Source organism: Bos mutus, chromosome 6 (genome assembly GCF_027580195.1).
Source record: "Bos mutus isolate GX-2022 chromosome 6, NWIPB_WYAK_1.1, whole genome shotgun sequence".
NCBI lineage: Eukaryota > Metazoa > Chordata > Mammalia > Artiodactyla > Bovidae > Bos > Bos mutus.
Window position 1 is genome coordinate 91,431,600 of NC_091622.1, and position 288,358 is coordinate 91,719,957.

Genomic DNA, 288,358 nt, shown 5'->3' on the forward strand with positions numbered 1-288,358 from the left:
TACTTAGAAGAAATGAGGCCATTCTGTAATTTTAACTTTCAAATGTATATTAGATTTGAAATAAAAGTAGATAATATGTATCTTTTAATTTTCTTAATGAGTTAATATATTTACAGAGCGGGGCTGTGCATTGTTGTGGAAGGAGCAGTGTATGGCAGTCTGCAGAGTCGATCCTACTCTGAAACCATCCAGCTCTACAATCTCAGACTTAGAGGCTAATAAGCCTTCCTGACTCCTGAGTTCTCATCCTAAGGAACGGACTCAAAAATGTATAATGTATTTCTTAGCTCCAAATTTCTGGGATTAACTCCAAAATATCCAGAGTGTACCTACAACATTAACGTGATTTAGAAAGAGCAAGAAGTATGGGATTGTAGTCACACTAAATAGATCCCCAGTTCTGCCACTCACTTACAATGTAATTTTGGGCAGGTAACCTTCCTGAATTCAAGTTTATTTAACTTAAAAACCAGGTTAGGGACTTCCCTGTCAGTCCAGTGGTTAAGACTCCACCTTTCAATTCAGGGGATAAGAGTTCGATTCCTGGTCTGGGAACTAAGGTTTCACATGCCAAGGGAAGTAGCCAAAAACTTAAAAACAAAAACATAACATAAAACCAGGTTAGCAATACTACAGCAGACACTGTTGATGCCATGCTCCAGAGCCCCTCAGCTCAGTACAACTAGAGGGGCAATGCTCACACCCAGTCAGCTGCCCACTTCTGCCTGCCTCTATTTCCTTCCCTGCCCCTGGGCTTCCTCTGGAGCATAGGGACTTGCAAAGCCCAGAAGCACCAGAGATATTTCTACAAGACTCCTGAAATGTAGAGGGAGTTATTGCGAAGCACTGGAGGCAGAGAGAGGAGGCGAAAGATGAGGGGTTTTTCTCAAGTCCCTACAATATTCATCAACATCACTACTTGGAATATATTTTAAGGAAATAACTCAATGAGTAGTGAAAGATCTATGTGCTAGATTATTGACCACAGGCTTATTTATAAAAATGAAATATAGGTATAATCTAGATATCAATGGGTAGTTGTGCTCATCAAAAATGTAATGAAGGCTTGTATTAATGCATTAATATGGAAAGATGTTCTAATATACTTTTAAGTGAAAAGGTGACTATAAAACAAAATACCCCTTTTGTTTTTACAAATATGTATTTATCTATATAAAATGGCAACCCACTCCAGTATTCTTGCCTGGAGAATTCCATGGACAGAGGAGCCTGGCAGGCTACAGTTCATGGGATCGCAAGAGTCGGACATGGCTTAACACTATATTTATCTATATATGTAAATATGTGTAGAGAAAAATCTAGGAGTGAATATAAAGAAATACTGACAATGGCTATCTGAATGGTAGGATTGTGAGTGATCCTTGTTTTTGTATTTTTCAGAAATTTCCAAATTTTTTGCAGAGGTCATAGTACCTCTGCAATCAGAAATAATCAAGGGGCTATTTAAAAAGCAATGTTCTTGAATCTTCAACAATATAAAAATGTTAAGGAGAAAAAAAAGGATAAAGTACTATTTTTAGCATCACCTTATTTATATAAAGATATTCACTGTTTTAATGCAAGTAGAGATTATCATACTAAGTGAAGTAAGTCAGAAAGAGAAAGACAAATACATGATATCACTTATATGTGGAATCTAAAATATAGCACAGTGAACCTATTTGCAAAACAGAAATAGACTCTTAGACATAGAGAATAGACTTGCTGTTGCCAAGGGGATGGGGAGGAAGAGGGATGTACTGGAGTTTGGTGTTGGTAGACACAAACTATTTCATATACAAGGATAAACAACAATGTCTTAGTGTATAGCATACGGAACTATATTCCATATCCTGTGATAAACCATAATGGAAAAGAGTACAAAAAAAGTTTGTCTATATGTGTATAACTGAGTCGCTTTCAGTCAGTCAGTTCAGTTGCTCAGTCGTGTCTGACTCTTTGCAACCCCATGGACTGCAGCACTCCAGACTTCCCTGTCCATCACCAAGTCCCAGAGCTTACTCGAACTCATGTACATTGAATGGGTGATGCCATCCAACCCCCTCATCCTCTGTCGTCCCCTTCTCCTCCTGCCTTCAATCTTTCCCAGCATAAGGGTCTTTCCCAATGAGTCAGTTCTTTGCATCAGTTCTTTGCATCAGATGGCCAAATTATTGGAGTTTCAGCTTCAGTATCAGTCCTTCCAATGAATATTCAGGACTGATTTCCTTTAGGATGGACTGGTGGGATCGGACTTTCAAGAGTTCTCCAACAACACAGTTCAAAAGCATCAATTTTTCAGCACTCAGCTTTCTTTTTAGTCCAGCTCTCACTCCATATGTGACTACTGGAAAAACCATAGCTTTGACTAGACGGACCTTTGTTGGCAAAGCAATGAGTTGCTCTGCTGTACAGCAAAGACTGCCATAACGTTGTAAATCAACTACACTTCAATTTTTTAAAAAAATCACTGTTGTAGGAGAAAACATAACAGTGTATTAATGTGCTTTTCTCTGAGAGGTTGGATTATTAAAGATTCTTATAAATAAATTGTATGTATACACATATGTAATTTATCTAAACAAAAATTAAAAGTAAAAAAAAAAGTTTTCAATCAAAACACAAATATAAACTTTGTCATTGCATAGAACCAGAGAAGAATTGATTACACATTTAAATTCAGTCACATTCTGGTTAATCTGTTTTATCTGATAGGGAAGGTTGATGATAATAAGGATCAGAGAAAAACAGGTGATCAGACTCAGTTTTGTATTAACCTTAAAAAGAATCGATAGATTTAGCTTCTTTTTCCTCCTCAATCCTCTCTGTGAGGATCAGTCTAATTCTTGTCCAATCACTCTTCCAGTTCCCTTAATAATGATAACAATTATTAATATAATTTGCTACTGAAACACTTTGTAATAAGGGTGTTAATCCTTTTACTTTGAAAAGTTACTTTATTGGATGTATATGTAACTATTCACTTAAGGTCTATCATATGTATAGCCTTATAAGAAAACTGAAAAATTATAAAATAATTAAACACTAATTTAACGGTGACAAAGCAATGTGAAGTCATTCTGGGGTAGTATGTCAGGGGCAGGATGACAGAAACCAGCGCTTGGGCTTGAAAGTCAGCCTGCATTGGCTTCCCATCAGCATCTACCAAATTCTCATGAAGTGTGTGACTTTGACATATCTATAGACCCTACAAGCATCAGTTTTCTCATCTGTGAAATGGAGACAATTACAGCTACATCAGCCACCAAGATAGTCCCTACAATTCTTGCCTCTTGGTAACCCCTGTGTGGTCACCTCCTATATTGAATAGAGATAACTTGATAACAAATGGGATGTTGCAGAGTGTGTGTGTGACTTTCCTAACTGTCTACCTCATAACTTCCACTTGGCTTACTTCTCTCTTGTGGATTACTTACTTGGGGAAAGTCAGCTACCATATTACAAGGATATTCAATCAGCCCTATGGTGACATCTACATGGGAAAGAACCGCATCATTTCACCAATAACCAGTGCCAGGTTGCCAGGCATCTGAGTGAGCCACCTTGGGAGCATCCCTTTCTGCCCTTGCCAAGGCTTCAGATGACTGCAGCCCCAACCAACAACACCATGATTGTAATGTCATAAGAGACCCTGAGGCAGAACCACCCAGATATGCTGCTTCTGACTTCCTGACCTGCAGAGACTGTGAGATAATCAGTCTCAGTGTTTATTGTTTTAAGTCACTACACTTTGGGTAATTTTTTATGCAGCAATACATGGGGGAGCCTGGCTGGCTTCCATCTATGGGATCGAAGAGTCGGACTGAAGCGACTTAGCAGCAGCAGCAGCAGCAGCTAACCAATACTCTATGTCATGATATATTAGTGTCTTTTTGTTTCTTTTACTTTCTGCTTCACTATCAGACAAGTGACAGGGCAGGGTCTGGGGATCAGCATCTTTGGGAAGGAAAAGGGATGCTGTGAGCTATAGATACATGTGCCAATTTGCATATTAGCAGGGATAGGGCACTCCTGGGCTTCCCTTGTAGCTCAGCTTTTAAAGAATCCGCCTGCAGTGTGGGAGACCTGGGTTCGGGTTGGGAAGATCCTCTGGAGAAGGAAACGGCTACCCACTCCAGCATTCTGGCTTGGAGAATTTCATGGACTGAATGGTCCGTAGGGTCGAAGAGTCAGACACAACTGAGCGACTTTCACTTTCACTTTTTCAGGGCACTCCTGCTGGGAAGATTTGGTTTTCTCTGTCAGTAGAAAGCATGGAATAGCAGCCAGGGGGAATGATAGGCACTAGAAAATATATATATTAAAAAAAAAAATAGGAGTAGACAACATGAATGTGTATTGATCTGGTCTTTTGCCATCAATTCTCTGAGATCTAGGGGTAGAAATGATGAAAATAGCCAGCAACTGGGGAAAGCCTAAGGGAAAGTTGATTAATGGCCAAGCTTATTCAGGGCATTGGCTTGGGAGTCTGATGAGCCTAGTAATGTGTGTAACTTATGTATAATTTCTTCTATGTGAATACTGTGTTTAGTGATTTATACTGTAAAATTGCCAATATTTGACCATCTTGACCTACAAAAATGTCAGTTTAATATAGTCCAACTTGTATTCACTCTGTGAAGTGTAAATCCATATCTTCCTTGTAGAGGAGTTGGGATGGTTGACCTCATTGAGGAGAAAGAAGCAAATCTCTTAAAGAGATTTTAAGATTAAAGGGCACTTGAATACTCTATTTCTCAGTGCCTGGAACACAGTAAATTCTTACAATCTTTTAAAGTAGATGTACATGCACATGATTTAAAAAGGAAAAGATAGAAAGTATATAGAAGGGAAACAGTCTCCATCTCCATTAATTGTTTTCAGCTACAAGTAGCAGAAACTTGACACTTGACCAAAGCTGGCTTAAATGATAGGGAAATGTATCAGTTCATTTATCAAAGAAATGCAAGATAGGGTTGAAGAATTAGTTGAGTTAGCTGCTTAACAGTATCATCAAGGACCAGATTTTTCCTGTCTTTCTACTTTGCTCTCTAGTTCATGGGCTTTAGCCTGAGGCTGATTTCTTGCATAGTTGTAAAATGGAAACAGTTGGCTTCATTCTCTCTTGTTTGTGTCCAGCAGAAGAGAAAAGCTGATGAAAAGCGAAAGCGATTGTCACTCAGTCATGTCCAATTCTTTGCAACCCATGGACTGTAGCCTGCCAGGCTCCTCTGTCTGTGGAATTCTCCAGATAAGAATACTGGATTAGGTTGCCATTTCCTTCTCCAGGGGATCTTCCTGACTCAGGAATCGAACCTGGGTCTCCTGCATTAGCAGGCAGATCCTTTGCTGTCTGAACCACCAGGCAAGCGTCATGTTAATCTCTCCTAAGAGTGAAAAAGCATAATTTCAGAAGCTTGCAGCAATACTATCCTCTCATTTCACCAGACAAAACTGGGTCACATGTAACAGGTCAAGAAAATGGAACCATATTTATATCAATCAGAGACATCCCTGGAGAAAAAGTCAGTTTTCCAAATGCATTTGGGTAAAATGGATATGGATGAGGCACCCACAATGTTTATTAACTTGGCCCACACCTGCCCCATATGCCCTTTCACAGAAGCAAACACTATTAGCAATTTCCTGTGCATCCTTCCTTCTGAAGACATTCTATGCACACTTGTTTTAGGAGCCTTTTTCTATCCTCCTTTTAACAGAAATGATAAACTATACACACGTCTTACAGTGAATAATTTCTTCTTCCCATAATACATGACTGATAAACATTTAATTAACAGATGGTAAGAATATTTTGTAAGTCAGATGGTTTTAATCATAATTATCCACTTTGCTTATTTGCCTTTTGTACTCCACTAGCAATGGCACCCCACTCCAGTGTTCTTGCCTGGAGAATCCCATGGACGGAGGAGCCTGGTAGGCTGCAGTCTGTAGGGTCGCTAAGGGTCGGACACAACTGAGCGACTTCACTTTCCCTTTTCACTTTCATGCATTGGAGAAGGAAATGGCAACCCACTCCAGTGTTCTTGCCTGGAGAATCCCAGGGACGGGGGAGCCTGGTGGGCTGCCGTCTATGGGGTGGAACAGAGTCAGACACGACTGAAGCGACTTAGCAGCAGCAGCAGCAGCAGCATTAAAGTCTTTTTCGTTTGTTTGTTTTAAGTTTTGTTCAGTTCTGTTAGGCTAAAGGGGAACAATATGGCTCACTGGGTAAAGAATCTGCCTGCAATGCAGGAAACACAGGAGATGCAGGTTTGATCCCTGGGTCAGGAAGATTCCCTGGAGAAGGAAATAGTAACCCACTCTAGTGTTCTTGCCTGAAAAATCCCAAGGACAGAGGAGCCTGGCAGGCTACAGTCCAAAGGGTTGCAAAGAGTTGGACATGGCTGAGTGACTAAGCACACACGGAAAAAAAAAAAAAAAAAAAAAAAACCAGAAAAGCATGCAAAGGGGTCCTAAAGAGGGGTTTTGTCTGGATTGGGATCAGAGTGTTAAAAGGGATCAGCAGACCCTGGGTGCGATATGATAGTGGCAGCAGGAAGGAAGGGAGTCTCAAGGGTCAGGTGAAATAACGTAGCAAAACAACAATAGTGAGGCATGTTGAGTGCATATATGGAGGTGTTCCAAGCTGTGATAAACATACCCTCAGTAACAACAGAGTTAGGTTTGCCTAACTGTCTCTTCATATCTGAGGATTCTCCTTCAAATGCTAAACCTTATGTTCCTTAGTGTTTCAGTAATGCTGGTGATTCTCTTACACTTGGTAAGTAAAATTTCAAAGAGCTGCATGAAGAATGATGTGTGTGTTAAGGTGGGAATGGAGTCTCTGCCACTTCCAAATGTCACAATGATAATTGGACATTAGGCAATTTCCTTAAAATCTCTGTGCTTCATTATCTTCATCTGTAAAATAGAGCAGTTATCAGAGGGCTGTTGTGATAACTTGGGCTTCTCCGATGGCTCAGCAAGAAAAGAATATGTCTGCAATGCAGGAGACACAGGGGGCACAGGTTCAATCCCTGGGTCGGGAAGACCCCCTGGAGAAGGAAAATGACAAACATCTCAAGTGTTCTTGCCCAAAAAACTCCATGGACAGAGAAACCTGGCAGGCTACAGGGCAAAGTATCACAAAGAGCGGGACACGACTGAGTGACTAAGCATGTTGTGATGACTGAATGAAATATGCATGCAAAATACCTTGCCTGATGTCTAACAGAGTAGATATTCAATAAATCTAAATAGACAAAAGAGACCTACTCTTATAGTTTTTGATATAACAATGGCTACCTTGGTACAATAATTTTAAAAATAAATTTTATTATGTATAACTGACAGACAATAATACATATCCATTTTAAGTATAGAGATCAGTGAACTGTGACAAATTAATTCACTCATGTAATCACCACCATAATCATAATAAAGAACACTTTGGGGACATCCCTGGTGGTTTAGTGGTTAAGAATCCACCTGCCATTGCAGGGGACATGGGTTTGATCCTTGGCTAGGGAAGATCCCACATGCCACGGAGCAACTAAGCCCATGGGCTACAGCTATTAAGCCCGTGCTCTAGAACAAGAGAAGCCGCGATGAGAAGTCCACGCACTGCAGCAAAGAGTAGCCCCCTCTAGCTGCAACTCTTGCAATGAACACCCAGCACAGTCAAAAGTAAATTAATTAATTTTAAAAAAAGATCCATCAGTTTGGCTCTAAGAAAAGAATTTAAAACATATTTTATTACTTCAAAAATTCCTTTTGTGCCCTTTCAAGTTAATCCACCCTACCTGAGACCCCAGGCCATCACTATTTTGCTTTCTATAAGTACGTTTTGGGTTTTTAGAATTTTATATAAATGGAATCATATTGTATGCACTTTTCTGTGTCTGGCTTGTTTCATTCAGCATAATGCTTTTGAGACCTATCCACATTTTGCATTATCTGTGGATTATTTTATTTTATTTTGACTGTGCTAAGTCACTTCAGTCATGTCCAACTCTTTGAGACCCTATGGACATAGTCTGCCAGGCTCCTCTGTCCGTGGGATTCTCCAGGCAAAAATACTGGAACACGTTGCCGTGCCCTCTTCTGGGGGATCTTCTGACCCAGGGATCGAACCCATGTCTCCTGCAGCTCCCATATTATAGGTGGGTTCTTTACCGTTGAACCACTGGAGAAGCCCCTATTTTATTGTTGAGTAGTATCCAATTGTACAGATAGCCCACAATTTATTTACCGATTAAACTGTTGAGGGACTCTTGGATTGTTTCCATTTCAGGACTACTATGAATAAAGCTGCTATGAATATTCTTTTTGTGGCTACAAGTTCTTGTCTTTCTTGTAAGTACCTCTGAATGGAATTATTGAATCATATGACTTATTATTTAATGTTTGTAAGAAATTGCCAAGTTGTTTCCCAAAGTAGTTGTATATTTTACATTCTCATTAACAATACATCAGAGTTTGTTACTCCACATCCTCCCTAACAATTGGTATTGCCAATTTTTTCTAACTTTCACCATTCTGCTGCTGCTAAGTCGCTTCAATCGTGTCCGACTCTGTGCGACCCCATAGAGGGCAGCCCACCAGGCTCCCCCGTCCCTGGGATTCTCCAGGCAAGAACACTGGAGTGGGTTGCCATTTCCTTCTCCAATGATGAAAGTGAAAAGTGAAAGTGAAATCGCTCAGTCGTGTCCGACTCTTAGCGACCCCATGGACTGCTGCCTACTAGGCTCCTCCGTCCATGGGATTTTCCAGGCAAGAGTACTGGAGTGGGGTGCCATTGCCTTCTCCTTCACCATTCTAGGAGGTGGTAAATAATTGTGGTTTAATTTGGATTTCCCTAAAGACTAGTGATGTTGAGTAGCATTTCATGTGCATTTGGCCAAACATATTTTATGATGTCATGTGGCTGAACTATACTGACTCCATTCTGTAAACTGCAGATTCTGTCAACAATCAACTGCATCTTAGGAGTACAGTCCTACCCTCTCCCCTTCCCACATGACTGAACTTTCAGTTCAGTTCAGTTGCTCAGTCGTGTCCGACTCTTGGCAACCCCATGAATCGCAGCATGCCAGGCCTCCCTGTCCATCACCAACTCCCAGAGTCCACCCAAACCCATGTCCATTGAATCAGTGATGCCATCCAACCATCTCATCCTCTGTCGTCCCCTTCTCCTCCTGCCCTCAATCTTTCCCAGCATCAGGATCTTTTCCAATGAGTCAGCTCTTCGAATCAGGTGGCCAAAGTTTTGGAGTTTTAGCTTCAACATCAGTCCTTCCAATGAACACCCAGGACTGATCTCCTTTAGGATGGACTGGCTGAGCAATGCCCTCAAGCCAGATAAATTAACAAAAGGAAATGAAAGTAATCTAATAAATATTGATAGATGAGGAATCAAGATATTGATAGATGATTGAAATATGGAGAGAAAATTTTACCTCATTCAAAAGGAAGGAGTTGACAATAAGAGAGATGGCAGTGCAGAGGAATCTTATGGGCCAGAGAGTTATTCAGCTGGTAGAAATTGATGATGGTAGAATGATGGATTGCAAACAGGCTGAGACAAAAGGTGAAAATGTAGAAGTGATATTGCTGCTCGAATATACAGGTATGTATGTATGAATCTGGAGAAGGCATGGCACCCCACTCCAGTTCTTTTGCCTGGAAAATCCCATGGATGGAGGAGCCTGGTGGGCTGCAGTCCATGGGGTCACTAAGAGTCGGACAGGACTGAGCGACTTCACTTTCCCTTTTCACTTTCATGCATTAGAGAAGGAAATGGCAACCCACTCCAGTGTTCTTGCCAGGAGAATCCAGGGACGGGGTCACACAGAGTTGGACACGACTGAAGCGACTTAGCAGCAGCAGCAGCAGCATGTATGAATCTGTTCTAATCCAGTGTCAATATCTAATGGTTGAAGGGACTTCAACTATGTAAATTTTTAGGCTCACAAAAAAGGAGTAATAACTAATATTATAATAATTGGCTACAGGGAGAAAGGAATTATCTGAGAATTAGAGATGCCAGAACTATGGGAACTGACCCAACTCTGGGGCTGGCTGCCAAAGAGTGACCAGCAGTCCAAGTCATCATACTCCAGGGAGCAGATCATTTCACAGAATGCTCCTTAATAAGATCAGATTTTAAAAAGGAGCATGTATTAAGGAGTAGCACAAGCCTACAAGGATTAATACTTACAGACTTAATTTTGCTTTTAAAAAGAAAATCAAGAATTTTTCAAAAATTGTTTCTTGCTTTTTAAGTAATACTTGTCATAAGAGGGTGAAAAGGAGAATAAAGTCACCTATTGATGCTGATGATATAATGCTATCAGATGACAGAGAAAAGTAAAAGCTACCCAAATTTAATTTCGTTTCCTCTCTCAGAGAGAATAATTTTAAAATGAAAAATGTAGTATTAACGTGATTAAAAGGTTACTGAAATCCAATGTGGTAAGTGAGCAACCAATTGCTTTCTTTAAGTGAGTTAAACGTTCCAGGCCTCAATGAATTATCCATGAAAGACTTTGCATAAGTGATTGTAGATTAGTGTCAGTCAGCTTTGGAAAACCAGAGAAAAATAAGAAATGCCAAGGACTGAAGAAGGGCTAATATTGTCCTGATTTTCAAATAGTAAAAAAGCAACAGGAACAGGGCAGAGTTTGAGTTACTGGTAAGTTTAACATTGCCTAGAATGAATTTTTAACCAATTGTTTCAATAACAGGGAAAGAAATTGAGCTCATGAATGACAATATCAACTTTTTTCTTGTTTCCTTATATAGCGACCAAAGTCTCCATGGTGGGGGGGAAAGCATTACAGCAGATGTTTCAAATAAAAAAAATTAATGAACAAAAAACCTCTTAAATAAAGGGTAGAACTATAAACACTTCCTAGTTGAGTATAATCACCAAATCGGCAGCGTCAGCATCACCTGGGAGACTGATGGACCCAAGGAGCACCAGCTCCTGCCCCAGACCTACTGATTTTAGAATCTGCATTTTAACAGGATCTCCAAGTGACTCATATGTACTAAAATGTGAGAAGCACTGAAGCCAAACAAATAAGGATGGCAAGGCACCCAAAGACCAATAAAATTAGGAATCATAATCATCCTTAGGACTGAAGGAAAACAAAGGGAGGAAATTGTGAGACTGGAACTGGTGAATCTACTAAAAACAAAGTTGAATTGTATACTTTAAATGAGTAAATTGTATGATATGTGCATGTATGGATATGAGAGTTGGACCATAAAAAAACCTGAGCGTTGTGGTGCTGGAGAAGACTCATGAGAGTCCCTTGGACTGCAAGGAGATCAAATCAGTCAATCCTAAAGGAAATCAACCCTGAATATTCAATGGAAGGACTGATGCTAAAGCTGAAACTCCAATACTTTGGCCACCTGGTATGAAAAGCCAACTCAGTGGAAAAGACCCTGATGCTGGGAAAGATTGAAGGCAAGAGGAAAAGGGGACAACAGAGGGCGAGATGGTTGGATGGCATCACCGACTCGATGGACATGAGTTTGAGCAAACTCTGGGAGATAGTGGAAGACAGAGGAGCCTGGTGTCCTGCAATCCATGTGGTCACAAAGAGTCAGACACGACTGAGCGACTGAACAACTACCAGATGGCCTGTGAATTGTATTTTGATAAAACTGTTGGGAAAAAAAAAATATGTGTAAAATCTGTATTATGAAATTAAAATATTAAAAAAAAGCAAGCAGAGGGAATAAATACCATGTTCATGGATTGGAAGATTCGATAGTGTTAAGATGTTAATTCTCCCAAGTGATTCTATAGATTTAATACAATCATGATTTTTTGGTATGATTTTACAAGCTTATACAGAGGCAAGCAATTTAGATTAGTGAAAGTAATTTTCAAAGAGAATAAAGTTGGAGAGTTCATATTTCCTCATTTCAAGACTTATTAGAAAGCTACAGAAACCAAGGCTGTGTGGTGTTGGCAAAAGGATAGACACATTGACCAATACACAGAATAGAAATTAGTCTAGACAAGCATATATATGCTTGATCAATTTTTGACAAGGGTAGAAAGGCAATTCAGTGGAGAAAGGATAATCTTTCCAATATGTGAAGCTGGAAAAATTGCATATGTGAGAAAATAAACGTTCATCCATATCTCACACCATATACAAAAATTAACTCAAAACTGTGCACAGACTTAAATGTAAAGACAAAACCTACAGACTTCTAGAAAAAAACAAAGATTTGACAGATTTCTTAGACACCAAGAGCTCAATCCATAAAAGAAAAAAAGTCAGTTATACTCCACCAAATAAAATTTTCTGCTCTATTAAGAAAATGAACTATGGACGGAGGTTCATGACAGTGTACAGGAGACAGGGATCAAGACCATCCCCATGGAAAAGAAATGCAAAAAAAGCAAAATGGCTGTCTGAGGAGGCCTTACAAATAGCTGTGAAAAGAAGAGAAGTGAAAAGCAAAGGAGAAAAGGAAAGATATTCCCATTTGAATGCAGAGTTCCAAAGGATAGCAAGGAGCGATAAGAAAGCCTTCCTCAGCGATCATTGCAAAGAAATCGAGGAAAACAACAGAATGGGAAAGACTAGAGATCTTTTCAAGAAAATTAGAGATACCAAGGGAACATTTCATGCAAAGATAGGCTCGATAAAGGACAGAAATGGTATGAACCTAACAGAAGCAGAAGATATTAAGAAGAGGTGGCAAGAATACACAGAAGAACTGTACAAAAAAGATCTTCACGACCAAGATAATCACGATGGTGTGATCACTCACCTAGAGCCAGACAACCTGGAATGTGAAGTCAAGTGGGCCTTAGAAAGCATCACTACAAACAAAGCTAGTGGAGGTGATGGAATCCCAGTTGAGCTATTTCAAATCCTGAAAGATGATGCTGTGAAAGTGCTACACTCAATATGCCAGCAAATTTGGAAAACTCAGCAGTGGACACAGGACTGGAAAAGGTCAGTTTTCATTCCAATCCCAAAGAAAGGCAATGCCAAAGAATGTTCAAACTACCGCACAATTGCACTCATCTCACACACTAGTAAAGTAATGCTCAAAATTCTCCAAGCCAGGCTTCAGCAATATGTGAACCATGAACTTCCAGATGGTCAAGCTGGTTTTAGAAACGGCAGAGGAACCAGAGATCAAACTGCCAACATCCGCTGGATCATGGAAAAAGCAAGAGAGTTCCAGAAAAACATCTATTTCTGCTTTATTGACTATGCCAAAGCCTTTGACTGTGTGGATCACAATAAACTGTGGAAAATTCTGAAAGAGATGAGACCACCTGACCTGACCTCTTGAGAAATCTGTATGCAGGTCAGGAAGCAACAGTTTGAACTGGACATGGAACAACAGACTGGTTCCAAATAGGAAAAGGAGTACGTCAAGGCTGTATATTGTCACCCTGCTTATTTAACTTATATGCAGAGCACATCATGAGAAACGCTGGACTGGAAGAAGCACATGCTGGAATCAAGATTGCTGGGAGAAATATCAATAACCTCAGATATGCAGATGACACCACCCTTATGGCAGAAAGTGAAGAGGAACTCAAAAGCCTCTTGATGAAAGTCAAAGAGGAGAGTGAAAAAGTTGGCTTAAAGCTCAACATTCAGAAAACTAAGATCATGGCATCTGGTCCCATCACTTCATGGGAAATAGATGGGGAAACAGTGGAAACAGTGGCAGACTTTATTTTTCTGGGCTCCAAAATCACTGCAGATGGTGATTGCAGCCATGAAATTAAAAGACACTTACTCCTTGGAAGGAAAATTATAACCAACCTAGATGACATACTAAAAAGCAGAGATATTACTTTGCCAACAAAGGTCCATGTAGTCAAGGCTATGGTTTTTCCTGTGGTCACGTGTGGATGTGAGAGTTGGACTGTGAAGAAAGTTGAGCGCCCAAAGAATTGATGCTTTTGAACTGTGGTGTTGGAGAAGACTCTTGAGAGTCCCTTGGACTGCAAGGAGATCTAACCAGTCCATTCTAAAGGAGACCAGTTCTGGGTGTTCATTGGAAGGACTGATGCTAAAGCTGAAACTCCAATACTTTGGCCACCTCATGAGAAGAGCTGACTCATTGGAAAAGACTCTGATGCTGGGAGGGATTGGGGGCAGGAGGAGAAGGGGACGACAGAGGATGAGATGGCTGGATGGCATCACTGACTCGATGGACGTGAGTCTGAGTGAACTCCGGGAGTTGGTGATGGACAGGGAGGCCTGGCGTGCTGTGATTCATGGGGTTGCAAAGAGTCGGACACGACTGAGTGACTGAACTGAACTGAACTGAAGAAAATGAAATGACAAACCATAGAAATATGTGTAAAACATACATCAAGCATAAGAATAAACAATAAAATAACTCAGTTTAATAAAAAAACAGCAAAAAACCCCACATAACCAAAGAAGGTATGAAAGTGAAAGTGTTAGTCACTCAGTCTGACTCTTTGCGACCGTATGAACTGGAGCCCACCAGGCTCCTCTGTCCATGGAATTCTCCAGGCAATAATACTGGAGTGGGTTGCCCTGCCCTTCTCCAGGGGATCTTCCCAACTCAGGGGTTAAACCACAGTCTTCCACATTGTCAGCAGTTTCTTTACTGTCTGAGCCACTGGGGAAGCCCAAAGAAGGTATATGCATGGAAAATAAGCAAATGGAAAGACTGTCAACACCATTAGTCACTGGAGAAATGCAAATTAAAAGATCACTGAGGTACCACTGAAAAATGACTAGAATGACTAAAAACTTAAAAACTGAATATACTTACTGCTGATACAGAACAGAACAACTGGAACCTTACATGTCACCATGATACATTTTAGAACATTTTTATCATTTCAAAAAGAAATCTCATACCCCTTAGATATTACTTAGTTATTACTTCTCTACCACATCAGTCCCGAGTAACTGTTAATTTACGTTCTGTCTGTATTTGTGTTGTCCAATCCCTCAGTCGTGTCCGACTCATTGTGACCCCATGGACTGCAGCATATCAGGCTTCCCTGTCCTTCACTATCTCCTGGAATTTGCTCAAACTCATGTCCACTGAGTTGATGATGCCATCCAACCATCTCATCCTTTGTCGCCCCTTCTCCTCCTGCCCTCAATCTTTCCCAGCATCAGGAAATCTTTTCTAAATCCTTAGCATGGCAATAACGGGTTTTTTAAACCCCTAGCCTCACCTCTGCTGCTGCTGCGTCGCTTCAGTCGTGTCCGACTCTGTGCGACCCCATAGGCGGCAGCCCAACAGGCTCCCCCGTCCCTGGGATTCTCCAGGCAAGAACACTGGAGTGGGTTGCCATTTCCTTCTCCAATGCATAAAAGGGAAAAGTGAAAGTGAAGTCGCTCAGGCGTGTCCGACTCTTATCGACCCCATGGACTGCAGCCCACCAGGCTCCTCCGTCCATGGGATTTTCCAGGCAAGAGTACTGGAGTGGGGTGCCATTGCCTTCTCCGAGCCTCATCTCTATTCCAATATAATTCAACATTTATTGAATGTATCAGACTTTGTGTGTGCAGACTTCCCAGGTAGCACTAGCAGTAAAGGATCCACCTGCCAATGCTGGAGATGTAAGAGATGCAGTTTGATCCCTGGGTCAGGAAGATCCCCTGGAGAAGGAATAGTCTCATCTCTATTCTAATACAGCTCAACATTTACTGAATATATCAGACTTCATGTAACACAAATAAGCACTCTTGCCTTGAGACATTCATAGTCCAGTAAAAGATGTGTATTAGTATGATCATCTTTCAATTAATAACATCTTATAATAATAGCTAGGGTGACCATAAGTCCTGGTTTTTGCCTATTGTTCTAGTGTAGTTACTAATGGTACCAATGCTGTTTTTCAGTCTCAAAAGTTTCCAGAAAGTTTGAACTTAGCGACCCCATGGACTGCAGCCCACCAGGCTCCTCCATCCATGGGATTTTCCAGGCAAGAATACTGGAGTGGATTGCCATTCTTCCTCCAGGTTACCCTGGGTTACCCTAGAAAAACCTAGTCACTGTGAGTTTCAGAATTAGCCAGCTTGCAGTCACACCATAGCAAAGGAGCCTAGAGGAATAAGTAACCAGATTCCTCTGCTGTATTGCTGTTGCTCCCCATTGCCCGAACTCAGCTAACTGAACCTAAGGGAAAGAAAGCCCTTTACATTCAGGCTCTCTTGGGGGCAGGAACATGGATATCCTGCATCAGGACTCACTGTTACTACCCTATTTTGCAATAGGAAAAAAATGAGATGAAGAAAGGCTAACATGCTCAATGTGACAAAGCTGGTAAGTGATAATACGGAGTGCTGTGTGCTCCCCAACTCTACCAGGCTCTCTCTACGCTCCTATGTACTAGCAAATGCCAATACCTATCCTCGCCACAGCATCATTACCCCTGAAGCCACTGACTCTTCGCTCATTCTCATCCCTTGTTTGGAATGTCTTCCTTGCCCTCTCCCCTCCACTTCTTTGGTGAAGCCTTTCCTGTTCTGACAGGCAGAGTGAATGGCTCCTTCTATGCTTTAAAATCCCATAATTCGAATATCTTTTCCAGGATTTGGCCTATTTATTAGAGTTCTTCAACATCTGTCTCTCAGCAGACTACGTACTGGTTAAGAGTCAGAGAGGCATCCTCATTAAAAAATAGTTTTTTAGTTGCTAGCACAGTGCTGGGCAGAATTAAAAAGGTAATCTAAGCCCTTAGCAACCCTATTAGGAAGGACTGATCACTAAACAGGTTTTAAAGATGAGAAAATTGAAGCATTGAAATGTTAAGTAATTTGCCCAAGGTCACACAGCTGTCAAACAGTAAAGCCAGGATTTTGAATCTAGGTAGTCAGGTTGTAGTTGTTGTTATGCTTAGCTGCCCAGTCATGTCTGACTCTTTGCAACCGCATGGACTATAGCCCACCAGGCTCCTCTCTATGAAATTCTCTAGACAAGAATACTGGAGTGGGTTGCTATTTCCATATCCAGGGGATCTTCCCAACCCAGGGATCGAACCCAGGTCTCCCAAATTGTAGGCAGACGCCTTACCATCTGAGCTACCTTTGGCCCCTTTCAATATAAGCATTTGCAAACAAAATAAGTCAATAAAATTAAAAACAATTAATAAAACCCTGCAGTCTGGTTTGGTCAATATAACACAAAATGGAGGGCTGGTTTGCGGCTGCCCTTATGGGGTTGGCAGCTTGTGGAGGGACCTGCCCTCTGGTCCAGGGCAGTGTTGCTCTTAAATCCTCCCTCCAGGAGAAGGAACCCAATGTCCATATACCACAGAGAGCTGCGGATAAGTATTTCTTCCCCCTCCCTTTGCACAGCACCCATGCACCTGGTAATCCTAACTCAGTACCTAGGGTGCCTCATGTCTGCTTGACATAAATTGGTGGTCTTGTCTTACAAAGATCTGAAGCCTAGGGGAAGACACTGGTCAGAACTGAAGAGGTTAGTGCTCTGAGGGTCTGGGCTACAGACAGGAGCTGCTCATCTTTCTTTCATCCAGTGTGTGTGTGTTCAGTGGTGTCCAACTCTCTGCAACCTCACCTTCACTCGCCAGCCAGGCTCCTGTGTCCGTGGGATTTTTCCGGCAAGAATACTGGAGTGGATTGCCATTTCTCCCTCCAGAGGATCTTCTCCACCCTGGGATGGAACAGTGGCTCCTGAATTGGCAGGCGGGGTCTTCATCACTTGAACCACCTGGGAAGCCCTTTCACTGAGAGCTCTTTCATCGTATTCTCATTCCCGGCGGTCCCATGGGCACCCTGCGGATGGACTTCAGCCTGGGTTGTCTCTAGCCCCTCAACCCCTCCCGGGACAACCCAGTGTCTGTCTCGTAACAGCGGGAAGCGCACCCAGAGCTCACTCAACACTTAGGCAAAGGTGGCGCAGCCAGTTTGAATCCTGCACCCTTGGGGGCAGAGACAGCTGGAGCGGCAAACCCAAGGCCCCGAGAAACCCGGGTAGCTGAAGTCTCAGCTCAGACTCTGAGGCGCCCCAGTCTGAAGAGGCGGTTTGTCTTTTCAACTAATTCAATAGGCCCAGGATTTCCTCAAGGGCGCAATCCCGTGGGCTGATCACAGAGAGCCTTACCACACCTTCCCTGCGCTAGGATCCAGCGGCTTCCCTTTCCCCCACCGGTCGCTATCCTCGATCACCGTGTCGTCTGGGCCCCCCACCGCCGCCACCGCGACTCCACGAGGGGCCGCGGTCATCTACAGCACTCCAAACACACCTCGCCACCCCAGCCCCACCTCGCCACCCCAGCCCCACCTCGCCACCCCAGCCCTGGCCGAGGCGCCGCGCCACCCCGCGTGCAGCGGGACTCTGTTGTTCTTCCCGCAGCACAGACACGCAGCAATGCTCCAACACGTCCCGGAAAAGCCCTTCCCCACCGCAAAGCAGTCTCCAGTCCCACGCGCTCAGAGTCGCGCCCGCTCCAGGGTCACCCGCCTGGCGCCGCCGCCGCCCCGCGCGCCCGCCTCCGGGTCGTGGGGTCGGGTCTCCAGCGATCTCACTTGTGCCCAGCTCTCCGGTTACACCCAGGGGAGGCCTCGGCCCCCACGCTCTAGGGCAGTCAGCAGCTGCTTTCGTTCTCCGGCTGGGGCGTCCTTTTCTTCCTCTCTGGCAGGCGGTGGTTAGCGGTGCACGGCTGCAACTACTCCGGCCTCTTCCTTTTCGGTGGGGTTGCCTACCCGGCCGCACGCTACAGTGACAGCTTCCAGCTGCCTGCATTTGAGTCTCTCCTTTAGGAGAGAATTGTGGAGGGGCAACTCTCCCCTCGCATGCGTCTGTCCAACACCACCTCGGTCGCCCGCCGCTCTCCCTAGTGACCCACTCCCCTTTCAAGCCTGTTCCTCCTAGGAGGGCGTGCTTGCCATGGGGCTAACTCTCGGCGAGATGCTGTCCGCGTGGACCTGTCTCGCTCCAGGGCCCCGTCTCCCTCTCCGCAGGCGCTCCAACTACCAGCTTGGGGAAGCGCGTGGCGGGACCCAGGGCTGGGACCTCTGCGCCCAGGCTTTTACTCGGACTCCAGCACGTGGTGGAACGGGGGGTGGCGGGCAGCGCACAGGCTTGGAGGGCGCTCCGGGTGGCACTGGAGCGCGTCCTTTCGGAGCCGATCGCTCCCTTCGGGGAGGGCGAGCCCGACGGCCGGGGCTGGCTGACCGGGGCTGGAGACCCGCCCATCCTCCTCCCTCCCACCGCCTCAGCCTGGGCGCGCCGGCTCACACCCCTTCCTGGGGAAGCAAATGGTCCCTTCCAGGCGGGTGGCCATGTTGCTCTAATAAAGCGGGAGGGGCGGCGGCGTGGGGGCAGTAGATGCAGCTGGTGGCGCGCGGGAGCTGGGCGCAAGCAGAGCGCAGCCGCCAGGGAGGCGCGGGGGTGGCGAGCCGGAGCCGGAGCCCGAGCCTGAGCAGCAGCCGCTAGTGTTGGCGGAGAGCAACCGGGCGCAACCAGAGCCGCCGCCGCCGCGATGGCCGTAGCCGTGGGGAGACCATCTGTGAGTGCCGGGGCCTCGCTTTCCTCGTCCGCCTCTCCTCCGGCGCTGGTGGGGGTGGGAGGTTCCCGCTGGCCGGAGGGTATCGGCCGGGACCCCGGGGGCCGGGGCGGGGGCGCGGGACGGCTGCGGCGGTGGCTCTGGGAGTGTGCATGAATTTGGGCGCGCGTCTGGGGCGAAGGGGAGGGCGAGGAGCCGGGAGGCTCGGCTACTACGTGATGCAACTGTGGATCGCCCCGGTTCTGGGGATGTGGGAGAAAAAGGACCCCTTTCCTGTTTTTTTTTTTTTTTTCTTCTTTTAACAGGGTCGTTTTGGCCACGGTGTTTCTCGGCCTCCCTCTCCCCGCGCACACCTTTTCTCTGGTGGCGGTGGAGAAAGGCGCCGGGTGCGGGGGTTTCCTCCCGGCTCCCCCGCGCCGAGGGGCGACCAGGGCGTGGGAATTGTTAGTCCAAGCGCCGTGTCTTAGGGTGGAAGAAACCGGCTCAAAAATAAAGGAGAGGGATTTCCGTGGTGGCTTCTCCAGCCTTCAGAGATTCCGGACACCCTCCGGCACCCACGCCGGTAACCGGGCCCTGCCCAGGATGTGGACAAAAGCCCTAGATACACAGACAAAGTTTTCAAAGGGCCCCCTTGTCCGGATGGGTGAAAGTCTTAAAGCGCTCTGCGGTTGGAAGGCCGGAGGCGGGGGCGCGGGAAGAGGAAGGGATGGCGGGTGCGTGGAGAATCGGGTGCCCCGGGACTGGGACGAGGGAGCCGGGGAGGGAGGGAGGGAAGGGGATGCTCAGGCCGCGAGTTTGCGGGCGGGGCGGGGGGTGCAGGGCTCAGTGGGCGACTCCGGACCCGGCCTGGACGGCAGCGGGACTTCAAGGGCGCGGCTTCAGCCGGGCTCCTCATCCCGGGTGAAGGGCGAAGGGAAGGGGCGGCGGCGGCCTCTCCCCCCCCGCCCCCGTTTTTGTTTTTTTTTTTACTGAAAGGAGAAGAGCCGGGTGGGGAAGGCGGAGTCCGTTTTCTTTCTCTTTCCCCCTTTCTTTGTCGCTGTTCAAAGTCCATTTTCGTCCCATGGGCTTGTGGGCTCTCTGAGAGAGGCTCTTCCCGCTCTGTCACCGCCTGTTCCTTTCCTCTTCTTCGCCTGCTCACCGCTGTGTAGCTGCAGGTGGTGGCTGCAGAGGGTTTGTAGGTATATAGACCCAAGTCTCCGGGAGATCCTGGAAGCTCTGAAAGCCCAGAAGTGCAAAATGCAAGACTGTGCTCTCAGATCCTACCCCCACCCTCCCAGCCCCACCGCCCGCCCCGGCTCTTCTTGCAACTCCTCCCCCAGATACCCTCTCTTTTTGCACCTCTTCCCCATCATTTAGCGGAGTCCCTCTCCGGGTTCTAACCTGGTTTGGTGGTTCAGCTGCCAGAGATGTTTTCAAAGGTATTCTCCACCCTCGGAACATGTGCAGTGGTCATATTGAAGCGTAACTGTGGGTCTTGTAGGCATTTTAAACTCTAATATTTAATGACATACTCTTAAGAATTCAGGTCTCCTCTTGATAATTAGTGGTCATAGATTGTTGTTACTGAGGGAATTTGCAGTCTCTGGGCTGATCCCTTTATTTTTCTGGTGAGAAAATTGAGGTCCAGAGAGGTCAAGTTCATCTGGTTAAATTACTACCCCCATCCCCCTACCCCAACCCCTTCCCTAACACACACACACACACTCTCTCTCTCTCATTTCCAGAGCAGTGATTCAGATAACTAAAATAACAAGATAATTGGACAGTGGCTAGGAATGCAAATATTCTGTGTGTGTAGGGGGAGGATGTCTTTCAGTGACACCTATTACTGGTGCATTCTTGGGGCAAGGGGGAGGTGGAAGAAATAATTTGCTGCACATTTTCTATAAATTAGTTAGTTCATATATGTCAGCTAAATAGGAACAGTATGTGGATTTAAGACTCAGTTGTGTGGCCGTAATCATATCCAACACCAGGTCTGCCAACCAGATGTGAACGTAATCCCTCAGAATTCTTGTGTAAGACCTTGCTCATTCAAAAACAGAGGCGACTTTACAAAGTATATGTGCACAGAGGAGGTGCCTGCTTTCTCTGCACATTCCCTGTTGTCACTAGAATTAAGATTAAATTACTTACAGTTTGAAAACAGGACTTTTTTTTGGATCAAGTTGTGGTAGGGGTAATCAGGAGTTGACTACAAAGTTACAAAGTCTTTTCATGCAACTTGCAAGGAATTGTTGAATGGTTTCACTTTGTTCATTCAGGTACTGTCTTAGTGTAGTATTTGCACTTAGGTCTTCAAAACAACCCCAGTGAATGCAAAAGATTCTCCAAACCCAGCCCCAAGGTCTCATATAGAGTCCTTGATGGTAGAATTCGCTGCCCCCTCCTTTTCCCTTATCTAGTCTGTGATTTGAACAAAAGAAGGGAAGGGTGCGTTGAGAGAAAAGAATTACTCCAAAGTTGATTGTGAATGGAATGTCCCCAGTTACTCCTTTAGAATTAGTTGTTGTTTTTTTAAGTTGTTTAGGAAACCATGAACAAATCTCCTTTCCCTACAAACTGCCTCTCGTTCAGATTGAAGAAAACTTCAGTCAAAATAAGTTGCTGTCAGCTTGAGACTGACATTCTTGGACTTGAATATCTTAATCTGATATCCCAAGTAAATATGACATTTTACTGAGCAAGAATCTTTACATATCAGAGGTAGTATTTTCTGTCTTCTGAAGTGGTTATATTCAGTTATATCCATTTTAATTTCAAGGCTAAATTGAGATGTCTCAAGTGGATTTATTGTTGGCTGGGCAACAGGAGCTTCAGTCTGGTGTGATTCTGTTTATTTCCATTTTGATCTCGACCCCTAGCTTCGCCATTTTCCCAAGCGTGGTTTTTGTATTAGGGTCTCAGAGGCCCCTGAGGCACATCTGCTGTTTCCAGAGTGTGACTGGTGATTAGCAAGAGCATTTCTTCCCTAGGGATGTGTCCACATTTTGGATGAGTTAGTATTTTGGCATCCAAGTCCCAGGGCAGCTATTATCTTTATTTTAATCAGAGCATGGTAATTCACTCTACCTGGGAAGAGGCTTTAAGTAGCTGATCCTCTTACCCAGTGGTGTTCATCAAGTTATAGGGTCTGGGGGTTTAGAGGGGTTTTAGAGGTCATTTGGTTCAGCCTCCTCTGCAATGCAGAAATATTTTCTGCATTATCCCTAATAGAAGTGTTAAACTTTTCCAGTGGTGGAGAGTCCTCTATGATATCAAGAAACTTTTTCAAGAAACAAGTTTAATTGTTGTTTTATTCACTGTACCCAAAGGAATAGAAAATCATGTTTGTTCATTAGCTCATTTAACACTGTTTATTGAACACCTTCTCTGTGCCAGTACTTTTCGGGATACAGTAGTGGACAACCGAGAAATTCCTTTTTACCTAGAGCTTTTATTTTCTGAAAGATTTAGTGTCCGTGTGTATTATAGAAACAAATTTCAACAGAGTATGTAAGCCATTTAGGGAGAAAGGAAATCACGTGCCTATTGCTGAGTGAATAGCTATGATGCAGGTGAAGGATCTTATCTGTTTGAGTGTTATTATCTGTTTGAGGGTTATTATAGGCAGTTCCTAAGATATGGTCTGTCTTCAGCCAGAGGGTGAGGACTGGCAGTGAAAAGTTATTTTCCCTTGTTGTAAAATTGCCATTTTTATGACTTGAGGATGTGGCCCCTACATGAAGGTCTCTGGTTGTTGCAGAAGGAGTAAATCTTTTGAAAGCTGTGGAATATTTTTCTGTCTTTTAAAATATCTTTAGAAATGATGTCTCTACATCACAATGAAAAATTGACCCAAGTAATTGATTAAAAGACCAAAGCTACTCATAATCCCATTGTCCTGATATAACAGTATTTAGAGTGTTATTTTCATCCATTTTTTGAGGTTTATACCAGCAAGCATAACCCGTACCATATAAACTGTTACTAAGAAACCAAACTGTTGAATTGGGAGATTGGGATTGACATATATACACCGTGGTAAAGAATCTACCTGCAGTGCAGGAGACGTGTTTTTGATCGCCGGGTTGGGAAGATCCTTTGGAGAGAGGAATGGCAACCCACTCCAGTATTCTTGCCTGGGAAATCCCATGGACAGAGGAGCCTGGCGGGCTACAGTCCATGGGGTCACAAAAGAGTCAGACGTGACTGAGCAACTAAACCACACCAACAATAAAATACATAACTAATGTGAACCTACTGTATAGCATTCTGTTCAGTGCTCTGTGGTCACATAAATGGAAAGGAAATTCAAAACAGGGGGGATATATGTAAAAAATAAATAAACCAAACTATGTGCCTGGGAAGACCCTATGTGACTAATTGGAGGTTCATATAGTGAAGGAAACAGATGCTTAGTGCTTTCACAGGGGCCACCGTATGTCTGTGTCCAGACGAAAGAATGAATGATTTGGATGGCCTGCTTTGATTAATTACCAGAAGACTCAGTGTCTATTGCCACTCATTGATGGTACCACAACTGATAGTGATGCTCGGGTTTTGACTCCCTGTGGAGCCAGCCACAGAGTTTTCTGTGCCTCTCTTTCTCTTTACAGGGCCTACACTTGGTTGGGGGAGGAGCAGGGTAGGGACCGCTCTTGCATTTTATCATTTTGGGGGAACTGTCTTTCATAGCCTTAGTTAGACTGTCTCACCCGGGGTCAGCCAAGCTGAACCATTATTAAAACAAAGACCCAGTAGATCTAAAGCTTCTATCCTTTTTCCCAAGGAGAACTACTTTGCAATATAATTGATACCGCCTCTGTTTTGGGTTTGTTAGTTTGTTTTAATCCAGATTGACAGAAAACTCCCTTCCAACTAAATAATACCTCTTCTACCGACTCAGGCCTGTTGGCAGCCCATCAGTGCAGCTGCTGTTGAACAAAGAGAAACAGAACTGGTGCTAAGGTGAAACAGGTTTCTAAAAGAATCCTAGTGCTCTAAGAAGCAAGTTTGCGTTGTCTCAGGCCTGGCCTGAGGTAGAAATCAGGTCTGTTGCCTGAATGACCAGGCATCAGAGCCACCTCTTCCGGATCCATGCCAATGAGAGTCAGCATGGCACTCAAGTCAAAGGATGCAGGAGGTTGAGCTGTGTAGATGTACTTTGTCTATCTGCTGGGCTAGGATGGCACAGGACAGAGTGTGATGTATTGATGGAGGGGCCAGGCTGCACTGGAGAAGTAGCAATGACTTCAAGCTCCAAAAGGGCATCTTTGGTGTCTGACAGGGGGCAGCTTCATTCCTGCCTTTAAAAAAAAAAATTATTATGTTAAAATTGTTGTGAAAATAGACATAAAATGTGTCTACTTTTGATGACTAAGATTCCTTTGGAAAGAAATTATGAATTTTTTTACTTTCTAATTTTTTTTTTTTCCTCGTGGAAGTAGAATCATTGTAATACAGATAGGTTAAAAGTGGCAAAACAAAACCACTCTCAACACCCTAATGCATCAGTAGTCATTCTTGCTTTATCTGGCTTCATCTTGGCTAATCCAGCTGCTTTATCAGATATTTCATGGGCACTTTTCTTTGTGCAGGTGCTGAGGTTATGATGTGAGTACTTGAGATGCTGTTCCTGCTGCTCTCATCAAATTTATCTAACAGATGAATAAGCACTAGGATTTAGCAAGGAAAGCGAGGTGGGGAAAAGTGTTCCAAGCCAAGGGAACAGCGTGTGCAAAGCTCTGAGGTGAGGCAGAGCCTCTTAAATCCAGTGTAGCAGGGACATCAGCATTCAAGATGGGGGATTGGTAGACAGATAGGAGGCTGGGGAGGTGATGGCAAGAGACCGCATCACGTTTGTGGTACATTCTTTGGGACATGGTATTGACTGCACAGCATTTCCAGTATTTTCGATGCTGTCTTGCCGCCCCACGACTTACAGTATCCCAGATTCTTGCACTTGGTTGATAGAAGACACTGAAAATCTTCAGAACACTAATTCTTCAGGTTTCAGGGAAGGTTCAGGGGAGTTGATTCCTTTCATGGCCAAATCTAGCCCTTAAAGAACAGAGGAAGCCTGAGGAAGGGCAGGGAGAGGGAGAGGGATCCAGTAACAGAATCACCAGGTCTTCCCCTGTCTAGTTATCTGTATTGAGCTCTTCCTCAAAAGGCAGAACTAGTCTTAGACCTGAAGCAACTGAGTCCCAAAGGGTGGGGTGGGGAGAATGCTGGGACTCCTCCCGCTTCAGATTGTGTGTTGTCCGTAAAGAAAACTAAAAACCCATTGGATCCTATGAAGACAGGAAAGAAAGAAAGTGAAGTTGCTCAGTCATGTCAGACTCTTTGTGACCCCATGGACTGTATGTAGCCTACGAGGCTCCTCCATTCATGGGATTGTCCAGGCAAGAATACTGGAGTGGGTTACCATTTCCTTCTCCAGGAGATCTTCCCGACCCACGTCTTAAAAACCAGGGTCCTAACCCACTCCGGTATTCTTGCCTGGAAAAGTCCATGGACAGAGGAGCCTGCCAGGCTGCAGTCCATGGGGTTACATGACTGAGCATGTGTGCATGAGAGTGGAGGGTTATGGGTTGGTAGCAATAAATTGGTAGAACTAAAATAAAATAAAAAAAACCCAGAGTCCTCCTAAGACTTAATCCTTTTTCATTCATCTCCCTTTGTGTACCATTTTCATGCCAGTATAAACTTCATGAATCTCATTAAGGGTGCCCATTAAATTTACTCAGACCTGCTGTTGCAAGGAAAAGGCTTAACTCACAACTTCTCTGTACAGGAAACCTGTGTAGCATCTTGACTTTTTAAAGTGTTTTCTGTTTAAATTATTGTCAAGACAGTTCTTTTTTAATCCTCAATTCCTAAGAAATAATGTAGTCAAGGAAACTGAGGCACAAAGAAGTCATCACTCACCTGATCTGGTACAACCAGTTAGTGGGACAACTTGGCTTTGGAACCCATGGCTGTTAACCAACATGCATACACCTGTTGGTCAGGGAGACTCAGTTCTGTTGAGGTAAACAAACTGCTCCCAAGATCTGGTGGCTTACCCAGCAGAGGTTTGTTTCTCACGCAGACTCCCTGTCTGTTCCTTCCTCTGAGATCCGCTCCATGCTGAACTGACCCTTGGACCCAGCTGAGGGAGTGTCCTGTCCTCTCCGCTGGATGTTGCCAGTCTGGCAGCAGAGGAGAAAGAGGCAGGCTGAACCCTGAACTGACTTTCCAGGCTCTTAGATGAGTCACTTCCACTGTGAACCTCACTGGCCAAAATAAATGGTCATTTCTAAATTCAGCAGGATGGAGGTGGATAGTCTTCTGCAGAGAGGGGCTCTGCTGGTTACATGGCCAAGCTGGAGGGGATGGGGGAAGTCAACCCTCGCCTAGGAAGGGCCAGTGGTGGTGTTCAATAGTGAGATTTCACCATACCTGGTGGCTCAGACAGTAAAGAATCTACCTGCAGTATAGGAGACTGGCTTTGATCCCTGGGTTGGGAAGATCCCCTGGAGAAGGAAATGGCAACCCACTCCACTATTCTTGCCTGGAGAATACCATGGATGGAGGAGCCTGGCGGGCTACAGTCCATGGGGTTGCAAAGAGTTGGACACAACTGAGTGACTAATACGTTCCCCTTCCTAGTCAGGGTGTCTTCTGGACAGCCACGTGTCCTTATTTTGTAAAATTGTCTTCCTGTCGGTAGTGATTTCTCTCGGTCTGTTTGATTTCTGTGATTCCTGCTGGATTTTGTAAACTGAAGAGAGAGGGAGAAAGTGTTCAGCCAGGATGAACTGAAGGCTGAGAGTGTGACTGTGCCTGTTCTTTCACAGTGAACTTCCAAGTAGCCTCATCACCAGATAAGGGATGGGCGGTGACCTTCTCAGAGACCTTCTGTGCTGCTCTCTGGTGGCCCCAGCTCTGGGACTGTACTCTCTGGGAACTGGTTTTGAGGCCATTAGGACTTCCAGCTGCTTGATAGGCTGATTTCCCTTAGGATGCTTCCAAATCAGTCTTTTTTTCCCAGGCCTGTCTGTTTCTAAATGCATCTATGACCCCCTTCTTTTTTGTGTTGTTTTCTCTCCACTGAGAGATACTAGTACAGTTGTCCCTCGGTGTCCGTGGGGACTGGTTCCAGGATCCCCGTGGATCCCCAAATATGCGGATGCTCAAGCCCCTTATATAGAATAGCCTAGTGTAGTCTGCGCTACGTATCTAGATTCACCCAGCCGCTGATGTGGTCCCTGCAGACCACTTGGATGGAGGACTGTATGCAGCATTTTGGTTAAGAATGTGGGCTCTAGAGCCAGACTGCTGGAAGAATCTTTGGGTATCAGCTCTGCCATTTGACCTCCTTTATGACCTTAGGTTACCCCTCAGTCCTCATCTGTAAAAGAAATACAGTGCGCGCTCAGTGGTGTCTCACTCTTTGTGACCCCATGGATGTAGTCCACCAGGCTCCTCTGTTCATGGGATTCTCCAGGCAAGCATACTGGAGGGGGTTGCCATTTCCTCCTCCAGGGGATCTTCCCCACCCAAGGATCAAACCAGTGGTTCCTGCATCTCCTGCATTGGCAGGCAGATTCTTTACCGCTGAGCTGCCTGGGAAGCCCCAAATAATTACAGTACCTTGCTCAAAGGTTTACAGGATTAAATGAGTTAGTACACCAGGTGCTTTCAGTAATGCAGTCTATTTTAATTCCAGCTGTGCTGTGCTGATCTCTGGCAGGCATAGACCTCATCTCTACAGCTTTCTTCCCTAAGCTTTTCTGCTGTAGCCACTTGGGTTCTGCTTAGCTACTCTGACCTATGTACAAATCTGGATATCCAAGGTTGTTACCATTCCGTGGGCCCACCTTTGACTGCTGGGGATGCAAGCTGGTAGAGAAATACTTCTCTTTTTTATTACTAAGTTGGACAATTCTGAAACACAATAGATAGGGCTCCTCAGAGGCTCCACGTGGGCCCCAGCCCACAGGAATGACTGGCTCCATCCTTTAAGATGGTGTTCCTCTTTCCCTATTAAACTATTCCAGGTCCCCACTCCTGTTCCTTGGGATCCCTTTTCAAAATAGCTGCGTGCACACACGCTCTTGTCTCAGGTTTCTGCATTTTGGGGAAAACTGGGCGAAAACACCTTGTTTCCTGGTTTGGGTCTCTTTTTTTGCTTTATGCAGATGAGGGAGCTTGCATGTTACTTTTGTAACATAACAAAGCATTCTGGACATCAAAAAAAAAAATAGGTTCACAACAAACTGATCTTTTATCAGATTTTTACTATTTACTAGAGGTCAGACTTCAAACTTCTGACCTGGTCTTAGGAAAAAACTGGTCTTAGGAAAAAGGCCTCTCCGTCACCTAAACTTTTCTATGATTTTCCTCCCTAGATCCTTGGGATGGAATTCTCACACTCCCCAGTTTGCAGGTGCTTTTTCTGAGGGTATGGAGCCTACTTTGTGCTGTAACTTATTTATCATACTGATTTCAAGTCAGTGACATATATTTTGTTACCTAGAAACTAGACACAGAATGTATGAGGGAAGATGTGTGTGTGTGTGTTGTTTTTCCTTATGATGTCCCTTTTTATTTTTTAATTGGAGGATAATTGCTTTACAATATTGTGTTGATTTCTGCCATCCATCAACATGAATCAGCCACAGGTATACCTAATACGTCCCCTCCCTTGTGATTATGACCCTTGTGAATATGTCCCCTCCCTTGTGAACCTCCCTCCCTTTCCCTGCCCCATCCCACCCCTCTAGGCTGTCAGAGAGCACTGGGTTGAACGCCCCGTGTCACATAGCAAATTCCCACTTGCTATCTATTTTACAATATTACTCAGCTACGAAAAAGTGTTTTTGATATATGCCTGGGCTGTGAACTTGGGCCAAAGCTTAAAACTTTTTGACAAAGAGAAATTTGGGAGCTTACACTGTCCGCAAAGATTGGAAAAATGAGGTAGCAGTTCTTGAAAGAGTTTTTCATTAATTAATGTTGGGCGATTTTAAGGGCCCAGATTAATTTATGTATGTACCCGAGAGTTCTGAGGATAATTGTTCAAATCATCCTGGCTCTTTGTAGAAGCCTAGCTCAGAGGTGGTTTCTGATGTGGAAGAGATATTTGGAAACATAGAAGCCAAACTGATTGATTCTCCAAATCTCACCAAACTTGTCGCCTTTGCTCTTACCCTGAGATGTGGTTTGACTTTCTGTGTGGGTGGGCAATCAGAGACTATGCTGGAACCCTTTGATTGTTTACCTATTAGGTACTTCTTTGTTTTCAGACTCTTCCAATCCTTCGTCAACCTTTGAATCACTTCTCCCCTGGGGGATATTTGTTGGTCCTGAAGCACAGATTTATCTCTTTGGCCCTCTGGAGAAGTCTTTTAGTTGCTGGTAATCAAGTTTTCCTGATTCAGAAAACAGAATGCTAAGGTATTTTATGAACTTAAGGCAGAATATGAAATTAAGATCAGCCATTGAAATGACTGATAATTAATTTGTTGTCACTAGCTGCCGTTCCAAAGCTGACTTTTAAAGCTAAAGAGACCTTAGTCTAAACTGGATTTTATAACCCAGTCAGAGCCGAGAGAGATGAGAATTCTCAGGGACTTTCTTTAACAGAGATTTATGTAGGCATATTGCGGAGTTAGGAATACTGCTAAATGTTACTTCTTCTTTTTTAAGGATTTTGTTTTCTTATTCCTCAAAGGTCTTTCCTGTTTCCCTGTTTCATTAAGTCAACAGACACTGAGCCTGGGCCAGTACCATGCATGAGTGAAGATGTCAAAATCTTATTCCTTTTCATTTTCCCACTAAACCAAGCCAGAACCAAAAATCTTTTTTGGCATATGGAGCTCCCTGTCACTGAGATTAAAAATTTTGAAGGGAAATTCCGTGGTGGCCCAGTGGTTAGGACTTGGGTGCTCTCAATGCCGTGGCTCTGGGTTCAATCCCTGGTTGGGGAAATGAAGATCCCACCTGCCACATGGCATAGCCCACAATTAAAAAGTAAATAAATAAAAATAAAGATGTACTCAGTCTGTCTGGGAAGAAGAAATTACCTCATTAGATATAGATGAAAGCTTAGCCCATAGTCATCAGCCTGGATTTTTGTGTTCATTCTTCCCACTGACCTTAGGTAATCTTCCATCAGTAATTTGATTTAATTTTTAATCCCAACCATGAGAAAATTAAGTGTTTTTTTTTAAAAAAGTGAAAAGTTGTTTTCCTATTCTAAAATAAAGGTAGTTGGAGGAGAAACTTAATAAATTGGAAGCTGAAATGTGTGATTTCTCCTTTTTTCAAACTAAAACTGGAATCATTTTTCAGTTTTGTTGGTTTTTTGGGTCTTCAAAATATATGTATATTTCAAAATATGCATTTGAAATGTTGCTAATTTGCACATTGGCTTTGCCATTAAACTCAACTGCACAGACAGCAGTGATGTCCTAGTTGAAGTTGTGCGATTGCATACATTTTTCCTGTGATAAGATTTCAATGGGTGAAAGTTAATTTTCGAAATAACATTGTGAGGTAGTTTGATTAGATATTATTCTTGATCCAAGCCCATCAGCCCCTGTTTTGATGGATCAGGACTCAGACTTGATGATCTTAAGGCCAAGTCTTCTGACTATTGGTTATACCTCTTCTTAGCAAATAGAGATTCCAGATACCACCCTAGGCTGCAGACCAGTGCTGTCAGGTAGAACTTTCTATGACAATGGAAATGTTCTCCTACTGCATTGATCAGTATGGTAGCTGCTAAACAGGTTGCTGTTTAACATTTGAAATATGGCTGGTGCAACTACGGAATTAAATTTTTTGTCTGGTTTAATTCATTCGCTTTAAATAGCTACATGTGGCTATTGCGCTGAATAGTGAACCTTTAGGAGTATAGTCTAGAGATATTTACAACCTGATGTCTGTCTCAATTTTTAGAAAACTTTTTTGTTGAAGAAAATATCATAGACAGAGTAGGGATGGAAGTGTTCATTGTAATGTTCTCTCATCACCCAGACCAGTCTTAGTTCATCTAGTTCTCCTTTTCTCTTCTCTTCCCCACCCATCAGTCCCTCAAACTATTTTGAAGTAAATTCCAGGTGCAGTCCAATCTCATTTTGTTTTAGAAACTAAGAAGGTGATCTGGGGAAGTAGGGGAATGGTATCAGAGAGGTACTCAGGTATCTTCAAATGTATCTATGATTTAAAAAAAAAAGACTTGAAGTATATGGATGGGACAAGCTATGGTTTGATGAAGCTAGGTAATGAGTATACAGATGTGTTATGTTTTGTATGCTTGAAACATTTCATCACTATCATAATCAGAAAAAAGCCAAGCTTGAGCCCAGAGATTGAACAGTCACTGTACCAGGCCTTCTTTACCTGTGCCTACTGTGAACTTTGAGTTCATGGGTAATTTAAACATTAAACATTGTTCACATATGGTATTTAACATTGAGCTTAATTGAATGCCAGCAGTGCAGCAGCAGCAGCACTATAGAGTCATAGGATCTGAAAAGGTGGAAAGGAAGGTGAGGATCTTTTTCTTCAGCCCAGTCTCCTCCCATCACTTGGTTGCAGAGAGTCTAGCTTGATGGGAGCTCACATTGAGTCCAGAGCTGTCTGTCACACTTGCCAGATGGACTGATTTGCTAAGTTAAAGCTTGCAGCGCTAAGTCACTCCTTGTGTTGTTGTTGTTTAGTTGCTAAGTCATGTCAGATTCTTCTTCACCTCATGGGCTGCAGCACACTAGGCTTCCCTGTCCTTCACTAACTATCTCCTGGGGTTTGTTCAAATTCATGTCTGTTGAGTCAGTGATACTGTCTAACCATCTCATTCTCTGCTGCCCTCTTCTCCTTTTGCCTTCAATCTTTCCCAGCATCAGGGTCTTTTCCGATGAGTCAGCTCTCTGCCTCAGGTGGCCAAAGTATTGGAGCTTCAGCATCAGTCCTTCCAATGAATATTCAGGGTTGATTTCCTTTAGGATTGGCTGGTTTGATCTCCTTGTCCGAGGGACTCTCAAGCGTCTTCTTCTGCTCCACAGTTCAAAAGCATCAATTCTTTGGCCCTTAGCCTTCTTTATGGTCCAACTCTCACATCCTTACATAGCTACTGGAAAAACTATAGCTTTCACTAAACAGACCTCTGTCATGCCTACCTACTTTTCAAAATGCCAGATTCTTATGATCTCTGTTAGAGCAGATACATTATTTCTAAGTCTGCTTGCAGTTTTGCAGATATTCTTGTTGGAGGGAAATGTTTCTATAAGAGTATGAAGAAGTCATGTGTGAAAATTGTATCTTTGGGGCTGAAAATCGATGCCTGTTACTGGTGGAGATTATTACAGGAAATGCCTGTTTGTTTTTTATATTTCTGTTTATAAAAGAAACCCTTGTCGCAAGCACATTTTGGTCATATGGACACACTGAAGGAAATAGTGCTGGCATCAATGATTCTTAAAAGTGCATTTTTCCTTCACAACATAAAGCAAGAATTATTGCTGTGTGTTTGTAGTTCAATTTAGGGGCTAATAATGATTTTCTTCCTTAGGATAGAGTGCAGCATATGTATATTCTAAATTTGGAACCCTATACTTATGATCTCAGGATTCAAGGGGAATGAATTTGTGATGGTAAAAGGATCTCGTATCATCAGAAATGCTCCCAGGCCTTGGCTCAGCTGTCCTTTGATGGAGAAAGATAATATGCTTTAGAAGAGCTATTAAAGATGTTAGCAACATTTTGAACAACTGCAAGCCCGGTGTTGCAACAGGATGCTGTTCCTCTTCCTTGTCTCTGAGTCTGCCCTTTGTATTCCCTTGGTCTTTTGTTATCCACATTCCTGGGAGGGAGGGAAGAGCTTTGTCTGATCTCATCATCTACGTCTCTGCTTAGTCCAGTTAGTTTTTTGTCTCATGGTTTGTGGAGACAGTGAATAGCTGGTTAATACCCTCCATATAAATGTTGCCAGGAGTCAAGATTTATGCCATTTTGCACATAATACTCCCATGAAATGAGCCTCCTTATCTCCACTTGACAAGAGATACTTGAATCCATGGTAGGGCAAGATTTAGGGAAATGATTTGTCAAATCAGTTGCTCTGTCCTTTTCATGCAGGATAGAGACAAACTATTAAGGCTTTTAAAATGACTGTGACCTGATTAGGAGAATATAGCAACTATTTTCAGTAAAGAGGACATAAGATTAGCAAGAGTAGCAAGTTCTTTTATTTTTTTTTTCATGTATTATATATATTATAATACATAAACATATCTAGCAATAACATGCCTTGAAAAAGAAATTCATATAATCTAGATCTCAAGCATTCTTATACTTAATTACCATTAGAAAAATGTCAAATTTAATGTAACCATAACACTAATAAGAAATAGAAGTTTACCTTACATGTTCTCTTTAAAATAGTTATGAGCCATGGTTTACTGTAGTTTACTAGCAGTCTAGCAGTCTTTAAAGTGTTAGTCACTCAGTTGTGTCCGGCTCTTGGCGACCCCATAGACTGTAGCCCACTAGGGTCCTCTGTCCATGGGATTTCCCAGGCAAGAATATTGGAGTGGGTAGCCATGCCCTTCTCCAGGGGATCTTCCTGACCCAGAGTTCTAACCCGAGTCTCCTGCACTGCAGGCAGATTCTTTGCCATCCGAACCACCGGGCCTCAATTTTGTCCTGGAGTGAATTATTTATGGTATGGAGACACAGTAAGGGGGAGACATGGTGAGATAGTAGGGGAGAGATACTGGTGCATCAAACCATCTTTGACCATGGGGAGCTTCATTGTTTGGTTCATTTATTTGACAGGAAAAAAGTACCAAAAGGGACAACGCTCCGATTCTTCAATTAAATTACTATAAATGCCCAAGCATGTGCCACCTCTTGGTTTTAGCTGTTGAAATGAGGGTGTTAGAGATGTCATAGTTTTCAATTTTTCAAAAGAAGATGGACATTTAAGAATTTGAGGTGCAATCTTCCCATCTGAAAATGCTGGCAACTGAATCAAATATTTTAAAATACTGTGTGGGCCACATACACATGTTCATGGGCTGTGCCTGCCAGTTTGCAGTCTGATTTCCATTGGAAATAATTCATTTATTTTTCTTGTATTTGAATAAAGAAATCATTCAAGTTTTAAAATTTTGTTTTGGTACGTCTTTTAGAATGCTTTAACATTTGAGCAATTAAAGCACTTTGTGTGGGAAATATGCTGGTTTTTAAAACAGAAGCACTTCCTTGAATTCTGATATGAAAATGTCTGCATAGTTTTAAGGCAGCAGCAAAACTTGTAGATTGTGTCCTTCACAGGATCTCTCCAGACAGGTTTGATCCATTTGGGAGAAATAGAACCAGAGTTGGGTGGTATGACCAGGATCCACGGCGGAGGGAGTGGGAGGCCTTCTTGAGAGTGTGGTGTCCGATGCAAATACTCCTCTGCGAAAATATTTGCTATACATAGTGAATGGGGTTGGATTTTTTTTCTATTTTTCATTTTGGTTGAGGTCCAGTGACAGTTAATGGCTGTTCCTTGCAGGCTGTGAAATAATTTATGAGCTTGGCAGTAGGATGATGTAAAACGCAAGTGGATACAGGTAGAATAAGGTCTGTTACCAGATTCCAAGAAATTGTTAGTGCTGGAGCCAGGAGGGACTTTAGAGGTCACCTCATCAGGGCCTGCCTTTGAGATGGGAAGTCGAGTTCTGGGGAGTTCAGCTGAGACTGAAGTTTCTCATTTACCCTTCCCCGCCCAGCAGGAAGCCAGCACACCAGCTTCTCCTCTCTTCTTCCTGCCTGGAGGAAAATGTATCTTCTAGGACTTATTTGTGACAATCAGACAAACAAAAGCAGGTGCTTGGTGAACAGAATACTTAGAAAACAACTTCTGAGGCTTCTGATCATCAGAAGATTTTTATGACAAAAATTTCTGTGATGGTTTTTTTGAGTTTTGATTCCCTTCTTTCCAAAAGACTACTTGTCCCTAATGGTTGTGTGTATTGAGTTACTCAGTTGTGTCTGACTCTTTGTGACCTCATGGACTGCAGCCCACCAGGCTTCTCTGTCCATGGAATTTTCCAGGCAAGAATACTGGCATGGGTTGCCATTTCCTGCTCCAGGAGATCTTCCTGATTCAGGGATTGAAGCTGAGTCTCTTGCGTCTTCTGCATTGACAGGCTGATTCTTTACCACTGCTCGTGGTAAAGCCCAGTGGTTATAAGAAGCAAAAATTTAGTTGGATCATCAACAGAAAAATGTGGCAGGACTTCCCTGGTGGCGCAGTGGCTAAGAATCTGCCTGCCAGTGCAGAGGACAGACGGGTTCCATCCCTGGTCTGAAAAGATCCCACATGGCGAGAAGCAACGAAAGCCTGTGCGCCACAACTCCAGAGCCTGTGCTCTCAAGCCTGTGTGACACGACTACGGAGTCCTGTGCGCCCTAGAGACTGTGCCCCGCAACAAGAGAAGCCACACTTGGCCGCAACTAGAGAAAGCCCACACAAAGCAACAAAGATCCAGTGCAGCTAAAGATAAAATTAAAGAAAAATATGGCAGTTAATTACCTTTAATTGTGTCCTATTTCCTGCTGGTGGGTTCAACCACATGAACTAGTTGATTTCAGCTGTTTTTAAACTAAGAAAATGCTAGTTTCCTGTGAGTCAGGATAGTAACTTGACAAAAGGGTGATTAAGTACAGTTGACCCTTGAGCGACATGGGTTTGAACTGCACAGGTCCACTTAGAAGTGGATATTTTTCAATAGTAAATATTGCAGCTCTATACATCTATAGTTGGTTGAATCCAAGGATGCAGAGAAACCACTGGTATGGAGGGCTGGCTATAAATTATATGAGGATTAACCCCTGGGTTATTCAAGGGCCAGCTTATACTGGGCTATCTTTCCAGTCTTCTAAAACTATCCTTAGCATTTTCCATGGTCACTGACCATTTAGCCCTTCTCGGTTTATCCGGCTCAAGCACTCTTCTGCTGGGACACTTTTACTGAGAGATGTGGGTTGAAAGCTCCCTGTGCACACGTGGAACAGTCTTCCTTCCACATGTTATATTTGGCTTGAAAAGCCTCCCTTGCCTTGAAGAAAAGACTGTCCAGCTGAAGTCAGATGCTAGATTTGTCTAAGTTTTCAGGCCAACAGAAGCCAGTTGGAATGGAAGCCTTGGTCCACAGCAGTATAGTTTGATAGGCAGTCATAGTAATGTTACAACTTGTATTGAGGATTCGAAACTTTTGGAAACTTTGCCCTGTTACTGTAATTTAATCCTAACTGTATTTGGCCATGGTAGTGGTAATGGGGGGTGGTGAGTGGGCCCACAGAAAGCAGTGTTCTAAACTTTAGATTTTTTCTTCTGCTAGTTTTCTAAATCGAATCCACTGAGTATTGCCTTTGTCAAACCAACTTCTGTAAAAGAAGTGGCATCTTGGCATTTTGCAGATTCTGAAAATAAGTATAAAATGAGACATTTAAGCTTAACTCTGAAATTGTTACTTGAGAGATGTTGTGATCTCAATAATATTTCAGACCTCTGACAAAATAGAATAAATCTTTTGACTTGAGGCATCAAGGGAATTGAAAATGTATATTCCTTTTTCTTAAGAAATTTTAAAAAGAAATCCACCCCAGATCCAGGCAATAGGAGAAAGCCAAACTCTACCAAATTCATGGCTCATAAAGGTCAGCGTGCACTGCAGCTGCATAAATATGAGAGAGCCACCACAAAGAGCAACTTGGAAATGGGGTTTTTCTGTACTCCTCTGAATCAGAGGATTAGTTAGAAATTCACTTCTGTGGAGAAGGAAATGGCAACCCACTCCAGTGTTCTTGCCTGGAGAGTCCCAGGGATGGAGGAGCCTGGTGGGCTGCCGTCTGTGGGGTCTCATGGAGTCGGACACGACTGAAGCCACTTAGCAGCAGCAGCAGCAGCAGCCTGGACCCAGGTGATCTGTTGGTTTGAGCCTTTTTGTTTTTATTTCTGCTGTATCAAAACCAAGCAATACCAAATTAATGACAGAAATGGAAGAATGAAAGGGGATTCAACTCTTCTTGATTTTTTTTTTTCCTCCACTCGCCAAGAGAAAATGATGGTTAGAGAACTTTTAACCTAACTTGACACCTTGCCTGGGTGTTAGTTATTCTTTTTTTTTTTTTTTTTTTTATGGGTTTGTTTATTTTAATTGGAGGCTAATTGCTTTACAGTGTTACATTGGTTTTGCCATGAATTGACATGGGTCTGCCACGGATGTACACGTGTTCCCCGTCCTGAACCTGTTAGTTGTTCTTAAATGCTCACTCTCCATGGGAGCCCCTAGGCCTTCCTCATCTTAGAAGGTAGCTCCAGCTGCCAGCCGAGTGCAAGGAGGCTGGTACAGCCATGACCTTCCTTCCCTGTGCATCCCCCAGCCGAGGCTGTTCTGCAGGGCTTTCAGCTGGGGTGGGAGCCCGCTGCTCCCCGCACGCTTGCCTCCCCACTGTCCCCATGTCTCCCAAGTGCTCTTGCCACCTATGGCTGATATGTCACAGAAGAAAGTGATGCACTGACTGGGACACAACTGGAAAACACGTGGCAAAGAAAGCAGAAAGGACTTGGACTACATGAGGTCAGAATTTTACACCTGTTTGTACAACTTAGGTCTTGGTGGGAAAAGCAGAAAATTTAAAAAAAAAAAAAAAGCTTCGAGAAGCTTAAAAAAAAAAAGAAGAAATTCACTTCTGACATCTCAGCTCGTTTTGACTCTTCAGGTCCACACTTTTACTCAGTTCTTAACTCATTTCATAGTACTTGTATATGAGCTGTAGAACTAAGGAGTCCTTTTACTGATATAGGGCTTCCCTAGTGCTCAGATGGTAAGCAATCTGTCCATAATGCAGAAGACCCGGATTTGATCCCTGGGTCTGGAAGATTCCCTGGAGAAGGGAATGACTCCCCTTCTCCCCCACAAAGAATTCTGTGGACAGAGGAGCTTGGTGGGTTACAGTCCACGGTATTGCAAAGAGTCAGACAAAACTGAGTGACTAACTTCTTTTTTTTTTCTTTTATTGGTATAAAAGGTTTTCCAAAGGAAAAAGGTATGAGAGAGGCTGAATCTTTTACTTTATCTCTGCATACCTGCCCTTTGCCACTCTATTCTTTTTGGGGTGCAGGCTTTCCTCCCCTAATCCCTATGAGGCTGCATCTCCATGCCAACTTTGTCTTTGCACATCACGGGAATGCCTTTCCCTGGCTCTTCCATCCTCTACGCCTTCTCATCCTGCAAGACTCTCCAGGCCTCTTAACTTTCCCCTCGTCCAGGCAGAATTGGGAAGACTCATTTCTCATTTATCTTTGGGTCCCATAATAAGCGGATACCTTGTTGTACCATGACAATTTTCGTGACCTTTTCATTTTTGTGTCTTAAATCCAGTAGAGAATAGTACCTGGCACAAAAGAGATCCTCAGTAAACATTTCAAAATAATTCAGCCATAACAGGCCTAGGTTTCTGCCTAATGTAGAAGGACTTAACCAGTAAAAATTGCTGTGGTAGAACATCCTAGAAGGAGGTGACAGAACAAAGAATTTAACGATCCACTCAATTTTTCTCAGGAATTCTCAGTCATCGTTATTTAACGGTTGAGCTCCTGACAGTAAGAAGCTGTAGAGGGCTGGGAAGTGAACACAGATGCAGTGGGCTGAAGATTTTAATTTTCACTTCACCTGTTTCTTGTCTCTGCTCAATTTTTCATAGCCCTGGTTTGCTCAGGCCATCCCAGTTGGGGTTGACAAAGTGTAATATAATTTATTCCTGCTCATCAGAAGACACTGCAGAGTGACTGGGTGAGGCGGCCTCCGTGAATGGTACAGCTGGTTCTCTTTGGTATTGCATTCAGGGCCTGCCTCTGGGCGTGTTTTTCCTAATTATTGAAATTATATGTATACAGTGATCCCTGAAGCGCTTCTGTGTGGAAATTGGTGGGCTGCTTTCAGTCTTTTCATGTTTATTACTTATTACTTTCCAGAGAGCTGCCAGTGTGGTTGGCGAAAGTTCTAGCAATAATAAGCGTGAGGTGGTTATTCATGATTGTCTTTATCCTGTGGAAATGAGACTACAGGATTCATTGGGACAATAAATACCTACATTTTTAAAGTTTGTGTATGAAATCTATATGTGTTTCTTATATAGGCATCCTTAAATGTCTAGTTGAGTTGACATTGAATTGATAGGGAAAAACATTTTAAATATTGTTTACAATGGAACTGCTTACAGTAGGCAAGACTGTACCAGACGCTTCCTATTGATTGCATTGAACAACACCCTCACCAAAATCTTATATATTGACCTTTCCCCACTAACTTCTTTGGGGCTTCTCTGGTGGTTCATTGTAGCAGCCACGCTCCTACATCACAAGCCTATGCTGCTGCTAAGTCACTTCAGTCGTGTCCGACTCTGTGCGACCCCACAGACGGCAGCCCACCAGGCTCCCCCGTCCCTGGGATTCTCCAGGCAAGAACACTGGAGTGGGTTGCCATTTCCTTCTCCAGTGCGTGAAAGTGAAAGTGAAAGTGAAGTCGTGTCTGTTAGCGACCCCATGGGTTGCAGCCTGCCAGGCTCCCCCGTCCCTGGGATTCTCCAGGCAAGAACACTGGAATGGGTTGCCATTTCCTTCTCCAGTGCGTGAAAGTGAAGTCACTCAGTCGTGTCCGACTGTTAGCAACCGCATGGACTGCAGCCTGCCAGGCTCCTCCGTCCATGGGGTTCTCCAGGCAAGAGTACTGGAGTGGGGTGCCATTGCCTTCTCCACACAAGCCTATGATGTACACACTATCCATACTTTTCAATGAAAGGCAAAGAGACCTAGAAGTCATCTGCCCCGAAGTCATTCAGCTCAGAAGTGGCAGAGCTGGGATTTTTATTTGTGACTGACTTGCAGCCATGCTGTTTTACTTTTTGTATCAATTACAGAGAGTTTTTACCCAAGTCTATCATTTGTCAACTAAAAAGATGCACAATGTGAGAGTTGCAAGTTAAGTTTTATTTGTGGGAAAATGAGGGCTGTAGCCTGGGAGACAGCACCTCAGATAGCTCTGAGATACTGCTCCAAAGAGGTAGCGTTGTTGTTCAGTCGCTAAGTCGTGTCCGACTCTTTGCAACCCCATAGGCTGTAGGCCAGGCTCCTCTCTCCATGGGATTATCATAGCAGGAATACTGGAGTGGGTTGCCATTTCCTTCTCCAGGGAATCTTCCTGACCCAGGGATTGAACTCACATCTCCTGCACTGGCAGGCGGATTTTTTTTTTTACCACTGAACCACCAGAGAAGCCCCAAAGAAGTAGTGGGGAAAGGTCAATATATAAAATTTTGGTGAGGCGGGGAGTTCAGTGTAATCAAGCACTTACTTTACAAAAGGTTTCCTGCTAGTCACAAGGAGCTGATGTCACCACGAAGGGATTTAGTGCTCTTCTAGATTTGGAAGAGAAGCAAGGATTTGGGTCATGAAATCAGTTCCTGAAAATATCTATCTAAAGACCCGTTCCACCAGTTTCCGTGGAGCACAGAGTATCTCACTCTCCACCCTGAGTTCCCCTCGGGGTTGTTGATTGGTCGCCAGCTGCAGCAGCATAGAGTTCAATCCCCGCAGAGGAATATAGCAGATGCCCTTCTTGTTCAATCACTGCAAATGCTCTTGGCAAGTGCCAGTTTGTAGTTGACACATTTAAGATAAGTGTGTGCCTGCTTGCTAAGTCGTTTCAGACGTGTCCCACTCTGTGTGACCCCATAGACAGTAACCCACCAGGCTCCTCCAGTAAGGATACTGGAGTGGGTTGCCGTGCCCTCCTCCAGGGGATCTTTCCAACCCAGGGATCGAACTCACATCTCTGACATTTCCTGCGTTGGCAGGTGGGTTCTTTACTACTCGCGCCACCTGGGAAGCCCATTAAAAATGGCACCACCGACTTCCTGTAGACCTGCCCAAGATATATGTGGGTGAAAGGTAACACTAATTACTTTCAAAATTTAAATCACTTTATGCATTGTCTGGAACAAAATACTGAAGCATTTGTTTCCCCTAAATACTATTTAGTTATGATTTTTAAATGTTGGCTGGGTGCAGTGCAACATTTAGGAACATGCCAAGATTTTATGAGATTTTTAGAGGGGTAGTATTCACTTGGGAAAAAGGAAAACATCTGAAAATGGACAACTTCAGGACTATTCAGTCGTATACTGTTTATCTTAAAGGAAGATTGGGGGACTTCCCTAATAGTCCAGTGATTAAGACTTCTCCAGTGCACAGGATACAAGTTTGATCCCTGGCCAGGGAGCTAAAATCCCACATGCCTTGTGGCCAAAAAAACCAAAACATAAAAAACAGAAGCAAAGTTGTAACAAAGTCAATAAAGACTTTAAAAATGGTCCACCTTAAAAAAAAAAAAAAAAGATGAGAATAAGCCAGTGAGGGTCTGGGTGTGAAATGCCAAGTGGCTGTCACAGTGTCTTTTTTCTGTCCAGCTTCATGCAGCCCTGTAAAAAATGGGCCTTTTAAAATATGGGGACCTAATTACTTTTCTAAAGTAATTCTTAATAAAGATGGCCAATGGCTCTGCAAGATAAAACAGCAACCTCTAGGTGGTTATAGTATTTAACTACCATGGTTGTAGTGAGGTTGAACCTCTTTTTGGGTGGCCATTGGGCATTTGTTTTCATTTCTCTGTGAATGACCTCTTCACCTCCTTGCCTTCTCCTCCTCTGCCCCCCCACTTGGGCTATTTCTCTCTGTCCTGTTGACATTCATCCTTTTTATATGTGGAAATAATCTCCTCTCAGTCTGCCTTGTATCTTTACTTTTCTTTCTGGTGTCTTGAAGCTTCAATTGCACCATCTTCTTTTTGGTTTGTATTTAAGTGTCTTGTTTGGGAAATCTTGAGCTCCCTTTTCACTGAAGTTCATTTAATTATGTTTAACAACTGTTTTGTCTTTTGCTCAGTAATTTAAAGAGGACAAGAATGTAGCAACTGTTGAGAAACAGAGTCCATTCATCCAGTGGGAGATGTCCTGAACTAATAAATTAGAAACAACTCAAAGAGGAGACAGAAAGGGAAGAGCTTGGAACCTAAGATGTGACAAGGAACTCAAGATCCAGGCCTTTTAGAGGGGCACAGGCATTTAATGCTCTGTGATTTGAAGAAACTTTTATGAGACAGTTAACACCTAACTTGTCATTAGCAGTTCAGTACACACTGGACTAGATGGAGGACAAGCAAGGGAGGCCTTGAGTTAGTGATGGGGTCTCTGAGTTAGAAATGTGTTGATTGAGGGGGAAGAGATCCCATTTTAATGTTCATTTCACTTGGGTTATTTCCAGCTTTATTGATCTAAGTATTTTCTTGAAAATAATGAGTGATAATGTTGAACACTCACTGTACAACATGCACTGTGCCTAAGCACTTTATATGCATGATCTCATTTCGTCGATAAACTCCTGGGCAGGTGGTGTATTATTTTCCAAATGAGGAAACAGCCTCAAGAAGGATAAATAACCTTCCCAAAGTAAGTAAGTAAATGGGACCAGGATTTGAATTCACTGTTTTCTGACCTCAGGACCAATTAGATGTGATTGTTACACATTTTTAATAATAAAGTACTTGTGAAGATGACGCATGATGAGTCCTTGTCGTTGATGACCGTGGCCGTTCTGCTGTGAAACTGGGCTCTATCAAGCATCTGCTGGCAAGGCTGAAGTTCGTTGCTCTCTCAGTGGGAGTGAGAAGTTTCTGAAGGGCTTTTTCACCCTTAAAAAAAAAAGCCACTTCCCTTCTGGGGGCCCTGCTTTTCTATGCAGGCTTTGGTACCTTCTGCAAAGGGTGTGTGTGTGTGTGTGTGTGTGTGTGTCTATGTGCTAAGGCACTTCAGTTGCGTCTCTTTGCAACCCCATGGACTGTAGCCCACCAGGCTCCTCTGTCCATGGGATTCTCCAAGCAAGAAACCTAAGGAGTGGGTTGCCATTTCCTTTTCCAGGGTTCTTTCCTGAGTCATGGATCGAACCCGCATCTCTTGCGTCTCCCTGTATAGGCAGGCAGGTTCTGTACCACTAGTGCCACTGACGCCAATGAAGGGTCTGCAAGGTGACGAGTGGGTTATTTTCCTTCCGAGCCCTGGCTTGGCTCTCCAGCAGCCCTTTACTCAGGCCTCAGGTAAACTACATGCTGCCATGGTGCAAGGGGACTGGATGAACCTTGTCTGTGTGTGTATTATTTTTTTTTAATTTTTTTAAGATTTATGTATTATTTTTTGGCTGTGCTGGGTCTTCATTGCTGCGTGTGGGCTTTCTCTAGTTGTGGTGCATGGGCTTTTCATCATGGTGGTGTCTCTTGTTGCGGAGCACAGTCTCTAGGTGCCTGGGTTCTAGAGTGAGGGCTCAGAACTGGCTCATGGGTGAGCTCCACAACCTGTGGGATCTTCCCTGGCCAGGGATCGAACCCAGGTCCCCTGCACTGGCAGGAGGATTCTTAAGCACTAGACCACCAGGGAAGCCCTGCGTGTGTAATACATGACCCACACACACTAGAGGGGACACTCAGAGCATGGCCATCTCCCCAGGGCTCCTCATCAACAGTCCACTCCCCACCTCAGCACGTATTTCATCAGGCCGACCCAAACGTACTGTTTTACTTTGTTTATATTTTAATTAAAAACAATTTTTTTTGTCCACACCGCACAGCATTCGGGCCCTAACCCTAGTTCCCCAGGGGTTGAACCCGAGCCCTCTGCAGTGGAAGCATGGAGTCTTAACCACTGGACCACCAGGGGAGTCCCATAGCCTACTTTAGTGAAAATGTGACACATAGCAAGCAAACAGGAAACTACAATCTGTTTATATGGAACTAGTGCTGAGGTGAGTCACTGATATAATTCCCTACTGTTCAGTTCAGTTCAGTTCAGTCACTCAGTCGTGTCTGACTCTTTGTGACCCCATGAATTGCAGCACACCAGGCCTCCCTGTCCATCACCAACTCCCGGAGTTCACTCAGACTCACGTCCATCGAGTCAGTGATGCCATCCAGCCATCTCATCCTCTGTCATCCCCTTCTCCTCCTGCCCCCAATCCCTCCCAGCATCAGAGTCTTTTCCAATGAGTCAACTCTTCGCATGAGGTGGCCAAAGTACTGGACTTTCAGCTTTAGCATCATTCCTTCCAAAGAAATCCCAGGGCTGATCTCCTTCAGAATGGACTGGTTGGATCTCCTTGCAGTCCAAGGGACTCTCAAGAGTTCTCCAACACCACAGGTTAAAAATCCAGGTTTTCTTGCTTATTTCCTATGAGACCTTGGCCAGGTTTATTTGTATCCTTATGACTTAATGTCCACCTCTGTAAAATGAGGATAATATTATCTAACTTTCAGGGTTCTGAGGATGTAAACTTTAATGTGTGGAAATCATTGAGAATAGTGCCTGGTGGATAGATGGTACCTTATGAATGTTTGCTATTTTATAGATTTCAAGCAATAAGTCACTGTTTCCAGGGCGGTGGTCCTGTTACTATTTCATTGTGCCTCAGGGAAATCTTACATTCTTATCTCTGAGAGTTTTGGTGAATTGATATCACTTTTACCTCCCCTTGTAGATGAAGACATCTCTGCAGTCTCTAGAAAAATAGAAAAGTTTATTTGAGCCCCAGGGAGACTGCTGCTGGCTTTCGGTCATGTTTTCTCACCATGGCCATGTCCCTTTGATCACCCAGATGTAGTCCCCCATTTAAGCCTCAAGAATAGGTTCTCCCCCATCTAGAATTGGCAGCGTGTCCATGAGTTTTGACCCTAGCTGCTGAAACCAGGATTAAAGCATCCTGGCTGTCCGTGTGGACTCTCCCTGCCTCCTCTTCCTTGTTGAGCCTGCCCCTTTAGTGCTGGTAGTTGTAGACTGTTGACAGTTCAGTGACCCATGTTGAGCACTGACTCTCCGCCAAGCCCTGTCCAGATGCTGTGGAGGACAAACTGAACACCACTGCAGGTTTCTGTGTTTTGGGTTTTCAGAGAGCGTTCAAGCAGGAATGACTTTGAAAGAAACCATCTCATCCAGCTCTTTCAGTGTACAGAGAAGGGAGCCAAGACCCAGGAGAGTCAGTGACCTGCTTACAGCCCAGAGACTCAGAACAGGAGCCAAATCCTCTGACTTCTGTTCATACTACAAACCCAAGGACAGCAGAACAGAGGTGTTCTAGATAGGTAGTTTGTAGGCAAATTCTTTGGTTTCCCATTACCCAGCAGAGGAAAGCCCAAATCCCTTTCCAATTGCTGATCTCATGTTTGGGACCCTGGTCACTGACTATGGTGGAAAAAACCTTAACAGTTTTGGAGCTTCAGATGCAATGAATCCAGTTTAACTTGGGTCTTCAATGCAGTTGAATATTTATGGTGAGTCACCCTTTGTAAAAAAAAAAAAGTCCTCATGAAAGACTTACATAATACAGCTACATAACACAGCTCGAGTTACTGTTGGTGCTGCACACGTGCACACCTCCAGCCTGTGGACTCGAGAATAACTAATGCCTTGCAGACGACACAGGACACCGTCTGGAAGCTCTCTGCCATTCCAAGTGCATCCTGTGACGGGCGGTTTGGGACCTGTTTTTTTATTAGTTGCATTCTTTATGTCAAAACAAAGTGCTCCCCGTAGCCATTACCATGGGGCTTTGTTGCAACTTCAGTCCACTTGTATATTAATTTTTTACATGTTAAAAAATTACTTATTAATTCATTTTATGTGACAGTAATTGTATTGCCTGTTGACATAAATAATGGTTTTATGAAATGTAAATTTTTCAAGCCAGTCACTGAGATGAGATGCATTGTTTTACACTTTTGTAATTCTTTTTAATGCTGACTTAATAGAAGACAGCTGGGTCTTCAGGTCTGCTTTTCATTTACTCTGATGCAATATATTGTTTTGGTTGAAGTACATGAAGAAGTTCTAGCTTCATAGATACTGTGGTTGAAAAGAAGGAACTTGTATACCCTTAAAAGTTTCCTGGAAAGCTGCCAGAAAGTCTCTGACCACGCTTGGAGAACTACTTAACTTTTTTTTAAATTGATTTTTATTGGAGTATAGTTGCTTGACACTGTTGTGTTAGTTTCCACTGTACAGCAAAGTGAATCAGCTATTCATATACACACATCCGCTTCCTTTTGGACTTTCTTCGTATTCAGGTCACCCCAGAGCATTAGAGACAGTTCCCTGTGCTACACACTATGTTCTCTTTCGGCATCTGTTTTATACATAGCATCAGTAAGTGTATGTGGGTCAATCTCCACCTCCCAGTTCCTCCCACCCTGCTTTAAAGTAACTCTCCCTGCTCTGTATCCTCGTTCATTTCCCTCTAGGGAGGAGTGTTGAATTTCCTGATAGATGGTTTGGAGAAGAAAGTGGGCACTTTCCTTATGGTAAAGTTAGGACTCTTCCTATGTGCTGATAGTGGTGTATAAAGTAACACTATTAAAACAACAGCAACTAGAAGAAAATGATTTAATCCAATTTAAGAAAAGTGTTTGCCTGTAGTGGTGGGCATTAGGGAGAGGAATACTGTTCCATGTGGGGGACTCTGGAGCTTCAAAGCTTTACATGATGTTCTGTCTCTTGGGCTGGGTGTTAGATATGTTGGTATGTGTTCTATTATCTTTACATGATAAGGATATTTTATGTTGCTGCTGCTGCTGCTAAGTCGCTTCAGTCGTGTCCGACTCTGTGTGACCCCATAGATGGTAGCCCACCAGGCTCCCCTGTCCCTGGGATTCTCCAGGCAAGAATACTGGAGTGGGTTGCCATTTTTTTTTCCAATGCATGAAAATGAAAAGTCAAAGTGAACTCGCTCAGCTGTGTCCGACTCTTAGTGACCCCATGGACTGCAGCCTACCAGGCTCCTCCGTCCATGGGATTTTCCAGGCAAAACTACTGGAGTGGGGTGCCATTGCCTTCTCCCAAGGATATTTTATAGACATAATTTAAAGAGAGCTCTGGTTTCTAGCAGTTGGGGAAACAATGAAACTGTTTTTTCCCTCATTCAGTCTCTTCTGCTTTTTTGGCTTGGAGCGCTTGAATCCTTCCAGTCTAAAAAACCCCTGTTTGGATACATGAGTTGTAACTATATCCATCACAGTTACTTTTCACTTCCTATGCTTGTGTTCACTTAAGGTCTAAGGCTTATGATTCCGTCACTGTTGTAAGAATCAGGAAAATCCGAAACTCAAGCTCAAATGTGGGGCCAGAGTTGTGAGAGCTCTTGGTGTGGGAATGGTTTGGTGGCAGTGGCCCCCACGGCCTTCTGTGTCATGTTGATCTTGGCCCACAAGGGCTGGATGGTTGTTTTGCTTTCTGCTAGATAATAGACTGGTTTTGTGGTCTCAAAAACTAAAGTCATGCTTCTTGGACAGGGTAACACTCTGTTTGACTTGGACTTGGATCCATTCCTCTGTCTGTTGTGTCTTCTCCTTTGGCTTCATGTTGTTTACTCCTGTTTTGATGACTGATTGCTTCTAGTTGGGTTTTATTTTGGAGCCTGATATCTACTCTCTGTGGGTGCTGGCATCCTTTTCTTCTCTTTCCCCATTGTGAGTGATAAGAACTAGTGTTAAGAACTAGAGAGTGTTCATGCACCCTTCCCCAACAGCCCCTGTCCCCTCATCTGTGTTACAGAAGATGAAACCAAAGCAGAGAGAAATGGTACTTGCTGTCATTCGAAGTGGCTCCTAGCTTGCGTCTGGTTGCAAGCCCTGGAGGATTTTTGGTGTAATGGCTAAAGTAGCTTTTTATGTGTGGGTGCTTACTTGTTTTAAGGTTGGTTAAAGTCCAGCTTCATGATATAATGTGGGATGAGATGGAAAGAAGATTATAGTATTGTAAGTAAAGAAAGCGTATTTGGTGGGACAGAAATTTAGACCATACGAAAAAGCTTAAGAGGAAGCAACCAACAACTTTTATCGGAGGGGGAGAAAATGATATTAAATAATATGTGCGTTTGAATTTGTTAACATCTGATTTTAGAATGCTTTGCCATTTGTTGCACTTGCGGAAATATTATTGTCTAAATATATGACATCTGAGTATGGTTTCCTTGGGTCTGTTATTGTATTAACTAATACTATATTAGTAATAACCTCATGGATTGTTAGGAAATCAAAAAGCAAGTGTCTTGTGTTGATACCACATGTGTTCCAAATTGTGAGCCGCAGACAAGTGGGTGTAAAGGAACGTGGGTGCAATTAAAATGTCTTCAGAATGGGGAGTCGAAGTAAATCTTAAGTGGAATTGCCAACGAATGCCTAGCTCAGGGTGGGCTTTAGAATCATGTTAGTTTCCCTGAGGGTAAAATTGTCATTAGTTTTAAAAGTTTTATTTTTTAATATAAACTCAGACAAAGTGGATAATGGCATTCCATTGATAAGTCAGGAGATAATCATTTTCTCTTTCGTCTAATCTGAAATCCCCGGGCGATGAGCCTTCCCCTCTGGACAGGATGAGGGAATGAATCTGGAAATGTTCTCTCATCCCCAAAGGGGCATCTCTTTTTAGGATAGTGAGGTTGGTGTCTCGCCGGTTCCTTGCATATGGTAGCAGGGGTCCAGAAAATGCTCGCTGTGCCCTGTTCCCGAAAGCTTTGTGGCAGGCCAGCCATGCGTGTGTGCACTCCTCAGCGCTCTCCGAGAGGCTAAGGAGGAAGTGATGGGAGCTTATCCGGCATGCGACCCATGTGGTTTTAATCCGTCAGGACTGCTGACGGCATCCTGTCTTTCTTCTCCGCCTCTGATGCATCTTCTTTGCATCTTCTGTGTAAGCTTCAGTTGCTCTTTCTCTGCAGCTGGTTTTCTAGCATCCCCAGAGAAAACAAAGAAGGGAGGCTGGATAATCTTTGCTGCTTTTCAGGTGAGCAAGAGAGTGATGGCTGTAGGCTGCTTAACTTTAACCTATAATCTTCCCCGTTGGATGTGTTCCTTCTAAGAAATACAAGAACGTGCTCAACAGCCGGGGATGGAAAGGCATTTCTTCTCAGATCCTTTCTCCCCTTGCTGCCTGCTTTCCCACCCACCCACCCTGCCCCCTCCCCAAGTCTCCCCATCACTTTCTCTCCCTGCTCCACCGGGTGGGTTCAGGCACAAGTATTGTGGTAGGCCTGCCTTCCCGGCCCTTACTGATCTCAGGAGATGGTAGTATAATGTGCTCGTGTGAGGCTGTGGCTGTCCCCCAGTGGCCAACACACATGTACCATTCTGTGGTTTATAAAAGGTTGACCAGAAGTTGCTTTTCTCGGCTCTCAGGCCTTGCTAATGCAGTGGTGAGGGCTTTGGAAGCAGCCTGCTTGGCTTTAAACCATCACTTACTTGCTGTGTGTCCCTGAGCAGTTACATCTCTGAGCATCAGTTGCCTCAACTATAAGATGAGAATTATATCAGAGGCGATGATGGGAGATAAGTGAGATCAATGCAAAGTGCTCAGGATGGTGCCTGGCACACACATATATATTTATCTGTGTGTATATATGTTTATATGTTGTTGTTGTTTAGTTGCTCAGTTGTGTCTGACTCTTTTGCAACCCCACGGACTGTAGCCCGCCAGGCTCCTCTGTCCATGGGATTCTCCAGGTAAGAAAACTGGAGTGGGTAGCCATTTCCTCCTCCAGGGGATCTTCCCAACCTAGGGATCAAACCCACATCTCCTGCACTGACAGGATGGTTCTTTACTGCTGAGCTACCAGGGAAGCCCACATATATTTATATAAATAAATATATATATTTCCTGAGACCAAGTGCCCTGTACTGTTTAGCTTCATGCACAATGAGTTGCTTCCTAGTGCTGAAAGCGAAAGTCACTCAGTCATGTTCGACTTGTTGCGACCCATGGACTATAAAGTTCGTGGAATTCTCCAGGCCATAATACTGGTGCGGGTAGCCTTTCCCTTCTCCAGGGCATCTTCCCAACCCAGGGATCAAACCCATGTCTCCCGCATTGCAGGCGGATTCTTTACCAGCTGAGCCACAGGAAATACTGGAGTGGGTAGCCTATTCCTTCTCCGGTGGAATCTTCTTGACCCAGGAATCAAACCAGAGTCTCCTGCATTGCAGACAGATTCTTTACCAACTGAGTTATCAGGGAAGCCTTCAAAGTGCTGGCAAGGGATTAAACTGACAAATGTAGCCAAAGTGTTAATGTCTATCTTTTCTAATTCCCAAGGGCTGTCTTCAACCTCACTCCCTCCATCACACATCCCCCATCTTGAAATAATGCTCCTTCTTGCATGGCAGTTGTTTTGGTTGGGAAAGACAGGGGAAGACTGTTAACTCTGTGAGATCTGATTCTCTGCATTTGTTCATCCTAAAACACAGACCAGGCTAAGGGTGACATTATGGTAAGTGAAGTTCAAAGTAAGATACATAAGATGGGATTCCTGTCCTCAGGAAATTTGCATTCTTCCAGGGGCCTGGACCAGTGGAAAACTAAGTGTGGTGCTAGGTACAGGATGACCCAGTTACAGTGACTGCCTGTAGAATAGAGAGCAATGGTGTCTAATTCAGGGAACAGGGAAGGCTTAATGAAGTAGGTGGCATTTTGCCTGGGGCTTTAAGGATGAGTAGGATTTGACAGGTGGAACTGAGGATGAGACATTCTCCATGCAGAGTTGAGTATACTTTGAAAAGAGTCAGCTGTCCAGTTTAAAGTCTAGGTAGGTGGTGGTAGACTTGGAATCTGGAAAAACTGGTCTGAATGCTGCCTCTGCTTTTCAGCTGAGCTGTGGTTTCCTCATCTATAAAACGGAGCCAAAAGTATCTACTTCACAGAGTTAGGATTAAATAAATGGGAAGATGTTTTAAAGGTCTAGGTATGGTGTGTGGCACAGAACTGCTAGGAAATTATTACTTAAGTGACGGTTGCAGTGGAAAAGAGAAGTGAAAAGTTAGAGGACAGGCTCCTCTGTCCATAGAATTCTCCAGGCAAGCGTACTGGAGTGGGTTGCCAATTCCTTCTCCAGGCGGTCTTCCCGACCCAGGGATTGAACCTGGGTCTCCTGAATTGCAAGCCGATTCTTTAGTGTTCAAACCACAGGCTGTCGTGGAAGGAGGATGATACTGAAAAGCTTGAAGGGCAGTCCAAGTATGGCAGCCTTGGTGTATCTCATTCATTTCTGCTAAACTGTACTTAGCGTTGTGGTCTTTGTGTATGTGTTTGGTGATTGATTTTTGGTTGATTGATCAAAGGAAATGTTCGAACTTTCTTGTAGTTCTCTGGCTAAAAGAATGGTAGAGCCTGTTTCCGCTTTTCCTACTCTGAATTTTTAACCTTCACTATTCTGGGCTTCCCTGGTGGCTCAGTGGCAGGTAAAGAATCCATCTGCCAATGCAGGAGACTCAGGTTTGAACCCTGGGTTGGGAAGATCCCCTGGAGAAGGGAATGGCAACCCACTCTAGTATTCTTGCCTGGAGAATTCCATGGACAGAGGAGCCTGGTGGGCTACAGTCCATGGGGTCACAAAAGAGTCAGACACATCTTGGCAACTAAACAACAATGATTCAGGTATTCCAGGCAGCTTTGAATTCATACTTTTAAAAGATATCAATCGACTTTTCCATGTTGATCCCAGAATAGGAGATGAACAAGGAGGTGCAGTTTTCTTGAGGATTAAACCTTCGTTCACGCCACTGTCCAGATAGAGCTGGTTTTACAGTGTTTATTTCTTGAGTATTTGGGCATGCGAGCAGCCAGATGACTTGGGGCTGTCACACTGCCTTCTGAATTATTAATATCTGGGCTAAAGAGTAGGTAGGAAGTTGGACTGAGAAGGAATCCTGGGGTAGAGCTCTCAGGCCTTATTTCCTTACATTCGTGGTTGCAGCTGCCGCACTGCACAAAACCCACTCCTGGTAATAACCAACCTAAGTATGTACAGTTGGTGAAATTGTGGCCAAAGGGGTTTAACTCTGTGTAGCCATGATTACAGTAAGATATATAGTCTGACCCTCTCTATGTGGGAGGGATTTGAGGCTTGGATCTTTCTCAACTCCAGAGGGCCAAAGTTGCTCTTCTTGTTTTTGCCAGTGTAATTATCACTTATTTTCCCTGCCTGCCTTTCATTTTCACTATGTGAATAATAATTATTCTAATGAACCACTAAGGCTCTGGAAGAGGTTAATGGCAGCGACTTGGATCAGTGCCAAAGACTTTTGCTAATTCTTTCACCCCGGGTCTCATTGAACTTTCTGTTTCTCCTTCCTACAGAACGTATGAATTACAGCAAGGATCTCTTGCCAAGTTACAGTCTTTCAAGTTTCGATTTCAGCTTAATGCTGCCCTGTAATCATGCTATCAAAGACTGTCAGAAACACGTTCCCATTCACAGATCCCACGATTCTTCATCTGTTAACCTAGGAGCATTGAACTGGGACTGGACCCCATCTCAGTGATGCATCTGGGTTGCCGACCCAGCCCCTTTGGGCTTTGTGGGAACAACATCGAGAAAACATAACCTTTGCTGTTGAATGTATTTTATCATCTGGTTTTGAAAGCTGATGGGATTTTGTAACAGATTGTTGGATGTAGCAGAGGTTTCCCAGTATCTGATTTGGGTTCTTGTTGATTCTTCAGAAATAACGTGATGATGATGATAATGAAAATGGCTCTTTAAGAGACAGTGGAGGGGCGGAGGGGACTGTGGGAACATTCCTCTGTGACAGCCTGTGAAAAGAAGGTTTGTTTTGCATTAGCTGATCAAGGCCAGAAAGCCAGCCTCTAAAGCCATCCAACAAGAGGAAACTTTAGAGAGCCTTTTGGGTCTGCTTTCCTAAGCACAGCAATAGGTGTGGGGGAAAAAAAAACCAACAACAAAACTCCGCACCAACTTTCTCTTAGAGCTAAGCAGACTCTTCTATGATGTATGTCTTCTAGAAGGCAGAAAATTGTCTGTTCTGCTGGTGGGAGTATTTATTTATTTTAGGGGTTAATTGGTTCTATTTTTTTGAGAAAGAGAACAGAGTAGGAAGAAATAAGAAAGCTTTAGTTTGATTAGGATGGCAGAAATTGTAGCCATAGTTAAAGGAGTCTGTTAGGTTTTCTGCAAGATACACCTTTTTTTTTTTTAATGTTCTGAAGGACGTTTGCATCAAATAGCTTACCACTGGATGATTGCCCAGGCTGGTAATCTGGGTTAAAACCTTGGCTAGCAGGCAGTACTGTATCCAAGATCCCTTGAGCCGCTGCTCTGGTGGGAAGATCTATTCAAAGAGCACTGAGGGGTAGGAAACAGAAAAATCTTTCTTGCTCTCATGATGTGATCATCTAGTGTTTGCTCCTCCTCCCTCAGCACTGGGACACCCAGTGACAGATCCTGGACATGTGTTTAGTTATGTGTTGCTTAGATGTGTGTATGTAATGTTTCACTTTAAGGGTTATTTCCAATAGACTAAAATGTGAGCCAGATTTATTTAAAGTTTTATATCCTCTACACTGAATTATTCTTTGCTCTTCCCAATTCATTGATTTCCATGCCCATGGGACCTCTTTCTTTTCCTACTGCCTCCCCTGACAGATTCCACTTCTTTCTTTCCTTCCATCTCCATTCCGTCTCTGCAGCTCAGCTCAGTTCAATTCAGTTCAGTCGCTCAGTCATGTCTGACTCTTTGCGACCCCATAGACTGCACCACTCCAGGCTTCCCTGTCCATCACCAACTCCCAGAGCGTGCTCAAACTCCCAGCATCAGGGTCTTTTCCAATGAGTCAGTTCTTTGCATCAGGTGACCAGAGTATTGGAGCTTCAGCTTCAGCATCAGTCCTTCCAATGAATATTCAGGACTGATTTCCTTTAGGATGGACTGGTTGGATCTCCTTGCAGTCCAGGGGACTCTCAAGAATCTTCTCCAACACCACAATTCAAAAGCATCAATTCTTCGGCACTTAGCTTTCTTTATGGTCCATCTCTCACATCCATACATGACTACTGGAAAAACCATAGCTTTGACTATCTCTGCAACTCACCAAATCTGTTTCATCTTATCATGAGCTAGATGAGGTCTGACCCCTCTATGACAAGCCTTACTTTCTTGCCATGGTCCATGTTGCTCTCCACTGTCTCCCCCTGATAACCTTTGTTCTGTATTTCATCAGCAAACAGGTCACAGTCATCTTCTGTTTTGTCTAAATGACTTTTCTCCTGAATAATGCTTAAGTTCCTTAAAAAACTTTTGCATTTCCTAGAATTCTTGTGATGTTGCAGCCCCCCTAAAGGTTTGCAGAGTTTGCTTTTGTTGTTGGGGAAGACTTCCTCCAAAGGCAAAGCGACTCTCCGGCTAGTTCCTTGTTAGCTGCCTTATCACTTTTGCTGTAAACGAGGGTGGAAATGCCTTGGTGACCTGATGGAGATCTAGTTTACTATGACTTTTTTTTTTTTTTTTTTTAACCAATTTCTGTGTTTTTCCTCCCTGGAGACTTAGTTGTGTTTTGAGTTAGGGAAGTGCTAATATTCATTATTTTATTCTATCTTAAAATGACACAGGAGAACATAGGAACATTTTAGTGCACAGAGGGTTGGCAGAATCTTAAGGTGGCCCCATGATCCGAGCCCTCGGTTTCCATGCCCTGTATACCCCCAGAACTTGGGGGTATGAGGGGGTAATTACTCCTTTGATGAGCTTATGTTATGGCATAGTTGACTCTAAGATATGGTTTTCCTGGGGGGATCTGACTCAATCAGTCCCTTAAAAAGGACTGGACTCTTTCTGAAAAAGGAGATTTGAAATATGAGAGGGACATGAGGGGTTTTCTGTTGCTGCCTTGGAAGATAGGTGGCCATATGGCTAGTGACTGTGGGTGACTAGCCCACAAGGACTGTTTTAGAGCTGAGTACAACGCCAGCTGACGTTCAGCGAGGAGAGGCAGCCCTCACTCCTACAGCTGCAAGGAATTGAATTCTCCCAACCTGCATGAGATTGGAAGTGGAATTCTATACCTCCGCAGCCCCGTCTTGCCCGTCCCCGCCCTGGCCAAGCTTCTCAGCCTGGCCAGTGCTTTGGTTTCAGTGATACCCCCAGCAGGGAATCCAGCCATGCCATACCCAGACTTCTGATTTACAGAACCAAGAGCTGATGAATAGGTGTTGTTTCCAGCCACCAGGTTTGTGGGTATTTGTTGCATGGCAATAAGAAACTAAGATACACCCCAGGTGTATGCAGACAACCTCTCTTGCATCCTGATCTCATTTCAGCCAGGGCTGAGATTAAGATGCTACATTTATCTTAGGAAGGCTTGAGGCTTTTGGCCAGGATTTTTTAGTAATATTGGCAGAGTGATAACAGATGTTAATTTGTATGTTTATTTCCTAAGCACATCTTCACAGGCTCTTGGGTCATTTTTGGTACAGTCTCTCAATTTTCAGGGCCTAGAAATGAATCCTTTCCCTCAAGAATGTTGCAGATTTCCCCAGTGGCTCAACAGTAAAGAGTCTGCATGCAGTGCAGGAGATGCAGATTTGATCCCTGGGTCAGGAAGATCCCCTGCAGGAGGGCATGGCAACCCACTCCAGTATTCTTCCCTGGAGAATCCCATGGACAGAAGAGCCTGGTAGGCTACAGGGTCCATAGGGTCGCAAAGAGTCGGACACAACTGAAGTGACTTAGCAGGCATGCAAAGATGTTCCAGATCAGCCTGGCTGAATAACTGAAGATGCTTAGGGAGGAGATCCTTGGTGCTTTTATGACTGCCGTAGAACCAACTTGGGTGGCAGTTTCTCAGAATCTGCCATTACGTGGGCCTTACAGTCACTGAAAGCCCCTTCCGTTTATCAGACAGGGACAGAAATAAATGATGTCTTTCAGAAAGGAAGTGGCTAATTTATATCCGGTGATAGAAATGGTGGCAAAGGGAAGGAAGTGTCCCATCCACGTTTCATTTTTTGCTGATGAATATGTTCAGTGAATAGAAGTATGTGAACCGTGCCACACTATTTCTCAGACAGGAAGAATAGAGGAATTGATGTATGAATACGAGGAGGAGAACTGTACATACAGAGTTGAGAATGAAACTTCCAAGTGATCTGGACCCTTGATTATCTTAGACCTCCCGTGCATCACTGTTTTGAGAAAGCTTGTCTGGAAGATCTAGCATATTGTAAAGGCAGGGTATGTGTGTGTGTTCAGTCGCTTCTGTTGTATCTGACTCTTTGCAACCCCATAGACTGTAGCCCGCCAGGCTCCTCTGTCCATGGGATTCTCGAGGCAAGAATACTGGAGTGGGTTGCTGTGCCCTCCTCCAGGGGATCTTCCCGACCCAGGGATCGAACCCCGGTCTCTTACATCTCCTGCACTGGGAGGTGGGTTCTTTAGCCCTAGCGCCACCTGGGAAGCGAAAAAGGCAGGGCCGAAGGCCCAAAAAAGTACCACACAGCTGTGTAAATTTGCATGATTTTCTCCCCTGCAAGGTAGGTGACATGTTGGGAGAGGGTGGTGGGCTCTTTGGGATCCCACTGGAAAGCTGAGGGTTTGGAGATGGTTAGTGACTCTCCTTCAGGGTTTTTTCTTTAGCTTTCCTTGGTGTTGGCTGAGCGAAGGGCTTCTCTTTATCGGGGTGAGAGTGGAGACAGAGTGGTGTGAGGGAGCAGCTGTAGCATGTGTTTTTAATCAGATCGTGCCTTTCTGAGTATTCTGGCCTTCTTGTCACATTGCTCTCCCCACCTCCCCCCCTCTCCCCTCCCCAGCACTGCTGAATTTGTGAGAGTCCCTGGAATGCACATGTGGGCCCCTTCATTCCCAAACAGGAGACTTTCTGCTGATCAGCACTTTGTAACATTAAGCTCTTACAGGCATTAGTCACTTTGACTCAAATAGAAAAATCGGTCTTTGGAAACTTCAGAAAAGGTCTTTTGCTGTTGTCATTAATTCTTGGCATCCAGTTAGGTTTAGCCCTTCAGAATTTACACGGGCTTCTAGAAAAGAAACATTGTAAGAAAAAGTACTGCCCCTTTTTGCAATTTGGGGATGTCACACTTGGTAGTTCCTGGCTGCAAGGCTGTTTTACTAATAAGCCAGTACCCCACCGACTCCGGCTTACCTCACCCGACTCCCGCTGCCCTTCCCCCCACCTCCCCAGGACCCAGGACTGTGGGTAGCAGCTGGGGGGTTTGTTGACTTCAGATACCCATTTCTGGGGTCTGCTTTCAAGCAGGGTATTTCCCAGTGGTTAAGCTGAGAGATCTGATATCTAATGGGACAAAAGTGAGACCGTTCATCACAGAGAAAGCAGCAAGATGTTGGAGGAAGTGTGGGCAAGGACTGTTTTCTTCGAGAGGAGGATGTAGAAAAGACAGAGAGGAACAGGAGGCCTGGGTGGAGGAAGGCAAGGGCTGCATGTCCTCAGGCCTGTGCTGTCGGGCTTTACTCAGCAGCGGTGTGCATTCTAACCCTCATGGAGGGGGATGGGGTGGGCCAGGTGCCAGAGCGGTGGGTATTCCCTGCCCCTCTGCCCCTCCACCCGGCCCGTGCATCCCTCTGGACCTGCCTCCTTATCTAAGAAAGAGAAGGTCGGAAAATACAATTTCCGCGAGACATCACACTGGATACAAATCTGGGTGAGGTCTAACGGGGGTAATGTTAGGAAAAAAGGGCCATCCGAGTCATGAATTTCCAGGCTCAGAAATAGAAATCAGCTGGTGGAATGGATGCACTCTTGTCAGGGAAGAGTGCTGGGTGGGTGAGGTTCAGGGCGATGGGTGGTTATTACATCTAGGCGCAGAGGAGAAAATCTAACCCGAGACTGACAGCTTCCCGAAGTCTTCACCGTCTAATTCGGAGGACAGTGGAGGGTTTATCTACAAGGGGGTGGAGGCCTATACATTTATGTAGGTTTTTAACAGTATGCACACTAATTGATGTTATTCTGCTGCTGCTGCTGCTGCTAAGTCGCTTCAGTCGTGTCCGACTCTGTGCGACCCCATAGATGGCAGCCCACCAGGCTCCCCCGTCCCTGGGATTCTCCAGGCAAGAACACTGGAGTGGGTTGCCATTTCCTTCTCCAATGCATGAAAGTGAAAAGTGAAAGTGAAGTAGCTCAGTCGTGTCCAACTCCTAGTGACCCCATGGACTGCAGCCCACCAGGCCCCTACATCCATGGGATTTTCCAGGCAAGAGTACTGGAGTAGGGTGCCGTTGCCTTCTCCAGATGTTATTCTAGAGGTGTCTAATTACCCTGGAGTAGATGAGGTTGCCAAGAAAATAAGAGGAAGGACAGATGTGAATTGAGAATCAGGGGTAGGGTGCATTCCACTTTCGATGTTGGCTTTGAGGTACCTGGACTATGGACTATGGACGCCCAGGAAGGAGGCAGGGCAGCAAGTTGTGACTAGGGAGTTGTTAGCCTCTGATTGGTCACTAACATCGTGGGCAGGGATGAGGTCATCCAAGAATAGTGTGTCAAAAGAGCTGAGGATAGAGAATTATGTTAATTAATTCTTGCAACAGCTTGGTGAGCTAGTTTATTTTTGACTTGACAAAATTGGCGTAGCCACTGTGGAGAACAGTGTGGAGGTTCCTTAAGAAGCTAATAATAGACCTACCATATGATCCTGCAGTCCCACTCCTGGGCATTTATCTGGATAAAACCATAGTTCAAAAAGATACATGCTCCACAGTGTTCCTGGCAGCACTGTTTACAATAGCCAGGACATGGAAGCAACCTAAGTGTCCGTCAACAGAGTATTGGATAAAGAAGATGTGGCATATATATGCAATAGAATATTATTCAGCCATAAAAAGGAAGGAGATGATGCCATTTGCAGTAGCATGGGTGGACCTAGTCAGTGTCATACTGGTGAAGTAAGTGAAGATATATGACAGAGAAAGACATAACATCACGTGTGTGGAATCTAAAAAAGTGATGCAAAGGAGCTTATTTACAAAACAGAAATAGACTCAGGACATAGAAAACAAACTTATGGTTACCAAAGGGGCAGGAGGGATAAAGTTTGGGATTAATAGATACACCCTACTGCATATAAAATAGACAGACAACAAGGACCTATTGTACAGCACAGGATGGCGGTTCAGTCTCTAAGCTGCGTCCAACTCTTTTGTGCTTCCATGGACTGTAGCCTGCCAGGCTCCTCTGTCCATGGGACTTCCCTGGCAAGAAATACTGGACAGAGTTGAAGCCATTTCCTTCATTATACTCAATATCTTATAGTAATCTATCATGGAAAAGAATCCGAGAAAGAATATGTCTGTGTGTGTGTGTATAATTGGAACGACTGTGCTGTATACTCATACAACATTGTGAGTTAGGTATATTTCACTTTTTTTAAAAGTTGGCAAAACTGAAGCTGAGAAGTTAAATGACTTACCCCAGGTTACCCAGATAAACAATGGTAGAGTTGCCCCAAGTCTCCTGACTTCACGTGTCAAGTACCTTCTACTGTCTTATTCTGATATTTTTGCTTACTCTTCATTGCTTTCTATGTGACTTGGTTCGGTTATTATAAAAAATAAATACTTATATTTTATCTTCAGTTCAGTTCAGTTCAGTCACTCAGTCATGTCCTGCTCTTTGCTACCCCATGAATCACAGCACTCCAGGCCCATCTATTAGCTGCAATAAAATTGTAGCCTTAGCCCCTTTGAAAAGATTTTTATTATTGTCACTCACATTTCCTGATTTTTAAAATCTTATTAATATTTATTTTCCGCTATAAAAATGTGAGCGTTTTTTAAAATAATAATTCTCATATTACGGAAACATAGCAGTAAAATTTCCCTATAATCCTGCAGTCCCCAGAGAAAACCCTTCCACTGTATTAGTTTTGTTAGGATTTGGAAAAGCAAAATTTGTCCTTCTGCTAGGAGTCTTTTGGAGACAGTTGCTTAGACATGGTACTTGATACTGGGGCAGTTACTTAATATTAATCAAGATCTTTTCTGGTTATTTGGTATTGTTTCAAGGGTGGCTCCTGGGTTGGTAGTTGCAGCTGGCATCCCTGGCTCTGTGACTTGGGGACTGGCCCCTGGATGCCTTTTTTCTCAGTCCCTACCTCTTGCTGAATGCTCTCAAGTTCTTTCCTCCTATGGTTTTCCTCTGGACAATCCCCTCTTCTTGGCTGTCTTTTCTGCTGCTAGTGTGAGACAATTTCCTTGGAGGCTTTCTTGGCTCTGATTTTGGGATTTTATAGTATAGATGACAAGCAGAGTAGCAAATATTGTCCAAGTCATCCTTAAAGAACGTGATCCCAATTGGTAATGAGATGCTTCAGATGTTTTATATTATTTCATATTATGGAAGTGACCCTAGCCATGCCTAGCCTTCAAAACAGCCCAACGCAGGCTTCATAGTTGTGGTTTGGGTTGATACTTTGCATTCCAGTGTTTTCCTTTTTTGCATGAGAACCAAGGGCGTTTCCCATCTTCCCACTAACTTTCCTTTCTTTACAAGAGAATATGAAACCAGCTGAATGCTCTCTAGAATGTATTTAGATAAATGTATGTATTTACAAAAATAAACAGTCAGGCACTTGGGTAGAACCTACTTCTTGGGCAGTTTGTGAGGCCAGGATTTCTCCAAATACTGGGAAGTGGCTGGTGCTCAGTCAAGGGTTTTGTGTGAGGAAAACAGGTTCTTCTCTTTGACTGTCTCCAGCTGGGTGGCATCTGTCCTACTGAAACAGAGCCCGGAAAAAAAAAAAAAGACTAATGAAGGAATATGTACCTCTCCTCTGAGTGAACATCTTCTTTATGGGAACAAAGTAAAGGGAGTATGCCCCATGGTTCCATCCCAGCTCTATTTAAAATTGGACATTCATTTTAAGACTCGAGCCTTCATTGTTTCTACCTCCTCCCATCAGGCAATGCTGGGCAAAATGACTCTTTGTATTCATCTGAATACATAAGACTTGCAAGTCAGCCGTACTTAAGGAGTTGTCTACTAAATTAATATTGAAAAGTACTGCAGACTAAATACATGTTTTTATATCCTAGAAGCTGGTTGATCCACTGGATGGATAGTTAATCACATGAGTTGGAAGGTTGCCATTGCATCCTGTAGTTTCAATAGCTTATGATTATACATTTGTGACTGTTTTTGATTTTTAATAGCCGAGCTGCAAAGCTTGGGATGGTATTTCTCCGACCAGGTATCAAACCTGTGCCCCTAGCATTGGAAGTGCACAGTCTTAACCACTGGACCACCAGGGAAATCCCTGTGACTATTTGATTAACATTGCTGTCTGTCCCATGTGTTCCATGACTTACCAATGCTTTGTTTTCTCACCATCATCACGTTAGCATTTACTGCGGTATCTAGCACGTGCTAGTATTCAATAAATATTTGTTGAATGAATGAAAGCATGAAAATAAGATTTGCTTCATGAAGACAGATGATTAACTTACATAGAAGAATTTTCTCTGTTTTGTCTTGAGGCTATAAATCTACTTTTCAAAAAATTTCTGGGAGACTGCAGATACAGCTGAAGAAAAAGGTAGTTTTTAAGCAGGACAGTTATAGGGAGTGGGTCCACAGTTAAGCAAGTGAAAATGAAAAATATATGTGGAAAACACGGGGATACACACACAGATTTCTGTTATGTTTGGAGTTAACCAGGGTAACTGACAGAAACTCCCTTTTAAGGGTTATGTAAAACTTTAGCCATCTTAGATCTGACAAGGGAAGATATACTACAAGAAGTTTTTGCCCTGTGTTGGCCTTTCCTCAAGCAGAATGACAGTTAGATTTATGCATCTCTGATTTCCAAACTCAAGAAATCTTAGAATTAGCAAACCAAAGACATTGTTTAGAAGTCATTTGATTAAATCTCATTTTACAGATGAGGAAACATAAACTTGGAGATTGACTTGGATCAATAAAATTAATTCTCCATAAAATGAGGCTTTGAGAACAATGTAATTTCCAGCTGTCTAATACATAATAAAATTTTATCTCTTAAATTAAAAAAAAATAAAAGAGGCAGAATCTTTCTAAACTTCAATTGTAGTATGTCTTTAAAGGCAAAAAAAAGAAAAACAAAAAAACAAAAAACAAAAAAACCCCCGGAAAATGGTCTAATTGTTTTCAATACACATGAAAACGGACACAACATATCACCTTGGTAACATGCTCCCCACCCACACTGGCTGATTAAGATCGGCAGATGTTGACTACCTACTAACCGTATCTATTGAAGGCTTTGGTTTTAAAAGGAACCCAGTAACTTTGGGCTACCCCTTCAGTTTGAATATGGTGAATAGAATCCATCTGGGCACAGCCAGTTTGTTAATTTCAAGAGGGTGTGGGCTGGGCTAAAATAGAAGAGTGAAGCTGAGGAATCCTTAATGGTTTCCAGCCCTGGAGGATGTTGATGCCTGCAAACAGGAATGGAATTCTGTGGCTTTTCCTGCAGCTTTGTAAATGAGCATCCTATTTAGGGTGGGTTTTCTTCATGCTAGAGTCTCATTCTTTCTTCCATGTTCTGTTTTTCCCCTCTTTGTTCATCCTTAGTGATTCTTCCTCCCTGAGTAGTCTGAGGGCTTTGCCCATCTGCAGAGACTCCCAGCATGAAGTGTGAAGTGAAAGTCCTCTGTTATCTCTGACTCTTTGGGGGCCCAGCAGCAATAGGAGAACTCCTCTCTTCCTCCCACCTAATTCAGAGAAAGGAAACACAGGTTTCCTGACAACCTATTAAATGCAGGCTCTCCCATATGTACCATTTCCTTAGTTCCTCCCAGCCACCTTGCCAAGTGGACCATTTTTACTGATGGAGGAACAGGGACTAAAACAGGTAGGGATTGAAACCCATGGCTGTCTGACTCCAAGCTTTGTGCCATCCTACTTTTGGCTAAGCAAGATTTGGAAATGTGGAACATATTTTAAAGCAGCATTCAGAATGTAGGTGTTGGTGCACATTCTTATGTAATTTGTTTTATAATTATTTCCATAATGAAGTCAGCTAGACATCTTCTGCAAAACTTGTTGACTGTAATCTTCAGAGTACCCACATTCCTAGTAAAGTAACCCTTTGGGCAGAAGATAGTGTTTTTCTGGCAGGCTTCTGCAAGCTGGACTTTAATTTTCCTGGTAGGTTTGGAGAACTCCAGCCTTCCTGAAAGATGTCCCCTGAATTTCCCTAGCCAAAAGCTCCTGTTTTCCCTTTGTCATCCCATAGTACTTATCTCTCTTATCCTTAATACTACTTGTGTCCTATCTCTACTACTACGCGGTAAGCCTCTGAAGGGCAGGAAGAGCATTTATCAGTGAATAACAAAAGTAATGTATTTTTGTTCCCTTAGTGCTTTGAGCAGTGTTTTTTTTTTTGAATGAATAAATGAATAATGGTGTTCATGTCACGATGATCTGGGAAGAGAAAAATGAGGTTGTTGTGTTAAAGACTGGTTATTTTATACTATAGAATTTAGTCATAACTCATTTCAGGATGGATTGGGCCTAGAAATCATCCAAGTACAGCCCCTCCCTGGGTAGATTAGCAAATGGAGAACTGAATCAATTAAGATCTTATAGTTACTTGCTTGGTGGCTCCAAGTTGGCACTTGCATCTCAAAAATGGTCCAAACTAAGCCTTTTATTATTGGCTTCATGTGCCGTAGATGAAAAAAATCAAAGTCTCAGCATTGCCAGGACCCGTGAAAATATACTTAAGAGCTACTTTGCCAATTCTAATTTTCAACTTCCACCTCTTATGGTTGCCAGAGAATTATTTTAGAGTTATTTTAGAATTATTATTTTTTTTTCTTTCTAGTTTAATATATTGGCTTTCAATAGTGGCTAAAGTCACTGTATTGTCTACCTAGGAACTACCTAGGAACTTAGATCATCATGTGGTTAACAGTGACTCTGGAATCTGACCTCCTGGGTCCACTTTTCAGCTTCTCACCTTATTGGCTGTATGACCTTGGGAAAGTTAATAAACTTTGTGGGCCTCTGTTTTCTCATCTGGCAGTGGAGAGTGGGTAACAATAGTTAACTACCTCATAGAACTGTTAAATTCTCTAGTTCATTCATGTTTAGGGCTTTCCTAGAACCTTGATCAATAAATGTTAGCCGTCATATGGTGGTGGAACGCCAGATAGCTCGAGGCACCTTTATCCAATCATTTTTCCTTTTATTGGTAAAGGGAATGTTTACTGAAATTCACCCTGAGATTTCATAGTCAAGACAAGGATGTGTGTTAGTCGCTCAGTCATGTCTGACTCTTTTCGATCCCATGGACTGTAGCCCACCAGGCTCCTGCATCCATGGAATTCTCCAGGCAAGACTACTGGAGTGGGTAGCCATTCCCTTCCCCAAGGGATCTTCCTGACCCAGGGATCGAACCCAGGTCTCCTGCATTGCAGGCAGATTCTTTATTGATTGAGCCACCAGGGAAGCCCAGTAAAGACAAGACTGGAGATAAAATTTCTATGGGATCTGGAAGGTTTGGATGTGTTGGAGGCTATAAGATCCTCCCAGATAGAGGAAATATCATAATATGAATAAAGTCTGATGAGGAGAAACCAGGGGCTCTCCCAGGAACTATAAGTAATTCCATTTAACTGCAGTGGAAGGTCCTCCTCTGGGAGGAATGGGAGATTTGATAGGAATAGAGATTTGATATCAGCCTACAGAAGCTCCTGAGAAGGCAGAGTAAGAAGTTTGGATTGAGGGCCTTTGAGTACCAAGATCCCTTTGGCAGCCAAGTAGAGTGAGATCCAAGCAAGGAGACCGGTTGGAAGGCTGTTGAATTAGTGAGAATAAAGAGGAGGAGGGCGCAGCATTAATAACACTTTGGAATGAATGAGATGGGTGGGACTCAGGCACAGATTAGTGCCATTAAGAGAAGTAGGAAACCCTGGAGTAGGGGTGGGTTTGCAATCAAGGAAGATGATTTCAAGTTTGGTGAACAGCGATTTAAGGTACAAGTAGGAAAACCTAGGAGAACTGCCTCTGGGGTAGAAATTCAGAACTGGAATGCAGACAGAGCTCAGTACTAGACAGAAAATTCTGAGTCGTTGCTAATATATGATAGCAGTAAAGACATGAGAATATCTGAGATTCCCCGCGATCATATCTAGACTCGAGCCCCACACACATTCTTTGGGTCTAGGCAGCTAAGGCATAAAGTTACAGGCATGGTACTATGAGATGCAGAGTGCAGGAATTCATTTCAGCTGCTGTGTATGAGTTAAATAGACTCCCCTCACATATCCTGCAGTTGATTTTAGTGTTTAAGCCTGTTCGTGAACCAAAGGAGGAGCCTCCCATTTCCCATTGCCCCATCACCCACTGCTGGGCAACAGCCCTCAAGATTCCTTTAATGTTGGGCAGTCCTTTAATGGACTTTTGAAGTGGCATTATAAAATTTACATATTTTATATGACAAAGAAGACAGAGATGTTGAAGACATAAATTCAAAGTAAAAAAAAAATTTAAGACCAAACTGTTTTATAACCTTTCATTTTGTATGTGGTTTTCAGTGGGTACAAAAATACTCAGTGGGTGTGTGGGTGGTTTCTCGTGTTTTGGAAATGGTGAGAATATGAGATGCTGAGCATTGGGTTCTGGGATGAGAGCTATAATTACTAACTCTGATTCTTTCCCCGGATTGGCTCCTGGGTGCATATCTGAATCTAAAAACCCAACAACCCTCCAGAATCCAGAGCAATAAACCACTCTTTCCTCCCCCGCCCCAGAAATTAAAAGAATTATTGTGGCAAAAAAGGAGAGGGGGTGTAGGGAGATAGTTCTTCCTTGCCTGGTCTCCTTTCCTGCTGCTCGTTGCCTGCTCAAGGCGGTGGTACATCAGGAAAGAGGCTGGTATGATGGTGTCTTCTCGCCGGCTACACAGCAGCCGCTGAATGGAAAGAGTTCTAAATATAACCCAGACTTGTTTCAAATCTTCTCCTTCAGTCTTGGCGGATGTGGTAAACACCCTAAAAATACCTGCTGCCTGAACCTTTGAGGTATCTGGAGAGGAAAGGGCAGGTGGTAGCCTTGGGGCCCCGTGGTGGTGCTGAGAGGCCTGGCCAGATACCAGAGCTGCTGCCCCCCAGGGGCCGCTCCCCAAGCTGTTGGGTGCGCTGTCGGCCAGGCCATCCTTGTCAAGGATGAGAGCCCACTCTCGAGTCTCATATTCACTGCTGGCAGGTTTCAAGGAGGCTATTCATAGCCTCGGCATCTGTTCTCTGTACCAGTGACCTCAAACCTGCAGCTGCCACCATGGTATTCAGGGGGAGTGGTGGTGGTTTCCAACCGTATTTCACAGAATCAGAATTTTAGTGCTTGCAAGGCCCTTAGACGTCATTTTGTCCATAAAACGTTGCACTGAAATCCCAACATTTAGGGAGTCACGTTTCTCCTTCTCTTTAGTGATTGAAACGACTTGGAAATGGAGTTTCAGTCTGAGTATTCAAAGACATCACTCTCATTATTGTGTAACACACAGAGGAGGATAACGAAGACCGTCTTTTAAAAACTATTGACCAATTGATTCTGTGCAAGGTTTTCCCTTCTTTATTTAAAAATGGAACTCTGAGGCTCGTTTTCTTACCCCAAATTCAGTATCTTGAGTATAAAGCTCATTGGCAACATAGCCAGACACCAGGAAGACTTTCAATAACTAGTTTCTGGAATCCCATACCATAACTGTGGTTCTTAATTGAAGGACCATAGGTAGCCTCTGTTTCCCTGGGAAGGAAGGGTTTTACAGATGATCTCCAATACCCACAGAATGCACTGAGCATTGTGGAAGAAGTTCAGTTCAGTTCAGTCGCTCAGTCACATCCGACTCTTTGCGACCCCATGAATCGCAGCACGCCAGGCCTCCCTGTCCATCACCAACTCCCGGAGTTCACTCAGACTCACGTCCGAGTCGGTGATGCTATCCAGCCATCTCATCCTCTGTTGTCCCCTTCTCCTCCTGCCCCCAATCCCTCCCAGCATCAGAGTCTTTTCCAATGAGTCAACTCTTCGCATGAGGTGGCCAAAGTACTGGAGTTTCAGCTTTAGCATCATTCCTTCCAATGAATACCCAGGGCTGATCTCCTTCAGAATGGACTGGTTGGATCTCCTTGCAGTCCAAGGGACTCTCAAGAGTCTCCTCCAACACCACAGTTCAAAAGCATCAATTCTTTGGCGCTCAGCCTTCTTCACAGTCCAACTCTCACATCCATACATGACTACTGGAAAACCATAGCCTTCACTAGACAGACCTTTGTTGGCAAAGTAATGTCTCTGCTTTTGAATATGCTGTCTAGGCTGGTCATAACTTTCCTTCCAAGGAGTAAGCGTCTTTTAATTTCATGGCTGCAGTCACCATCTGCAGTGATTTTGGAGCCCCCCAAAATAAAGTCTGACACTGTTTCCACTGTTTCCCCATCTATTTCCCATGAAGTGATGGGACCAGATGCCATGATCTTAGTTTTCTAAATGTTGAGCTTTAAGCCAACTTTTTCACTCTCCTCTTTCACTTTCATCAAGAGGCTTTTTAGTTCCTCTTCACTTTCTGCCATAAGGGTGGTGTCATCTGCATATCTGAGGTTATTGATATTTCTCCCTGCAATCTTGATTCCAGCTTGTGCTTCTTCCAGCCCAGTGTTTCTCATGATGTACTCTGCATAGAAGTTAAGTAAGCAGGGTGACAATGTACAACCTTGGCGTACTCCTTTTCCTATTTGGAACCAGTGTGTTGTTTATGTCCAGTTCTAACTGTTGCTTCCTGACCTGCATATAGGTTTCTCAAGAGGCAGGTCAGGTGGTCTGATATTCCCATCTCTTTCAGAATTTTCCAGAGTTTATTGTGATCCACACAGTCAAAGGTTTGGCATAGTCAATAAAGCAGAAATAGATGTTTTTCTGGAACTCTCTTGCTTTTTCCATGATCCAGCGGATGTTGGCAATTTGATCTCTGGTTCCTGTGCCTTTTCTAAATCCAGCTTGAAAATCTGGAAGTTCATGGTTCATGTATTGCTGAAGCCTGGCTTGGAGAATTTTGAGCATTACTTTACTAGCGTGTGAGATGAGTGCAACTGGGTGGTAGTTTGAGCATTCTTTGACAATGCCTTTTTTTGGGATTGAAATGAAAACTGACCTTTTCCAGTCCTGTGTCCACTGCTGAGTTTTCCAAGTTTGCTGGCGTATTGAGTGCAGCACTTTCACGGCATCATCTTTCAGGATTTGGAATAGCTCAACTGGAATTCTATCACCTCCACTAGCTTTGTTCGTAGTGATGCTTTCTAAGGCCCACTTGACTTCACATTCCAGGATGTCTGGCTCTACGTGAGTGATCACACCATCATGATTATCTTGGTCGTGAAGCTCTTTTTTGTACAGTTCTTCTGTGTATTCTTGCCATCTCTTCTTAATATCTTCTGCTTCTGTTAGGTTCATACCATTTCTGTCCTTTATCGAGCCCATCTTTGCATGAAATGTTCCCTTGGTATCTCTGATTTTCTTGAAGAGATCTCTAGTCTTTCCCATTCTGTTGTTTTCCTCGATTTCTTTCCATTGATCCCATTGATCCGCTGAGGAAGGCTTTCTTATTTCTCCTTGCTATTCTTTGGAACTCTGCATTCAGATGCTTATATCTTTCCTTTTCTCCTTTGCTTTTCACTTCTCTTCTTTTCACAGCTATTTGTAAGGCCTCCCCAGACAGCCATTTTGCTTTTTTGCATTTCTTTTCCATGGGGATGGTCTTGATCCCTGTCTCCTGTACAATGTCATGAACCTCCGTCCATAGTTCATCAGGCACTCTATCAGATCTAGTCCCTTAAATCTGTTTCTCACTTCCACTGTATAATCATAAGGGATTTGATTTAGGTCATACCTGAATGGTCTAGTGGTTTTCCCTACTTTCTTCAATTTAAGTCTGAATTTGGCAATAAGGAGTTCATGATCTGAGCCACAGTCAGCTCCTCATCTTGTTTTTGCTGACTGTATAGAGCTTCTCCATCTTTGGCTGCAAAGAATATAATCAGTCTGATTTTGGTGTTGACCCTCTGGTGATGTCCATGTGTAGAGTCTTCTCTTGTGTTGTTGGAAGAGGGTGTTTGCTATGACCAGTGTGTTCTCTTGGCAAAACTCTATTAGCCTTTGCCCTGCTTCATTCTGTACTCCAAGGCCAAATTTGCCTGTTACCCCAGGTGTTTCTTAACTTTCTACTTTTGCATTCCAGTCCCCTATAATGAAAAGGACATCTTTTTTGGGTGTTAGTTCTAAAAGGTCTTGGAGGTCTTCATAGAACCGTTCAACTTCAGCTTCTTCAGCGTTACTGGTTGGGGCATAGGCTTGGATTACTGGGATATTGAATGGTTTGCCTTGGAAGCGAACAGAGATCATTCTGTCGTTTTTGAGATTGCATCCAAGTACTGCATTTCGGACTCTTTTGTTGACCATGATGGCCACTCCATTTCTTCTGAGGGATTCCTGCCTGCAGTAGTAGATAGTGGAGTGGAGTAGTAGTGGAGGAAGTTAGCACCATATAGTAATACAGCCTAAGTCACCCAGCTTTTAAAGTATGCTAACTACCTTAGCCCCATTCTCCTTCAGTAGACTCTTGAGCAGGCGTGGGGAGTGCAGAGCCTGTGGGGGAGAGCAAGGAGGCCCCCCAAACCTGTCCAGTTCACGCTAGAGAAGGAACCAAGCCCTGTGTTGCGCCATTTTCAATGTGTTCAATATGGTGGTTACAGAATTTCTGCATAGTAACAGGAATGCATCCTCCACTGTGAGCTTCTGAAAGCTCCTTCCTGTGTCTGGAAGAGAGTCCTTTATTTTTTCCCTCTGGGTTGAAAAGTTTTCTTGCGCGCTTGAGGCTGTCAGAGGACTGGAGTTTTGGTGTCACTTAGAGCATGTCGGTATCAGCTGCCTCTGGGAGGCGTATTTCCCCTGAACTGGGGCACCGATAAGCATACCTGAGCTGCTTGGGAGGGAGACGGTGTGCTTTGCAAGTCGCTGTGATTTTGTGGAAAGAGTATGGCTCTAGAGTTGGTAGCTTCAGTTGTGTAGAAGCCATGGAGGGAGTGGGCACAGAGGGGTCGCCTTTTTCCCCACGTGCCAAGAAGAGAGGATGGGAGAGGGAGGGGTGCCCAGGGGGCGTTGTCATGGGTTCTCAAATGTTTCCCCTCTGACATTCCAGAATGAAGAGCTTCGAAACTTATCCCTTTCTGGCCATGTTGGATTTGACAGTCTCCCCGACCAGCTGGTCAACAAGTCGACTTCTCAAGGATTCTGTTTCAACATCCTGTGTGTTGGTAAGTGACTCGTCGCTTGCTGCTGAGCAACGAGTCTGACTCTTAGGTGTCGGCAGGTGACTGTCAGAGGGGCATGTTTCAGGAAATAAGGGGAATGATATTTTCACTCTTTTATTATCTGTAAAGCAAGATAATAATATCTCCACTCCACATATGTCACACAGTTCTTAGGTTGGCCAAGAAGTTCATCCTGAACAAACTTTTTGGCCAACTCAAAGATACAGACATATTTAGATAAAATGCTTTGTCAGTTTTGTGGTGTTACTCAAAGTGTTATTTTTATTTATGTCAAATAGTCAAGGAATGATCAGTTTAATATTGCTGTTGAAAATTTTAATTTTTCATAGGGGAGGGACTTAGATCCTAACTAGACTATGCGTACTCAGTCATGTCCAACTTTTTACACCCCCATGGACTGTAACCCACTTGGCTTGTCTGTCCATGGAATTTTCCAGTCAAGAATACTAGAACCCACATCTCTTGTGTCTCCTGCATTGGCAGGCGGATTCTTTACCACTGAGCCTCCTGGGAAGCCCATAACTGGACTGTAGGAAGTTGAAAGAAGGAACTGAGATACACATACACAGGAAGATCATTCAAAAGCATTTTCAAAATTTGTTTCCAGGGTTTCTGAATAGGCTGCAGTAGTAATCTGCATTGAAATCTTTTCAAAGATATGCTTCTACCTACTGCAGGTAAAATCTGCAATTACTTTAACCACTTTGATAAACTGAGAATACTTTAAAATTTTGCTTTTAGAGTAAAAGACAATCTTAAATCCTATTTTATACTTGAAATAAATTTTCCACCTGAATTATTGAATTAACCTTTAGACTTTCAATTGGAATCTGAAATTGATCTCCGTTTATTCCTGGTAGATAAATGGGAAAAGGCCAAAGAGATCTGACTTAAGTGTTTGCGTCTCCAGTATGTTTTATTCATAGCCTTTAAGTGTGATGTATTGGCCTATGCTTCTGGTCTTGGTATTTTTCTTCTTTAGCCATATCTTTTTTAAACCAAGAGGAGGAAGGTAGGAAAGAAGGTGGAGAAAAAGAGGAAAGTAGAAACAGGACTCTCCTGTTGATTGGAAGCAGACGTGTCCTTGAAATAGATAATGGCCTTTGCTTCAGCTTTCCTGTCCCTCTTGATGGAGGACCAGGCTGCCCAGCAGTGAAGTGGCTCGGGCTACACTGTTTCATGGCCATTGTCTTCTGGGTATAGACTTCAAGACAAACTAAAAGGAATTCTACCTGTAGCCAATATATATTCTGTATGTCTCCTCCCTACAGTAAGCTTAGCAGAATGTACCTGACTTACTTCTCTTGTCTAAGTAAAATGAAGTGAATTTAGCAGAGAATTCAGTGGAAGTCAGTTGTTGAGAGGGAGGGGTAGATATCTTCCTTTCTGAAAATCTTCGAGAGGGGCATGTTGAATGTGGCATCTGCGTGGGTGTTGAAAGCCACCGCCAACCTGCCCCCCAGCCAGCTCACTGTTTGGCGTTCTGGCTCGAGCACCAGAGAGGAACATGAGCAGAGCCGCCAGTTCTCCTTGTTTCTGTTTTCCCCACATTAAAATTCAGCAGGGGACCCCCTGGAATGGCAGCTTGCTCTACAGAGTGGCATAAATGAGTTGTCTTTTCTCTTCTGCTAAATGCTCATTGCAGAGCAGAGCGATTCTTCATTAGCATAGTGATTTGTTGGCAATTTGTTGATTTTTCTATTGAAAAGTATGCTAAATTGTAGGCCAATTACTATTCTGGCTTCTCTTGTCTGTCTCCCCCAGCCCTGCCTTCAAAGTCAGCTTCTAGAATGCATTTGAGAGTTACGCTCCAGCCCCTGCTGTCTGGTCCAGTGGAACCAGACTGGAAGGATCTGGTTTGACCTGGTGTGTGCTATGCAAGTGTTGGCTCGTTGGCTCACCATTGTGTTACTAGTGCAATTAATGATACTAGTTGGAATTCCTCACAAGACACATCCATGCTGTGCTGTTGCATTTGGAAAGCAGCTGGTATTCTGATTCTCCTGGGTGGGTGATGATTCCTGAGATTCTTAGGTTTTTACTCTGGTTCCATTCCTGGTTGTTATTTAGTCACTAAGTTGTGTCAGACTCTTTGAGACCCCTTGGACTCCATTCTTAACCACGTTTAAAATTAGTTTTTCACTTACTTAATATTATGAGTGCTAAGTTGCTTCAGTCGTGTCTGACTCTTTGAGACCCCATGGACTGTAGCCCGCCAGGCTTCTCTGTCAATGGAATTCTCCAGGCAAGAATACTGGAGTGGGTTGCCATGTCCTCCTCCAGGGGATCTTCCTGACCCAGGAATCGAACTCAAGTCTTTCATGTCTCCTGCATTGGCAGGCGGGTTCTTTACCACTAGCGCCACCTGGGAAGTCCATTATAATGCATGTGTGTGTGTTAGTCACTCAGTTGTGTCCAGCTCTATGTGACTCCGTGGACTGTGGCCCCCCAGCCTGCTCCATCCATGGGATTCTCCAGGCAAGAATACTGGAGTGGATTGCCATGCCCTCCTCCAGGGGATCTTCCCCACCAGGTCTCTTGCATTGCAGGCGGACTCTTTACCATATGAACCACAAGGGTTGCTCTAATATAATGCGTATTTCTAATTAAAAAATTATAAAGTATCCCTACTTTTCCCCTCCCACCCTCATTTTCATTCCACAGAGATAAAACTGTAGAATCCTTCTAGAAACTTCCTACACTTGGAAATTATTTTCAGAGGCTGAAAACAACACCAGTTATTATTTTACAGCTTTTTCATTAATTAATTTTTAAAAATTAATTTTTATTGGAGTGTAGTTAACTTTACAATGTTATTAGTTTCTACTGTACCCCAAAGTGAATCAGCCACAGGTATATATGTATCCACTTTTTCTTGGAGTTCCTTCCCATTTAGGTCACCACAGAGCGTTGAGCATGTGAGTTTTGTTGAAGTCCAACATGTGTCTCGCAGGGCTAAAATCAAGGCCTCTGCAAGGCTGTGCTCCTTTGTGGAATTCAAGGGGAGAAGACACTTCCTTTTTTCCCCTCTGCTAGAGGCTGCCCACATTCCTTGACGCTTGGACCCTTTCCTCCATCCTCAGAGCCAGCAGTGTTGCACCTCTCTCTGACTGGTCTTGGATTAGGAAATTTTCCACCGAGAATTGCAGAAATCTAGTTTAAACTGAATTAAGGCTCTTCCTCAACCCTAAAACACACTGCAAAGGTCCTATACTGCGTTGTGTAATTAACAACAGCCTGGTCTAGGAATTCAAAGAGGATTTCCAGGGCTCCGTCTCCAGTTTCCGATCCTGCTCCCTTCTGTGTGGCTTTTCCTGTGTTTGGGCTTTTTCTTCACTGAGGTGGTATGGCCGCCGGCGGTGTCGCCAGCTTAGCAACCTCAGGGGGAAGAAGCAGCCATTCCTGACACAGCTTCTTCAATAGTCACGGGATTGTCTGATCCACCAGGCCTGAGTCATCCACCCACCCGAGGTGGGAGATGGGGTTTATCTACCCTGAAACACACAAGGGTCCCGAGGAGAGGAGACGTGGGCAGAAGGCAGGCAGAGCATGGGGAAACACACACTGGGCAGATATAAACAGGTCTCTCGTGATTGGGTAAGTGCTGTTTTGTTTTGGTTTTATACAGATGAGATCATGCTGTTCTGTTTTTCACATTTTCCTTTTTTTACTTCATAGTAAGTCCTTCCCCTCCTTCTCTGCCCGTATATCTAGCAATCCGGGTTCTTTTGCACAGCACTTTGGAGTCCTTTGGTTGGAACAAGCTTTAGTTCTTTGAGAAACAGGGAGTGTCAGCATTAAGTTAAATGTACTTCTCTTCAGAGGATAAGACACATCAAATCCCTTCACAAATACTTTACAGCAAAATATCTGTAGAAGAAGACAGTTCTCAGTGTCAATTAATGCTCTGTTTCTAAAGTAAGAGTCTACGAAAAGCATTCTAGTTGATCCAAATGTTTTGACAGCCACTTAGAGAAGTGGGTGTCATATTTGAGTATCCATGCTACTTTCTCTTCTCCTTGTCATCCTACTGTGCATTTATGTGTTTTACACAGTATGCACACCCATGGTGTTTACAGCATCATTATTTTGGGTGAAAGATATGGAAGGAAATTAAAGACTGAAAAAAAAGTTAGGATCCTAGTAAGGAAGCTGATGTTTTTCTAAAAGGTCTTAGAATCGTAAGTTTGTTTTGTGGCAAGAGCCTACAGGTTGCAAAGAGAGAGGAAACAAACCAGGGCAGAAATAATCCTGGTGTGCACTTAGTTTAGTTTTAGAGGCACTGAATTAAATATTGTTAGAGCCTCTCTCTCTCAGTCCTGGAGAGAAGTGTAACAGAGAGCAGGAGAGCAGTGTTCACTTAACTGGGAAGAGAATTCTTTTTTTTTGGGCTGCACTAGCTCTTCGTGGCTTTCTCCAGTTGCGGCGGGTGGGGGCTACTCTCCAGCTGCGGCACGTGGGGGCTACTCTCCAGCTGCGGTGCGTGGGGGCTACTCTCCAGCTGCGGCGAGTGGGGGCTACTCTCCAGTTGCGGCGGGTGGGGGCTACTCACCAGCTGCGGCGCGTGGGGGCTACTCTCCAGCTGCGGTGCGTGTGCTTCTCACTGTGGTGGCCTCTCTAGCTGTGAGCATGGCCTCTAGGTGTGCGGGCTCAGTAGCTGCTGCGAATGCGCTTGGTTGCTCCGCAGCGTGTGGATCAAACCCATGTCCCTTGCACTGGCAGGCAGATTCTCAACCACTGAAGTCGGGAAGAGAATTCTTGATGCTAAATCAGGTATCAGACAGCCACGGGTTCATAGTTCTCTTACCCTCCATCTTGCCTGTAACACACCAGTTTATCCCCAAAACTGTACTTCAGTTTAAATAAAGCATGTCTTTCTTAAACTTTAAACTTTTTATTTTGTATTCAGGTATAGCCAGTTAACAGTGTTGTTCTAGTTGTGGTAGGTGAACAGCAAAGGGACTCAGCAGTACCTATACTTGTATCCATTCTCCTCCAACACCCCTCCCATCTAGGCTGGCAGGTAACATTGAGTAGAGCTCCATGTGCTGTACAATGGATACAACCTTGCTGGTTATCTGTTTTGAATATAGCAGTATGTACAGGACCTTCCCAAACTCCCTAATGATCTCTTCCCCCCACCCTCCCGCAACCATAGGTTGGTTTTGTAAGACTGTGAGTCTCTTTCTGATTTGTAAGTAAGTTCATTTGTATCATTTCTTTTGAGATTCCACATATAAGGGATGTCATACAGTATTTCTCCTCTGTCTGATACTTCATTCCCTATGACACTCTCTGTGTCCATCCATGTTGCTGCAAATGGCGTTATTTCATTCTTTTTAATAAACTTTTCTTTCTTACCCACACTGTATTTCTAAATTAGTACCCAGCCTGTTTTCACAATTCAAAATTTATTGATCGTTGTCATTCTCCTTCCAAAATGACACCAGCTCTGTGAGAAGCTACACCACTGATCTGCTGTATGTGGTTCTTTGTGCACCTACACAGAGGGATAAATACTGAGACATCCCGGCTTTTGAAGAGCAGCCAGTTCAAAGTAGGGTCAAAGTAAATTAATAGCACATTTTGAGAGCAGAGTTTTAGAAAATAAGTTCACTGATTGTTTTGAGAGAATGGCAGAAGAGAAATAGGAAGCAGACGAGTTTAAGATCATTTTAGCTAAGGCCATAGTGTCATCATTAGCTGTGGAATTTTGCAATCAGATCTTAAACGTTTTTATCCCAGCTTGCTTTTCCAGGAAAGGGTGTAAGTGGTTTAAGGGTGGAATGAAGAAATAAATGAATAAAGATAAAATTAACCCCAGAAAACAAAGTGAAGGTTGGAGTCAGAGCAAAGCTGTCAGATCTGCCTGTAGGAGTTGATTCTCTCAGGAACACATTCATCTCTTAGCTGGTGTAGCCAGAGCATGGGAGGCCCAATCAGTCTATGGATATTTGTTAAACACAAATGTGCCAAACACAAGTTAAACATTTAATGAGGACAGACTTATAGAACTATAAAGTAAAAACAGGTTCCTCCAGATGAAGCACAGTTTACCTGGAGAAATGTCTCTTGTAAATTTTCAGAAAAGACATATGTGGCTGTCCCTCCATTTAAACCTGGGTTCCTGAGCTTCCCCTACTTGGGGGTCACTGAGGCATGCGATGCTGAGGGTCACATGCAGGTCTTCCAAGTCCCTGGTGGTATTAGCCAAAGTGTGCTTCATCAAATGGGATTCTATGAGGAGTTAAAATAACACAACATAACTCTCTGATTATCTGGCTCCATCCAAGAATAAAACCTCGACTGTTTAGAGGAGACAGACAGACCTTCATTCACAGTTATTTGAGTAGATATAATAATAATTATCCAAGTAGCCAGTTTTGGCAATCAGAGTAAAAATGCTGAATCACCGATCAACTATTTGTAATTACCTTCTAATTAATAATACATTCCTCTGTGCTCTTTTTGTTTTCCTTTTTCTTTTTTAACAGTGTCCAGCTTAGAGCTTGAGATTTATGTAAGCCTGAGAGGAGAATGGAAGAGGCAGACCTGCCTGCCACTGTGCTGTGTGTCCAGCTTACCAGCACTGGCAGGAGCAGGAGAAGCAGAAGCCCCAGAGAGCACTTCAAGAGTAAATCTCCTGTTACTCTAACAACTGTTTAGGCAGATGACCTTATCACAGAATAAACAACAGACTCAGAAAAATCTACCAAAGTGGCAAATCTCAGTATAAGTGATCACTATGACCACTTTTCAGTTACTTTTTATGGAAGGCTTCCTCGGAGCCAGGTGTTCTGAGATGTTTTAGAGTTGCTGTTAGTCATTAATTGTCTCGAAATATTGTTGCGGTTGTTGGGTTTGAGTTGGAACCTACGCCAGGTAGGCTTTCAGTTACTCAATTCAAAAGAAGCCTTTTTGCTCTTGTGTGTCCTTAAAAGTATAGAAAATGCCTTCTTTTCTGAGGCTAGAGATTGACCTCAACAATGAACGCATTGGAAAGCTCTCCTAGTTCTCTAGAATTCCTTTTATTCCCCAAACTGTCATTTCTTCGTGAAATACTTTTGGTGAATTGCACTGCTGCTAGGGTAGCGGTGTCTAATTAGGGCTCTTCAAAGCACAGAGCGTAGAAATGGAAAGCTAAGCACTCTGAAATTTAGAGAACAGCGGTTTTTCCAACCCGTTGATTAACCCTGTGCTGTAAGTAGGGCCTGGAATGCTAATTGTTCATAATGTCCACCTTAATGCAAATAATTAAAATTATGTTGCCTTAAAAAAAAAAAAGCATCATATTCTTGATTCACATATGCTTAACTAATTCTCAACTTAGTAAATGGTGATTTCAGTGCTGTCCAGGTAACCTAGAATTCTTGCCATGTAAATTGTAGTCTTTATTGCTGTGCTGAGGGAAAGAGATGAAGGAAGATGGGTCACTTTTCCACTGTCAGAACCTTGACCTTATAGAGGAAATTTTAGAAGGTAGCTCTGGGGTTCTTCCTTTGTCTTTACTCTGGGCTTCCCTTGTGGCTCAGCTGGTTAAGAATCCACCTGCAATGCGGGAGACCTGGATTCAATCCCTGGGTGGGGAAGATGCCCTGGAGAAGGGAAGGGCTACCCACTCCAGTAAATTCTGAAAAGAAGTTTGCTGTATGGAGAAAGATACTCATGTACTTAAAATGACTGGAGTACCTTCAATACTGAATTGCTGTTCAGATTCTCTGTATCTTATGAGTGAAAACCCTGTTTTGTTTCTGTATCCATTACTTAGTAACTTTATTTTGCTCAAGAGTTATTTTGTTAAGTTACCAATCATGGCTATGAGCTTGTTGAGCATTAGGAAACAGAGCCTACTTTTGATTATGTTTATTGATGGGTCTTTTTGGTTAGAATATTAAAGAAAGTAAGGAAGACAGGAAACAGTCTCGACTGCTACACAGCCAGACTTCATGGAGATTCTGAACAACATGCAGGATATCACAGAAATTCAAGACGTTTCAGTTGCTACTGTTATTTACCATTTTATCCCCAGCACCTGTGCTTGTTACATAGTAAATACTGAAGTATTATAAATGAATGAATTTCAGATACTAACGTCTACTGTATCTGTCTGCTCTCTTTCTCCTATATGCCTGGCTAATGGTCTGTCAACAACATGTCTTCTGTTTATTTATAGCCTCATGGCATCTGCTTATTCACTTCTCTTAGTATATCTTTTCTTTCTCGTGCCATCATGCTGTGTGCAGACTCAAAGTCCCAAAGAGAGAAGTGTGATTAGATACACAGATCACTGTTCAATATGGAGCATTCTCTCAGCGTCATAATTGCACTTCCATGGGTGCAGCCCTGGGGGTGCCCCAGGGGGCAGCAGAGGGGTAGCACTGGTCCAGTTACCTGTGGTCATTAGCAAGGGCCAAGGAATAAACTATGGTCTTGCTTGTAAGAGGAAGGTGGTTATGGCAGACATGTAAATACCATTCCATAATAGTAAATCAGAGTCTGGTTGGTATTCAGTCATGTTCCAGATCAGATTCTACGCTATGGCAGCACACCATATCCAGCCAGTTCACTGTTGTATTCCCAACACTTGGCACAAAGCTGGAAAAGATACTGGCTGAATGAAGACTGATGAAGGAGGAAGTTCTTTGATCTTAGGTGTATCAGGTCCAATGGGTAAAGCTGAAGAGTTGGGCAAATGTTCTTGACTAACTTTTATCCTACAAATGAATCATGGTAGTCAGTGGCAAACCACAGAAGGCTTCTAATTAGAGAAAGCTCAGTTACAGAGAAATTCCGTTCTACTTCATTTTTGTACTATGTTGGAAAGCAATGAGTAATACAGAACTTCTAATTAGTAAGTGGATTTTGTCTTTTCAATGGGAAAGTTGCCCTAAGGCTGCCAATCCCAGAGCTCTTTTTTTCTCGGATAGAATTGTCACCTTCCTAAAAGGCATTACAGCAACCCTCCCTTCAGATGCAAGATATTGTCCCTAGGAACATCATGGGATTGAGATTTGTTGAAAGGGCTAGAGTATACTGGTATGTTTAAATTGAGCTGAAAATCTAATTGGGGAAATTTTCCAAATTTTATTTTAAAAAATGCATTCCTGTAGATCATGTTTCTTGATTTCTACCCCCACACACTCAGCCACGGCCACAGAAGTGGGTGGGTTCTTTTTCATTGCCAACTATTTTTGACTCAAGAATTAGTATCAAGAGAAAGTTTTTCTTGGCTTTATTTTAAAGAGGAGGTTAAAGTTCTCCATGGCTCCACATTTGGGTCTTACCATTTGATTGGTTTAGTATAATACCTGCCACTCTGATTTGCATATATTAGAGGCTCAGTGAAACCTGATGACTTGAACTATAATGTGAACCAATAAGGCCATCGTTGCAGGTCATTTAACATCATTCAGTTTCATTGTCACAAACATCAGCCTGAATACCAGGGCATCTAACAAATGCTTGCCATCTACTGAATTGGGAAATGCAAATGGAGATAATATAAAGGATTCTCACAGATTCATAACCATACCTGAAAATATTAGGCAGTCAGTTTTCTCTGTAACAATGTCAGAATTGGTTGAATGTAGGTGTTAGAACCACACAAACCCGAGTTAGAAACCTGGCTTTGTCATTTAACAATATGACTTTAGACAAGTTACTTAAACCTTATCTAAGCTTTAATGCCTCATCTGTAAAAGGGAGGAAACAGTAGCATTTATTCCACAGGAATTAGTACTAGGGTTTAATGAGATAGTACATCGGAAGCTCTTATCACAGGACGTGGTAGAAAGTAAGTGCTCAGTAATTGTAGCTGGGTTTGTTATTTTTGTTGTTATTTGTTAAGAGTGTTGTTTTGAAAAAGATGTAATTCTTTCCCACAACATTAGATGGTATCAGATAATTCAATATAAATGCAATCAGTCTCTTACATTTTCCTAGTAACAGAAACTCAGTAATATAGATTTTTTTTTTTAAGTACTATATTGATAGTTTTGCATGCCAACATTTAGGGAAGGAAGAGCTACAGTTTATGTCTTTGAAATGACCACAGACTGACCACAGGCAAGCTTTTAAGTTCTGTTTCTCTATTCAGAGGTAAAAAAGAGCATCTTGATCTATAAATTCAAGATCTTCTCTGCCGAATGGTTTTTGAAATCCATTAAAGCATTTCTAGAGAGGGAGTCCATAGATCACACATGGAAAGAGCTATTTTTTGTGTGTGGTGGGATATCTGGTGAGACTGACTTTTCAAAAATTTTTTCTAACACGATGATTTAAAAAAAAAAGAAAAAACACTGCTGCTGATGTGAACTGATGTCTCAGAGGCATTGACACCTTCTTTGATTTCTCTGTTGTGATCATGCAGGTGAGACGGGCATCGGCAAATCCACGTTAATGGACACGTTATTCAACACGAAATTTGAAAGTGACCCAGCGACTCACAATGAACCAGGTGTCCGGTTAAAAGCCAGAAGTTATGAGCTTCAGGAAAGCAATGTGCGGCTGAAGTTAACCATCGTTGACACCGTGGGATTTGGAGATCAGATCAATAAAGATGACAGGTACATCTTGGGATTTTGTGGGGATGTAATGAATGAGGAGGTAACAAGACTCATCCTGGGTAAATACAAAGACTAAATGTTAGCTTGTTGTAAGGCTTGGTCTCCTGTCACCTAAAAGACATTGTTGCCCTCTGAGAAATTTTCTTAGAATGTTCTTGAGGTCAGAATCAGCTGATGTAATTGATTCCAGCTGCTGCTAAGTCACTTCAGTCGTGTCTGACTCTGTGCAACCCCATAGACATCAGCCCACCAGGCTCCCCCGTCCCTGGGATTCTCCAGGCAAGAACACTGGAGTGGGTTGCCATTTCCTTCTCCAATGCATGAGAGTGAAAAAGTGAAAGTGAAGTCGCTCAGTCGTGGCTGACTCTTAGCGACCCCATGAACTGCAGCCTACCAGGCTCCTCCATCCATGGGATTTTCCAGGCAAGAGTACTGGAGTGGGGTGCCATTGCCTTCTCCGTGATTCCAGCTAGTATGAGCAGAAAAGGGATTTGTTAGAAGGAATAAGCTAGCTTATGATATTTTCCCGGAAAAGTCATGGAACCAGGTTTGGGGGCTTTCCCATCTAGAAAAGCAGTCTAGAGAAACATCTAGGGTTAATGGAACTCCTGCCACAAATTACTGTATATATTTGGTACCTGTGATGCTGGGGACAGGTCTCCAGAACCTCCACTGAATCTGTTCCTATTAACCGAATGCCTTCATCACCACTTGCAAGAAGAACCCCTTTCCCTGTGTGTGGCCTCTGCCTTGGGGGACATGCCCCCTGCCTCCAGGTCTCGTATGGCTGCAGCTGCTTGGCAGAAAGTAGGCCACATCTGAACACGAGCTGCAAGAGGGTCTGGGGAATGTGGTTTCTGGTTTGTTTTTTGTTGTTGTTGATGTTGTCACTTTAACTCTGCCAAGAAAACACAACAAAAACCAGGCATTAAAAAGTAAAAGGAGTTTGGAATGAGCATCTGCCCTGCTCTCCTAGGGCTTCGCAGGTGGTGCTAGTGGTAAAGACACTGCCTGCCAACGCAGGAGGTATGAGAGGCACGGTTTCAGTCCCTGGCTTGGGAAGATCCCCTAGAGGAGGAAATGGCAACCCACTCCAGCATTCTTTCCCGGAGAATCCCATGCACAGAGGAGCCTGGCGGGCTATAATCCATAGGGTCACAAAGAGTCGGACACTACTGAAATGACTTAGCATGCATGCAGGTACTCATGCTCTCCTAGTCACTGAGACAGATTGGGATATTTGACTTAATCCCCAAATTCCTATAGCTCTGAGTGAAAACTTGGAGTCAATAATGATTTTGCCCAAGAAACTAGAGCCCAGGATCTAGTAGACCCGGGTTGTGGTCTGAATTCTGCCAATAACCAGCTATGGGTCCTTGGCAGTTTATCTCACTCTAAGAGAATGACACTAGATACTCTCAGGTCTCAGAGTGGGATCTGCACACAATCTCTTTTCAGGTGGGGTCTAAGGAAGGGCACTGTGAATGGCTGAGCCTGGAGGAGGGGTGTGATAATCATAGGGGGTAATCCTGTATTTTGATGGCTTTGGCAGCCAGGGGTATCCGCTCCTAAAACCCAAAGTGAAGAAAGCGTGTTTGTGAAAGCTCAATGGGAAATATCGTAGCTGATCTCCAGCCGGCTCAGGATCTTAGTACTGATGCTGGAGCTGTGGTGTGAGCACTGTGGCTCCTTTATGCATTGTCCGAGTCTTCCTGTAGGCTGCTCACAGTTGGGTGGCCTGCTGGGTGCAGAATGGCCACATTGAGTCTGAATAATGAGTGTGGTCTCAGTGGAGCCTAGTGAGGAATTCAGATCATTCTCTATCCAGCGAGGGTTTGTTAAGCTAACCAGATAATGTATTTATAACAAACGTCTTTGTCAGTGTAGAAAACAGACATGTTTAACCTGCTTAAGAAATAAAATGTTTTTTTTTTTTTTTTTTCCTTCAAAATTTTGATCCTATAGTTTATATGTAGACAGAAGCTATTAGCAGTAAGTCAGTCTTGCTGGGCTTAGTCACTCAGTCGTGTCCAACTCTTTGTGACCCCATGGACTGCATGCAGCCCACCAGGCTCCTCTGTCCATAGGGATTCTCCAGGTAAGAATACTGGAGTGGGTTGCCATGCCCTCCTCCAGGGGATCTTCCCAACCCAGGGATTGAAACCAGGTCTCCTGCATTGTGGGAAGATTCTTTACCAGCTGAGCCACCAGGGAAGCCCAAGAATACTGGAGTAGGTAGCCTATCGCTTCTCCATGGGATCTTCCCAGCTCAGGAATCAAGCAGGGGTCTCCTGAATTGCAGGCAGATTCTTTACCAGCTGAGCCACCAGGGTAGCCCGTAAGTCCATCTTATGTATTCACTAAAACTGGTTGACAAAACTTCACCTAATTATAAAGTAATACTGTGAAGTTTTGTTTTTATAAAACAAACCTTCTCAATTGATAGAGCCAAGCCAGTTCGACTCTTTGAGTTTCTGTAGTCCTTATTTGAGGGAGGTGTTTAAGTTTTAAACCTTCCTGGTTTGCGCCCATGCATTCATCTCAAGACCACTCATCTTCTTCACTAATCTTTGAATCCCTTATGATTATTTTAAATATTTATGTTCATTCTCCAAAAAAAAGTTTGAGAAAGTTAAACTGTCCCAGGCCCAAAGATAATTCTAGAAGGAGGCTTCCAGAGACATTTTTGTGCAGTGACAACTTAATGGGAATAAGACAACCAGCACTTTAAGTTACAGTCTGTTTGCTTAGGGCTCAGACACTTCACTTGTATCATACCAGGTTTTGTTTCTTTGTTTGCTTCATTTTCCTCTGAACTGTGTATGGTATATGTGTGTGTTTTCTAAAGAGGACTTTTAACCATTTTTTAAAAATCTAGAGCTGTGTATTGTCTAGATACATTTTAACTGTCTCTGATATAAAGATGTACCCATAGTAATGACAGAGAAATATTTAATGCACGCTCTAGCTGAGCACTGAGCTCTAGTTTATCTATAGAGCAGTTTATATGCTCTTCAGTAAACATTGGCCTGGAATAACAGGAGCAATTGTTAGACACAGTAAGAAAGATTTTATTTTGCATCTGTCAAAATGGACTATCTGTACATTGTGTTGAGTGGGGATCAGCTAAGCACAGCTCCTGCAGCTGAGCAGTTGCTCTTGATTTATGACTTCAATTCCAAGGAATGATGGAGAGGTTCTTGTCTGAATGCTGTGTGTCATGCTCAGTAGAACAGATGAAGAGAAAACCCTGATGACAAGCAGAAGAGCACAATTGCATTATGGGAGCCGGGAAGCAAGCCAGGGGGCTCCTGGTCCTCTTGTGGTCAGGAGGACCCATCGAAACAAGGCGGGTCTCTGTCTCTGACCTGTGCAGGTTTCTCCCTGGGGTTGCGGAATGCCAGGCGTGTGCACTGCTTGATGGTCAGGCAGCAGCCGGACTTTTTCGGGATGCCTTCTGGAGGGAATGAGAACCATCCTCTCGCGTTTTGCTGCTAAGATTCCTTGAGCTATTCCTGCTCGTCATCGCCCCAGCACTGCCATTACATTTTTTACTTCTCCTTTAAATGGTGACTTCCTACCCTTCTGGTGGGTTTTCACTCGCCAGCCCTGAGCAGCAGGTGGCCAGTACAAGGCTGACCCACACATTTGCAGCTGGAGGCCTCTTTAAGAAAATTTCTGACTCATTTGGGTCAAATAATAGTTTCCAAGGAGACTTAGAAGAGAGGAAGTGTGGTATTAACCTAACCTAGATACCAAATATTTTTTTTTTCTTCTGAAATTTCTTGACAGCTATTGCATAACCTCTTTGAGTGGCATTTAGAACTCTGTGCTCCAGAAGGATTGTTGACACTGTTGACTATAAACCCAAATGCCTTTTGTTTAAAAAAAAAACAAAAAAACACTACTCATTCAGATAGGGTCTGCTTCCATCAAAAAAATTGGAAGTGGGGTATGCATTTTTGTATCAGTATGTAAACATATGCGAAGGGATGTGTTGTTTCTCCAAACCCATGATTATTTTTACTACTTTGAGGATTAGGCAAGCTTTTCTGCCATCGATGCAAGACTTCAAGAATGTCCCAGTTTGTGTATGTAGGCTTTGGACATGTCAGCATTCCTGCATCACTGTCTGCCTTGGACCAGGCTAGCTAGAAGGAGGCAGGAAGAGAGGTCTGGTAAGGTCTCCTGTTTTGTTTAATAGCATGATTAACTCTTCGTGGTCTAAGGACATTCTTGTTCTGCTGTCTCTACTATTCAGTGAAGAAGGAAAGAGGTCTAGAGGAGAAGGGAAATCGCAATCTGCTATAGTAGATTCTTCTACTGGAAGAATGCTTCTACTTCTGCTGCAGAATATATATTCTGCATATTTAGGAGATGGGAGAATGTTAGTAGCGTCTTACAAACTATGATGATAGCACAAAAAGCATGGCTAATTAAAGCCCACTGAGAGACTCCTCAAACTCGCCGAATCTTTATCAGAGTTATAAAGTGGTAATGGAGTGGTCTGTTTGATCTTTAAATTCTGTCTTAGTCACACTTTCTGATAGAGGTAGTAGAAGGATAAGGAAAATTAGCTTTGGCTAATAGATAGCAAGAGAGAGGAAAATATATGGCAGGTATCTTTTATCTGTTCATATACAAAATAGAGAGTCAGTCCCTGAACAATGGCATGGGCTATTTTGCAAGCATGATCAATGGGTACCTTGGGTGGCTAGAAAACTTTGTATAAAATACTTTTTCCTATCACTCTTAGGGTCAACCACTGTCAATTTTTTGTGTGTGTGTTTTTTTTTTTTTTAATGGCTGGATATTTATGGGGGGAAAAAAAAGAGTGGAGGATAAAAAGGGATATCCTCATGCCTTAAAAGGAAATTATGTGTAAACATACAACTTGATTTGGTTTACCTGCCCCCTTTCCTCTGCTTGATATGGCTACAATCCAAAGAAGTTTGAATTGGCAAAACCAGAATATAAATAGGTATCCTCGCTATAAGAATGGAAACTAGCAAAAGGCAAAAATAAGGATGAAATTTCCTTATTTTGTGACTTTGAGTGTAGATCACACGTGGACAGGAGATGGAGAGAGGGCAGGGGTTATTTGAAGGATGTGAAGGGAGAACAGAGCCACTAGGCTGACTTACTATATGCATCAAGAGAGGCTGTTTCATCAACACAATTAAATCTGGAATGCAGGGAATAGTGATTCTGGTCAATAGTTTTCCTGAAATACATTTATTTGTTTATAATGCTCTAGAGGCTAGAACAGATGGGATCTTGTGCTTGGCTATGTGTGGGAGGTAGGCTCTGTGTGATCAGTCTCTGGGTTGAACCTAGGATTCTGATTTGGCCAGTGGTGTGGATGGAGATGCCATCTGCTGAGCTAAGGAATACAGGCTAGTAGGGTTTGGGGACAAGACGAAGTGTGATTTTGGGCACTTAGCTAAAAGACCAAGTGGAAATATCTGGTAAGCAGTTGGATGGAGTTCTGAAACTTAGGTAAGAGATCTGGTTAAGTGAAACACAAGAGGAAATGTGATTTTCCAAGGAAACCGCATACAGGGAAAAGGAGATTGAAAAGATTGGCCCAAACTCCTAAACAGGGGAAGGCGGCAGGAAGCCTGAAACGTAAGCCGAGAACCACAGATGGCTTCGGAGATGCTGAATCCAGGGCAGAAAGCGTTCCTCACTGGAAAAGGAGAGGTGCAAGGCCTCCCATAATCTTGGTGGAACAGAATCAAGACCAAAGGCAGAAAGGAAATTACTAGAAAGAAGAAACATTCTTGGACCACTGTTGGGGGAGGTGCTAGGAAACTGCAAATCAGGAACTGCGGGGATAGGAAGGAGCAACTACCATGAGCTGCTTTCCTCCCTTCCGGGCTCAGAGGGTGCTGGGGGGTCCCTGGTTCCCCGAGCACTTGCCTCAGTGTCAGGGAACCCGAAGTCTGGCCTTGGACTCACAGGGCATGAGTGGGCCTCGTTGAAGTGGCCTGGGCCACTGCCCTACAGGGCATGAGTCAGTGGCAGAAGAGTTACCATGGATCTAGGTCAGTACAAAGTTCCTTTTTCTTTTTTTTCCTCTTTTTTGAAAACTGAGGCTTGCTTTTCTCTTATTTGTGGTTTATTAAATTACTGTGAAATAGTTAAATCTCACACTTTTATGTGCTAGTTTTTTGCATATGCTAGCTCACTTATTTGTCACATTAGCTCTGATATAGGTGATATTTTTGTTCTTGATGTTACCTGTGAAGACATTGAAACACAGAGAGGTTTAGTAACTTGTCCAAAGCAAGTTAGAAAGTTGTGGATTTGGAGTTTGATCTTAGTTGGTCTGACTTGAGTCCATGCTTCTAACCACCATTTTATATAACTATCCTATCATAATAATGATTATTAATATTGTTATATAATACCTGCTTATATTTAAAAAAAATTTTAATTTATGTATTTGTTAATTTTTTTGGCTACAATGGGTCTTTGTTGCTGTGTGAGAGTCTCCTCTAGTTGCCGCAAGCAGGGACTCCTCTAGTTGTGGTGTGTGGGCTTCTCATGCAGTAGCGTCTCTCGTTGCAGAGCACGGACTCTAGGGCATGCAGGTTTCAGTAGTTGTGGCGTGGTAGTTGGTCCATGGCATGTGGGATCTTCCTGGACCTGAGATCGAACCAGTGTCCCTTGCATTGTACTGGTTCTTAACCACTGAACCACCAGAGAAGCCCTACCTGCCTATATTTTAAAATTGGAACATGTAGAAGAATCTTATTGCTTGTTCATCCTTTCTATTGGAATTCAATTGGGATTTCTATTATGTTAAGGATTTTATTCAGGCACAGTCTACTTTTTCTTTAAACCTCTAGAGGCTTTGCTCAGGTTGAATCAATGGATTGTAGTAAATCACCAAAGGAAAATAGAAGAAAACTTTTTTCTGTTTTCAGTTTTGGTCATAAATTTTTTTTTTTTCTTTTAGGACATCTGCTGTCATCCTCATTATAAAAGATTTATAGTTCCCTTTCAGGGATTTCAGTTTAATTTATGGGTTTGCAAGTTGAGTGTTGAGAGGTTTTTATTTTTCTTAAAGCTTAAATCATTCCTCAGCAAGGTAGTAAGTCTGGGGAAGGATTAACCCATTTCATTCCTAATCCACCCATCTCATTGGTGCTGACACTAGCTTCTGAGCAGTCCCTGTGGAGACCTGGAAGAATTCGTGGCTTTTCCATAGTGACCTAATGAACTACTTTGTCCCTGGAGAACATGTGGTTTATTGAATATATATCCCGCATATGCTATTAATGATAGTGTTTGTGGTCAGTTCATAGAGTCATGCATAATTATTCAAAACAGATTTGAATTAGGATTTGGTGAGAAGAGAGTTTACCTTCAAATCATAAAATTGAGAGTTGGAAGGAACCTTGATCCTAATAGACCAGGCACTTCCATTTATAGATGAGGTCATGGCAGGCACAGGGCTTTTTGAGAGTACAGAGTAGCTAGCCCTCCTCCCCGAAGGACTGGGCAGAGGAGCAGGGAGAGGCTGCCAGCCGGAGATGGTGCCACATCCTAAAACCACAGAGGAGTTTCACTCTGGGCACCAATGCCAGTCAGTTGGGAGAGCCTGTCAAAGTCACTTTACTGGGACAGATTTTGAGGCTCAGTTTTGGCCCAGCAGGGACGAATACCACAGTCTCTTAGCAATACCTTCATGGGTGCCATGGGGGCAGGGACAGTGTATCCTACATATTTCTAATTGTTGTTTTAAAAGGATGAATGTTAGCCAGGAGATTAAGAGGAAGAAGACCATTCCAGGTGGGGATCTAGCATGAGCAAAGGCCTGGAGGCAGGCGGGAGCTTGCCATGCGGGGCAGAAAGCATGAACTAGGAAGGAGAAGGATAGGGGAGCCTGGGGTGATGTTTAGGGGTCATATGGCCAAAGGTCTGGGCTGCCAAGGTAAGGAGCTTGGACTCTAGCTCTTAGAGAACAGGGAACCACTAAGGACTTTCCTGGAGGACTGTACAAAGAGTTTGAGACTAGCGACATGCTGATTTAAAAATGTGTTTTAATAACCGTCTTCTGCCTTCTAGCTACAAACCGATCGTGGAATATATCGATGCCCAGTTTGAGGCCTACTTGCAAGAGGAACTGAAGATCAAACGTTCTCTCTTCAACTACCATGACACCAGGATCCACGCATGTCTCTACTTCATTGCCCCCACTGGCCATTCACTCAAGTCCCTGGACCTGGTCACCATGAAGAAGCTGGACAGTAAGGTACTCACTGCTGCTCTAGGTGCCGTCCACTCTCCCCTAAGATCACCTTTGTCCAGAGGCCCCAGGGGACCTCTGCTTTTGGTGTAATTTGGTGTTTTATTTTAAAGACTATTTTTTACAGTTTTGTGTGTGCTTAGTCGTTCAGTCATGTCCAACTCTTTGCAACCCCATGGACTATGGCACACCAGGCTTCTCTGTCCATGAGGATTCTCCAGACAGGAGTCCTGGAGTAGGTTGCCATGCCCTCTTCCAAGGGATCTTTCCAACTCAAGGATCAAACCAGGTCTCCCGCATTGTAAGCAGATTCTTTACCATCTGAGCCACCAGGGAAGCTGTTTTAGGTTCACAGCAAAATTAAGAGCAAAGTGCAGATATTTTCAATAGATTGCCTATTTTCCACATGCATAGCCACCCGTTACCAATATCCCCCCAAAATGGTGCATTTGTTATTAATACAATCAAAAAACCTCCATTGACACGTCCCTGTCACCCCAAGTCGATAGTTTACACCGGGGTTCACTCTTGATATTGTACATTCTGTGGGCTTGGACACATTTATAATGACATGTAATTATCACTAGAGTATCAAATAGAGTAGTTTCACTACCCTAGAAGTCTCCACCTGTTCATCCCCACCTCTGCTTCCTAACCCTGTATTTATTTTCACTGGCTTACAGAACCATAAGGTTTAACAATATGAAAAAAAATGTTTCAAAACCTCTAGATATTGGACAGAGGACAAAGCAAAATGATGTAGCTTATTACAAAGTATCTTTAGTTTTTTTTTTTTTTTTTTTCAGGTAAGAGGTCTTCATTTATTTTCTCTTTCATGAAAAATCTGTACAATCACCACAGATAGAGTCATTGCAGAATCTTTACTCCTTCTGTCGTCCAAGCTCCAGCTCACTTTTTGCCAGCACCAGCACTGGCCTTTGCAGCCCCCCTGGCTTTGTTCACTCTCTTCTTGTGTTCCTTGCACTATTTTCTTGAGGTCTTGTTCTTCTCATACAGGCCGTGTCTTGCAAGCCTGTGTTTGGACTCATTCTTCTTCACATAATCCAAGGAATGGCAGTAAATCATGCCAAAGCCAGTTGTCTCACCACCACCAAAATGTGTTCTGAATCCAAATACAAAGATGACATTTGGTCTTGGACATTTTGGCCAGTTTTTCCTGAATTTCTGTCTTAGGGACTATTGCCTTTCTGGGGTGAAGGACATTGTTTCTGCTGAAGTAGTTGGTTGGTTGTGAACTTACTGGTCCGGATAGTCGCTGCGTCATTCGTGATGGCGGCTGATCTTCAAGCAGCCAGGGAGGAAAAGAGAGCTTCAGTTCTTAAATTAGCACTAATGTGTGCTCTGTTGAGGGTAGGGGAATCAGATAGTGGAGACACCTAAAGGGTCGTAGGAAGGGTTAAATTTAGGGAGATTGAACAGTAATTCACGATTTATTTTTTTAAAAAAACTTGCTTTAAACCTCTCTTTGAAGGGTTTGTATAGGTTTGGCTTTAACTTAAAGTTTAAAAATTTTTTAAAAAGTGTTAATTCTTTATCTATGTGATAAGGTTGGTCTAATTTCTTAGATTTTAAAACAGATCTGTACCATGTGTTCAAAGGAAGTAGTGTCTCAGAATGCGTTTGACCCCTGATCTTTGCACATGTGTAACCTCTCTCCTTCACAACATTTGAGAGAGGGGCTGCTAAGTTTGACCGCATTTGATGATGTACTTGACGACTAATTTGATTTTCCATTTTGAAATAAGTAGGAAGACAATACATTGTGAAATAAAGCAGCAGCAAACGGCAACAAGAACAAACACAGAATTCTGCTCTAGTGTTTCCTCTTAGATTCTAACCTGCTTTTGAGATCAGTAACAAGTCCTAGTATCTTTACGGGGCTTTGTTGGGTGTTATTTTCTGTCCAACAACTCTGTTTAAAGGATGCTTTCTCCCTGGAGGGACATAATAGAGACCGCTGAGAAGATCTGCCTGTCCCCAAGGTCTCTGCCTGAACCAGCCCACAGGAGGCCCGCATGCTGATACCATGCCAGGCTCCCCAGGCCCCAGCCTGCACAGGCGCACTGCTTTACACAAACATATTCTACCAGCCAGAAAGGACTCCTGCAGCTAGAGTATTCTTGGGAGAATAAATAGAAACCTTCCCTCACCTCATTTGATTCAGCTGCAGTGAGCCATTGAGGGTGAGGAGTCATGGGCAGGGGGACCCTGCTCCCTGCACTCTTGGGTCCTTGAAAGCAGGGCTGGGAGGCAGGCAGAGGGAGGTGGCTTCCTCACTGAGGCAGAGCTTGTAGACCACGTCAGGGTGATATCCAACAATAGGATTATGCTTCGTAGAGTTGATTTCAAAGGGGAAAGAAAAGGCAAATGCAGTTAATAAAAACAAAGCCATCACTATAAAGCAAGTTGAACCGCTTTCAAAGGATTAATATTATTGTAGAGTAATGCTGGAGAGAATTTGAAAATGATGTTGTCAAAGGTTTGTTGGTACTAGTGAAGTGAAGAATTAAGGCAAACATATAATTTCAGAAAAGATTTCCAGGCACCTTCTTCTGAAGAAGAAGAGATTTTAAATCTAAATTTGCTTGGTTCTTCTGTCTACTCTCATCAAATTGGCCAGGAAAGTATGACCCTCTGCCATTTTGTGCATGTTGGTGTTAACCGAATACCAAATGTGCACAAAAGTTAGCCAATATGAAAAACAGGGAGGAGTTTGTTGCCCAGGTCCTGATTCAGACATTCACCAGCCCTCAGTGATGTCTGCCTCAGCCTCCAACTTGCTGGAGGGAGCCCACGCGTGATAAGGTTAGGAGTGGGTAAAGGAATAGGGAAGAAGAGGTTTTTTCCATCAGTGGACCATCTCATTCTGGTTTATCAGGGATTTTTGATTTGGCTCTTGGGATAAAAGGAGAAGCAAAGGAATGCGGACATGACCCAGAAAACCTCCCAGAAGTCTCTCTTTTCTCTGGCTGGGACCACTTTCTGTTCCCTTTTCAACTGACCTGGCTTCGGTATCAGATGTCAATAGCATCTTAGTGAAACCTTTGTACCAAACAGGGAGTGGAAGGAAGTTATTCTTTAAAAGTGAATTTCAAAAAATGTGCCTTATGGACAGTGTCAGGGCAAGCTAGAAGAGTGGCCCACCCTGGGCTTTAGGGCTTGAGCTGGAGGGTCCTCAGGCCTTGTCCCGGGCTTTCTGCCTTGGCTGTCAAATCCTGAGCTCTCTGTATCTGATGCTCTGAAAGCGAGTTTTGTCTTTGGCACTAGGTCTCATTCTGGCACAAAGTAATCTGATAGAAGCTGGTTCTCAAGAGAATTAGTTGATGTGATTTTGAAAAATTTAAAAGTAGGTGAAACCATTTTTGTTTTGGTTAATGCTTAGGTTCCCTATTCCTAGCAATTTTCAGGTCATCAGAAGAAAGAAAGGATGCTCTCCTCATAGAGCTGAATGTTCCACTATTCTAACTACCAAAAACCTTGGTATTAGACTGTTAGAAACATGCAAAAATCAAGCTCCTAAAGTAGCTGGGAGGAGTCACAGAGGAGTGGCTGGTTACTCAAAGAATAGGCTTCCTTGTTATAGAGTAACACTTCCTTTTACACGGTAAGGAAGAATGAGGTGGCACAGAAGAGGAAATTACAAGGATGCTTTCTTTCAGTGCCAGATGGGAGGAAGTAAAGTGTTCAGAGATGGAATTAAAAGGTTATCGAATATCTTCTGAATTTTGCATCTAGGTCGAAAGTGCAATTTTCAATATCATCTCTATATTTTCTAAGTGAAGTTGTACAATTTCCATTTCTGTGTTTTCTATATTTTATTCATTTGTCTGTTTTTCATGTTGGAATTAAATAAAAATGGTTGTGTTTGGTTTACAGGTGAACATCATTCCAATAATTGCAAAAGCGGACACCATTGCCAAGAACGAATTGCACAAATTCAAGAGTAAGATCATGAGTGAACTAGTCAGCAACGGGGTCCAGATCTATCAGTTCCCTACAGATGAAGAAACGGTGGCAGAGATTAACGCAACGATGAGTGTAAGTCCTCATGTAAGGACCATCCCGTGATGATGGCGCAGTAGTTTTTAGTATTCACAGAATTGTGTGACCATCACCACAATCAATTTTAGAACATTTCCATCACCCCAGAGAGAAACTGTGTACCTTCTAGATGTCAGCCTTCTAACCATCCCAGCCATTGGTGGGTGCTTCTCAGGTGGCGCTAGTGGTAAAGAACCTGTCTGCCGGTGCGGGAGACATAAGAGACTCGGGTTTGATCCCTGGGTTGGGAAGATCCCCTAGAGGAGGGCATGGCAACCCACTCCAGTATTCTTGCCTGGAAAAATCCCATGGACAGAGGAGCCTGGTGGGCTACAGTCCATAGTGTTGCAAAGAGTTGGACACGACTGAAGGGACTTAGCACATCTGCATATACAGACATTGACAACTACCAGTCTGTACATTCCTGTCTCTGTAGATTTGCCTCTTCTGGACATTTTATGTAAAGAAAGTCATACTGAAGCTTAGCTAGAAAATTAAATGATTTGGTGAGAGCCATCTCGTGAATAGTAACACTGAGATTTCAACGTAACCGAAATTTCAACCCGATTTGTGCTGTTTGCCGTCGTAATTAGGAGATGAGAGTAATTCCTCAGAACTGCTTCTTCCTCCTTCTGTTCAGCATATGGACTTCTCTGGATAGGGCTATTATCAATCCCTCTAGTCATCCCCACCATAATCAGGACTTTGGAAGGGAATAGAATGTTTTCCTTCTCTGGAAAGCATTGCCTTTAACACTGAAGGATCTCATTGCTGCAGAGGCAGCCCAGCTCTGCTTCACCCGGGTCTGCTCACCCTGAGTTGTGTGAGCCCCTCTGGCTGTCGTGCTGCTGTGGCCAGGATAGTAAAGGGTCTGGAGTCCCTGGACGAAACCCAAGAGAGATGCTTCCTGGGAAACGGCCACGAGAGCATGTGAAAGAAGGTTATCCTAGGGGCCAGTGGCGGCTTCTGTCCCTCAGCGCCGATGGAGCAGGTGGTTTCCTAGGTCGCGACATCATAGTGTGGGCTGCAAGGGTCCTGCTGCCCCAACTCTAGGGAACACTCTGCAGTTCCAGATGCTGGGGAAGAAGATGTGCTTTCTTCCCTTCGTTCACAGTGAGAAATCAACTGGAAAATATAAGTACCATGAGCACCAGACAGAATAGCACTTGGGCAGCCTGGGCCAAGGGTTCTGCCAGGCTCTCTGTGGGAGAGGATCCGGCTTTAAAAGCATCATCTTTCTCAGTTTATCTGTAGCAGAAGGACCCTGCATCGGGGAGCAGTAAATCGGTAAATAATTACTGATTTATTATTTATCAGCAATAAATCCAAGATCAGCCATTTCAAATGTTATTCTTACCTGCCAATAGGAAAAATATGGAATCACTGTTTTCGCCCCAGAATGTAGCCATAGTTACCAAATAAACCAACGTGGCACAGAGCGTGGTACAGACTGGTATCTTATATAGCAGCTCTGCTCAAGGTGAGTCTGGGGGCAAAGCCTGAGCCAGTAATTTTCTCAATTGAATTTTGTGCAGTGATCACCTGTCAAAAGCAACGCTGATCAATAGAAATAAAATATGAGCCACACAAGGAATTTAAAATTTTCCAGTAGCCACATTTTTAAAAAGTAAGAAGATAAATTTAAGAACTTATTTAACCTAATATGTCAAAAATTTCATTTCTGTGTGTGTGTGTGTATTTCTTTCTTTTTTTTTGTCTTTTTTTGCCTGCACTGCAAGTCTTGCAGGATCTTAGTTTCCTGACCTGGGATTGAACCCAGGCCATGGCAATGAAAGCTCAGAGTCCTAACCACTGGACCACCAGGGAGTTCCCGAATGTACATTTCACAGTTACATACATCCCAACTTGGACACCTGCCTAACTTACTCCTCTCATACTTCAAAGTTTTTCAGTATGAAAAAAGTACCAAAAAGAGTAATTTTCCTTCATGTCTACATCCACATTGACATAACTGCTTCTTCCTCTTCTTTTTTTTTTTTAGAAGATTTGAATTTGATGCCAAGTGAAGTGCAGTCCTACAAAAACCATAAAGTTGTAGTTAAGGGAAAACTGTTTCACACTGCTTCCTTTTAAGTGTAATTGAATTAGAAGTAAATAAAATTAAAAATTTATTCTTAATCAGCCTCACATCAAGTGCTTTTAATCACATAGATAAGCATAGATCAGTGGCTACTGTCAGACACTGGAGTTCCCTCACTTACCATACATATAATTGCAAAGACTCCCGTCTGCCCCGGAGTCTAGCCCACGTCAGAGCTTCAGGAGCTGGTTGCAGGAGGGTCGGATCCATGACACCTACCCACACTGGGCTGTTGAGCCCCCTCCCTCGTCTGCCCTCACTCCGCCTTTCCTCTTGCCCCAAGGAGACGCCTGCGGGAGGAGGGGGCGTGTGGAAGCATGGGGGGCCCATCTTTGCTGCTTGGGGAGGGTAACCACTCTGTCTTCTGTTGCTGGCAGGTCCACCTCCCTTTTGCGGTGGTCGGCAGCACCGAAGAGGTGAAGATCGGCAACAAGATGGCGAAGGCCAGGCAGTACCCCTGGGGTGTGGTGCAGGGTATGTACGTGGGCATCACAGCAAAGGCACTCCTCAGCTGTCACCCCCAGAGTGACCATGCGGGAACTCGACATGGGTGGATGGAAGGGGGCCGCTGGCAGTCGTGGAGGAAGGAAAGAAATGGGGAGGCCAGTACACAACAGAGAGAAGTGTCTGCAGAGGCTTTGTGCCCACGAGGCAGCCCGTCAGGAATGCTGGGTGGTGTGGGGAATTTACTATAAATTCCTGAGCGAAGAGAGTTCTTCCCTGGGAGTTTGAACCAGTTTCATCAGCCAAGTATCAGAAAGCTGCAAACAGTTTCTTGCAAACATGATACTTGTTTCTCCATTATCTCCTGAAAAATTGTCTTCTAATGAAATGTTTTCTCAGTCAGTATCTGAGAATTATGAGAATAAGTGACCTGTAATTGGCACTTGGGGACATGACCACAGTCTCTAACCTGAAGATATTTTTTCCTGTGTCACTTTGTTGGGCGAGGTCTCTGATTCTGTTGCCTGCCCTTGTGTGTTGTGAAGGAGGTTATCCAATGCTATGGATTAAGTAGGGTGGCTGCAGAAAGAAAGTTCCTTCATCAGTTTAAGATATATCAGTCCTCTTGTTCTGAATAAAGGCAGCAAATCTATGAGAACTCAGAAACCACAGTACCTTTGAGATGTTTAGGAAAATTCTAGTGTTTATGAATCTTCCTAAATTCTTTGCAATAAGAAGACATTCTTCATGTTGTTGATGGAAAGGAGAAGGGGGTGGCAGAGGATGAGATGGTTAGATGGCATCACTGACTCAATTGACATGAATCTGAGCAAAATCCAGGAGATGGTGAAGGACAGGAGAGCCTGGTGTACTGTAGTCCATGGGGTTGCAAAGAGTCGGACACGACTTAGTGACTGAACAACAACAGCAACAAGTTGTTGGTAAAATTAAAGGAGGTGGTACATAAAAGCTGCCTTGTACAGGTCCTGACAGCATGGAGGGGTAGAAATTGCCAGATGTGACAAGGTCTGGATGTAGACTCTGCTCCATCTGTCTGGGAGGTCAGCCTGCTTATCAGAACCATGCTCTGCATCTGGGGGGCAGGAGTCACGTAGCCTGCTTGGCAGAATTGTTACAGAGTCGAGACAGTATTTGCAGAGCTCCTCCTAGGGTGCCTTGCACTCAGCAGTCAGTATGCACTCAGCGGTCACCCTCATCATCAGTCACAGTCATCACCGATGTCAGAAATCCTGTCTATGTTAAGGGTGGAAGGAGGATCCAGTAGAGGATCCTCGGGTGACCTTGAGACCTCAGAGGTTTCAGTAGCCATGGTAACAACATCTCAGAAGCATCACTTCAGATCTTAATGACATGGCTGCTGAGAACCCTCCCTGCCTTCTTCCCCATCTCTCACAGTGGAGAATGAAAACCACTGTGACTTTGTGAAACTCCGAGAGATGCTGATCCGTGTGAACATGGAAGATTTACGAGAACAGACTCACACCCGCCATTATGAACTGTATCGGCGCTGTAAGCTCGAGGAGATGGGCTTCAAGGACACTGACCCTGACAGCAAGCCCTTCAGGTATGCGGGCACCTAGCAATCAGCTCCCCCAGGCAGCAGTCTCTGGGATGTGCTGGTGCATCACAGAAACACTCACTGGATTGAGATATCCAAGCGGGAGGGGGTCAGGCGAGGGCAGATTAACAGCACGTATTGCCCGGCATTGCAGTACCACTTTGTCTGTATCACCTCGAGTAACTGATGTTCCTGATGTCATTCCTGCATCCTCATTTTACAGTCGAGGAAGCGAAGGCACCACAACCTGCCCAAGTTGGAAGTGATGGGCATGAGTTTTGAACCCTGTTACACTCACAGAAGCATAGGACCTGGTTCAGGCATTTACAAAGGTGTTGCTGCTCATTACAGTTGGCCCTGTTCATTTTTGCCAGACAGATTTAAGGTTGAACCTTGCCAGCAGTCCTATTTTGGCAGTGCTCTTACTAGATTTCAGTGAATCCATACAGTTCTAAGAACACGAGTGAGTAGGAAAGGGAATAACTTACAGAATGTCTGTTATGTATTTCCCCACACCGTTGATGGATGGAGATGAAGAGGAAAAATGTGAAGGGGAGAGTGTGGAGATCAATGCAGAGTTTTGTTGTTGTTGTTCAGTCACTAAGTCATGTCTGCTTCTTTGCAACCCCATGCACTTCTGCATCCCAGGTTTTGTGAGCCAGAGAGTTAGTGGCCCAGCAAAGGCCAGGCCCGGTGAGAACCCAGTGGTGGGGAAGGGTCAGCCAGGCAGAGGAAGGTGGGCTGCTGGGCTAGATTCGCCACCTCCTGGTACAGGAGAGAATCACTTTTCCATACTAAACTCATACAGTTTCTTTTCTTTTTAAATACGTATTTACTTACTTATGGCTGTGCTGGGTCTTTGTTCCTGCACACCGGCTTTCTCTAGTTGTGTTGCGCGAGGTCCGCCCTCGAGTTGCAGTTCACGGGCTTCTCCTTTCGGTGGCTTCTCCTGTTTTGGAGCATGGGCCCTAGGCGCACGGGCTTCAGCACTTGGGGCGCTCCGGTTCAGTAGTTGCCTGAACAGGTTCAGGACCTGTTGGCCTGAGACATGTGGGATTGTCCCAGACCAGGGATGGAACCTGTGTCCCCTGCACTGGCAGGTGGACTCTCAGCCATTGGACCACCAGGGAAGCCCCTCTTGTAGTTTCTTAATGGGGATTTGAGTTGAGGTGATACGAGGTGTCTGTTCTATGGCTGTACCAATTGGGGGCTACAGTTCATTGGAAAAGACTGTTTTCCTTTGCTTTTGTGGCTGACCTCTAACTCACACTTGGATGTCTAGGAGCCGCTGGCCACACATTTACCTCCCAAAATATGCCCGAGGCAGCCTGCGTGCCGTGTGGCAGACTGTCCCTGGGATCTGAGCTGCCTTTAGGATGGGAGGAGGTTATTTTCTTGGAATCGCTTTAGAGATAGTTTTGTGAGATCTGGGATGGTTTCCTGGTAGAGTGCTCCTGTGTATCCTGCAAGAATGAGTGGAGACCCCAGACAAAGGGCTTCTAACCAAGATGTTCACTTTTAGCCAGGTTTGCACCATTTAGTCTTGCCCTGGGGGCTTGTGAAAGTGACCGTCTTCCACCACGGGAATGTGCTTTCTGAGGCAGCGTAGAGGATCCCTTTTTGTGTATACAGGTTCAGCTGATAGAAACTTGACCCCAAAATAGCCTCAACACAGTCCTGCTTATTAAGCTGGAGGAAAATGGTAGTTGATAGTGGCAGAGGCCATCTTTATTTTTTCATAGAGGTTTTCTTTCCTCATCCCTCCCCGCCCCGCCACCCACATAGACATGGAACAGAAGGAACCACAGAACAATGGGACCCATGTGCCTCCACTCTCATTCAAACCCAGACAGCGCTGAAGGGTGAGGGGGCATCAGCCTGGGTTCAAGTCTTGGTCCTGCTACCACCGGACTTCTTAACTTGTCTGGGCTTCAGGTTCTTTATCTGTAAAATGAGGAACTGGGCTGGATCCGGGGATAGTAAGATCTGGTAGGAGTACTTTTTCCAGAATGTGCCCCCAAGGACATCAATGCGGTGGATTCTATGAGCAGTGCAGTCTCTGCCCCAGTCGTTCAGTTCCACCCTTAGAGGATGAAAGCAGCCAGAAGCCCTAACGAAAAGAACAGGTGTGGCTGCGTGGCTCTAAAAAAGATATTCCCATTCTAAAAAGTGGAGGGTTATGTTTTAATGTTTGGTGGGACTTCAAGCCCAGGAGACAGCATCTCAAGTAACCCTGAGAGAACTGCTCTGAGGAGATGAGGGGAGGATCCATCAGGTTATATAGAAGTTTTGCCACAAAGGGCAGGTGGTCTGAACTGCTGCTGCTGCTGCTAAGTCGCTTCAGTCATGTCCGACTCTGTGCGACCCCATAGATGGCAGTGATCATTGTTAATTAAAGAAAACTAGGTAACCTAAGTGAAGGAATTTAGTGCTTCTCTATGTGTGGGAAGATGCAGGAGTCTGGACTCACTGAAGTCGTCCCTCTCATTTGCATTTTGGCCGTCCCAGGCCAGTATCCTGTGGTTTTCACAGCCGGAGCTCCCTTGGGGCTCACGGCGGGGAGTGGCTGCAGTCCAATGGCTGCTAGATCCCAGGTATTCTCCTTCCTGAGCTCCCTCAGGGCTCACCAGCTCACCTTGAAGGACTGTAATGGCTGATGACTGTGACATCCATGTTTTCTGATATGGCAGGAAATATTCCACTTCTCAGCTGTGTTCCAATAAAACTGTAGTTAGAAAGACAGGAGGGGCCAGATTTCCCTCTCAGGCTCTAATTTGGCAGCCCCTAGACTACTAGATCGGGAGAAGGCAATGGCACCCCCTTCCAGTACTCTTGCCTGGGAAATCCCATGGACGGAGGAGCCTGGTAGGCTACAGTCCATGGGGTTGCTAAGAGTCGGACACCACTGAGCGACTTCAGTTTCACTTTTCACTCTCATGCATTGGAGAAGGAAATGGCAACCCACTCCAGTGTTCTTGCCTGGAGAATCCCAGGGACAGAGGAGCCTGGTGGGCTTCCGTCTATGGGGTTGCACAGAGTCGGACACAACTGACATGACTTAGCAGCAGCAGCAGACTACTAGATCATCATCACCTGGAGCCAGTGAGCTGCCTGCAGAAGTTAGACTGCATGTGACTGTTTCTTAAGTGTGTTAGAGGTAGTTTACATCCCCAAATGTTAAGCGTTCGGCACAGCTGTGTTCTTTTCAACTCTGGAATTTGGAGTCTGTAATGCAGGCCCCTGGATGGTGAGGGTTTCCTGCTGCTGCCCCTATCTCTGCATTTGAACGACAGTTTCTCCTGCAAGGCCAGGGTAGTGCCCACCATGAGGAGCATTGCTGGGTGGGTCCAGCAGGCTGTTCCTGGCAGAGCGGGATCCAGCCCACTGCTTCGGCCTCCCAGTCCGGCGGTGGAGGTCCTTGAGACTTGGAGAGAACATGTTTTATTCACACATCTCCCCTTCCCCATTTGGTTCCATTTCTACTGGCCTGAGGGTTCCTTTTTGAGGACAAAAAAGCAGGAAATATATAATATTGGGTTGGCCAAAACGTTTGGGTTTTTATGTAAGATGGTATGGAAACCCCAGTGAACTTTTGGGCCAACCCAATATATCTGTATCACCAAAACCTTTACTCTCTTCCCTGTATAAGAAAATAAGAAACAGAAGTAGACCTTCTATAAATAAACATCTCCCATCACCTCAGTTCCTGGGAACCCTGGAAGCAGTTTCTCCTCTTGGAGACCCACTCACTCAACCTCAGGTGGCCCTCTAGGTGCAGGCAAGATCCTTGGAATGTAAAAGTCAACTCTGAATCACAAGTCTTGGCAGGTTGTAAGGCGAAATGAACTTGGTTTTCCTTTCCTTGGAAACCACCACTTTACAAAGAGCCCAGCCTCTCTCCTAGAGGAGTTTCCAGCCTCCTGGGCACTTCCTGTGGGCCTGACCCTGAGGGTTCACTGCGTGAACGATGACACAGTTAAGGAAAAGCAAAAGCCACAGTTAATCTGAGGGATTTCCTGGGATTTCACCATCAAAGTCATCACGCCTGGATGCTCAGAGAAGACATTTCTTCCCTGTGCATTTAGGGTGAGGTTGGAGGAGTATCAGTGAAGGACTCCGGGCTTTTATGTTCTCAAAGTAGAGAATTCCTTCTCAGGGGTACAGTGAAGGCCACCCTCCCCTCTGGGCGCCACTTGTGTTTATACCACGTGTTCATAAAATAGAGAGAGGTCTGAAAAGCCGAGGCTCATGAGTGGCGGCTCCCCTGAGTATTACACCAAACCAGGAGCCAGGTGAGTTCAGGGACAGGCCACATTTGAGCCTTGGAAGTGAGTCCCAGGCACAGAAGCCAAGTCTGTGCCCAGTACTGTCCTTCAACCTGCCTGCATTCAGAGTATTGTCTCTTTTGTCTTGTGGCAGACTCTTTCTCTCTGTCACTATGCATACACATCTCCAGGTGTCAACCTGCTTTTTCTGTTTTTAAATGTTTATTTTGGCTGCACCAGGTCTTGGTTGCAGCTTGTGGGATCTAGTTCCCTGACCAGGGATCGAACCCAGGCCCCCTGCACTGGGAGCCTGGAGACCACCCGGAAAGTCCCTTCCTGCTTGTTCTGGTCCGCATCTTTCCCACCTGCTGCCCTGCAGCCTTGGAGCTCATGCTTCACTCCAGCCAGAGCACCCGTGCCTTCCCAGGACTCAGGTCCCTCATACCCGGGCCCCCTTCTGGCTGGCATTTGGGGAAGAAGTGGGCGCGGGCTGTTCACAGACGAGGGGATGGGTCTTGTCTCTGCCGCTCGTCTCCTGGACGCCACTGCCCTCTTCCCAGCTCTCCTGCACGCTTCCAAACACCACCCTCTCCTGCGCTCTGCCTGTCAGGTCCTATATAGTGCTGCGTTACTGCCCTTCTCTCGAGGTCCACAGTTTGCAGTCCCCTGAGATGTCTTTGTTTTTAGGAGCACCAAAGCCTTGCTTCTCCGGCCGTGGGAGGTGAGCTCCCACCTGAGCTAGGTGGCCGAGGCGCCTGTCCCAGCTCCGTCATTTCTTCATTGTGTGACCTGCACAGATTACTGAGCTCCTCTGTGTCTGAGTTTCTCCATCTATGAAACGTGTGGTGATAATAATACCCACTTCCCAGTGTGGTTGTGAGGATGACGCATTTTCGTGTGTACATTCCTCCACTAACCGCGGTGACGTGTGGGACTCCAGCCTGCCCTCCCCTGGTGGTCCACGAGACCTGACGGGGAGAGCCGAGCTGCGTGACTTACCCTGAGTGAAGGATGGGCCGGAGTGTCAGTGCTTGTTCTCCTTTGCCTTGACCTCCGTGGGCAGAGCCATCTTCTACTCAGACCTGTTGAGAGGAAATGAGAAGAGAAAAGCCTGTGTTTCAGGCTGGCTTAAAGCCTCATGAAAATATTGTTCACTTCTCCCTTGGAAAAGTGTATTAGTAAGTACAATTACAAATGAAGTTGGAAGAGCTAAAAATTGCAAAAGGTGTCATCCCCTTAGGTGTCTGAGTGGATATACTATAGGGCCAGTTCCTTCTAGACTGGGGTTCACTGGCTGGAGGCATTGGGGAGGCTGTCCAGTGTCTCTCGTTCACACATGGATTTCTGCACGTGCCTGGGGAGTGTCATCTGTGAATGCATATCTAAGAAACTTACTGCACTGGACTCCTTGGAATGGGGTTTCTCTTTCCAGCATGTTGCTTGTCATCTCCAGTGTCAGAGCTCCAGAGCCGCTTCCTGTCCCCGGATGCAGCTGTCTCATAAGCAGCCAGTGTTCAGATCATCTGGCTGCAGCAGCATCACTCTATCCTTTCTCTGGGATACGTGTTTTCCAACTTGGGGCCGCAAACTTGACTATGAAATACGTTCTACATCATGATCCAGTATACACATTGCACGAAACAATATCTGCTGTTCGTGTTTGCACTGCATTTTTTTTTTTTTTTTTCTGTCCTAGTCTCTAAACTTTTTAACAGATGGGTTAAGTCCCTCGACTGGGTCATGACTCAGTTTGAAAATGGATTTCCCAAAACGGGAGCCTAGGCTAGGCTGTGTATGGGACTGGCGAAGGCAGAGTCATTTTGAGAGTTCTCAGAATTCCTAGTAGTGTTACCCAAAGGAGATTCTCTCTGTGGGTCACTTAACAAAACTTTCCATGATGAAACAGATTTGGAGAGCTCTAAGTTAATCAGTTTAAACAGGTTTTTGTTTTGTTTGGAAACTAAAGGCCTTTTCAGAGCACTTAAGCCTTGGTTGGCATACTAGTTACTGTCCAGTCACCTGGAAGCATTTAAGAAGTACAGATTGCTTTGCCTTTGTCGGACATCCTGAGACAGCATCTCCAGGAGTGGAGTTTAGAAAAGTCCAATAAAACCTACCCAGGCAGTGCTGACGTGCTGCAGGTCTTGGGAGCCCCTGCACTCTGGGGCTCTCCTAAAGAGAGGTCAGGGTCACACATTGCACCTTCCTTTTGTTCTTTCAACCTGGGATCCCTTCTTTTGAAGATTTCTTGAAATTAGTGGTCTTTGGAACACATTCTGGGTCATGTTTCTTGATAGTGTTTCTATAATATTGGCTTGGCCAACAGGTTCATTTGGATTTTTTTCCTAACATCTTAACAGAAAAACCCAAATGAAACTTTTTGGCAAACCCAGTGGGTGTTCCACTGCTTGTTAGGAAAGGGAGACATATTCATTATCTTAAAATCAACAAAATTTAATAGCAGGGACAGGTTATCCTCTGCCTTTGGCAATTCTGACCTCCCAAAATTTAATAGCAGGGACAGGTTATCCTCTGCCTTTGGCAATTCTGACCCAAGTAATGCTGTTGAAGAGTTTACTGGAAGCTAGCAAACAAAATCAAATTTCTAAATTATTTTGTACCTTTATTATCCCATGCATTTCTCTGTATCTGTGGCTGTAGAGTTTAAATGTCAAGTCCAAATATTGCTATTGTTAGCCAGCACTAATGTTGGCTACACTTGCTTTTGTGTTCTAAGATAATGTGAAAGCCAAATATACCTCCAGAAACTTGAGACTGCTAATTGTCCATTACTGGGTAGGTAGTGTTGATACACTTGAGGGCAGGAGAACTGATTTTTTCAGGGCCAGTAAGAGCACTGATTATAGAAATAGAAACAAACCTAATTAAGATATTTGTAAGTATGTTGCTATTCCCCTGCAAAGGGGGGGGGGCACCCGAACTTGCATGTCCTTTTCCTCCTTCTGCATGGACAAGTGTGAATGCTGGGGTGGCTCCACATGGAGCCTGGGGTCATCCGCAGCTGCTCTGCATTTTGGAACCAGCTCTATGGATGAAAGTGGTCCCTGGGTAAAGGTGGACAGCTCTGCAGACCTGTGTTACTGTAACAACTCTTGTTCTAGGGATAGTTCAAGGGAGAGCTAGAAATAGTAATTTACCCACAAATGTTTCTCTGTGTGAGTGGGTGTGGGTGTCTGTTTTTCTAAGTTGTGTCACCAACGGTGCTTTTTCTGTAAATATATTTGTTCTGATTTGGAGGTGAAACTGAGTCCATGGCATTTGCTTTAAAATATTGGGCCCTAAGTTCTGCAGACAGTCAGGAGGTGGATGAGGTTTAAAATAAAAGTAAAACTCCTCCCTGCTCTATTTACAATTCATAATATCACTTGAAGAGTAGTAATTTTATATAATATCTTTAGATATACTATTGTCTCTTTAAATGGTTCACTGAGTCTGTTTTCTAAACTGGGGGGTTGGAGGGAGCTGAGTGGGGGAGATGACATTTATCCAGCACTAATGTTATGTCAGATGCTTTTCTCGGTCTGCCCACATTCACCTCCCATAATCATATCCCTGGAAGGCATTGTATTCACATTTATGTAGACAACATTGAACTGCGAGGCTGTGCCCTTCCTCAGACCAGTCAGTAAACTGCTGTGAACCCCAAACCAGCTCTGATGGCTCTGTCTGGCTCCAGTGCCAATGCACGTCTCTCCCCACACGCCCTCTAACCTTCTAAAATTCTAATCATGTCTTCAGTGTCCACCTGGTACTCATCTGGGAGACACCGGCCCGCCCAGGCTGACCCTGTGTGAATATACACAGCAGACAGCCTGGGCAGTAAGAGGCATCCCACTAGTGCTAGGGGCTTCCCTAGTGGCTCAGTGGTAAAGAATCCACCTTCCCGTGTAAGAGACTCGGGTTTGATCCCTGAATGGCGAAGATCCCCTGGAGAAGGAGATGGCAACCGCTCCAGTATTCTTACCTGGGAGATCCCATGGAGAGAGGAGCCTGGTGGGCTACAATCCATGGGGTCCCAAAAGAGTAGCGACTAAACAACATCAGCATTAGTGCTATTCTGTGCTTACTGCCACATCTCTGGTTCCTATACACTTGTCTTTCTGATCCTCACATAATTAAAAAAAGATGGTGCCATTTTATGTGTCCCTGAACCTGGTAAGCGGCAGCCTTATCTATTTTGAGGAAGCAGTTGGGTAGAAATTGTTTGAACTGAAATGTCTTATCATGCAACTTCACAACACTGTCCTTGGTTTGTGGCTTTTGAGTAGTCTTCAGGAGACATATGAAGCCAAAAGGAATGAATTTCTGGGAGAACTTCAGAAGAAAGAAGAAGAGATGAGACAGATGTTTGTCATGAGAGTGAAGGAGAAAGAAGCTGAACTTAAAGAGGCGGAGAAAGAGGTGAGCCAGGGGAGACAGAGGAGATAAGCACTTGCCACGTGTATTCTATCAGAGGAGTGGCCTACCAGCCTGGTGTGAAGAGCAGGACAGCCAGTCTCATTCCTGTTTCACAGATGGCAACACTGAGTGTCCTAAAGATTAAGGGGTTTATGCAGTCACATACCAACTTAGCAGCAAAGCCAAGACTAAAGCTAGATCTTATATCTCTAGGCCTGATCCCAAAGCCCTTGTAGTTCCAGGCCAGGGTAACTGCTTTCTGGATTTTTTATTTCTTTAAAAAAAATTTTTAAGCAGTATTTATTGATTATATTAGTTTTATTTTGAGAAGTTTCTTAAAATACAAATTAGAGCTTTTGGTCTATCACTTTTGATATGGAAGTTCTTTCTAATAATTAAGCACACACTAAATCATTACCACTTTAAAATAGTTTAAGCACACAAAATCTGCCTAAAACTGCACAGATAAACATATATTTGATTATATAAACATATATGCCCCTATTATTTAAATTAAACCAAGAACTTAATTTAGTTGCCATTAGATTAATGTTGGAGAAGGCAATGGCACCCCACTCCAGTACTCTTGCCTGGAAAATCCCATGGACGGAGGAGCCTGGTAGGCTGCATGGGGTCGCTAAGAGTCGGACACGACTGAGCGACTTCACTTTCACTTTTCACTTTCATGCATTGGAGAAGGAAATGGCAACCCACTCCAGTGTTCTTGCCTGGAGGATCCCAGGGATAGGGGAGCCTGGTGGGCTGCTGTCTATAGGGTCACACAGAGTCGGACACAACTGAAGTGACTTAGCAGCAGTAGCAGCAGCAGATTAATGTAGTGTGGAAGCTTTTAAGATCACTTAATTAAATGTAAATGTATCCTTTTTATTTGTATTTGTTTCTTATACATAATACCCTAAATATACTGCTAAATGTATGCATAGTATATTGTAAAATAAATAACTGAACATTTTCAGACATATGAATTATTTCACATGGTAATGAGTAATTTGTTTTCATCTTAAGTAATATTTTCAATACAGTAAGAGTTTTCAGAGTTTAGAATGAAGGAATCAATTCTGTTCAGATTTTAAAATGACCCAATTCTTTAGCTGATATAGCTTAATGAATATTACTCATTTTCTCCTGTTAAAAGATAAACTGAGGTACATTAAAATTTATGAGTCTGTTTGTATGGACATCAATTGAATCGGGCCTCATGGATTTCTGAGTAACACTTATCCCACTGAGAGAAAGACATAGGTTTGCCTTGATGGTAGATAATGAAAAACCTAGAGTTTACTTAATAGCTAAGTACTCAACATAGTTTTGCTGCAGAGAAAGGAAAGTTGAGCCTTATTTGCTGTTGGCTTTAAGTATCAAGTGAATGCTGGGTAAAAAATCTAGAATCATTCAGTGAGGACGTTTCCCTCCGTCCCTCCTTCCCTTTCTCTTCCTGCCTCCCCACCCGCCCTTCTTCCCTCTCCCCCTGTTTTTGTTTCTGCATTGTGTTATTTTTCTAAATTTAGTTTGTCAGGGTTCAGAAATTTCTCTACATGCTCTTTTTATTTGAATAGTCTGTATACGTCTATCTGTAGTCATTATATAAGTCTCCAAGTAAATATGTATTATCTATTTTGAAAAGAACTACTCTTATCATTAGGTAAGTTTCTTACTAGGAGCATGGATGATTTTAATTTTCTTCTTTATGCTTTTTACGATGACTGTATTCTGTTATCCGAAAAACTGCACAGAGATTTCTCTTAGTCCTAAGGGATCCAAGTCTCAATAGAGCACAGGGCTCCACAGGATGCTCTTCAGACCTCTGCCTGGTTCAGCCCTAGATCCAGATCCCCTCTGGGAACTGGACCACAGGCAGCACCACGTGTGTGTTTCTGAACATATGCAAGCAGCCTTAGACCAGCAAGCATCCCAGCCCTTCCCTCAAGCTTGTTCTCCTCCTCTCCTTTTCAGCTCCACGAGAAATTCGACCTCCTCAAGCGGACACACCAAGAAGAGAAGAAGAAAGTGGAAGACAAGAAGAAGGAGCTGGAGGAGGAGGTGAACAATTTCCAGAAGAAGAAGGCAGCCGCCCAGTTGCTCCAATCCCAGGCCCAACAGTCTGGGGCCCAGCAAACCAAGAAAGACAAGGATAAGAAAAAGTAAGCGGTGTCACCCCCACGCAGCGGGGCTCTCTAACAGTTTATTCCTCTTGCATGTCTCTACTTTTCCCATTTGCAGACTGGAAACTGGTCTGTTACCAGAAAGATAAAAGCAAGTATTTTCTCTACAGTGCAGGGGAGACGATAAAGGTTTTTAAAGTATATCTAAAGGGTACACAAACACTCATGTCTAAAACTTGACCACACGATCAAGCAGTCAGGACTGGAGCCACCTGTCGTCTCCAGTAGCATCTTCTGCACCAATACTAGGACTCTCGAGAAGACAGTGTGTTTCTCTTCACTACTCTCTGGAGACAATCCTCCTGGCTCTGGATGAAAGAGCATCCTAAAATTATGATTGTTAGAATTATTTTTCTATTCTCTCTTGTAAGGCTTGAGAAGCCAGTCATTGACCGTCTTGTTCCCAAAATGAAAGATTCAGAAGAACTGCCAGTGGCCACTAGTTTTCCTCTGAACAAGATGATGAATTGTTTTATTGTGAAAATGAAATCAAAATGCCCATCCTATTAAGACACTTCCACCAGCTCTCAAGACATACCTGTATCCACACACACAAAGAAATTTCTTTTTAATATAGCCTTGATTTAATGTGCTGAGGGGTCAGACTCTGCTCCTGAGTTATCACTCCCTATGATATTGCAGCAGCAGTGGCCTGAAGCCAGTGGGGGGTTTGGGCCTGCCTTGAAATTCTCCTGTAATTTGAAGCTTTATGGAAATCACCTGAAAGACTCAAGGGTGCCGTTTTATGACAATTACTGTTGGTCTGACAGTAAGCACAGTGGTCAGTAAGTTACCTTAGAAGAAAACCTTAGTGGCGGCCGGGTGGTGAGCCCATGGGTGCCACCCTCTTTGTTTAATACATGACCCTCTGAGGGCAGTGAGGAGCCAACTCAGAGCATGTTTCAGGATTCTTGCTCTCCACCCTCAGATGCTAAGGTGCCAGGGGAGAGGCTGACAACTAAGTAAACACTAAAAATGTTGGTACTGGAGCAGGCAGAAAATTACGTTCTTAGATGTAATATGGCAGACAGGCTGGAGCCTGCGCAGTCGTCAGGTCTGATCAGTGGACAGTGAGCACGGCAGTGAGGTGTTCATCTTGGTCAGTGTGCAGACCTGCCCCCGAAAGGAATACTGTTATGTTGTCTGTGGTAGAAACCAACATGCACTGCTCCAGTGACATGCAGAGAGTTTGCAGTTCTCCTCTGCAGACCTTGACTTTCCAAGCTCTGAGCCAGCAAGCAATGTGTGAAGGGAGCAGGGGAGCAAGCAGATTTTCTAAGCAATAGAAGGTAGTCAGTGTAGGTGAGCTGTGGTGTTGAATGGGGTTGGTACAGACCCAAGCGATCGAAGGACTCCAGGGGCTGAAAATTGAGTCATGCTGTATTAATTCTGAGTGACAGCTGCCTAGATTATAATCCAGTTGAAGAATGCGCTTTGTAGTCGCTCTACACGTTGGGGGCAGTGTCGGTCACTAATGGTGACGATCCCCATGCAGTCAGAGATTGGTGATTCCTTTAGGGAAGACACAACGAAAGCCATTTGGCATCATACCCTTGTTGATCCAAACCAACCCAGGATAAAAATAGGTTGTGTGTGTGTGTGTGTGTGTGTGTGTGTACACACATCTATAGGCATGAACGAAATAGAAAAAAGCTGCTGACTCATGTTTTAGGAAACCCAAAGTCAAGTTTTCTTACCCTGAAGCACAAAGTGCATAAAGGTACATGTTTTAGGACTAAAAATGTTTATAAAAGACCAGCAGTGTTCCAAGGATATCTCATTTATACTGGATGTGCCTTTAAGCAATAAATATTCCAAGAGCTGATCAGCATTGTGCCTCCATTTTCAACAGTCTCTCTAATAACAGACTTCTCCATGTAAGGAGGTTTTTCTTATCCTTTAGAACGTTTTAGGTTATTTTCTTCCCAGCCTTGGGCCTTAGAAATTTATAATGCTTTTCAAGTTTTATGTGAAGTGTGTGTGAATTCTATTTTAGCCTTATTTATACATTCTCAGTTATTATTAATAGGGTTAGACTTAATTTGGTGTGTAAGAGTCACCAGATTTTGTGCCTGACAACAGCACGAACTTTTTGGTAACTTCTTCTAGGAACTTAAGCTCACTTTCCCATTTGAACAGTGAAAGCAATTGCCAGTTGGAGGCCGGAAGTGTAAAAGTGGGAAAAAAAAATTACTTCTCTTACTGCCAGTGGAGAGTTTTGGTTAGAGAGGACCACAGACAGACAGTGACCAGGGGAACTAGAACAGTACTTTGAAAATACATGGGAGGCTCTTTCCTCCTTGTGTAGCTGGAGGAGGAGCATGGGAGCTGTTCGAGGGATAAAATGTAAAAAGAGATGCGTGTTTATTCACCTGCTATGCTTCCACCTCAGAGCTTAACTAAGTTTTTCTAATAGTTTGAAATTCTTTGTTTTTTTCTATTCTAATGACACGCTCCCTCTTTAACGTAGGTAAGGCTTTGTACTTCCTCCCTGACCTGTAGTGGCATGAGAGCACATAACATGTCCTAAGATTACAGACAAGGTAGAACTAACCCTGGTACTGCCTTTAACTGGACCCCACCTCCTGCCATCTCTGGCCACCAAGTCACTTTCCTTGCTCGCGGCTACACCTCAGTGGTGGGAGTGCCCGAGGGTAAGTTGTTCAGTAGACAGTGTTCATCTTTTCTGAAAACTTTGCCAGCCGGCAGTTTGGGGGTTTAAAGACGCATCCATTCCAAAAAGAAAGTTTTAAAATCTCATTTTAAAACTATACCTGGCATCTGATAATGACAGTTTACAGAATCATCCACTCATTTTTTTTTCTTTTTTAAAACATATTTTGATTCTTGCTAAGGAATGAAGTTGCATGTTTTGGGTTTGCCTAAAACTAGACGTGTGGATCTTGGTGTTGCTTTATACCTAAGAGGGGGAAGGCTCCTGGCATTGCTATAGCTGTAACCATATAATGATCATCCTTTTTTTCCCCCTCCCAAATAGATCAATAGCATGTCCTCCATCCACTATATTCCAACCGCCAAATTATTTGTTCAAAGACATTTATTGTATATTTATTTATTCTCTGACTCTAGCAGCTCAGAAATGGAATTTTCAGCTCCTATTCAGTACTGCTGTGATGCCCAAATTGAATAGATCATGGTTTTGTGTTATTTGAGAAAATGAAAAATCAAACTGCAAATCTTCCCAGTAGAACATGTAATGGTTTCAAGAAGTCACTCATGAATTCTGAATGACCTGCAAATGGAAACTAACCATGTGTTCTTTAATTCAGTATTAAAATTTTGCTTTTGCTTGTCATGTAGTATATAGCTTACTCAAATTTTTGGTTTTAATTTCTGTCGATTCCATAATCATTGCATGAGCATTCACCATCACCGAATGCTGGTGCTGGCGCTCCTAATTTTCCTTCTTTTAATTTATTATTATTTCTAACTTTTTTGTTTTGTTTTTTAACTTGCAGTGCAAGCTTCACATAAAGCCTGGCAAGCCAAGGATGGTCCGCATTCACCTGCTTTTGCAGTAATATTGTATCTCTGCCATCTGTGTCCTTTTATTTTTTTATTTTTATTTTTCCCCCTTCCCCAGACACCATATAACTATTAACTCATTTTGCTGAATGTTGTTGGGGGGTGGAAAATGATAGAACAAGGGAGTCACAGCAAAAGCTATGTGCAGTGGGACTTTGTTTCTGGAAACGCAAATGACTTGCCGTTTATGCCTGTTCAGAGTGGCGGCAGCAAGCATGCCTGTCCTGTGACTCGAGTGTTGCTTGGGACCAAGGGAAGGAGGCTAAATTCCTCCATGTACGTCTGACAGGAAAACTTCTCATCACCTCAGCAGCTGAACTGTAAACCTGAATAGCCCCGACAACTTGCTTTTCTTGATTATTCATCTCCATGATGGAAAGGCTCTGAATGCCTTCTGCTGCTTCTCCTCACCTGCCCCAAACCAAGGTAGCTTTGTATGTAGGCAGAACGGTGGGTAAGCTTTACCTGACTTTTACCCTTGCATGGATTTTTTAAAATTATTACTATAATAACATTATTTGGCCTGGATTGTGGATCTGTTCAGACTGGTTTGTCTCCTCTTATGGCTTTAAAAACATGTCTGAACCCCTATCTTAAGTCCTAGCCAAGTTGGCCTGTAATAAGAAATCAGTGATTATATTTACTTGTGTCAGGGCAGCCTTGGCCCTCTCACAGATAGCCCTCTCCAAGGCTGATCATACAACGTTCTTAGTAGAAGAGTCTTCTACTAAAATTAATGGGCTTTCTGCAACCTGTTTGCTACTAACAATACCCCATCTTTTCATAAACACACCTAAATCTGCTCTCTGTAGGCTGAGGGTGAGGGCCTAATGACTGATTCCAGGATATCAGTGCTTTGAGTAACATTTTTCAATAATTCCGAGGAGAAATTTTCCAGAAATACTTAAAATAGAAAATTTGTTATAAACTGTATCATCTTGCAGCACAAGTTTGAGGAGATTTTGTCATTTTAAGATAGAAATGGGAAGGGACATAACACAAACCCATGAGTCAAGAAAGCAGAAATCCAACTTCACATCCCAATTTCCTTGCATATTTTGATATTTGGCCAAAAGAGGGATGAAGGAATAGAACATCTGATCTTTCAAATCCAGTTGTCTTGAAGGAATGGCCTCACCAAGACTCGCTCAACCTGCCCTCTACGTTTAAGACCCATTGTCCCATCAACAAGAATTAGGAATTAGTCACATTTCAGGACATAGACTACATATTCCAGATTTGTATGGAAAGGAGCATACCTAATTTCTTTTCTATACTTTTCCTTCTTGAAGCTTATCCTTTCAGTTTCTTAGTTATCCGCCCCCCACCCCCATAAAAACAAACACTCCCAGCTTCTGACTCCATAGTCTCCAACTTCTTACTTGAAAGAATAACATTTCTTATGAATCTGACCCTTCACCCCTGCGTTTTCCTTTTGGCCCTCCCTAGTCATCCATTAGATGGGCTTCTCTAGTGGCTCAGATGGTAAAGGATCCACCTGTAATTCAGGAGACCCAAGTTCAATCGCTGGGTCAGGAAGATCCCCTGGTGAAGGGTCTTCATTAAGTCATACATAAAGTGAACAGAACACACATACACACTTTTTAAAAAAAAAATTTAAATAGTCTCTAGTTGATTTCAGTACATTTTCAACCTTCTCTTTATCCTCAACTCTTAGGGAAAGAAGGAATGGGCTTCCATGAACTGATTTAGGCTTAATTAGGCAAAGCAAGGAATCAGTTTTCATGGAAGCTCAAACTCTGCTGGGATAGAAACTGCAAACCAGAAGCAGCAATAGAGGTATAAAGACAGGCTTTAGAAGCTCCTGGATCAGTGTTTCTGCTTTTGTTTTTGAATGATTCTAGTCTGAAGCTAGCTGTGCAGCAGCCAGACATCAGGTGGCATGCTGATTCTAACCGTGGGCTGAATTTGCTCAGACGCTGTGCACCAGACAGAAGCTTGAATACTAGTGCTGTATGCTTGTTTCAGTCATTGCTTGTGTGCTCATTTTTGTGCCTTGTAACAGGAAATACACTTCCAAATCCTAAGAATGCATCCCTTGAAAATGACCATTTTACATGCATCGCTAAAGCCTTTTTAAAGTGAGCCCAACCGCGAAAGGCATCCAGCTGACTTTTTGATTCCAAGATTGTTGATTGATTTTTTCCCCCCATTAAATTTTTCACAGAAAAACAAATCATGGAGAGTCAGGGAATAAAAAGTCAAAAGAAACGTATAAAAGCTTTTTTTTTTTTTAAACTGCGTTGCTTCTGAACTTTTTTCTGCCCCTGCTCCCCAGCCCTGTTTGGTTTGTTATTGCTGCCCTCTCTTCTTTCTGTATCTGTGCCTTTTTTCACAGTAGTCCTTGGCTCTGCACGGAGTAAATGATACCCTCAAATCTAATTGGATGTGCTTTCGCCTTTGCATGTAAGTACAGTAGTAAGAAATCTTTGAGATCTTTTTGGCTTTTTAGAGAAACAAATGGGATAGGTGGAATTATTTTTTTTTTCCTGGATGGGGGTAGGGAGGTATTGGTTGGAGTAGCCTTTGTTTTCTTTTTTTAAAAGAAAGAAAACTGTATTTTAAATGGCTCACATTTCTCTCTTTTTCACAAGAAACACAGAGATTTGACTTTTCCTTGGTGTCAGTGTGGAAGTCAGAAATTATCAATCCCAGTCTGTGTTCTACATAGTGTTGTGGGTTCATTGGATATTACAGAAGGTCCTTGGTTCTCTTTTGTTGTTATTTTTGCTTGTGCCATGTGATCTGCAGGACTTCAGTTTCCTGACCAGGGATTGAACCTGAGTCCTCAGCAATGAGAGTGTGAAGTCTTAACCACTGGACCCCCAGGGAAGTCCCAGAGGGTCCTTGGTTCTGACTGTGTAAGTAAAGCTAGAATGAGAAACTACTACCTTCCACTAGAGAAAAACAAGAGAAAGTTTTTTTCATATTACACTGCCTTTATGACTGCTTAGTTTTTTGGTGATCCTGGTTTAATGATCTTTCCCTTGTGCTAACTACGACCAGGGATCACCTTTTTTTTTTTTTTGCCAAGACAGCTCTTGCTGGCCCTTCCCCAGATCTTTTGTTCAACCATTATGACCATGCTTTTGCTTCTTCTGGACTTTAGATACCTATAACAGTTTCAAGAAGGATGTGATGGAAAAGCACTTATGCGAATTTACAGGCAGTTGAGAGACGACCTTTTCCCAGCTTAGGCTCTTTATTAATTGGTGAAGGTTTTGTCCAGAAAGGACACCTTAACCAGGGGAACATTTAACAGAATGTTGGGCACAGGTTACTCATCTTCCTTCTCTGCTTTGTGATCTCACCAGCAATAACACCTCATATCTTGTGCACCTCAAACAGACTTGGTTTCCTCACTTGCTTGACATATCCATCGGTGTTTCATAATACAGACTGTTGAATCAGGTTTTCAGCTGTTACCAACTCATGTCATACTGTCTCTGTGTGGTCCTACCAAATCTGTGCATTGAGATCCCTTTGCTTTGCCATTTGCAAGTGTCTGAAGTTGTCAAGTCTCAACTTCCAGAAGTCTTGGTTCCATTGACAGGATACGTATGTGATGACTCTTTAGGGGGAATTGACGTAAAGTCTAGATTGTATGTAGGTATGAAGGGAATTTTTTAAATAAATGGAAGATTAAGCTGTGAACAGCATTAGAACTTTGTCTATTCCTTAATTTTAAAATATGCTGATATGCCTTAAACTGTAGTTGTAGATCACTGTCATTTTGCTGTTGGAAAATAACCAATGTGTTTTTTAAAACTTGTGTAATCTCCTTTCAGTGTTAATGCAGAATTGTCATATATGTAAACTGCATGTTAGACACTTGTCTTTTTTAAAAAACTAAAACAATTGTATTGGTGTGAAGCATATCATTTTTTTCAAGTATGAAAGTAATCCCGTAGCAAACTGGCTCGGTCATTTGGTATCTGTGGAGGTAGGAGCGTGGTGGACAGGTAATCTATGCGTATCACTAGTGCCAAGAACATAAAGTGGGGAAAATATATTTTTACCCAAACATTGTGTGCCCTTTTGTGAGTTCTTTTTAGTCACCGTTTGATATACAAATGTACACGTTTATAATACTGGATAAAAGAAATAGGGAAGGAAGTGTCTCATGCTTTCCTGCTTTGTCTGGACTTGAAATGCTACCATCCGGGCAGCACCAGCTCCTCCAAGACGCTTGCCACGTGGTATTCTGTACTTCATACACCGTCTCTGCCACCCTTTGTCCTCCATTCCCATCCCCTTCTACCCTGATTAGCACCCCACCGCCCCATCCAAGGCAGCCTCTTCTTCCTCGGCCTCTGGTGCCAGCTCTACTGCTGTTGCTCCCCACCTCGACTGATCATCCTTTTACTGACACACCACTGTTCCTTCAGTTTGTTGTAGAGAAGCTCCTTTTTTTATTTTAAAGCCTTTTAAGAATCAACTTTGAATCTGAACCTTTCTTTTTTCTCTTCTGTAGCTTCTTCTTTATGTAACCATCCTGTTGACAAGCCCTACTCTCTCCTAATGGACATAGAGCATTAGAAGAGCAGGAGCTGTCTGTTCACACGTGTTGGGGAAGAGTTACCTCATTTCCACCATCGCCTCCTGTTCTTTTAAAGTCTGGGTCAAATATTGCACTGCTGTTTGTATTTGTCAATGTCTGTTTACAAACCACTGCCCATAGTGGTTACTAAAATGACTTATCGTCACCAAAAACAGTAATACTTAATAATACTCCTTAAAAGGAAATTGAGTGAAACAGAGAACTTGGGCCAAAACCCAAAGTAGCCATGTGTTGGGATCTTGCTTAGCTGTCACGTTCTTGAAGCTGCTGACCCAAGAACTCATGGACTGAAGACAGCATGGACCCTAGTCTGAGGGTCCACAAACTTGATCTCGTGTAAACTCCAGACCTCTGTCCCATGAGCGACCTTCTGAACAGTCCCATCAGGACCCTCAACCATCCATCAGGTCATAAGATTGGGGCAACAGGTTCCTTCCTCTTGGTAGCTTGATGGGTTGTTTTGAAGTTTGGGGTATTTTTCTAAACATTTGATATTGCATGAACAAAGATGGCTGCAAGTTTTAAATTTGGAGTGTTCTATTGATACAATATTTTTATTTTTCAGCTGATCGTCTGCCTCTTGAGAGAGAGAAGTGGGCATCCTTCCTTTAAATTCAGGAACCACTGTTGTTTTATTTGACTCTTTCTGTTACCTGCATCCTATATATAAGTTTTTGGGGTTTGGGATTCTGTTTTGGAAAAAAAAAATTTTTTTTCTACTTAGCCAGTTTGTTTTTATGTATTGGTTATTCAGACTTAGTTTTGGTATCAAAATTATGCCCATTTTAAGCTCAAGGGGAAAGTTAAGTGACATTTAAGCCACAGAATTGTGTTTAAGATGCTCTCATCTCAAATACAGCAACAAATCCCAGTGCTGTCACTGGGATTTTGACCTGCAAGTCTTAATCATGTTTAAAATGTGCCAGTGTTGGGTAGGTGATTTTTCTGCCTCTGGGACTCAATTTATATTTAAAGGTACGTTAAAATAACTTTCTGGCCCATGCTTGCCTTTTTATTTATTGTGAAGCTCTTCTTTACCACATGTCCAGAGTTTTTGTGTCCTGGACCATGGAAACAAACCCCCAAGTACATATCCTGTCCCAGACAACAGGAGCGTTGTAAACAATGGTTCTCATGCACGTTTGCCAGTCAGCCAGGTGGCTTTCTCCACGTTTGCCAAATGAGGGAAAAAAAAATGCTGAAAATTGCTTCAAGTACACCCACACACACACACACACACTTCTGGCTGTGGAGTCAGTGACTTCTGATGTTGACTCGTTTGTGATGGGCTGGATGCAGGGGTAGGTTGTTTTGTCAGCAGTCACCTCCTAGGGGCAATTTTTGTAGTCAAGGTGCAATTTCCAAACTCATTTCTATTTTAAGCATGAACGTGCAGTTTGCTACCTTTTCATTTCTCGTCAATAGTTTTTGCTTATTTCCATCATTTTTTAGCTCCATAGCAGATGGATATTGGTGGCATGAGTTGCATTTGGTAAAGATCCTTAAGAGAGTTCCCCGCTTTATTTAAGAATGGTAAACATATGCTTTGGTTGAAAGGTGAAATGATGAAGCAACAGTGCCTGCCTCTTGAATCATTTGATTCTTGGAAAGAGGTTATTTAGTCTAACTGGATAAGCATACTGGTGAGAGGCTTCCTTTACTTAGACAGTTATTACGTGTTATTAAAATCAAGTTCATTTGAGCCATTAAATAGTTAAAATATGAGTTGAGAGCCGTCCCCTCCATATTACACTATAATCTGCAAGGATAGAAATCTGCTAAGATGTGATCAGTGGTTTGATGGATGGATGGGTGGGTATCAACTCATTAACTGATGCTACAGCATGACATACTATCAGTCTTGTAAGTTGAACACAGACATCCTATTGTGTGAAACCACTGTTGATTACTAAGCACAATAATTGGATTTATTTTTAAGCTCCTTTCATTATTTTAATATCAACTTTACCCTGTCACTCATTTTGAAAACAAATTTTGTGTCAGATTGTAAAGACATTTTTTGAGCAATATTTAAAACTCAAATTAGGCAGTATTTTTGTCCTTAAGTAGAGAAATGTGTAATCTATTACTGCTGTTCCCCTTTTAGGCCTCAGGCTAGAGAAGTGTAACGGTGACATCTTAGTGGGAGGGGTGAGAGAGCTGGCTGTTCCATCCAGGTTGGTTTCTGTTCAGTTATCTAGGGAGCGTGGGTAATGGACAGCACAGGTCAAGCACACAGCTAACCTCCCGTTTACTTCAGGTTCTTTTTCTCAAGTGTTGATAAAACTGGTAGGTTCTCAAGTTCTCTTGGCTGACCAGCTAAGAGAGATGAAAAATAAACATTACTCGCTTGTCCCAAAGTAGATTGTTGAAAAGCAGGGAGAACTGAACCAGCTGAACCTATTTTGATAACAGGCTTTTTATTTTTCATAGTCTTTTAAAAAACAAAAAACCTTGCTTCAGCTACAGACTCTGCCTTATTGCTCAAAGTGTATCCTAGATGATCTCTTTGAGATTGGCACAGCACATGTATAAAGGAGAAACCTGATCTTCTGAATTAGTATGCACTGAGCTGAGTGAGATAAAATTAGGTCATCATACCAGTAGGCTCGACTGCACTTTTTCCCATCGACTGTACCTAAGCTTCCTTCTTAGTTATTTTGACTTCTCTACTTATCATTGTCCTGTATGGGTAAACAGTTCTGGACATCTGAAAAACTAAGTAATTTTCACTGTACTTAAATGGCAGTTCTATGCAAAACCTTTTGCTTTGCAGATGACTGCCATCTTTCCACCTTGGAGACAGTGTTGGCAACATGGCTCACTTTGAAGATCCTTGCATTTGAATCCTTAAGACTGTGGTATTTAGTCCTTGTGATTGTTACCATGTAGCTTTCAGATCAGTCCCTAGCCAACAAGTGGCACCCTTAGGGCTGAATGTGTTAATATGAAAAGACTAATTGCAAGCCTGGGTATCTGCTCACCTCCTTTTCCAACCTGCCTATTCTGACAGGTAGCTGTAAATAAATGAGATCTTTTGATTATTAGTGGAACATCGTTGGAGGTACAGATGAAGATTTCATGTCTTCCTCAAATCAGTTATTTGCAGTACTGTGAGTTGAAACGGCCTGTCAGTCCACTACGGAAACTTTCTTGGCACCAAAGAAAAGCTTTTTTCTTGGCAAATTATGGCACCGAGAGGCATGAAGCTATTACTTTAAGGTTGGTTCCTGTCCAAAAAAAAATAAATAAATTTTGGGTATGACGGGGGTAGGATGCACAATAGCGTTCTACAAACTCTGCCTAACCATGCCCTGCACAGGGCTTTTAGAATGCTGAAGAGGTGCAGCTCTAGCTCTCCTTGCCCTTGCTTTATATCCATCCGTCTTCCCACTCTTTTCCTCTCCCCAAATACTTTTATACTACACTAGGCCAACATTAGGCACTGGGGGATGTAGCCACATGCTATGAACTGCATGTCTCTGTATACCTCATACAGCAAACTGGGAGTAAGAGGTAAGCCCTTTTTGGGCTAAACTGCAAGAGATAGTATTCCAAAAAGCAAAACACACTGATTGCTTTTCAGTAGTTTTAAGTTCACTGGCCTACTGTTATGTAACATAGTAAGGTCAAAAGTTTTGACATTGGATGTGCCATGAAACTCATACTTTGAGTTGAGAGAAATGGAGAGGTTCAGCCTCCTAGAACCTGAAAAACCTAGAGTTGTGGGCTATCTAAACTTCTCTATCTGGTAAGATGTTCTTGGTTATCTCTTAGGACAGCTTGTCAATGACCCAGAGGTGGCACAGGGAGAGGCATGTCTCTGTACTACACATGGGTCTTACATCACGCAAACCACTGCAGAAGGTCCCTGACTTAATATGGTTTGACTTCGTGATGGTGTGAGTGATATACATTAAGAAGAAACTGTAGTTCTGGATTTGGATCTTGTCTTGGGCTAGCCATATGCAGTACGGATACTCTTTGCTGGGCAGTAGCAGCAGGCAATGGCACCCCACTCCGGTATTCTTGCCTGGAAAATCCCATGGACGGAGGAGCCTGGTGGGCTGCAGTCCATGGGGTCGCTAAGAGTCGGACACGACTGAGCGACTTCACTTTTCATTTTCATGCCTTCGAGAAGGAAATGGCAACCCACTCCAGTACTCTTGCCTGGAGAATCCCAGGGACGGAGGAGTCTGTTGGGCTGCCGTCTATGGGGTCGCAGAGTTGGACACGACTAAAGTGACTTAGCAGCAGCAGCTCCTAGTCAGCCATGCACTCATGAAAGGAAAATAACTGACAGACTTAGAACCAGTTTTCCACTTAAGGGCAGGATTCAACACATTTCACAGGATATCTGATTCCTGTGTTGTAGAACAGGCTTTGTGTTAAATGGATTCAGCCCAACTGGAGGTTAATGTTAAGTGTATTGAGCACTTGAGGTGGACTAGGTTCATAAGCTATGGTGTTTAGTAGATTAGGTGCACTAAATTCATTTTTGATTTAAGGATATTTTCAACTTATGAGTTTATCAAGATTTAACTCTGTTGTAAATAGAGGAAGGTCTGTAAACTTCTTAATACGGTGAGGGGAAGCTGTCAGTTTAACTCCTTGTTCCTAGCTTTACCACGTTTAAGCCTATACTTCCATCTTCTGTCCTACTGCTAAGCTAAGTCGCTTCAGTTGTGTCCAACTCTGCGACCCCATAGACGGCAGCCTACCAGACTCCTCAGTCCCTGGGATTCTCCAGGCAAGAACACTGGAGTGGGTTGCCATTTCCTTCTCCAATGCATGAAAGTGAAAAGTGAAAGTGAAGTGGCTCAGTCGTTTCCCACTCTTCGCAACCTCACGGACTACAGCCTACCAGGCTCCTCCATCCATGGGATTTTCCAGGCAAGAGTACTGGAGTGGGTCGCCATCGCCTTCTGTCCTATGATCGGTCAAATCCAACTGAAAATAAAAGCAGCAAGCTTTTGGGACTTGGATATTTTCAAGTATTCCCAAACGTATTTCTAGGGTGCAGGACCAAACAACTTAACCAAACATTAGGATCTTTAATTTTTAGAATGTTTTTGTTGTGTTGAGACATACTTAGCCACATCTAAGTCCCAGCATGGCAGATCTTGGTAATTTCCCATCAGTTCCACGTGCACAGGCCTCCCATGGCTTAAGTGACGTGAACTTACAGCTGCACATGATGCTGATGTTTAGCAACAAGAGGTGAGGGCTTAAACTGCTCATTCCGTCACAGTAAGCCCAGTTTCTCCTGAAACTTAAAAAGATGGTTTTTCTAAAAGCACCATCTAGTGGCCAAACCTCAAAATACTAATAGGCTTACGAGACATTCTCCTGTTAAGAGCTTATAGACTAATTTCAATAATTTGAGTCTTTAGAAGTTACAGTTACATGTTCAACAAAACTTCATGATATTGGAAAGCTTTATATTTGATATGTCAGAAGCTGAACCATGTCCTATTCACTCCCTTGTACTTCGATGTCAGGAGACATTTCCCCCTTGATTGGACTGTAGCAGGTAGCCAACCCTACCACAAGAATTTAAAAGTCAAATGCAGACTGGAGAATACTTGTGGTCTGCTAAACCAGAGCAAAATCAGTGGGTTAAAAATGACAGGTTATCAAGACAAGGGAAATGCCTGCCCTCACAGTTCCTTAAGCTAAGAATTTATTGTTTGGAAGGTCACAGTCCACCAGTTAGAAAATATAAGGAAGGAAAAATAATGTCAAACCCTAAACTCAGTCACATTTAATTCCCCCCTTTATGTTTTATTTTCCGCAAGCATATTAGTATTTTTATCATCTTTTATAGTTGAAATAGCAGTGCTTAACCAATCAAGAATTTGTACCTCTTCACAAGCAGAAAAAAAAGATAAAAAGGTTAAGGACAACATTTATTGCTACCAGTGGCTTTTATCATCGGTACATGGTTCTGACTGCAATACCTTCTTCAGACTGCACAGGGAGCTCAGAATCCAGAAGTCATTAAGAGAAATACAGGTAGGTTGGGGAGGCAGGGGGATTAACTGATCAAGAAATACAAGTAGGCTGGGGAGGCAGGGGGTTAACTGATCAAGAAAAATCCTAATGGCTTAACATAAAACTAGGGTACTGAATTCAGTTAATACATGTTACAGATCCCAATCACAGAGCTGCCCCAACATCTAGAGAGTCTCTGCTGCTGATTATAAATGAGTGAACTGAGCAGTTTAAAAAACCTAACTTTAGCTGTTACGTTTCTTTAGTGAGCACCTCGATATAGTCTTTATCACAAATTTTTATACAAATGTCAAAAATCCTTTCAACAAACCCAAGAGTGTCTTAATCACGTGCCACTTTTAAGCTTCAATTTAAGATAAACAAAAACTGAAAATAATTTTATTTTCAAACTCTAGAAATTGAAAGGAGACAAAAATCAACAATGGTAACAGGGGTCCTTTTTACCACCTGATTCATATGGGGCAATTTTGAAGTACCTTTTCCAGATTAATTTGTATTTGAATCATGGATTAAACATGGCTGTCACACTGAAATAATTTGTTCACTAGATTGCTAAAAATAAACTTTGAGGGTTTCCTCATCAACAGGCCATAGATCAACATGCATAAAATTCATTTAGTATTCAAAGAAGCAAGCAAAAGCAAGAAGAAAATTAAATCAGGATTCTGGGACAAGGTTTGCTAGCTAGGAATTTTGGAATTTAAAAAAAAACACTGAATGTGAGTTTCTGACACAAGGCAATCTACACGTTACATTTTAGCAGAGAAAAGGGTAGAACTGACAAATACTACAAAGGAATTTTTTACTAAAATTTTTTTTGATCTTTAGACTTTTTTTTTTGGTCTTTAAGTGCTTAAATATTGTTGAATTATAATTAGTCATACAAATCAACTGGGTTTTTTCCTCTGGCTCATTTCAAATCAGCCTGAAAAGATATATACCTTACGTAGCCTATCCTGGTTTTCCATGCTCCCATCCCGAGTCGTCTACCTTAGTTTGCACTTGAAGGTAACTCTTGCAGCTACATGACAGAAACAGGCTGCAGAGGTGGACAAGGAGAAGCCTGTCCCTCTTGCCGTGATAAATCAGTGCCACACACAGAACCCACACTTTCGGAAGCGTTATCTTCGTTATAGAGCCGTTTGATCCCATCGTAGAAGTCGTCCACTTCCATTTCCTCCACTTTGCGTTTGGCAGAGGCATACTTGCACCCATTGGCAGCTGGGAGATGGTGGCAGAAGGCTGCTGGACCTCTGACTGGCACTTCTGGTTTGCTGTTGTCCTTGGAGAAGTCTGGGCCTGGGACAGAGGAGGGGTGTAATCTGAACACTCCTCTGTCACAGGTCACCAGGGTGTGCTTGAGGGGACGGTAGACATAAACGGAATTTAGAGGCAGGGAAGACTGCAGAGTAGAAAGGTGATGTGCCACAAGCTCCCGACAGTGGATCAGCTGGGAGCTATCCATCTGAGCCAGGCGAGAAAGAAAAATAATCAGTGGAGGTGGCTCTGTCCTTTCTGCTAGCCACTTTTTCTCCTCATGCCCCGTCCCCCAAGGCTTCTCTCCTCACATCTTTTACCTCCAACTCATCTAATTCCTCCAGCCTAACCCATCATTTTTAGAATGTGTGTCCAGATCTGTATTTATAATATAAACCACTTTGGAACTTGAATTCTCTATTTGCAATTATATGCTGGACATCTTCATGAAAGTAGAAATTATTCTTTTTTCACTGATACATATCTAACATCTGCTTTTTGTTCAGGCTATCTCCCCTGTCCAGAAGGCCTTTCACCTCACCCTCTTTGCCTCCTCCAACGTCTTTAGTGAAGACCAAAATACAGATGATTAGATATTAATATATATACTCCCATATATATATATATATATTATAAAGATACATATTATATATGTGTGTGTATCTATATACACAGACACACACACATACATACACATGCTTTCGGCTCTAACAGCAAACAATCTGTCTGGAATGCAGAAGACCCAGGTTCAAGATCCCCTGGAGAAGGAAATGGCAACCCACTCCAGTATTCTTGCCTGGAGAATCCCATGGACAGAGGAGCCTGGTAGGCTACAGTTCATGGGGTTGCAAAGAGTCAGTCACAATTAAGTGACTAACATTCAATGTATAGATAAACAAAATCCATTAAGAATTTAGAGAAGCAGCCAGAGGCAAGAAAAAATTTAAATAAGGGATGGGGAAGGCTGTCTAAGAATTTTTGAACAACTTGTTTTTTTTTTTTAAACAGAGTAAATGAAAACCTTTCACAAGTTGTATTTCTGTAGCAAATAGCAGGCTTGACAGCACTAGCAAAAAACATTTTTGCTAAGATTTTTGTTTAATGAGGAAGTTTCACTAACTCCTTATCCTTCAGGATAATTCAACTCCTTCTTATCCTTCAGAATAATTCAGGTATCAGTCCTTTTTGAAGCCACCCCTGACTTCCCTTATCCCTCCCAAACCCCAAATCCCAGGATCATCCGTTTTTGTATCAAGCTGTTATCATACTTACCACACTGTGTTAGAATAATCTATTTAACCATTTATGCTTTTCTACTACAGACTATAAGATCCCAAGAGGTAGCCATTGTATCATATTGATTTTTATTTAAGTTTCTAGCACCAATGACTACATGGAAGGCCTTCAAAATCTTGTGATAGAGTCTAATTAAATTAATTAGTCTCTTTCTGCCTTACTTTCCCTACAATTATAGCCTTAGTCAAAATTCCTATACAACACAAATTTAAATTAATTCCTCTATTTAATTCCTCAGCACCCCAAGTGCCTACCAGAAATAATCTACTTCTTTAGTTCGGAATTAAGAAGGCTCTCCACAATCTGACCCAACCTTCTTTTCCTGTCTTGTGTGAGCTGTGTGCTCAGTCATGTCCAACTCTTTGCAACTCCATGGGCTATAGCCCCCAGGCCTCTGTCCACAGAACTTTTCAGGCAAGAATACTGGAGTGGGTTGCCATTTTCTTTTCCAGGGTATCTTCCTGACTCAGGGATCGAACCTGAGTCTCCTGCATTGGCAGGCATATTCTTTACCACTGTGCCACCTGGGAAGCCTTTCCAGTCTTATTTCCTCTTGCTGCTGCTGCTAAGTCGCTTCAGTTGTGTCCAACTCTGTGTGACCCCATAGACAACAGCCCACCAGGCTCCGCCGTCCCTGGGATTCTCCAGCCAAGAACACTGGAGTGGGTTGCCATTTCCTTCTCCAGTGCATGAAAGTGAAAAGTAAAAGTGAAGTCACTCAGTTGTGTCCCACTCTTTGCGACCCCATGGACTGCAGCCTACCAGGCTCCTCTGTCCATGGGATTTTCCAGGCAAAAGAGTACTGGAGTGGGTTGCCATTGCCTTCTCTGTATTTCCTTCTAACATATCCCAATTTGTGCTCTGTATTCCTTTCAAACAAACATGCTCTCTACTCTGCACAAATTTTGCCCTTTCTTACTTTACCCTTTTGAAACTGTATTATGTATTCCTTCCAGGTCTGGCTAACTGCCACCACCTCCAGGAAGTCTATCTTGACTAACTACCAGCGATCACTTTCAGGCTGATGTATTCTATAGGTATCTTTGGACATTTCTCAACCAATTCTTATTCATACCTAAAAAACCCTGTAGCACACAGTATGACTTTGCAACACCACAGAGAAAATAAAGGAAAATAACATGCTCTGCAAGAACATATTTGGTGACAAAACTTTTTATCTCTAAATATACTCCTTGCTGGAACTTCCCCTGCAGTCTAGTGTTAAAACTCCACCTTCCAATGCAGGGGGTGACAGTTCAGTCCCTGGTTGGGGAACTAAGGTCCCACATGCTACAGGGTGGTGTGGCCAAAAATTTTTTAAATAATCATAAAATGCATTAAAATAAGCTCATTACCTATTACCCAGGAAAGTATACAAAGATGAGAGGCTAGTGTTAGTCATCATGTACAAATGTAACAGTGTCTGAAATTACCAGAAACTACATATGAAAATGACCATTTTTCATATGTATTTTGTTCACCAATTTTTTTCCCCTAGTTTGAAAGGCTCTAGCTAACACCCTAACAGGCAAGATATTATTAACTAGTATTAGAATTTATTTTCTCTTAAAACAAAAAAAGTTATATAATAACTTTCAAGATTGTAACTGTAGGCTAAGGCTTATCATGTCCCAGGGATGTGAAGCAAGCTAAGCCATGCTGAAAACAGTGGAATGGGACTTCCCTGGTGGTCCAATGGCTAAAAAGACTGTGCAGGAGGCCTGGGTTTGACCCCTGGTGAAGGAAGTAGATCCCACATGCTGCAAATAAGACCTAGTGCAGCCAAATTAAAAAACAAAGACAGTGGAACAAAGCACACAGGAGAGGGATGGGGCTTCAGAGTTCTTTAAGGCACCTGGTACTCCAGGCCAGGACCCCACTTCTTCAAATAGCCTCCAAAAGACAGGTAACAGAGAAAAAGGAATTGGGACATGGAAAGAAGACTACAGTGTAAAAAAAATTATGTCTAAAAAGTAAGTACCCAGTTTATTATGTTGTTCTTCAACAAATGAATGACACTAATGGCCGAGAAAAGTAAAAATATCACAAATATTCTAATGCCTTAGTCACTGGGCATAGTATCACAGAAGAAGCCTGAAGAAAAACATGTTTTTCAAGTAAAAAGAAGACTGTGTCACTAAAAACTTTCTCTGTGGAAGTAGTAAGTAAATGTGAGGACTGGCAGAAAACAGGGCTAGAAAGACACTGAAGGTTTTACAAACCGCTACCACCTAATGAAGCTTCGCAAGGTGGTGCAGTGGTAAAGAATCTGCCTGCCAATGCAGGAAACGCAAGAGGCGGGTGTGATCCCTGGGTCCGGAAGATCCCTTGGAGTAGGAAACGGCAACCAGCTGCAGTACTGCCCTGAAAGTTCCATGGACAGAGGAGCCTGGCAGGCTATATCCAGGGGTCAGAAAGCGTTGAACACAACGGAGCATGCAAGCACACACAGACCATCTAATGATGGTCTACCCAAATTAAATCCTCTGTCCAAAGTAATTCATCAACATAAATTCCTTCTATTGCAACCTGAGTTTGTTCTAAGAAAATAAAATATGGCCCTTGCTAAGATACAGTGGAAGAAACAAAATAAGCATATATACTGGAATTACTGCAACTTTAGACACCAGACAAGTTCTCTAATGAAACTCATAGAATGATTTAAAATGAACATGTTCTAGTTGCAGAGTGTCAAGAGAACATTTATTGTTATTTTTTAGGACGACCATCTCCCTCAAGGGTAACTATTTTCCAGTATCCCTTGCTAGAAAAACAAACAGAACTGTAATTCAGCTTACCAAGGAGGTAAGGCAAATAGCCTTGAACATTTACAGAGAAGACAGCCGAACAGGTTACTGATGGGAAAGGGAGATCGGAATAGCATTATGTAACTGATTCAGATGGACCCAAAGCCCTGAAAACACTAGTGCCATAAGGAGTCAGACTCGAGGCACCTTCAGGAAGGACTAGAAGACCTGGTGGGGAGGGCCTGCTTCTTGAACTCCATACTCTTAACACTACACCACAGAGGTAAACTTATACTTTGACTAGGGACCTTGGTTAGGGACAGGAAGTTAAAGTTAAGTGAAGTCGCTCAGTCGTGTCTGACTCTGCGACCCTGTGGACTATAGCCCGCCTGGCTCCTCTGTCCATGGGATTCTCCAGGCAAGAATACTGGATTGGGTTGCCATTTCCTTCTCCAGGGGATCTTCCCAACCCAGGGATCAAACCCGGGTCTCCTGCATTGCAGGCAGATGCTTTATCGCTTTAGGGACAGGAAGACCACCAAGCTCATCTGGGGAGATTTAACATCCTGAGATTATCAAGGCAGATGGCATCAATCAGAGGAGAACATGAGTACAGCCACAGAAACAGAGCAATGAGAGGAGTAAGAAGAAAGAGGGTTGGCCAGCTCAAAATGATGACCAAAAGGTAGCATAAGAGGTAAGAGGGGTGGTGATGTGGCAGTAGAGTGGGTGAGGGGACTAGAAAAGACAAGAGAAGGCTTGCCTTTCAAACCAGGAAACACTCCCTGTACTTTGTCTGAAGTCCAGAGGGAACACAGGCAGAGCTGCTGACAATGGGGCCCCTCACAGCATGGACGCCTGTGATGGACCAATAGCAGTCCTCTCAAACCACGACACTGGGAAACATGTCAGAAGTAATGTCGGTACCATCTTAGCAATCTGATGCAAGAACTTCCTATACAACAACTAGAAATCCAGGAGGAGTATCTGATATTACTATGGCTTTGTCACAGGTCTAATTACAAAGATACTAGACTTAGTGTTCCTATGTGAACAGAGATGAACTTAGCAAAAATAACTGTCTTAAAGAATAAGGAGCCACTCATATTTGGGCCTGGGGAAGGCAATGGCTACCCACTCCAGTAGTCTTGCCTGGAGAATCCCATGGACAGAGGAGCCTGGCGGGCTACAGTCCATGTGGTTGCAAAGAGTTGGAGACAACTGAGCGACTAAGCACAGATTTGGGCCACTAGGATTTCAGAGAATTGCTAAGACCAAGTCTCAAACTCTCTGAAGTTTTGTGATCTTATGTGTGTTTTTAACTGTCTTCCTCATTATAACTTGACTACTACATGGAGCAGAGACTTTTTTTGGAATCACTGTATCCCCAATACCTTGACCATAGATTTCTCAATAAATGTAACATAACTATATACATATATAAGACAATGGAACAGTGGTTTTCAAACTATGTCCAAACAGCTTATGAAAGAGAAGAGGCCATGTTGAATAGGACTGCATCTGATAGGCTTCTGCCCCAAACACATATTACAAAGTAATACTTTACTATTTAGGATTTGGGAATTGTGTGTGTACAAGATTTGGGGGGAGGTGGGTGAGGAAGAGTTCTATTTCTAAAGAAAACACTGAAAACCACTGGACTACAATCTTCAAGATTTTTATGGTATAGATAAAGCACTGGGGTTTTTCTAGTTTTCTTTACTACCAAGTTTTGTGTGTCTCTGAGAAAATCCCAAGTTCTCTGCACTGCAGCTATAAAATAAAGAGTTTGAATAATCTGATTTTTAAGAAGGTTCCTTCAAATTCCAAGCTTATAATAATACCTGGGGAGAACAGTTTTGGTGAACACTTTCTTTTAGCACCAGAAGACTTACAATAGAGAATAAGCATATTCTCTAATGTTCTTCAGCAAAGAACAAGCCATCAAAGCTACAGAATATACATGTTATTTACAATATTCTTATTTACGGTTCAAAGCTTGTCCTTTCTCAGTGCTAGTAACTCTTCACATAGCAAATTTTCTCTGCACTAACTTGGAAACAGGCACAGAAACAAAGTCATGGAGGCATTTAGAGCTATGTCCTTCATTCCAATAAAGATGAAAAATGTAGGAGGTTCTCTTAATGTCCCTTCCCCCACTTCCAGAGTCTAATGTAAATGATTAACATTCAACTTCCTTTTCCAACACTCAAGGTAGGCAAAGTAAGTGCTCTGTGTCACACTATTCCCTTAAGTGGTAGTTTTTGATGTTACTTTCTAAAAATTCTCACTAACTAGCAACTATCTCCCAGGGTTTATTTTCATTATAGCATTATTTCAATAGAAAAAAACATTTCTCAATTATTTCAATGTAACAAATGCAAGTAAAAGAAGGTATCTCCTTGTGTATGGAGAAACAGCCTGTATTACACTAATATCATGGGTCCCAGGGAAGGAGAACAAGCTGGGCTATGCTAAAGCAGAATAAAACACAGCTAAGAGGAATAGAGCTCTAGTTGATATATTGCTCTATTATCATCATTCTTTTTATGAAAAGATAGCCCTTCTCTGCTCACAAACTAAAGCATGAAATTCTCAGAGCTGAGAGGCTGCCCTAAAGTATATTTTATATGTCTGCTAACTTTTTTTTGGTCTGTTAGCTTTTACAGCTTGTATCTATCAACTGTTACTGTCTTACAAAATACCAAATTCAAGTATTATTCTCATTTTTATTTTATAGAATTCTTTAATAAGTTTTATCAACTCAAAGATTGCAGCTGTTTGCTGAAGTTGGTTTTTATATTACATAATGTTTTTATGCTCAGAATTTAGCAGTCTCTTCTCTAAATAAAATTTAATAAAACAAATCAGAATAACTATTGCCAAATGAGAATAAACAGGGACATATAAAAGGGAAAGTAGGCTCAAAAGTCTTATTAGGGACTCATTTGGCTAAGGGGTATGGTATGCAGCAGATCTAAACTCGTAGGTTCCATTTAATGCCATGAACAGAACCAGTAAGGATCCTCTCCAAATAGTTGCTAACAGAGTAACCATTATTAACTTTTCATTTGAATTTCAAATTTTCATTTGAATGAGAATTTTCTCCACTAAATTTTTAGTTTTTATATAGATAGTTGATAAAAATTTAACCAACCTCAAACATTTTATATCAATTTGCAGATAAAGCTACTCACCAACCTTAGGCAACTACTTCAGAAAGTCCTGGAACTTCAGGAATATACTTTCTATTTGCCAAATACTTCCTTCTCTAGCCAACAATAAATTATCTGCTTGTCTAAAAAGCAACTTCTTGCGGTTTATGTTTTTGCCTTATCTTTTTAAAAAAATGAGTTAACTACAGAAGTACTGTAATGAAGCCTAATAGGTAGTAAGGTTCTTCATACAAAATCAATGGAGACTATATTAGCAAGAATCTTAGTTATCTTTTAAGATTAAGATTTTCAGCAACCTAGAAGGTTAGATGGTTAGACAGCATCACCGACTCAGTGGACATGAATTCTGAGCAAACTCCAGGAGATAGTGAAGGACAGGAAAGCCTAGTGCTGCAATCCATGGGGTTGCAAAGAAGTTGGACATGACTTAGTGACTAAACAACCACCACCACCTAGAGGAGGGATGAAAAGAATCGCGAAAATACTGTCTAGGCTTTAAAAGAGAAAAAAAGACGTCTAACCTATACATTTAAAGTGTGTAATAATACTTCGTCTGCCCTTAAAAATAAGCTGCCATTACAAGATTAAAAATATCTTACTTTTATAACTATCTGCTAACCCTATTTTCCCAGTAAGAGACAAATGAATGCCATTTAATTAGACTGACACCTACCTGTGCTTTCTGAAGCAGTTCAATTGTAAGAGGAAGCCAATCAGGAATGAGTTTCTCCATTTCCAGACTAACCATCGCCAGGGCAAGCATGGATCCTTTGAACTGCAGAAGTTGGCTGCAGGCCATACAGTGAAGTAATTGCTTGGTAAGGAATGCCAAATGTTGAGATGGGCTCAGACTGGGCAAACTAAAAAGTAACTGAGGCCTAGTTGACACTGCAATGGCATGGAACTAAAAAAAAAAAATTAAAATTAAATCACAAGAACATCATTCTAGTTACTTAAATGTCTAGATAAGCTATGTACAAAAGTTCATGTAATCTCAGGTATTACTCAATTTCTAAGTTTGCAATTTTAGCTTCAGTGATTTGACATATATCTTAATTTCTACTTTTTCCTTGGCTAACTGCAGTAATTTTCCTTTTCCTAAAAATTAGAACAAAAAAAAGGACTTCGCTGGTGACTCAGGGGTAAAGTATCTGCCTGCCAATACAGGAGACATGGGTTTGATCTCTGGGAAGATCCCACATGCTGTAAAAGCAACTAAGCCCGTGCAGCAGAACTACTGAGCCTGTGCTCTAGAGTCCAGGAGCCACAACTACTGAGCCCACACGCTCTACAGCCCCTGCTCCCCAAAACTAGAGAAAAGCTGAAGCAACAACAAAGACTCAGTGCAGCTCCCCGTCCCCGCCAAAAGAGTGGGCAATCTACTTTTCAAGTTACTAAAACAGGACTATATACTCAAGTAGGAAATTGAAAGACTTCAGGTGAATTTACAATGTGAAGAAAATCCAATGGTGTGGCTGTGTGAAGATCCCAATTCAACTTATCCAGAATAATTCTCTCCATCCGCAGAATTTCAGAAGAAGAACAGCCACAGAAACTGTCTCTTGCCAACACCTTCAGTACTGGGATTCTCTAGACAAAGCAAAAGGGGAGGAGGCAGGGAGGGCAGGACAGAAAAAAATTAACTCGTTTTTTCAGTTTTTGTTTTGGTAAACAGAAAACAAGCTAATAAATGGATAAAACTTTCAACAAAGAGACATGACTAATCTTGAAAATAGTTACCTCGTCTTCCTCAACAGTCTTGGCAGCCAGGAAAAAACAGCTGATTGCAATACAACTCAGGTATTTTGGGTGGGCCTAAAACAAGGAAGAGAGAAAAAACAACTTCAGTGATTTGTCAAAAAGTTAAAAAGAGTTTATTTTTGGAAACTAGATATGCAGACGAGGCAAGTATGCACACAACCCTGTGGAATTCAAATTAATCTGGCTTTCATTCACTGCTTTCTAGGATCAGAGATAACTTATAACCCCAGCCATATTACACACTCTACGGAAATACTAAGATCATTCTCTTCCAAGTTCAACCAATGCTAGTTAGCCAAAGCTAATTTCTATCCATCAGAGGTGAGCTTGATTTTAGAAGACATTTTTTTACTTATAAAATTCCCCCAATTAAAAATATATTTGTGTATTTTTAAAGCTGGTTTTATTTTATCTGTCATATCAGTTAAGATTAACATACGAGATGTTAGGGGAATTAAGAAAGGAATATAAAATGAAGGCTATTATATTGCATACTTTACAAAGTGACATGCTAGCAAATTTTCTAATTAAACGTTCACCCAAAAAATTATATATTCAAATCCATGATAAGAATGAAAGGCTCCTAAATATATACAGAATCAATCACGGTGGGGAAAATCTTTCTTAGATTTGACACCCTTAGGAGGGCTCAAGTTTGCCTGTTTTCCGTATCTATAATAACTTTCTACCCAACTGGTAGAGTAAGAGTTTGCCAATTCAGTTTTAAATAATCAGGACAGGGATTTCCCTGGAGGTCCGGTGATTAGGATTTGGTGCCTTCACTGCTGTGTCCTGGGTTCAATCCCTGGTTGGGTTACTAAGATCCCACAGCTATATGGTGTGGCCAAATGAATAATCATGATAGTTTAGCCTTGATTAATTATTTAATAAATAGGCCAGTCAATAACCAATGCCTCAATGGAAGTAGCATACAGTCTAGGAATCTTCCATCCCTCTTCCTGTATAAGAAATAAAGGGTTGGTTGCTCAGTCATGTCTGACTCTTTGCACCCCATGGACTGTAGTCCACCAGGATCCTCTGTCCATGGAATTCTCCAGGGAAGAATACTGGAGTGGGTTGCCATTCCCTTCTCTATGGCATCTTCCCGACCTGGGATCGAACCCAGGTCTCCTGCATTGCAAGCAGATTCTTCACCATTTGAACCACCAAGGAAGCCCATATGAGAAATAAAAGCCAGTTCAATTCTATCAATATTTTAAAGTAATCATTAATATTAATCAGAATACTATGTTTAGAAAACATTGCCATAAATATTATATCTTGCTTTACAGATGAGAAAACAAGTCTCAGAGGTTAACAGAGATACCACAAGTGATCCAGAAAGTGAAGTCAGATCTTGTGGCTCTGACAGTTTTTCAGGTTCTCTTATTTCTCCCTGTGTAACAACGTATCAACTCCATATCCTTGAGGAAATCAGAGTTCATTACAGACAGTCCAACAGTTAGCAACTCTGGGTAGGCAATGAAATCCCCAAAACAAGGGCACCAAGAGTAAACTTAGTACTGTAAAGAACCCCAACAGCAAATATGTGGGGTTTTTTTTGTTTAAACAGACAGTAATTTTCAATCCTGGATGTACATCAGAATCATCTATGTAGTTTCTTTATTTAAATAAAAATGTTCAGATTTCACCTACTAGAGATTCAGATTTAGTAGGTCTGGGATAAGGTTCAAGGTCTGTACTTTTAAAGTTCATAGCACCTTTTTCTGCACAGCTAGACTTGAGGCTCCATTCTTGTTGCAATCCTTTTATGGTCTGCTTTAAGCACCTTTAAACTATGAATACATTTTAAATTAATTGTTTCAATATAGATTAGCCATCTCTAAGTAAGCATCTGATGCTAGTAACATCAGGCCCCATGGTATCTTTCTCTGTGAAAGGGAGCTTAGCTACAGCAGGGGAACAGGGAGAGGGGAGGAGGACTTGATGCTGAAATAACTGTTGGCATCTCAGTTAACCCAGACTTCAGGCAATTAGGATCATCATAATTTAAGTCTCTCAAAAGTAGAAGTCTGAAACATAAAAAGGTAACTGAGTGGCCATCCAAATTCTTCCATTCCATAATTCTTTGGCTTCTATTTGTTATACCAAATAACAAAAAATACAGTACCCTCAGCACTGAACTCATAGTTCCTGCAACATATATATATTCCTAGGGATACAAACGATAACTGAATTGCTTTTTTGTTTCATGTCTTGCTATTGAATAAATGTTGACTTTCTGCTTTAGATCTGCTAAGGGCCTCCATGACTGATTTCACATCATATAACCAATGATATACCAATAGGGATAACATAAAACTTATTTGTAATACTGCCACTGAACAAAAAAACACCAAAGTTATGTAAAACAGTTCAGTTTTCATCTTGTTATACTCCAAATGCATGCTGCTAGAAAGTACTTATATGCTGTTCAGAAAACTACAAAAAAGAGATTCAATAAATAAGTAGTGACAGAAAAATATGCAATAGGCTTATTATACTTTTCTAGTCTGATTCACTGTTCACAACTAGTATTCAACGTGTTAAAAAGATGACTAAACTTTCTACCAATGCTATAAAAGAAAGACATAAATTTCATTGGTTAAGTATAAGCTATGAATACTTACAGAATATAATCGGAAACATTTCTGAAGACTTAAAGCAATAATAGAAGACATCATGTCTTCTTACAGATATATATCTTATCTTTAAGAAGGTTTTCCATTCCTTTCCACCTTGTAGAATATTCTACTAATTGCCCCTGGTGCGGCATATAAACCATTAAAACAGAAGTTGTATGTAAGTATATTCTAGAATATTTACCTTTACAGTAGCTAAGAACCTGTCCAAAAGACTGCTAGCCAGAGCAAATGTTTCTGGGTAAAGGTTGAATTGGTACTTGAGTTTGGCCAGCCACTGAATCACTTCATCTCTCTGCGATGGAGAAACATTCTATAAGGGAACAATTAAAAAATAAAAGAGAATAAGTTTCAAGTTATCATCAAGATATATTTGCAATTCTCACTTATAAAAGGTTAGCAAATGCTATGGAATATGTGTTTACATGTTAGAAAATGTTTCTAAGTTTATTCAAAATCTAACAAACTTGAGATAAAGGAAGATAAAACCTTATGTATTAGTTGCTGTGCTGTGCTTAGTCGCTCAGTCATGTCTGACTCTTTGTGACCCCGTGGACTGTAGCCAGCCAGGCTCCTCTGTCCATGGGATTCTCCAAGCAAGAATACTGGAGTGGGTTGCCATGCCCTCCTCCAGGGGATCTTCCCAACCCAGGTCTCCTGCATTGCAGGTGGATTCTGAGCCACCAGCGAAGCTACGTAGATGCTAGATACTTCTCCAGCAGAACAACCTACATATCTCCAGACATTTCCAAATGTCGCCTGGTGAGCACAACTGGCCCCAGTTAAGAACCCTATGCTGATATAACACAGTAATCAATATCTCAATCAGCTAAAAAAGGGTATCAACTTTCGGGTGATACAGCTCACTTTAAATTACTTTACAAATATATACCCTTCTGCTACTTTGGTAAATAAATAACTGAGTCATTCACACAGTTTTTAAAGTAAATGAAGCATTGCTCTTTTTTAATGTGAAATCAGAGAATTAAAAATGTCCCAAGTACTTCTTTTCTCAATCTATCATTTAAGTCATTCCAGTATAACTATAGAAAATATAAAACTCGTGTAACTTGGCTATGGAGTACAAAGTTGACTTAGTTACTGTCAGAGTCATAACAAAGCAAATATCTTTATTTTATCTTCAGCTTTTCATAAGCAAACAACATGTAAACGATGGGAAGAGTGAAATGGTTCCTCACAAAATGAAGAAAATGTTTGTAAATCATATATCTAATTAGGTACTTATATCTAGAATATGCAAAGACTCCTGAGAGTTTAACAGAGACAGAAACCAAATTTTAAAATGAGCAAAGGGTCTAAATAGATATTTCTCCAAAGAAAATACACAAGTCGCCAATGAGCACTTGAAAAGATGCTCAACATTATTACATATCAGGGAAATGCAAATCAAAATCAAAAGGCAGTATCTCCTCTCACCCACAAAAATGACTACAATAAAAAAAATTAGTAACAACAAATTCTGGCAAGGATACGGAGAAATTAGAATCCTCATTCATTCACCTACTAAGAATGAAAGATGGTACGGTTACTTCAGAAAACAATCTAGCAGCTCCTCAGAAGTTTAAACACAGAATTATCATATGACCCAGGAATTCCACTCCTAAGCATATACAAAAAAGATTTTAAAACAAGTATTCAAACAAGTATTTGTACACTAATGTTCACAAGTATTTGTACACTAACGTTTAAACAGTAACTATTCATAATAGTTAAGAGGCAGAAACAACCCAAATGCCCATCAACTGATAAATGGATATAAATAAAGTGTGATATATCCATACTATGAAATTTATTCATCAACAAAAAAGAATGAAGTGCTGGGATTTTCCTGGTAGTCCAGTGGCTAAAACGTTGAGCTCCCAGTGCAAGAGCCCAAGTTCAATTCCTGGTTAGGGAACTAGATCCCACATGCTGCAACTAAGATCTCACATGCTACAACTAAGACCTGGAGCAGTCAAATTAAATAAATAAATATATTTTTAAAAAAAACAGAATGAAGTACAGTCATGCCATAACATGGAAGACCCTTGAAAACAATATGTTAAGTGAAAGAAGACAGTCACAACAGACCATGTATTATATGATCATGTTTACATGTAATGTCCAGAGTACACAAGTCTATAGAGATGAGCAAAATAAAGGACAGAAATGGTATGGACCTAACAGAAGCAGAAGATATTAAGAAGAGGTGGCAAGAATACACAGAAGAACTGTACAAAAAAGATCTTCACGACCCAGATAATGATGATGGTGTGATCACTGACCTAGGGCCAGACATCCTGGAAGGTGAAGTCAAGTGGGCCTTAGGAACCATCACTATGAACAAAGCTAGTGGAGGTGATGGAATTCCAGCTGAGCCATTTCAAATCTGAAAAGATGATGCTGTGAAAGTGCTGCACTCGATATGCCAGCAAATTTGAAAACTCAGCAGTGGCCACAGGACTGGAAAAGGTCAGTTTTCACTCCAATCCCAAAGGCAATGCCAAAGAATGTTCAAACTACTGCACAATTGCACTCATTTCACATGCTATCAAAGTAATGCTCAAAATTCTCCAAGCTAGGCTTCAACAGTATGTGAACTGAGAAGCTCCAGATGTTCAAGCTGGATTTAAAAATGGCAGAGGAATCAGAGATCAAATTGCTAACATCCACTGGATCATAGAAAAAGCAAGAGAATTCCAGAATACCTAACTTTTGCTTCATTGAATATGCCAAAGTCTTTGACTGTGTGGATCACAACAAACTGTGGAAAATTCTTAAAGAGATAGGAATACCAGACCACCTTATACCCCTCCTGAGAAACATGTATGCAGGTCAAGAAGCAGCACTTAGAACCGGATATGGAACAACGGTTCCAAATTGGGAAAGGAGAACGTCAAGGCTACCGTCACCCTGTTTATTTAACTTATATGCAGAGTACATCATGCGAAATGCCAGGCTGGATAAAGCACAAGCTGGAATCCAAACTGCCAGGAGAAATATCAATAACCTCAGATATGCAGAAGACACCACCCTAATGGCAGAAAGCAAAGAGGAAGAGAAGAGCCTCTTGATGAAAGTGAAAGAGGAGAGTGAAAAAGTTGGCTTAAAACTCAACATTCAACAAACTAAGATTATGGTACCCGGATTCATCACTTCATGGCAAATAGATGGGGAAACAATGAAAACAATGACAGACTATTTTCTTGGGCTGCAAAATCACTGCAGATGGTGACTGCAGCCATGAAATTAAAAGACGCTTGCTCCTTGGAAGAAAAGCTATGACTAACTTAGATAGCATCTTCAAAAGCAGAGACATTATTTTGCCAACAAAGGTCCATATAGTCAAAGCTAAGGTTTTTCCAATGGTCATATATGAATATAAGAGTAGGACCATAAAGAAGGCTGATCACCTAAGAATTGATTGTTTTGAACTGCAGTGTACTAGTTACAGCATTTAATAGAAATCAATATCCAGTATTCTCTTATTTATTAAATAAAATTTTCACGATGTCATCACACCACAAATCTATATAATCAAATTAAGGTTTTAAAGTTTAGGTAACATTGTTACAAACTATAGTAATTTTGGAATTAAGTTTTCTCAATTCCTGAGAATAAGAAAATTTAGTAAGAATAAGAGAATTTCTTTCTAAGGCAGCAAACAGACATTAAACTATCTTAAATGGGCCACGATAACAGATTGATAGTCCATTAAAAACAAAACTAAACTCAACAGGAATAAATGAAAGATACCAGGGACAAAAGATGAATATACATTTAAAGATGAAAGGATACTGAAGGGGAAATGAATCTGAATTTATCATTAGAGATTACTATACAAACACTATTATCATTTTAATCTTCCTACATATTATTTTTAAGTTTTGGATTCAGGCTTAATTTTCAAAAGGTACATACTTTAAAGCAATATTTATTTACTCTTCAGTTTTATAGGAACCATAAAAACAAAACAAACCTAGTAATACTTAATTTACTACTAATAAATAGAACAGATATACGTAAGTACTGCTGCTGCTGCTAAGTTGCGTCCGTCGTGTCCGACTCTGTGCGACCCCACAGACGGCAGCCACCAGGCTCCGCCGTCCCTGGGATCCTCCAGGCAAGAACACTGGAGTGGGTAAGTATTGCTGTCAGGTAAACACACAAAAGTACAGAAATGGCTCCGTGATTAGTGGAAAAGACCATTTTCAATAAGTGAAGGTTCCAGACAAGTAAAGGTTTAACCTAAGCACTGCAGGATTCACCATCATAACCATTTTGGATGGAAATCTCTTTAAAAATATATTATTCATCTCATTCCTCAGAAAGCACAGAGACCACAGCTTAAACCTTTTTCCTGATCACTCAGAGTCAACTTTATGAAATTAATTCCTCTATCACAGAGAGATGCATTAAGAGTTATTAAAGTATGAAAGGCTGTACATCTTGACAGTGGATCTCCTCAAATAGGCACTTCAGCTAGAATTCCTTCTCTCCTTCCTCTTGGTTTTCTTTAGCGTTGCAAGAACAGTGCCAGGTGCTCCTTGTAACCTCTGATAGTGCACTGGCCAGTTTCCTTTATTCCAACTCCTCTGTCAATTTTCAGCTTTGACCCCAAAAGTAAAGTATTTCTTTGTGGCCAAACCAACTAATCACACATACATAATTTTTATATTTAGCTCTAAACTCAGTTATCACTGGCATTTATGATGGTTAGCTGCCATATATATTTGCCTCCTGGTCAATTCCTTTTGTTATATAAAAACTGACTCTAGAATACTACACAAGAAATACTGACAAGAAAATGAGACAAAGATGGTTTACAACCTTTTATATTAATATCTCACCACCAAAGTGGTGTTAAGACTATGAACAATAATTTGAAAACATCTGATACTCAAGACATTTAACTCAGTTCATAATAATGAACATTAAGTGTGGATCATACAACAGGCCATGGGAATACAATGAAGAATGACAATCTCCCTGTTTGAACTTTAAAGCAAAGCCTCATGATGAGGCAAACAATCAGAAATCATTAATAAAATATGGTAACGTGAGAACAGAGGTATGCACAGGGTGAGGGGGGACACTGGAAGGGCGCCTGGCCCAGTGTGGGTGCAGGACAAAAGGCTCTAAGAGAAGACAGCAACTACCTTGTGTCTTAAGAGTGAGGGCAGGGGGTGATCACTCACAAGGCAAGGAAAAGAACTAAGTATTTTAAACCTGTGAACTTTACTCTGAAGGACAGGACTGATGTCAACCTGGAATCAACTAATGTCAACAGGACTAATGTCAACACAATAACCTAGTGTTAAGCTCCTCAGATTTGCAAATAAAAATCAAGGTGGATGGAAAAGACCGCTAGAATGGATACTCTAACAACTAGTGATACAATTCAATGAATCGAAAAGAAACATAAAGCTGCTCATGGGACTGAAGTTGTGGGCTTGAAATGCTTGGGGTATACCGGGTAACAGGAAAATAACGTCCTAAAGAGACTACTTTCCAACTTGACAGAGGAACCTGGAGTTAGGTTATTAAAGCCAGGATATTAAAGCCAGCAGTTGGATCCTCACTCTCACAGAAGGAGTCTGAAAAAGTCAGCAAAATACTGTCTGGATCTATGGCTTCTCTAGAGGTGGGAGAAGTAGACACAGCCCTACAGCTAGTCCCTCGGTACTGGTTTTAAAATATTCCATTTTCCACAGAGCCGTGAGGTGTTACTTTTAGGAGCTGGACCAGGAGCCCCACAGGTCCCTGAGAACCAACTGAAGCAGCCACAAAACTTTTAGATGGAGATAATTAAACATTCAAGAGAAATTAAATTTCTACAAAGGGGAGCTTTTATTTAAAAATGCAAAAACAAAAATAGCAATGTTAATTAAGCCATCCGAACAATTCAATGAAATAAATTAATACAAGGAGAGGCAGAGGGTGATACAATCTGATGAAAGTGGGTAGGCTTTTAGGGAAGTGAAAGAATAGTGATCTAGAAGAGCAATAAGGAGCAAAAACAGCATTAATTCAATACCTTCAGGTCGGATATAGGGGGGAAAAATCCCTAAATAACAGATTACATTACATAATGTGACTATCTGTGTTTGACATTATGTTTACACATAGTCACATAATGTGACTATCCGTGTTTGACATCGTGTTATTTGTTAACAAATAACACAAACATATAACTGTAAGAAGTCTCACAGGAGGAGGACATAATGTGCTGTACGGAGAGGTAGAACACACGAGAACATAGCTAAATAGAGATTTACATATTACAACTAAGTGATTTAACTTGTGTGAAACACAGAGAATGCAAACAGCAGTTAAACGTTAGTTTTGTCCTTTCCTTCCTCTACAAATACCCAGTGGTTTGTGATGCCAGAAGAAACAAATTTACAAAATGTTACTTATAAATAGTTCTTTCAAACCAATTATAATGCAAATAATTATGAAAGAAAACATGACACTCTTTGGACTTTAACATACTTTGTATTAAAAAATCTGAGAATGGAGCCAAGAAAGCATTCTTGCATGGCTAGTATTATCATTACTAGCCAAAACTAACAGAAACCAAAAAACTCCCACAAAAGATCAGTTTGCAAAGACTCACTCATATTTCCTAATCAAGAGATCTGTTTTCTCTTATATGGATTGCTCAAATAGGGTTAAGAGAATTCAGTATAGTTGTTGAACAACTAATCCCAAAGAGAATTTATAATGGTTTGATTCAACATGGTAAAACACAGAGCTTTCTGCTATTCTGATTATTAAAACACAAATTCTGTCTAGCTTTAAACTCTAAAAGGTTCACCATTACCTAAAAGATGAAGTATAATCCCCCAGGCAGGGCATGCAAATCCCTCTCTGACCTACCTCTCCAGCCTCACTCACCTTCCATCCCTTTCTGCCTTAAAATGCGCAAGAGCAGTACTTCTATCTAGGGTTTCTTCCTTACTCCTGTAATGGTATTTTATATCACTGCTCCCTCTGGTTGAAACACACTTCTTGCTCTTTTACTTGCTTTTTTATTTATCCTTTAAGAGCTTTTTCAACCATCACTTCCTACCAGACACTTTTCCTGATTACTCAAATTGGGCTAAGTACTTTCCTGTGCTCCCACATCATCTCCTGTCACGACTGTTCAATACCTTTAAAAAAAATCACCTTACTGCTTTTGGCTATGACTGAGTAGGGAGCAGCAAACCTACACTCTAGTTGAGAACAGCTAAAAAGGCCACTAACACTGACAGAAAGGCATCAGAACTGCTAGGACAGCCAGGCCTTGAGGAGCCGAGACTCCAGAGAGGAGGCAACAATTAGAGATGAGTCAACACTCTGCATAGCTTCTCCTTTCAGGCATCTGCCCATCTTGTGAGTATGGCAAGAGCTGTAAAGTATGAGCAAAGAAACCAACAGAGTTTTGGGGAGTCTTACAAGGCAAGAGTCAAAATTTGGTGACTTGAAGAGCCAAGAACCTAGTGGGAAGAGGGAGGGTCAGAAATCTGAATGTGACACTCAGCTGATTTTCCTCTTAATTAATCTTCTGAATGAAATTCTGAAGTTGGGAAGGACAAGGCTCTAAGTGGCTAAGCAGAAAGTCTCTGAAAAGTAAGAATGAGCTCAGGGAAGAATGTAGCACCCTTCCAGGAATAAGGGCACTAGTAAACACTCCAAGCTCTCCGCTGGAATCCTTGGCTACTCTCTAGAAGTTGGGGACAACCAGAAATAGATGAAGCCATACTCAACAGCAACCCAGCCTCCCATCAGCACAGTCCTTCAATGGATTCAAGCTTCTTCTTCAGTTTGCCCAGCACTGGGAAGATTGAACCCTCCTGCAGAAAAAAAAAAACATCTAGAGCCTCTACAATTTCTCATGATGTTCAGCAACCAATCAAAAATAACCAGGCATGACAAGACAAAGAACCAAGTAATCAAAAACAAGGGAGAAAAAAAAGGGGGACAACAAAGATCTTGGTCTTTGCATTATCAGAAAAGGACTTGATACACAGAGAGGAAGGAAGACAGATGAGAAGATGAAAATGTTCACTAAAGAAATGAAATCTATAAAAAATCCAAAAGGGAAATTTTAGAACTGAGACATGTAACAACTCAAATTAAGAACCTAATATGAAATCTAACAACAAACTCAGTAAGAGTAGACAGCGATGCTTTATAGCGCTAAATGAATTAAAAAAGAAAACATTTCTCTTGAGATAAAGCATCTATATCTCAAGATAAAGAACAGAAAACTATACCAAAAAAGTAAAAATAATGGAAAAAGAGCAAAACTTAAAAAAAAAAAAAAAAGAATGTACAATAGGGAAAAATCAACAGAACTGAAAGACTGACAGACCTCTAGAAAGAGTGATCAAGAAAAACCACATGCCAACTAAGGAATAAAAAAGGGAATGTTAAAGAGAGAATACTCTGAATAACTTTATACAAATAATTTGAAACTTTAGATGAAATGAATTCCTTAAAAAACACAATTCACCAAAACTGAGACAACATTTAAATGAAGACCCGATTAGCCTCATACTTACCAAAGATATTAATTAGTAAATGTTTTACCCACAAATAAATCTCTAGGCCCCAGGGGCTTGGAAGTGAAACCATCCAACATTTAAGAAAGAAATAGTATCAATTTAAACAAATGGAGAGCACTGGGGGAAAAAAAGCAGGAATAATTCCCAACTCATTTTACAAAGCCAGCATAACTGTATCATGAAAATCTAATAAAGGCATTACAAACCAATCTTACCCATGACCTTAGATGGAAGACTCCTAGCCAAAATGTTAATAAAATCCAATGATGTATAAAAATTCAACACTTATTCATAAAAAAAACTCCAAGCAAACTAAGGCAGAGAAAGGAATTTCTTAGTCTGATAAAGATTAAAAAATATATAGCAACTAGTAGAGTTAATGGTAAAACATTGAAAGCTTTCTCCTCAAATGGAGACTTCAGCAGTATTCTGGAAACCCTAGCTAATTCTGACAAACAGGAAAAAAAGAAAGTTGTAAGGACTGGAAAGAACGAAATAAAACCACGATTATTCACATTTGACATGACAGAGTATACTAGACGGAAAATCCTAGAGACTCTGCAAACTACTAAGTTAGTTAATTTAGTACGGTCTATATAAAAATCCACCAGCATACAGAAGCAAGCACATAAAAAATTTAAAATGATACCATTTGTAATAGCCTCAACAAGTCTCAAATACCCAGGAATAAACCTAAATTATCAAACATTATTAAAAGAAACTGAAGACCATCTTTAAAGAAAAATGGAGAAATACTCTATGTTCATGGATTAGAAGACTCATAAACATGTTCATTCTTCCCCAAATCAATCTACAGATTCAGTAAAACCAAAACCCCACAATTTTTTTGTTTTTTGAAAACTGGCAAGTGTATTAAAAGTATTGATACATACAGAAGAGCAAAGGGCTTTAAACAGCCAAGACAACTGTTAAGGAAAAAAAAAAAAAGTATATGCCACCAAAGACATTATTATGCTACAATAACTGAGGCAGTGTGGTATTTAAGAGAAGTGAAGAGATCAATGAAGAGAGGCAAGAAACTGACCCACAAATGTATTTACTCATATACAGCAGTCACGTCATTAATAACAAAAATACATTATGGAGCAGTGGCACAAACTGTATTTCTAATCAATAGTACTGGTTTTCTAAATGGAGAAAAATTATTTTTGACTCCTACTTCACATCATATCACAAAGGGAAAAAAAAATTTACTACTTTGGGTGAGGCAAACATTTCTTTAAAAGGACTAAGCAAAAAGGAAAAAATTTCTGATATTTGGTCATTAAAAATTAAGATCTATTTATCAAAAGTCAACATATACAGAGCTGAAGATATGTATAATACACAGAGCCTGCAAAACAAAAAACTTCTAACAATTTAAAAAGGAAATCAACAGAACCCAGGTGAAAGATGTGAACACACATTTCACCAAAAAAGATAGTCAATGGCCAATTAGCACATGAAAAGCTGAATTTCATTAGCTACCCAGGAAATGCAAAATAAAACCCAATGTGACACTATTAACACACTCACGAGAGAATAATTAAAATGAAAAAGACAGACAATATCAAGGTTCACAAGGATGCAGGGCAACCTGGGACTTTCATACTCTGCTGTAAGAGTAAAAAGAAAAAAATGGGGTGTAAAAGTGGTATAACGACTGGGGTAAGTAATACAATTGGTGGTATCTGCTAAACCTGAGAATACACATATTCTAGGTTCTAGCATTTCCACTTCTAAGAACATACTCAACAGCAATGTAGAAGTATGTTCACCAAAAGACATACACAAAAAGACTCTAATGACCATCAATAGAAGAATGGATAAATGAATCCCTATGATGAGATGTTACAACAAAAAAAATAAAATAAATAATAATGCTGAGCAAAGCAGCCCAGGACATATTTTATTATTCCATATATAAATATAATTCAAAACAAAGAAAGACTAATCTCTGATATATATAGGCTAATGTTTCTTTGTGGGGAAAAGATAGATGATGGTAAATATAAGACATAAGAAGAGCTTCTGAAGGTGCTGGTAATGTGGTTAGTGTCATTTTGTGAAAATTTATGAGTTGTACACTCTATGATCTATATATACTTTAAGAAAACTGTTTACTTAAGGAAAAGAAAAAAACCAACCTAGGGGCAAAACAGATATATTTATTTACCAAATCTACAGATGGTTCAAAAATGACAAAGTTAATATATTAGAGCCAGACATCCTGCAATGTGAAGTCAAGTGGGCCTTAGGAAGCATCACTACGAACAAAGCTAGTGGAGGTGATGGAATTCCAGTTGAGCTATTTCAAATCCTAAAAAATGATGCTGTGAAAGTGCTGCACTCAATATGCCAGCAAATTTGGAAAACTCAGCAGTGGCCACAGGACTAGAAAAGGTCAGTTTTCATTCCAATCCCTAAGAAAGGCAATGCTAAAGAATGCTCAAGCTACTGCACAATTGCACTCATCTCACACGCTAGCAAAGTAATGCTCAAAATTCTCCAAGCCAGGATATAACAATACGTGAACCATAAACTTCCAGATATTCAAGCTGGTTTTAGATAAAGGCAGAGGAACCAGAGATCAAACTGCCAATATCTGCTGGATGATCGAAAAAGCAAGAGTTCCAGAAAAACATCTATTTCTGCTTTATTGACTATGCCAAAGCCTTTGACTGTTATTGTGGATCACAATAAACTGTGGAAAATTCTGAAAGAGATGGGAATACCAGACCACCTGACCTGCCTCTTGAGAAACCTATATGCAGGTAAGGGAGCAACAGTTAGAACTGGACATGGAACAACAGACTGGCTCCAAATAGGAAAAGGGGTATGTCAGGGCTGTTTATTGTCACCGTGCTTATTTAACTTATATGCAGAGTACATCATGAGAAACGCTGGGCTGGAGGAAGCACAAACTGGAATCAAGACTGCGGGAGAAATATCAATAACCTCAGATATGCAGATGATACCACCCTTATGGCAGAAAATGAAGAACTAAAGAGCCTCTTGATGAAAGTGAAAGAGAAGAGTGAAAAAGTTGGCTTAAAGCTCAACATTCAGAAACAAAGATCATGGCATCTGGTCCTATCACTTCATGGCAAATAGATGGAGAAACAGTGGAAATAGTGGCAGACTTTATTTTTTTGGGCTCCAAAATCACTGCAGATGGTGATTGCAGCCATGAAATTAAAAGACACTTACTCCTTGGAAAAAAAATTATGACCAACCTAGACAGCATATTCAAAAGCAGAGACATGACTTTGCCAACAAAAGTCCATCTAGTCAAGGCTATGGGTTTTTTAGTAGTCATGTATGGATGTGAGAGTTGGACTATAAAGAAAGCTGAGCACCGAAGAATTGATGCTTTTGAAGTGTGGTGTTGGAGAAGACTCTTCAGAGTCCTTTGGACTGCAAGGAGATCCAACCAGTCCATCGTAAAGGAAATCAGTCCTGAATGTGCATTGGAAGGACTGATGTTGAAGCTGAAACTCCAATACTTTGGCCACCCGATGGGAAGAGCTGACTCATTTGAAAAGACTGATGCTGGGAAAGATTGAGGGCAGGAGGAGAAGGGGATGACAGAGGATGAGATGGCTGGATGGCATCACCAACTCAATAGTTATGAGTTTGAGTAAACTCGAGTTGGTGATGGACAGGGAGGCCTGGCGTACTGCAGTTCATGGGGTCGCAAAGAGTCGGACACGACTGAGCGATTGAACTGAACTGAATATATTAGATGATGATGTTGTTTAGTCACTAAGTCGTGTCCGACTCTTTGTGACCCCTAGGACTGTAGCCCACCAGGCTCCTCTGTCCATGAGATTTCCCAGGCAAGAATACTGGAGTGGGTTGCCATTTCCTTCTCCAGGGATCCACACTGCAGGTGGATTCTTTACTGCTGAGCCACCAGAGAAGCTCCAATATATTAGGTAATAATTTTAAAGCTAGAAAAATAGGCCAGCATCAATTTATCAACAGATAAATGTCAACAATTTAAAATTTTAAGAATAAATATGAAACAGTGCATCTAAGTCAAAAACTTAAAAAGTACATCCAGGATAAGGGAAATTCTACTTAAAAGCAGAGAAACAAAACAGAAAAGGTTTTAAAAACAAGTTCAGTATAATAAGCCAACAACAAGACATTACTGCCAAAACAATTTCTTTTTTTTAATTTAGGGCTATACTAATGAAATTATCAAGCCAAGATAAAGTGAGGTAATAGTTTCATTCCACTGCTTATTAATGAGCACAACTTGAATATCAATGATTTAAGAAACATGGTAAAAAGAGTGTATGCAGAGGGGAAAAAAGTAGATGGTAAAAAGGGGAAACCTTGTCAAGTGAAAAATGGTTCAAGAACAAAGGATATATAATTGGAAGAGAGGACTTTTCAAGCTTAAAAGGATTATAAGTAGACAAAAGAGAACAAACTTATCCTGTACTGCTTCAGTGTACAGAATTAGAACCAACAGATAGCCAACTGAAAGAAGCAGTTTTCAGATTCAATTCAGGAAAAAATCTCCAATAACTGGTAGAGCTTTTCTACGGTGGAATAGACAAAGTAGAGGATCATTTATCAGAGATGTCAAAAAACTTTTTTTATTATGTGATTAGACCGAATCAGTATTTCCCAGACCTAACACATATTAACAAAGTGAAGTTAAAGCTGCTCAGTCATGTCCGACTCTTTGCAACCCCACGGGCTACACAGTCCATGGAATTCTCCAGGCCAGAATACTGGAGTGGACAGCCTTTCCCTTCTCCAGGGGATCTTCCCAACCTAGGGATTGAATCCAGCCTCCCACATTGCAGGCGGATTCTTTACCAGCTGAGCCACAAGGGAAGCCCAAGAATACTGGAGTGGGTAGCCTATCCCTTCTCCAGTGGATCTTCCCTACCCAGGAATCAAACTGGGGTCTCCTGGCAGGCGGATTGTTTACCAACTGAGCTATAACAAAACTATGATGTTTTTTACAATACAAATTCCCATAGTTGCCACCCAAGTCCAGTAGTCTGGGAGAGGAATCTGCAGGACACCTCCTGGTGATTCTCATACACCGAGGAGCCCAGTGATTCAAGATCCTACATTTGGAAACACAAAATTAGATGGCCTTTAAGGATCCTTAGATTTTCAAAATTCTAATGAAAATCATCTTTATATAAACAGTCTGAGGCAGATTTATCTTTGTATCTATTAAAAAAAAATATGTCTGAAAGTACATGTCACTTTAACCAGTCTTCAGTTTTTTCCCCTGAATTTGTAACAAAATTTTTGTGTACTTGAAAGTACTATTAATATATAAAAGAACTTCTCTAGCCTGAATGAATTATAAAAAAATGATAATAAATGTTCATTTAACAAACATTTACTGTGAGCCAATTATATGCCAGTAAACTAAAGTCATCGAAAAAGCAAGAGAGTTCCAGAAAAACATCTATTTCTGCTTTATTGACTATGCCAAAGCCTTTGACTGTGTGGATCACAATGAACTGTGGAAAATTCTGAAAGAGATGGGAATACCAGACCACCTGACCTGCCTCTTGAGAAACCTATATGCAGGTCAGGAACCAACAGTTAGAACTGGACATGGAACAACAGACTGGTTCCAAATAGGAAAAGGAGTACGTCAAGGCTGTATATTGTCACCCTGCTTATTTAACCAATATGCAGAGTACATCATGAGAAACGCTGGGCTGGGAGAAGCACAAGCTGGAATCAAGATTGCGGGAGAAATATCAATAATCTCAGATATGCAGATGACCCCAGCCTTATGGCAGAAAGTGAGGAAGAACTAAAAAGCCTCTTGATGAAAGTGAAAGAGGAGAGTGAAAAAGTTGGCTTAAAGCTCAACATTCAGAAAACGAAGATCATGCCATCTGGTCCCATCACTTCATGGCAAATAGATGGGGAAACAGTGGAAACAGTGTCAGACTTTATTTTGGGGGGCTCCAAAATCACTGCAGATGGTGACTAAAGCCATGAAATTAAAAGACGCTTACTCCTTGGAAGGAAAGTTATGTCTAACCTAGATAGCATATTCAAAAGCAGAGACATTACTTTGCCAACAAAGGTCCGTCTAGTCAAGGCTATGGTTTTTCCTGTGGTCATGTATGGATGTGAGAGTTGGACTGTGAAGAAGGCTGAGCGCCAAAGAATTGATGGTTTTGAACTGTGGTGTTGGAGAAGACTCTTGAGAGTCCCTTGGACTGCAAGGAGATCCAACCAGTCCATCTAAAGGAGATTGGGTCCTGGGTGTTCTTTGGAAGGAATGATGCTAAAGCTGAAACTCCAGTACTTTGGCCACCTCATGCGAAGAGTTGACTCATTGGAGAAGACTCTGATGCTGGGAAGGATTGGCGGCAGGACGAGAAGGGACGAACAGAGGATGAGATGGCTGGATGGCATAACCGACTCGACGGACGTGAGTTTGAGTGAACTCTGGGAGTTGGTGATGGACGGGGAGGCCTGGTGTGCTGGGATTCATGGGGTCGCAAAGAGTCGGACACAACTGAGCAACTGAACTGAAACTTAAGTCAAATCATCAGGAAATTATAATAGTGTGTGCTATCATATGTGAAGAACAGAGTGTTGTAGAAGCAAACTGAAGGGAAGTGATAGATGTGTAATATATTCTTGCGTGACCACTCTACTCTGTCCTAAACTGTAAGACAGGAGATGAAAATTTTAAGAAAATGACCTTGTAGTAGTGTTTAGGTGAAAGTAGAGGTGGGGAGAAGAAAACTAGAGGAGAAAAAGCTTAAAAATATTTTATTTTTCCGCTTTAACCAGCACCAAAAAAAAAAAAAAAAAAAGCCCCAAAATAAAAAAATTGGTTTAGAGACAAGACTATTTCTCTTACACAAAGAGTGAAAAAGGAGGGAAATCACAGTTAGAAGAAATTGTGAAAAGGGAAGTAGAAAACCAGTCCCTGAGAGTTGCAGAAGAAAATAAAAGAATTAGAACAGGTAAGTGTCCTTGAGGTTCTTCTGTCAAGCAGCTCAAGCCCCTATAGCTCTTCACTCCCATCTCTATCTTATTTCCTATCACCATCAGACTAAGCCCACATACATTTTACAGGAACTAAGTAGAGCTTCTAGGATTGCCTGGTAGCTCAGATGGTGAAGAATCTGCCTGCAAGGCTGGAAACCCAGGTTCAATTTCTGGATTGGGAATATCCCCTGGGGAAGGGAATCGCAACCCACTCCGGCATTCTTGCCTAGAGAATCTGTGGATTGAGGTGCCTGGAGGGCTACAGTCCATGGAATCACAAAGAGTCAGACACGACTGAGTGACTAACACTAAGTAGGGCTTCTACTTGGCATTACCAAAGGCAAAACCTTAAAAAGATCCGTCTTAGAAGTTCTGATCCTGTTCTGTTCTCTGGTATTACACATTAATAATATCTGTTAAAATAGCTATAAAAATAGGTCAGAATAAGTGACAATATAGCAATATACTATCATCTTGATAGAAATCACCTTCAAAGACCATGTTATAAAAGTTTATCATGCATGCTGGTTGCATGCTGACTTGAGATAATAGGAGAAAAAAATGGTTTTAAAAGCAGATGTAATAAAGCTTTGAGGCTTATTAGAATGTCAGAACATAAGAGCAGAAATTTCTGTTTTTCTCACAGTTGTATCCCCAATGCTAGAACAGTGCTCAGAATATCACACTTAAACATTTACTGAATGACTGAATCACACAAGCATATAAAAATAAAAAGTATAATGGGAAGAAAACTGCCTCAAGTTCAAAATTATAACTCTACTACTTACTATTTGAAATCCTGAGCAATTTGGGACTACTGCCTTTTTCAAAGGATCAAGTGTGTGCGATCTTATGGACTCTATAAGGGAAGCCCTCAAAGGATCAAGTAAGATATTAAATGTATTTGATAACACATGCAAATGGTCCTAGTATAAAAGGCTTTCAGATTAACTAATTTTCCAATTCCCAAAACAACAATTAAGTAACACTAAAAGCAAAACATGTATTTCTTCAGCTTGTGGGAAAGAAGATAAAAGTAGGCTGGAATTAGAAAAAGCACATAGACATCAATAACCTATGGTGTGGTGGTTTAGCACTACGTCATGTCCGACTCTTATGACTCCATGGACTGCAACCCACTAGGCTGCTCTGTCCATGGAATTCTCCAGGCAAGAATACTGGAGTGGGTTGCCATTTCCTATTCCAGGGGATAGAAATTCTTCCCAACCCAGGGATTGAACCCAAGTCTCCTGCATTGCAGGGGGGATTCTTTACTGTTAAGCTACCAGGGAAGCTTAGATACTGTCATTTGCTTACACATACTGAAAATTTATTCGCCATATTCTTTATCCCAAGCACAAAGCTAGGTACTAGGGATAAACGATGTGTTCAGTTCAGTTCAGTTGCTCAGTCGTGTCCGACCCTTTGTGACCCCATGAATCGCAGCACACCAGGCCTCCCTGTCCATCACCAACTCCCAGAGTTCACTCAGACTCACGTCCATCGAGTCAGTGATGCCATCCAGCCATCTCATGCTCTGTCGTCCCCTTCTCCTCCTGCCCCCAGTCCCTCCCAGCATCAGAGTCTTTTCCAATGAGTCAACTCTTTGCATGAGGTGGCCAGAGTACTGGAGTTTCAGCCTTAGCATCATTCCTTCCAAAGAAATCCCAGGGCTGATCTCCTTCAGAATGGACTGGTTGGATCTCCTTGCAGTCCAAGGGACTCTCAAGAGTCTTCTCCAACACCACAGTTCAAAACCATCAATTCTTTGGCGCTCAGCCTTCTTCACAGTCCAACTCTCACATCCATACATGACCACAGGAAAAACCATAGCCTTGACTAGACGGACCTTTGTTGGCAAAGTAATGTCTCTGCTTTTGAATATGCTATCTAGGTTAGACATAATTTTCCTTCCAAGGAGTAAGCGTCTTTTAATTTCATGGCTGTAGTCACCATCTGCAGTGATTTTGGAGCCCCCCAAAATAAAGTCTGACACTGTTTCCACTGTTTCCCCATCTATTTGCCATGAAGTGATGGGACTGGATGCCATGATCTTCATTTTCTGAATGTTGAGTTTTAGGCCAAGTTTTTCACTCTCATGTTATACCAGTAAATTTTGGAGAGTAGACATATTCACAGCTATTTGTTAAAAAAATAAAAACTCTAATTATATGAAATTTCTAAGAGAAAAGGCATATCTTCAGTTCAGTCACTCAGTCGTGTCCGACTCTTTGCAACCCCATGAATCACAGCACGCCAGGCCTCCCTGTCCATCACCAACTCCCTGAGTTCACCCAAACTCATGTCCATCGAGTCGGTGATGCCATCCAGCCATCTCATCCTCTGTCATCCCCTTCTCCTCCTGCCCCCAATCCCTCCCAGCATCAGGGTCTTTTCCAATGAGTCAACCCTTCGCATGAGGTGGCCAAGATATTGGAGTTTCAGCTGCAGCATCAGTTCTTCCAATGAACACCCAGGACTGATCTCCTTTAGGATGGACTGGTTGGATCTCCTTGCAGTCCAAGGGATTCTCAAGAGCCTTCTCCAACACCACAGTTCAAAAGTATCAATTCTTCAGTGCTCAGCAAAAGGCATATAGCCAACAGTAATTAAGAGGTAAGCTGGTGATTATCTTTCTAGAAGTTTTCAACACTGACACGACCTTAGTAGGTTATGTAATTCTCTACTAATATTTATGAAGGAAAAAGGTTTTGATCACTAAAGATAAGGATGTGATTATGTTCAGCCTCTAAGGTGAGCTATGTACCTAGAAATAAAGAAGGCCTCCTACTCTAAGTATTGTGCTACAAGGAAAGGGAAGGGACATACTTATATTCCTAAAGGTGTAACCCAGATAAAACAAAAAAGCAAACAGTTCATTTTTTCTCATATAAAGAATATCTTTATGTATTATATACATATTTATATACATATTTCTCCAATTCAGTGTCAAGATACTGTTACACATAATAGTGGTAATAAAAGCCACCTATCTAGAGTGAAGAGAGAGAAATCTTTACCTGATTTGTAGGTATTTTCGGCACATTCACTTTCCACATCTGGGCTTCCCTAGAGATTGCCTTTTCCAATAGGAAAGACAATCTCTGGTTTTCCAAAGGCCCTGGAAACTTCATGATATCCTATGGATCTGCCTGCCACCCAGCTTGATGTAGCTACCTATAAAAGCAAATATAAAACAATGTTCTATATTTAATTACACATATATAGTAAGTGTAGCATTGTATAAATATGTTGGTACTTATTAAGCAATTCATAAAATAAAAATGTTATGAGGCAATATAGGATTTTACAACTCTTTAAAATACCATATATTAAAATGTTTACAATAATCATCAGTTATCTAAAACATTCTCCCTTTAAATCTGAAGTTCAGTTATAGAGAGACAAAAACATGACCATATAATTGACAGAATCTTTGGACTTTGATCAAAACATCAATGTGTCAAAACTAAGTCATAGGCTTTTTAAACTAGAAATTTTTAGAACTAGTTGTCCCAAATATTCCTGTTTAAAATCTAATCAGATAAGGGCTAAACAGTCTCTTCATTAAAAAAAAAAAAAAAACCATTTCCACGTAGTATGAAACTATCCCCTTAAGTATGAAACCATCCTGAACTGTGCTTCCCAATAGAGTATCCACTAGCTACACAAGTAGCTATTAAAATCAGAAATGAATAAAGTTAAAATTCCTCGGTCACACTAGCCATATTTCAAGTACTAAACAGCTGCATGTGGACAGTGAATATTGCACTGGACAGTACGGCAAAGGAACATTTCTATCAAGGCAGTAATTTCTACTTGACAATGCCAATCTAGAAAGCCCAACAGTAAGGTAACTGGCACTAGTGGTAAAGAATCCACCTGCCAAAGCAGGAGACATAGAGATATGGGTTTGATCCGTGGGTTCGGAAGATCCCCTGGAGGAGGAAATGGCAACCCACTCCAGTATTCTTGCCTGGAGAATCCCATGGATAGAGGGGCCTGGCAGGCCCCAGTCCATAGGGCTGCAAAGAGTCAGTCACAGCTGAAGTGACTTAGCATGCAAGGTAACTGGCACTCTAAAATGAGCAAGTCTAAAAAGCAAAGTCTAGATCAGCACAAAGCATCTGAGAGTCTGAGAGATGTTTCTACATTAAAGTTAAAAAAAAAAAAAAAAAGGAAACCACAGAGATTTAACTGTATGTAGAAAACTGGAGACACTGTGGAAGGATGTGAAGAAAACTTAATTAGATTTGATGAAAGTTAACTGCCAAAGAATTGATGCTTTCGAATTATGGTGCCAGAGAAGACTCTTGAGAGTCCCCTGGACAGCAAAGAGATCAAACCAGTCAATCCTAAAGAAAATCAACCCTGAACATTCATTGGAAGGACTGATACTGAATCTCCAATACTTTGGCCACCTGATGTGAAGAGCCGATTCACTGAAAGAGACCCTGATGCTGGGAAAGAATGAGGCTAGGAGGAGAAGGGGGTGGGGGCAACAAAGGATGAAATGGTTGGATGGCATCACCAACTCAATGGACATGTATGTGCATGCATGCTCAGATTCTGCAACCCTATGGACTGTAGCCAGCCAGGTTCCTCTGACCATAGGATTCTCCAGGCAAGAATTCTGGAGTGGGTTGCCATTTCCTATTCCAAGGGATCTTTCTGACCCAGGGGTAGACCTGCATCTCTGGAGTCTCCTGCACTGGCAGATAGATTTTTTGGGCAAACTCCCGCTGATAGTGAAGGACAGGGAAGACTGGCATGCTGCAGTCCATGGGGCTGCAAAAAGTTGGACACAACTTAGTGACTGAACAACAACAAAGCAACTAAAAAAGGTTATTAAATTCAGAAAAAGAGATTATGCAAGAAAGTAAATATAAGAAAATATAATAAGAAAAGCTATGAAAACCTGGACAGCATATTAAAAAGCAGAGCCATTACTTTGCCAACAAAGGTCCGTATAGTCAAAGCTATGGTTTTTCCAGTAGTTATATATGGATGTGAGAGATGGACCATAAAGAAAGCTGAAAGTCAAAGAATTGATGCTTTTGAACTGTGGCGTTGGAGAAGACTCTTGAGAGTCCCATGGACTGCAAGATCAAACCAGTCAATCCTAAAAGAAATCAGTTCTGAATATTCATTGGAAGGACTATGTTGAAGCTGAAGTTCCAATACTTCAGCCACCTGATGTGAAGAGCTGACTAATTAGAAAAGACCCTGATGCTGGGAAAGATTAAAGGCAGGAGTAGAAGAGGACGAAACAGGATGAGATGGTTGGATGGCATCAATGACCACTCAATGGACACGAGCTTGAGCAAGCTCCAGAAACTGGTGATCGACAGGGAAGCCTGGCGTGCTACAGTACATGGGGTTGTAAAGTCAGACACGAGTGAGCAACTGAACTGAACTGAACTATAATAATATACCACAATATTTACAAAGCAATAATAATGAAAATACTGAATAGAGATTTCAACACAAACACTGTGATAAAACTACACTGGTAGGATGAGGGAGCTAGAAGGCAGAAAGAGAGCCTCATCTTTATATTTCAGAAGAAAACATAAATAATATCTAAAACTCAAACATCAAAAAACAGCAGTAGTTATTTGAAAGTATGGTTTTTAAATAACAAGAGAAAAAGCTAAGAGTGGTTAACCTCTATGGAATGAGAAAACCTCTAGGAAATGAGGAGAGAAGAGAGTGGGGAAGTCAAGCAGCAGGGGAATGCTGTTTTTCATTGAAGACCTCGAATAACTATTCCATTTTATCAACTACGTACCTGTATTACCTATTTGCTTCAGATTCCAGGGATTCTTTAAAAAAATGTTTTAATGTCTAGTTTTAACAAAGTCCCTAATTTTTTATAAAAATTAAAATTTGAAAAAACAAAATATACAAGCCTAATCTTCAATTTCTGTGTTCCCTCTGCCCCAACTCTAGCTAATATCCTCTTCCCTATGAATCACCCCACATATTTCACTAACTTACTGCTTAACCTACTGCAAACTACCTCTGGTTAACAGGACAGTGATTTTGTTTTTGCTTCTTTAAACTTCTGGATTTTTGCAAATTTTTTATACCAAGCATGAAGCGCTTTTTTAAGAAACAAGTTAAGTAACTTAGTGGAAAATAGAAACTATCCTGAAAGACTATCCTGAAAGATCCATCTAAAAGGTAATTTCTTCCAAGAACTATCTTCCCTATAAATTCCTTTGCAATCATATCCATCAATATCATGTTTTCGTAACCCACTGGGCCCACAGCAGCATCCTGATGAAACAGAAATAGAATCAAAGGCTCATTTCAGCCCTTGGGGCCAAAACCAAAAAACTATAACCAAAACAAACCCAAGTCTGATCTCTTTCAAAGATCAAGCCTTCAAATGTTTGAAGGCTGTTATCGTGCTCATCAGTTCATCCTCTGCAGAAATGAAAAACTATTCAAGAGTTCCTCATGTGACATGATTTTAGCTCTTCAAAATTAGCACCAATTTAATTATTAATGCCCTCTAAGATCACTAGCTACTTTTTTTAAAGAAACTATTGAATTACTGAGACAAAATTTATGCTCAGCTAAAACTCTTAAGACTTTCTAAGGTACACTCTCAGGCAAACTTCTCTACCTCCCCGCCTCATTGTGCTGGGGGCTTTTGGTGCCTTTTTTGGGGTTGGGGGAGGACATTACATCTTTGTTCAGGACTTTAAATGCATTCTTTCTTTAAACAAAGTCATCTTGTCAAATTCCATTTACTGTTATACTCTGCTGAGATGTTCTGAGATTCCAATTTTGTTGCCTTGGTACTTTTCCAAATTCTCCACAATCTGAGATAAACAGACTCACTATAATTTCATTTAAAGTAAACATAAATATCAACCTCAGAAACACGAGTGTAAACTAGATAATCACCTGTCAAGAGGTTATTTAGAAGAAATACCTATACGGGATACAGACTCAACTCTTGAGGTTCTAAGACTTCTTCTAAACCTAATTTTAATCAGTAATTAATTATCTCTTGTCAAAACTTTTTTCATTCCTTTAGGTACTCTCACCAGGGTGGCTCACTAGGATCTGCCAGCTTTCTAAAATTAGTAAGACAAAAATAAAATAAAATAAAATTAGTAAGACAAACTAAAGAAAACCCCATGCCCAAATAGCTTCACTGGTGAATTCTACCAAACATTTACAGAAACATTAAGACAAATTCTTCATAAACTCTTCCTAAAAATAAAGAGGAGGAGCCCTTCTCAACTCATTTTATAAGGCCAGTTATGATCCTGCTACCAAAACCAAAGACTACAGTAGGAAAACTGTAGGCCAATATATATCTCTTTTAAATACAGAGGCAGAATTCATCAACAAAATACTAGCAATCTGTATCTGAAAACATAAAAAGTGGATTACACACCATAACCAAGTGGGATTTAGCCCAGGAATGCAAAGTTGGTTTAACATTCAGAAATCAATGTAACACGCCACGAAGTGAAATGAAAGTCGCTCAGTCCTGTCTGACTCTTTGCAACCCCATGGACTATACAGTCCATGGAATTCTGCCACTGGAGTGGGCTGCCTTTCCATTCTCCAGGGGATATTCCCAACCCAGGGATTGAACCCAGGTCTCCTGTGTTGCAGGTGGATTCTTTACCAGCTGAGCCACAAGGGAAGCCCTACACCATATCAACAGAAAAAACAAAACACAACAGGGAAACATAACAAAGATGTCATATTTCCTTAAACTTCAAAAAAAGGGGATATAAATAATACAAGCATGGAGAACATCCGTAGGGATGTTCCAGATTTTCCAACCTACAGAAAAGTGAAACTGCAGTATCTGATCTGGCTATTGCAGATAAGATATAAACTCAATATCTGGATCCTGTAGAGAGAGGGTCACTTTTGGGTCAACTGATATAATGAGAATTCCAACAGATATGACAAAAGTAAAAGTATCAATGTTAAGTTTACTGAAGTGGATAACTTTACTGTGATAACTGATTATCTGTAGGATGGTCTCTCCTATTAACCTTGATGGCAAACACTCTCCAGAGTTCAGCACTGTGCTAAATAAATAATAGTAATAGTTTACACTTATTAAGTGCTTAGCTAAAAAATAGTTAAGTGCTTATCACTTGGCCAGGTATTGTTCAAAATACTGCCATATTAACTCCTCAAACTCAAAGAACGGTATTAGTTTGGTGGTGGGAGTTTAGTCACCAAGTTGTGCCCAACTCTTTCAACTCCATGGGCTTGCTGTTCTCCAGGGGATGTTCTGGACCCAGGGATCAAACCCACGTCTCCTGCAGTGCAGGCAGATCCTTTACGGACTGAGCTACCAGGGAAGCACATTATTAAGTTTGTATTTTTATTAAGCCTCTTTTAAAGACGAAGAAACATGCACAGAAAGGTGAATACTTTTCACCTTTGATTGTGGCATACAATCAGAATAAAACACGTACACACCGTTAAGCTTCCAATCTTAACCAAGAAACATTTGAGAGTTCTATTCTAAACTAGTATGTCACACTGCCATGAAAACTCAATTAACTCAGTTTAACTGCAAACCATCCAAGTGCACCTTCCCCAAACACGCTGATTCTACTGGTCTGCTCTTCATCAGTATTTAGAAACTTCTAGTTCAGAAGCTCGGAATTTCTCATGTCTGGTCCCAGACTAGCAAATCTGAATCCTGTCCATTCTTCCTTGTCTGTTCCCTTCTACTTTGTCTGCCACAAATGACCTGGAAAAGCTAGAAGCAGATAACACTACTTTAATTTTTTCCGAGATACAGACTGTACAGCACAGTCAGACTGTCTAGGATGGAATTCTGGCCACCGTGTCCTGGCTGTCATCTAGTAGGAAAAATTAATTTTATGGAGCCTCAGTTTCCCTCATTTGTAAAATGTTTCTGACCCACTACCCCTGTTAAGATTCAGTAAGTTCCAAACCACTTAGAACCATGCTTGTCCAATAGTAAGCCTCAACAAGTGTTACTATTAACATCATGTCACACTGCTGTTGTTCAAACGCTGAGTGGCTCCCACCGACAGAATAAAAGTTGAATACTTTTGACATTCAAAGATCTCCAGTCTAATGCCATCCTACCTCCGGAAAGATACTTCCACTACTTTGCTATCTAATTCGCAACTCCTACCCAAACGATCTGCAGTGGAATCACTAGCTCGGCAGAGGGCCTTCCGCCCTCTTCAACTTTTCGGTCTTCTTATCTGCCCTTAGGGTGCAAACTCTAAGCTCAGCTCCTTCGCCAGATCTCCCCACCACCCAAAACCAAGGGTAACGTTCCTCTCTCCCCCGCCTTCCCGTAGGTTCTCCCCATCATCTGCCCCCCCACCCCGCCCCGCCCCGCCCCGTCCCGTCCCGTCCCCGGCACCGCCTGCTTTGCAAAGTGAACGATCTTCCCCCGGGCCCCTTGAGGTCTAGGGTTGGGGGTGTGTCCCCTTCTTTGTGTATCCCCCGGGCTCGCGGAGCCTAGAACGCGCACTAGGAGGCGATTTGCTGCAGCTACAAAAAAAGTTACGCGCTGACGGAAAAAATTGGCCCGAAAGGGAACCCAGCGGAGCTGTTTCCAAACTGGGCAGGTGCCGAGTTGTTGGTGAGAGGGGTGGGGTGGGGGGTGTCCGGCAGATTTCCCAGACGGAGCGCGCGGCGCTGGAGGGGGTCGCGCGCGGGTGGCGGGGACCGTCCCCGCCCCTCACCTTCTCCTCTTCTTCTTCCTCCTCCTCCTCCTCCCCGGCAGAACTGTAGACCTCAAAGTGGTGACGAGGGGTCATCCGGGGGCCCGTTACCACCTCATTTTCCTCTGCGCGCGGCGACGAGACGCGCGGGACCAGGACCGGGCCGACTGAGGAGGGAGAAGAGGGGGAAGCGGGCCGGAGGGCGCGGGAGCTGGCGCTCGAGCGGGACGCACGGCTGCAGCCGGTGGGTTGGTCAGCGAATTAGTTCCATGACGCCCCCGGACCTGAGGCCGCCGCCGCCGGTCCCGCTCCTCCAACCGCCGCCGCTTGTGCCCGGGTGGGGAGGGGGTTCCCTCTCGCCATAGGGCGGCGGGGGCCGGGGAGAGGCGGGGGGTGAGACCGGCTCTGCCCCTGCCCAGGGGAAGCGCCTCCAAGGGGAAATGGTGAAAGGGGGGGAAGGGGGAAAAAATGAAAAAAAAAAAAAAGGAAGGGGAAAGGGGGGAGAAAAATAAGAAAAAAGCGAGACAGAGGCGATGCCGCGTCCGCTCGCGGGGAAGGCTGGGGAGGGAGGGGAAGAGAGAAAGAAGTGCCGGCTTCCTCGGCTCCGCCCTCGCGGACCGATTCCTAGACTCGCTCGCTCTCCGTAAACAACCCTGGTCTGGTCTCTCATCCTCCCATTTTCCCTTTCCGCCGCCTTTTCCGTCCAACGAACATACTCAGAAGTTCGGCAAAAAGCTGGGATGTTGGCAACGGACTGGGAAAGTCTTTGGCATTGGGGTAGGAGGAGGGGTAAGGAAAGCTAAAGGTGCGTGGACTCGTTTTCCCGTGGAGCAGCGGAAGGGTTTTCTCTTCGACGGCATGGTGACGTAAGCGCCTCCTCGTCTCGCTGGAAAAGGCGTGCGGAGGCAGGAGAGTGCGCTGCGCATGCGCCCGGGGGAAAGAAAGACCAGGCTGAGTGCTCTGGTAGGGGGTGGGGTTTTATCTGGATGCTCTCCTGGCCAAACCTAGGGCTACCTAGTTTTACCAGCCCATCTTTTGTCTTTGGGGCTTGTAAAAGGATCTTTTGGGGAAAAGCCGGCGATCTGTTGTGTAAAAGTCTTGCATTCTTTGTTGACCTCGCAAAAAGTTCTGTGTTCTCTTCTCATCGTTGACAGAAAAATAGAATTTCAGGGTTTTTTTGTTTTTGTTTTTTTTTGCTGCCACGTCCAGGGTAGGGAGATTCTCAAGTGTATTAGAGATCGGGGAAATTGCGGGGGGCATATTCTTAAGCACCTTTTTTTTGTAAATTACATTGCTGGCAGCCGGGAACCTACTTGGTAAGGCGCCAAGGAAATTCTATACTGTTAACCAACGCATCTGAGTATTTCAGTGTAGGTTTACTACCACGTCTGTTAATGAGTGTGTGATAACATATAAATGTGTTTTATTTGGGGTTTCTTTACGGACTTTGGTGATTTTTTGCTTATCTTTTAAAATTGTTGTAGTTATAAAAAGAATAGAATTACAGAAAGTTTTGAAAAAGGAAAAAAACCCTCAAACTGAACTGTTTACAGAAGTAGTTACATTTGTGTTTTCCATTTCTGTTTTTTATATGCCTGTTTTTAACAGTCACTTAAATTTGTTTTTAGCTTATTCAGCCAGCTAGGTGCTAATAAGCTCTAGCAAACTGGAAGTAACTAAGACAAATAGCTTCTACCTCCGTGGAGTTTACTATCCAAACACAGAGGAAAACCGTGGAGCTAATTATCATTAACTAAAATCACCCAGTAGGGTGATTTGTTTACTTGTATGTTGCATTCCCTCTGTAGAATATAAGGTCTAGGATGTCTGGGGTCTTGCATGTTTTATTTTACCGTGTATTCCTGCATGTAAAAGGCTCTCAATACTTGATCACTGACTGAATAAACAGTTAGCAGTATTAAGATGGAAAATTGCAGGCTGCTATGGAAACACCTAATCCTAGACTAGTTAGGGATATCAGAGAAGGTTTCTTTGAGGAAGAGACATTTAAGATGATACTTGAAACCAGTGGTCATCAAAGTGGGGAAACTGTGATACAAGCAGAGGAAACAAATGCAAAGACTCTGGATCTTAGATATTTTAAAAAATCTCTAAAAGCAGTGTGGCTGGTCTTCAGAGAATTGAGGGGGAGAGCTCTGAGGTCAGAGGCAGAGGGCAGGTCCCTATGACAGAACAGGGAAGGGAAACCCAGAAAGGATTTTAAGAAGGTCGTACTTTGCTTTTTTTTTTTTTTTACCCCGGACTTCCCAGGTGGCACTAGCTGTAAAGAACCCCCCTGCCAATGCAGGAGACAGAAGAGACAGGTTCAATCCCTGGATTGGGGAAGATCCCCTGGAGGAGGGCATGGCAACCCACTCCAATATTCTTGCCTGGAAAATCCCCATGGACAGGGGAGCCTGGCTGGCTACAGTCCATAGGGTTGCACAGAGTCTGACACAACTGAAGCGGCTTAGCACACTCACATCCTTTTTCTTGCATGGTCTGTATGGCTGCATGGTCTTCCTTCTACATAGGCAACATTTATTTTGCATAATACCATTCTTTGTTGGACAGTGAAATTGCTTATGATTTTCAGTACTGTAAGAATAATACCAATTCCATTCCCAGGTATGTAGTCAAAAGAAATGTAAACATGTCCATGCAGAAACTTGTATGTAAATGTTCAGAAGGGCATTATTTATCATGACCGAAAAGGGAGACAACACAGACAACACACACAACTGTGAATGCATGGTCAAATGTCTATACAGTGAAATGATATTTGGCCATAAGGAGGTACTGATACATGGTGTAACATGGATAACCGTTGTAAACAATGTGCGGTCTTTTGTGGCTGGCTGCTTTTACTTAGCATAATGATTCTATTTATATGAAATGTTCAGAATAGGCAAATCTATAGACAAGAGTAGATTGTGCAGGTGCTAAGTGGCTTCACTCATGTCCGACTCATTATGACCCTCTGGTCCATGGCTCACCAGGATCCTCTGTCCATGGGATTCTCCAGGCACAAATACTGGAGTGGGTTGCCATGTCTTCCTCCAGGGTATCTTCCTGACCCAGGGATCAAACTCATGTCTCTTACCTCTCCTGCATTGGCAGGCGGATTCTTTGCCACTAGTGCCACCTGGGAAGCCTCAGAAAGTAGATTAGTGGTTGCTTAAGAATGGAGATGTGATTGGGAAATGATGAGTAAAAGTTTTGGGGTTTCTTTTTGATGAAAGTATTTTACAGTTGATTGGGGTGATGGTTGCAAACTCTAAGTTACTAAAAGCTACTGGATGGTGCACATTAAATGGGTGAATTATCTGAGATGTGAATTATATATCAATAAAGCCGTTACCAAAAAACCAAGGGAAAAAACAAAAAGAACAATTAACATCTTCACGTGTAACTTTTTTCTGGGTTATTTGCATTTTTATGGCTTTTGATGAATACCAGTTTGCCAAAGTGCTTGGCAGAAGATTTGACTCAATTAAAATTTAACCCAGAGTATTTAAGAGCTCTTACTTCATTACATAGCCTTTGTGAAACTTAGTTTTAATAAAACTGTCTTACTGTCTGTGAGATTGCCAATGACAGTTTAATCTGTAGTTATAAGTAATTGGTAAGTAAGGAACTTGTTCCAGTTGTCCTAACAAAAAATATGGACATTCTTTTTCTTCATTATGCATTCACAAGAATTTACATTTTATTACCATCACTTTTTTATTAATAACTAATATCATTTTTAAAATGAATTGAAGTTATAACAAATGAAAAGTCTTTGAAATTCTGTGAGAAAATAAGGCATATAAAGAAAAAGTTAATACTACTGTATTGATAGGGAATTCATATTTTTTCAATTAAAAATTTTTAGGAATATTTTGTCCCAAATAATAAACTACCTTTCTGCACATGGTGTGTGTGTGTGCTCAGTCGCATCCGACTCTTTGCGACCCCATGGACTGTAGCCCGCCAGGCTCCTCTGTCCATGAGATTTCCCAGACAAGAATACTGGAGTGGGTTCCATTTTCTTCTCTAGGGGATCTTCCCCACCCAGGATCAAACTCAAGTCTCCTGCATTAGCAGGCAGATTCTTTACCATTGAGCCACCTGGGAAGCTCCTGCATGTTAAGTACTAATAAATGAAATATATTGATTACTCACTATGTACCAGGCACTGAGCACTTTTATTGCATTCTCTTGTGTTTGTTCCTACGGCAGTCCTCTACTATAGGTATTTTTGTCATCCCCATTTTTCAGAAGATAAAGAAGTAAAGTAAAAAGTAAAAAACAACAGCAATAATAAAATAAGAGGTAAAGTAAATCCTCAAGACGGGTCACACAGCTTGGAGAGGCACAGCCAGGATTCCAGCTTGTCTTACTCCGGAGTCTGAAGTGTTTTTAGTTACCAGTCTTTACTGCCTCCCCTACAGGTATTTCTGGCTTGTGTGGAAGTCTGAACAAAAATACTCACCCTCTGGTTATTTTTGCCTTGCCTTTAAGCTTAGAACAAATATTCAAACAAAAGTTTTTAGTGAGTAGTTCATATTTGTGTTTCTAGAGAGTTGAGTTCTGCCTGAAAACAGGTTATTAACATTTTCTTACATTTGTTTTATTTCATGACTAAAATATGGGATCTTGAAATAGAAACGTGCCTTGCTTCCAGTGCAGAGTGACAGAGTAAGGAGGAAGCTGCGAAGCAGAGTGCTGTCAAAATAAAAGCTCTGCTCTGAAATGCAGTATAGTGTGAAGTAAGACCCCCCTCCAGAAATCTAGGACAAGTTGAGGAGCAAAGTCGTTTGCTATCTATAATCTTTCAAGAAAAATAATTAGAAACAGACTGCTTACCTTTTTGTGAATATAGAAGATAAGGCTTTGTTTAATCTTTAAAGAGAGAAATTTCTAGTCTCCTTTGTCTTAAATGAAATTTTAGGGTAATGTTTTCAGCAGACAATTTATGAAGGTACCATCCTATAAGAGAAACCCCAAAAGATCAAAAGAAGTGATTTAATGTCCTTATAATTACTTATCTTTAGTGTTTAGCTTCAAGATCCTTTTTACAGCCTCCAAATTACTTGTTTTCTTTAATCTCTACAGAGAAAATGTAAGAGGAGTAAAGGAGTAAAAAGTAAAGTAAACAAATGTAAAGTTTGACATTCTCTAAATGTCAAATAGACATTAAGAGAAAAGGAATCCACATTCACCAAATAATATAAAAGACCACCTACTCACTATTATTTAATTGAAGTGTAGTTAATTTACAATGTGTTAGTTTTGGGTATGCAGCAAAGTGATTTGGTTTCATATATATATTCTTTTCCAAATTCTTTTCCATTATAGGTTATTACAAGATATTGAATATAGTTCTCTGTGCTATACAGTAGGTACTTGTCGTTTGTTTATACCTCCTACTTACTATTAACTGGAGAGAAAGTGCTCAGAGAAAACAAGTCAAAAGTTCTAAAATAGGAAACCACAAGCTGCTTTCCAGAGTTTGACCAACTCTGAATAAAAACTTGCTTTAGGTTTCTTGGTATATAAGTGCTTATTGAGAAAGACTTCACCAGGAGGGACCATTGGTTGCACGCTTTCCTAAAAGGAGCCCCAGAAGCTGCTATTTGAAATTTACAAATCAAAAAGACTTCAGTAGAAACATTCTTTCCTTGTAGTTCTTGGGAAGAAAATAAACCATTAAAATAACACTGTTTTACTCTCACAAACTGTTTTGAATCCTGAACCACCAAAAAATATTTTTGTGTATCTTATGTAATCAAACTACCAATACACATTATTTCTTGTGAAGCACTTATGTGGGAGGTATGGAGAGACAGGTAAACATCTTCCAAAGTGTGTTTTTAGTTTCGTCACAGCATATATTTACTGTAATCCTTATTTCTTCTCACTGAAGGAAAAGAATTATATTTGGGAAATCAATTTAAATTATCCACAATCAGGGTTTCCAAGACTTCTTTTTCACATACATCAGCTTCTTTTGTTAGCAGACAGTGAGTTAGTAAATATTTGAGACCCAGTTGAATATTGGGCTAGAAACTGTATGAGGTTCAAAGAAGCATATGTGGTCCTGTTTGTAAGAAACTTGTATTCATTCATTTCTTAATTCAATATTTATTAGCTGTGTGATCATGAGCAAATTAACCAGCTTCTCTGTAACTTCACCTCAGTTTCATCAACTGTAAAACGGAATAATAATAGTATATCTCCTAGGTTTTTATGAGGACTAAATGGGATAATGTTTACAATAGGCTTAGACCAGCATAGGACACATAGAAAACACTAATTGTTAGCTTAACTTTTCTAACCCTTTATGTACCAGGGTTGAGTTTGGTTATTTTTTCCCACTTAATAGAGTTAAAAATGGCTTACCCTCCATGAGCTCCCTGCCTTGTACAAGGGAAGAAACAGAGAGGAGAAATTCTTTATGTTGGTCAGAAAAGGCTTTTATAGACTTGAATGTGGCATTCAGATCAGATCAGATCAGACGCTCAGCCGTGTCCGACTCTTTGCGACCCCGTAAATCGCAGCACGCCAGGCCTCCCTGTCCATCACCAACTCCCAGAGTTCACTGAGACTCATCCATCGAGTCAGTGATGCCATCTAGCCATCTCATCCTCTGTCGTCCCCTTCTCCTCTTGCCCCCAATCCTTCCCAGCATCAGAGTCTTTTCCAATGAGTCAACTCTTCGCATGAGGCGGCCAAAGTACTGGAGTTTCATAAATTACTTGCTATTGATCAAATTACCTTGAAACTTAGCTGTGTAAAACAATAAGTATGTAGTATCTCAAACCATTTCTGAGGCTCAAGAACTGTGAGTTCCTTAGCTGGGTGGTTATGATTTAGGATCTCTCATAAGGCTACAACAAAGTTGTTGACAGGAGCTGAAGTCATCATGGGACTGGATAATCTGCTTTCAGGTTCAGTGTCGGCTGTGGCCAGGAGGCTTCAGACTGCCACTAGACCTTTCCATAGGGCTGCTCAAGTGACCACAGTCGCCTGTGACTGCACGGGTGGTGAGAGAGAGACAGAGCGTGAGACCCAGATGGAAACTGCAGTCATTTTATAACTTAATGTGGGACATGTTCTACGGTCACTTCTGCCATATTTTGTTTACTAGAAGCAAATCAATAGGGACCTCTCTGATGATCCGGTGGTTAGGAATCTGCGTCGAAATGCAGGTGACGTGGGTTTGATCCCTGGCCAGAGAACTAAACTCCCACATGCTCGGGAGTAACTAAGCCCTTGCACCACAGCTACTGAACCTTTGCGCCACAGCTAGAGAATCCATGTGCCACAAGGAAAGATCTGACATGATGCAACATGCAACTAAGACCCAACACAGCCAACTAAATAAGTAAATACTAAAAAGAAAAAAAAGCAGCAGCAGCAACTCAGTAAATCCAGCCTGTAGTAAAGAGGAGGGGAGATACTCTTGAAGGGAAGAGTATCTAAGAATCTGTGAACATAGTTTTAAAACCACTGCAGGTATGGAGGGAAAAGTAACCATTTTGCTCACTGCACAGAAAAACATTTATAAAGGCCAGTGAGCAGCAGAAACAAAGGAGTAGAGAGATCTAAGTTTCATGACATGTAATCTGGCCATGGCTAAAGAATCGAGGGGGCTGTTTTTACTCCTGGTTTTATACAGAGAAAATGGGCTTAGAGAGGTAAAGTAACTTTCCCAGTTTATATTCTGCAGTTAGTAAATGGCAGAGCCAGATCTTAAATCCATATAATTCCGATTATAGAGTCTACAGTCTTATCACTACCTGTATTGGACAGGGTTCTTCAGAGATACAGAACCAAGAGGCTGCATCTGTGTCTCTTTTTCTATATATATAGAGGGATTTTGAGAGAGAGATTTATTTTAAGAAATGGCTCATGGCTATGGAGGCTTGGTAAGTCCAAAATTTGCAGAGGAATACTGCAGCTCTCTGGAAGAGCTGCAGTTCAAGTCCAAATGTAGTCTGCTGGCTGAATTCCTTCTTGCTCAGCCTTTGTTATATTGAGATGTTCAACTGGTTGGATATGGCTTGCCCACATTATGGAAGGTAATCTGCTTTATCCAAAGTCCACCAACTTAGTTGATAAATCTCATCCCAAAACAAACAAAATCTTCATAAAAACTTCCAAAATAATCATTGACCAAGTATCTGGGTACCATGGCTGACCCAAGATGACACATGAAATCAACACATGAAATTATACTACCCTCTACAAAGATGACAACTTGGGGTCCAGATCACAAATGGCCCTGAATGTCATACTAAGCAGTTTGTTGGACTTAGGAAAATTAACCAAACCTACATGTCTGTTGACAGAGGAATGGATAAAGATGATGTGGTACGTATATACAATGGAATATCACTCAGCAATTAAAAGGAATGAAATAATGCCATTTGTTGCAATATGGATGGGTCTAGAGATTGTCATACTCTAGTAAAGTAAGTCAGAGAAGGAGAAATACTGTTTGACATCCCTTATACTTGGAATCTAAAAAGAAATAATACAAATGAACTTATTTACAAAACAGAAACAGATCACAGAAAAGAAATTATGGTTGCCAGGGGCAAAGGATGGAGGAAGGGGTCGTTAGGGAGTTTGGGATCAATGTGTACATACTGCTGTATTTAAAAAGGATAACCAACAAGGTCCTACTGTATAGCACGGGGAACTGGGCTCAATGTTATGTGACATCCTGGATGGGAGGGAAGTTTGGGGGAGAATGGATACATGTATATGTATGACTGAGCCCCTTTGCTGTCCACCTGGAACTATTACAACATTGTTAATTGGCTTTACTTCTCTATAAAATAACAAGGTAAAAAAGAAAATTAAAAAGTTAAAAAAGAAGATGAACCAATAGCTCTCTGTGAGCAATATAACCTTGAACATATGATGTTCAAGGGTGGGGTGTTCCCATGAAATACTGTAATTCATTTAGGAAATGTCTGTTGGAATATTTGTCTATCATGCTTGATCTTCAATCATGTTTTGACAAATGACAAATATGGTTTTTATTAACATTATATTTTTTCCTTTCAGTGTTTTCCTTTTTTAGTCCATGTGTTTTCAGTAATTCAGTTCAGTTCAGTTGTTCAGTTGTGTCTGACTCTTTGTGACCCATGGACTGCCGCACGCCAGGATTCCCTGTCTATCACCAACTCCCGGAGTTTGTCAAACTCATGTCCACCGCGTCAGTGATACTATCCAATCATCTCATCCTCTGTCATCCCCTTTTCCTCCTGCCCTCTATCTGCCTTTCACATATTTCGAAATGACTTTCATTTGAGAAGTATTTTTCTCCCGTTTGGACCTTTCTCTCTTTTCTTCCCTTTGATGCCTTATTTCAAGATTTCCTTTTTAAAATTGTATTTATTTATTTTTGGCTGTGATATGTCTTCGTTGCTGCACCGGCTTTTCTCTAGTTGCAGCAAGCAGGGGCCATGCTCTAGCTGCGGCGCACAGGCTTCTCATTGCGGTGGCTTCTCTTGTTGCTCAGCACGGGCTCTAGGGTGTATGGGCTTCAGTAGTTGCAGTGCATGAACTCAGTAGTGTGGTTCACAGGCTCTAGAGTGCATGCTCAACAGTTGTGGCACATGGACTCAGCCGCTCCTCAGCATCTGGAATCCTCCTGGACCAGGGATCAAACCCACGTCTCCAGCATGGGCGGGCAGATTCCCCACAACTGAGCCACAGGGGAAGCCGTCAAGGTTTCCTTTTAGTCATACCTCCTACCACAGTGAAATGTGACATCAGGAAAGAAGACAAAAATGAGGGTGAGAAACCAGTTTGTGGACCAGCTGGACTTGGTGATTCCAAAGGTATAAATATTGTTCAAGTGTCATTTCTTTGCTGCTGATGCATAAGAAAAACTGTTTCAATCTTGCTGGTGGAGATATTTCTCTTTGTAACTAACACAGAGCAGGAAACTTTTTTGTGGAGCCTCAGAATTTAAAAATGCAATGGTCCCAACTTTTTCTTTAACCTACTCAGTCTGAGTCCCCACTGAGGACATGACACAGATAAGGAGTGGGCTGGGGAGTGTTATGAAGCCATCTGAAAGTGATATGGAATGTAAATCTATGGATACAGCCTACCAGGAGAGAAGAACAATGCTTCGCTTCAGTCATATCTGACTCTGTGCGACCCTATGGACTGTAGCCTGACAGGCTGCTCTGTCCATGGGATTCCCCAGGCAAGAAGACTGGAATGGGTAGCCATGCACTCCTCCAGGGGATCTTCCTGACCCAGGGATCAAACCCATATCTCTAGCATCACCTGCATTAGCAGGCGGGTTCTTTACCACTAGCGCCACCTGGGAAAGAGCAAAATCTAGAACACCCGTAGAGCAAAGGGTGCAACAAGTTGGCAAGGAAGGCAGAACCCGATTTGCAAAATATATAGGAGCTGAGACCTGCTAGTAAAATATAAAGCAAGGTAAGAGAGTTTGGGAGCTAAAGTTCGGGCTCTAGATAATAGCACATTTTCAGCTTTCCTTCTTAAGAACAGCAGGATATAATTTGTGAGCTTCAAAACACCCAGCAGGTGGATAACACCACTAGGTGGTTTGGTGAGTTCTAGCTGATGAACCGGAGAGGGCAATGGCACACACTCCAGTACTCTTGCCTGGAGGATCCCGTGGACGGAGGAGGCTGGTAGGCTGCAGTCCATGGGGTCGCTAGGAGTCGGACACGACTGAGCGACTTCACTTTCACTTTTCACTCTCATGCATTGGAGAAGGAAATGGCAACCCACTCCAGTGTTCTTGCCTGGAGAATCCCAGGGATGGTGGAGCCTGGTGGGCTGCTGTCTGTGGGGTCGCACAGAGTCGGACACAACTGAAGTGACTTAGCAGGAGCAGCAGCAGCTGATGAGCAGATTTTGTGTGAGTAAAGACATCAACACCATTCAGAGGAGAAGCTAGTTTCCTAAAAAAGGAAAAATTCAATGCATCAGTGTTTCTCTGTGTTCCTTCTCTTTCTCCTCTATCTCCTGTTGCTATACTGATCATCCTACAAACTCAGTCAAGTGTGAATTCCGTCTTCAGAGAAGGGCTTCATTAATAGCATGAAAGACCAAATAAAGGTTTTACCAAAATCAGTTTCTTTTATTTTCTTTTATATCAACACAAATATGTCAATGATAGGAGATTTTGATAGTTTATGTAATCGTTCTATTTTTAATAAAGTTATACTTAAACCATCTTGGAGAAATATTGATAGTTTTCTTACTTTGCCTTGAAAGATTGCCAGTGGAGGTATATTTATAAATTCTCTAAGTACTCCATTCCAAAGGAATGATCCCCTTTTAGATATGTTCCTTTGCATATTTCAGAGAGTTATTTTTAATATACTGCTCATTTGAACCATGATAATGGAAACTAAGATCCAAAGTGAAAGTGAAAGTGAAAGTGTTGAGTTACTCAGTTGTGTTCTACTCTTTGGACCCTATGGACTGTAGCCTGCTAGGCTCCTCTGCCCATGGGGTTCTCCAGGCAAGATAATGGAGTGCATTGCCATTTCCTTCTCTAGGGTATCTTCCCAACCCGGGGATCGAACCCAGGTCTCCGAAAGATCTAACCATACAAGGTACTCTTTGCATCAACCCAGCTAATTTTGACTTAAATCTTAGAAAATGATCAGCTTATTTTGACATAAATCATATAACCACCTGCATTTTAGAGTTAAAAATTACATACTCAAAATTCACTACTCTATAATTTCCATTCCTGAATCCAAAATGTCTTCTGAATGTTTAAGAATAGTGTTGGGTAAGGAGAAAAAAATAATGCTGGAGAAGTATTGTGAGAGAAATCAAGCTTTATGTTAAAGAAACTGCAGTTTTCTATGGACTTTCCCATTCTCCCACTATATCAGAACTCTTCCATCAAGACTTTCAGAGAGGCCCACTGATCAATTTTTATAAGTCCATTGTAACCTGGCCTCCTGACCACTATCAGGAATTTACAGTGTACATACAAATCAGTAATGAATATTAAAAGATTGATTTGAATGCCAAGTCAGTTTTTTTTTCCCACTCAGAGAATTGTTGAATATAGAACAGGCTTCCTTTGACAGCTACTCCCACATGCATTATAATATATGCACCATATTCTCTACTATAGAAATTTACAGCTAAGGTCATAGAAATGGAATCTTGTCCAAATGAAAAAAAACAAGCCCATGTTACTAATAACGTTGTTTTTATATTTATACATCTTGTATGTATCAGTGTCTCGTTACCTGACTTTAAAATATGTTACTGCCTTAGTTTTAAAACTGTTCAAAAGCCAAGGGATTATTCACCAAGTTCTCATTAGTCGCTAAATTAAAATTGAAGTTATAAAATGATGTTAGGGAGTATATGTTGATTTTTATAAGTTGAAAGGAAAGTTGAAAGTTAAAGTTGCTCAGTCTTGTCTGACTCTTTGTGACCCCATAGACTATAGAGTCCATGGAATTCTCTAGGCCAGAATACTGGAGTGGGTAGCCTTTCCCTTCTCCAGGGGATCATCCCAACCCAGGGATCAAACTGAGCCACAATAAGTTAGGTATACATTAAACAGAGGAAGTGAGACAAAAATGTAATTTTCCATGCTAACAATGCCAGGATCCTTTATCATAATACTAAAATTATGCCTAACATTAAGAGTTACAGTGCACACATGCTCATTCGCTTCAGTCATGTCTGAATCTTTGTGATCCCATGGACTGTAGTCCACCAGGCTCTTCTGTCAATGGGATTCTCCAAACAAGAATACTGGAGTGGGTTGCCATGCCCTCCTCCAGGGGATCTTCCCTGCTCAAGGATGGAATCCTTCTCCTTCCGTCTCCTGCTTTGCTGGATTCCTTACCACTGAGCCACCGGAAAAGCCTTAAATTAGTATAAAAACCAACAATGGGAAAGGTTCTCAAAAGATTTTTTGGGTAGAGTGTCTACTCAATACTCTATTTTTTGTATTGTTGAGTAAATGTATACATTTATTATAAACATGTAATGTAAAAGTCTATGTTTTACATTTAAAAATTCAGTAAAAACAAATTCAGTAAAGTACACTGCAGTTAGTGTGTATCCTTATCTTCCACAGCAGCTTGGGGGGTAAATGTAATGACAACAGTAATTTCTGGCTTTGAGATCCCCCTATATAATTGGAGGCACCCCAATTCCTCCAGAACTCCAAATTCTTCTTTTCTCTTGGCAGGTCCTAGAGGAGTTCAATTGATCTCTTTGCCAGTCTTCAAAAGAATCCCATCTCTTTGTTATCTGCTTGGTTCCTTTGGCACAGCTGCCCTGCAGGCTCTCTTCAGATGTGTACTGACCTCGGCACAACACTTGGGGGTCACTGTCTCAGAGTTTGGACTTATAATCGTCCCTTCTCAGTGGCTGACTGATGTTGGATCCGGTCCCTTGTGGTCAATGTCTACGTTGGTCTAGGTAAAGGCGGTGTGAAGTGAAGAAGGGGCCCTCTCTTGGCTGGTGTTATAGTCCTTTCAATACTTTGGCCACCTGATGCGAAGAGCTGACTCATTGGAAAAGACCCTGATGCTGGGAAAGATTGAGGGCAGGAGGAGAAGGGGGTGACAGAGGATAAGATGGTTGGATGGCATCATCGACTCAATGGACATGAGTTTGAGCAAGCTCTGGGAGATGGTGAAGGACAAGGAATCCTGCTGTGCAGCAGTCCATGGGGTGAGTGGGACATGACTGAGTGACTGAACAACAACAACAGCAACAGAGTAGCTTTTTTGTCAAGTCTCTTTTCTAAATTAGACCCTCAGAGAAGCTCCTGGGAAGAATTATCTCCTGGGATGAAGTATCCTGGCCAGAGCAACACCACTCCACGTTGTATTTGCTGGTAAGTCGATGAAATGATGTCATTTTGGTAGAGTCTCTGTTTCTTCTTCTTCTGAGACTAGACATTTTAAAAAGTGAATTTTAAGTACCTTTCAAATTCTTTGGGAGAAGGCAATGGCACCCCACTGCAGTACTCTTGCCTGGGAAATCTCATGGACGGAGGAGACTGGTAGGCTGTAGTCCACGGGGTCACAAAGAGTAGGACACGACTGGGCGACTTCACTTTCACTTTTCACTTTCATGCACTGGAGAAGGAAATGGCAACCCACTCCAGTGTTCTTGCCTGGAGAATCCCAGTGAAGGGGGAGCCTGGTGGGCTGCTATCTATGGAATCACACAGAGTCGGACATGACTGACGTGGCTTAGCAGCAGCAGCAAATTCTTTGAGACTCAGCATGCAATCATTTCTCAAAGGCACAATTGAAACATGGCATGGTATGGTATAGACTGTTGCTGGTTTCAGCTGATTTTGCCAGCTACATTTACTAGTAAAAGCTGGAGTTATGTGAAACTCTTTCTGACTCAGTAAACAAATAGCTGAATATTTACTGAGCATCAGCTGTCTACAAGGCCTTGTTGTTGTTCAGTGGCTAAGTTGTGTCCAACTCTTTGTGACCCCATAGACTGTATTCCACCAGGCTCCTCTGTCCATGGGATTTCCCAGGCAAGAATACTGGAGAGGGTTGCCGTTTCCTTCTCCAGGGGATCTCTCTGACCCAGGGATCGAAACCACATCTCCTGCATTGCAGGCAGATTCTTTATCATTGAGCCACCAGGGAAGCCCTTCTCCAAGGCCTTGGACTACATATCAAGTGACCACAAAGCCAGGAGATAATGTTACAAAAACAAGTATATGCCTTTTGGGATATATGCAGTGATCCTGATTTTAAGGGAAAGTTGGGAACAACTATACAAATATTTTGTGCAACAAAACTAGAAATTTCTGTATACCTCTGGAATGAAATTATCCAGGAAGTCATAGAGCTCTTAATTCAGAAGGCGTTTTTCATCTGGCCCAGTGTTGGACTGGGCTTGTTGTACTTACTGTTCTTCAGAATTGGAGGTAGACCAGATAGAAAGGAAGCAAATGGCCCCAAACTCATAGGCAAGTCTACCATTTTCCAGTGGCCTGGTTTGAAATTTTTCTAAGTAAAGCAAAAGCTTCCTATTGCATTTCTAATAGGACCTTGGCCTCTAGTCTTTACTGCTGCTGCTGCTGCTAAGTCGCTTCAGTCATGTCCAACTCTGTGTGACCCCATAGATGCCAGCCCACCAGGCTCCCCCGTTCCTGGGATTCTCCAGGCAAGAACACTGGAGTGGGTTGCCATTTCCTTCTCCAATGCATGAAAGTGAAAAGTGAAAGTGAAGTCGCTCAGTTGTGTCTGACTCTTAGCGACCCCCTGGACTGCAGCCTACCAGGCTCCTCCGTCCACGGGATCGTCCAGGCAAGAGTACTGGAGTGGGGTGCCATTGCCTTCTCCAAGTCTTCACTAGGTTATACATTTTTGGAGATCCCAAATTATTTCTTCCCTGAGGGAAACATCAAAACATCATAAAAAAATTTATCATCATCAGGAAACTATGTAACTTGTCAACTATTTTGTGCTTTTATTCTCCTTATTTTCTTATTCTCCTTATTTAATCTTCTTGTTTAATTTTTCCATGTGGGATCTTAGTTCCCCAAGAAGGGATTGAACTGGATTGAACTGCCTTCTGCACTGGGAATTTAGTCTTAAACACTGGGCCACCAGGGAAGTCCCTTGTTTAGTCATATTGAACTTACTTAAAATTGTACCTCTTATCACACTTCCAGAAGTATTCTTAGGACATACTTAGAGTTCCCACTTTCCTAAGGACTGTTAAATACTCTTTTATTCTAAGATCCTATGGAAGGCTTAGCACATCTGTCTCAACTCCCAGACCTTGGTCTACTGCCCTTGATATAGGCTCACTGTAGAGTGGGATGTCAATCATCTCTCTAGAAATATTCTGTGCTTGTCTCCTAGATTTATGTCAGGTGCCAATATATATGGAGAGAATCATCTGAAGGCCTGCATAATGATGGCCTTGTTTAGGACACTGGTTAGGCTGTTGAAACAACATACTCAAAAATACAAACACCAGAGGCCCTATCATATAGAGCCTTGTCCATCTTGTTGCTTTCCCATCATTAAGGAGTTAGCTTCATTTTTGTGCTTGAGAATGAGCTAGCTCACAATCACATACTGAAGCCATCACATTTGGAGGGGTAAGAGTGAAGAAGCACATAGCCCAGAAGTTGCATACATCAGTTCTGCTTATATTCTATTTCCTATGCAGTCTTTGGGTATGTTTGCATCCAGCTTAAACTGTTATTAGTAGTATGGGAGATAAAGGATATTGAGAAGATGATTAGCAAACTCTGCCCCACACTAATATGATCTAGATCTATTAAAAATTTGTTTATAAAAAGCAACAGCTGGATTTCCCTGGTGTTCCAGTGGTTAAGAATCCACCTACCAATGCAGGGGACACGCATATGACCCCTGGTCTGAGAAGATCCCACATACCTCGGGGCAGCTGTCCCATTCATTGCCACAACTACAGAGCCTGCGCTCTAGAGCCCAAGAGCTGCAACAAAAGAAGCCACCACAATGAGAAGCCCACACACCAAATCTAGAGAGTAGCCCCTGCTCACCACAACTAGAGGAAGCCTGAGGGCAGCTATGAAGACCCAGCACAGCCCAAAATAAAATTTAAAATAAAAACAAATAAAAAATAAAAGAGCTAGCAGTTGGCATTTTGGCAGATGCATAATGTCCATCCTAGTTCCCCTGATATTCTTACTAGTGTTTGGAGTAGGGTAGGGGTGCAGGTAGGAAGAAAAAAATAAAGCAAAACTTTTTGATCTGATCTCAGTCCAAGGTGCAATAGTCATAACTATGCTGCTGCTGTGGCTGTTCAGTTGCCAAGCAGTGTCCAACTCTTTGCAACCCTGTGGACTGCAGCAAGCCAGGCTTCCTTGTCCCTCTCTATTTCCCAGAGTTTGCCCAAGTTCATGTCCATTGAATTGATGATGCCATCCAACCATCTCATCCTCTGTTGCCCTCTTCTCCTTCTGCCTTCCATCTTTCCCAGCATCAGGGTCTTTCCCATTGAGTCAGCTGTTTGTATCAGATGACCAAAGTATTGGAGCTTCAGCTTCAGCATCAGTCCTCCCAGAGTATTCAGGGTTGACTTCCTTTAAGATTAACTGGTTTGTGGAAATAGAACTGCCTTATGACCCAACAATCCCACTGCTGGGCATACACACTGAGGAAACCAGACTTGAAAGAGACACGTGTACCCCAATGTTCATCACTGTTTATAATAGCCAGGACATGGAAGCAACCTAGATGTCCATCAGCAGATGAATGGATAAGAAAGCTGTGGTACATATACACAATGGAATATTACTCAGCCATTAAAAAGAATACATTTGAATCAGTTCTAACGAGGTGGATGAAACTGGAACCTATTATACAGAGTGAAGTAAGCCAGAAAGAAAAACACCTATACAGTATACTAACACATATATATGGAATTTAGAAAGATGGTAACAATAACCCTTTATACAAGACAGCAAAAGAGACACTGATGTATAGAACAGTCTTTTGGACTCTGTGGGAGAGGGAGAGGGTGGGATGATTTGGGAGAATGGCATTGAAACATGTATAATATCATATATGAAATGAGTCACCAGTCCAGGTTCGATGCACGATAATGGATGCTTGGGGCTGGTGCACTGGGATGACCCAGAGGGGTGGTACAGGGAGGGAGGAGGGAGGAGGGTTCAGGATGGGGAACACATGTATACCTGTGGCAGATTCATGTTGATATATGGCAAAACCAATACAATATTGTAAAGTTAAAAAAAAAAAAAAAGATTAACTGGTTTGATCTCCTTGTAGTCCAAGGGACTCTCAAGAGTCTTGTTCAGCACCAGAATTCAAAAGCATTAATTCTTTGGCACTCTGCCTTCTTTATGGTCCAGTTCTCACATCCATACATGACTACTGGAAAGACCATAGCCTTAACTATATGGACCTTTTTAACATACTGTCTAGGTTTGTCATAGCTTTCCTACCGAGAAGCAATCATATTCAAATTTCATGGCTGCAGTCACCATCTGAAGTGATTTTAGGGCCCAAAAAAAGGAAATCTGTCACTGTTCCCCCCTTTTCTCCTTCTATTTGCCGTGAAATGATGGGACCAGATGACATGATCTTTATTTTTTTAATACTGAGTTTTAACCATGCTGACTTCCCTGCAAAAAAGTGTAACCTCTGTACTGTCACAAAGAGCCAGATTATGACCCTTTAGCCACTATACCTTGAATGTACATTAACACTATAACATATTAAAGATATAACCAATACAAGTAAGACTCTGAAGCTGAATGTGTCCCTTTGCTAATGTAACTAAAATCTCCATACTTTTGAATGTCTTTCACTTTACTTTTTGTAGGTAGGGAGCCTTCCTGTTCGGGGTCCTCATTATTCTAGCTTCATGCCCTATTGACCCTCAACCTCCTGCTTCTTTGATGCTCATCAGGCCGAGCTTCAGCACTCTGCCTGCATCGCACAGGAAGCCTGCAGACGTTAGCACATTCCACAGGATGCGTGCTTCCTTCCTTAACTACTCTGAAAACGGAGGCTGATAAGTACACCATTGTCTCCATGAGGGATCTCTGCTGATGGGAACAGAAATTCCCTCAACTCAGCATTTTAAGTAGAGGTAGAAAGGGTATTTATTGAAGGATATCTATACTTTGAAGAATACAGAGTCCTGCTTCACAGGAATGAGAAAGTCATCCAATAGCTTCTGGGATCAGATGGTCTCTCATCTCTGCTTCTCTGGGTGTATCCATTTGTTCCTTCTCCTCTACTCCAGGCATTTTTGATTTTTCTACGGCTTTTTGAGGTTCACTCCCCCTCACCAATTCTCACACGAGGCTTCTATTTGCCACAGCATCATGTTTGCACCAACATTCCCACAGCTGAGAGCTCCTCTGCACAATATGAACAGCCTCAATCTATATTTTGGTCCAACTTCTGAACTGAGAACATCCAGTCAGCTCAGTCTGAATCCTGTCTTTACCTGGTTCAAGCAGTTGTAACCAGGAAAGTAGATTCATCTGAAATAATGACCAAAGCGTAGAAGGCAGTCTCTTAGAATGGATAGTAAGTGGAAAGGTGACCAATAGATCTAGAAAAGACATCATCTTTTTTATGTTTTTAACTCAAGTCCAAATTTGGGCTGAACAGAGTTAGTCCTGGGATGATAAGAGTTAAACATCTGTTGCAGAATATCGTCTGACTAACTACCATAACTGGTACCAGGGGATGATCCTTCGGAGGAATTAGGTCAGCTGCTCCCCTGACCAGATAATTGCTGCCTACTGCTTTCACGCATTCATGTTCAAGAATTGGCAGCTGTAGATGCTTGTAAATTGGTATCAGCTTCTGGACATGTGGTACATTTAATCCCTGGCTTATTTCTTATTTTGAACACTGCTTTTTCATATCTCCTTTTGAAATCTCTCATGTTTTCCATCATGTTCTCTTAAATTACCCATGGATATCATTTAGAAACACAAAAGTATATATTACAAATTTACCTACAGCAGGAGTAGATTGAGGTTTCTGTGGGCTTGAAATCTATACAGTTTTAGAAACTCTTTTGAAGAAAAATAAGAATATAAAGTTATTAAGTCATCAAAATTAGGTATGAAATTAATTCTCTATTTCAAATGACCAAAGGAACACAACAGAAATCTTTTAAATAAATGGTACTTAAGTTTCATTGGGCATACAATGCAGTCATTTTCTTAAAATACAGATTTCTAGACAAGGATGACCACTCTCACTACTTTCATTCAACATGGTACTGGAAGTCCTAGCCAGAGCAATGTTCATTGCAACTATGTTCACAATAGCCAGGTATGGAAACAAGCTAAGAGTCTAAACAACAGATAATGGATAAAGAAAATGTGTGTGTGTGTGTACATGCAGGAATACTATTCAGCCTTTTAAAAAGAAGGAAATCCTTCCTTTTGTGACAGCGTGAATGAACCTGAAGGGAATTATGCTAAGTGATATAAGCCGTGTGTGTGTGTGTGTGTGTGTGTGTGTGTGTGTGTGTGTGTGCGCGCGCGCTCAGTCATGTCCAACTCTCTGCCACCCCATGGACTGTAGCCTGCCAGGCTCCTCTGTCCGTGGAATTTTCCAGGCAAGAACACTGGAGTGGGTTGCTATTTCCTCCTCCAGGGGATCTTCCCAATCCAGGGATCAAACCTGCATCTCTTGCATTGGCAGGTGGGTTCTTTGCCACTAATGCCACCTGGGAAGCCCCTGTGAGGTAACAGATGTGTTAATTAACTTGAGTGTAGGAATCTTTTCACAATTAAAGTGAAATCAAATCACATTATGCACTTTAAATATATTGCAATTTTATTTGTCAATCATACCTCAATTAAGTTAGAAAAAAACCCACACATGTAAAAAAGATGTTGTAAGAGTGCTACTTACCACACTGAGAGAAAAAATAAAAAAGAAAGCAAATTCCTGGGTCCACTCCTGACCAACTAAATCAGAATTTCTGGGGTAAGTTTCTAAACCTACATGTTAGCACCTGCATCCGCTGGTAATCTGAAGGCTACATTTTGAAGTGAACGAAGTGACTATTGTAGTGAATTAATAAGATTTTAATGATATATTTTTGTGTGTGCATTTACTAGGAATTTCAGTTATTCCTACTGTGTGAAAGAAAGACTACGATTTTTGTATACAAGGTTTAACAGAAATTTGTCATAAACTTACATTTTAATTTAGCTGTTTTGTAACCAGAAAGAATAAACCAATGTAAAGAAGGAAAAGCAGAAGCTGACAAAGATAATAATCAATATCATAATATTTCACAGGATATTTACATTATTTGAAGGAGAAAATGCCCCAAGGATGTCATTTTTCCATATCATAAAATAAGAGTAAACATATGAATACTAAATGTAACTTTTAAAAAGTGAGACTAAGTTAAAAAACTCCAATACTGTGATGACTGTACTTTATTGCATGTGTTTCACAAATTTTTATGTATATGTATATGTATAATACATGCACACCCACAGCAATTTAATAATAGTATAAATAAACTTTGCTTAGGCTTATGAGTTAAGAACAATTTTGTGAGTGAATTAATGGTCTTATCACATTAACTGATTGCTAATATGCATAAAGTTCAAAACATACATATCTGAAGAAATCACCTACATATTTATTTGTGATAGAAAAATATCAGTTAATGGAGTTTACTGAATTACAGAACTAATTTGACAGGGTTAACTGTAGTACTCAAGCACAATCTCTGTAGAATTCATATTTACAGTTAAAACATTCTTGTCTTAAGGAGGGGGGAAAAGCCTGACTTTATAGCTTCAGGGAAATACTTTTGAGTAAATTTAGGGGACTTCCAGAGGTAGCAAAAATGAGACGGGGGAAACCATCATATTATCACACTTTTCTAATAATTGGAATTCAAATTCTTGGGACACAGCTGCATATTCTCTACCCCGAAGACTGGTTCCTCCTGAGGATTCAGGTCTTCCTGGACCAGGAAAATAAAGGGAAGAACCATCACCTCGGAGTTGGGAATCAGAAATCAGATTCTAAGTGTTTGGGGAGATATGTCAGTCAAGGAAGTTTGTAGCATTCTCTAGAACGGAGCTTTCTTGGGACATGAATCATGTTTATTTTCAACAGAAAACTTTCTAGCTCCAAATGGCAAAAAAGAAAAAAAAATTCTTACTTTAAAAATATTTCTCTCTGGCAGAATGTTAGGAAACCACTGAGCCATCTAAGCCCTGAGGCTCGTTGGCAGAGTGCGCCTTCTTAATCTGCTCTCAGAGCCTCCCTGGCCCTGGGCCAGGCCCGGGTTCTCAGACTTACCATTGTGCTAAGAACAAAGGCACGTCTGGAGCGTAGCCTGCCTTCTCCAGTGAGTCTGTCTACCTCCTCCAGGTAAGTCAGGCTGTCCCAGGAGAATCCTTGGGACACAGAAAGCATATTGTGGCCCATGAATGCAGCCTTCTTGGTAGGCCTGCTTTAGAACCCGTCATTAGACAATGCCATAGCTCTCCGCTCCCTGGAAAGATTCCTGCATGAGTTTGAAAGCTGTAATGTGATTTACAACCTTATTAATTTCAGTTGCAAACTGAGCACATACAGAATACTCTGTTTAAGCGATTAATAAACCTGCACTACACGGAGGGGCTTTGTGTCTGTTTGCACACTTGCACTTTGCCATCGTGTTGTCAAGTTCAGCTCCAGGCTCTCAGACAAAAATTTCCAACTGTTTACTGAGCCTGTTCGGACAGTACCCATATATTTGCCACAGTCACTTTAAAAATTGGTTTCCAATAAAGTTTGAGGCCCTGTATCTAGCATAATCTGACCTGGCTTCTAAGACATAGAAACTGGAGAACAGGGACTTTCCTGATGGCCCAGTGGTTAAGACTCTGCTTCCACTGCAGGGGGCATGGGTTCCATACCTAGTTGAGGAACTAAGACATGCCTCACGGCCAAAAAAAAAAGAACTGAAACAGTCCTTGGCAACCTTCATACAGAGAAGGGGTTCTCAGCCTGAACCCTATGGATGTTTTGGGCTAATTCTTTTTATTTATTTATATTTTTGCCTAACCAGTGATTGAACCCGTGCCCTCAGCAGTGAAAGTGCAGAGTCTTAACCACTGACCTGCCAGGGAATTCCCTATTTATCTATTTTTCATTGTCATCTATTTTGATTTTTGAAGTTTTCTTTCTTTTTTTATTTTTATTTTATATTGTCAGTTCAGTTCAGTTCAGTCGCTCAGTCGTGTCCGACTCTTTGCGACCCCATGAATCGCAGCACACCAGGCCTCCCTGTCCATCACCAACTCCCGGAGTTCACTCAGACTCACGTCCATCGAGTCAGTGATGCCATCCAGCCATCTCATCCTCTGTCGTCCCCTTCTCCTCCTGCCCCCAATCCCTCCCAGCATCAGAGTCTTTTCCAATGAGTCAGCTCTTCGCATGAGGTGGCCAAAGTACTGGAGATTGTAGTATAATTGATTTACAATATTGTGTTAGTTTCAGGTGTACAGCAAAGTGATTCAGTTACACATATACATATAGCTGAGCTTTTTCATGACTCTGCGATAACCTATATACTGAGTAATTCTTTGTCAAAGAGTTGTCTCATGCACTGAAGGAAGTTTAGCAGTATCAAGTTTCTTCAAGGCCTCAAGCATGCTAAATGCTACAGCCCAGGCAAGCAGTCATCAATAGTTTTGTTCCCACCTTTAAACAGTTAGAGCCTACATCTGGCCTCTTCGCTTCAATGAAAGGCTTTGAACCCTTTTCCCCTTTAGAAGCTCTGATCAATCATCGCCAGCTTCCATCCTGAGCTCTCGGCAGGCCAGGGGCTTCAACCCACTCCTTTGTATTTCTGCCTTTGATTCTATTCTGTGAGCTACTCCCTGTCTTTCCCATGAATTCATTTTTACACTATCAAGTTTTCCTTCAGTTCAGCAAATAACAACCCTTTCTTCCAGCTGCTCAGACCAGTAACTTGGGTGTCATCTCTGATTCTTTTTTTCTCACATCCTGTGTCACTCAGAGTCCTGGCAGAATGCAATTAGCACACTAAAAGGTGTTGTTGTTCAGTTGCTCAGTCACATCCAACTCTTTGTGACCTCATGGACTGTAGACTGCCAGGCTCCTCTGTCTGTTTGATTCTCCAGGCAAGAATACCAGAGCGGGTTGCTATTTCCTTCTCCAGGGGATCTTCCTGACCCAGGAATCAAACCCATGTCTCCTGCATCTCCAGCACTGCAGGTGGATTCTTTACAACTAAGCCACTTGGGAAGTCCTTGTGGTCAGGGAAAGTAATAAGGAATGATGAAGCACCCAAAAGGGATCACTGTGGGAAGTCATTGCTACCCAAAGCCGGAACAAAGCAGGGATGAGCAGGGTTTACCAGAACCAGCAAGAGCTGTGGTGTCCTAGACAGCTGCCTGACAGGAGAGAAGGGCAGTGTTGCCATACTGTAGCCTGGCAGGGCAGATGTCAGGCGAATAAACATTTCTGTCTTGGTCTCCCGCCCTCCAGTTCACTTCATTGTCTGAACCCAACCAAAGGAGGATAGGAGAGTCGAAGTGTGTGGTCCACGGAGGTCAGATCACCAGTGCCCAGGAGGGAGGAGCAGGTGCATCTGAAGGGACAGTTGGACTCCCTGTGTGCCCTCATCAGTGAGTCCGTCTGCTCTGCTGGAAATACATCCAGAATCCAGCTCTCAAGCTCTTCCTCCCTTATTTCTTCCTGATCCAAGCCACTGTTTCTCACCTGGACAACTGAATTAGCTTCTATTCATTTCCCCAGCTTTATTTTTTTATTTACTTACTTTTTAAAGGTTTTTTTTTTTTTTTTTGATGCAGACCATTTTTTTAAAAAGACTTTATTGAATTCATTACAGTACTGCTTATAGTTTTATGTTTTGTTTTTTGGGGCACAATTCATGTGGGATCTTAACTTCCTGGCCAGGGATTGAACCCACACCCTCTGCATTGGAAGGCGAAATCTTAGCCACTGGACCACCAAAAAAGTCCCAGCCCCAACTTTGTTCTTTTACATCATTTATGACCCCCTAAAATACTCTGTATAATTTATTTGCTTACTAATTGCCGGGAGAAATATCAATAACCTCAGATGACACCATCCTTATGGCAGAAAGTGAAGAGGAACTCAAAAGCCTCTTGATGAAAGTGAAAGTGGAGAGTGAAAAAGTTGGCTTAAAACTCAACATTCAGAAAATGAAGATCATGGCATCCGGTCCCATCACTTCATGGGAAATAGATGGGGAAACAGTGGAAACAGTGGCAGACTTTATTTTTTTGGGCTCCAAAATCTCTGCAGATGGTGACTGCAGCTATGAAATTAAAAGACGCTTACTCCTTGGAAGAAAAGTTATGACCAACCTAGATAGCACATTGAAAAGCAGAGATATTACTTTGCCAACAAAGGTTCGTCTAGTTAAGGCTATGGTTTTTCCTGTGGTCATGTATAGATGTGAGAGTTGGACTGTGAAGCAAGCTGAGTGCTGAAGAATTGATGCTTTTGAACTGTGGTGTTGGAGAAGACTCTTGAGAGTCCCTTGGACTGCAAGGAGATCCAACCAGTCCATTCTGAAGGAGATCAGCCCTGGGATTTCTTTGGAGGGAATGATGCTGAAGCTGAAACTCCAGTACTTTGGCCACCTCATGCGAAGAGTTGACTCATTGGAAAAGACTCTGATGCTGGGAGGGATTGGGGGCAGGAGGAGAAGGGGACGACAGAGGATGAGATGGCTGGATGGCATCACTGACTCGATGGACGTGAGTCTGAGTGAACTCCGGGAGTTGGTGATGGACAGGGAGGCCTGGTGTGCTGCGATTCATGGGGTCGCAAAGAGTCGGACACGACTGAGCAACTGAACTGAACTGAACTGAATGTCTCTCTCCATTAGAATGTAAATTCCATAAAATCACAATCTATCTTTTTAAGTGCTATGAAACTCTATACATTGTAGGCAGTCAATAAACATTTAATTAATCAATACTTAAGTTGATCTGATTTGGTTTCTGTTTATTATTATTTCCAAAGAACTTTAGATGGTTTCAGGGGCGTACAATGTAGTCTCCTTTTGTTTTAAAATTTTTTTGTGTGTATAAAAAAGAATGGATGTGTGTTCAAAAATATTAGAAGTGATTACCATTGAAGAGTGGGATTTGGGGTAATTTTCATTTTCTTTTTTGATTTTAATACTTTGAAATTTTCTACAATGACTACATGTGATCCTTGTAATAATATAAAAATAACTACCTTTATTTCATTTTATTTTTAAATTAAAAATTATTTTATTGAAGTATATTTGATTTACAAGGTTGTGTTGATTTCTGCTATAAGTACCTTTATTTTAAAGTATTGACTATCATCAATCTGATCTTCTAGAGAAGGTTGGCAGTTTTTTTTCATCTCTTGGCTCCCCATCCCTTTTCTGACAGTGTGTGTGTGTGTGTGTGTGTGTGTGTGTGTGTGTTTGTCGCTCAGTTGTATCTGACTCTTTGCAACTCCATTCTAACAGTGGCATTGCCAAACCTTCTCCACTCTTTTTAAACTTCTCCACTCTTTTTAAAGTCTCACTGGATCCATTTCCCACCATCTTTACCCTCCTCTGTGCCATAAGAAGTGTTTCCCAGGTGGCGCTATTGGTAAAGAACCCACCTGCCAATGCAGGAGACGTGAGAGACTTGGGTTTGATCACTGGGTTGGGAAGATCCCCTGGAGGAGGGCATGGCAACCCACTCCAGTACTCTTGCCTGGAGAATCCAATGCACAGAGGAGCCTGTAAGGCTACAGTCCATAGGATCACAAAGAGTCAGACATGACTGAAGCAACTTAGCATGTACATATGCACGTGCCATAAGAAGCTGTCCCATGAGATTCCAACAATCTGGCTCCCTGGTCCTCTAGATACCAAAGGTTTCAACCTTTACTTGAAATCTACAGGGCAAGAGAAAATGAGGTCAGATCATTTATACTCCCAGCTTCCTCCTTACCAGTCTTGCAGGTTGGCTATATCCCTTTACCTAAAGGCCCACAACTCCTGCAGGGGGTCCTCTCCCAAAAGCTTTCTCTGGGTAAGTGCTCTCTCCTCCCTCTTCTCCAGGCCTGGGAAAGGTAATAGTTCTCCCGCCCACTAGTCCTGGGGGAGCATGCCATCCTTTGTTTTTTTTCATCCTTGCTCACAACTCTATAGAAAGAAAGAAAGTGAAAGTCGCTCAGTCATGTCCGACTCTTTGCAACCCCATGGACAATAGAGTACATGGAATTCTCCAGGCCAGAATACTGGAGTGGGTAACCGTTCCCTTCTCCAGGGGATCTTCCCAACCCAGGGATCGATCTCAGGTCTGCCACATTGCAGGTGGATTCTTTACCAGCTGAGCCACTAACGCTCCTCAAAACTTCCATATCTTTTCTTACAAGGTCACAACTAAGCACTCAATCACATCCTCTTCCATCTCTCTCAGCAAATGGCCTTGCCTCATTCTTTTCTTTGTTTTTTTTTACTAAGAAGGTCTTGTATCAGCTTTCTTTGCATTCCTCAGATGGCCATGTATCATCAGGTTACTAAAAGTAGTCTATATAATGGCCTGCTTTCATGTCTAATCTTGCCTCTCAGAGTACATAGTGTATCTTGCTCATAGCAGGGCTCTAGCCTGTGTTCCTCTTGCTTCTGAGAACATTTTTCCTTTATTGGTTCTTCTCCCTTCTCCTACAATTTAACTCTGGGTGTTCCTGATGTGTCAAACCTTGGTTTTTCCCATAACAATTTTTTTAAAGCAGAAAGCTTATCAATTGTTACTACTTTATTACTTATATTCAGATAATTTTTATATACTTGCTGTCCTATTCATTTAACTAAAGTGCAGTCCTTTATCTCTCCAATTAGACTAAATATTTTACTTGGATTTCCAATGATCTCCTCTTCCTCAAATCCAATATGATTTCACTCTCCTCAAGTAGATTTTTCCTCCCATTTGTCAGTATTTTTTCCAATGGAATCTATAGTTCTTGATCTCAAGAGTTTAAATTATTGAAGTTATTTTTAAATGCCTCCATTTTCTAGACCCCTCAACTGCAATTACTTTCTGAATTCAATTATTTTTTCTTAAACTCACTTCTCAGAGTTCTTTCTTTCTGTTCTCATTGTTGTACTCCCCCCCCACCCCACCCCGATTTAACTATGCTATGCTAAGTCACTTCAGTCGTTTCCGACTCTGTGCGACCCCATAGCCGGCAGCCCACCAGGCTCCCCTGACCCTGGGATTCTCCAGGCAAGAACACTGGAGTGGGTTGCCCTTTCCTTCTCCAATGCATGAAAGTGAAAAGTGAAAGTGAAGTTGCTCAGTCGTGTCCGACTCTTAGCGACCCCATGGATTGCAGCCTAATAGGCTCCTCCATCCATGGGATTTTCCAAGCAAGAGTACTGGAGTGGGGTGCCATTCATAGGCCAAGATTATTTCAACAGTCACCTAACTTGTCTTCAAATTCCAGGTTCCCCCATTCCTATGGAGGGATTAAGATTTCTAGAATATTGCTAATATCATGTGGTTCTAAAATGTGACTCTGGGAGTTCCTGGTGGTCCAGTGACTAAGACTCCATGCCCCTAATGCAGGGGGCCCAGGTTCAATCCCTGGCCAAGGACCTAGATCCACATGCTGCAGCCAAAGGTGCTGCCTGCCACCACTAAGACCTGGCACAGCCAAACAGATAAATACTTAGAATGTGGCTCCAATCAGTAAGAACTACAAAATCAACAACTAATATGTTCTGAGTATTTGCTCTGTGTTGACTGCTATCCTGAGTTCTTTTTTACATGGGTTAAGTATTTTAATCCTCAAGAGAGTCCTGTAAATATACAATCAGAAGTTTTTTCCCCTACAAGTCAAAGATATTCAATTTGTCCACACTCAGCAATGGTGATCTTCTTGCTGGTGTGTCAGAGATTTCCAAATCCGTAGGCTTATCAAGTAGTATCTGTCTATTAAAAAAGCACAGTGGCTCAGATACATGCTGTGATTCTTATAGATCTGGTTCTAATTAATAAAATACCAACGTACTTTAAGGGATTTCTGAAGTTAGAGTCTTTGGTACTTTATACTCTATTAATTAATAAATCCTAAAAGAATTACTATATACTCTATGTTAGTTATTAATTTATTGCCTCTTAGCTCCAAATTCACCCTTCATAGCCTGCTCAATGAAAGTGAATCTGAACAGTTTCCTTTTGCAACTGGCATAATGTTAGGCTTTGTAGAGAGCCCTAGAGAGACATTTCAGGAGAAAGAGGCATGAGTCAGTCTGGCTATTCCATTGGGAATGGATTATGAAGGAAGGACTGACTGTATTTGCAGGAAGACGAGTTTATTTGTTTATCCTTTGATTTCACAAAGTTTTATGAGAACCTACTCAATGTCAGACAATGAGGATTATTGGACAAAGAATAATAGTCCCTGGGACTTCCCTGGTGGCCCAGTGGTTAAGACTCTGTGTTTCTACTGCAGGGGACTCAGGTTTCATCCCTGGTTCAGGGAATGTTTGCATGTGGCCAAAAAAAAAAAAAAAGGAAGGAAGACATAATCTCTGTTTCAAGAAGCTCAGGCAAGAATAGAATTGAGTGCATTCATGATGATAAGTGAGAAGTGCACCCTGTAAGATCAAGAGAAGCCCCAGATGCTGTGAGAGCTGAAGGGACAACTAATCACACTGAGGAAGAGAGAACCATATTCTAGGGGAAGTCTTTTGAGTCAAATTTTGAAGGAAATAAAACCTATTCACCCGTGTAAAGAGACAAAATATGGTCAAGCCAAATTGAACTACATGTGTAGTATGTGAGATCATTGATGGGGTGATTGAATGTTGGGATGGGTGCCTGGTGGATCGATGACAGATGAAGTTAGAGAAGTTGGACCCAGATTATGGAACTGGTCTATTTGATATTTAGATTGTTTCTACATTTAAAAACTATTTGCAAACAATCTCAAGTTTAGAGAAAGTTGAAAGAATAGAACAAATAACTCCCCCCCCCCCGAATCATTTGAGAATAAGTTGCCAACATGATGCTTAATCATCTCGTCTCTCTAAATGCCTTAGTGTGTATAATATCCACAAACAAGGACATTTTCCTTAATACAACTACCAACATTAAGAAAGTAATGTTGATCCACTCAGTTCAGTTCAGTTGCTCAGTCGTGTCCGACTCTTTGCGACCCCATGAATCACAGCACGCCAGGCCTCCCTGTCCATCACAAACTCCTGGAGTTCACTCAAACTCATGTGCATCGAGTTGGTGATGCCATCCAGCCATCTCATCCTCTGTCGTCCCATTCTCCTCCTGCCCCCAATCCCTCCCAGCATCAGGGTCTTTTCCAATGAGTCAACTCTTCACATGAGGTGGCCAAAGTATTGGAGTTTCAGCTTTAGCATCAGTCCTTCCATTGAACACCCAGGACTGATCTCCTTTAGGATGGACTGGTTGGTTCTCCTTGCAGTCCAAGGGACTCTCAAGAGTCTTCTCCAACACCACAGTTCAAAAGCATCAATTCTTCGGCACTCAGCTTACTTCACAGTCCAACCCTCACATCCATACATGACCACTGGAAAAACCATATTTTTTTATAGTAAAAGATTTAGTTCAGAATAAATCCTTATGCTTAGTTGTCAGGTCTTTTCAGTTTCCTTCAACCCAGGACAGTTCCTCACCTTTCCCTTGATTTTCATTTCCTTGATCCTTTTGAAGATTACAAGTTAGTTATTTTATAAAACGCCCCTCCAAGTGAGTATGTTAGATCTTTCCTCACAATTGGATTCAATCATGCATCTTTGGTAGGTGTTTTTCAGAAGCAATGCTGTATTCCTCTCATTGCACCCTATCAGATACATGATTTCAATTTGCCCCATCACTGGTGATATTAACTTTGATAACTTTATGAAGGTGATGTCTGCCAGGCTTTTCCAGTGCACAGGTACTTTTCTTCCCCCTTATAAATAATAAATATTTTGTATGGAGATACTTAGAGAATATTTAAAGAGTCATTTCTTTTCAAAGAGTCAATTCATCCAATTGTTTATATCACTTGAATAAGTATGGACTCGTAGCTTCGTCAATGATTTATGTGTTCTTTAGAAATGTTCCCATTACTCTCTGAACCCACCCTCACTTTTTCTGGCAGAGATACTCCAGTCTTATTGTACATTCCCTGCCCCAGCACTGGACTCATCTGTTTCTCTCAAGAGCCTTGGTTCCTTTTACTGGAAAAGAATATTTAGAAACCAACATCTAGGCACTAGTGGGCTCCTTGCTATAAGGGTGACACTGTTCCTAGACCCTCATAACAGACTATGTATGTATACATACATGTGTTTATATCTGTGTTTATTTTTATGTTTTGTATCTATTTTTATAAGAGCCAGGAGTTGACAACAATATCCCCAATTCTAAGCCAATATCTCATTCTTATGTTCTGCCTGTATATATTGTAATAATTGTAACTTGTTTCTCTAGAAATGAGAAACCTGGCTTCCTTATCTTCAGTATATTTACTTATTTGATCAATCCCCTATATGCAACTGTTTTCCCTAATAGCCACCACACTCTTACCCGTGTAAATGCCCTCCTCACCTTGACTGGGCTATGACACCCTGCTCTAGGCTCTCTCTCTCCCTCCCACAGATGCTCTCCTCTCACTGCTGGGGCTCTTGCATTCTGAGCTGAGTCAATGAACTACAGTGACCCTCTTCTCCAGTGCTTGTCTGCCATTCTATAAGGGCTACCATGGCTTTCCCCCAACTCACCCACAGGGACACCTACCTCGTATAGCCTCAATCTAATGGGCTTGTGGTTGAATTGCTCAAGAAGTGAACAACTGAATGGCAGGGAGAAAGATATGGAAAGGGGAAAAGAAAGAGAAGAGCATTCCTATTTTAAAAAATATGTATATTATCAACAGCATTCCCTTTTTGTACATGAATCTTTATCATTAATTCAAACTATTTTCTAGATTCCCAGAAATGGAATTATTGGGTCAACTGTCATAAGCTAAATAACTTAAGTTTTACTCCTGCCAGCAGCACATAGCAGTGTCTATTCTATCCTAGATAGCTTTGGGTATTACATCTAATTTTAAAAGAACTTTTTGTTAACTTTATCGGTGAAAATAATGTATGGTTTTATTTTCTGTTTCTTTGCTAGTGAGGTTGAACATTTTCCCATTTGTTTATTTAGTCATTTTTAGCTTCTCTATCATAAATTACCATTTTCTTGTCCATTTGTGCTCTGGTATAACTGGTTTCTTCTGACCACCTCCACAGTTTTGCTTTCGTATCTCTGCTGCCAACCAATTTCTGCTCAGGTAAATACAAACTAAGGATTATATTACTCTAAAAAACATAAAATTAGAAAAAATAAATGCCTTTTATAAAGCTATTCAAATGTATGGTGTATTTTTTTTTTTTTTTTTCCTTTTGGATGGCATAGGGGATCTTAGTTCCCTGATCAGGGATTGAACCCATGTCTCCTCTGTGGAAGCATGGAGTCTTAACCACTGGACCTCCAGGGAAGTCTCCATGTTTAGTGTACTTTAAAAAAACAAATTGTTATTTGCAGATCATTTTTATCTTTTTTACTCTAGGTTTGAAAGATTTATTTAATTCTCCTCTCAATTTTTTTCACTTCATATCATTTGACGCTATGATAGTAATGCTCTATCACTGACTAACTGAATTTTTCATCATGTATCTCTTATCTCATATTGTTTTTTCATCTTAAAGTCTAATGTTTTGGGGGTTGGTATTTGCATGCTATAACATTTTCAACATCTTACTGTCAATCTTTTAGAATCCTTATGTTTTAGGTGTGTCTCCTTCTGTGAGTCAGGATCCTGGCAGGAAATAGGCAGTGCACTCAAAATGCTAATTGAAGACAATTTAATGAAGAAATTCTTTACAGAGGTGTGGACAGCATTAAGGGAACCAATAAAAGACGGTGACATACCCAGGAACTAGAAACAGGGAAAAGCATTTGTACTCTAAGCACAAAAAGGTCAAAGAAAGGGAACAGTAATAGTGGAACCCAGTATAAACTGTTACTGGGAGAGGGGCACCTGCAGGATCAGTGGTCTTCAGTAGAGATAACACAACCACTGAAAAACACTGTCCTGGCAGGGAGGGAAACGAGGGGAACTGATACCCTACTTCGTTCTTCCCCTGACCTGTGGTCTATTACCACTATCTGCTGCTGGCCAAACCCAAGCAGAAGTTAGACCGCGAAAGATTTCCAGGGATGCAGAGCATAGAGCATAGAGCTGACCCCAGAGCCAGGCAGGATAGAGTTGAGAAGAGCCAGCAAACATGTAAACAGCTCATAGCTGGATTTTGTTGCTGTTATGTAGTCTGCTGGGTTGTGGGTTTTTTCTTTTAAATGGAGCATTTAGCCCATTTACTTATATTTGTTGAGATTACCAGAATGATTTAGTTCTAAGATGTTATTTTAGATAATGTCTCCCACTATTTATGTTTTTTTTTCTCCTGTCTTGACTATTTTTTTGAATACTTGAGTGATTTTTCTTATCTTATTCATTCCATTTCTATTATTTTAGTGGTGACTTTAGAAAGTTATCATGTACTGGATTGGACAAAAAGTTTGTTCAGGCTTGTCCCATAATATATTACATAAAAAACCCAAATGAACTTTTTGGCCAACCCAATAACATCTTGCTTCCCTGGTGGCTCAGTGGTAGGAAATCCCGTGGACAGAGGAGCTGGGAGGGCCACAGTCCATGGGATCACAAAGAGTTGGACATGACTTAGCAACTAAACAACAGCAGCAATAGTATCTTTCAGTTCAGTTCAGTTTAGTTGCTCAGTCGTGTCCGACTCTTTGTGACCCCATGAATCACAGTACGCCAGGCCTCCCTGTCCATCACCAACTCCCAGAGTTCACTCAAACTCCTGTGCATCGAGTCGGTGATGCCATCCAGCCATCTCATCTTCTGTCATTCCCTTCTCCTCCTGCCCCCAATCCCTCCCAGCATCAGGGTCTTTTCCAGTGAGTCAACTCTTTGCATGAGGTGGCCAAAGTACTGGAGTTTCAGCTTTAGCATCATTCCTTCCAAAGAAATCCCAGGGCTGATCTTCTTTAGAATGGACTGGTTGGATCTCCTTGCAATCCAAGGGACTCTCAAGAGTCTTCTCCAACACCACAGTTCAAAAGCATCAATTCTTCAACGCTCAACTTTCTTCACAGTCCAACTCTCACATCCATACATGACCACTGGAAAAACCATAGCCTTGGCTAGACAGACCTTTGTTGGCAAAGTAATGTCTCTGCTTTTTAATATGCTATCTAGGTTGGTCATAACTTTCTTTCCAAGGAGTAAGCTTCTTTTAATTTCATGGCTGCAGTCACCATCTGCAGTGATTTTGGAGCCCCCCAAAAATAAAGTCTGACTCTGTTTCCACTGTTTCTCCATCTATTTCCCATGAAGTGATGGGACCGGATGCCATGATCTTAGTTTTCTGAATGTTTAACTCCCTCCTAAACAAGAGGAGGATCTTTGAAACGTTTTGCTCAATTACCCTCTCCTGATTTATGTTGGGTATATTTGTTTTATAGGTAAATATATTTATATGTGATATGAATATATTTTATAATACACAGTCAATATTTATCTAGAGTTGTCTACTTTCTTTGCTCACCATTCATCCTTGCATTTTAGTCTTTCCATTTCAACTCACTTTTCTTCTTTCAATCTTTTGGACCATCCTCTGTTGAGGTTTATTGGTGATAAACTCTGCATATTCTTGTTTTTGCAAATGTGTTTGTTTCATCATCATTATTGAATGATAGTTTTGCCAGGTTTATAATTTTAGGATGACATCTTTGAAGACATTATTCTACTGCCTTAGGACTCTCATATATTGCTGAGAAGTGTGATGTTAGTGTAATTGTTACTCCTGGGAAGGATAGACTTTTAAATATTTTCTTTGTTTTTGGATTGCCACACTATGATATATCTAGGCCTGGATTTCCTCTTATATATCTGGCTTGGAATTCATGGCTAATTCTAAAACTGTCAGCTGGTATCTTTTTTATTGGTTCATATCCTTCTGGCTGGTGAATTTTAGGTTTCAAAGATAGCAGTCACAATATCTCCCATTCCACATGCTTTTCTTACAATGTGACTTTGACATTCCTCCCATGGAGAAACGAAGTCATTGTTCTTTCTCCTTGAATCTGGGAAGATCTGTAATGTCCATGGAAGTGATTCCATGTGATTTCCAAGGCTGGGAGATAAAAGGCAGAACAATTTAACCCTACTTGTCTATAGATGTGTTGCACTCTGAAGCAGCCACCATGCTGTGAGAAAGCCCATGTAGCCAATGGAAAGATCAAATCTAGGTATTTTCACCAAGAGAATTCTCAGCTGAAGTCCTAGCCAACAACTTTATCAACCACCAGAACTTCAGATAAACTAGCTTACAGGTAATTACAGTTCTAGCCTTGGAGTCACCTCCTGGTCTTCAAGTCTTCTCTGATAGCCAACAGATACATTGGGGGAAGAAGTAAACTGTCTGTGTTGTGCTTTTTCCAAATTCTTAACCTGGAGACTCTGTGAGTACAATAATCCTGCTGGTGTATGATACCAAGTTGGGAGGAACATGGATTTTATCCAGCAGTCAATAACAGAACACTTCTGCCAGACACCTTGGGGTGAGACCAAGCTCAGACTAGTTTAAATTCTAGGGTTTATGGGTTTAAGGGCAACAGAAGAATTATAAATACAGGCTAGAGAACTACTTGAGGCTGGTTTGTAACTGTGTATGATTAAAAGGAATAATTTTCCCTCTACTCAATGCCATGGTTTAAGTGTGACAGTTCTCCTTGTGATCCCATGAACTGGTGCATGAGTAGGGGACTGGCTTATTTCTAGTTCACCTTACATTGGGTGTCCATCCCTTTGGTTTAGGTGCGCTTTAATTAGACTCCTCACTTTGGGTAGGTTCTATTCTCCTCTTTGCTCCCTTAAAATTACAGAAAAATCAAAACTTAAGGTGCTTAAAGTCACCAGGTTTTGACAAGTGCCCTCAAAGTGAAACCAGTTTCACTGCTTTGTTTATTTGCCTAGTTTCTCATTTCACTTTGGGTTTTGGCCCATGTGTGTATATGTATAATTTTTTAACCTCTCAGTTCTTTGATGCATTTAAAAAGATGATTTGCATAGGATAAATGGAATTTTTGGTGGTTTTCAACAGATGGCTTGGACAGGACCCTGTCGTGGGCTGAGCTTTGGTACCTCCTAAAATGTATATGTTGAAGTCCTATCCTCCAGTACTTCATATGTGACTATATTCAAAGACAAGATTTAAAGTCACCTATTTAAAGATAGATGATCAAGTTAAAATGAGCCTGTTCGAGTGGGCTCTAATCAAATATGACTTGTGTTCTTTTAAGAAGAGGAAATTAGGACACAGACAAGTGCAGAGGCAAAATGATACAAAGACAGAGAGAGAAGGCAGACTACAAGCCAAGGAGAGAGACCTCAAGGGAAACCAACGAGGTCAACACTTGGATCCTCGACTTCTTGCCTCCAAAACTGCAGGAAAATAATTTTCTGTTGATTAGGCACCCAATCTGACGTACTCTGTATGACAGCCCAAGCAAACTAATAAAGGAAACCCCCATTGCATTTGGGCTTCCCTAGTAGCTCAGCTGGTAAAGAATCCGTATGCAATGCAGGAGACTCTGGTTCGATTCCCAGGTTGGGAAGATCTGCTGGAGAAGGGATAGGTTACCCACTCCAGTATTCTTGGGCTTCCCTGATGGCTCAGCTGGTAAAGAATCCACCTGCAATGTGGGAGAGCTGGGTTCGATCCCTGGGTAGAGAAGATCCCTTGGAGAAGAGAATGGCTACCCACTCTAGTATTCTTGCCTGAGAATTCCATGGACTGTATAGCCCATGGGGTTATGAAGAGTCTACACCACTTTCACTTCACTTTCCACTGCATTCACTTATTTGGTTAATTAAGGGATACGCTATTCAATTTGTATTTCTTGCAACTTCTGTTTTTTCTAACCTCTCTTGCCATCTCCCTTTTTAAAATATGTAATTTCTCTTTATTCTTTTTTATTTTGGCCTTGCCACACGGCATATGGGATCTTAGTTCCCTCACTGGGGATTGGAGCTATATCCTTTGCATTGGAAATACAGATTCTTAACCACTGGACCACCAGGGAAGTCCCTGCTGTCTCCTTTTTGACCATTTCATGGTTTTTCAACACTCACAGGAGAGGAACATAGAGGAAAAAAAAACCCCAGTTCTTCTGCTGTACCTCCTAGTTAACATCCCATGTTATTAGTGTGATAATGGAGGGGAGGAAACTTCAGGCTAAGTCCAGTTTTTGCATAACCCTATGTATTATTCTGTATGACCCTAAATATTTCGATAATACAGCGTCTTGTTTTATTGGTTATAAATGATACTACATACATCAATGTTCAACCTACAATGCATTGTATATTGCTCAAGATCCATGAAGGTTTCAAGCTACTCAAATAGCATCAACAACTTAAAATTGCAACAGAGAAACCATCAGGATGGTTATATTCAATAGTTATATCATTAAGATATTTTAAATTTAAAAAACCACCCATTAGTCCATCTAATGGAGAAGGAAATGGCAACCCACTCCAGTATTCTTGCTTGGAGAATCCTGTGGACAGAGGAGCCTGGTGGGCTGCTCATCATGGGGTCACACAGAGTTGGATATGACTGAAGTGACTTAGCATGCATGCATGCATTGGAGAAGGAAATGGCAACCCATTCCAGTATTCTTGCCTGGAGAATCCCAGGGACAGAGGAGCCTGGTGGGCTGCCATCTATGGGGTCGCAAAGAGCCAGACATGACTGAAGCAACTTAGCAGCAGCAGCAGTCCATCTAATTTTAGGAATTTTAGTTCCCAAAATAAAAACTTAGAAAACTTAAAGGAATTGCTATTTGTTACTTCTATTAGTTAAAAATTTACAACATAGGCAATGAATCAATTTTACTCAATGGAAATCTTAGGAAGAATTTTCTAAAAAATTCAGATCATTTTTGGAGACAATTAGATGTAACACAGAAACAGATGGAGAATCAAAAACAAATACTTGTTTTATCAGAGTAAGTCAGAATTGGGTCTAAGTACTGAGTGAGTCACAGTTTCTGTTCTTTCAGACCAATTTAACTTCAGTATAATTACTCAGGCTTAATGAAAGTGTCCTCACAATATGCGAAAAGAGTGTGATGATATGTGTACACATTTGATTGGGGAGTTTGGGAACTCTGAGGCCCTTTAATAATGAGTGAATCCTAAAATGAGGCTTTAAAAAATAATAACAAACTCAAGTTATTATACTGAGTGACCTAGGGCATTTCCTTATTAAATCAGAGCCTTACAAAATTTCAGAAAAGAGGTGGGATGAAAATATATTTCTATAGTGAAAACAAAATCAAGCTTCCTAGAAAAAGTGAAGTATCCAGCTCTGTTTTAAAAGCCTAGGAAGGGGAAATGTTAAAATTTGGAAGTAGGGTGTGTGTTAGTCGTTCAAGTCATGTCCGACTCTTTGTGACCCCGTGGACTGTAGCCCGCCAGGATCCTCTGTCCATGGAATTCTCTAGGCAAGAATATTGGAGAGGGTGGTCATTCCCTTCTCTAGGGGATATTCCCAACCTAGGGCTTGAACCTGGGTCTCCTGCATTGCAGGAGGATTCTTTACTGTCTGAGCCAAAAGCATAGGAAGGGGAAATGTTAAAATTTGAAAGTAGGGAAGGGAGCCCAAACTCCTGCTCAGGAGGCTAAGAAAAGGGAGGGGCCTGGAGTTAGAAGAAGGGATGTTCTAGAGAAATCTATGAAGGGCAAGGGAAAAAGTGTGGCCACCACCAACAGTCTCATGGGGACAGGCCTCCTGGAAGCCTTCTAGGTCTCCATTTAGGAGAGTGAGATGACTTGAAGAAGAGAAACTGGCAGAGCTGTGATTGTTTTACCCCACCACAACAGCATGAAATGATCTTGATTAGTTTCCATTTCTAGATCAACCTGTTAATAATCCTCATGCTATTTCATAGGCCTTTAGTCCCCCAAACAAGGGTCAAACGGACATGGCCCCACAATGAGAGATAAAAGGCTTACAGGGAAAATTCACCGTGTTCCTACCCATGTGTGAACAGTTGATCACTGAGGAGACTCGGTGACTGACAACAGAGGTTGTCCTGGTTTAGGAAGTGTAGGTGGCAGAGGAAGTCAAGGGGTGGGGTGAGAGGAGAACTCAAGATTCTCTTTTCTATCTGGGCCTCTTTCTCTTGAGTATTTGGTGACAAATAGAAGTTTCTGTGAAGGTACTTTTGTATGGTGATTTTTTAAAATTTAATTGGAGGATGATTTCTTTACAATGTTGTGTTGGTTTCTGCTGTACAACAACATGAATCAGCTATGAAGTGGAAGATGCTCAGTCATGTCTGACTCTTTGCAACGCTATGGACTGTAGCCAGCCAGGCTCTTCTGTCCATGGAATTCTCCAGGCAAGAAAACTGAAATGGGTTGCCATTCCCTTCTCTGGGAGATCTTCCTGACCTAGGGATTAAACCTGGGTCTCCTGCACTGCAGGCAGATTCTTTACCATCTGAGTCACCAGGGAAGCTATATCTATATCTACATCTATATCTATACACACATACATATATTTCCCCCTTGACCCCCCCTCACCCATCCCTCCCCTCTAGGTCATCATAGAGCACCAGGTGAGGTCCCTGTGTTATACAGCAACTTCCCACTAGCTAGCTATTTTGCACATGGTAGTATATAATGTTTCAACTGTGAAGGTATGTTTATGTGGCAGACTTGATGGGCGTGTCTAAGCCCCATGGGGCTACCAAGGTTATGAAGCAGAATTTATGAAACTGATTTCATTATTGTCTCATTCAGTTCCTGGTGTCACCGGCAGCATGAATAAAGAAGTTCATTTTCCTAGAGAACAGGGAACTGATGTTTCAATGGATGCATGCAAACCAGCTTCTCTGATTTCTTATGATTTATTCAGAAGAGTAGTCATCCCACATCTTTTGTGTCAGCAGCACTTAGTTAATAGGTACTATCTTATTTAACATTCTCTTTCTACAAAGCACTTCAGGCTACTTGCAAGAAATACACTTCATAACACAAACCATCCCATTTTACTGAAAGAGTTTTGGGTCTTGTTGCTTATCATTGTGAGGGAACAAAAGTCAGGTTTTTCCACCCAGAGTGAGTTGGCGTTCTATGCTGTCAATCTGCCCAGTGGACCTGACCCAGGCTGAGTGTCTTCAGTCAGCAACCACCAGCATTTGTGATTTTAATCATACCACTGCAGGAATTCACTGTTTATGCTGCCTCACTGAGTCATTTTTTAAACGGGCACTTGGTAACCCAAATAAATCTTTATATAAACGCAAGAGACATTTTTGAGGGCTGGTGGCAGTCTTCCAAATTCCTTACCACAAAGCTTTCTTCTCAAAGCTACCCCAAACCTTTTTTTCCTACTTTAAAAAAATTTTTTAAATGACACAAGAAGTATATTTTTATTGTAAAAGACAGTATAGAGGGACCTCCCTGGTGCTCCCAGTGCAGGGGGCCTGGGTTTGATCCCTGGTTAGGGAACTGGATCCCACATGCCACAATTAAGACCTAGTGCAGCCAAATAAGGAGAAGGCAATGGCACCCCACTCCAGTACTCTTGCCTGGAAAATCCCATGGACGGAGGAGCCTGGTGGGCTGCGGTCCATGGGGTCCCTAGGAGTCGGGCACGACTGAGCGACTTCACTTTCACTTTTCACTTTCATGCATTGGAGAAGGAAATGGCAACCCACTCCAGTGTTCTTGCCTGGAGAATCCCAGGGATGGGGGAGCCTGGTGGGCTGTGGTCCATGAGGTCGCTAGGAGTCGGACACGACTGAGCGACTTCACTTTCACTTTTCTCTTTTCAGGCACTGGAGAAGGAAATGGTAACCCACTCCAGTATTCTTGCCTGGAGAATCCCAGGGACAACGGAGCCTGGTGGGCAGCCAAATAAATAAATAAATATTTTTAAAAAGACAATACAGAAGTATATTCAAGTTCACCTTCTGTGGATATTTTTTAATGCCTCCTTTTCCAGAAGACAGGCCCTTTCTTTGTGGCTCTGGGAAGTGGTGAGGCGAGCAGGGACGGCTCTGAGCCCTTCCTCATACCTCTTTCTGTATCCTTTCCGGTATTAGTCAGGAGAAGCTATGTTCTGTTGCAGCAATAAACAGCTCCTCAAACTTCACCCAACTCACATGTGCTGAACCTACTGCAGGTTCAGCAGCTTTTCCGGGCAGCTTCCTTCCAAGTGATGACTTGCAAATGCAGGCGGCTTTCACCTTACAGCTACTCCACCTGGAACACAAGACTTTCAGACACTAAAGCAGGGGTTGAGTGAATTCACACATGCTCTCAAGTGTTGAAAGCTGGAAATGACACACATCACTTCCATTTCCCGTTCGTTGGCCAAACCCTGTGCATGGCCACAAATGAACTTTGAGGGAGGCTAGGAAGTTTTCCTGTGTGCCCAGGAACGAGAAGAAAAATAACTATGATGCCACTGCTAAATTTCTACATATTCCCTCTCTCCTTGATGTTTTTTCAGACCTAGAGCCCTGACACTAAGCCAGGATGATCTCAAATGTCCTACTTGTTTGTTGGTATCTCTATACCCATTCCTGAGCAGTAAGCTCTCTGAGGCAAATTAGAGGCTACGAAAGGAGAAGATTTGGATTGTGAATGTGATATAAGGAAGGAATGAAATCTCTTGAGTGGTAAGATCCCCATCCATGAGAAGGGACTAGCCAACAGAAATCAACTTTCCTCTCCCCAAACCTGTTTACCATCCAGCCCTACCATGGTGCAGTAGACAGGTTAATAGAGTTCTCTATCCGATTCTCCCACTGTATAATAAGGGGGTTGTGCAGTTTTCTCCTGTAAGCATCAATTTCTAGAGAGAAGTATCTGATTTCTACTTAGCCCTTGAGAAGAGAATAGATAATAATGTAGGAGAATTTTTGAAATACTGAAGATTTATCTGTAGAGGTCTATGAACTTTCTGTTTATTTATGTCTAAAGTATCGTATGCCTCTTTATTCTGCCTCCCCACCCCAGCTTTCCCTCCCGCTTCACAGAGTTAGCTGTGTTCATAGTGAACACACACACGTGCACACACACACACTCAGAGTCAGCTTCAGAAGTCCTCTCCCCAAATCAATTTCCAAAGTTCCTCTTTTTTCCCCCTAAGTCCAACTTTCCTCAGCTCTGGTTGAGCCAGATGATTATCCATGAGGTAAATGACAGGTATAATTTGTGGTTATAAAAGCCTTCATTAATTCATAGTTTAATCTAGATGTCATCTGTGAGCAAACAATTTAATTAGGCTATTAATTCCATTGGAGTGCTTGGATTTATATATCCTCCACAACAAGATTTTTGTGCTTTCCTCATTGGTCCTTATTCCCTAGTTTTCAATGATTTAATACCCTCAGTTACAGTTTCAATACCATAATTTTTGGCAACCTATTTCCATTCCTTTGAAAAGTTTGGACTTTCTTGACCATGAGCCAGATCCCTACTTAGTGGGTATGCAGTCATCTGACTGCAGACAGGGAGAAAATAGCAGATAATTTCTCCACATCTACGAGAATGTTGGTTGAAATCTAAAGGAGAGTTAAAGAGGAATTTGAAGAGGAGCAACAGCCTCTCTATTAAGGGAGTGATGTCCCTTTGGTAGTAACCTCATCAGATTCCACTCCTCAGGTCCCTCTTTGCCCACTTCTATACATCTGGGCTTCCTAGGTGGTTCAGTGGTAAAGAATCTGCCTGCAATGCAGGAGACATGGGTTCGATCCCTGGGTTGGGAAGATCCCCTGGAGGAGGAAATGGCAACCCACTCCAGTATTCTTGCCTGGAAAATTCCATAGACAGAAGAGCCTGATGGGCTACAGTCCATGGGGGTTGCAAAGAGTCGGACACAACTGAATGATTTTCATACATCTGTAGCTACCAAATGAGGTCCTTTAGCACACATGCATTAAGGTGAATGAGCCAAGACAAGCTAGTTGTTGTTTAGTCGCTAAGTCATGTCTGAATTTTTTGAGACCCCATGGACTGTAGCCCGCCAGGCTCTTCCCACCCATGGCATTTCCCAGGCAAGAATACTAGAGTGGGTTGCTATTTCCTTCTCCAGGGGATCTTCCTGACCCAGAGATCGAATCCACGTCTCCTACACATGCAGGCAGATTCTCTACCGCTGAACCACCAGGGAATCTTAGCTCTTTTCTTCCCACAGCAGAGCATGCAAGCCCAGCATCTCAGGATTCTAGGGCTCCAGGAATCCGTTCTCTAAACATCACAACTTCCAGATTTCTCTCTCCAGCAGGAAGGTGCTTTAGAGATTTCTCATTCACAATGTGTAACATTAAAGGTTTTAACCTAAACAGCAAAGTAAAACAGACAGAAGTAGCTAAACGGAAGTAAGACAGACCGTGTAGGTCTCCTTTCCCCAAGTGGGAAGTTTTGAGAGGTTCAGTGACTTCTTTAAAGCATCCAATAAGACATGAGGCTAGATCTCCGGGTTCTCAAGCTAGCTACTCTTTTGACCACAAGACCACACTTCCTTCCGCTCCCATTGATCTGCAGAGGAGACTGGCCGATGTAAGCAGCCAGGGTGGTGACAAGGGCATGAAGGAAAACACAATGTATTCCACAGGAGTCAAAAGCAAATCTGAATTTAGATGGCTCTTTTGAGAAGTCACTATGTAAATTCAATAGGAGGCTCTCCATGTAATTTAAGTGAAGGAAACAGCTTATTAAAAACCTACCATGTGCTAGGCACTGATAAGTGCCAGGGATACAAAGAATGCACAAAATGAAGTTCCTATCGTCATGTGTTAAAAATCATCACAGAACAATGAACAGCCATGTGGTATGCATTGCAGCCCAGCCCAGACACCCTTCACAGCTTCGAGGGCTCATCCCTGTGACTTTCTCCAGAGTCTTGACCTTGGCCAAATGGAGCCACTTCACTGGAGTATCCCAGTCCAAGAATAACCAGGACTGACTCACTTCCTCTCTTTCATCTTCCTTCCCAGACTCAACCTAGGAAGATATCCTCATTCAGCTCTTTCCCATACTGCTTCTTCCCCCCTCCAGCTTTTTCTAAAGAACATATTCACTCAATAAAGTACATGTACTAGAACCCCTTTCTCAGGCTCTTCATCTATAAAAGCCAATCTTAAACACGGGTGTTTCTTTAGGTTACAGAGTAACCTCCTAGATGCATTGTCTAGCATAGGATTAGTAATATTATGTAGGTCTGCGGTGGTGCAGTGGTAAAGAATCCTGCCAATGCAGGAGTCGTAAGAGCTGCTGGTTTGATCTCTGGGTTAGGAAGGTCCTCCGGAGGAGGAAATAGCAACTCACTCCAGTATTCTTGCCTGGAAAATTCCATGGACAGGGGAGTCTGGTGGGCTACAGTCCACGGGGTTGCAAAAAGTCGGACATGACAGTGCACAGCACAACCTGCATAGGTTTGCACAAACTCAAAAGACCCCAGCATTTTCTACTATCTATGAGCACACATACACTGAGTATGCTACCCCACCTTCTCTCCATTTTTCTTCTAAAGACTGAACAGACTGGTTTTTCAATGTGACCTTTCAGTGACTATTTTTTGGCAGTTAAGAGACATTCTGTGGGGAATGGACTGACAGAATAGAACATAAATATGTATGTAGCTACATGAATGATGTGTGTTTTAGCATTTTCAGCACAATTGTGGCATCATTAAAAGCTATTTCTGTAAAAAAAAAAGTTTCCCTTTCTCATTATAGAATAGAATAGTGGAATAAAAACTCTCAAGGGGGAAACTGTTGATCTTACTGTTGGGGCAATCATCCTGAGCAAACCTCCAATCAGATGTTTGGTAAGAGATTCAGCCATTGCATTCCTTATCCATGCATTTCAACAAATGAACTGTGATGACATGATAAGGAACAACATCAATGCCACCCTTATTAAAATTAAACATATTTTTCTTACAATACCAGCTTTTATGGTGAGGGTAGCTCCTGCTGTCCATTCTCCTAACTCTCCTCACAGATTGATTCCTCTAAACAACCACATTTTTCTTTTCCAGTTTCCTATGTAGCTAAGGTATGAATGTTCTGCCACCAACACCTTAAATATTAATAAATGAGGTTAGATTATTAGAGACAAGATTAAAATATTGGAGCCATCTCCAAAACGTGCCTCTCCTCCCACTCTGCCCAAGAGATGGTTGCTTATTTAAAGACAAAGACAGGGCAGTGTTAAAGAAAAAATTATTCACGACAGGCAGGCAGATTTCATTCCCCGGAGGCTAACTCAGTGAGGTTCTGACCCAACTCCCACTCCAATAAGGACAAGCGGGGATTTATAGCCAAGCAGGAGGATGGGGGTTAGTGGATGGAAAATTACTAGGAGAAATCATCAGCGTTAAGTAGAATCATGTGAGAAGGGTTGACAGAATTCTTGCTAAAGGCAGGACAGAGTGATAAAATTTGAAGAGTGGGAAATTTTCAGTAAACTGATTCAGCAGGATTCTTGCTCAGATGGCCTCTACAAGGATAGAGAGTGAAGCCTCAGGCCTGGCCTTAATTGTCACAATAATATATCCATAGAAATTACTATTACCTTCATTTTACAGGTGAGGAAACTGAGACACAGAGAACTCAAGCAAATTTCCCCAAATCTCCCAACTGTTGGCTGAAGGATTTGAAAGTAGGAAGTCTGGTTACTGAGTCCGTGGTCTAACCATCGAGACCCACTGCCTTTTTGTATGTGAGAGAAAAATTAAAGCGAAAGATCTGGAGATAGGTTTTATAGCTGACAGAGTGAGCTGGAAGGTCTGGTAGAATAATTTATAATCTCCTCTTGCTGGTTACTGTACCATCGTTACAGGCAGAATTTTAGATTAAGTAGGTCAATTTCTAAGATGACCTGCAGCCCCTTAAATGAAGAGAGTTGAAAGCGGTGGGTACTACTTAATTTTTAATTGAAAATATTTTGACAGTAGCGTAATACTTATTAAAATGCAGATGAACACTAATGTTTCCTTTAAGAAAAACAGCTCTTACTGGACATTTGTATATCTGCATTTTAAGAGGACAGGAACTGCAAATTTTAGAAACCGCTCATCTTTGAAAACTCTCTTAAGGGCTCATTAAAAACTGATTTTTTTTTTTTCATTCTTTAGGGCATTAGAAGCTGTTGCACAAATGCAGCCTCATTAGGATTTTGTGTTTAGTGCCTCTGGTTTACAATGTCATTTATTATACAAAAAGCACAGTATTACGGCTATAATCTGAAAGCACAGAGACAGCAGTTACAAACGAGGTCTGGAAAACAAGATTACCAGTTTGGAAAGGAAACAGAACGCAGTATCAAGCCCCACAGTTTAGCAGAAATGGGTCGTATTGTAAGTAATACGCCCAGTGATGGACCTTCTTTCTTAATGTATCTTTTTTCTTAAATTAGTCCAAGGTCATTGCTACCATCAGAACCACTCCTCTAAAGTAAGAAATTATGTTTCTTATATTTATATCTGTGTGTTTATTACATTTCTTTTATTTGGGATGGTTAACAGTATTAGACCATTAAAGCTCTAACACAGGTAACTTTTGCAGCTACTATAATGGCGCAAAAGAGTATAATACAGAACAGATAGATTTGCTTGAGTGAAAGGAAAAAATAAAGAACAGGTCGGAGATGTAGGGTATTATGTAGGGGATGATCTACCCATGTTGAATGATGAAGTGGCTGAGATCATAAAGTACATGGTAGGAGGAAATCTGCAAAGGGAGAGATTTCTCAAAATACATTTTGACTTTGCTGGAGATCAGCAGCCTTTTTTTTTTTTGATGGTAGTGGCTCTCAAATGTCCTTTTCCAAGGACATCATGAGATGCAGCCGTATCCATTTGGAATCACTTAAGAGCTGTTTTGTTTTAACGTGGTGGAGACAAATGGTTAACCCTTTGTAGTGGTCATTCTTTGGAATCAGTCAACTAACAATAAGCACCCACCCTCTACCCAACTGCCCCATTCTGATGATCCACAGTGTTAAGACCAGACCAAGCACCCCCAACCCCCTTGCTAGTCTACGATCATTTTCATTTCATATATGGTGCTTTCTTCACTCTGCCTCTCAGCTGCAGTTCACTGTACCAATGATGATTATCTGACCCAATCTGGAACAATCAGAGCACTTTCCCTATAAATATGGAATTGAGGTGAATGAGGAGTAAAGGGAAGAAAAAAGAGAGGGAGGAGAAGATGGATTCAATTTCCTTGTGAGGTAGAGTGATGACCTGCAAACTCAGGAGATGTGCATAGACTTCTTGCCAGACAGATTGGGCAACAGAGAAAGCCAGGGTGCAGGAACAGAACAATGCGACGGTTACACAGAGAGAAACAGAGAGCCACAGAAGAAATTCAGGCGTGGCTCTTCTGAGACTGAGCATCCCATTATGTTTCTGAGTCCCCTCTGCAGTGTTATAGTCTCCTTGTTTGCTTAATTTAATTCACCTGTATTTAAAAATTATAATTAAAGGAATCTCAACTTGATACACCCTTTTCTCTTATCATCTTAATGCTCTATAGTTTGTTTTCTCATTTTGAACCAGGAGGAAAAAGCAACAAATTCTTCTGGCTTGTGGCCTCTGTATTTTATGGCTGATGGAACGTGAAAATCACATCAGCTTTGCTAATTCCCAACTCACCTGATGTGTGGGAGTGTTGTTGGTACTTATGCTTAAGTCAAGAAATATGGTTTAAAACTGAGATAATGATGTGAAAGCATCTAGAATGATGTCTTCCCAGTAGTTAGGTGGTAATTAAGTTCCACTGGATACAAGGAACAGAGTCAAGTTATTATTATTTTAAACAGTGGGGTTTTGGAAGGATATTAATAGACAGAAGGAATCTCAGCTAAGAGCTGAGGCCTGGCTTGGCAACTCTAAGAACTGGATTTTCTTGTTAGCCACTCAGTAGCAGAAATTTGTTGACCTTACACTATTAGGTGACTTGGTTCCTCTTTGTATTTACTGCTTTTGCTGACCTACTTGCTCATGGTCTATTCAGCCCCCTTCTCCCTCCTTCGCTGTTTCTCTTCACTCATTTTGTCTCCTTTCTTGTAGCTTTAGCTTATAACTTCTGAATGTCTGTGACCTTTTTTTTTTTTTAAATTTAGTGGTAATTTTATTTGTCTTCCCAACTTGACCTGAATTTCAGATTTTTGCTTATTTTTTCTTTTTGGTTTTGCCTTTTTTTTTTTTTTTTTCTGGCTGCACCCTGCACCTCTGAGGATCTTACTTGCCTCACCAGGAATTGAACCCTGTGCCCCCTGCAGTGGAAGCCGGGCGTCATAACCACAGGTGCACCGCCCTTTTATAGCCCTGACTACGATTTATTGGAAGGACTGATGCTGAAGCTGAAACTCCAATACTTTGGCCACCTGATGTGAAGAACTGACTCATTTGCAAAGACCCTGAGGCTGGGAAAGATTGAAGGCGGGAGAAGGGGATGACAGAGGATGAGATGGTTGGATGGCATCACCGACTCAATGGACATGAGTTTGAGTAAACTCTGGGAGATGGTGATGGACAGGGAATCCTGGCGTGCTGCAGTCCATGGGGTCGCAAAGAGTTGGACACGACTGAGCGACTGAACTGAACTGAACCATTTCTTATCTGGGTGGTTTTTTTTCCCCCACCTACACCTGGCTGATTGTTCTTCTTTTTTCCCCTTCTACATTGTGGAAAGGAATCTGATTTAGCTAGTTAATCTTGGTTTCAGAGGAGCTCTTATATTACTGTCCTCATAGCACCTTGCTTTTTATGAGTCTCTATGTTAGCTGTCCGAAGTCCGAAGTCCAAGCTGAATGGTAATAGGGATGACGGGTGTGAACGGAAGAGCCGCAAGGGCTCATGGTAGGTCGTGGCGGCCCAGAGCTGCCTCCTCAGGAGAAACCGTGGACAGAATTCCCTTGATTAATACAGCTCTCAATAAGCCTTTTCTTTCTTTCTTTCCTTTTCTTTCCAGCATAGTGACCTGGGGAGATACCTTTTCTAGAAATGTTCTGTCTTTCATATTGGTATGGGGGCTTATATATATGCAAGATGACTTGTGGTTTTTTCATTGTTTTGTGCAACACTTTCTGAAAGTGTGGTCAGTGGACTTAGGGAGATCTCCAGATCCTCTCTGGAGTCTGTGGGGTCAAAATTACTTTTATTATAGTGCTAAGATGGTACAATCTTATTTATGGTTGACATCTGCACCAGTAGTGGAAAGCAATGGTGGTTAAAATTGCTGGCATCTCAGTGTGACTCAAGGCAGCAGTCACAAATTGTACTAGAAATCATTGTTTTCTTATTGTCATGCACACGCAGTGAAAACCAAACCCCCTCCCCCCATCCCACCCCAATACAAAGCCAGTTTCCTTTAAGAATGTCCTTGATGGAGCAATAAAATAATGTATATTATTAAATCTTGACACTTGGTTAAACATTTATTCTATGTTTAAAAAATGGGAAAGATGCATGAAGCATTTCTGTTGCACACAGAAGAATAGAGTAGTTGTCTTGAGTAAAAGCAGTTGTGTGGCTGTTTGAGACTGAAGCTGAACTAGCTGCTTTTCTTATGGGACATCATTTTCACTTGGAAAAAAATGATAGAAAAACTATGGTTATTCACACTCGGGCACTTGGCAGATATTTCACTACAAATGCATGAAATGAAACTGTCACTTCATGGAAAACAGTTGACAGTGTTTGTTGCCAATGAGAAAAATAGGAGTGAAAATAAGAATTTGAGGAAGCTTGTAGCCTGATAGTTTTCCAACCCTTAAGGACTTTACTAATGAGATTGGTGGTGATATTAGTGAATGGAATTTTTGTTTCTATATAATGAACTATGTTAACATTTTGAAGATCTGCCTAACTCAGTGAAGCAATCCTTTCCAAATGACCAATGTTTCATGCTCAATAAAAGATCCAATCAAAATGCAAGCTAGACCAGTGGATTTTATCGTGATTGAGTTTAAAAGCTCATTTTGTGGTTTCAGATTCCACATTATAACTAACCTTTAGGAAACGGCCGCTCGTTGAGTTTTAGTGTAGCATCAATGAAAAATATTGACAACTATCTAAAAGGTTTATTAAAATGTGTGTATTCCTCTCTTTTCTAATAACATATCTGTGTTGGGCCAGATTTTCTTCATATGCTTAAAATAACATATGATAATGGAATGAATATTTGAGGAGATATGAGAAGTCTTCGAGGAATCCAGACATTAAGAAAACTGCCAAAATGTAAAACAACACCTCCTTTTTTGCACTAACTGGTTTTTGTTTTGTAAAAATGCTTTCTAAAAATGGCATTTAGGCTAATAAGTAGTAGGATTATTATTGTTATTTATGATAGAATTTACAAGTGAAAATTTAAAGAATATTTCAGTTCTAATTTCTAATGCTGTAAGTATTTATCGATATAATCCACATAAACTAAAGTTCTTCAAGGTCCTCAGAGAGGTTGAGTGTGAAGCAGTTGTGTGCAGGCTGGCTGGCACTGGCTCCCAGCAGCCAAGGTGAGCATCTCTTTTCAACTCTGAGTTCAGTAGCATCATATTGATGACTTAAAATTGGACACGGGGAACGTATTTATAAACAGAAATCAGGAAATACATAGAGATTAAAAAAATGTTTATTAAACATTTACCAGTACACTACTCTGTAAAGAACTCCTGAGATCAAAAAATGGGCAAGCTACTGGTCTAGTGGCAACCTCCCTCTCTCTCCTCTGTCATCTTTCCACAGGAATCTTCTTGAATTATTCTTTCTCTCGTTCAATAAATAATCACAGATTGTCTCTATTTTCTAGACAATATGTTGGGAAAGAGAGAGGTCAAGATGAGTAGCAAGTTCTCCATTTAGCTGGGATATTAGGAATCAATCACAAAATTCTGTGATGATTTGTTGTTAATAACAGTAAAATGGGAGAAAAATTTCCAACCTGGAGTGGAGGATGGGAGCAAGTGAAGGAATCCTGGGAAGGTGTCTATATCAGTCAGCATCCTGTCAGGAGATAGAAATTGCACCAACATTTAACACAAGGAATTGTTAACCAGGTACAAAGTTGCTAGCTAGGTAACAGAAAAGGCAAAAGGAAATTGCTAAATTGTTCGGGAAGCGCAATGGGAGACAGCTACTAGGTCGGTGAAATAAAGAGAAGAGGTTGGAACTATTAAAACTTAGAAAATTGGGTGGGGGCCCATGAAGCTGAAATTGAGAGACTCAGAGCTTGGGGCCTGCTCAGTTGGTGCCAGTGTCTCTGAGTTTGGAACAGGAGCCCTTTAGGCTGGGAGCCAAATCCCTGAGAAGGAGGTACCTGCTGACTAGTGCCATTGTCTCTAAAGTGGAACAACCTGAGGATGGTGTTTACCAGTACAGGAAAAATAGCCAGCTGAGTTAAGCTGCTACTATGGAGGAAAAAGAATTATGCTCCTAGGGTAAAGAAATGATGTAAGAGCACAGTTCAAAGGCACAGAAAGCAGACAGAAAACACATGCAGAAAGTCAGTTCATTATCCTCCAGCCTTGCAGTGTCCTTCTAGAGCACCCGTGGTGGTGCCTAACAGGAAGCCAGCTGCAAAGCACAAATGTGATTTGGGTTCCTGTTCCAGCATCATTAAGCAGAGTATAGAAGCGTGCACTTGCAGCTACAGTATAATGGCCTAGTAACTGCTGCACTGTGCTTCCTGGCCAGTCGGCATCCATAATGACCCAACTACATGTATACATCTTCTATATTTCCACCCAAAAAGATTCAATTCCTATATATAAATGAAGACACATTTTCCTTCTCGCTCACAATCATTGAAACAACTACCCACCTCTGGACTGTGTCAAACTCAGCCATTGCCTTGCCTGAATAGTCTTTTGTTGTGGTTTAGTGTTGCTAGGTCATGTCTCTTTTGCTACCCCATGGACTGTAGCCCCCCAGGCTTCTCTGTCCATGGGATTTCCCAGGCAAGAGTACTGAGGTGGGTTGTCATTTCCTTCTCCAGAGGATCTTCCTGACCCAGGGATTGAACCCACATCTCTTGCATTGGCAGGCAGATTCTTTACCACTGAACTACCAGGGAAGCCAGAATATTCTTCTACTGAAGACTAAATTGTAAAGCTAATCTCCAGCAAAACTTGTGTAAAATAATAAGTGGGAGAAGGAGAGAGAATAAAATCACCTGTCTTTAACTGTATACATACACAAACACAATTCACAATAAGCAAGGAAGAGAATCTACAAAGCTGCCATAGTCTTTGTTTCTATAACTGGTCATAAGGCCATAATTGATATTTATTATTTCTCTCTTCCTTTCTAGTTTTCATTTGTCCTCAGGTGGGACCTCAGCTGATAAGGATTCTTTGGGAGTGTAATCTAAACTTTTAATACTGAAGCATCTGACTGTTCAGCGGTCCTGACTTTATATTACAGCTGTAGTTTTCCATTGTATTTCGTTATTGTACATGGAAGCATTAAGAGGCTCCTCAGAGAACCCCCTTGGGTTCAACATGTAGTCCTCCCAGCCCCCAGTGTATGGCAGCAACTCAATTTTTCCTCAGTAACCTGGCTCAGTCATTTCAGTAGTATAAATTGTACAGCCAGTAGTACAAAAAGCCCCAAAGGGTCAGATGTCAGTTTCAGCTTCTAATTCAATGGAGCCAGTGTTGTAAGTCCTGGCAAAAATATTCTGCCCTTTGGCACCAAAACCTCTACATCGACAGAACTGAAAATTGCAAGAATGGAGACAAAAACCTCTGTAAGTGGTCATTAAGTGTAATATTGAGGGGATCCAGTTACTTCTCCTCCTTGATCCCTGAAGACATTATTTTGGTTACTGAAGCGGGGTGGGTAGCACCTGGTTGTGGATTCAAAGAGCATTTTCATCTTGTAAGCTAGAACCCCATCCTTCACCTGGCATTTTGAGTCCAGGAGGCTACTCTACTCTTCTATTCAGCTGACTGCTTCTGGGTGATGGGCTGTATGATGAGTGGTGAATTGCCTGCTGCACCTCTTTGGCTGTGAAATGAGTACTTTGACCAGAGTGATGCTGTGTGGTAGCTGACTCATCCCCTGGAGTGTGGAGCTTTATTGAGGACTCAGTGTTGGTCTTAGGCTTCCCCGAAAGCTCAGTGGGTAAAGAATCTGACTGCAATGCAGGAGACACAGGTTTGATCCCTAGATTAGGAAGATCCCCTGGAAGAGGGCATGGAAACCCACTCCAGTATTCTAGCCTGGGAAATCCCATGGGCAGAGGAGCCTGGTGGGCTACAGTCCATGGGGTCACAAAGAGTCAGACATGACTTAGAGACTAAACAATGACAACATAATTGCTTTACAATGCAGTGTTAGTTTCTGCTTTACAACAGTATGAATCAGCTATATGTATACATATATTCCCTCCCTCTTGAGTCTCCCTCTCATCCCCCGATCCTACCCCTCTAAGTCATCACAGAGCACCAAGCTGAGCTCCCTGTACTATACAGCAGCTTCCCATTAGCTATCTATTTTACACACGGTAGTATATATATGTTGATGCTACTCTCAATTCTTACCACCCTTTTCTTCTCCCTCTGAGTCCACAAGTTCATTCTTTATGTCTGCACCTCTATTCCTGCCCTGCAAATATGTTCATTAGTACCATTTTGTAGATTACATATGTGTTAATATGCAATATTTGCATTTCTCCTTCTGACTTACTTCATTCTGTATGATAGACTCTCAGTTCATCTACCTCATTACAACTGATCCAATTTCATTCCTTTTTCTGGCTGAATAATATTTGTGTGGCAAACAGATGGGAAAACAGTAGAAACAGTGACAGACTTTATTTTCTTGGGCTCCAAAATCACTGTGGACAGTGACTGCAGCCATGAAATTAAAAGACACTTGCTCCTTGGGAGAAAAGCTATGACAAACCTAGACAGCATATTAAAAAGCATGAACATTATTTTGCTGACAAAGGTCGTGTAGTCAAAGCTGTGGTTTTTCCAGTAGTCATGTATGGATGTGAGAGATGGACCATAAAGAAAGCTGAGTCCCAAAGACTTTGTGCTTTTGAACTACGGTGTTGGAGAAGGCTCTTGAGAGTCCCTTGAACTGCAAGGAGATTAAATCAGTCAATCCTAAAGGAAATCAATCCTGAATATTCATTGGAAGGACTGATGCTGAAGCTGAAGCTCCAGTACTTTGGCCACCTGATGCAAAGAGCTGTCTCATTAGTAAAGACCCTGATGCTGGGAAAGATTGAAAGCAGGAGGAAAAGGGAATGACAGAGGATGAGATGGTTGGATGGCATCACTGACTCAATGGATGTGAGTTTGAGCAAACTCTGGGAAATGGTGAAGGACGGGGAAGCCCGGCGTGCTACAATCCATACATACAGTCACAACATACGATTTGACTCATAGGAATCTCACATAGGTCCCTGAATTTTCCCGAGGTTTTACCTATTCTCTGGTTCACACCCCTGTTTTTTGTTAAATCGTTGCTGGTAGTGCTCAGCTCTGAGGTCCCATCAGATATGAGGTATTGCTTTGGTTTACAATCCTGGTAAAGACAGGAATTTCCAGGGCCTTTCACTTGACCTGGGCTTAGACAGTAAATAATCCGCCTACAATGCAGGAGGCCCAGGTTCGTTTCCTGGGTTGGGACGATCCCCTGGAGAAGGGGCATGGCAACCCACTCCAGTATTCTTGGCTGAAGAGTCCCATGGGCAGACGAACCAGGCAGGCTATACAGTCCATGGGGCTGTATAGTCAGACTCTGAGCAACTAACACTTTTCACTTGACCTATTTTTACCATGACAGTCCTCAATGGGCAGAGATTCAATGAGACTACTGTAGAGTATATAGCAGAGTTATTTCACATGAGTTAGGAAAGAGCTGGGTTATGTATCTACCCACTCAGTCATTGGTTGAGGGCTGTTCTCACATACAGGCAGAGCTGACTTTGGAGGCCAGAGAAAATGAACAGGGCACCTGCAGTGTATGCTACAAAGTTATTTTGTTTGTTTGTTTGTTTGAAATTATTTAATTCATTTACTTTCTAAAAAAGTTAGTTGAATTATAATGTGTTTGTTTCAGGTGTATAGCAAAGTGATTTAGTTATACATATATACACACACACATATATATGTAAACAATATAGAAATATATACTCATACACATATATATTCTTTTTCAGATGTTTTTCCCTTATAGTTCCCAGTGTTATACACTAAGTCCTTGTTGGTTATCTGTTTTATATATAGCAGTGTTGCAAGAAAGTTATTTGAATGGAAGTTTCTGAGTCCTGCTTTGAATGTGTTGAGAAGATAATGACGTTCAGTAGACTGTTGAATTAGTGACTCTGAAATTCAGCAAAGAAGATCTAGCCCCTCCTCTGTACCCCTATGGCCCTGTGCTCACCTCTGTCACAGTATTTACTATGTTTCATTTGAGTGACCTATTTATGTACTTGCCTTTTGACCAACCTGTAAAGGTCTGTGTCTTTTTTTTCTCTTTTCTTCATCGTTCATTGTGGTTGGCACAGAGTAGTTGTTCATCAAGTGTTTATTGGGCCAAAGTAAATGTTTTTCTCCTTATCAATGTTTTTGTGTTTTTTTTTTTTTTAAGCTATCAGGTATGGTGAGAGCTGACATCTAACTCAGAGAGCAACCCCTATATTTTCTATACTGGCCCCATGCCTAACATCCCAAATAAGCTGTCTGTGGGCAGGAGGGAAAACCTTCTTTCTCCTCATATTGGACAGGTCAGAATTTATAATTAATTTATAGTGTGCATCATGTATGCTCAGTCACTCAGTCATATCCTACTCTTTGCCACCCCACGGTCTGTAGCCTGCTAGGCTCTTCTGTCCATGGAATTCTCCAGGCAAGAATGCTGGAGAGGGTTGCTATTTCCTACTCCTGGGCATCTTCCAAACCCAGAGCTTGAGCCCTTGTCTCCGGAGTCTCCTGCATTGGCCGGAGGACTGTTTACCACTGAGCCACCTGGGAAGCCCATAATGTGCATGCTAAGATTGTATTTCCTCTATTAGGATATGGTCTAATGTAAATGCCTTTATTTGATTCTCTTGCACCCCTAAGGAATGCTAAGTCAATTATTGAAACCACATACAATTCCTAAAACTTACAAATTGGCTGATAGCATTTGTAGAGAATTTATATTGTTTCCTGAGAACAATAACAAAAAAGCAATTATCAGCAGCATATGAATCTGGCTGATTTTTTTCAAGTAAGGAATGATCACCAAGAACCCACGAATGAAAGGAAATACGTTTGGTCTGAAATACAATGCGTGTATATAGTTTAGAGTCATTGGAACCCAGTGATCGAGTTCCCTCGGTCGCATTAACAAATAAACAGGTGTTTGATTCCTAGTACTTGTGCAAGTGGTTGGGATAAGATCAGCAGTCGCTATGATTCAGTGGCTTCTGGGAACACACACTGCTACTGTATACCGAGGGAGGAAGAACATGATAACTACTTGGTGTACATTTCTCTTGTTCTATGTGTCACATGCTACAGCACACCAAAAACTTCATACTTCTCAGTTGTGTGTTGCTTTAGGTTTTTGTTTTGTTTTGCTTAATGGAGCCATTAAACAAAGGGCTAGCATCATTTGGAGCCAGAATTGTCCATACAGCTGTCTGGTTTCCCTGGCATGTTCCTCCTCTGTATTGGGATCATAAATAAATATCTTGGAAATGTCTGACCTCTAGGGCAGTAAATAAAGTGAATTAAGCCTGTGAGAAGCAGCACATGGCTCTTTTCCATGGTGACCCACTTTGTTCATCTTTGTTCAGAAAAACATGGCAAAAAAGGCAACTGGGTGGACAGGCAAAGCCATGTGGTTGTAGAAATGAGTGGTAAGGAAAGATGGTGTACAGATTTGCAAGGACAGGCGACATGAAAACAAAAGCAAAGAGAAAGAAATAGGTCATAATTGAAGTATCCTTTTATGAAATAAACAAGCAATATTAATTCTTATCCAAACATTCTATGAGTGTAATATTTGTCACATTACACTGATGCTGATTCTTGGGCTTTGTGACAATGTTCTTGGCATGTGAAATTTGTTTACGCAGTTCATGTCCAGGTTGGTTCACCCAGCTGCCTAATAAAAACAAAGGTTAGTTTTCAGATTGGCCAGTTAGCTCTATAGAGAGAAATGATCTCTTTCTCTGGAGTAGCTTGTGAGCTATCAAATTCAGGTCTCTTTAAAAAAAAATTCAGGTCTATCCCAAACATAGGTCTTTGATCTTATGGCTAGTTATAATCATTGGGAGAACAACTTAAAGCAATTTTCCTCCTGAAATGGGTAACAAAATAAGTAACAATAGGAAATAATACTTAGCCTTACTGAGCCCTTTACCACATACACTGTGCTTAAACTATTGTCTCACTTAATTCTCACCAAACTGCCATTTTCAGGTGAGGAAACAGGCTTTAAAAAAGTTAAGTAGCTTGCCATATAAGTCATTCAGATATTAAACAATAAAGCTGGAATTTGAACTCCTCCACAAAAATAATAATTTATATTTGTTTAGCATTTTATGGTTCGTTGTTATTGTTCAGTCGTATCTGACTCTTTGCAACCCCATGGACTGCAGCATGCCATGCTTTCCTGTTCTTCACTATCTCCTGGAGTTTGCTCAAATTCATGTCCATTGAGTTGGTGATGCCATCCAACTGTCTCATCCTCTGCCCATTTTATGGTTTACTAATGGCTAGTGGAGGTGATGGAATTCCAGCTGAGCTATTTCAAATCCTAAAAGATGATGCTTTTAAAGTGCTGCACTCAATGTGCCAGCAAATTTGGAAAACTCAGCAGTGGCTACAGGACTGGAAAAGGTCAGTTTTCATTCCAATCTCAAAAAAAGGTAATGCCAAAGAATGTTCAAAGTACCACACAATTGCACTCATTTCACATGCTAACAAAGTAATGCTCAAAATCCTTCAATGTAGGCTTCAATAGTATGTGAACCAAGAGCTTCCAGATGTACAAGCTGGATTTATAAAAGGCAGAGTAATGAGAGATTAAATTGCCAACATCCATTGGATCATAGAAAAACCAAGAGAATTTCAGAAAAAAATCTACTTCTGTCTCATTGACTACACTAAAGCTTCTGACTGTGTAGATCACAACAAACTGGAAAATTCTTAAAGAGATAGGAAAACCACACCACCTTACCTGCCTCCTGAGAAATCTATATGCAGGTCAAGAAGCAACAGTTAGAACCGGACATGGAACAATGGACTGGTTCCAAATTGGGAAAGAAGTACGTCAAGGCTGTATATTGTCACTGTGCTTATTTAACTTATATGCTTATTTAACTTATGTACATCATGTGACATGCCGGGCTGGATGATGCACAAGCTGGAATCAAGATTTCCAGGAAAAATATCAATAACCTCAGATATGCAGATGACACCACCCTTATGGCAGAAAGTGAAGAGGAACTAAAGAGCCTCTTGATGATGGTGAAAGAGGAGAGTGAAAAAGCTGGCTTAAAACTCAACATTCAAAAAGCAAAGATCATAGCATTTGGTCCCATCACTTCATGGCAAATGGATGGGGAAAGAATGGAAACAGTGACAGACTGGTTTTCTTGGGCTTCATAATCACTGTGGATGGTGACTATGGCCATGAAATTAAAAGACACTTGCTCCTTGGGAGAAAAGTAATGACAAACCTAGACAGCATTTTAAGAAGCAGAGACATTACTTTGCCTACAAAGGTCCTCACAGTCAAAGCTATGGTTTTTCCAGTAGTCATGTATGGATGTGAGAGCTGGACAATAAAAAGGCTGAGCACCAAAGAATTGATGCTTTCAAACTATGGTGCTGGAGAAGACTCTTGAGAGGCCCTTGGACAGCAAGGAAATCAAACCAGTCAAAGCTAAAGGAAATCAACCTTGAATATTCATTGAAAGGACTGATGCTGAAGCTGCCAATACTTTGACCACCTCATGAGAATAGTCAACTTATTGGAAAAGACCCTGATGCTGGGAAAGATTGAAGGCAGGAGGAGAAGGGGATGACAGAGGATGAGATGGTTGGATGGCATCACCGACTCAATGGACATGAGTGAGCAACTCTGGGAGATGGTGAAGGACAGGGAATCCTGGCATGCTGCAGTCCATGGGATTGCAAAGAGTCAGACACGACTGAGTGACTGAATAACGATGACGAAAGGCAATTTATGGGCTTCTCAGGTGGCTCAGTGGTAAAGAATCTGCCTGCCACAGGGAGGCCTGGCATGCTGCAGTCCATGGGGTTGCAAAGAGTTGGACTGAGCCACTGAACAACAACAACAATGCAGGAAATGCAAGTTCGATCCCTGGGTTGGATAGATCCCTTGGAGTAGGAGATGGCAACCCACTCCAGTACCTTGCCTGGGAAATCTCATGGACAAAGTAGCCTGGCTCAGAGTCAGACACAACTTGGTGACTAAACAACAAAAACAACATTCACTATCTCAGTTCCGTGAGATAGTTAGGTGTTATTATCCTATTTTACAAATGTGGGAGTGGAGACTTTGAGAAGTCACTCAGTGAGTACGTATCAGGAACACTATTCAAAGCTGAGTCTGCTGATTTCACATTGCAGGGTCTTTCCACTCTTGGACAGCTGAGGTCAGGCATATGTATATTTATAGTGAAGTTAAAGTCTGTGCAGTACAAAATGCAATGTGGATTTCATAATTATCCAGATTATTCAGGCCCTATAGGGTGCAGACACTTCATTTTTGCTTAATGAAATTAAAAACATGAAGTGTTACCTATGAAAATAAACATATATAATACATATATATAAACCTTCGATCCAATAGAATACCTCAGGTGTGAAATGGGAAAGCTTATACTCTCTACTGCTTATTTTATTGTGTGTCCTAACTGATGGAATGCAACTTCTATGCAATTGAGTTATCTGAAAAGAATTGTTTTTCTAATAATTCTTAATATTGTTACATAATAAATGTTTGTCTTACCCTTTTTAATGTATTATCATGTAGCAGCTATTTATACTTTAGATAAAAATTATGTACTTGAACTGTAAGAAATGACTTCTTGGGACTTCCCTGGTGGTCCAGTGGTTAAAACTCCACACTTCCAGGTTTAATTTCTCCTTGGGGAACTAAGATCCCACATGCCTCTTGGTACAGCCAAAAAAAAAAAAAAATCTTATTTCATTCCTTTTCTAGAACTATGATTTAAATTTTTATATTTTGATTTTGAAATATGTTGAAATTATACTAGTACACAATTTTTACCCTTAAAACCTCAGTTTATCTTGAAATTGATTGCCTTGACAAATGAATAAAAGTATATATGTGTGTGTGTGTGTGTATATATATACACACACATATATATAAAAGCAAAACTGGTCTGAGATTTCTCTGGTGGTTCTGTGGTAGGACTCTGTGCTTCTGCTGCCATGGCCAGGGTTCAATCCCTGGTAGGGGATCTAAGATCCTGCAAGCTGCATGGCATGGCCAAAGCTAAACAAAACTGGTTTAAAAATAAAAGCTCAACATTTGAAAAAAAATTTTCTGGGGATGGTAGGAAGATGAAAATCTGTTATAGATAGGGAAGAAGTAAATTTAGAGTTTAAAGTAACTTACCAAATCCTTATTTCTGTTGGATAGGTGTATATTTAAGCTCACTTTAAAGTGTGTCTTTTTAATTGGTTTTCTACACAAATTGACAGTTAAGAACCTCTAATCAGTGGTTCCAAATGATAAGCTTCTGAAATGGATTACTGTGTTCAAATGACAGTGTTTTAAAACCCATTTTATTCCCAGATGCAAATATCAAAGGTGGTACACACACTCATACACACATGCACCAACACACGCCTACTCACAGTGCTTGTAAGTGTGTGTGTGTGCAAGGTAGAAACATTTCAGAATTCTTTCTTTTTAGAAGAGATACTATTTCCTTGCTCCCATGTTTTGTGTTACTAAACAAGCATTTCTGTTTTTATGTGTTTCTCTGTGTGCATATGTCTGAATATATGTTTATATATATGTATGCTACTGCTGCTGACAAATGCTCAGTCATGTCTGACTCTTTGCAATTGCATGGACTGTAGCCCGCCAGGCTCCTGTGTCCATGGAATTTTTCCAAGCAAGAATATCGGAGTGGGTTGTCATTTCCTACTCCTTACATATGTATATATTAATCTAAAAATAAAAGCAAAGCTTTCTCCTATACATGAAAATAGCAATTGTATGTTTAAGTATAGTTGTCTTTAACTTGATAAAATGTATTCTCCAGAATCAAGAAACCAGAGAATTTTTACTGAGCATCTTTTCTGTACTTGGCTTTATGTAAAGAGGAGGATACAAAGGTATAAGTCACTCTGACCCTTGTTTTTAAGTTTTATGAAAATAATTAACACATGTTGGTGAAACTGTGTTACAGCAGAAACTCACAAAGAACTGCTGGAAACTAATGCTACTCAGCTCCGTCCAGTTGAAGATGCACATATCTTGGGACCCAGAACTTTCATCTCTGGCTATCTTTTATGGACAAACTCTTAGATGTGTGCATAAGGAGATGGAAGGGAAATATGAATTGCAGCAATTTTTATAAAAGTGATATACTGGAAACTTTTCTAAAGTCCATTCACAATAGGAACAGATAAATAGAGTGTATAAAGGTATAAAAGGATGGAATATTTTATAGCAAGAACAATTTCTATGGCTATAGGCAAACATGGATGAAGGTCAAAAACATAACGTGCAGTGGGAGACGGTGGCAAAAGCTCACAGCACCTTTATTCTCAGGCAGGTTCCCACTCAGGTCCTCTCCCAAGCTAACAAACGACATTAACAACCTTAATGTTAAGGGGGAAAAGGAGTCACAGAAAAGTATTTTCCATGTGACTCCACTTATATGAAGTTCAAACACTAAACAATATATTATTGGGGGATCCATGTAAAGTAATCTATTTTTATTTATTTCTTTTTTGGCTGCACCCTGAAGCTTGTGGGATCAGTTCCCTGACCAGAGATCAAACCTGCACCCTCTGCATTGGAAGGGGAAGTTTTAACTTCTGAACAACCAGGGATGTCCCAGTAATCTATTTTTAAAAGTAAGGGAATGATTAACTGAAAATATTCCTAGGGCTACTTTTAGGGAGAGAGAGTGGGGATGTGGTCCGAGCAAGGTATCCAGAGGGTTCAAGGTACAGATTTTATTCAATTATTTAGCTTGGATGGTGGATAAACAATCCCTTGTTTCATCAATGGCCTTTAAAGTAAGCACACACTATACATATACACTCCCTTGTATATTTCATGATATAATTAAAATATCTATCAGAAAAGAGACCAGAAGATATTACATCACCATAATAATGTTAGTTGTATTAGATTGTTTGGTTATATGTAATTGTTTCCCTTTTCCATATTTTCTGTAATATGTTTTAATTGCTTCATAATTTAAATATATTAAATCTAATAAAATATATTAAATAATCCACTTATAGGGAAATGGAAATATTCCAACTTAGCCAAAGTAAGTCACAAAATATAACATGAAGTGCTTTTAGTTAGGATAATGAATTTCACAAATATCTGAGAAATGCCCATGTTAAAAGTACATTCTGAAGATGCAAGTTCTAGCAACATGTAGTCTTGAGTGGCTCAGATGCTGCTAATCTGTTCTCAGAGCAGAATTCCTTTTAAAAAATGAATATAACATTCTGAGTTGAAGGGAGAAGACACAGTCACACAGTAGAAACAATTTTTCTAGAAGCAGCCAAGAATCTCCTCCTCTGGACAGACTTATCTAATCTCCCTCCCCCGACTGAGATAACTATTCTCTCCCTATCTTGTTGCTATGCTTTCTGCACACTTATATGGTTGCACAGATCACACTATAATGTTATTTGCCAATCGGGCTGTCCCCTCCTAGGGCTCTGAGCACCCTGTGGGCAGCTTCCAGCTATAGTCACTTTGCATCTCCAATTTCCACCACTGTGCCTCAACAGAGTAGGTGCCTAGATAATGTTTATGAAAATAAACAAAAGAAGCAACAAAACGTTTGAAAAGCAGCATGGTCTGCCTTTATAAAACACATGGCTATGGAAATCTGAATATTTAGGAGGCTAATCTTTGTGCAGAAAGAGTCAACACATTTCCAAAATGTTTAAATAGAAGCTCTAGAGATAATATTATTATGTCCATCATAAAAACTTACAAACATTGCACAGCACTATAAACAGAAGTAAATTGGTAACTTCTGGGTATTGTGTTTGTTCCACCCCTCCCCATCTCCACCCTCCTGTCCAACACAGGCTGTAAAGCTCAAGCCTGTTATTTTTAGCAGGGAGTGATCACAGGGGCTTGACTTCCATCTAGAAGGATGGTTTTCAGGTGAGAACATAAGAGAAGAACCAGCTGTGATAGGGCAAAATATTTGCTGGTTATAATCTTCAATTATAAAAAGACAAAAAAAAAAAAAAAAGCTTCCATGTCATAAGATGGAAAACAGCTCAAACAACTGCGAAATAGCCCCTAGCAGGACCCATAGGAACACAATAGCAATTTCCCTCTGGTGCCTAGACATTTGCAAACTACTCATATGACATACTCATGTGACGTTCAAAAGTCTTTAGACATCTTCCTGGAATATCTAAAGGAAGGCAGAAAAGAAAACTTCTTTTTAGTCTTCTCCTACCAGCTTTCTTGAGATTTGAGTGGTAAAACCATGCTGAAACACTTGGCCTGCTTTGTTAGGAATATGTTAATTCAAAACTCCAGGGCAAGAGCAGTTAATCCTGGTAAGTCTGGTCTCTATCTGGATAGGTAGATTTGCTTGGTAGAGAGAAACCAAATTTCTCAAAAATATATTCACTTGCTATAAAAGAAAAAAAGAGAAAACACACACACAAAAGCATGCAGGTGTATAGTTCATTGATTAAATATCCTAATAAAACATCCAAATCCAGGACTACCCTGGTGGTCAAGGATTAAGAATCTGCCTTGCAATGCAGGGGACACTAGTTTGATGCCTGGTTTGGGAAGATCTCATCTGCCAGGGGCAACAAAGCCCACGTGCCACAACTACTAAACCTCTGCTCTGGAGCCAATGAGGCATCTACTGAGTCCAGGCACTGCCACCTCCTGAAGCCCACGCACCCTGGAGTCCATGTTCCACAAGAGAACCCATGCACCACAGCTACAGAGCAACCCCACTCACCACAACTAGAGAAAGCCTGTGCACATGACAGTCAAAATAAATAAAAAATCCAAATCCAAATTGCCTTGGTTTAATGTAAACTACTGACACAACCATTTTGGGTAAATTTAATAGAAAGTATAGACAAATGGATCAAGCTTATGTCCAATTTGCAGTTTTATTCTCCTTCTTCCTGCATACCAGAATCACTATGTAAAGTAATGGTTAAGAATGTGGGTCCTAGAGTCAGACTGTCTGCTATTGACTATTGACTCCACTGCTGTCTGACTGTGGGGACGAGCTACTTCAACTCTCTGGATTTCCATGTCTGCATCTCTGTGTGTTGTGGGCATTACAATTACGTCATTTTGTGTAAATCACTCAGTACAGTGCTAGATAGCTAATTATTACCAAGTGTAGATTTATTGTGAAGCTAGTGACATGTAGTTTTGGGCTCCTCATTGCCCATACTCTTTCTGAGATCTCAGGAGGGGCCATAGCAGAGTGTTCACATATGCATTTTTTTGAGTTTTCCAAAAGTAAGACATTTTAACTGCAGTCAAGACTGATGCTTCTCTCCATGTCAAATTTCCCTGTACCATTTTCCCTTGTGTTTGGAAGTGCTTGGGGTCCACCAGTATTTTGGGAATTTGGCTAAAGGGAAGTTGAGTTTGGGACATACCACTTTACTTGAAATTTAGAAACACATTTTGGAATATTCCAATAAAACAACTGAGAAATTACAAACCTCTAATTTGAATGTAAAAGAAAGATGCTTCTTTTGACATCTGTATTTTTATTTAAGATCTAAGATAAAATTCTGATTAAAAAATTGAGATATGAAATAAAAGTGATAGAAATGCATGATAAAACAACAGAATGTACTTGCACATCAAGACACTAATTTTTTTTTCCAGATCATTCTAAAGGTGGTCCTTCCCTAAAAAGAAGAGGGGACTTTCTAATAAAAGTAATAGATGATCTCTTGGATTGGTTGATAGTCTCATTACTGAAGGGGAAGGAATCACAATATTTTGAAGAATACTGAAATCTCTTGTTGATTTGATATACTGATGTTGACAAAGATAACATAAAGCTCAAAATATGCTTCTTCAATAAGGAAACATATCAGCTAATCATGAGTGTGGCCAGCCTTCACTGATGACCTGAACTTTTACAGCTTAAACATGAAAAAATTTTGATAAAAATTTTCTCAGATGTCAATTCTAAAATATCATATGATATCAATTCAGTTCAGTTCAGTTCAGTGGCTGAGTTGTGTCCAACTCTTTGCAACCCCATGTTCTGCAGCATGCCAGGTTTCCCTGTCCAACACCAACTTCTGGAGCATGCTCAAACTCATGTCCATCGAGTCAGTGTTGTCACCCAACCATCTCATCCTTTGTTGTCCCCTTCTCCTCCTGCCTTCAATCTTGGCCAGCATCAGGGTCTTTTCCAGTGAGTCAGTTCTTTGCATCAGGTGGCCAAAGTATTGATATCATCTTTCAGTGTCATATCAGTATGAAAATGCAAAAAGATATGACACTGAAAGATGATATCAATAATGAGCTGTAAACCTGAAAGAAATATGTTAATATAGCAATGATTGAAAAAAAATGGATCCATCATGCTAGGGAAGACTAAAATTTGTTTTCTCCATAGAAAAGTATATTACAATATTCTTATGAAGATGTGATCAGAAAATTTGCAGCCAAAACTATTGACCAAAAGTTTTATAGCCATAGGTCAGGAAATTTATTAATACAAATTATCATGGAATTTCCTCAATCTTTGATGTTTGTGAGTGTGGAAGATTTTACTTTTCATTGACTATCTCCACAGTATCTCACATCTCAGAAGCTCTTCTCACCATGTAATCAACATGCCTCTCATTAAGATGCGGAGTCTATATTCTTTCCCCCTGAAACTTGAACATGAGCAGACTTGTAGCTGTGACTGAAGGAATGTTGATTAAGGCAAAATAATGCCCCCTGCCCAAGATGTCCGTGTCCTCTTCCCCAGAACCTGTAAACCTGTCATGTTACATGGCAAGGTGGGAGGGGGGTGGATGGAATTTGGTGTGTGTGTGTTAATTGCTCAGTCATGTCCAACTAGACTGTGGCCCTCCAGGCTCCTCTGTCCATGGAATTCTCCAGGCAAGAATACTGGAGGGGGTTGCCATTCCCTTCTCCAGGGGATCTTTCTGACCCAGGGACTGAACCCAGGTCTCCTGCGTTACAGGCAGATTCTTTACCATCTGAGCCACCAGGGAAGCCCAAGATGGAATTGCCTGACTTTGAGATGGAGAGAGTATCCTAGTTTATCCAAGTGAGCCCAATGTAATTAAAAGATCTTTATAAGTGTAAAAGGAAGGCAGGGAAATCAGAATTGAGAAAGATCTGAAGAGACTACAATGTGGGCTTTGAAGATGAAGGATGGAGTCATAAGCCAAGGAATGCAGTGGCCTCTAGAAGCTGGAAAAGGCAGGGAAATGTATTTTCCATGGAGCCTCTAATAGGAATACAGCCCTGTCCATGCCTTGATTTTAGCTCAGTGAAACCAGTTTCAAACTTCTGAGCTCTGGAGCTATAAAATAGTAAATATGTTGTCTTAAGCTGCTATATCTGTGGTAGCTTGTCACAGTAGCAATATAAAACTAGTGTAGAAACTGTGTAACTGCCAGGTCTGGTTCCTAAAAGGAGATACAGTGTTCACCTGGTTTTCTCTGAGCTCTGTCACCATGGCATGAGGAAGTAGAAAGGCTATGTGGAGAAGCCATGTAAGTAGGAGTTTTAGCCACCAGCCTTAGCTGAGGTCACAGCCCACAGTCAGTATCAACTGGAGACACATAAGGAGTGAGCCACAAGGAGACTCTAGCCCCAGCCACCATCTGAACGTAACTTCATGAAAGACCCTGAACAAGGACTGCGAGCTGAGCTCAGCCAACGCCAGAACTATGGCAGGTGATAATACATCTATTGTTGTTGGTTAAGCCATTAAGTGTTGCGTGATTCATCACACAACAGCAGATAGCTGGAACACGAGTCTATGTCAGCTTTTGAAAATGTAGTTTTTCTGGATTTGTCTCATTTAAAGTAAATATTCACTTTCATATCTAATTTGCATTTCTAAATTCTTCTCTTTTTCCTACAGAGACCCCCTCTGCATTGTAAAGTTTCAATCCTCCTCCCCGCTCATCACCAAAAAAAAAAATCTAGTTCCATTCCTGCATGCAGCCATAATTTCTTGTTCAGAATTCTGTTGAAAAAACATAATAATACATGCAATTAAACAGACCTGAGAATCTTGAAATAAAGCAATCTTTCTTTTTAGAAGTTAAATAAAAACCTTCATTTTGAAGACACTTAAAAAAAATTTTAACAAAAGCAAAATTTAAGCTTATGTTACTTGTTCATATCACTTTAAATGTCAACTGCTTCTTCATTTGGGATCAACATAAGGGATAATTACTTTCACAGAAAATAAAGATTTCCTTTAGAAATAAGATGATATTTTCAACAGATGTCTCTGAAATGATTCTTTTCTGTGTCAACTTCCCATAGCTCTGTGATGTCAAGAAAAGACAGGAAGTATCTGATTTAGGTTATAGTTCTTGGGACAAATCATAAAAGAGGAATGTGTTATGTAAATAATAATGTACAATGTCCCAGAGTGCAGCCTGGGCTACTTCAAATATATTTGCTTTGGGACAGACCCACCATTTTGAGATAGTCAGCTCTGATTTCAGGAATTGCTGTGTTCTCAGTTGCACCTGCTCCGACCTAGTCTTTCCACAACTTGTCAGGGCTACCCCATTTATCCCAGTTGACTTTCAACATAACAGAAGATGCTCTGGATACTAAAGACAAGAGTCAGCCATACAGGCAAGTGAGCTTTGAGTTCTCTGGTTTCAGAGATAATTCGTACCACCCACTTGCAAGCCAGCAGGGCTGGCAGGGGCTAACCTGGAAAAAGCCTTGTCATTCACAGGGTTTCTACAGTATTGATGGTGGTGGTGGTTTAGTGATTTAGTTGCTAAGTTGTGTCCAACTCTTGTGATCCCATTGAAGGTAGCCTGCCAGGCTCCTCTGTCCATGGGATTTTCCAAGCAAGAATACTGGAGCACTTTGCCATTTCCTTCTCCAGGGGATCTTCCCAACCCAGGGATCAAACCAGGGTCTCCTGCACCGCAGGCAGATTCTTAACCAACAGAGACACTGGGGAAGCCCCTACAGTGTCGATAAATCCCCCAGTTCCAAAGCTGAGCACATCAACGTGAGTATGTGCTAAGTTGCTTCTGTCGTGTCTGACTCTTTGCGACACTATGGACTATGGCCCCCCAGGCTCCTCTGTCGACGGTATTCTTCAGGCAAGAATACTTGAGTGGGTTGCCATGCCCTCCTCCAGGAGCTCTTCATGACCCAGGGATTGAACCCACGTCTCTTATGTCTCCTGCGTTGGCAGGCAGGTTTTTTACCACCAGTGCCACCTGGGAAGGCCGAGCACATCAACGTGTGAATAAATATCCCTAAGCCTTACAGATAGCATATTCAAAAGCAGAGACATTACTTTGCCAACAAAGGTCCGTCTAGTCAAGGCTATGGTTTTTCCTGTGGTCATGTATGGATGTGAGAGTTGGACTGTGAAGAAGGCTGAGTGCTGAAGAATTGATGCTTTTGAACTGTGGGGTTGGAGAAGACTCTTGAGAGTTCCTTGGACTGCAAGGAGATCCAACCAGTCCATTCCGAAGGAGATCAGCCCTGGGATTTCTTTGGAAGGAATGATGCTAAAGCTGAAACTCCAGTAGTTTGGCCACCTCATGTGAAGAGTTGACTCATTGGAAAAGACTCTGATGCTGGGAGGGATTGGGGGCAGGAGGAGAAGGGGACGACAGAGGATGAGATGGCTGAATGGCATCACTGACTCGATGGACGTGAGTCTGGGTGAACTCTGGGAGTTGGTGGACAGGGAGGCCTGGCGGGCTGCATTTCATGGGGTCACAAAGAGTCGGACACGACTGAGCGACTGAACTGAACTGAACTGAACCCTTACAGAGATAAGCAGACACTCCCTCGGAAAGATGCAACATACTTCTATTTTTAAAACACAACTGCAACAAAACACTATGGGATAAATAGAATATTGGATTTGCTAATTTCAGATTTGAAGTCTTGTCCATGAGAAAGTCAGAAAGCAGAATATATGAGCCCTTCACTGATTTAGTCTCTGATTACTTGGAAAAGAAAAGAACTGTCTGCCTGTACATTGTCTCATTCTTTCCAATTCAGATTCAAAAATGAAATCTTGGTTAAAACATCTAAATTACTTCAAGATGGCACCCCGAGTTAGGTTAGGCTTTTCCAATGCTTCTGTCTCTGACAAGCATTCCTGTTTCCTTTATAGGTTCTGCTAGCAAGGTTAATCTAAGCATTGGAAATTTGGAACTGCAAACCACCCTCAAGGACAGAAAACAGCCTAGGCAGGGAGTTAGACATAGTGAGTGGAGGGGAAGGGGAAATGGGGTCTTTTGTCAGCATTCCCATCCTGATCCTGAATTTCTTTCCCTCGTAGGGCTGCTTTCTACCTGATTCCTTTGATGAGGTTAGGGATGATCACTTTGCTTTCTTCCTGAAGTCACAGCATTGGCAAAGTCCCATGTATGATGGTAATCCCCCTTTTGACACTCTGGACAAAGCAAATTATTGAAAGCGTTCGAGGTACTATCTCCAGTGAATAGGAAAGTTGGGTCTCAAATCAGGCATTCCAATCACCTTCTAGAGCATCTGCCCTACACCTTAGATACACCAGGGCATATTCTGGGACTGTGTTTTATTTATCTGTTTTTCTATCTCTCCCTAGTAACATGTCTGGCATCTAGTGTTGTAGTCATTCAACATCTGTTATAAAAGTAGGATGTATTATCTAAAACTTCTCATTTCTGAGAAGAAAGATGCTATCTAGATAGATCTGTGGGAATTTTGATGTCTTACAAAGCTCAGGGAAGTCACGTTTAAGGCATTTGGGGAAGCCAGGGCAGCAGCTGCTTGGGGATGTTCTATTTTCTTTTCAAGGTGGAAACTTAAATGTGGGTAGGTTTGAAGGACACTCCTCACCAGTCAAGGTTTTGCTGAAGGGAGGCATTGTTTCTACGTGGGTGTTGCTGCTGTTTACTTCCTGCTCTGTGCCCATCTTCTCTTTTTACAGTTTCAGATGTCACTGAGGACGGCTGATTCCCTGTCAGGCCTTCATGGGGCATAGAGTATCACCCAACCCAACTGCACCCCCATCACTATGCTGTAGACCACGTGTCTATAATGAGACACATCCCCTCAATCCCCTTCTTGAGGACTGCTGGATTTCTGATTCCCTATTTTGCATTCACACACAATGTAGAAAAGTTGCCCTTAAGAAAGCTTAGGAAAGACTGAAAGGCAGCTGATAGATAAAGGTTGATTAGCCTAGAGGAGAATGTCTTTAATACCTAAGATCTAAAGCTGCAGGGCTTCCCTGGTGGCTCAGAGGTTAAAGCGTCTGCCTGCAATGCGGGAGACCTGGGTTTGATCCCTGGGTCGGGAAGATCCCCTAGAGAAGGAAATGGCAACCCACTCCAGTATTCTTGTCTGGAGAATCCCATGGACGGAGGAGCCTGGTGGGATACAGTCCATGGGGTCACAAAGAGTTGGACACGACTGAGTGAGCGACTTACCTTAAAGCTGCAGTAAAGTAAGTCAATGTGGTAAGGACAAATAGAGCATGGAGAAAGGCTGTCATTAAGAAAATTTAAAAAAATTCACAAACATCTAGAAAAATCAGCAGAGTAAAAAGAGAAGACTTGTATCATTTTCTATTCCAGAAGATAATCATTGTTAAAAAAGAGGTCTGTTTTTTCTTTCCCCCCAAATATTGTATATTAACATATATATATGGAATCTAGAAAGACGGTACTGGTGAACCCATTTGCAGGGCAGCAGTGGAGATGCAGACATACAGAACAGACTTGTGGGCACTTGTGGGGCAGGGGGTGCGGAGGAGAGGGGGGCACCAATGGAGTGAGCAACATGGAAACATAAACACTACGATATGTAAAATAGATAGCCAGTGGGAATTTGTTGTATGACTCAGGGAACTCCAACTGGCACTCTGTGACAACCTAGAGGGGTGGGATGGGGTGGGAGGTGGGAGGGAGGTTCAAGAAAGAGGAGGGCCTATGTATACCTATGACTGATTCATATTGACATATGGCAGAAGCCAACAAAATATTGTAAAGCAATTATCCTTCAATTAAAAATAAATTTTTTTAAAAGGTTTTTTTTTAAGGAAGATTTAATACTGGACTAATTATTTTTTAATGATTGCTTTCCTTTATCTTAAAAAGATAAGTGGACTAAAATGGACAAGAGGCTCCATATCGGACAACTGGATCAGTCTTTTCCATACTGAACAGGGCCTCTAAAGAGCAGGAAATTCAACACCATTTACAAAGCTTTCTGGAGAGAATCGCTTATCATTCAAGAAGCTGCCTGTTAGAAGACACATAAAACCACAATTATAAATAGTATACATTGTCTATACTGTTTCTATACATTTTGTAGACCTTTGTAACAGTGATGTAGGCAAAGGTCAATATCTCCATCTCTTCCTTTTTGTCTTATATCTTCTCTATTATTTAAAAAGTCTTCTACCACATAGAAGATTCACATTTCCTGCTTCATATCACTTACTCTATATTTTATGTTCCTCTTCTATCTTTGCCCTTCTACTTGAAGAAAAGTCCACAATCTCCATCATGTTCAAGGAGAGCATACTCTCCTTTTTCATGGTGCATGTTTTCCATTCGGCTCTTTTATGTCTCTCTGAACTGTTTGCTGAGTCTCCTTGTACACTGTAAAACAAGCTATCATGTATATATATGTAACTCTAATCTTAGTTCTATTTTCCATGTTAGTTACATGCATTCTTTTATGTTTTTCAGCATAGATTTCCAGCAAGTTTATATCAGACAAAAGTTGTTTTCAGTCTTATAGATCAAACACACATTGAATAAAATTATGGAAACTGCTAATCACAAGCAGTCTCTTAATGTAATTGTATTAATTTTCCAAAACCGTGAACAAAATCACAACTCTGAAATAGCAGGATTAGTTCTTGGAGCTGGCCTCCCCGCAGCTGCTCTGTGCTGCTATGTCTAGCCCTGGTTTATATGCAAAGGGATCTATTTCTAAAATTCCTTAGCTGCTCTGGAAAAAAGAGCAAGCTGTTGTGAAATCTGTCACATGCCTTCCCATATTTTACAAATAACCAAACAATTCACAGAAAATATACAGAAGGGCAGAAAAATAACTTCCTAGGGGCCAATTGATTATTATTTAGAGTAGAACAAGAGAATGTGCTATTTACTGATTTGCCTGTTGAGCAGATGGCCAGGGAGCAAGCAAGAGAAGGTAAAGAAAGTAACTATAAATGTTGGAGGGGAGCATCTTAACATCTCTCAGAGATATTCCGTGTGAAAGTTTCTCCGGCCTAAGGCACTCTTTGCTTTGCTTTTTGCCCCGCCTTAAGAGAAGTGTCTCGTCTTAGTAACAAGTCTAATTATAATGGACAATAAATGATAATTTACAGGTGACCAAGGACCAAGAAGCCTCTCCAAGTCTTCATTAAAACAACAGTACAACCTCAGGAGGTGTGCTATTATTAAGACAATTGCCTGCCACCATCAGTGTGCACAGGTAACTTTTTAAGTCCTTTCACTGAATATTTATTTTTATTACAGGAAAATTTCAAGGTACACACAAATATAAAGACTAGAATAACAAACCCTCTTGTATGCATCACCCTGTTTCAACAACTCTTTTTGCCAATCGTGTTTTACAAATCTTTTTTTTTTCCTTTTGGTAGGAAAACTTTAAATCAAAGATGATAGCATTTTACTAGTAAATACTGAAAATTTTTACAATAATTTGACTGATGCAAAATGGACCTGAAGGACAAAACAAAGAAGGAACGGAGAAAAATCCTCCCGTGGTGGAAGAGGTTGTCACAAAGGCTAGCTGTTTCAGCTCTACGGGGAGGTGAGAGCCCAACGTGAGATTCTCCGCAGACCGGTGCAGGCAAGGGGCTTGAGGGAAATGCGGGAAGGAATGCGCAGACCCGAGGGTAGGTCAGTAATTCCTCTCAAGTGGTCCACTCAGGCATGCGCAATCCAGACCTCAGAGTTACTAAGGCCCCCAAGGCAGAGAGAGGCGCAAGATACGGTAACAACCAATCAGAGGGCCCAAGGGCTAATCAGTTAGCCAATCGAGACTCGGGATTGAATCGGAGCTTCAGCATTCTGCTCGCCCCACCAGTATCCAATCAGGGAACTGGCTACTTTGGGCGGACTTTTCAAAACAGCGAAAACAAAACAAATCGGGGACCTTTAAAAGGTGCGATGCGGCCACAACCTATCTCCTTCCGCCCCTCGCTCCTAACACTCCCTCTCTTTCTTTTTTGGGATCAATCGACGAATAAAGTCGGTGCCCAGATTCCATCTTGCGCCCTGGAACCGAGAGGGAGGATTGGTTCGGTAAAGCCATAGCGAGTCGAGGAAGCCACAAAGCTGACTGGAGACAGACGCTTAGGGGCGGGACTCTTTTTCCAAGTCTGCTGCGACAGCGGCGGATCCCTCCGCGGGGAGTCACATGCCCCACCCCCTTGGGGGCGTCGGAAACTCAAAACAAAAACAAGGGGTTTTTTTCGGCATCCGCAGCGGTGGCGGTGGCGGCGGTGGAGCCCGCAGTCGGCCTGGGCTAAAGGGGCCGGTGCAGCGCCCCAGCAGGAGGGTGGGCGCGCGGGCAGCAGGATGAAGCCGGGGCTGTGAGGCCACAAGCGCCGGTGGCAGGGGGTGGGAAGGGTCGGATGCCGGTCTGGGGGGACCGCTGAGGCGGCAGGTCTCTGACCTCGGAGACTGGTCCGGACGCCCCCGCCGCACCCAGTCCCCTCCGACCGTGACACCGCGGGCCGGTGGAGGCGCGGCTCCAGCACGGTGAGTGGGCCCAACCGGGATTGCAGAGTTTCTTTGTTCTTGGTCGGAGCTGCGGGGACTGATGTCAGAGTGGCCACCCCTCAGCCTGGGGAGCAGTTCCCGTCCTGCCCCTCAGCCCTGGGGCAGTGGGCACCCGGGGGCGGAGAGATGCTGATGGGATGCGTGCAGTGTCAAGGAAGCTGGAGGCAGTTCTTTGGTGCGCCCCCATTTTGTCACAGGGGGCTCGTTGGGGTGGATTTTGGATTGACAGCTCCTCGTCTCCGCACAGTTGGCGGAATCGGGCATGGATGGACAGGTGTTGTCTGGGCACGGGACGGGCTGGATTTTCTGCCCTCCCCCGGACCCCTATCGGCTGAGCCGCGCCGCCAGCGCTTTCTGGAACCGAGGTCTCCGGCACTCCGGTTTTGTTCCGAGGAGGCGCAGTCGATGCTCATGGGGAAGGTTTAGGGGCTGGACTCCTGCGAGAGGGGCTTCTAGAGCCGGGCTCCGCGGGAGGGGCGGGGCTTGGGAGTCTCCTCCCTCCGGTTCTTTGTTCAGTCGCGAGACTTTCTTTCCCCATCCCCCCGCATTGTGCAAAGCCCCTACCCCAGGGATCCGCTGCTCTCGGAGCCCCGGGTGCGGTCCACTGGGCAGAAGCCCCTGGCCCCACGACTTCAGGTGGGGCGGGCCGTTCGGACACCGCAGCCCCGGGTACAGTTTCCTGCTTGTGAAACGGCCGGGAGGCCAGGGCTGGCCGGCCTGACCCTGCGCTGGCGGCGGACGTGCCCACGGCCCCTCCCCCTTGCACACCTCCCTGGCCGCGGGGGAGGATTCCGCCGGGTTCGGCTGGACGTGACTGGTCCCCTCACCCGCTTCTCGCCGGGGTGTGCTGGTGAGCCCCTCGCTGGAGGTATTAACCCCTGCTCTTTTGTGCTCTCCCTCGCTTACCCCGGCCACCCCCAGGATACACTGAACTGTGTGTGTGTGGTGTCTTTGCTGCAGATGAAGGATTTGGGAGCAGAGTACTTGGCCGGTCGCGAAGGTGTCCAGCTCTTCGGATTGTTGAACCTCTACCTAGAGCAGGAACAGAGATTCCAACCTCGAGAAAAAGGGCTGAGCTTGATCGAGGCTACCCCGGAGGTAAGTTCCCAGGAAAGATATCTTGCGGCAGCCGCTAACGGGGCTTGGGGAGGTGACTTTAAAAATACATGTGAGTGTATATATATATACACACACAGACACATATTTATTTTTTTATTTTAGTTGAGTCTGGATTAAAGGCTGCAAAGTTTCTTAAGACCAAAATCGATCTTCCTAGAATATTACGATAAATCTTAATACCGGGTCATTGGTTTTGTTTCTTAGCAAGAACGAGAGCGATACTAACTCTAGGGAAGTGTGTCTTCAGAAGTGACACCCCGAGTCTCCGGCTTCTGAGTGGGAGAGTCCCTGGAAATTGAGCAGGTCATTTGTGGAAATACCCTCTGCCTATGCAATACTTCTGTATTGTAGACTCCTAAGTGGTTTTTCTTTTTTTAATAAAAGGAAACAAGGAACCTTCTATGTGTCCATTACAAGGGAATTGGATTCTGTTTGATGTAACCCTCTGGAAGTGTGGCTTCCAGAAGTATATTGAGTTGCTAAATGTCTGATGATGTATATATGTTTTTTGTGTGATTTGCCCAATTATGTGATGTATATTTTTAAAAATTGGTGATGTATACACATTTTCTGTCTGAAAAACTGCAGCACTTTGATTCAGTGATGGCACTCTGCCCCCCATATTCTTGAAGATTAAGTGAAACAATTACCTTCTTTGAATCTGTGTGTATTACCCATTTTAGTTCTAAGACGGGCATAAACTTTGGCTCTTGGTTTTTATTGCAGACGGATAACACTTTGTGTCCAAGATTGAGAAATGCCAAAGTCGAAGATTTGAGGAGTTTGACCAACTTTTTTGGATCTTGCACTGAAACTTTTGTCTTGGCTGTCAATATTCTAGACAGATTCTTGGCTCTTATGAAGGTATTTAATCATTTTTGTAAACACAACTTCATTGTTTAATACCTGGTGCCCAGCACAATACCTAGCATAAAGGATTCTGTAACTATTTGGTAAATGAATGTATTTGTTATTATATATAAGCATTTTTAATGATCAGAGTTGTGATCTTTAGTTCAGATTAAGAGACTACAAAAGTCAGTGTATTGTTGTATCTTAGGTTTTGATGTATCTCCTACATAACTTTTCTTTGAAGATGTGACACAATGAAAACTACTTTTTTTTTGGGTGTTTTGTATCTACACAGCTCTCAAAATAAGATTTTCATATTTTCATTTCCCAGTATGTTTCTGTTAAGCCTAGGTATTTTTAAACACCTGAAACATGCCAAATAGCAGTATAGCAGTATGTTAAAGGTGACCTAGTGCCTTCCCTATGAGAAACCTTTTCAAAGCAGGGAGCCACAGTCTTATTAACAGTTACCAGCGACTCATAAGATTTCACTTATTTGTGGAGTCTAAAATATGACACAGATGAACCTGTCTATGAAACAAACAGAACGAAGGACAAAGAGAATAGACTGGGGGGTGCCAGAGGGGCGGGGGAGGCTTGGATTGGGAGTTTGGAATTCGCGGGTGCAAAGTGGTGTCTACAAAATGGATGAATGACGAGGCCCTGCTGTGTAGCACAGGGAACTCTATATCCTGTGATGAACCAGAATGGGAAATAATATGAAAAAGAATGTATGTTCGTATATATGTGTGTATACTGACGGAGTTACTTTGCTGAATAGCAGTAATATATATATAACATTGTAATTCAACTATACTTCACTTAAAAATAAATTTAAAAAAACATCGATCAGTAACTGTTAGAAAAATGTTATTCTTCTGCCAGTAGGATTCTTGTCAGCTGCTGGGTCAATTTTCAGGGCACTGAAAAGAAAAGGGCAGCCATCTGTCCATGGCAGCTTTTACATCTGCTCCACTCTGCACATCTGATGCAGTAGCTCTCTTGGGGGCAAATTTGCATTGAGGCATAGGATGATTCTTAAATAGATAAGAAGATAAAAAGATGACTATGTTACTTTTATATTCAAAGAAGTATATTTTCTTGGTGTTAGGCTTAATTTATTTTGGGGGAGATTGTACTATTATGAGTTTTGTAAGTTAGAAATACAGTGTATTTAGAAACCTAGCTTTTGAATTTGCATTAATTTTTTTTTTAAGCCGTGTTTAAATTAAATGCTCAAAATGTTTTTTCTGTTTTTTAAAGGGAGGTTAAGACAGCTTAAAATGTAAAAACAGTTAAGTTTAATTTTATGTAAGGGTAAATACAAGGAAGCAGTTTGATCATGTTCTGTCTTAAGAGTAGGGGCTCATTACGGTATTTTAAGTGTCCGCTTTGCGAAGTTAAAGTGACAACTGTTGGAAGAAACCTTTTGTTCCTTGTTTTTCAGGTGAAACCTAAGCATTTGTCTTGCATTGGAGTCTGTTGTTTTTTGCTGGCTGCTAGAATAGTTGAAGAAGAATGCAATATTCCATCTACTCATGACGTGATCCGGATTAGCCAATGTAAATGTACTGCTTCTGACATAAAGCGGATGGAAAAAATAATTTCAGAAAAATTGCACTATGAATTCGAAGCTACTACTGCCTTAAACTTTTTGCACTTATACCATACTATTGTACTTTGTCATACTTCAGAAAGGTCAGTGGGATTAAAAATGAAAATTTTGTACTTTAGCTTTGCTGTAAGTAAAGAATTAGAATGCCAGTGAATATTTTTATACCTTCCAGTTTAATAAACATTTTATTCTTTCTTTTTCATTGTATAGGAAAGAAATACTGAGCCTTGATAAATTAGAAGCTCAGCTGAAAGCTTGCTGCTGCCGACTTACCTTTTCAAAAGCAAAAGTAAGTCAATTTCTTACTTATATATATCTCAGTTTCTATTTTGAATTAAAAAATATTTATTTTTCTTTTTTTTCTTGTAGCCATCCATACTAGCTTTGTGCCTTCTCAATTTGGAAGTAGAAACTTTGAAATCCATTGAATTGTTGCAAATTCTCCTGCTTGTTAAAAAACATTCCAAGGTAAATTAAGTATCTTCAGAACTTGTTCTTTATAGCAGCTTTCTTCCTGGTGTTTTATTTTTTCTGTGGTGACTTAATCATTATTAACACTTTATGGGGCTCTTAACTTTTATTCATTTTTTCTTTGTATCTTAAGTGTTGATGTTCTTCTCCAAATGCAGCTTCAACTCAGACAGTGTTAAGCTGGAGCGGAATCTGATCACTTAGCCTAGCCGCTTTCTGTATTCAGACATCCCTTCCCTCGTCTTCTTGCCAGTTGGTAGTACAGTGGTCTGTATTGTCCTGCACACGTTGTTCTAGAATGCGTACTAAGAAGTTAACTCAGTAAATACACCAACAGCATCCCAGTACATCTGTAGGACTGAGACATTGTCCCATAGTAGCATTACCAAAATAACATCAACTGCGTTTTTGCTTTTGAACTGCTTTGTCGGGCCAGCCTAATAAGTTTTTTCAATCAGAAAGAGGTGTAAACCAAACAATCACAGTCCTTTTTCTTCAACTGGTGGTCTGGTTGGAGAAATATGGAACTGAACACAAGGCAGGGTCTGTGTCTCTAAACAGAGGATGTACTTGAAAGTTTGGTTAGCAGAGAAGTAAGCTAGACCATGAGAGGCATGACGACTGGGAGCCTGGCTGTACCAAAAAGAATCTTAGACACTGAAAGTTTGGGAATCAGTTCAGGGTAGGTTTGTAGATAGAATGTCTAGGTGCTAATCACAAGCAGGAATAAGGGCATCTAACTCTAGTTTTTAGAGGCCAAGCATGGAAATAAGGAGTCATGGACGACCAAGATGTGGGCCTAACGGTGTAGCGAATACTGGCATCATTGAGGGAAATTTCAAAGAAGTTAATGTCAAAGGAGTATGATTTTAGGTACTTGGAGAAGGAAATGGCAATCCACTCCAGGACTATTGCTTGGAAAATCCCATGGACAAAGGAGCCTGGTAGGCTACAGTCCATGGAGTCGCAAAGAGTCAGACACGACTGAGTGACTTCACTTTCTTTCATACCTGCCCGATAGGTAGGTGTCTAGCAGATTCTTGCCAGTCTAAATTATAGTTGGAGATTGAGATTAGGAATTTCTCATGAGGAATATTAGTTGAAACCTCAGAGTCCCTTGCTTAGGGGTCAGTTAAAACTCTGCGTTTTCAGTATTGGCAGTTTCCCTGTTAGGATCCAAGTGAAGGAATGTGAAGTACACAAGTACAAGCATTCAGGTGGGAAAGAGGTTTTCAAGAAGGAAGTGGTCAAGAGTATTGAATTTTGGTGAGAGGCCCAGTGTAATGAGAATTGAAGGAGCTTAGTTGGGATGTAGGAGGTGACGTCGGGAGAAAGATAGAAGCCACGTTGCAAGGGGATTAAGATGTGGCTGGATTCGGTGGAAATGGAAGCCAAGATGACACAAAATCCTCATCCGTTTGTGGTCAGGTACATGCAGCGTGAAGCATTTTAACAGCTGACTTCCAGCTGCTATTTTAGTGACGAATTTATTAATTTGGATCTAAACCTTTTATAGTATTATTATTTGGAAACAATCTTCAGTGAAAATTGATTCCTTGAAATAAATTGGGGCACTCCCCAGTGGTGGAGGAACTGTGCCTGTCTGGGGAAATTCCTCTTCTCTTGTATTTCCAACTTCTCCTTTCACATATATCTGGTATTTTAATGTAAATGCATATTTTAGCAGTCCAATTAAAGCTATGTTACAGAAACCTAAATTCTGTTAAATTCCTTTGCATTGTGACTATCAAAGAATATACTTGATAATTGGTGTATTAACAGACCTGTTGTTTATAAGCAGTGTGTTTTCTTAAAATAGGCCGAATCCTCTGGAAGTATTTATACCTGTGGTGCTCCTCGCATGAAGCAGTGGTTACCAAATTTTGACTGCATATAAGAATCATCTGGGGAGCTTTAAAAAAATCTTGGCTGACACCCCCCCCCCCCCATACCAATTAAGTAAAAGTATCAGGGGGTGGGAGCCAGGCACAGTATTTTTTAAGAATCATGGAGTAAGTCCAAGGTATAGCAAGGTTTGGGAACCACTGTCATAACCTCTTCAGTTAAATTTTTTTTTTTTTTCAGGTGAATGACTCCGAGTTTGTTTACTGGAGGGAGTTAGTTTCTAAATGCCTAGCCGAATATTCTTCTCCTGAATGTTGCAAACCAGATCTTAAGAAGCTGGTTTGGATCGTTTCAAGGCGCACAGCCCAGAACCTCCACAACAGCTATTACAGTGTTCCTGAGCTGCCAACAATACCAGAGGGGGGGTGTTTTGATGAAAGTGAAAGGTAAGCAGGTTCCTTGACTAATTAGACTTCCCCAGACTAAGACTGATTTTTGTATATCACAGCCCACACCTCTATGGCATCATTTCTTTGGTTGAGAAAATTAACCAGAAATAGTTTTTATAGGTAGTAGTTGGGAAGTGTACACCATCCTACCCCCTCACCCCAACTTTATGAAAAAACAACAGAAACCAGCATCCTATACATCCTTACCTCCCTAGGGCTTGTAACTGAAAGCACGTACCTTTTGGCCATCGTCAGCTACCACCCTCTCCCCTCACCCCCGGCACCCACCCATCTGTTCTCTGCATCTGTGAGTTCTGTTTTTTGTTTTTAGACTCTACATATAGGTGACATCATACTGTGTTGTTCTCTGACTTATTTCATTCCTCCCTTATTAAAAACTGATTGTTTCCCATCTCCGTTGCTCTTTGAAATTCAGTTTAGTTAGAAAACAAGCAAATAGCATTCTGGGCTTTTAACATTAGTATGAATTCCTAAAATGGTACTGTGGGAAGAGGCTGTGGGTTAAATGACTGGAAACTAAAGGGAACTGCCATCACTGATGCAGCCGAGTTCTGAGGATATTTTTAGTTTTGTCAGATGCCTTTGTCTTGTTCAGAATTTATTTTTGTTAGTAAAGTGAACTTAATTTTATTAAATTTGACCATTTCATGCTGTAGGGAGAAAAGACCAGAAGTACCATTTTAATAGCTTCTTGGTCTCTTGGTTTGATATTTGAGAAGATCAGTTATGAGATTATTGATGCGAGAAAGACATGTGATGGGACTTTGTCATTAGTCTGTATTTATTGGATTTAAGGGCTTCCCTGGTGGCTCAAATGGTAGAGAATGTGCCTGCAGTAGAGGAGACCTGGGTTTGATCCCCTGGGTTGGGAAGATCCCCTGAAGAAGGGAATGGCTACCCCCTCCAGTATTCTTGCCTGGAGAATTCCATGGACAGAGGAGCCTGGCAGGCTACAATCCACGGGGTCGCAAAGAGTCAGACACAACTGAGCAGCTTAATACTTTCACTTCACTTTTCATTGGATTTAAAATGCTTAAAATACTTTCGAATTCTAGTTAGTATTACTTGGTAAAAGAATATTAGTTTGGCAAGAGGTAATTAGTTTAAACCCCTTAAGCGAATCTGTATTTTCTAAGGAGATTACAATAGACTTCCCTTTAGGAAGGCCTTCTAAGTTAAATTTCGTCTCTGTAGTGCTTAAATTTTGAATGTAAAAATCCTGAGACTAGAACTACTTGTTCAGCAGTTTAATTTTGCCTGTGCGACATTTGAGTGTGTTTTAAATAACGGGGTTCTCTTCTTTCAGCGAGGACTCTTGTGAAGACATGAGTTGTGGAGAAGAGAGCCTCAGCAGCTCCCCTCACAGGGATCAAGAGTGCACGTTCTTCTTCAGCTTCAAAGTGGCACAGACACTGTGCTTTCCGTCTTAGAAATCTCATTGTCCTGGGCCCGAGTTTTAAGTGTGTGTACAGGTTTCAAAGCAATAAATGGAGTAGGTAGCTTCCTGGTCCACCCCCATCCAGGCAGGAATTGCATCGACTCTGGAATACCTACCTTCTGTCAATTATTCAGATCAGATATGGCCTATTTTCATATTTAATCCTAAGCCATCAAATGGGTTCGTGCCTCTTAAATAATAACAATACTTTAGACATTGGCACTTTATTTTTCTCATTGATCTTTAGCTACTTGGGGGAGGAGGGAAGGTGCTGATACCTTCAATTTACTACTTTTCAAGATGATTTTTAAAAGATGAGTAGTGTAGCGTCCACTTTTTATAAAGCTTTCAGGTGTCTTTATGGAAACAGATTGGGAGTGTGGAAGTGCTGCTTTAGCAGGCGCGATGGCTGATCCTTTAACGGTTTCTCTTAGGTCTCTCCCTCCCCCCCATTCTCAGAGCAGAGAATATACTCTTAATTGTCAAACACCTTTTTGGTTGTTTTTGTCTTTTAAATGATCAATGTACTCTCTGATGCAGACTTTAGAAATTTAGTAGGAGTTAGAATATTGACATTTCTGTGATTTTAGTGTGTAGTATCTTCATTTCTTTGAGGTTTCTGCCAAAGCAGAAGTAAGCAGCAGACTAGAGTAGTTGGATAGTTGCATTCCCAATGCTTAAGTATTGTCAGACTGTAGTATTATTTTAATGTTTTTAAAGCACTCCACAATCTGCTCGTTTTGCATGTACTTGTATGAAAGCAGTGCAGCAGGTTGAACAGAACTAGGTAACTATGGAATGGGTAAATGTTGATCTCGTAGCACATTTTATCTCATTTTCTTCTCTTAGAGAAGTCTGCATGATTATGTTTTATTTCCTTTGTAATTCACATTTCAAAAATAATGGTATTGTGTATGGGTGCCAAGAATATGAACTGTAAAAAAGAAACCTAAGTGTTTGTAGTATTATAGTTTTAAGCATATTTGTGTGGTGGTACAGCCATAAGAAAAGGGATTTATGAACTCTGTACACATGAGATTTTGTACAGAGAACTTTTTTAAAGTTTATAAACTGTATATGAAAGTGTAAATCTTTAAAAATGTACATAAAATACTGTATTTTTTTACCGTGTGTGTGATAGTCTAGTCATTGCATGTAAATATAATTTATTGTGTATCCTGTATTATAACTCATAGTGATGACTGACTTTTTTACTGGTAAATCAACATCCATTGGATGTCTTTTGAAGTGAATCTTTTTGAAGTAATAGATTACAACTCAAAATAAAAATATTAACAAATGCTACTCCGTGTTTGCAGTCACATTTTAATTTTTAACTCTGGTGAAAAAGTGCGTGCTCTATTTCAGTGAGGAGGCTTGAGGTAAGCCTGGAGTGCCTACGGGAAGAGCCCCCTCCCTTGGTTACTACAAGTCCCTCAGGTAGTGTTTCCTCACCGCAGTTTGGCCCTGAGCCTTGGAGATACTGCATCTGTCATTGGAGAGTTGACCTCTCTGGGGAGAACTCATATTAAATGAAAGAGTGACATATTAGCCTGAATGCCTGTTAGTTTCTAGTGAAGCCAACAGATACCAAGGAGACCAGAACGCTCAGGTTGGCAGGTGTGTACAGTCTTCTGCAGCCAAGCCAGATTGTCTTCAAAAGGTCACTTGGTGAACATGCACACCAGGGGTGTCAACTCTGGACCTAGGCAGCTTCTGGCTCTTCTGATCTCTTTTCCAAGCTTTAGGCTTGATAAGCAAGTAGTAGGTTTTTGTTTTTGTTTTTTTGCATGGGGTCTTCAGCTGGTTTGGTATGTAGGCTTTTGTTTTCTTTAGTTAGAAAATGAGATGTACTGAATATGGTTGTCTTGTAATACTTCTTCTCCCCTGGAGACAGGGAAATGGTTTCCTACCCTCCTGGTGGAGAATCTCTGTAACCCTCAACCTCTTACCAAGTAATTTTGGCAAGTAGTAGACAATATATTCTACTTTAAGATTTTTTTTAAAGTCTTCATTGAGTTACAATGCTGCTTCTGTAAAATGTTTTGGTTTTTTGACCCCTTGTTTCCTCTTGCCTCCTGCATGGAGGCCACCATTTATTTATACTGTGTATCTACTGTTGCCACTATTCTTCCTCTAGCTTGGTTCAGACCTGTACTCTTTATCAGCAGGAATACTACCATATCTTATTGATCTGTCAGACTCAAGGCTTTCTTCTGGTTCCCTCGCTGCCTTGATATCCTTTTAAATATGCAAATCTTATGCAAATATGCAAATTTGTCCTGAAAAACTACCTCTCAATTAGGGTAAAGTCCATGTTGTGACATAGAAGTCTTTTCCTAATCAGAACATCGCATCTCTCTCTGGTCTTTTTTTTTTTTTTCCTTGCCATTTCCTAGAGCTACAAAATATGTATTAAAAAGAAGTAACTGGCAGCTGTGTGGGAGACGGAGTGGAGCAGGAAGAGACCACTCAGGAGTCCTGCAGAAATCCAAGAAGTGATGAAGGTGATGGGATGAAGAATCAAAGTGGGACTTGAGAGGCACTGTCCTTTGTAGGCTTTATCAAGTATACTCACAGACAAGGTCAAGAGCGTGATTAAGCCCTTCTTGGTCCACTCAACAAGGTGGCTTCCCATAATAGGAATAAAATTGAAAATCAAGTCTCCTGACCCATTCACAGCAGAGGTGAGGAAAAGGCTGCCATTTTGGTCTCATCCTTGCCCCTTGATTTGGCAAGAGATTTAGCCTTTCAGGTTTCGATTCTATTATTTCCCAGGATGTGGTGCACATACTTCACTGCTTCCGTCAGTGAATGGTGCTGAACTGTGGCTCTCCCTGATCCTGTGGTTGCCACCCATCTGACCCTAGGGAAGCCAGATTGGACAAATAACATGTTTCATTCACCTGTTACACTCAAAAGAGTTAATATTCAGGTTAAGTACAGAGGCATTGGTTCCAGAATATTTATCACAACAATTTTAACCATTTTCTTGGTCTAGGATCTGCCATTTTCCTTCAGTTTCTTTCACTGGGCTTCCCCAGTAAAGAATCTGCCTGCAATGCAAGAGACCCAGATTGAATCCTTGGGTCGGGAAGATCCCCTGGAGGAGGGCATGGCAACCCACTGCAATGTTCTTGCTTGGAGAATCCCATGGACAGAGTAGCTTGGTGGGCTATAGTTCATAGGGTTGCAAAGAGTTGGACATGACGGACTCGACTGACCATGTATATGCATTGCTGCTGCTGCTGCTGCTAAGTCACTTCAGTTGTGTCCGACTCTGTGTGACCCCATAGACGGCAGCCCACCAGGCTCTCCCTTCCCTGGGATTCTCCAGGCAAGAGTATGGGAGTGGGGTGCCATTGCCTTCTCCGATGTACATGCACACTGGATTCTAAATAATATGATGTTCTCCCCTGCCTCCCACTTCCCCTTGCATGCGTGCCAAGTGTCAAGTTTATTTAAGCAACCCACTTATCAGATTATTATATGGCCAAACCATGTGTTTTGCATTTGTCCCTTTTGAACTGAGTTTCTCTAATTATTTGTACCAGAAACAGTCCACAGATTTACTGACTTTGTGATTAGCAAATTGGATGTGGGGTAGATAGCTTCCCAATAGCCAATGAGTCCTCTCATCCCTGTGCAGACATGGTTCTCTTCACATCAATGCTGGAGTCCGTTCCCCTTGAACTTCAGCCAACCTTGTGCCTGGCTTTACCTTTACTAATGTGCAGTAGAAGAAGTTCAATGCATGTGCAAGCCTAGGCTTCAAGAGCTTCCCTTTTATTTTTCTTAGAAGCCAGCCACTGAGCTGCAAAGAAGCAGGTTGGGTTACTGAATGTCAGAGCTCACGCAGAGAGAGGCTCTTGGCAATGAGAGGCCATCTTGGAATGTTTCAGCTCAGCAGCTTGTGTGAGCATCTTCAGCTAAGTCACAGGAAGTGGAGGAACCACCCAACTGATCCCAGTTAACCCACAGACTCGTTATTTTACGCCACTAGTTTTTGTGGTGGTTTCTCACACAGCAGTAGATAACCGCGACAGGTTGCTTTTTATTTAGAGTCAAACGGTGGTTATCTCTGAGTGGTAAGATTACAGGTGACTTTTTTTCCCCCTCTACTTATGCTTATGTGTAGTCATGTATGGATGTGAAAGTTAGACCATGAAGAAAAGTGAGTGCTGAAGAATTGATGCTTTTGAACTGTGATGTTGGAGAAGACTCTTGAGAGTCCCTTGGACTGCAAGGAGATCAAACCAGCCAATCCTAAAGGAAATCAGTCCTGAATATTCACTGGAAGGACTGATGCTAAAGCTGAAACTCCAATACTTTGGCCACCTGATGTGAAGAACCGACTCATTTGAAAAGACCTTGATGCTGGGAAAGATTGAAGGCAGGAAGAGAAAGGGACGACAGTGGATGAGACGGTTGGATGGCATCACTGACTCAATGGACATGAGTTTGAGCAAGCTCCGGGAGTTGGTGATGGACAGGGAAGCCTAGTGTGCTGCAGTCTATGGGGTTGCAAAGAGTCACACACGACTGAGGAACTGAACTGAACTGAACTGATGCTTATGTGTGGTGTCTATTTTTTTCCTTCAAATTTGAGTTATTAGTGTATTGACAGAATAAACAATGAACTCTAAGAAACACACATTGATTATACTCTTTCTTTGATTAAAATCTTTGTTGGTTTCCCATTGCTCTTGAGCATCAAGTGCAGATTCCTTAGCACAGCTTCCAAGACCCTACTTGATTTGGCCTCTTCTCAGCCTCATCTCTTATGGTATCCATATCCACACACATCTCACCTGGTTGTGTCTCAGTTCCTCCCGTTCACTGTGCTTTCACTCCCTCTTGTGACTTCTTGCACATTCCTGCATTTGTCTGGAATACCTTTCCTGTCTTCCTCATCTGGAAAACTCCTACTTATCACCTTAGGAGTGGCTTTGTTCTCTCATTCACCACCAGCTATATGAATGCCTCTTATGTGTCAGGCACCACATTAAGGGCTTGATATTACAAAATCAAACACAACGTGCAAAATCCCTGCCCTCATGTAACTTACTTTCTAGTCCAGAACCAAATAATATACAGCAAATAATATTTTTGAAGGATCTGATGATGTGTTTTCTTCCAAGAAATCTTTCTGGACCTTAACTTCCCTCTCCTTGCCAATGCAACATATTTCTATAAAACTCGCTATTTTTCTTATCCTAGTGGTTAATACCTTGTTTGTCTGCTTATCTTACCTGTCTGACCTGGAAAGGCAGGGAATGTTTGTCTTTCTTGTCATTGTTGAAGCTCCAGCACCCAGTATAATATTTGGGCCAAATGCCTCCTACTGTTGTTGTTACTGGTAAAAAATAATTTCACTGTTCATTTAATATGTTCTAGGCACCTTACATGAATTATTTAGTCCTTCCCACGATGCTACTAGACAAGAACTGTTTTAGTCCCACTTTTTCATATGAAGAAACTAACAATTAAAGAAGTACTTTGACGCAGATATGGTGAGTAGCAGGGCTGTAATTCAAACCACATCTGTCTGCCAAACCATGTGCTAAACTACTACCTCAGTGTTGATGGTACTCATTAAGCAGTTCTGGAATGAAAGAAATAATAAAAAATAAACGTTCCTATAAAGGAAATCCTACTGATAATACCAGTAAAGTAAACCACAGTATTCTCCTGTTGTTCAGTTTTTAAGTGCTCTCACCCATATGAAGGATAAATGGCTAAAAACTTAGAATTAAAATGTCTTTAATCACTCTGGAGTTAAAATGTCTTTCATCATACAGGGTAATGTCAAGTTCAAGGCTGTATAGTGGCAGAAAAAAGGAGGTCTCATCAAAATCTGGAAACTTACTTGAACTCAGGTTTGTGGGCCCTTTGCAATCCTTGTATATCAAGTGCCTCTTACACTTAGGTTATACTTTATCATGATCTTGCATTCCAGGGCCCACAGTCATCAGTGTTAAGGGGGTGGAAGTTTGTAACAGCAGAGGACTGTCTTGTTAAAGGTTTGCTTGCCCTTTGCCTGTTTTACCATTATCCAACTTAGCAATCACCTGCTACTTACTTTCTACTGTTCTAGGATTTTTTTCCCAATAATTACTTCGTGTGTCTGGTTTATCCTTTTGCCTAAATCCTAAGCTTCTCGTAAACCTTTATATCCTTCACGGTGTCTGGCATAATGCTGGGTAAGGGCGTGTATCAACGTTTTTCTACTTGTACCACACCGGACAGTGTGTCTTTTCCATTCCTGATCACAGTGATTCATAGTTGACAGAGGTGAATCTCCACGCAGGCAAGACTGAAGTCACATTCTCTCCCAGGTTAGGATTTCACATCATTATTAGGGCATGTGGAGGGCTACTTCCACTGCTAGCATTGAGTATGCCTCAGTCAAGAGTAACAGTACTGAACAGGAACACAGGCTCCCAGTGGACTGTCAGGGTTTGATCCTTGTTTGACCACTCACTGTCTGAGCTGATTGAGTGTTAGCTAAATTGTTTGCACCTCAGTTTCTCTATCTGGATAAATGGGTTGACGATGGATGGACAGACACAGAAATGTACTGGGTCTCTTGCATTGCAGGCAGTTTGTTTACTATCTGAGTCACCAGAGAAGCCCCTATTAAAGTGTTTGTGCCTGCTTTTTCAGCTGGATAAAGGGGTTGATAATGGATGGACAGACATAAAAATGTACTGCCTTGATTCCCTAGCTGCTGCGAGGGCTTTTGGCACACAGTCTTCAACTGACAGCCCCTTTGAGACTACTGACCCAGACAGCAACCTTACCCAAAGTCATACCCTCCTAGGGGGACCTGCATCTGATGACTGATTGAGGTTGGAGGACCTATTGGGTTGGCCAAAAAGTCTGTTTGGGTTTTTCTGTAGAATGTTACAGGAAAATCCAAATGAACTTTTTGGCTAATCCAATATAAAGATTTGGTTACCTTGGTTCAACATAGGACAACTCAGCTGGATCATTCTGGTCCCAGAGCTGCACATGCGGTAGCTGAGGCTGCTACTGGGCCGCTGGTTTGGTGCTGGTGCTGAGTCACTTCAGTCGTGTCTGACTCTTTGCAACTGTATGGACTGTAGCCCACCAGGCTCCTCTGTCCATGGGATTCTTCAGGCAGGAATACTGGAGTGGGATGTCATGCTCTCTGCCAGGGGATTTTCCCAACTCAGGGATTGAACCTGGGTCCCTGGCACTGCAGGCAGACTCTTTACTATTTGAGCCACTGTGTTGCAGCTCAGTTGCTTCCACCCAAGCTTGTTTCTTCCTTCCCTTCTCTGCCATAGGTGTTGATCACAGTGCTGTTTCCTAATGAATATTCTGCACCCTAAACTTTCTCTCAGAGTCTGCTTCCCAGATATCACTGCCTACAATATTGCCTTGTGGGGTTCCTGTGTGGGTTGAATGACATGATGATACATGTTAAAAAATTTGCAACAGTGCCTGATACGTACCTATGTAAACACTGGTTATAAAAATGATCACCCCACTCCTGTCCCTATCCTCTTATTTCCTTGCTAAGACTCAATTGTTTAATCCAACTATTATTGAGCTACTATGATGTGCTAAGTTTTGTTCTAAGCACTGAGGATGCAATAGAGAATCAAACTACAGTCCATACCACTGAGAAGCTCAGCCTCTAAAGGGAGAAGCAGACGTCAGTTACCAGGCAATGTGAGAAACAGTCATTGAAATAAGTACAAGGCATGGGGTTAGTATCCTGGCGTCACCTCTGCATGGGTTCTCTAGTCTTCTGGTTGGAATTAAAAGATCATTTGGCATGATTTCAGTCATTCCAGGGAGGCCCTGATAATCCATCCTCTTTTCAGTGCCCCTCACATCCCTGTTTTCTTCTAGCTCATTCTGTCATTTCTACCTTTAGAAAGTCTTTCCTTTAGCTCAAGATTTTGAGTGGTTAAAATTCAAGTATCTCCAACAGGGTTTTCCCCTTAATGGGATTCAGAAACTATGGTGTGAGTCAGGATTTAAGCACCTATTTGCTGTGAGTATAGTTTTGGACAAGCCACATGTGATTATTTTGGGGCCCCAGGAAGTAGATACTGAGATGAAGTCAGAAGTGCAGAGGAAAAGACCTAAATGGACATTTCTCCAAAGAAGACATTCAGATGGCTAACAAACACATGAAAAGATGCTCAGTATCCCTCATTATTAGAGAAATGCAAATAGAAACTACAATAAGATATCACCTCACACCGGTGAGAATGGCCATCATCAAAAAGCCTACAAACAAGAAATGCTGGAGAGGGTGTGGCGAAAAGGGAACCCTCTTGCACTGTTGGTGGGAATGTAAATTGATACAGCCACTACGGAAGACGGTATGGAAGAATCCTTAAAACATTAGGAATAAAACCACGATATGACCCAGCAATCCAACTCCTATGCATATACCTTGAGGAAACCAAAATTGAAAAAGACACGTGTATCCCATTGTTCACTGCAGCACTATTTGCAACAGCTAGAACATGGAAGCAACCTAGATGCCCATCGACAGATGAATGGATAAAGAAGTTGTGGTGCATATACACAATGGAGTATTACTCAGCCATAAAAAGGAACGCATCTGAGTCACTTCTGATGATGTGGATGAACCTAGAACCTATTATACAGAGTGAAGTAAGTCAAAAGAGAAAGATAAATATCGTATTCTAACACATGTGAAGTGAGTCAAAAGAGAAAGATAAATATCGTATTCTAACACATATATACGGAATCTAGAAGGATGGTACTGAAGAACTTATTTACAGGGCAGCAATGGAGAAACAGACATAGAGAATAGACTTATGGACTTATGGGGAGAGGGGAGGAGAGGGTCAGATGTATGGAAAGAATAACATGGAAATTTACATTACTATGTATAAAATAGATAGCCAATGGGAGTTTGCTGTATGGCTCAGGAAACTCAATAGGGGCTCTGTATCAACCTAGAAGGGTGGGATGGGCCGGGAGATGGGAGGGAGGTTCAAAAGGGAAGGGATATATGTATACCTATGGCTGATTCATGTTGAGGTTTGACAGAAAACAACAAAATTCTGTAAAGCAATTATCCTTCAATAAAAAAAAAAAAAAAAGTGCAATAAATACTCTGGGGGATGTGAATGAGAAATGGGGAGGAAGAAGGGTTGGGCAGGGAGAGCCTAGAACTGGCAAATCTGACAAGACTTAGCCAACCTGGGCCTTGGGAACACAGGTTGCCCATTAGAAGAGCTCTGTGTTGGGTGGGAATGGCCAGGTCTAGTACCCTCAGTGCTCAGTCACTGACAGGATTATTCAAGAAGAGTGTGGCTTCAGCTCAAATGCTCAGGGGCTTCCCGAAAGGGCTGCAGGTGGAGGCTGTCCTGGCTATGGAAAGTGTGGTTCTTTCTAGAAGGGAGATCTGTGGGGTGCATCTCCAAGGCCCTCACCCCATAACTTCTCTGAGAACTAGTTTTTTAATCTGCAAAGAGACACTCAGAACTGCAAGAACTCTTGGCAAGAACACTCCGTTCAAATCCCACACTAAGAGACTTGGCCAAAGTTTAGCTGGCTTCTCGCAGCCCGAGGCCACATTCCTGGGACAATCCTGCTGCCTTTTGAGTTCCTCTGGGGAAGATCCCCTGGAGAAGGAAATGGAAACCCTCTCCAGCATTCTTGCCTGGAGAATCCCATGGACGAGGAGCCTGAAGGGCTACAACTCCAAAGGGTCACAAAGAGTTGCACACAACTGAAGCGATGTAGCATCCTTGCATGCTGGAAAGAAAGCTCAGGGCTGTCTACAGAATCTTCTGTTTGTTCTAGCTGACACCCGACCTCCCTTTCCTTCTTTCTTTAAAAAGGTTTAGAATTGTGAATCCTATTTCTGTCGGTTTGAGACGTGTACCTCCCACAGCTCAGGAGGGTCTTTCTAAAGGATCCGAAAGCCATTACACTGACGCATAGCCATCAGGAAGGACTGGGTCTCTGTCTCCCAGTCTCTGTTGGGGTTGGGGGGGGTAGAATCCTAACTTCCATAGTGGCCAGATAAACACATTGCCCAAATCCACAGTCACCAACACTGAATTTTCTCATTGAGCCTCCACTCACTTCCCCTCCCTTCATCTTCTCTCTCCCTTTAAAACTTCCCATCGCCTCTGGCCCAAGTGGAGGGCACCCAGCTCTTTCTCCTTCCAGAGTCTGCTTTCACCACTTTCACTTACGTCCAGCTTTGCTTATCATCGACAATACTACAACTTGACTTTCCTACCTCCCAGGGCTGTGAGAACTGAAGAAGTTAATGGAGAAAAAAAAAAAAAGCATTTGTAAACTGCGAAGCTCTTTACAAGTGCAAGTTGCCAGTTTGAAGGCATTGAATGTATTTTCCTGAAAGGTTTTGAAAAATACATCAAAATATCTTTTCTGTTTGTATATCTCCTCCCTAAAAATGTAAACCACATGTAGATGTAAACGATATAGAGAAAGTGGATAATGCCTACAATGCTACACCTCGGAGATACTGCTGTCAACTTAATGGCATTTATAATTTCATTCTTTTTAGGCAAGGATAAATACATAACCTTTTTTTTTTTTTCCATAGGTGGGCTCCTACTCTATATACTCTTCTACAACCCACTTTACTCACTTAACAATATATTGAGGCATATACCAGTGTCAATTAATAAGGATCTACTTATTTCTAATGACTATGGAGTGTTTCATTTTATGCTCATGTGGTAATTTGCTTAAAGTCCTCTTCTAGTGAATAATTACATTGTTTCCAAGTTTTCAGTGGTTTTAAAAAATATTTATTTGTTTGGCTGCATCTGATCTTACTTGTGGCATGCAGGATCTTTCATTTTGGTATGCGAACTCTTAATTGGGGCTTGTGGGAGCTAGTTCACTGACTAGGGATCAAACCAGGGCCCCCTGCATTGGGAGCATGGACTCTTAGCCACTGGACCACCAGGAAAGTCCCGTGTTTATTATTTTTAATTAAAGCAGCAATAAACTCTCTTGAACATACATTTCTGCTTACCCATCTAGTCATTTCTTTGGGATACCTTTCTAGAAGTGAAATTCCTGGGTCTATTCCAAAGGAATACATATTTAAAATTTATATGTTGTTGACCTGCTCCCCTGAAAAGTTATGTGGGTTTCCACTTCCACTCATAATGCTCACGAGTGACAGTTTCTTTACTTTCGCGCTGGAGGATTTTGATGAGGGTGGGAGTAGGATTGACTTAGAAAAAGTGAATGGATGGATCATTAGATTCCCGAAGAACCCAGAGAAAGGTGTCACTAAAATGGATAGCAGGGGCAGAGACACCAGCTGGGCTCAGAAAGGAGCCTGCTGCCTGCCTTCCACTGGCTCCCAAGTCCCAGCTTGCCCTCCACTGGGCATCACGCTTGCTAAGCCACCAGAACACTGAAGGTCTTTCCATAGCATGTGGCAGGCAAGCAGCTGCAGCTGCTCCCCCTGAGCCTGGGCAGGCAAAAACCTCCCTTGCGCAGTGCTGGAGAAAGCCCTGCCTGCAGCTACACTCGCCTGGCCCGAGCTCTCATCCCATCTTGTACATTAAAGAGGAGCAAGGTTGACGTGTCCCACAAAGGAAAGGCGATCAAAGGCTAGACATGCTGCCAAGTCTCAGAAGGGGTGCTGTGCCTGAACTTGGGCCTGTCTCCAGCATCAGACATTTATCTTGGTTGCTCCGGGGAAGACATTCATGCTTTTTTCTTTGGGGTGGAACAACTGGTCAGGGAAGGAGGTGACGGATAACAGGCAGTCCCATTTTACCTGGCTCCATGCCTCTGTTGTACAGGTTACCAGGTTCTTCCCTTTCCTTTTTTTCTGTTTTCCCTTCTTCTTCTTCTTCTTTTTTTTTTTAAATGGAAGAGAAGGAAAGAATGGCTTCATTTCTTTGTCATGAAAAGGGGAAACACAGTACTGGGCTTCCCTGGTGGCTCAGATGGTAAATAATCTGCTCACAATGCAAAAGACTTGAGTTTGACTTCTGGGTTCGGAAGATCCCCTAGAGAAGGGAATGGCTACCCACTCTAGTATCCTTACCTGGAGAATCCCATGGACAGAGGAGCCTGGTGGGCTACAGCCCATGGGGTCCCAAAGAGTTGGACACAACTGAGCAAATGAATGCATAACTTTTATGGGGAAAAAGACCCCCACAACTCTAAAGGTTATCCAGTATGAGTCCTTTCTCATGCCACAGATGTCTTCATGATATATGTTACCTGCCAGCTATTGTCACAGGGGTTTGTATTGTCCACATAGCATCAGAGAGCTAGCCCCTTGCATCTTACATCAAGCAGCTTTAGAACATAATAGTGCAGCTGCCTAACAGCTGTCGACTGGACTTAGAGCAGGAGCCCTGTTTGAGACTCCATGACGTAGTTCTTTTTTTCTTTTAAAGAATAGGGTGGAGATTTCCCATGTCAGTTATTTAGGTTTACTACAGAGCTATAGTATTTTTTTAAAGTATTTCACTTATTTATTTAACTTTTGGTTGCACTGGATTTTCATTGCTGCATGGGCTCTCTCTAGTTGCGGCGAGTGGGGGCTACTCTCTAGTTTCAGTGTGTGGGCTTCTTATTCCAGTGGCTTCTTTTGCTGTGGAGCACAGGCTCTGGGTGCACGGACTTCAGCAGTTGTGTTATGAGGGCTTTGATGCTCCATGGCATGTGGAATCTTTCCAGAGCAGGGATCGAACCCAAGTCCTTTTCATTGGCAAGTGGATTCTTATTCACTATACCACCAGGAGAGTCCTGACACAGTTTTTTAATGCAGTTTCCAGGACTCTTGAGATCCAGGAACAGTCAGGGTTGCTCAAGAAAGAAGTGAAAGGATCCTATGAAAAGCACTTCTCCTTTGTCTGGGAGCAGAGAGGACTGACTGTGTGTTTGCTTACCCCCGGGCTGGCCTCAGCAGATTTTTAGGGCTACTTTCCTTTCCTTTCTTGATGCTATTAGAAGAAGATGGCACAAAGGGAAGGTGGCACGAATTATCTGTTTCTTCAGATCATTAATACCCATAAATCCTGGTTTCTTTAAATCAATAAGATTGCCCACTCTTGGAGGGTGACTAGCCAACCATAGTCAAACCCACGCAATTATGCTATTTGTTATTTTATCAACTGTAGAAGCTAGACAGGGCCCCAAATGCTAAAGAGGGAAGCTGGCTGGACTTCATAGCAGAGCTCATGGTGGCAACACTTTCATGGGGTTACCAGAGTTCAAGGTCAGTACCTCAGCTCTGCAGGCCCAGAGCTAGAGTCTAAAACATGGAGTAGGACAGCCTTTAGTGAAAGGAAGTGGGGGTACCAACTAATTAATTAGTCTTAGATGATTTCCCTTGGATTTAGGATGTTAATGCCTGCCATCCAAAGCATGCCCTTCCCAATAGCAGGATACATAGGATACTGACTATGATCAGAAAGTCCATGCTTGGAGAGCATGATTTGAGAACAATCATGGGGAGGTTTGAGGATTTGAGAACAATTGGGGAGGTTCTGAGCATCAGTCTCATCCAGGGCTGATGAAATATGGTCCATCAGCCTGTCCCTAAGCAGTCCTCTCCAGATAACCTGATGGGACTTAGTTATTTTTGTCGTAGGTTTGTTTCTACTTATTCCCTTTGGTCACTGATTTCTATTGCTACTCTAGAGAGCTAATATCATCCATTACAGTTTGATCTGACTATATTACAGAAGACTGTAATTCCTCTACAGAGACTTTATATCTTTTCTTGAAGTCTTGAGGACCCGTATGCAACCATTTCAAAACCTATACTGCCACTCAGAAGTGCTTTAGTACTAAGTCTCAGGAATTTTCTGGTATTATTTTTCCAGTTGGCTTTATAGTACACTCATAGAATTGTAATTTGAAAGATAGCTCAGAATTTTCATATATACCCAGCTTTTTTTTTTTTTTTTTAGTGCTAAATGTGGAAGGCACAAACATAGACATGCATACTGGCTTTCTTCTTTTACTGATAGCAAAGGCAGAAAAAACAACGAATTTAGGAAGAGGGAAAAACACAGGACTAAAAAGAATGTAAAAATTCTTGTGGAGAGAGAAAGAAGAGGGAAGCTGCAGATGACAAAGGACTGAAAGAAAGAGGGACCTCCCTGGAAGTCCAGCGGTTAAGATTTTGCCTTCCAGTGCTGGGGGTGTGCAGAGAAGGCAGTGGCACCCCACTCCAGTACTCTCGCCTGGCAAATCCCATGGACAGAGGAGCCTGGTAGGCTGCAGTCCATGGGGTTGCTAAGAGTCGGACATGACTGAGCGACATCACTTTCACTTTTTGCTTTCATGCATTGGAGAAGGAAATGGCAACCCATTCCAGTGTTCTTGCCTGGAGAATCCCAGGGACGGGGAGCCTGGTGGGCTGCCGTCTATGGGGTCACACAGAGTCGGACACGACTGAAGTGACTTAGCAGCAGCAGCAGCAGCAATGGGGGGCGTGGGTTCAGTCCTTGGTCAGAGAGCTAAGATCTCACATACTCCAGCCAAAAAACCAAAATATAAAACAGAAGAAATGTAACAAATTCAACAAAGGCTTTTAAAAAAGATGAAAGAAAGAGGATTAAAATATGAAAGGAGAGGAATTTGCTGTGAGAGCCAGCAAGCTCAGGCAGGTTCAGCAGGGACCAGCTGTTGGAAAGAACCTGGAATGGGAATAAGGAATCTTGGGTTTTAGCCCCAGATGGTTGACAGCTGTCTGACCTAACCTATTTACTCTATTGCTCTGGAGTTGACTTTCCTGCTTATAAAATGAGGGGATGGGGCTCTGTAACTTTCTGAGGTCCAGTGGAGCTTTGTCATCCTCATTCTAAAGTCAAGAAGAAAATGCTAGAGAAACTCAAGACTTTGATCTTCTGGGAAAGAGTTTCTTAAATCCCAGGCTGGAGGATTATCATTACTTCTGGTTGTCATTTTATGAAAGGCCACCTCTGGTCTGTGATCCAGTTGAGTCTGTTTTAAGCTCTGGATCACACCCAATGCAGTTTATCTTGATCTCTGTTAACTTTCACTTAGAAAGACAGAACTGATACATGATCACATAAACATCTCTGGTGGGAAATGGAATGATAAGCATTTATAAATGGGGTGAAACCATTCAGCACAGATATCATCTGAAACCAAGACCCTGATAAAGACTTAACAGAGATGTCCTTGGGGCTGTGCTGCAGGTGGGCCTGGTGTAGAAGTAGGCACCATGTGGGCAGCTGCATTATTTTTCAAGCCCGGGTGAGAGAAAGGCCATCTCAGGCAGGTAGCTCTGAGCAGAGAGGATATGAGGGTGATGCCAGATATTGGCGAGCAGTGTAGACCAGCAGAAAATAAAACACATCCATATTTAATATCCATCATGTGTGGAGAGGCTAGGCTGGTCTGAAAAATCTCTGATGTTATGTCTCGTGGAGCCTGGAAAGCTTAAAATATTTATGTTGTAGCAAAGCTCTGATGAGCGATTCACTCTTCCCTTGCCTTAAACCTCATATCTTCCAATTTTTTTTTCCTAGCTTGGCTTAACTTAGAAACAGTTTCCAGAAGCTTCTTGGGAGAGTGCCTGTGTCCTCTGCATCGTTATATGGCCAGCACCTACAAGAGTGCTTGTCACACAGTAGCTGCTTAAGAAATGAAAGTCAAATGAACAAATCAACAGATGAAGCTATTCGAGGGGTTCTCAGAGGAAATCACACTCTAGAACTGATGCTATTTTAAAGGTCTACAGCAGGACTACATATGAAGCAAAAGGGAGTGGCAGGATGTACTTTCAGAACTCTGAAAATTCAAACTGTGAAATCCACACATAATGGAAGGGAGCTGACTCTGGGAGGGGAGAATTCTCCTTAAAGCAGAACAAAGTAAGCTAACAAATGATTAACAAGGAAAACAAGGTCTTCTGGGTCCCAAGGTGGAGAAAACAGGGCTTGGCTACAGCATTCTGTGTTGGAATCAGCATGGCTAAGGACGAATGAGCCAACAGAACAGGAATGATTTGAGTGGAAACCAAAGGCGGGAGTCAGAGAATCAGAGACCAGCTGTTGCCAGTGTTCACCAGGGGAGGCTGGGGGTGTGGATATCCTTTCTGAGAAAAGAAAGAGCACTCACATTAGGAATGTCTTCACAGTGAAAATGGATTAGTCAGAGTAGCCTTGTTCTGATTCTGTATTCTCTTAGCACAAATATTGTTTGATTTCCATGGAGATTTCCTTACAGGGAACAAAAATGCTGACACGGCCCTTTGCTGTCAGCTCAGCTCCTCTAGGCAGTTCAGCTCCTGAGGTGGAGTTAGCGGTATAAGAGGTGGATTGGGAGGTAATGGCCATGAAAGGTAGGGCGGAGTGTGGGGGAAGCAGGATTGGGCAGGAAGAGCTTCAGACTGTGATGAACGTCTGAACAAGTCTCTAAACAACTCAAAAGGCAGCTCTGGAACAGAGGTCAGAGGAGTCCTGTGTTGGGCATACCCGGATGGACCCTGGTAATCCCAGCTTGTACAGTATTGGCTGGGGGCTACCTGGAGAAAACCTGGCCTCAGCTCAAACGTGTGACAGACTCAGAAGGCACTGCAGTTCGAAGCTGCCAGTCAACTGCCTGCCTTGAAGCTGGATAGCAAACTTCCTTGAAGGGAGATGGGTGTGGCACACCGTCACAGCTGCCACACTCTCCAAAGCATGTCCATATCTCTTACTCCATGCCAACCCTCATTCCAGAACAGTTGCTAGAATGTGGCTGAACCTGGAGATTGTAATACTAAGTGAAATAAGTTGGAGTGGGTGCTAAATCGCTTCAGTCATGTCTGACTCTTTGTGACCCTATGGACTGCAGCCTGCCAGGCCCCTCTGTCCATGGGATTCTCCAGGCAAGAATACTGGAATGGGTTGCCATGTCCTTCTCCAGGGGATCTTCCCAACCCAGGGATCAAACCAGCGTCTCTTACGGCTCCTGCATTGGCAGGCAGGTTCTTTATTACTGGCACCACCTGAGAAGCTCATAAGTCAGAGAGAGAAAGACAAATATCATATTATATTGCTTATACACAGAATCTAAAAAAAAAGATACCAATGAGCTTATTTACAAAACAGAAATAAACTCACAGGCCTAGAGAAAGAATTTGTGGTTACCAGGGGGGAAGGATGGGGTGGACAAATAAATTGGGAATTTGGAATTGACACGTACACAGTACTGTATGTAAAATAGATAACTAACAAGGTACTACTGTATAGCACAGGGAACTCTGCTCAATACTCTAATAACCTAAATGGGAAAAGAATTTGAGATACACGTGTATATATATGTATAACTGAGTCACTTTGCTGTACAGCTGAAACTAATACAGCATTGTCAATCAACTATATTCCAATACAAAATAAAAATTAATAAAAGAAAAAAGGGACTTCCCTGGTGGTGCAGTGAATAAGAATCCACCTGGCAATGCAGGGGATATGGGTTCGATCCCTGGTCCAGGAAGATTTCACAAGCCATGAAGCAACTAAGTTTGTGAACCCCAACTAATGAGCCCTTGTGTTGCAACTGCTGAAGCCCTCGTGTCTAGAGCTTGTGCTCTGCAACAAGAACAGCCTCCGCGATGAGAAGGCTACTCATGGCAACCAAGAGTAGTCCCCGATCGCCGCAACTAGAAAAAGCCCATGCAAAGCAAATGAAGACCTAACACAGCCAAACATAAATAAATAATATATATATATATATATATATATATATATAAAGAACAGTGGCTAGAGCACTGTTGATTTCCCAGCCTCCTTGGCAACTGGTGTGACCATGCAACCCTATTCTGGTCAATGGGGCTTCAAGGAAGTTAACTGGGCAAAAAGGTAAAGCCTTATGAAAAGAAAGCATTTCCCCTTCTCCCCCAACCTGCTATTTGTTTTCTGATTTTACATGCAGTACTGATATCTGGGGTAGCAGCAGTCTTACAGCAATGAGGCCATAAATAAACATGCTAAAGGGTATAGCTCTTCAATGACATTGATGACACTGGTCTCTCTTCTTGTTGATTAAACAATAATGTACTTATGGTTTAATCCATTTATTTTTCCTGTTACTTGCAGCTGACTGATACACTTCTTGCCTGGTTCCCGTAACGTACAGCATGCATGTATATATTCCCATTTAAATTAGCAAGTTGGCATTCTGCTTTACATATCCATTTCTTATTCTCTCACGTAGAGTGAGCCAGTCTTTACGAAATCAACATCCTCTGAGCGCACTGAGAAAATGGCTTTGAGGCCTGAAAAGATAAAGACTGCACCTGGGAAAGGGTGACAATCTGTATTCACTCAGTGTCTTTCCTGAGCTTGTGCTTTCCAATCTTAGCAAATGTATTTATTCAAGCCCCAGGGTAAACTAAGCTCCGTGTTCCAGTCAGCTATAATTTTAAAAACATTAAAAGCCTGAAACCAGTAACCTATTTGCAATCAACTAGGCTTTTCTGTACTCATCTCACACGCTAGTAAAGTAATGCTTGAAAATTCTGCAAGCCAGGCTTTAACAATACGTGAACCGTGAATTTCCAGATGTTCAAGCTGGCTTTAGAAAAAGCAGAGGAACCAGAGATCAACTTGCCAACATCCAATGGATCATCAAAAAAGCAAGAGAGTTCCAGAAAAACGTCTATTTCTGCTTTACTGACTATGCCAAAGCCTTTGACTGTGTGGATCACAACAAACTGTGGAAAATTCTGAAAGAGATGGGAATACCAGACCACCTGACCTGCCTCTTGAGAAATCTGTATGCAGGTCAGGAAGCAACAGTTAGAACTGGACATGGAACAACAGACTGGTTCCAAATAGGAAAAGGAGTATATCAAGGCTATATATTGTCACCCTGCTTATTTAACTTCTATGCAGAGTACATCATGAGAAACACTGGGCTGGAGGAAGCACAAGCTGGAATCAAGACTGCAGGGAGAAATATCAATAACCTCAGATATGCAGATGACACCACCCTTGTGGCAGAAAGTGAAGAAGAACTAAAGAGCCTCTTGATGAAAGTGAAAGAGGAGAGTGAAAAAGTTGGCTTAAAGCTCAACATTCAGAAAACAAAGATCATGGCATCTGGTCCCATCACTTCATGGCAAATAGATGGAGAAACAGTGGAAACAGTGGCAGACTTTATTTTTGGGGGCTCCAAAATCACTGCAGATGGTGACTGTAGCCATGAAATTAAAAGATGCTTACTCCTTGGAAGAAAAGTTATGACCAACCAAAGACAGCATATTAAAAGCAGAGACATTACTTTGCCAAGAAAGGTCCATCTAGTCAAGGCTATGGTTTTTCCAGTGGTCATGTATGGATGTGAGACTTGGACTATAAAGAAAGCTGAGCACCGAAGAACTGATGATTTTGAACTGTGGCATTGGAGGAGACTCTTGAGAGTCCCTTGGACTGCAAGGAGATCCAACCAATCCATCCTAAAGGCAATCAGTCCTGAATGTTCACTGGAAGGACTGATGTTGAAGCTGAAACTCCAATACTTTGGCTACCTGATGCGAATAGCTGACTCATTTGAAAAGACCCTGATGCTGGGAAAGATTGAAGGTGAAAGGAGAAGGGGATGACAGGGGATGAGATGGTTGGATGGCATCACTGACTCAATGGACATGAGTTTGAGTAAATTCTGGGAGTTGATAATGGACAGGGAGGCCTGGCATGCTGCAGTCCATGGGGTCACAAAGAGTTGGACATGACTGAGCAACTGAACGGAACTCAACTGAACTGAGGCTTTTCTGCAGTGAAGACATGAAGCAGAGCCTATACTTTTAAGGTACATCTTTAGGTTTGATTAATTATAGTATGTGGGACAGTAATAGAATGCTATGGAATGCACACTATGAAGGCTGATGGGCACTGTCTAGGAAGAGGAGTAGTGAATGTAATGTGTGTGTGTGTGTGTAAGACAAGCATTGTGTTAGCCTTCTTTCATCAATGTATCAGCACCCATGAGCAAATTCATTAATTGTCACACTGGAAGATAGGGTCTTGGGAAAAGGATACAGAAAATTAAGGTTAAGTTTTCACCATGGTTGAAGAAAGCATGGGGTGGGAATAGGGTTTGGAGACCACCATGTTCCTGGGCTGTGGCAGGAGGTGTTCTGGATATCAGTGCCTTAGAATGAGGACCTTGGATGCCTGAGACATCTGAGGGTGCTGTTTAGGAGCAAAAAGAGCCTGTTTTGATGTTCTCATCTGTACCAGTCAGTGTTCTCAGGGAAACAGATGACACATTCTAATTAGAATAATTCAAAGAGGGTTTACTAAAAGGATTATTTCAAAGGTAAAGGTAGGATGTGGGGAAAGCACAAGGGACCGAGCAATGAGCCAGAGCCAGAAATAGCAAAGTTGTAACTAAATTAGACCCAAAGAGATGAAGGAGGATATGGTTTCTAGAAACTAAAGGAAAGAGTTGTGTAGAAAAAGATGATTTGAGGGAGACTCTGTGCCTTTGTTTGCTGTAGGAGCCTGGGCACTAAAATATTCTGACCTCATACTCTGCCCTTCCTCTAATTTCTGTGAGGGTTCCCCATTGCCCCGACCAGAAGCCGGAGAGTACGTAGGAAAGCCTCACTGATACAGTCTGTCAATTCCATTTCCTGGGTAAGAAAGCACGGGGCAAAGAGCTGAGAGTGGGTCTGAAGGACAAAGAGAAGATAGACTGCTTTCCTTTATCTCCTTACAGAGGTGGCACTGAACATCTCTAGGACCAAGTCAAGGAAGAGAAAGATAAAGAAACTGCATCTGGATCATCTGAAGATGGTATAACTCGTTCCTCCATAATTGAGAGATTCTGAAACCGCATCAGGAGAAGCTTCAGTCTCTCACAGTAGGTTTAGATTCAGTAGGCTCAGAGGGGAAGCACTGAGGGGGTTTTTGGAAATGTACTTTTGGCTGATATGAAAGGAAGAACTCTCACCTAGTTAACTTGTTATTCCAGCCAAGAAAGAATGTAATGCAAAAATAAATGGAAATGAATTAGTGTTGAAGAAAAGGAAAATGGGAACGAGTAGGGAGAGGATGTAGGGCTGGGCACTGACTGGGGGAAGTGAAGCTTTCCAAGCCCTCAGCTGATGACTCACTGCTCCAATCGAGCTTTGTCACATGAGGGTGGGCACCACTGGCTCTGAGGGAGTCTGGGAAAACAAGTGTTTCCACCTAAGCACATGGAGGCTCTGCTCGAAGACAGGTTTTTGGTAGAAGACAGGGGATGGCTATTGGACAGGCAACTAGTAATGTCTACCATGTGACAGAAAACTAAGACTCATGGATGTGAAGGAATTTATCCCCAAATTAAAAGCTAATCAATGATGAAGCTGGAATTCGGATTTTTCCCTTTTGGACTTCAAAGTAAATGCATTTTCCCTGCAGTACTATATTGAGTAGCAATGGCAGCTTGGTGCTGGCCCCTTAGCTTAACACATGTGTGCTCAGACACTCAGTTGTGTCTGACTGTTTGCAACCCCATGAACTATAGCCCACCAGGCTCCTCTGTCCATGGGATTTTCCAGGCAAGAATACTGGAATGGGTTGCCATGCCATCCTCCAGGGGAATCTTTCTGATGCAGGGATCGAAACCATGTTTCCTGCATCTCCTGCCCTGCAGGCGGAGTCTTTATCACTGAGCCATCAGGGAAGCCCTCTTACCTTAACATGTAGTGATGAAATACTGGTTTATTTGATACCTAGTAGATACTGGTACTTGGTAAAGGACTGACATTTATTCTGTAGGTAATGATGGCTTTGGGCAAATGGAGAAAAAACAAACCAGGGTATTTTTAGGGAAGGAATTAATCTCATCTAGAGTCAGAAACACTGGATATTGGTTCTAGTTTTGCCAGTGACTTGAACTTTCTGACTCTTTAGTATGATTTTTTTATTATCTATACAGTGGAAATAATCCACATAATCAGAACATAGATGATGTAAAATGTAAGGACAGTGTTAACAAATGCTTTAATATCCATGAATAAGGTGTTGCAAGGAAAAGCTTAAACGAGTGTTTTTTACCATGGTACCCACCAAGAACATTCCAGATAAAGGCAGAACATCACTTCTATTGGAGGAAGTAAGAGTGGGATTAAACACTACCAAAATCTAAGAATGCAGAGAAATGACTGTTAGGAACACAAATCATAGAGAATAATAAGGCTTCCTCTTTTCTGTTTCTCAAAGAACCTGTCTGTCTTTGACTCCTGGACATGAGGGGCACTTGCGGAGAGGATCAAGTGCTGAGATAGGCTGTCACCGAAATCCTTGCAGGAGGCCTTTTCTAACATATAGATCCTGAGGAAGCTCTGTGGGATTCCAAAACTGCTTCTCTTATTTCAGAGAGAAAATGTGAAAAAGACAACTGCTACTGTGGTTTGCAAGACACGAGGAATTGGGCTAAAAATCAAGGAGACTTGTGGTAACAGACCCATAGGATTTCGGAACTGGTAGCAACTCAGCTCGGAGAAGGCAATTGCACCCCACTCCAGTACTCTTGCCTGGAAAATCCCATGGATGGAGGAGCCTGGAAGGCTGCAGTCCATGGGGTCGCTGAGGGTCGGACACGACTGAGCGACTTCACTTTCACTTTTCACTTTCATGCATTGGAGAAGGAAATGGCAACCCACTCCAGTATTCTTGCCTGGAGAATCCCAGGGATGGGGGAGCCTGCTGGGCTGTCGTCTATGGGGTCACACAGAGTCGGACACGACTGAAGTGACTTAGCAGCAGCAGCAGCAGCAACTCAGCTTCAAAAACTACCTCGATGTGCAGGTTGTCATATCGAAAGGTATAAATGCTTTTCAAATGCTTAAACATGTACTCAGGGTTGCTGTTGAGAGAAATACAGAAATACAGATCGAGAGAAATCTAGAAATACAGATTGCCTGAGTCTGAATTTGGAATTCAAACTCTGCACTTCATCTTTCTGATCTATTTGCTCCTCTGTGAAGCGGAATAGTAACAGAAATTTTCTTTGGTTACTTTGATTAGACAAGTTAACCCTTGGCATAGAGTACATACTCCATAAATTCTAACCCTTAGATTAGTATGCGTCTATAAACTATAAGAGTTATGTAGTCACAGTTTCTATATTCAGGGAAACCTGAGTCTTCTCCAGTGCCCACCTCTGCCTGTCCATGACAGAGACATAATGCAAGGAGGTGGGTTGGTAGAGGGAGACGCCTAGAAGTTGGAGTCAGATCAGGTGGCGAGTCCTGCTGTCTCCTCTGACACTGTGCCTTCATTCAGCCACTTTAATTCTCTGAACCCCAGTTCCTTCTCTATTTGACTAAGAAGAGTGTCTTCTTGGACCCTTGTCTGTGGCAGCCCAATACAAGTCTTGATGGAGACACATTCAATCCATTCATTAACTTTCACAAGAACTCCATTCACACTGAGGTCATCGTCATGTTTCTAATTCTTACTGTGGGTCATAATGGTCGTAGGAAGAGATCACAGAGAATGCCCACCATTTCTCTTGGAAAACTCCATTAGATTTCTCTCTTCTCCCAATTCTTTCTTTCTTCCTTGTCCTCAGCCACCGTCTTCCTCTTTTTCCTTCTTTTTTTTTTTTAGGTGTGTGCTTTTTAAGAAATAATTAATTAATTATTTATTTGTTTTGGGGTGTCCTGGGTCTCTGTTGATGCATGCAGGCTTTCTTTAGTTGTGAATGGGGGCGGGGCTACTCTCTAATTGTGGCTTATAGGCTCTAGAGCGAGGGCTCAGTAGTTGTGTCATAAGGGCTTAGTTGTGTCGTACTTGTCCCATGGCACATGGAATCTTCCTGAACTAGAGATCGAATCAGTGTCCCCTGCATTGACAAGCAGGTTCTTGACCACTGGACCACCAGGGAAATCCCCTCTCTTCTTCTTAAACTTGCTTCCAAATGCATTCAATCCCACTACCTTTCCCTTTTCCTCATTTTCCAGAGAAAGGCGTAGCTTCTGCAGGAAACCTGGGTGTCAGTCTTTTGATATATTTATCACAACTGGCTTATCAAAGTATTTCTCCTTAGAGCCAATTCTCTTATCAGCTTAAAGAAGATATATTTTTCTCCGATCAGCCAAAGACTCTTTCGTTGAAGAGAAGCTGTGTTGGGTAGTTTCCACTTGCACTTCCAGGTCTCTTCCCCACCCTCATCCCCTGCTCTGTGCCCTGAGAGGTTGACCATGCTGATTATACCCTTGGATCTCTTGCCTTCTGGCTTCTGATTGGTTTGGCTAGTGAGAGGAAGCAGCAAGTGATTGGAGGATGGGAGGAAAGTGACTTTAGGTATTTATTCCCCCAGCTTCCATCATGCCAGGTCACTATGTTTTGGATGTGTCCACATCCCCCTTCAGCTGGTCCTCCCCTTCAGTGACTCTCTCTGTGTTCTGAGAACTACTTTATTTATCCTTTTAACTTCTGGCCTAGAGGTGGTCCTTGTGCCTACTATAGATATGCCTTTTTTTTTTTTTTTTTTTTTAATGGGTTTCCTTTACCTTGTCTACACCTTTACAAATAGTCCCTTTGTTGTAAGGAAAAGTCAGTTCTGACTCCCTGTTGGAGCTGTTTCTTTTTATTTATTTAATTTTTATTGTATTTATTTATTTTTTACTTTTTTTACTTTACAATATTGTATTGGTTTTGTCATACTTCAACATGTATCCGCCACGGGTGTACCCGTGTTCCCTTGACTTGCTTTTTGTTGCTTTTGTTATTATAATCATACATAATGGCCTGCCTCAGAGAATCCTGCCCTTCTGCCTGACTGTTAAACTTTATTGTTCAATTGATCAGTTGTGTCCGACTGTTTGTGATCCCACAGACTGCAGCATGCCAGGCTTCCCTGTCCTTCGCCAACTCCCGGAGCTTGCTCAAACTCATGTCCATTGAGTCAGTGATGCCATCCAACCATCTTGTCCTCTGTCATCCCTTTCTCCTCCTGCTATCAATCTTTCCCATCATCAGGGTCTTTTCTAACGAGTCAACTCTGTGTAAGGTGGCCAAAGTATTGGAGCTTCAGCTTCAGCATCAGTCCTTCCAATGAATATTCAAGGTTGATTTCCTTTAGGATCGATGGGTTTGATCTGCTTGCAGTCCAAGGAACTCTCAAGAGTCTTCTCCAACACCACAGTTCAAAAGCATCAATTCTTCAGCACTCAGCCTTATTCATGGTCCAACTCTCACATCTGTACATGACTACTGGAAAAACCATAGCTTTGACTATACAGACCTTTGTCAGCAAAGTAATGTCTCTACTTTTTAATATGCTGTCTGGTTGGTCATAGATATTCTTCCAAGGAACAAGTGTCTTTTAATTTCATGGCTGCAGTCACCATCTGCAGTGATTTTGAAGCCCCCCCAAATAAAGTCTGTCACTGTATCCATTTTTTCCCCATCTGTTTGGCATAAAGTGATGGGACCAGATGCCATGATCTTTGTTTTCTGAATGTTGAGTTTTAAGCCAGCTTTTTCACTCTCCTCTTTCACCTTCATCAAGAGGCTCTTTAGTTCTTCACTACCCTTATTTGCCTTAAGGGTAGTGTTATCTGCATATCTGAGGTTATTGATATTTCTCCCTGCAATCTTGATTCCAGCTTGTGCTTCATCCAGCCTGGCATTTTGCATGATGTATTCTGCATATAAGTTAAATAAGCAGGGTGATAATATACAGCATTGATGTACTCCTTTTCCAATTTTGAACCAGTTCATTGTTCCATGTCCAGTTCTAACTGTTGCTTCTTGACCTGCATACAGGTCATGACTGTTAAAGTGCCTTTGTTCAGGACCCTGTCAACCTGTGGATGGTAGGAAGGAAGAAATTAACACATTCCCTGCCTGAGGCTTGCCATTCTAGGAGATATTTGCAAGATTAATGGCCTTTTTACTTTGTTTCCTCACTTTCCCCCATCTCTGATCTATAAAAGAACCTGGCATCCAGATCCCAATAAGATGGTTATTTTGTGACATTAGTCTGCCATCTTCTTGGTCAGGTAGTTTTCCAAATAAAGTTGTATTCCTTGCCTCAACACCTCTTCTCTTCATTGTGCTGTTGTGTGGTAAGCAGAGAGAGCTTGGACTCGGTAACTCCTTCATTTGCTACTGCTAAGTCGCTTCAGTCGTGTCTGACTCTGTGTGACCCCACAGATGGCAGCCCACCAGGCTCCCCCGTCTCTGGGATTCTCCAGGCAAATTCCTTCATTTAAATCTCCTCAATTATATCATTTGAGTGTACCATTTTTTTCTAGATATAGCAAGCTAGTCATTTGTTCCTCCCTTCATTCCTTCAAAAATCATAATTGAGTAACCATTTCTGGCCAGAAATTATTCCAGGGACTGGGACACAAAAGAGAATAAGATATTCTAATTTCTATGAGCTCAGTCCCGGTGAAGGAACAGACAAGTGAGCAGATGGTGACAGTGAGGTTGTGATAAGAGGTGCAAGAGCATTTCTGTTCTGAGAGGACATGAGGAGGTTCCTGAATCACTTTGGGAAGGCTAGCAAAGAAGTGCTTTCTGAAGGAGACAAAAAAATGTGTTGATCCTTGAAGGGAGAGTGGGAATTAGCTGGGTGTCTGGTAAAGGTGATAGAGACAGCAGGATGTACTAGAAGAAACAGCATTGGAAAAATGCTAGGAGGACCGACTGAAGGGGGCCAGTGTTCAGATGGTGCTTGAATGAGTGATTTTAGACTGGATCAGTCAATATAATAACTTGTGTTTTTGGCTGTGGAATAAATTGTCTTGATCCCAAACATTATGGGAGCCAAAGAAGGATTTTTTTATTTTAGAAAAATTTCTGTGGATGCAATGTGGAGTGGGACTGTGGAAGCAGTGAAGACAGTTGGGAGGGTAGAATAAAGGATTAAGTGAGAAGTAAGGGCTTAAGCTGGGGCTTCCCAGGAGGCACAAGTGGTAAAGAATGCATCTGCCAATGCAGGAGATATAAGAGACATGGGTTCAATCCCTGGGTTGGGAAGATCCCCTGGAGGAGGGCATGGCAACCCACTCCAGTATTCTTGCCTGGAGAATCCCATGGACAGAGGAGCCTGGCAAGCTATAATCCATAGGGTCATCACTTGCAGCTGCTTTCCAGTTTTAAAAGGGAATATAGAAACATAGGCATGGGAAGGTATTGGAAAGTTCTCCATCTGTTTATATTCCAAATTAGGTTTGTACATTTTGAGGTTCAATTAATGTTGTAAAAGATCAAATACATGCTATGGTATAACTGTATATGTAACAACACCAGCCCTATTCAACCATACCTTGCAGATAATGTGGGGTCAGTTCCAGATGATCGAAATAAAGTATCTCCATAAATCGAGTTACGTATTTTTTTTTGGTTTCCCAGTGCATATAAAAGCTATGTTTACAGTACACTGTAGTCTATTAAGTGTGTTTAAAAAAAACAATGTACATATATCAACTTAAAAATACTATATTGCTAACAACTGCAAATCATTATCTGAGCCTTAATCTTTTTGTAGATAGTAACGTCAAAGACTGGGGCTTCCCAGGTGGTGCTAGTGGTAAAAAATCTGCCTGCCAGTGCAGGAGACCTAAGAGATGTAGGTTTGATCCCTGGGTCAGGGAGATCCCCTGGAGGAGGGCATGACAACCCACTCTGGTATTCTTGCCTAGAGAATCCCACGGACAGAGGAGCCTGGTGGGCTATAGTCCACAGCAGTGAAAAGGGTCGGACATGACTGAAGTGACTTAGCATGGCATACAATGTCAAAGATCACTGAGCACAGATCACCATTAACTTCCATAATAAGGAAAAAGGCTGAAGTATTGAGAGAATTACCCAAATATGACACAGAGATAGAGTGTGGGCACGTGCTGTTGGAAAAAATAGTGCCAAAAGACTTACTTAATGCAGGGCTGCCACAGACCTTCCCTTTGTAAAAAATGAAAATGGCATAAAATGAGGTATGCCTGAGATGAGTCAGAGAGCAACAAATCCAGTCTTCCACAGGGCAGACCACCAGCACAGAGTCCTTCTGCTGCGCTGGTGTGGACGGTAGCTGCTTTCCACCACCTGTTCCCCTGGCTGCTATTGTTCTCCAAAGAATAAGTCCAGGATCCAGGCAGGCATCAGAACACAATGAGATGGCAGTTGGTTCTGGTGAATAACCTATTGGAATTCATCCAGCTCAGAATACCAGTTAAGAAACCTGGAATTGCGGGACTTGCCTGGTGGTCCAGTGGCTAAGACTCCGTCCTCCCAAAGCAGGAGGCCTGTGTTTGATCCCTGTTCTGGCAACTAGATCTCACATGCCACAACAAAAAGGTCAGATGTTGCAGCTAAGACCTAGCACAGTCAAATAAATAAATATAAAAAGAGAAGAAAATTGGAATTATCCTCTGCAGAAACCCTATTTCCTTTTTAGGTAGGAGGTAAGGGGGTGGGAAGGGAGAATGAGACAGGAAAGGAAACGGGTGGGTAGGACTAGGATTCTGGAGCAATTTGCTTTGGTTGAAAAGTAATAGAATTGAAGTAAAGCTGTTGAAATAACAATTAGAGTGCTTTCCCAACATCTTTTCCCTCTGTGCCTCTGACCCTAAAGACAGCTCCCATGGCAGGAAGAGTATTTTGTCTTCTCTTGTGGGTCATGGATCTCTCACTGGAAAAAAGAAAAACAGGGTCACATGATGTTAATAGCTCTGCCACCCCCTACAGCCCTTCAACCCTGAATATTCTTTGAAAGGACTGATGTTGAAGCTGAAGCTCCAATACTCTGGCCACCTGATGGGAAGAAGTGACTCATTGGAAAAGACCCTGATGCTGTGAAAGATTGAGAGCAGGAGGAGACGGGGATGACAGAGGACGAGATAGTTGGATGGTATCACTGACACAATGGACATGAGTTTGAGCAAACTCTGGGAGATAGTGAAGGATAGGGAAGCCGGATGTGCTGCAGTCCATGGGGTCACAAAGAGTTGGACACACCTTAGCCACGGAACAACAAACAACAGCCCTTCAAACTCACTTTCTTGACAACCTCGATTGGTTCATTTAATGCTTAAGAGCAAGGCCTTGGAATTTGAAAAACCTGGGTTTAAATCCTGGTTCTGCTTCTCGCTAGCTGTGTAACTTGGGGAAAGTTGCTTGATCTCTCTAAACCTGAATTTTCTCATTCACAAATTAGAACATCAATATTTAGCTCATGGGGATCAAGCTAGACTAAGTGAACCAAAGAATGTAGATGACCTCGCTCAGAGTAGGGGCTCAAAGGATGGTAACTTTTAATATTTGAATAGTAAATCAGAGATGGGGTGGGCAAATTAGGAGCCCAAGCTGGATCTCTGTTTGTACAGCTGTCACCCACTTAGGCTGGGGAGCAATGGCAGCCTTCAAGAATGTTGCCTCAGGCTTGGGCTGGCTTTTGCCTCGAAGAATGATGATTAATTATGGAATGTTGGTTGGCTTCTCTGCAGTGAGGATTGTCATGTGCCCAGGTTTGAACTGGAATATCTGGTGCTTGACCTTCGTGTCCAGGAGATCAACTGAGAAAGCACTGGGGCAAGCATGGAGGGAGGTGGCTTCTCCAATTCGTTAGGCTTTTCTTTTGTCATGTTATGACATAACTTCTAGGAGAATGCTCTCACTGATGTTTGGGCCTGCAGAAGCAAAGGCTACTATTCCATATGGCTCTTGGACATGAATTTGCTATTGTTGCCAGTTCATGCTTGTATTATTTATACATTTGCAATGTAGGGCTGGCCATTTCTCTTTTATAAAGGCATCTCTTTTTTCACACCTCCCAGCACACTTTGTCTCCTTTCTTCTTTCTTCCTGCTTTAAAAAAATTTACTTCTTAAAAAAGTGTTTTATTGAAGTAGAGTTGATTTACACTTTTATATGAGTTTCAGGTGTACTCTTCTTCCTTCCTTTCTGATAACAGAAGAGGCAATGCAATGCGCTAGCTAAGAGCAGATACTCTAGAGCCAGACTGCTTGGGTTTGAGCTGAGCTCCACCGTAAAGAATCTGCCTGCAATGAAGGAGTTGCAGGAGACCCAGGTTTGATCTCCTGGTTGGGAAGATCCCCTGGAGAAGGACATGACAACCCACTCCAGTATTCTTGCCTGGAAAAGCCCATGGACAGAGGCGCCTGACAGGCTACATTCCACAGGGTTGCAAACGGTTGGAAAATGACTGAAGTGACTGAGCTTTCACGCATGCACTTGTATGTTGTCATTTTGGGCCAACGAGTCACCCACCTGTGGCTCACCCTTCTCATGTGGAATGTAAGGATCCATACTAGGATTGTTGTGAGGATTAGATGAGCCAATAAGTGTTGCACAGAGAGGTAGTGGGGTGAGAGTAGGGCTGTATGTGTTTGTACCATGATCTATTCTAGACACTTTTCATTCATATTACTAATCCACCCTCACAACAGTCTTACCACTAAGCACTATTTTTATCACTGTTTCACAGATGAGGAGGAAACAGAAGCTTAGAGAAATTAGCTAATGTGAGATCACAGAGCAAGTAAACAATAGAATTCAGAATGAAACACAGATGTGTTTCATTCTGAAACACACGTTCTTAACCATGACTTATCCTGTCCCTCATCAAAGAGACTGTGAAATTGTATTTTGTTGTTTTTAGGGTTTTTTTTGTGGGGGGGGCCACGCTGTAAAGCATGTGGGCTGTTAGTTTCACTAGCAGGAATTGAATCTGGGGCTCTGGCATTGGAAATGTAGAATCTTAACCACTGGGCCACAAGGGAAGTCCCTAGGTGTTTTTTAAAAACACATTCTCAAGTGTGTTTGGTAATTTGGTTGCTGCTGTACCATGGGAGAGGATCTCCTTTCTCCTGACTATAGATATATGAAAACTCAAGATGAAAGTGAATGGCTGAAAACAGTAACTTCCCAGAAAGCACTGGTAGTAATCACAGGAATAAGTAGGCAATTTCTAAGTAGCTGTCTATTGACCTATTGCCTTCCTTGATTCTGGCTGACCCCTCACCTCTAGTCTTATCCCCCTTGCAAGCATGCTCTGTGCAGCTTTGTGAGTCATCTAGGTAAATATGCTGCTTGTCAAACTTTCGCTCTCTATTACCCTAAACATGGAAAAGTGTCTCAGGGAAGGTTGGGGAGAGGCACAGTTTACAGCAGTTTGCTTTAAGCTTAAGATTTCTTTGAAGGCTCACATTTTATCTTAAAAAATCATGCAATTTTACAATCTATTCCACTTTTCTTCTTGTTATTATTTTAAATAAATGTTTTATTTAGGAAGAGTTGTAGATTTACCAAAAAGTTTCAAGGATAGTAAAGAGTTCCATGGGGGCTTCTCTGGTGGCTCACACAGTAAAGAACATACGTGCAATGCAGGACACCTGAGTTCAGTCTCTGGGTTGGGAAGATTCCCTGGTGAAGGAAATAGCAACCGACTCCAGTATTCTTGCCTGGAGAATCCCCATGGGCAGAGGAGCCTGGCAGCCTACAGTCCGTGGGATCACAAAGAGCCTGACACGACTGAGTTGAATAAGCACTTAAGAGTTCCAAACACCCCTCACCCAGTTTTTCCTAATATTAACATCTTATATTGAGTTGGCCAGAAAGTTTGTTTGGATTTTTCCATAATATAACATCTTAGGGAAAAATCCAAACGAACTTTTTGGCTACTCCAATATAACCATGCTGCTGGTGCTGCTAAAGTTGCTTCAGTCGTTTCTGACTCTTGCGACCCCAGAGACAGCAGCCCACCAGGTCCCCCGTCCCTGGGATTCTCCAGGCAAGAACGCTGGAGTGGGTTGCCATTTTCTTCTCCAATGCATGAAGGTGAAAAGTCAAAGTGAAGTCGTTCAGTCGTGTCCGACTCTTATCGACCCCATGGACTGCAGCCTCCCAGGCTCCTCTGTCTATGGGATTTTCCAGGCAAGAGTACTGGAGTGGGGTGCCATTGCCTTCTCCGATAACCATGCTAACCTGGGTCATTTGGTTAAGGTAGTGTTTGCCAGATTTCTTCACTGTAAAATTATTTTCCGCTTTCCCTACCCTGCTGTTTGGAATTGAGTCCCTACGTCCAGCTCACACTCAAGGGGAGGGGAGTTAAACTCTAGCTTCTGGATGAGGGTGTATGAACAAACGTTATTTAAAATTCTTCTGCAAGGAAGATGTGTCTCTTCTCCCTTATTTGTTAATTAAATCATTTATTTATGTTGATTTGGATTGCTATTTTCTTAACCTAAAACAACACTTTTTACCCCCAAATCTACAAGTGGAGTTGATTTTCCAGAAACATGTGTATCCTGAAGATTCTTATACCCCTGGCACACTGCTTGAGAAGCACAGACAGAACCAAAGCCCCACTAGGCCACATCCTCACTTTCTTTGAATCACGTGTGTGTGTGTGTTGAGTTGCTCAGTTGTGTCTGACTCTTTGCGACCCCATGGACTGTAGCCGGCCAGGCTCGTCTGTCCATGGGATTTCCCAGGCAATACTATTGGACTGGGTTGCCATTTTCTCCTCCAGGAGATCTTCCCCACCCACAGATGGAACCCGAGTCTCCTGTGTCTGCTGCACTGCAGGCAGATTCTTTACGCTTGAGCCACTGGGGAATGTGCTAGTCACTCAGCTGTGTCTAGCTCTATGTAATCCTATGGACTGTAGCTGCCAGGCTCCTTTGTCTATGGAATTTTCCAGGCAAGAATACTGGAGTGTGTTGCCATTTCCTTCTCCAGGGGATCTTCCCAACCCAGGGTTTGAACCCAGATCTCCTGTACTGCAGGCAGATTCTTTACCATCTCAGCTACCACTGGGGAAGCCCCTCTTAGTGATACTTGCAAATGGAAGAATAAATGAATGATACACACAGGTGGGCTATAAAAACCACTAGGGTTGCCTGCAGGTAAGGAAATTTGACTCTAACACCTGTGTCTGACCAATTAACTATTCATAGTTCTTTTGAAATTCCTCTAGGCACACTAAACATCTTCCATATTAAGACTTAGTACTAAAAGGGAAGATGATTCAGCCATATTTTTTTTTATTCAGCCACATATTAATTGTGATTCTAATTTCCTTAAACCGTGTCTTTAAGAACTGTGTCTTTTACAACGAATTGGCTTGCCAAGCAGGAGACTCCGGTTTGATTTCTGGGTTAGAAGATTCCCTGGAGAAGGAAATGGCAATCCGTTCCAATTTTCTTGCTTGGGAAATCCCATGGACAGAGGAGTGTGATGAACTACAGTCCATGGGATCACGAAGAATTGATTTGACTTAGTGACTAAACCATCATCATCCTTTACAACGTAGTTAAAGAAAAAAAAAGGGGTGGCGGGAGGAGTGAGCAGTGCCTCTAAAATAGGAAGCCTAAACAACAGAAGCTTCTGCACCCAGGCCTCCGGAGGCTTATATTTCACCTGCGAGAAGTCAGGGACCAATTGTACAACTGAAGATACCTCCGAGCGTTCTCATTGGTCCACACATGAGAAGCAGGCAGGGCTTCGCGTATAAAAAAGAGGAAGTTCGGTGGTGGTGGCCCTCGGTTGGTCTGCTGCTCCTCGGTGTGGTCTGAGGTTGGTGGGGAAATATAGTCTAGAATTTAACAGACTACTGCGTCCTAAGAAGTTCTCTTATGATAGGATGAGGGAGATGGTGGGCGGAGAGAACCAAATTTCTTGGATCTCAAGGGAAGTTTTGGTTAGCTTAGTTGAGAAGTGAAGGTTGAATAAAGAAAAAGGACTAGAGACGGGAGCAAGCAGATTGAGGAACGCTAAGAGAAGGCAATGGCAACCCACTCCAGTACTCTTGGCTGGAAAATCCCATGGACGGAGGGGCCTGGTGGGCTGCAGTCCATGGGGTCTCTAGGAGTCAGACACAACTGAGCAACTTCACTTTATTTTTTCACTTTCTTGCATTGGAGAAGGAAATGGCAACCCACTCCAGTGTTCTTGCCTGGAGAATCCCAGGGATGGTGGGCTGCCGTCTATGGGGTCGCTAGGAGTCGGACACGACTGAAGCGACTTAGCAGCAGCAGCAAAGAAGGGAATCCTGTCTTGTGCAGATAGAAAAATGCCTCTTAGGAGTTTATGGCAACTTCCTAAACTCACTTACGTCCATACCATTTCTGTCCTTTATCGAGCCCATCTTTGCATGAAATGTTCCCTTGGTATCTCTGATTTTCTTGAAGAGATCTCTAGTCTTTCCCATTCTATTGTTTTCCTCTGTTTCTTTGGATTGATCACTGAGGAAGGCTTTCTTATCTTTCCTTGCTATTCTTTGGAACTCTGCATTCAAATGGGTATATCTTTCCTTTTCTCCTTGGCCTTTCACGTCTTTTCTTTCCTCGGCTATTTGTAAGGCCTCCTTGGACAACCATTTTGCCTTTTTGCACTTTTGTATTTTTTTCCCCTTGGAGATGGTCTTGATCACTGCCTCCTGTACAGTGTCATGAACCTCTGTGCATAGTTCTTCAGGCTCTCTATCAGATCTAATCCCTTGAATCTATTTGTCACTTCCACTGTATAATCATAAGGGATTTAATTTAGGTCATACCTGAATGGTCTAGTGGTTTTCCCTACTTTATTCAATTTAAGTCTGAACTTGGCAATAAGGATGTCTCTAGTTACTAAAGAGATCTCTAAAGGAGTTAGTTCTTGGAGTAGCTTAAGATAGGATCTTGAATTTTGAAGTTTCTTATGTGCAAATCTTTCTGAGAAGTCACTTGTTTCTTATTCTTATTTAATCTCTAGCATAATAGATACTTCAGGAAAATCACATTTCCAACTAAGCGACTGCACCTGTACAAGCCTTCTTTCAATGAAAGATAGGTTTAGGGCTTCTGTACTTAAAACTCACTAACATTGATTTCTTCATGAAGTTTCTAAATGCTTTTCATCTGCCCTTCATTTGAAATCCTAAAAGCTCTGTTGGAGAGAAACTCCTGGTTACAGTAACCAGAAATTGAGGAAAAACTTGCTTCTCTCCTCCCAGCTCTAGAAATTGAGTTAGCTTGGGTGAAAGCCTCGGGAGAAAAGTGTGATTATCACCTTTGAATTAGACTTCTTTGAGGAAAGGAAATGTCCTTTTTTATTAGTGAAGGATAGAACTAAAGTGAAATTCAAGCATGGTGTGAATTCCTCTTACCAGGGAGTTAGTCGTAACCACATTCCTTTTGACAGCAATCATCTGATCTGAAGAAAATAAAAAACCTGAGGGCTGACACCTTCCACCCCCAACCTCCCCCACATCCAGGTAGATGTATCACTTCACCTTGGGCTTTTCAGTGTCAAATATTCTCACCTGAAAGCACTCGTCTGCTAGGTGACTTGTCATGAGGAGGCTTTTGCAGTTGGTAGTGAGGAAATCTGGAGAAGGCAATGGCAACCCACTCCAGTACTCTTGCCTGGAAAATCCCATGGGTGGAGGAGCCTGGTAGGCTGTAGTCCGTGGGGTCGATAAGAGTCAGACATGCCTGAGTTCACTTTCACTTTTCACTTTCATACATTGGAGAAGGAAATGGCAACCCACTCCAGTGTTCTTGCCTGGAGAATCCCAGGGATGGGGGAGCCTGGTGGGTTGCCGTCTAAGGGGTCACACAGAGTTGGACACGACTGAAGAGACTTAGCAGCAGCAGCAGTGAGGAAATCTCATCTGGTTAGATGGTGACCTAGATCATTGAGGCTTGTGAGGCTTCCTTGAGCTTATCAAGATGAATATCATGGGGATAAAGGGCATCTTTGTGACAGACGCATCAAGAGCATTCTGTGTTCATTATCTTGACTGACTTTACAACTGCTACATAGCAAATTCCACTGAAGCTTCTGTATGTCAACCACATGCATTTATTTCTGCTAAAAATCATCCTATAATCGAACACCTGGGCCTACTGCCTTAAGAAAAATGTGGAAAGGTGGAGAAAAAGTCTGAAAGTAAAGACATAAACCTTTGTCTTCCTCACCAGGAGGGGGTTATCTTGTTTCCATGGTACTCATGAAAGAAGCAAGGTTCAAGGAGAAAAATTTTTGGCTTCATGTAGATAACCCTGCTCAGGAAATGTGTATTTCTGGGCCAGCAGTCTGCTTGATATATAATTTGACAGAGGAGATCTGGGATCTTGAGAGAGTCCCAGCCTTTCCAAGCAACGCTGTTGTAGTTAAAATGGGAATGAAGGAGTCTGAGGGGTTTTAGAGCATGTGGGGGCCTCCCAGAAGATTAAGCCTGGGGACAGGCGTGCCCCTTCTCTCTGGCTGCCTAACACTGAAAACCAATTTTATGACTACTTATCTTAGAGAGCTCTCACCTGTAATTACCTATTTATGGTTGAAATTTTCTGCTTCTAAATTCAAAAGCTGGTATACCAGTGACTTAATTCTGTGAACCAAGGATCTGGTTAAATCTAAGTGTGAATTTTAAGGTATTAAATACATGGTGTGTATGCTTTGTCTACCAATCCCCTCCTTTTCTATAAACTTTATCAACCACTCTAAAAACCAAGGGAAATGGAAACAAAGTCAACCTATATACATAAGTGTCCTTCAGAGCTACAAAATACCTCCCTCACTGGATTGTTGGCAAAGAAAATACTGACCTCCAATAGCAAACCAACAGTGGGGTACTGAGAAGTTTGTCTTTCCCACCTTAGAAACACAGGGCAGCACAATTGCCATTCACTTGTTTAATTAGCTAGTCAATTAAAGGACTCCACTGCAGCTGAGTCCTGTGAAACTGGTGTCTCTATATAGGTGGTGTTACTGCATAGGCTTCTGGTCTGTCATGTGGCTCTAGATATCAAACTATGGTGTGATGGATTAGGAGGAGGCAACTGTAGCTGTAGCCGTAACTGGGGAGTAGAGAGAAGAGGTTAAACAGCATCACATCAGTTGTAAACTTTTACAACAAGACACGGGATAGTACAGGATTTCACTCTGCCCATGGGAATTTGGCCATGCCTTAGGCTATTTCTGTGTGGATGTCCCTCTGAGCTTTGGCATGATGTGCATTTTGCCTGCTTTTTGGCCACTGTGCTCAGTCCAGCCTGAATCTCTGCTTATGACTCCTCTTAAAATTTGTCTGGGATTCAGCTCTTATAAGCTCAGACCCTGACTAACCCTTGTGTGTGTATGTGCTAAGTCACTTCAGTGTGTCCAACTCCTTTGCAACCTTATGGACCGTGGCTGACCGGGCTCTTCTATCCATGGGATTCTCCAGGCAAGAAAGAATACTGGAGTGGGTTGGTACTCCCTTCTCCAGGGGATTTTCCCGACCCAGGGATTGAACCCACATCTCTTGTGTCTCCTGCATTGGCAGGCAGATTCTTTACCACTAGTGCCAACTTGGAAGGCCTTAATCAAAAATTCCTCAGTTTTGCCAAGGCCACTTTGAGTTCAACTCATTTTTTGGGTTTCTTAGTATTAACTGTTCACCTAGAGCTGGTCAACACCGACACCGAAGAACAATGGCTACCTTTCCAGCAGGTTGGATGTAGCCATGTATCATTTCTTAGCACCAGATCTGTCTTAGCACCAAACTGTCTCTGTGCTGTACTTACCTGCTCCGACTGTGTCTGACTCTTTGCAACCCCATGGACTGTATAGCACGCCAGGCTCCTCTGTCCATGGGATTCTCCAGGCAAGAGTACTGGAGTGGGTTGCCATGCCCTTCTCCAGGGGATCTTCCCAACCCAGGGATTGAACCCAGAACTCTCGCATTGCAGACAGACTCTTTACTGTCTGAGATACCAGGGAAGCCCAAGAATACTGGAGTGGGTAGCCTATCCCTTGGAGAGGGCAATGGCACCCCACTCCAGTACTCTTGCCTGGAAAATGCCATGGATGGAGGAGCCTGGTAGGCTGCAGTCCATGGGGTCGATAAGAGTCAGACATGACTGAGCCACTTCACTTTCAGTTTTTACTTTCATGCACTGGAGAAGGAAATGGCAACCCACTCCAGTGTTCTTGCCTGGAGAACCCCAGGGATGGGGGACCTGGTGGGCTGCCATCTATGGGGTCACACAGAGTCGGACATGACTGAAGTGACTTAGCAGCAGCAGCAGCCTATCCCTTCTCCAGAGAATCTTCCTGACCTAAGGAATTGAACTGGGATCTCTTGCACTGCAGGCAGATTCTTTACCAGCTGAGCTCCTAGGGAAACTCAAACTGTCTAGTTGAACACTATCTTTATCTTAATTATATTGTCACTCAGACAAGTATTAAATATTGAAAAGGGGTATAGTAAAATAGTCAAAGGTGAGAAAATTTAATGATAGAAATTGGAATCAGGTGAGCTAAAACCTGTGCCTTAGAAGCTGTTATTTTCTTTAGAGGGATTTCTTAAGGACAGCTGTCTGTGATCAAGACACTCCTCCTATAAACCTACATGTAGGAGGCTAATACTCGATGATGTAATTGAAGCCAATGGCTTCAAACTTTGAGAATCCTGATACATGACAAAATAGAAGCCCACTGTAGGAGTAGCAGGGGAGAACAGATGCAGAAATCTTCTACTAGCCTACTGTCGTAACTGGCCTAGAGAATGCCCACGATGCTGGGGAGAATGATACTTCTGAAAGTGCCTAAACATGATACTTGTTGAAAGATGCTTGTCTACTTGAGTGCTTAAAAATCATTCCTATTAAGGGAAACACCTCAAGCTGGTAAGTGTGGTCACGGCTTTCACTTCTCCAAATTCTCGGGCTTCTCCTAGGGAAACTCCTTATCTAGGCATAATCTTCTTTATTCCTGTATCAAACTGAGAACTGAGTCACCCCCTGGGTCTTATGGCTTCCATGATGTCTGTTTCTTGGTACATCAAAAGTCTGAGGTCTTAAATGGGATGGGGGTACAGCTGGAGAAAATGCTTTCACAGAGGAACTTGAGCCTTAGATACAACTCTGAATTCTTTGATCCATGAAGCAGTTTGATTACCAACAAGTTTGCTTACCATCCCTTTCAGGGATGTGATTCTGTTTCACAGGAATGGCTGGTATCTTCTGCAGGAATCCATTAGAAGCCTGAGGTGAGAGAGGCTACCCAGGTCAAGTGACTTCCCCTTTCCCCACCTCACACACTAGATCGTGAGACCCGCTGACTGGAGCCAGTGATTGGCTGGCAGTGCGCGTGCGTGTTAAGTCGCTTCAGTTGTGTCTGACTCTGGGCGACTCTGCTAGATTCCTCAATCTGTGGGATTCTCGAGACAGGAATACTGGAGTGGGTTGCCGTGCCCTCCTCCAGGGGATCTTCCCAACCCATGGATTAAACCCTCATCTCTCACAGCTGGCAACTGTGTTCTTTACCACTAGCACCACCTGGGAAGCAGTCTTGTGTTATCCTGACGGAAGATTATGTGTTTTCTGTTGATTAACGCTGGACGTTTTTCACTGAGTGTGCTTTCATTTGGTCTATTTGGGAGCAGTACATGTTGGAAGTAATTGATTTTCTGGAAGGAACTCACAATAGAGGGACTTCCCCGGTGGCTCAGACGATAAAGTGTCTGTCTGCAATGCAGGAGACCCAGGTTCGATCCCTGGGTCAGGAAGATCCCCTGGAGAAGGAAATGGCAATCCACTCCAGTACTATTGCCTGGAAAATCCCATGGACAGAGGAGCCTGGTAGGCTACAGTCCATGGGATCACAAAGAGTCGGACACGACTGAGCGACTTCACTTTCCAATTTCACCATATACACAACATCCCCATTGGATGAAGACCGACCTTTGGTGGTGGTGGTGATTCATGTGCCATGATCTCTCCCGTTCCACATTATTGTATGATATCCACTTTTCATCACCTGTCATTTGTCTTAAAAATGAATTTTTTTAAAATAGAGAATTGCATATAGAAATATGGTTGAGAATGTTTTTTTCCGCTTAACTTCTGAGGAACCCAAACATCAAAGCGATTAACATAACCAAGCTGGTGCAAATGACTTTCAATATTTGATGTGGATATTATTTCATTTATCTCCTGCGTGGTATAGCATTGATTGTTTTTAGGTAATGTCTCAGTTTGATCGTTATCAACTTCAACTGGCCTGAGTGTGGAACATTGCAGTGAGAAATCTCCAGCATGAAACTTCACAAACCACTTTTGACACAGTTGGTCAGTCACAGCACATTCTCCACACACTGCACAAGTCTTTTTTTGGGGTTTCAGTTGTATCTTTACCTTTCTTAAGTAATAAAGCTTTTTTATTCCATATTAAATATTAAAATGGCTACACATAAATTTATCAGTTTTGATAAGTTTTTTAAAATACATGCTGATATGACAGCCATCACAATACAATCTAACAAAATTGTTTTGAATGAAGTTAAAGACAACTAACTGCTACTAGAGCTATTATTGTAACAGTAAAAACAACAAACTTTTTGGTCAACCCAATATGTATAAAATTGATAACTAATGGAAAACCTACTGTATAGCACAGGAAATTCAATGCTCTGTGTGTGCGCATGCTTAGTCATGTCCGACTCTTTCAGACCCCAAGGGCTATAGCCCGCCAGGCTCCTCTGTCACTGGAATTTTCCAGGCAAGAAACTGGAGTGGGTTGCCATTTCCTACTCCAGGGGATCTTCCTGACCCAGGGATTGAACCAGCGTCTCTTGTGTCTCCTGCATTGGCAGGCAGATTCCTTACCGCTGTCACCTGGGAAGCCCACTCAGTGATCTGTGGTGACCTAAACAAGAAGGAAATCCAAAAAACAGGGTTTACATGTAAACATACAACTGATTCACTTTCCTGTTCAGCGGAAACTGACACAGCATGTAAAGCAACTACTCCAATAAAAATTAACAGAACACTGAAGTTTAGTATTAACTCAGTAGATGCAGTTCAACATATAAAATAATAAGCCTTTATTTTGGTACTAAGTTTTTGAAGTTTGGTATGTGTTTTAAATTTATACCACATCAAATCTAGCACCATCTTAAGTGCTCAATGGCTAGTGTCTAGTCATGTTAGGCTAGGTAAAAGATAACCTTGGGTCCTACTGTTTAACCTCATTTGCCATCTGTTTTGCAGAGTCAGACACAACTTAGCAACTGAGCATGCATTTAGAGATACACTAGTCTAAAATGACTTAGGTAGAATGCAGTTTGAATATTGTCACTTGAGTGCAAACCCTTTAACAAGAGTTCCCAGGAACCAGAATATTGGAATCACATAAACTGTTTACTTGGACTTTGTAAGAATGACTGCCTTTGTGTTTAACACCAGCCTACACCCACAATATGTCTTCCATACTCCAAGGAGTAACTTTATTTGATTATTGCTGGCAGACTTTGTCCTGGAATCTTCTACATTATATGGACCCAAGCACACACTCCACAGCTTTATTTTAGTAACTCCTGACTATCCTATGGATAGGACACTGGGAAGATACAAGTACCTCTTACCTTTGAAATCTTTGACTATTTTCCAACTTGAATTGGGGGTAATGTATTTTTTGCTGTCCTGGGTCTTGGTTGCTGTAGGTGGAGTTTCTCTAGTTGCAGTGCACTTGCTTCTCATCACAGTGGCTTCTCTTGTTGCAGAGCATGGGCTCTAGGGCATGTGGGCTTCAGAAGTTGTGGTGCATGGGCCCAGTTGCCCCATGGAAGGTGGAATCTTCCTGGGCCAGTGTTTGAACTGGTGTCCCCATAGGTGGATTCTTAACCACTGGACCGCCAGGGAAGTCCTTTTTATTATATTTGAGCTGGTGGTAATCTATAGATCAGGTACTCGCATGCTAAGTCACTTCAGTTGTGTCTGACTCTTTGTGACTCCATGGACTATAGCCAGTCAGGCTCTGTCCATGGGATTCTCTAGGCAAGAATACTGAAGTGGGTTGCCGTTTCCTCCTTCAGGGAATCTTCCTGACCCAGGGATCGAAACTGTATCTCTTAAGTCTCTTGCATTGGCAGGCAGGTTCTCTACCACGGGTGCTATCTGGGAAGCCCATAGATCAAGTACTTAAGCTCTTGATATCTACCGTCAGGGCCTCACCCTCCACCCCTCTTCAAAACCCGGCTAGAGTCTCCTCACAGCGGAGGAATCATGTGGCTTACTACTGTGCTACATTCAAATTGGGCTTGGAGTGTGCTTTTCAGGATGGGCTGTGTCAAGGAGACTTCTCATAAACCAACAGGGGTATGGACCTTCTTAGGCGACCCGAGATGATGTACCTGTATAAGGACCAGTGTAAATGGATATCTAACTCAACTAAGTTTCCTTTGGTGGGGGCGGGGGGGAATGTCTTCCGCTTGCAACACAGCTCCTTACTCAAAACTTCTTTCAAGTTAAACTTATCCAGCCTGGACTGGAATTTAGCACAGCTGGCCTGGCTCCCCCACCACTCGCCCTCCCTAGGTGTTTATATTTACTGGCAGCATCTACCTTTCCCAAGAGGAAGCTTTTGTCTTTGGAGCAGGAAGCTGGAGAAGACAGAAGGTATTTGTTCCTCAGACCTACATCAAGGAGATACGGTGAGGGTGAAGAGCACGAGAGACTGGGGGTATCCTCAGGTGGTGGTGAGGTACAGATTTTAAAGTCTAGACCTTGTACATATCTGCAAGCAAGCAGTCCACACCTTGTCACACCTTCTGTGCCAAATGCCCAGCCACCCTCCAGATGCAATAAATCCTCAGGTCTAATGATCATGAGGCCAATTGCAAGGTCACGTGGAGGTAATTGTAGCTTTCGTTGTTATATCAGAGCGAGATGGGAACATCACTCTGACCTGTAGCTATACTATAAAACTCATGAATGACTGGGAGTCAAACACTTGAATAACTATGGTTTATCACTTGGTGTTATTACTACTATAACATCGCTGATCTGGTTACTAAACCTTGAGCAATATCCCTAGTTAATTAGATCTTAACCTTGTAAGAGGTGCCTTAACCTCTTATTTACATATGCAAATATGCCTCATATGCCTCATATATGTACATATGCCTCTTATTTACATATACATTACATATCTAAGGAAGCCAGGATCCCATGACCTTACCAAGTGTTGTTAACTCCTCTTAACCTGGAAGCTCAGATGCTTATTTCTCCTCACTCTGCTGCCTCTATATGCTAGATTGATCCTCGTGTGGCTGATAGTAAAGCTAGTGAAGAATCTCAGCAAACACTGTGCCTAGTTTTGTCTGGCTCAGTTTTTAAAATTATGTACAATACTTAAAGCGCCTTCCAAATGAATTCAACATTAGCTTGTATAATGACTAGGCCAAGTTGTGACTAGGAGCCAACTGACCAGCCAAACTAGTAGCAAGAGCTGTTTGTGGGTCATCAGCGGTTAGGCTCTTAGAGAGACAACCAAGAATTATTTCATGGCAACTGGAAGAGTTACTACCACCTGGCAAGTTACCTTAACCTCTGAGAAGTTACTGTTCTTATAGGCAGCACTTTGTTCTTTCAAAAATTTAGAAATTTAAACTCCATAGAATAACAGTGGTCCCTTCTACTCAGTCTTGAGACACACTTCTGATGTTTTTCCTAAGCTAAACTTTGGCCACTACTTCGGCAGTTAAAAAAAAAAAAAGGTCTAAAATGAGTCTGCAAATGCCAATTGTGTTTCGGAGCTCATTTAACTAATTACTCAAAGATGAAATCAAAGACTGGCTAGAACCTTCTGATGGAATGGAAGGCAGTTCTTAAATGTCATCTTATATAATTGCTCTTGCCTATTGAAAATACCTCAGTGTAAATACCTAAGCCCCAGCAATACACAAAGGGCGCAGGCTTTAAGATAACTGGGCAAACTTGTATCTGACTTGACTCAACACTTAGCAGGCTGAAAGAAACAATCTGCTGTGGTCCTCGCTGTCAAATACCTGGCTTGTCACCTCAGGTCAGGCAATGCAAACAGATGAAGTCTGGTCAATATTTTGCTTCATCCAAAAATATATAAGCTCTAGGTAAATGGGTAATGACCCCATCTGATTTTAAGCTTCTTCAAAGAGATACTGAAAATCATGATTCACTGGGCTTTTTCTTAGTTTACAAACCTAAAAGCTGGTTTGTTTATAATTGTGTACTAAATTAATAGCCTGAATGTTTGTAACCTGGTTGGTAGCTGGTATGTCCAGCCAATGGTTCTGTGGGGACACTTAAAACCTTGAATGAACAGATTCACCTGTTGAGAGAGTTTGGAAGATCCATGAAGTGCTAGCTGTTGGGTGCCTTCTCATTCTCCATCCCCATTGTTGGAATCGGGTGTGTTTTAGAATGTTGAAGTTTTCTGTACCTCACTGGGGTGGGGAAGATTTATCAGATTAATAGACACAAACTCCCAGATGATCTTAAAGTAGGACAACTGAAACAGTGCCATTTACATGCCAATCTACTCAATGTTAACATTCCAAAGAACACATGGGAGCCTCTTCAGGCTGAGGAAACCATGTTTATCTTCAGTGCACTTCATGGTGAATTTCCCCACTGATTGCAGCTTCTGCTCACATTCCTACTAGGTTTCACATAAGCGGAAGTTACCCTTCTTTAGCAGTTGACTCCAAGCAGGGATCTTAAACGCCCTGTCGGTCTCATGGTCATAGGACCCTTCTTGTTTGGGTTCTCTGTAACATTTTCCTGGTTCCAGTCTCATGCTCCTACTAGTTACACACTTGCCTAATCTTATCACCTTTTCTTTCACCTCTCTTGACCTCTTATGTTCGCTTTCTATTCTTTGCTTTACTATTTGCCTTAAACTCTAGTGGGAAGAATTCCCTGGTGGCCCAGTGGTTAGGACGCTGCAGTTTCACTGCTGAGGGTGCAGGTTCAGGAAGATCCTCAAGCTGTGTGGCATGGCACAAAGACTAAGGAGTATTGACAGTTCTGGTTCCCCATTTTCCTTGTGTTGTAAACAGTCTATACACATGTCCATTGCTCAAATACACGGGACCGTGGTGGTTATGTGAGCAGTAGATCAGAGTCATGACTAATTATAAAATTTGTGCATATGAACAAACAATAGTAGCAGCAGCAGCTGAGCCTTTATACCGTTGTTCCGAAAGCTTTATACACTGGTTGATTTTAGTAACTCCTAAAGAGTGGTTATTTACACTTCTTAAGTTAAAAAAAAAAAATGGAGGCCTAGAGTTTGCCACTTTCTCAATCTCTCCATCTAGGAAGTGTCTTTATGTACACAATTAAATTGCCCTTACAGTGATTTGCTATCATGGGCCTGTAGAACAAACCTTTTATCTAATACTGAATTTTATAGTTAAGGGTTAGGTATTATAATAAATCAGACTGAATAATAATATCAGACATAAATATCAGACTGAATCTTAGCCCCAAACTACACATAGTCGGGAAGCTGTCACTCCTGTCTTGCTCAGTGAGTAGCTAGTTGTCTTAAAACAACAGTCACTTCCTGTATCACAATGTCCTGTCTGCTTACACAGCTTCTGTGTACACTGACTCAAATGTCAACTGTGGGTAACGTGTGGTTTCTATCATTATGTGAACAGAAATTTGGTGTGGCCAGATGACGGGTTAAATGTCATGAGCTTAGTCACGAACATGTTTGTGTCAGACTAAATGGCCAAATAGATATAAGGAAGAATAGATCCGTCATAACTTAGAACATATCTTGCTGTCTTTCCCTTGCATTTTTTGGTGGCTTAACTCTACCTAAGATCTCTGGGCTGTTTCAATAAATCAGTTAAGGTCTGATGTTTGTCATCTATGATTAACAAATGCATGTATTTAATTCTCCTGAACAGTAAGATTTAGA

The 288,358-nt window shown here is 42.2% G+C and overlaps 3 protein-coding genes, 1 long non-coding RNA gene and 1 pseudogene across 8 annotated transcripts; 3 read left to right on the forward strand and 2 right to left on the reverse strand.

Moving 5' to 3' along the window:
- Positions 1–19,353: 19,353 nt before the first annotated feature.
- SEPTIN11 (septin 11) lies at positions 19,354–117,496 on the forward strand. 4 transcript variants are annotated; one of them, XM_070372557.1, is made up of 10 exons: positions 19,354–19,528; positions 70,638–70,752; positions 81,140–81,335; positions 89,412–89,598; positions 93,490–93,651; positions 96,133–96,229; positions 97,616–97,784; positions 106,333–106,465; positions 108,437–108,624; positions 117,339–117,496. In XM_070372557.1, exons 1-10 carry the CDS (start codon positions 19,502–19,504, stop codon positions 117,340–117,342), a joined length of 1,278 nt encoding a protein of 425 aa, XP_070228658.1. In that variant the 5' UTR covers positions 19,354–19,501; the 3' UTR covers positions 117,343–117,496. The 4 variants fall into 4 exon arrangements, with proteins under 4 accessions (XP_070228658.1, XP_070228657.1, XP_070228656.1 ...); XM_070372556.1 differs by lacking the exon at positions 117,339–117,496 and adding an exon at positions 116,687–117,328; XM_070372555.1 differs by lacking the exon at positions 117,339–117,496 and adding an exon at positions 112,125–116,072.
- On the reverse strand, positions 90,502–92,644 carry LOC102269746 (small ribosomal subunit protein eS24-like; annotated as a pseudogene).
- Positions 117,497–122,669: 5,173 nt separating the features above from the next.
- On the reverse strand, positions 122,670–161,485 carry CCNI (cyclin I). Its single transcript, XM_005899152.3, has 7 exons — positions 160,947–161,485; positions 154,245–154,401; positions 135,852–135,980; positions 133,005–133,079; positions 132,714–132,854; positions 131,938–132,168; positions 122,670–124,253 (listed from the first exon to the last, which is right to left on the reverse strand). Exons 2-7 carry the CDS (start codon positions 154,356–154,358, stop codon positions 123,810–123,812), a joined length of 1,134 nt encoding a protein of 377 aa, XP_005899214.2. The 5' UTR covers positions 154,359–154,401; positions 160,947–161,485; the 3' UTR covers positions 122,670–123,809.
- Positions 161,486–167,483: 5,998 nt separating this feature from the next.
- Positions 167,484–186,706, forward strand: LOC138988234 (uncharacterized). The gene is made up of 3 exons (XR_011464526.1): positions 167,484–170,767; positions 174,148–174,801; positions 184,964–186,706. It is a non-coding gene; the product is annotated as an uncharacterized lncRNA (long non-coding RNA).
- Positions 186,707–234,548: 47,842 nt separating this feature from the next.
- On the forward strand, positions 234,549–243,980 carry CCNG2 (cyclin G2). Of its 2 annotated transcripts, none has more exons than XM_005899146.3 (8): positions 234,549–234,844; positions 235,826–235,963; positions 236,711–236,848; positions 238,284–238,534; positions 238,662–238,740; positions 238,821–238,919; positions 241,008–241,213; positions 242,544–243,980. In XM_005899146.3, exons 2-8 carry the CDS (start codon positions 235,826–235,828, stop codon positions 242,665–242,667), a joined length of 1,035 nt encoding a protein of 344 aa, XP_005899208.2. In that variant the 5' UTR covers positions 234,549–234,844; the 3' UTR covers positions 242,668–243,980. The 2 variants fall into 2 exon arrangements, with proteins under 2 accessions (XP_005899208.2, XP_014334732.2); XM_014479246.2 differs by lacking the exon at positions 234,549–234,844 and adding an exon at positions 235,416–235,733.
- Positions 243,981–288,358: the final 44,378 nt, after the last annotated feature.

Coding starts and splice junctions, on each gene's coding strand:
- CCNI (XM_005899152.3), bottom strand. CDS start 154,358: ATGAAGTTTCCAGGGCCTTTGGAAAACCAGAGATTGTCTTTCCTATTG. Junction 133,080..135,851: donor GGTTCTTAGCTACTGTAAAG/GTAAATATTCTA, acceptor TCCTTGTTTTAG/GCCCACCCAAAATACCTGAG. Junction 132,855..133,004: donor AGACTGTTGAGGAAGACGAG/GTAACTATTTTC, acceptor TGCTTTGTCTAG/AGAATCCCAGTACTGAAGGT.
- SEPTIN11 (XM_070372554.1), top strand. CDS start 19,502: ATGGCCGTAGCCGTGGGGAGACCATCT. Junction 70,753..81,139: donor TTTCAACATCCTGTGTGTTG/GTAAGTGACTCG, acceptor GTGATCATGCAG/GTGAGACGGGCATCGGCAAA. Junction 89,599..93,489: donor TGAAGAAGCTGGACAGTAAG/GTACTCACTGCT, acceptor TTTGGTTTACAG/GTGAACATCATTCCAATAAT.
- CCNG2 (XM_005899146.3), top strand. CDS start 235,826: ATGAAGGATTTGGGAGCAGAGTACTTGGCCGGTCGCGAAGGTGTCCAG. Junction 236,849..238,283: donor GATTCTTGGCTCTTATGAAG/GTATTTAATCAT, acceptor CTTGTTTTTCAG/GTGAAACCTAAGCATTTGTC. Junction 238,535..238,661: donor CTTTGTCATACTTCAGAAAG/GTCAGTGGGATT, acceptor TTCATTGTATAG/GAAAGAAATACTGAGCCTTG.